This window comes from Ostrinia nubilalis, chromosome 1 (assembly GCF_963855985.1).
Source record: "Ostrinia nubilalis chromosome 1, ilOstNubi1.1, whole genome shotgun sequence".
Classification (NCBI taxonomy): Eukaryota; Metazoa; Arthropoda; class Insecta; order Lepidoptera; family Crambidae; genus Ostrinia; species Ostrinia nubilalis.
The window spans coordinates 1,169,036-1,412,828 of record NC_087088.1 but is presented as its reverse complement, the minus strand read 5'-3'; the positions used below and the strand labels follow the sequence as shown (position 1 = coordinate 1,412,828).

At 38.8% G+C, this 243,793-nt stretch overlaps 7 protein-coding genes and 2 long non-coding RNA genes across 9 annotated transcripts; 1 reads left to right on the top strand and 8 right to left on the bottom strand.

The window, feature by feature from the left end:
• Positions 1–4,346: 4,346 nt before the first annotated feature.
• Positions 4,347–19,842, bottom strand: LOC135074768 (peroxidase). Its single transcript, XM_063969154.1, has 14 exons — positions 19,582–19,842; positions 14,092–14,252; positions 13,178–13,353; positions 12,775–13,012; positions 10,614–10,828; positions 10,269–10,439; positions 9,588–9,746; positions 8,863–9,081; positions 8,322–8,519; positions 7,956–8,092; positions 7,374–7,541; positions 6,822–7,060; positions 5,957–6,123; positions 4,347–5,439 (listed from the first exon to the last, which is right to left on the bottom strand). Exons 2-14 carry the CDS (start codon positions 14,220–14,222, stop codon positions 5,249–5,251), a joined length of 2,409 nt encoding a protein of 802 aa, XP_063825224.1. The 5' UTR covers positions 14,223–14,252; positions 19,582–19,842; the 3' UTR covers positions 4,347–5,248.
• A 1,840-nt stretch (positions 19,843–21,682) lies between these two features.
• Positions 21,683–31,422, top strand: LOC135078186 (ubiquitin-like modifier-activating enzyme 5). The gene is made up of 8 exons (XM_063972807.1): positions 21,683–21,894; positions 22,192–22,327; positions 22,869–23,065; positions 23,455–23,641; positions 25,604–25,715; positions 26,624–26,721; positions 27,191–27,388; positions 30,266–31,422. The coding sequence occupies exons 1-8, from the start codon at positions 21,758–21,760 to the stop codon at positions 30,377–30,379; spliced, it is 1,179 nt and encodes a 392-aa protein (XP_063828877.1). The 5' UTR covers positions 21,683–21,757; the 3' UTR covers positions 30,380–31,422.
• On the bottom strand, positions 31,403–41,389 carry LOC135076949 (mutS protein homolog 5-like). Its single transcript, XM_063971475.1, has 14 exons — positions 40,839–41,389; positions 36,851–37,030; positions 35,946–36,084; positions 35,712–35,774; positions 35,515–35,619; positions 35,327–35,423; positions 34,903–35,093; positions 34,636–34,681; positions 34,412–34,550; positions 33,958–34,178; positions 33,481–33,626; positions 32,567–32,779; positions 31,944–32,099; positions 31,403–31,498 (listed from the first exon to the last, which is right to left on the bottom strand). Exons 1-14 carry the CDS (start codon positions 41,387–41,389, stop codon positions 31,403–31,405), a joined length of 2,343 nt encoding a protein of 780 aa, XP_063827545.1.
• Positions 41,390–44,323: 2,934 nt separating this feature from the next.
• LOC135074760 (uncharacterized) lies at positions 44,324–45,546 on the bottom strand. Its single transcript, XR_010257893.1, has 3 exons — positions 45,249–45,546; positions 44,891–45,119; positions 44,324–44,493 (listed from the first exon to the last, which is right to left on the bottom strand). It is a non-coding gene; the product is annotated as an uncharacterized LOC135074760 (long non-coding RNA).
• A 280-nt stretch (positions 45,547–45,826) lies between these two features.
• LOC135076940 (uncharacterized) lies at positions 45,827–47,292 on the bottom strand. The gene is made up of 4 exons (XM_063971463.1): positions 46,958–47,292; positions 46,797–46,869; positions 46,363–46,431; positions 45,827–46,039 (listed from the first exon to the last, which is right to left on the bottom strand). The coding sequence occupies exons 1-4, from the start codon at positions 47,086–47,088 to the stop codon at positions 45,827–45,829; spliced, it is 486 nt and encodes a 161-aa protein (XP_063827533.1). The 5' UTR covers positions 47,089–47,292.
• An 837-nt stretch (positions 47,293–48,129) lies between these two features.
• LOC135076928 (caveolin-1-like) lies at positions 48,130–58,349 on the bottom strand. Its single transcript, XM_063971451.1, has 4 exons — positions 58,295–58,349; positions 55,997–56,334; positions 50,539–50,718; positions 48,130–48,454 (listed from the first exon to the last, which is right to left on the bottom strand). The coding sequence occupies exons 1-4, from the start codon at positions 58,347–58,349 to the stop codon at positions 48,266–48,268; spliced, it is 762 nt and encodes a 253-aa protein (XP_063827521.1). The 3' UTR covers positions 48,130–48,265.
• On the bottom strand, positions 57,174–87,714 carry LOC135076922 (uncharacterized). The gene is made up of 9 exons (XM_063971439.1): positions 87,590–87,714; positions 72,227–72,372; positions 71,459–71,573; positions 66,789–66,911; positions 66,003–66,132; positions 65,805–65,865; positions 65,428–65,528; positions 61,541–61,706; positions 57,174–59,712 (listed from the first exon to the last, which is right to left on the bottom strand). Exons 2-9 carry the CDS (start codon positions 72,232–72,234, stop codon positions 59,592–59,594), a joined length of 825 nt encoding a protein of 274 aa, XP_063827509.1. The 5' UTR covers positions 72,235–72,372; positions 87,590–87,714; the 3' UTR covers positions 57,174–59,591.
• LOC135076910 (uncharacterized) lies at positions 72,278–113,080 on the bottom strand. The gene is made up of 18 exons (XM_063971430.1): positions 113,009–113,080; positions 112,355–112,492; positions 110,731–110,790; positions 109,881–110,004; positions 109,508–109,635; positions 108,330–109,426; positions 107,909–108,132; positions 107,315–107,491; positions 107,005–107,154; positions 106,695–106,844; positions 106,385–106,534; positions 106,075–106,224; positions 104,374–104,528; positions 103,346–103,513; positions 102,115–102,369; positions 100,434–100,561; positions 97,831–97,970; positions 72,278–72,372 (listed from the first exon to the last, which is right to left on the bottom strand). The coding sequence occupies exons 1-18, from the start codon at positions 113,078–113,080 to the stop codon at positions 72,278–72,280; spliced, it is 3,561 nt and encodes a 1,186-aa protein (XP_063827500.1).
• Positions 113,081–113,388: 308 nt separating this feature from the next.
• LOC135074758 (uncharacterized) lies at positions 113,389–233,631 on the bottom strand. Its single transcript, XR_010257892.1, has 4 exons — positions 233,492–233,631; positions 202,678–202,705; positions 176,333–176,392; positions 113,389–113,466 (listed from the first exon to the last, which is right to left on the bottom strand). It is a non-coding gene; the product is annotated as an uncharacterized LOC135074758 (long non-coding RNA).
• Positions 233,632–243,793: the final 10,162 nt, after the last annotated feature.

Below are 243,793 nucleotides of genomic sequence, written 5' to 3'. Positions count from 1 at the left end.
TAAGATGCACCTATCCACTTCAATTTAATAGGTAGGTAATTATGTAAAGAAAAGAAAGAACCGTCGAGAACTGCAATGCATAACTGCATAGCAATACATTAAAATGACGAGAAATTTTCAATAGCGAGGTGGATAAGAGGACCTAGATTTATTTTCACAAAACAGTTCCTGTAAGTGAGTCCCTTATAGCAATGGGATAGAGTCTAGTTTACGGGTGTTATGGTGATAAGTTGATAACGCGTAACGGGATGGGGTTTATGAACGCGGAATCGTCGAGAAGGAGCGTAGACTGCTGCCGAACGTTCCCGAGCGTTCGCGCGGCTTCGAGAGAGCGAGTGCGGCGAATGTCCGCGCCGCGCTCGACCAGTTGTTACCGCAGCGACTAGTTTGTGGGTGGGGTTCACACTCTACAGTTAAAATCACCCCAAATCACTCTGCGTACAGTTACTGCAGACGATTCTAGAAATTTAATGAGGTCAGTCGGTAATTCCATCAGCTTTTGAATGTACATATTGAGATTGAAATAATGATGCAGGATAAGATTTAAACTTTAAAGTTACATAGAGTGTTCATTGTTTAATGTTTCAAATGTAGGTAATCAATAGCACGAATCACGATTAAATGATTTTTTAAAATAAGGTCCGATGATACTTCCTTGCACGACTCCATATAAAACGATATTTGAAGGACACTATAAATCACTAAGTAAAGAAAGGACAATAAGAATTAATTGACGTTTAAAGCTTATTAATAATGCAAAATAAAATATGTAAATAACAAAAACAACGTTGTCAAATGCCTTGTAGAAAACTTTTACTCAAATTGAAATAAAGTTCAAACATTTTTGGCAAATAGGTACCTAAACTTAAAATCTTCATGCACCTAGAATTCTCCCCAAATTAGTCCAAATTTCAGATGCTGCTCGCACAAAGCGATTAAAATCGTACACGTGATTCCGCGCCATCACGTGGAACAAAAACGTGATTCTGTGACCACGCCACGCGAACGAAGAACTTTCTTGTCTGCTGGCAATCCTGCCGTGTTGAAACGTTCGACGCATCGACGTAACTGATGTGACGTAGCGATCTACGCAATTTTGCAGCTTGTATTATCATTGCACGGAACGAAGTTATCGGCACGGGTATGCCCTAGATACGACTTGGATTCGAATTATTCATTAAGAAAAGCAATTAGAGTGCAAACAAATTATATGGAAATATTTTTAGGTTAAGGAACGTAAAGTTTTGGAATCGATCGAGTGAGTTTTAGTAATAAATTCAATCAAGGTGAACTATTTTTGAAACTTACAATAATAACTCGACTTGTGTTTATTTGCGTACCAAAATAATAATAGGCGTCCACTTAAGGTACCTATTACAGGGTGATCATAAATGTTTTGTTGTGTACATAAGTGGTGTGTAGGTAAGATCATAATAGGTAAATCTATTAATATCATGAAACCTTATAAAGCTAAGTCAAGTCAACAAAATAAGTAATAGATAACTTTAGTGTGTCTACTATTATCGTTGGATACTTATCTTGGAAGATGATTCAAACAATAGCTCTAGTTTACTCAATCTTATCGTCCTAGTTTTTTGCTCTCGGGACATTTAGAGCACGCCTACCTACCCAGGATTTCCAATTTCTAGGAATATTAACTGGATCAATGAGCAGGAAGTACATAATATTGTTACTAATATACGCAAATCTACATCATGTGCATCATTGTCACTGGGTTCAATCAATGTGCATTTGGTAAGTTATCCCCGTTAGTAAAATATCCCCAATGGTGTGCTCAAGTTTTCAAAACTTATTGGTCTGATTAGGTGGATTCGTTAGAGTATTCCGTGAAACAATAACAAGTATGGGTTATTCCCTTTAGAAGAAACCAATTTGTCCATAACGTTACTAGGTAAGTACAGATGGTGGAGTTGTAGAAGTGTGAACATTTATTTTTATCGCATTATTTGTCGTATTTAGTATTTTGTCCTCTAAATCCATATCGGGTGTTCCATTTATTGCTTTGGCTTCCATAACTACCTATGTATTTAGAAGGCAAGTGAGAAAAAATATTAACACTAGTTTTTTCTCGCTAACATTTAGAGCGACCTTGTTTCGTTCAACATCTGTTGTATTTGCCAAATGCACGACTGCTGTAAAGTGTTTTGACGCCAAGGCGCTTGGCATCTATTTTGTTGCATTTTGAGTTACATCTATCTAGAAATAGAGTCGTGGATAGTTGTTGGGTCTTTGACTGCAGACGGATTGGGCATTGTAGCAGTTCATATCTCACGTGCAAGATAAAAACTGATCGAAGCTTCTGGAAAGCCATCCATTTGTTTGTTAACACCGCAGCGAAGATATGACGCGGTCGTATCGATGTCGGCACGTGGCATACACAGATACTTAAGCATCGAGTTTAGGTATGGTAATGCGAGATTTACTAGCTTGATCAATTAGAATCATATTGGACAGATCCAGGATCACGTTCGTCAAGCATTCCCTAGAAATGTATTTCTAGTCAGTACAATACAATACAAACAAACGATACGACATTGCATGCATAGCATAAGTAAGTAGCTATTAGTGCCATCTGCATTGCACCCATCTGTTGTTAGTTGACGGGCAGATAGTCCGGTCCATTCATTTGCCTCTGAGATAGGTACCCCTACATAATCAGAATTTTATTCTCAGATTAGTGACACTTATTCTGTGGTAATGCCTACTTGGTAGGTAGATGATGTATCTGACATTCGTCGAATAAGATGTAAGAAGCACAAATCAATCAATAATCCAGTAGTTTTTTGTATAACTGCCTGTTTATGCACATACATGCATGCATAATGATCATTTCATTCATATTGATGCGTGGGTGCAGTGTTGTCGCCTTCAGATTATAATTTAAATAAAACTTGGTCCTCTATCTAGAATCACAATGAAGAGTGGAATCGTTTCATTACAATAAGAGCTACCTACTGATTCCTGCTTAACTTTATCAACACATAGGTATTATTTATTTACTGCAGAGAACTAAGAATAGCATGATGATGCTAGATGATGGTTCATTGATTTCATTGAACATTCACGGCAAAACAAAAGAGACGCGTGCCGTTGATTTTGCTCTGAGATTTGGAAAGTAACCTACCTACCTAATATCTAATAGATAGCTGCATGAAGCATAAATTGGTAGAGTAGTGTTCTTAGGAAAGCATTTTCACCTCGGTGGTTAGGTATATGGCCTTAATCTCCTTGGAGTCCTTGGTTGCATCTTTGCGAGTGACCACCGAATTTTGCGGTGTCCAAAATGTTATTTGACTTGGAAAACTCATTTTTAATTTTGAGCGACGATTACCTACTTACTTACCTAGTTATCTACTTTCTGAATTTATTATCCCAATAAAAATACACACCTACCTACGGCTAAAGTTTTTGTGTTGTAATGTTTTTGGCAACACCTACAGCCTACCTACACCTACATAATCAGAGAATTTGACTATCAAACTGATAACCTCATTTCCAATCGCTCGAAGTTGCGCGCCTTCATCGCGTAAACAAAAATTCGATTGTTTGCCTACCTGTAATGACACTATCTAGGTTACTAGGTATGTGTGTACCTAAATACCTACTCGTTATAAACACGGAAGAGAGATCCTTTGCATAGGACGCCAACAACTGACATAAGCTATAGATCCTTATTATGCGTTTAACCAACTTATCTGATCAATGTTTTGGTTGTAACTCCTAGACCATAAGGTCGAAAATACGAGCTTTAACAGCATGTGAATAGAGATTTGTGGCTAAAATGTCGTACGAGCAAGGCCAGACGCCTACTATAGCCAAATTATGATGCTAGTAAGGCATGAGTCAGTCAGCTGGTTTAACTGGACTGTTGTGAGCTAGATAGGTAGGAGGCACATACATCATTGCCTTGCCAATATATTTATTCTTCCAGATTGTAAACTTATCCTAAGAAAATTCAAGTTCATGGTCATAGTTACACGGCTGGTTATTTAATCCTTGTTAAGCATTTGAACCTTGTTTAGGTTCACAAACATTTGCCACTTTTGCTATAATACAAAACAAAATCTAAGCTTTTTATGGACCTGCTTCCGGGTGGAGCTGGCTTCCACCTTCGGCCTGATCATCACTTTCTATCAGGTGAGATGCAGGCGAAGAGGTAAAACTTCATCGTTAGAGGATAACATAGTAAAAAAAATATGATTAGCTAATCATACACCGACTTTGACTGAAGTCCGTATCATATTATTTTGATAAAATAAATAAACTATGAATTCATAATTAACACTTTAATTAATTAATGGTATTAAAGTAAAAAATCTAGCCCATACACAATACTTTATAGAAACGAAACGACTACCATCAGGTAAGTAGGTAGATACTTACTACCTATTATAGGTAATGATCATTATTGTCCTGTCTGTATAAAATTAATGCTACCTATTTTACAAAGTGATAAATTATTCTAATTATGGCTACTTATGAGGATGTAGGCAGGATAGCTACGTTTAGATTTCCATATTATAATGTCTCTTAAATTAAACTTAATTAAAGAAATAGTTAGGTACCTACATTTGATAATAGAGAATAGAAGGGTAGATTATGGTACTTATTATAGAAGTTTAGATATTTAAATGCAATAAATTAATAACATAAAACAGACACGCATTATAATTAATTTGTCGTCATTCATACTATCATTGGATTGTTTTTATTTACAGTAAAATTCAGCAGCATGACATGCTGGACATTGTCCATTTTACTTACTATGAAGGAACTTGTTGGCAGAAGGGTTAGGGAAAGGGTAAGTGATCAGGTAACTTTGTATTGTCTCACATTTCGACATCGCTCGGTATCTGATAGAGGTACCTATCCATGTAATAGCAGTGACAAACTGCAGGTAGAGCCCATCTTTTCAACAGCGATAAAAGTGGATTTTCAGCTTAAATCTTGACAAGTTAGGTATTCCTCATTGATACCAAAGACTTATATGTAATAAACTATCTTACTAGACAAGCTGTGTCTGTTCAGAATACAAAAATGGCGTCAAAGCAGGATCGGTTACCTACTTCTGAATATGGCTTGTTTTATCAGATAATATAGACAAATTCAATGTTTGTCGATAAGAGCATACGCGGACCAGTGCTCCTAGTGATTGCTCATAATCGATTAAAACCTAGGACTTTCTTCAGTTAGTCACAATGTTTGTTCCGAGTAGCTTCTCTATCCTTTAAGTCTTCTTCTTCAAGGGCGCGTCTTCCTTCCACGGCGCGAAGGAAGGCTGCGGTAGTTCCCTGCAGTCCACTAGTGGGTTGGTGGCACTCACGGCCTCCATAACCCGTGGTTGAGCTTGATCAAGTAACTCCTCGTTGGCGCAGATCACGCCTGCTAGGGTCGTCATGCGGATCTCTGTCAGTTGCTCTGGAAGGAAAAGATCTCATTAGAATAATTTGACTTTGACAGACTGTGTTGGTGCCTTAGAATGAAGAGGACCTAATGAAATGGGAAAAGGCACAGAAGAAGAAGAATCATTTTATTTTAAAAATAGACCTAGTACCTACTTCATGTTTGTTCTTAAAATTAAGGTAGTTTTTAATTAGTGCATGCTTCATAGGAAATGACGCTCTCGCTTGCTGTGCAAAATAAATGAATGTGTTGTCGCGGAAACAGTTTTACACGAATTCAGCATTACGGTGAAGGCCTTTTACTGTTATTTTACTACTGTGATTAGACTGCAAAAGTATTTCAGTTGAAGTTGCAGCGCTACACTTAAGTAGAGCTAGTTTTACCACTAGCCATGAAGTTAGAAGTCATATTATACCTATCTGACCACTGATAGGCAAATCAGCAACTTTCATTTGTCAGATATCGTTACAAGACAGATCAGATCTTCAAGTGAACCGGTGAAACCCCCTGTTATAGCATCATACCAACTTACCAATCGTGAACCCGACGACTCTATCGCTGGTCTCGTACCAGAAGCGGTCGCCGACCTTGAGCCGCAGGAACTGGTCGGCCAGCAAGCAGCTGAGCGTGGGCCCCAGTAGTCGCCCGCGTGGGTCCTCGGCCAAAGCCCCTGTGTACAGGTCTATGTCGTCCACGTTGCTGGAGAAAGATGGAAAAGATATTGAAATTTCTATGAGATGTCCCCTACACCTCCCAGCGAACCTCCCGTCCATACCAGAACTACCAGAACGACGATGTGATCTCATGGCTGCCAGGAGCGCTTAACTTGACCACTATCCCACCAAACTCATTGACAGGGCGGTGTCACCATCGTTCAACAATTTCCGTGGATATCGAAATTCCGTGAACCTCTTATACTTTTTCCGTGGATATCGAAAAAGGCAACTCAAACCTCCCTAACACGCCATCGTGGGGAATTTAGGCCAAATCCATCCTTTGCTTCTGGTAAATTACTCCTGTTCTGCATTAGAAACATTTAATGACGATGAAGACGATAATATTCCGCTTTCGCAGAAAAAAACATCGTCGAATTTATATCATTATGTGACCAATGTAGCCCACGTCAATGCACTGCTAAATTAGACATTAACCTTGTGTACGTCACAATACAATACCAGTCTGAACCAAGTCACGTTTCATCGAGTTATAGTTCACACTAATAAAAAATCCAACTTTTAGCTGTTTGCTGTCACAGAAATCAAACATACCTTGTCGTTCACCTTATTTTTTAGTCAAGAAATTCTAATCTGGTCTGTTCAATTAGATTTAACCCCTGCATTATTAGTTTACCCTATCTGGTTTGTGTTTGATCTAGAAGAAATAAAGGAAACACTCACTTATAAATCTTACATATCCTGCTCAGCGAGAGGTCATCGAACATTTTTCCCAAGTCCTCAAAGTTCTTCGGTCTAGACAGCCCACAGTGCTCCCTCCACTCTGGGTACCCGGGCAGTCCGTGGTCCCGTCCCCTCTGGATGTTCAGGGAGACCAGGTCGAGACCGCAAGGTCCCGGCTTCTTAGGGACGGATGAGTTTGTGTTGAGGGTAGTTGGACGCTCAAAGAGATGGTTGCTAAGCTGTAAACGAAACGAGGGTTTTAAGGTAAGAATAGGTACTATTTGTCCATTCTGTGGTAGGTAAGGTCTTCTTTGGCTAATTTATTTATTACGTAGAGAAGTTATTGATTAAATTATGATTGTTTCGATTATTTCAAGTATTCCAATATTAGGACTTATTCTAAGCTACTATTTGAAGTATTGCTGACCCTCCTTTGCCTTCTACTAAATCTGATAACCTAGGATGCGAGCTGGTCCCTTTTGATTCGAGTGAGTTTTAATTTACTGACGTTTGGTAGTTTTGGTACTGGTCACCAGAATAAGGGATACATACCTCGGCAGTGACATGCGGGTCGACGGTATGCACAGGCGTGTTGAGGGCCGAGCGGACTGCCTTGTTGGGTCCCCGTAGAGAGTACAGCGCGTAAGGGTTGAACAGCATCTCGTGAAGTTGCACGTAGTTTATCGTGCCTGTGCTCGCGTCTACGTTATGGATCAGACCCTGGAAGATGAATTAGGAGACATTAGGATACGGGACTATTCCCACCTCTCTTTCGCACCACTTCAACTCCTGTGTAGCCAGGATCTACAGTTTGATCGCCAATAAAAAACCCAGTCAGTGAAGATAAAGTTTGTCCAGGAAAGTTAAGCTCATTAGTGGAAACTCTTTCGATAATGCTCAGCTCTTCAAATTGTTAAGCTTAATCTTGGTAAGTGGAATTAACCATTGCTCGAACGCTGAATTCGACTTTGAAGGATAGCAGAAGTGCTAATATTCAAAAACTACTTATTTAATGCATTTTACCGCTTTTGATTATGTAGAAAAACTTGAGATAAAAGCGCACGTGCACCTTTCTGGCTTCGCTGCTAGTGGCTCTACTTTTCTTGCTTAACTGACAAAAACCAGTAAACTTACAGGTAGAAGGGTATGTGCAAATCTGAAGGCAGCTGCGGAGAAGTGGTTAGCGACAGTGGGTTCCACTGAAGGGTCGTATGCTTCAGAGAATCCCTCTTCCAAGAGAGTCAGGTTCAATGCCCACATCACGTCTTTTCCTGTCAAAAAGAAGAAACTCTTAAAGTATTTAAAACGAATAAGGTTTTTGGAGAGTCTACAATCCTTCTATTTTTTGTGTTTGGTGGCGTGAACAAGGTTCCAGGCCTTTTAAAGGCGAGAGTGAATAGGCACAGGGCAGATATGTACTATCCCAGACTGTATCTCACTTTAAAACACCAAGTGCTATTGCGGTCATATACCTGCCTTGTTATGCTTAAATAAACTTACCTAAAATGGAAGGCAAGAACTCTGAATACGTGATATGCTGCATCTGTGCGCCGACTACCCTCCGTGCCTCCTGGTACAGTCTCTCGTCGTCCCAGTGCGGGTTGAGCTTCTTCAAGATGGCTGCCAGCCGGTTGTGCTGCCGCGCCCAGATCAGGTGCATCGTGGTGAGGTGGAGGTTCTCGTTGGCTCGGTCGTCACCTGATTAAAGACCAGTTATTTGTTTGAGAAAATTAGATGATTCATCAAAAGACTGTGTGTTAACTATTTAGTCTGAAATGTGAATTCATAATTAAGAAAGTAAGTAAACTTAGGGGAAATGTGGTGCTACATACAGAGGTAATGGATGGAGGAACGGATTCTTGTAAAGCCAAGATCACCAGAAGCTTAGAAAAGGTCAAGTTAATTTGAGAAGCTATTGATGATTGGCTATAGGGACATAATAGATTGGTATGATAAGGTGATCACTGCTACTTAATTTTCAAAGCATCCGCGCCTCGACAGACTAACATTTCACTAAATTGCAACAAACATTTGCACTAACCGGTCTCAAAGCAGTATCTGCCCTTCGCAGTCATCTGCTGGGTGTTGCAGGGATCCTTGGGGTCGGTGGCTTGCGGCAGCAGGTCGCGGTCTCCGTCACGTAGCATCCTCAGTCGTCCGGCCGTCAGGGCCCGCAGCTGTGTGGCTCTGGATGGCCCGTAGCCATACACAGTGGAGCCGTCAATAAAGGCTGTCGCTTGGTTCATCTGCTCACGGGGCCCTGGAAATAGTGACGTCAGATTTTATGGAAGCTATTACTTGGTAATAAAAATATGAATTATTTTTTTCCACAACGGGGAAGCTCTTAATGGCCTGCCTCTCATCTGATAGCAACTGGAAAGTCAAGATCAGGGTGAAGGGGGAGGTGAACTTTTACTGATATTATGCAATAGCACGTGTCTGGGTGTGAAATTGCATTAGATTAACTACAAGGCGTTTGCTTTTTAGTGCAGTATTTGCCTTTGAACTTTGACTCATTTACGGCCTAATACTAAAACGCCATTTAAATACATATTTGACGGCTTCTCAAATAGTTAAGCAGCTCCTAAACTTACATTTCGCATACTCAGTTATGCCTTTAGTTCATTAGCTTCCTTTTGAGTTAAAATCTTACGACATAAGGGGGATGACAGGGTCACAGATGGAGCCAGTGAGCGGTTTTTATAAAGTAACTGGACGCCCTTATCTTCACTCTGTTCTACGTCTATCTCCCTATCCAGTCCTCACCGAAGTGGCACGTGGGTGCAGGCGCGGACCGCACGAACTCCATGCAGGTCAGGTTGTACTCCTCGTAGAAGGGATCCTGGGCACCCAGCTGCACCGGGAAGCATTCAGGATGCGGCTCCTGGCTCTCATCACAGCATGACAGCGAGCTGCTGTTTGCTCCTGCAATGTAAGAAAGAAAGCAGTTTATCTCCATTGTGGCACAGAAGGTAAATGATACGATTTTGATACTTAACTTCTCCAGCTTTAATCTCAGAGTAAGTAGGAAACGAGACGAAAGATCCACTAGTGTCAATACACCAATGAAACAAACTCTCTTATCATTACATGGCCAATATCATGGCATGGCCCACGAACTAAGTAGATACCTGTATGTATACGTGTTGGAAATTACGCTGGCTATACCCTTGGTCAAATCAGTAGCAGTAAAATTGTGTTTTATAATACCCACGACGGTGAAGGAGATAATATGCCCGTGTCTGAGCTTTTCTTCAATGACGTTATCTCCTCACCTTTACTCAGAGCTATAGCAGTGATGTCGTGATCAACGAACTGCCCCCATATGGCCAGCATGACGGTGAAGGTGGTGTCGTGAGCGTAGCTGGGCCGGTGCACCGTCACATAGCAGTTAGGTAGTGATAAAAATATTATCCGGGCCTGTTGACAATGGCACTGTTACCTTACCTTTGCTCAGAGCAGTGGCAGTGATGTCATGGTCCACGAACTGACCCCATACCGCCAGCATCACAGTGAAGGTGGTATCGTGAGCGTAGCTGGGCCGGTGCACAGTCACGCTGACGTCACGCGCGCTGGGCAGGCTCGCGCCGTCGGTACCAGTGCGGGGAGAGCTGATTCCTGGAGAAAACAAAAGATGAAGATATTAAGTGAAAGAAATGGTAATGAACAGATTTGAAAACGTGCTATTTCCTTGGTGCTGGTGGCCTTTTCTGAAGTACGTATTCAAGACGTAATTGTAATCCTTTTGATTTGGGCGAGGGGGAGAACGAGCCGTTGGTCGTGGTAACTTACCATCTCCATAATCCGCCGGTAGCACTCTCCTGAAAGGCGTGTTGGACACCCCCCATCGGTAAGGGTGCTGCAGGTTATTGCAGCTGCCATCGAGGCTGCGGTAGCGGTCAGGCGGGCAGGGGGCAGCGTCCTGCAGGCAGTAGCGTGGCTCCGAGAATGAACCGTTGGTGGGAGGACCCAAGCCTGCTCCGCCTGCGCGACGGGAGCTGTCGGTTCTGGAACACATACCTAATTCTTAATTTTAAAAAGGTACCTTATTTAATTTATCGTAAGAACTGTGATAAGGGCGATCCTGAAGCAACTTTAGCTACTGTAGATAGACATGACATGTGATACAGCCAACGACTTACACCCTCAGAACCACGGAAAGATTTACGTAGAGTCATCCGACAAACTGATTGATTCAGCTCATTCAGCTTGCAAATCCCTAACCAAATATGAAAATATCATTTCCATAAAGTGATTTTCAAAGAAAGTTTTTCAAGAATGCTTACGAACTCAATTTTATGTTCACCAAATTCGTGAACATACCTAATAAATAGGTGAATCCTTCATCCAATCCTTTGCAAAATATTGTGAAATACAACCGCAAAATACCGCGAACTTTAATAATTGACAGCATCATTAAAATATTCCGGCGATTTATTGCTGTTGTAATCAATATCACCGACAACAGTACCTACCAATTAATGTTCCGGAAGATTGGTCCCATACATGTCGAGTTGCGTTTCATTTGTATCGATCGGGAAATCCGATAGCTTCCGTGGCGCGGCTTAGCCAACTGGACTGGACTAAGTAAAAGTGATGTTTCCCCCGTACGCCACATTTATTAGGTATCTGTTCTACCAAATTACTGATACTCTTCAAAAAATCTAAGGTGTCAACCCATCAGAATTTTGTTAGGATGTTCTCCCCCGGTTTTGGATTCATGTCAAGCAAAGTTTCTGTAACTTTTAGTTATAAGAGCGTTATGATTTTTGCTCATCTCATCATCATTATTATCATCATCATTACTCTATTCATTTAGATGATGATGCGGAAAGGGGAATCGATATCCTCACTTTGTCGTTAGTCCTATTCTTAATCAAATCATTGGATCATGCAAAATGTATACCTCAATCTGTATTATTATTTTCTACCGCGCCGCGGGAGCCACTGTAAAATAATAGCTCTTCAGCTATTTCGTATCGCCACATTTTGGTCAATTGGGTAACTTATCCCCGCTTGAGGCGAGCGAAGCCAGACGAGTGTCCGGTGTCGCGGTTTAGTCTAGGGTGTCATGTTCCAATAAATTGTGGATGAATTCTAAGACCAAGGCAATAAGATACAAATTAAGGTTAGATACTATTGAAACGGGGGTGTTGTAATTTGTGAATTTCCTTTCCTTCAAAAAGTTCCGCTAGATATTACTCGTAGTTTAGGAAGGCATACAAAGCTTGTAGACATAAAGGGAAAAAAGTCTATTAGGTACGTCTATTATAATTTAAATTGTAATTTATCATCATTTTCAATATGAATAGGGACTGTCATCTCGTTTGTCAGTCACTCAACTACTCGTATCTAGCTCAAGTAAGTAACTAGTATTAGAGCATTGTATAATTTATTATCTGCACCCCTAGACAAAACGCACTTTTTGATCGAATCGAAAATCGAATCCGTCAAATTCCATACAAAAAAGGGGCTTTTCGACCACTTTTCGACTGGTTTGCGATTATAATGGCACTTTGTCTAGACCCACTGCTATAGGCCTAAGATGCAGTCAATTGATCTAATCGCCGGAAAGTCGGCCAGTGTTCCTTAATGAACTAATAGGTTAACCGCAACCGTTAGATTGCATACGCTGCAATACATTATGATCTACGAGTAGGTACGAGTATTGTGTGGCTTGGAATAAAAAATTAGACGATGAGAGAAAGCTTCAGGACTTTCAAATTTTAACGTTGTAACATAAAAACTTTTGATTTAACTGATACTTACGGCCGATTGCTATAGGGATTGCGTGTAAGAAAGAAGAATTTAATTTAGAAAAAGATTCGTTAATAAACTTGTAAAGACAAATTGCTTCATTCATATTTTTATTCATCATCAGTAGCTGTGCCCTCGTTTGCCATTTTAGTGTCAGGTTAAGTAGTTAGTGGTCTTAACAATCTAACCAACTCACCCATTGAGGAGCGCTCGTGTAGCTTGCTCTGCAGCATATGCTGCATCAGCCAAAGGCTTCACAGCCGCAGAAGTGGCAGCTGCCCTCTGAGCTCTATTCGCTGGTGTGTCCTGGTCTAAGGGCCTCCTGTTGCTCTCCAAAGCCCTCCTTTCCCTGAGGGCCGTGTTCCCGTGCTCGACAGCTGTGCTGATGTCGTCAGCGGACGGGGGATCCCCTGCCCATTCGGGGGGATCACGACCTGAATTCATCGTACGGGGAAATTGAAGATTCTGGAGATCTTAAATTGTAATTAATTAATAGAGAATTCATTACAGAGTGATGATTGAAGCCTTCAATTTCAGACATTTAGTTACGAGAAAATTTTATCACAAAATGGGCATGACCATGAAGTTTTTACTGTTACCTTCCAAGGGCCATTTCATTTGCAGCAAGGGCGCCAGATACGGTGGCATCGCCGTAAGATTGCCTATGGGGATCACTGTTTCTGGAACTGTTGTGGTGGTGCTGTTGTCGTCATCTTCTTGGTCCTCGCTCAGGTTGTAGGAGACTGTTACCAGTAGGGCGATACCGAGGGTTGCTCTGTAGAAGATTTAAGAAAAAGTAAAAGATAGAAATCTAGAAAAAGAAGAAGCTTTTAGATAAACTTACGATCATTGAAATGTAGAGTCACAAAAGATCTGGTCAATACTATGGTTAAATTCTGTAAGGTTCCTCTTCCTCTGACTACGTGACATTCACAGAAGTATTATGCGTCATAATTAAGCTCTGACATGTTACTTACATTATGATGGCAACATAGATGGGGCTCATGGTGCTACTCGTACATGGTTATAAAAGTCTGCAAGGCCCCACATTCTCCGTTTACGTGGTATTCAGGGAAAAATACCGTCACAATTAAGCTCTGGTCAGTTACGGGATCCCTTTCATTCATCATCATCATCATTTCAGCCACAGGACGTCCTCTGCTGAACATAGGCCTCCCACAATGACTTCCACCACATCGCACGGTTGATAGCGGCCTGCATCCAGCGCCTTTTTTTTGTCGCGGAGGAAATGCTTTGCGCACCGTCCCCACTGCCGGAGGACACTGACAGGTTGGTGTGTGGGACCAGGGGGTATACCCAGTTCCGTTCCGTCATCGCCCGAGTGGGGGTGTCGCGATTATCCGGCCGTAGCCTTAGACTTCCGCGACGCCACCGGCGACAACCCGCCTACTGCATCCAGCGCCTTCCTGCTACCTTTATCAGGTCGTCGGTCCACCTTTCATTGGCATAATGTATTTACTACTAATATAGGCATAATTCTGGGCATACTTACATGATGGCAACGCAGATGGCGCATTGGAAGTGTCGCAGGCGCCGCTCGTAGCTGCGCGTGACGCTGGACTCAAACATATACGTGGGCTGCATGAGCGGCGTCCGCTCCGCGCTGCTGCCTGCCCGCTGCATGGTGACTTGCTGGCGAGAGCTTCTGGCAGACTGCAAAGGGGTTCGTTCGTTTCAGGCGAAATACGTCCACTGTTTGACAAAGGCCTCCCCCAAGGATTTTCACAAAGACCGGTCCTGCGCCGCCCGTATCTAGGCACTTCCCGCGAGTGCGCGACCAGATCGTGGGTCCACCTAGTGGCAGGAGTACCGATCTATGTGCCCCGCAAAGCAAAGCAAGAGCAAAGGGGTATCACTTTTGAATCATCATTACTTCTAACTCCTCTTGTTCTTCAGATTAATTTCGTTGCGGGTCTAATGACAGTTTAACTTTCCCCCGGGACAAACTTGACCTTCACTGGTTGGGTTTTTATTGGCGGTCAAACTGTAGATCCTGGCTAGGCTGGCTGGAGTTGCAGCGCAGCGGTAAGAATGAGAGGTGAGAATAAATCAAAGTGCCAAACTGCCAGGGACATCTATTGGTTAATCTCCGCTGTTATCGGGCTGTTTTATAAACCATAATAGGTCAGGACTTCTATTCAAAAGAATGATGTAAAGGAAACGAAAATAATAATGTACCCCCAGTGAAAAGGGATCTAAGTCGAAAATGGTGATTTTTGGGAAATCGCATTTGAAGTTAAAAAAAATCCTGCTTCGTCGCTATTAGAGATAACTGGATGAAATATTTTTTAGGTGAAAGGTAATATTAGATATGATTAGGCAGTGTGCCAGTTTGGGAAATATAGCATGTGGTTTTTTCGTAATTAAATAAAAACCTAGTTATATCACCATGCACGACAACTTTACATTCGTGTAAAGTGATATAATGGGACATAAATCATTTTACACCACACTGAATTGACCACCCGCTAACAAGTGTAAAGTGATACATTTTACGCCATTTCCGTTGATATTTTTTTGTTTCTTCAATTATAGAAAAAGTTGTAAAACAAACATAAGTAATTACACTATGAGGAATCATTATTTAAGGTCATTTAGGGTAAATAGTCCAAAAAAATTTACTTATATCAATATACACCAATTTTGTGGTGAGAAAAAAAATGTGTAAACTGATCTAACTTACATAATAGCGATCTAAGTATCCTAATAATTTTGTGTAAAGTGATATAAGTGGCGACTGTAAAGGAATAAGGCTAGAATTTGAGACTGAATTCTAATTATTTACTCCTTAAATGTTTATTCTGATCTGAAACTACTATTTTATTAATTATTACACCATATACCATGACTGATATCGGCCTAATCACATACATTATCTCCTATTTTAAAGTAAGTATAGCTGAAGCAATTGTGTAGTAAAGACCAGAAACAACAATGGTTTCACATCAACTAATTAGACAGGAGACAGAGAAAAGTTTGTTTTCTACAATTACCCTAATAAGAATCAAACCCTGGACCAGAGATGGTGATGTCAAGCTATATTGATTGCCTTTTGGCTACAGAAGGATAATATAAAAGTAAAGTCATAAAATGCATTTGTTTTCAACAAAGAGGCTTTTAAAAAGCCCTTTAACACGTCCTAGTATTACTTGAACCCTACAATTATTTTGGGACATAAATGGGCCAGTGCTGAGAAGAAGCAGCGCAAGAAATTTAACCACCCTTGTCAGCCTATTCTTAAATCATAAATAACTTGAAAATATCGAACTGCCTACGGCGGGAATCTTCTTAAATCAATAGAGACATGAATTAAAAAGACATGTTATACTTGCGAGTTAAGCAGATGAAGTCCAGCAACACATGTCATTTACATAATTATTTACTTTATACATAGTATCCATTCATAAAGACTTTCGTAGTTAGTTTTTCAGGGCAATCGAATATTGCACTTAGCCTCTTGATTAGACCATTGTGCGCTATTTGTAGTTTATCTTCCTATTCCAACCGCTCCAGATCCCCCCAGGTAGCAGCAGCCAATCTAGGTCCTTCTGCAGCGACCCTGGTGATTGGAGAATTTGAGCCTGTTGATTGCTACGCTTGTGCACTCCTCGTGCACGTGCTGCGGTTTTTCTTCTGCCTCCATGCATCTTCTGCACAGTAGGCTGTCTGTAACAGCTATATTGTGTAGGTGTTTGTTTAACATACCTGTTATTACACTTAGGACCTTGCGGATGTTGTCCATATTTAGTCTTATGAGGCTGCGGGAAAACTTTTTCGATATATCCACAACTGCATCTTTTGTTTGCCTGCATCTTTCACAATCTTTCCATTCTATGTGGTGTTATTTTTCTATTTTGGAGCGCAGCCAGGTCTTGATCTGTGCTTATGGTATCAGCATTATAATTGTTCCGGACCAAATACCGTCGTGTACGATCCCCTTCTGGCCGGTTCATCTGCTGCGTCGTTGCTCAAGGAGTTACTGTGCCCTTTGATCCACTTCAGGAGTGCAGGGTAACGCCATTTGCGTCTGCAATGACTTAGGAGCGCGTCATGGCATTCCAATATAAGTATTATAATGTAGTATATTAAGTTGCTTTGTATTGCTTGCACTATCTGAGATTATTTTTATATTCAGACCTCGGATGTCTATGGTTGCAATCGCCTGTGCTGCTCTGATTGCATTCTGCTTGGAAAATTGTATTGTGTGTATCTAGTGTTGTAGATATTCTTAGTATATTTAGGTAATTCGAGAAGACACCAGCTTCCGTACCTTTTTGGGTTTTGGAGCCGTCAGTGTATATCCTAACTTCATTGATTCCAGAGCAATCTTGCGTTTCCGTTGTAAGTTGGATATTATATCTCCAGTCGAAGATGTGAACACAGGGAATTCTGTCGATGGGTGCCTCGGTGAGAGGTATTTCTTTTATTAGGGTTTTGTGCAGGATCGTGGAATGTCCTGTCTCCTTGTTTTGCTTTTATATGCCGTTCTTACCTTTAAGTCTTAGGGCGGCTGCTTGCGCTTCCTCCTGAATGAAGAGGTCTAAAGATCTAAGATTCAGAAGGTACTCGAGTGATGTCGATGGAGTGGTTCTCATACAACTAGTGCCCGCTATGCTTACTAGGCGTAGCAGGCTTTGGAGTTTTGATCTTGCTGTGGATAGTTGTGTTCTGTGCCACCACACAAGTGATCCATAATAATATGTGTAAGAGGGCCATACAATGAGTCTCTCGCACTGATGGAATGCTATACAGGCCATTTTTATTTTGTTCTCGACATGACTCGCCCAGTTCAATTTGTTGTCAAAGGTGATGAGTTTTGTTTATAAAGATTTCTGGTAGGTAGTTGGAGCTCTTGTAAATTCGATAATGCACTTATTAAGTACTTCTATTGACAACGTTAGGCACTATGAATTCAATTATATGTTTTACTAGTAGATTTATTCAAACTATTAACTAAAGTTCTTTGATTTATAAACTACGACATTATTTTTTCCTTTAATCTGACGTTTGGGCTAAGTTGTATCATTTTACACCAAATAATTAACAAAATTATTAGTTGCGATTTTCAAATGTTTTTGATCTAAGTAACTTATAACATTTTACACGTCATCTTATATTGTTAATCACAAATTCAATCTGAACAACTTCAATCGTGTAAAAAGTAGTAACACGAGTCATACCTCTTTACACAATAAAAAAGTGAAAGAAGCCTCCGGTACACTTTGTTAAAAGTAGACATGTATCAATATACACGAAAGAAAAGTTCACAAAGCCTTACTTGTATCATTTGGCACAAAATTATTTTCTTTTCTATACGTCGTAGAAACATACCGATTAGATACAAAAATAGCTAATTTTTCAGAGATTCACATTATGTTATAAAGCCGATTTTGATCTAAGTCGAGTTAGATCCCTTTTCACTGGGGGTACAGTTATTGAGTTGAGAAAAATTACGATCTTCCACCTTGTACGATATTTACGGAACCTTTCACGTCTGTGTCGTCACTCAAGTATTAAGTGGGTTATTTTTTATACGTGAGGTTTTAGACTAGTTAGAGAGTTTTTTCCGAGTGCGTTTTTCATCGCGTTCAAATACGATTTAGGCGGTTGGTCTCATACCTATTACGCAATATTACGGAGGTTTTTATATTATTATTATAACTGAGAAACCGCCGCCAACAGAGGACATTAACCGGGCCTTAGTTACTAAGGTCTTATTTATGAACCGCATGGTTAGCCTAATGAAATTTTAACTCAAAGCTCTCTTAGCGGAACTTACGGTCTGGTAGAGCCTATTTAGTTTACAGAGCTTTAACTTAATAAGAACTGCATGGTTAGCCTAAGCCTCTACTTACGAGTATCAAAGTAGATATTTAACTTGTGAAATTTTCAGTCAAAGCTCTTTTTTGGTAGAGCCAAAAAGAAATGGCGATCTCGCTGTTACAGATGTCCTATGTAGTTTCAGCATCTATATGAAACTTTAAAGATATATGTGATCCCTAAATCAAGTTGCTTACCAACAGCCTTAAAGCATTTAGATTGTAGACGAAAATAAAACCGGCGCCGCGGTTTGTATTCTGAAAATCGATTTCGATGTAGGTATCTTGCGCTCTACATCTCTGTTACTCGTTCTGTATGTTTAAAGAGACGGATTTAAGTTAAGAAAACCAGTTTGGCGGAGTAGGGCCTATTTCATAATTTATTATGTCAGTCCGAATTGTTTTTTGTGTGAAAGATTAATCGCGTTCATTGATATACGAGTAGGTATTCCTATTATTTAACCTTCATTTGGTTGTTTGGCAAGTTTTTTCCATTATTAAAGACAACCATCTATAACAAACCGAATAAATCAGCATTTAAGTTGTATCTACGATGTAAAGTATCTCAACTTTTATTGATTAGATTAAATTCCGGATAAATTATGGGTCCCAAAATAGAGTCAAGTAGGTTTAATGTTAATTTTATGGCCTCTTTAGCACGTGGCGAAGCTTTTTATAATTCTTAAAAGACTATTAAATAAGTACTTAATTAACTAACCTTGCTAATTGATTCCTGATTAGGGCAGTTTGAGGTAGGTAGTCTTATTTTAAGTGTTTCCCCCTGGTTAAATTAGGTACGTAAAATAATAAAAACAAATTTTAAAAAGTGTTCTTTACTGTTTCTAGTCCGGTATCTACCGGGTAGCAACTAGCGAGGCAACGACCCACCAAATTAATGCAAAATACTGGCTAGAATGTAGATTTTTTCATATCGCACTAATGCACTATGAAAATTCACCAAAATGAAAATTCCTTAAATCAATATTCTCATCATTTAACCGCATTTATAAAAGTATCTTTAAAAATGATAATTAACTATTGTGTCAACTAATTAAATTGGTAAAATAACATAATTAATTGAAAGGAAAACTACCGCGTAAATTCCGAGAGTCACTTTCTTTCAAATATCTTTTCATCAAACTAAATAAATAACATAAAAATACCTTATATTTTCCCGAACCGGCACTTTCCACTTAACTTCAAAACAGAAACAGAACTTTATCTAAACTTTTGTCATTATAAAAACTATTAACTATTTACTACACAGACGAAAAGATCAAAATCTCGATACTTTGATCTATTGTAATGTTACTAGTGGTACCGGCGGCGTCTCCTAAGTGACTGAAGAGGTGGTGGACTCTAACATTCGTGTTGACACAGCACCACACCACGCTACACTATCCGCGTACCGCGTGACTGCTCAATACTGCTCATGTCGGAGGGTACGACCGGATCGGACTTCAGAGGCGGAGAGGGCAGGGAGGGCGAAGTGGAATAATTTTATAGAGCTAGCACCACTAGACACAGATATTGGTGCATCATTAATATGTGGTGATAGAGATAGTATACTCGTCTAGTTGGTAGTTTCCATGTCCGCCTTTTTACGTGGACGATAGTGTGTTAATCAAAAGTGGATATGTTACGAACTTTGTTAAGTGTTAACTATTGGCACATGGTGCGCAAAACGGATAAAATATTATAAACTTACTGAAAACAATTAGGGTATTTAATTCGATACAGGGCACAATAGAGTAACTAGCTACAACCACCAACTCAAAAAGACCTGCCCTAACAAACCATAATGCCGCGCTCGATTTTAGTATGATCATTGACGGTTAATTTTAATATTAATAGGCCTATCACCGATTTATAAATCACATTTTCCATGGTATTTCTTAAGATAAATGATAGCTTCCGGGACAATAAATTAAAAGTTTGTGCCCCATGTCCATCAGTGCCATTAAATAGTTAATGAGCGATTTAAAATTTTATGACAAAAGTTGATTCAATTAAGATGAAAAGGTACACAAAAGTGTTTCGGTTAAAAAAATGTTGAAGTGGTTTACTGTTTTTATAAATATCTAATGAGGTAATTTTGTCTAAATATAGAAATCAGACAGCAATAAACAACGAACGAAAGATTTACCTGATCGAGAATATTTAAGCGTCATTGCGAAGTCGAATCATAGGTTTGAGAAATAAATATTTAATTATGTTAAAATTATGGAGGTTCTAATTCACATTCCATCTAAGGAACTATAGTTAAATTAATGCGATGCGACAGTATCACTTTATTAAATAGTTTATGGATAGTAAAGCAAAAAAAAGTAGGAACAATAGAAAGAATATAATGCAAGCCATATCAATTAATAAAATTTTAATGAAATGCATAGCGATCAGACATTTGTGTAAAAGTATGATGTGCGTCCAATAGCCGGCTCTTAATCGATGTATTGACCTTTAAACTTTATAGGAAGTTTTCATCTGGCACGCGGCTCCGTTCGCGTGGATTTTGTTATATCATAGAAAGTCGACACACGATCAAAATAGACTTGTATGCTGATGAATTACCAAATTCATATTATTCAGTCTAAGATAAAGTTTCCATGTACCTACTTACATGTATGCCTATACTTAAGAAGTTTGATCGTGAAGTCGTGAAAAAGTAACAAACATACTTCGTGATTTTCGGTCATATTTCATTTTAACATCTCGTCGCATGTTTTTGTAGAGTCATAAAACTGTCTCAATACTCAAACAACAAGAAGTATACTGATAATGAAAAAGTCCGAGTTCATAAATAGACATTCGTAGGTAAAAAAGGCTTTTTTATTAATACAGTATTTATATTGTGCTACTACTCCTAATATTTACTTTAGTTTATTTTTCTTTACAAGGGAAGTTTTGGGAGATATCCTTTCCATCATTTCTTTATAATTTAATGCACACAGATATCAATATCAGCAGTCAAGCAAACTTTGCAATACGAGTACCTATAAACTTTCGCAACTTTAGAAAAGTTTTTCAAAATTACGCGCGTTTAGTTAACTTATCGAATATGTGTGATAATGTTTTTTTACGTATTTTCTTTGCGTAATAGGTATGTTTTAATATGAATTACAAACTGCTGATAAAATTATTGCTTGACTTGGTAGTCCGTAGTCAGTACAATGTTGTATTTTTTTTAAGAGACTACCATATCTTGAGAAATGGAACGTATTCACTTCGTGGCATGTACCGTCAACTTGACATTGACAGGTATTATGTTTCTTCTCGTTTCTTGTGCAGTGACTGGATTCGTAAATTCCTCTAACATATTTTGCTGAAAATTCTGTGAAAATGGCTACTGTCGAGGAGTTGAAGAAGAAGGTAAAAGAGCTGGAAGCGAAGCTAGCCGCTTGCCAGGGAAATGTGGGCCCAGCGAGGGAGAAAATCCAAGTTATGTCGTCTGAAGTAGTCGACTCCAACCCTTACAGGTATTTATGTTTTATTTCCTTCAGATGAATATCTTTCCAATGAAACTGCTGTAAAGTAACAAGATTGAATGTTTTGGCAATGCTCTGATTGTAAAATATAGAACAAAATTGTATAATTGGGGCCCAATATGGAGTTTACCAAAATGTGGACAAGTAATAATATCACAAAATAATCTTATTGAATATGAAAAATACGTATTTAGAGCTCAGACTGCCTATTATCATAATTTGAAGTTGTAAAGTATGTATCAGTAAATTTTATTCTACTTCATTCATTTCTTTTGGTATTTCTTACAGTCGTTTAATGGCTCTCAAGAGGATGGGCATAGTGGACAACTACGAGAAGATCCGTGAGCTCTCTGTGGCCGTGGTGGGAGTGGGTGGGGTGGGCAGTGTGACAGCTGAGATGCTGACTCGCTGCGGTATTGGAAAGGTAATTTGGTCTAAGAATTTTTGTTTGATTTGATACTTACATACCTTAAATGTGCAGATAATTTACCATCCTAGACTGCATCTCACTTAACACCAGGTATGATTACAGTCAAATACCTGCTTTGTATGTCTACACTAATATTATAAAGAGGAAAACTTTGTTTGTTTGGTTGTAATGAATATGCTCAAAAACTACTAGACCGTTTTTAAAAATTCTTTCACCATTCGAAAGCTACATTATCCACGAGTAACATAGGCAAAATTTTATTTTGAAAAAAAAAAATAGGGTTCAGGGGTCTACGCGCGCGAAGCCGCGGGCGGAAAGCTAGTCTTGTATAAAAAAAGAAGTAAGTGGTGAATGCAAAATAAATGTTCATCCTGTTATTTCTCTATTGATAATGATAAATTGTTTACATTCACCTTTAATTTTACTCAATGCCAATCTTTTATTCCATCCATTGTGAACTTAAAATTAGTACATTATGGGCACTGTAGGGCACAGCAATTTGGAATTTATTTTAGTCTGTATCATTTTCTTTCAGCTCATCTTATTTGACTACGACAAAGTGGAGCTAGCGAACATGAATCGTCTGTTCTTCCAACCGCACCAAGCAGGGCTCAGCAAGGTGGACGCTGCGGCAGCCACGCTGCAGTCCATCAACCCAGACGTGGCCATTGATGCGTACAATTACAATATTACTACTGTTGACAACTTCCAGAAGTTCTGTGACACTATCAGGTTTGTGTTCAGATATAATAGTGTTAATTCCTTTGATTTTGTTTCTTGAAGCTTAGATGTGTCTTTTCATCTCACTGTCTCTTATCTACTATCAGTTAACTTCATATTAAAAGAGGCTAAGTTATTCAAGACCAATTTATTAGTTGTGTAAGCTATGGCACTTGGCATGTGTATGTGTGCTTGATTCTGGTTGTACATTTAAATAAGTATGTAATTAGGTATAGAAGCAAGATAAAATGATAGGTATGTATTTTTTCAAGACTTGGCTACCAAGTAAATCGTACTAAACTATACTTCATACATGCCTGCTTTAATTATTTTGACTATGCCTACATCCAGGAAAATTCCCATTTAAAGGCGTTTTTTCTAAAGAAATATTACAATTTCAGAACAGGCAGCCTGACCGGTGGCCCAGTGGACCTGGTGCTGAGCTGTGTGGACAACTTCGAGGCACGCATGGCCATCAACACGGCTTGCAACGAACTCAACCAGAAGTGGTTCGAGTCAGGCGTCAGCGAGAACGCTGTGTCCGGACACATACAGTTCATAGTGCCCGGGGAGACTGCTTGCTTTGCTGTGAGTACCTATTTATTGTGAAAGGAAGCAGATCCAGATTATCTCCATTTCAATCTAAAGAAATTAGTCTAGCTAAAGCCCGGTCTGTGAGCACGTAGAATTTTGTCCAATGACCCTTAGCTACCCATCCTTATCGCTCGCGCGTAATTATATTGCTGTCGCGACTGTGCGACGGGCGCCCGCAGTGAGTGTGCGAGCGCAACAGCAACATAATTACGCGCGAGCGATAAGGATAGGTAGCTTGGGGTCATTGGACAAAATTCTACGTGCTCACGGACCAGACTATAGTCAAAGGCTTTTTCCTAAGATTTCCACTATGATTGCTCCAATGAGTGAGAGGCCTTTACCTGAAAATAAATATAATTTTCAAATGGTCTGAGATGCTGAATAAGTTCTTTACTGGTTCCAGTTTTCTGCTTGTTTATTCTAAATCTGGGGGCACGGCAGTGCCCCCACCAAGTCGAGCACGGCCGTACCATCCTTTTCTCGAAGCAATTCAGGCCATTTTCGACCGCCTGTAACTTCGTTCTGGATAAAACTAGAAGGCTGAATTTTCATTAGCTATGCAGGCATTGTAAAGACACGGTATATTTCAAATTTCATTCAATTTGAACCAGTAGTTTAAGAATTATAACGGGTCAAAGTTACTTAATTTTGTCACTCACTGACTCACTGACTGACTCACCGATCATCAAAACTCTAAGGCACTTCTAGCAGACCTAGAAGCTTCAAATTTGGAATATAAGTAGTGTTTGGTGTATGAATCAAGGAAAAACTAAAATATTTGGGGGCACGGTAGTGCAACCGCCAAGTCGAGTAAAATTTTTCATTTTCGGTCCAGTTTTCTAGATACATAACTGCTGTCTACAAAATACAAAAAGAAATGAGATTTGGGGGCACGGTAGTGCAACCGCCAAATCGAGTAAAATTTTTCAATTTCGGTCCAGTTTTCTAGATACATAACTGCTGTCTACAAAATACAAAAAGAAATGAGATCCCATCAAAAACAATACTTGTCAAAAAAACCAAGTCTCGCAACTCAGTTGTTCTACGGTAAAAAGTTGTGAGATCCATGTAATACCAAGTCCAGGCCAGGAAATCTTTAACGTTTTACATAAATATATTGACTTGGCCATCGCATGAAAACTATCGCATGAATGTAATACCAGGCCTGTTCATCTCCGCGAGTTTACATCGAAAACAAAACACGCACGATTGCCCCCTACAAGAGTACTATTCGACAAGGCCTCACATACGAGCGAACATTGACTCACGCACGCGTATTCTTGTGTATGAGGGAAAAAAATAAAGAAAATGGTGTACTAAATACTGTGCAGTATTTAACTGCCTAAATAATAATAAAAACACAGAATGTACTTTTTTAAGTTGCCTGAAGACACTGAGAGGTAAATAAGTAGTTAATATTATTCATGATAATTCATGCTAAATCATGTATTTCCTCCGCCATTTTCTGCAAATTGGCACCTCACGTCACATCATTTTACCGAAGTCAGCCCTATAGCTTCGGCGCAGTACCGATCACTGACGTTTGTCAACAAAACTTCTGACAAACTTGCTTGACTCTTGAGACAAGCTAAATTACACCATATTGTTAATGACATTGAGCATACATTTTTTTAAATACCTTCGCGAAGTAAAACTTCTGTACGTAGTACTTATTATTATTCTGTGGTAATACCAAGTCCAGGCCAGGAAATCTTTAACGTTTTACATAAATATATTGACTTGGCCATCGCATGAAAACACGTGTAAATTAAATTATTTAGTGCGATGGCCAAGTCAATAATTTATGTAAAACGTTAAAGATTTCCTGGCCTGGACTTGGTATTACATGGATCTCACAACTTTTTACCGTAGAACAACTGAGTTGCGAGACTTGGTTTTTTTGACAAGTATTGTTTTTGATGGGTAGTTATTACTAAACAACAATCATCCTTTCAGTGTGCTCCACCACTGGTTGTGGCATCGAAGATCGATGAGAAAACATTGAAAAGAGAAGGTGTGTGCGCCGCCAGTCTGCCAACTACCATGGGGATTGTAGCAGGTTTCTTAGGTAAGTTTGTTCATGTGTGTAATATACATATTTTAAACTTTACATTTTTAACAGGTTCAGAACCTGTATTTAAAAAAAAAATTACATACCTAATGAAGAATGTTCACTGATTTTGTTTTTTAGCTTTCTGTATTCTCTGTTAAAAATAAAAAATACACGTGAAAGAATTATTTCGATACGTCAATTAGTTTCCAAGATATTGAATTTTAAAAGTGCGGGCGGCGGCCGGCCCGCCATTTTATGCGCGTGACGTCATATTACAGTGACTGGCTCATATTTGTATGGGTGGAATCTTGCAAGCTGAATTAAGACCCACTTCCAGGCAACCGATTAAGCTGAAATTTCGCAAACACATGTGATTTGGATGACCATGCAATATTATGATGACATGGAGCTGATCTGATGATGGAGCTGGAAGGTGGCCATAGGAACTCTATAATAAAACGACTTAAATGCATCGAGTTTGGGCTCGTTCGTTTTGTATTGATGAGTACCTACTTTAATTCTATATAGTAATCAGGGTCTAATGATGGAGCTGGAAGTTAATTCGCAATAAAACGACACAATCGCATCAAGTTTGGGTTTGGTTCAATTTTAATTTCTGTGATGGGTCTGGGTGTTAATATGTTAATAAGTTTGTATTTACAAAAAAAAATGTATTGAAGTATGTTTATATCCGATTTCTAGTGAGCGGACACTGTGAATGTACGTCACGCGGGGTCACGTGACCGTCGGCGGGACTCAATATTTAAGCGAACTTTGAATGCCTATAAAATCATAACTACTGGGTATTTTTGAATGAAATAAAAACTAATGTATTTGTAAATGTGAAAGCCTAACTGTCACATAGGTTTCAAATGATTTTGCATACCTAGTAACATTCTCAATTGATAAATTATTTGTTTCAGTACAAAATACACTGAAGTATCTCTTAGAATTCGGCACAGTTAGTCACTATTTAGGATATAGCGCACTTACAGATTTCTTCCCATCAATGGCATTGAAGGTAAGTTTTTTCTAGTTATTTAATTAATTTAGCGGGAAATTTAGTACCCTTCAATATTTATTAGCTTGGTTAGTATACTAGAATTGGTCATATAAACGACATTATGGCATTGTTCGCCTTTTAGACTGTGAAATGTGCAATAATCGTCATAGTCAATATAGCCCTCCCTCCCCCTATGTTTTCCTGATTAGTCTTCCTGTACCTATTTGTATACCTAAATGTTCAAGCAATAAAGTTTCAAATAAATTAAGCCCGGTCGCCGAGCACGTAGAATTTTGACCCCATTATCGCTCGCGCGTAATTATGCTGCTGTCGCGCTCGCACACTCACTGCGGCCGCCCGTCGCATAGTCGCGACAGCAATAAATTACGCGTAAACGATAAGGATGGGTAGCTTGGGGTCATTGGACGAAATTCTACGTGCTCGGCGACCGGACTATAGCTACTTATGAGCGTTTCTTTCCGTCCAGCCCAACCCTCAATGCGACGATAGCTTCTGCCGCGCGCGCCAAGTGGAAGTGCGCGCGCGGCCCGTCGTAGAAGTCGCAACTGAAGTCAAGGAGGACGTCGCGCCCATCCACGCCGATAACGATTGGGGCATCTCGCTCGTGGACGAGAATAACCCTGAGGATGACGACAACAATCTGAACCTGGTTGATGGTGTGCAGGTAACTAACTAAAGCCCGGTCCGTGAGCACGTAGAATTTTGTCCAATGACCCCTAGCTACCCATCCTTATCGCTCGCGCGTAATTATATTGCTGTCGCGACTGTGCGACTGGCACCCGCAATGAGTGTGCGAGCGCGATAGCAACATAATTACGCGCGAGCAATAAGGATGGGTAGCTTGGGGTCATTGGTCAAAATTCTACGTGCTCACGGACCAGACTATACACAGAATCATTTGAGCCATACGACGCGACGTCCACTTGTAGCCACTGAGGTCAAAGAGGACGTCGCACCCCTCCACGCAGATAACGATTAGGGCATCTCGCTCGTGGATGAGAATAACCCTGAGGATGACGACAACAATCTGAACCTGGTTGATGGAGTGCAGGTAATTAACCTTTAATACCATCAGTAGTATTTCAGTCACTAACGTCCACTGCTGAAGCGATTTGACATATTGAGATCAAAGAGGACGCCGCGCCCTCTACGCCGATAACTCGTGGATGAGAAAACCCCTGAAGTCGATGATAATAACCTGAACTTGGTCGATTGTGTTCATGTAGCTACTCAGCATCATCATTTGAGCCATAAGACGTCCACTTCTAGTCATTGAGGTGAAAGAGGACGTGGCGCCCATCCACGCCGATAACGATTGGGGCATCTCGCTCGTGGACGAGAATAACCCTGAGGATGACGACAACAATCTGAACTTGGTCGATGGTGTTCATGTCGCTACTCAGCATCATCATTTGAGCCATAGAACGTTCAGTTCTACTCATTTAGGTCAAAGAGGACGTCGCGCCCATCCACGCAGATAACGATTGGGGCATCTCGCTCGTGGACGAGAATAATCCTGAGGATGACGACAACAATCTGAACCTGGTTGATGGAGTGCAGGTAACTAGCATTAGTAGTATTTCAGTCACTATACGTCCATTGCTGAATCGATTTGAGCCACTGAGGTCAAGGGGGACGTGGCGCCCCTCCACGCCGATAACGATTGGGGCATCTCGCTCGTGGACGAGAATAACCCTGAAGATGACGACAACAACTTGAACCTGGTTGATGGAGTGCAGGTAACTACCATTAGTAGTATTTCAGTCATTATACGTCTATTGCTGAATCGATTTGAGCCACTGAGGTCAAAGAGAACGTCGCGCCCTTTCACGCAGATAACGATTGGGGCATCTCGCTCGTGGACGAGAAAAACCCTGAGGATGACGACAACAATCTGAACCTGGTTGATGGAGTGCAGGTAATTAACCTTTATTACCATCAGTAGTATTTCAGTCACTATACGTCCACTGCTGAATCGATTTGAGCCACTGAGGTGAAAGAGATAACTCGTGGATGAGAAAACCCCTGAAGTCGATGATAATAACCTGAACTTGGTCGATGGTGTTCATGTAGCTACTCAGCATCATCATTTGAGCCATAAGACGTCCACTTCTAGTCATTTAGGTCAAGGAGGACGTGGCGCCCCTCCACGCCGATAACGATTGGGGCATCTCGCTCGTGGACGAGAATAACCCTGAGGATGACGACAACAACTTGAACCTGGTTGATGGAGTGCAGGTAACTAACTACACAGAATCATTTGAGCCATACGACGTCCACTTGTAGCAACTGAGGTCAAAGAAGACGTCGCGCCCCTCCACGCCGATAATGAATGGGGCATCTCGCTCGTGGACGAGAATAACCCTGAGGATGACGACAACAATCTGAACTTGGTCGATGGTGTGCAGGTAATTAACCTTTATTACCATCAGTAGTATTTCAGTCATTAGTCATTGTGCCACTTGTGGTCTAAACTGAATAAATATGTTTGATTTTGATTATACGTCCACTGCTGAAGCGATTTGACCCACTGAGGTGAAAGAGGTCGTCGCGGCCCTCCATGCAGATAACGATTGGGGCATCTCGCTCGTGGACGAGAATAACCCTGAGGATGACGACAACAACTTGAACCTGGTTGATGGTGTTCAGGTAACTAACTACACAGAATCATTTGAGCCATAAGACGTCCACTTCTAGTCGTTGAGGTCAAAGAGGACGTCGCGCCCCTTCCCGCGGATAATGAATGGGGCATCTCGCTCGTGGACGAGAATAACCCTGAGGATGACGACAACAATCTGAACCTGGTTGATGGTGTGCAGGTAACTAACTACACAGAATCATTTGAGCCATACGACGTCCACTTGTAGCCACTGAGGTCAAAGAGGATGTGGCGCCCCTCCACGCCGATAATGAATGGGGTATATCGATCGTGGATGAGAATAACCCTGAAGATGAGGTAAGATAGCCAGTTCCTCCGTGGTTGAGGATTCCGGGTGAAGCTCGCTTCCACCTTCGGCCTGATCGTCACTTACCATCAGGTGAGATACAGGCCAAGAGCTACCTCGTTGTGGATAAAAAAAAAACAAAAAAAAAACAATCTGAACTTGGTTGACGGCACCCAGGTAATGTAATCAAAATCAAAAATATTTATTCAGTTTAGACCACAAGTGGCACTTAATGTAATGGAAATGTAAGATGACGACTATTATCTGGATTTGGTTGATGGTGTTTAAGTAATCCTTTTAGACATAGGATGGACATTGCTGAACATAGGCCTCTTCGAAATATCGAAATGAGCCACTGAGGTCAAGAAGGGTATCCATCCACGTCAATGGCGGGTCAGACATTTCACTCGTTGATGACAACACATCACAACTAATTTACCAGAGGTAAAATGGAGGATATAGTCTACACTTCCCACACTCTGACCAGTCGAATTGAGGAAATCCGATCATATATCCCTTACTCAAGTAGTCATAACTACGCCCTCTCCTAAAAATGCTTCCTAGATTGGTAACCAATAAATACTTTTTCATCCCAGGTGGCATACAGTATCCCCGTTGATAACAGCACACCAGAATCAAGCACCGGAGGAGCGGTGGCCGCCTCAGAATTATCGCTCGAGGAGCTCATGCAGCAGATGAAGTCCATGTAAACATATCACGACCGAGGCAAAGGTACGTTGTAGGTTGTTGTATGAAGTGGCCAAAATGCTTGGTGCCGATACTAAGCAGAAAAAAAAATACAAATCACAATGGATTTTGATCTTTGACTCTAAGGGGTAAGGTTTGAAATCAATTGTGGAATGTTTTATTTTGTGGTAGGCTAGCCAATGTGACAATCCGAAGAGTTTTTTGTGTAAAATCATATTTGATTTGCTTTTGCCCATTTTTTTGTCTGGTTTGAATGTTCATTTACTGACGCCCAGAAAAATCCAAAAAAATTTTTTTTGAATAAATATTACGGGCTAAATAATACAAACGATTGTCACTGCGCACTGCATTGCTCTCTGAAACCTTTAAACGAACATACTAAACTGGACTTCAGTTATTTATGTTACATCAAATTGTCCGATTTTGTCAACAAACGTAAAAAAAAGTACCACGTAAGAGTCAGAGACGTTTTGTAACGAGCTATTTTAGCGTTATTCTGAATGCCATAAAAAGTGCAATAGTTTTCTACTTACGCGCTTACACTACTATGGCAATATCGTATTATATAAAAAATCTGTCATCTCATGGCAAAATATGTAATATATTTGAGACAAGGAATATTGTTAATTAATTTTAATTTGAACTAAACTTGTAAAAAGCACAAACTTCCATTATGCATTTTATTTTTTACGTTCACAAATGTTTCATTATTTCACTGTGTTAAAAACCGGCCTTAAACTAATTTAGAATTAAAAATATACACCTCTTATATCTCAAATTATTAGAAGATAAAAGTCACAAAACAGATTAAACAATGTCAAATTATTTAATAATTTATTAATAAACATAACACGAAACGAAAAGTTGATATGAAATCATTCCAGCAAATTAGTTATAAGCATATTTTATCTGAAGTAATGTATGTGATTGTTTTTGATATATTTTGAAATTTTATATAAATATTTATTGTTGTTAAGCTAAGCTACGTATCGTATACTTGTATTGGTGCGAATTTTGTCGAACGATTAAATGTCTTCTGCGAGAAGGTCGTTTTTGATTATTTCAGTGAAGCTCTTGAGTTTTGCGGTTATTTTCTTGTTTTCAGGCGGCAACTTGTTATTCTGAAACGATAAAAAGCACATAATAATTACTGTAGCACGCTTTCAAATCGCGCTATAATGAGGTATTAGATGTTCATAGACTCGTATCTGTCCACATGCGCGAGGGGCAAAACACTCTAGTAAGATCGGGTCATCTAAAGCCTGGTCCGGGAGCACGTAGAATTTTGTCCAATGACCCTAAGCTACCCATCCTTGTTAAGTTGTAACCCATAATTATGTTGCTGTCGCGCTCGCACACTCACTGCGGGCGCCCGTTGCACAGTCGCGACAGCAATATAATTACGCGCGAGCGATAAGGATGGGTAGCTTTGGGTCATTGGACAAAATTCTACGTGCTCACGGACCAGGGTGGACCAGGCTTTAGAGGCTTTACTATATTTCGATGTAGACGCGTGCTGGCGCCCGCACTAGTTTCAGCGAAGGTCCTAAGGTTAAATATCTTTACCGTAATGCAGTCCATAAGCTGTCTCGCGCGCTTGACGACGCCGGCGTCGATGCCGCTAGCCTGCGCTACGTCATGCGCGAAACTGCAGCTTGCACTGCCCTCTATCAGGCGGAATAGGAACACAGGCTCACCGTCTTGCAGCGTATGCTCGAAGCGCTGCCAGAAAATTTTATATGCTTACCGGAAATCCATGTTTTGTAAGAAATATAAAAATTAACGAAACTTAAGTTAAATCTCCAGTTGACCTTCAATCATAACAGGTAATTCCGTGAGTCAACATTTGAGACAATTTGTCTGTGTCACACGTAATAGCGACTATAATAAATAGGACAATCATGCTCGCACAAAAGGGTTCCGTGTAATACGGTAAACCGAAAACAAACAAAAACAAGTTTGTATAGGGATCTCCCCTTAATTACTAATTTAATTTTGATTAATCAAGAGGAAAATTGCGGGAAGAGCCTGGATGCGGGCAGCGCAGGACCGGTCATTATGGAAAACCTTGGGGGAGGCCTTTGTCCAGCAGTGGACGTCATTTGGCTGAAACGAACGAACGAATCAAGATAGAATCTGCTGATCAACAGACAAAAGTTATAACTCTAAAAGATTTACAAAATCGTTACCTGAAACCTCACAATCGGCGTGTTCACGATATACTTCTGTATGTCCAAGAAGTGTGTGGACAGGAGCAGATGAGGGCAGTTGTCCTCTCGGAATAGGAAGGTGTTGAGGCAAGCAGCTAACAGCGCCAGGCCATCCACTTCAGACGTCCCTTTGCCGAACTCGTCGATTATGATCAGGGAGTTGGAGGTGGACTCTTGGAGAGCTAGCGCCATCTTGAATGGGGGCATTTTATTTTAATAATGATTATTGTCTTCAGCTGTGGTTGAGCGATGGAATCAAACTAGGGACTTTTTGTTAAAGGTTATTAGTAATTTGTTAGTGCACAAATTACTAATACTCCCGATAGCCCCTCGCTAAATATGCTTTTGAGTGAGTGAGTGTGAGGCCTCAGCCTCGAATTTAGCGGGCAGCGGGGCGGCGGCGGTAGCGGCGCGGGAGCGGCAGGATCTTATGCGTAAAATCAAATAGACCGGTTCTCAAAAACAGCGGCGCGGGAGTGGGCAACGAGCGGGCAGCGCACTCCTTCTTTTGCCCACAGTAAATCGAGCGTTAGGAATAAATTTGAATCGAAATAAAATTGTCGCCGTTGTTCAGACATTTCGTTTGCGAATAAAAACAAATATCTCGACAACTCAACCCCGAACACAGCTAAATTCGAGGCTGAGGCCTGAGTGATAGTGTGATGAGCTCCAGAATTTCCCATTTAAGAAAAGCCGTGTGATTCTGGCAGAATAGATTAGGACTACCCTGACTCATCCCGTAGATGTCTTATGGTGACTAAATAAGGCCTCCTACGATTAATTGGAGAGGGCTGTATTTCTGCAGTGAAGAATATGACGATGACGACTGATAATGACCTGCTCAAGATGACGAAGATCAGAAAAAGATAAATAGTTGAAGAGAAACGTAGTACCTGTCTCAGGTCGATCAGGAAGGCAGACATGTGTGCGGCCACGCACTCCGTGGACTGGATGCGGCTGTAGATGTGCGCGACCACGCCGATAGTGGCACGCTCTGCCGGCACAAAGCTGCCGATGTGCGCCAGGTACACGATCAAACCTGGTGATAAGGTACACTCCGGCATAACAGGCTATAGTGTATGTTGCAAAGTAGCACCTATTTTATTGCTACAGAAAATGCCAGTGTTTAAGATTGACGTGCACCGTGCATAAATGTGTGTACGGAAGATAAAGAATGAAAGATGACGGATTACCCTGATTGAACTGACGAATATTGCAGTCATAAGAATAATACCACTATGAGAAACAATAACTGATTCGAATCGAAATTATGCGTAAATCTTCCTTGAGCAAAGTGTGAAACGAGTAAGCAGTTACCAGATGGATGAAATTTTGATAGTGGGTGGGGTCTTCGTCAATCATTTTCTTACCAATCTGCTTCATATAAACCGACTTCCCGCTAGAGTTGGGCCCTGTAAGGATCTTGACTAGGCCCGCCTCCCGGCTGCTCTCGGTGTCGTTGGGCACGAAGCAGTCGCTCGCGGCAGCGTGCAGCGGGTGCCTTCCTTGCGTGATGCTGAGCACTTTCTCTGTGGTCAGGGTAGGCCGGACGAAGCCGAACTCCTTGCACACTTTTGATATGGCTATGAGGCTGAGAGATAGAAAATGCAAGAATTTGGCAAAGAAGTTTCACCAACTCCTTGAATCAAGTTGTAATGGCTGTGTTAATAAACAAAAGAAGATATAAACACGGTGTTTGGAGAGTTTTCTAAAGGTGATCACAGTACAGCGAGAAGACACAAAACAGTATAAAAATCTGACTTGGAAGACAGAATGCTTTAACTTTTCTGGCTCACAGAAATCAAACACTAAAGAATTTATTACCAATCCAGCTCAGAGCACTTGTCGATGACAGCAGCCAGTGTGTGGAGATTCTCCAAAATGATGGTGGTCAACCGCATCATTATACGCGTCTCGTGGGCGACTATCTCTGGATACGTGTCCCCAATCATCATGTCCAGTTCTAGAACAATAATTATATACCGTATTCAGTCTTTTATGGCAGCTGTTACCTACTGGAAGATAGCAAAAAATGGAAATGAGCATACCTTCGCATCCTTTGCTTTTGTAATGGATGTAATCATTGTTCTGAAACTGAATATTTTTACAGTTAGAGAAAATTCACAAACACAAAACTTCTCATAAACTCCCCATGATCACTTCAGCTAATGACAGTTTACTGCTCAGCATGCAAGCCTCCCATGAAACGCCACGAAACATGATCCACAGCTTTTTTCGTATAGATCCTTACTAATTTTTTAACCAACGGTCTTTTGAGAGCCCACAAACGTCATCTGACTTATCCTTATTCTTACCATGAACCTCATATTGGGCAGTTCCTTCTGTTCCATGGTGAGGTCATCCGCCCAGGCCTTAACTCCCAGCAAGTAGCCGAGGTGCGGCATGTAGAGCATGGTGCACTCCTGCACAAAGCCCGGCAGCCGCTCCAGCTCCACCTTCGCCGTCTCCGACATCAGCCCGTGGAGGCTGGCCATCGTCTGCTTCTCTTTGGAAGTCATGGTCGAAAGGGTGATGTGAAGATTTTTTTAAATTAAGTGTTGAAAATTCAACTTGAACCAAACCAAACGGCAGAAATAATGCTACAATTACATATTTTAATTGATGGTCCTCCGAGCCCGATTTTTTTTTCAAACAGATGAATCATGATTCGTGTTATTCTAAATGATAAAGATTGATGTGTAAGAAATGAAAGTATAAAGCTTTGCGTTTATTACTTACTCATATCTAGGTCAGGGTCTACTCCAGCCTTGACTGTGAATTTTCCTTCAGATTTGGTGAGATCAAAGTCTATTATTCTGTTCATGTACAGAGCCATCTGTTTTATAACGAAATATAAGTAAATTATTTGATTTTTAAACCAAAAGTAGTATCCATCTAATTTAGTTTATGATAAGTTGTGTGCGTACTTCATAAAGTTTATTATTGTCGCAAGAAGCTAGTTCTTGCAGAAACTCGCTGGACCTCGCCGCACCCTCGCACATTTCACATATTAGCACTGCGTTGTATAATGTCTAAAATTAACAGAAGATTAATGTTATCACATAAAATCTATGTAGTTGTCTGTCTTTTAACAAAAGGCCCATTATCCAAGACTCAAACTCACATTATAAAGCGATTTCCATTGGTATGCCTTTGCAGAAAGAGCCTTGATTTTCGCTAATATTCCCTGAAAACATCACATCAACATTATAAAAGACGCAAAACCACAAAAACTTAAATTTTATTTAAAAGGACAAATCAAAAATGTTGCTACTCGTAACAACAACGAAATACCTACTATCTTTAAAATTCTACATAACTTTGTCATATAAATCTACACGATAAAAGAACAACTAACGTTGACATTCTTGATGAACCGGAGTGAGGAGCACATGTTCTTCATGATGACGTCACTCTGCGGCCTCAGGAAAAAGGCTATCACATCTTGCCGACGTCTCAGCGTCTCCAAGTCTGTGGTCGGGTGTTGCATCAACAACCTACATTATAGGATTATAGTTAAGGTTTTAGTTTAAATTGTCATGTGTTTTGCGAGATGAGAAATATCGTGAACCTGAACCGGCTATGTGAATGAGGAGTCACTTACTCAGAAACTACACATTCTATCAATTTAGTTTTTTTTTTTTTTTTTTTATTTATTTATTTGGAATAACAACAGCCGACACATATAATAGACTTAAATCAAATATTTTTCTTAAACTAATTAGGCCAAAAAGGTTATCCACAGCATTAACGAATTTTGCTTAAACTATCAAGTTAAAAACAGTAAAGAAATTGTAAAGTAAAGAAATTGGTGTTTTAATTGATCCAGTCCACACACACATTGATAAATACTGGTATGTAAAAATATATTCGTCGCAAAACAAACAAATTTAATTAAAACAAACAACAACAACAACAATTTTGTAAATAGTTTTTATCATTACTAACTTTTAAATTTAGTTTTTAAGTAATTTTAAGTTTATGTAAATATATTATAAAATTATTGTTTTATTGAATAAAAATTAGTCTTGATTAAAACAAACTACGATATAAGATAATATTTGTATAGTATAAATAAATAAAGTAAATAATAATAGCAATAATGCGTTATTTCACATAAATATCTTTCTGACATTGTCTAGGAAAAATTTTTTGCTACCCATGAAAAGATCTATTTCACTGAACTCCCTATTATAAGTATTAGCGAGTCTAGCTAGCACAGCATTGCTGCCGTAGTTAGTGGCATGTGACGGGACGGCAAACAAGGTCGTGTGGCGCGTGCGACGCGCCGGAGCCCGCAGCGCCAACTGCGCCACGAGCTCCGGGCAATCAAGGCGCCCGCGCACTACGTCATGCAGGAGCCCCATGTCCAGCATTTTGCGGCGTTGTTCTAGCGTCAGCATTCGGTATTCGCGGCAGTTGTCGGTGTATGATGTACGTGTTCTTGTTTTTAATTTAAAGTTTAGATGGTTAATAAATCTCTTTTGTATACTCTCAATTCTATTTTTATGAACGGCGTAAAATGGATACCAAATGGAACAAGCGTACTCTAAGATACTCCGTACGTATGCGAAATAAACAATTTTGAGGCTAATTAGATCGGTGAAAGGTTTACAGGTGCGCATCACAAAGCCCAAGTTACGAAACGAACGGCCAACTATGTTATCTACGTGATCCGAGAACGACATTTTAGAGTCTAGCCAGACTCCCAAATCACGAATTAGCTCGACCCTCTCTATTGCAATACTGTTAAAATTATAATTGAATATGATTGGTTGTTTCTTGCGAGTAAAGCTAATACATTGGCATTTTGGTATACTGATTGTTATGTTATTTTTTGAATAGAAATTTACTAGATTATTGAGATCCTGTTGAATCAGTAAACAATCATTAATAGAGCTGACTTTCATGAAAACCTTTTTGTCGTCCGCGTATAAAAGGTACTTAGCGCTACTGAAACATGTATTAATGTCATATAAGTATGCATTATAAAAAAGAGGCCCGAGATGAGAGCCCTGCGGAACGCCTGAGGGCACTGCCACAAAGTCCGATCTGTATCCACCCAGTACGACTGCCTGAGAACGGTTTCTTAGATACGAGGCAATCCATCGCAGCAAGTCACCGTGTATGCCCAGAGACTCCAACTTGTGAAGCAGAATGACGTGATCCACCCGATCGAATGCTTTTTCGAAATCTGTGTAGATCACGTCAACCTGGCCGCCACCTTCCATGTGCTCAAGGACATAGTTGGTGAAGACAGACAAATTGGAGACAGTAGAGCGACCTCTCAAGAATCCATGCTGTGAGGACGGTACACCTCGAGCAATGATTTGATAAAGGTTTTCATATGCAATTTTTTCGAAAACTTTTGCGATAGTGTTAAGTATAGAGATTGGTCGATAATTTGAAATAATAGATTTAGAGCCTTTTTTATGGATGGGAATAATATGGGCTTTTTTCCAAATTGCGGGGAAATCACATTTTTTCAGAGAAAAAGAGAATAAAATTGATATAGGTAAAGCCAGACTTTTAGCGCACATAGATAAAAATGTTGGGGGTATACCATCACATCCTGCTCCCTTGCTTTTGTCTAAACCTTTAAGGTGTTTTTCAACCATGGCTGCAGATACGTATATTTGTGATACTATTTGATTGTTTGGGGGAGGATTAGAAGAAGGGTCAGCAAGATTGGAAGATGATGAATTATTTGAAAAAACACTTTCGAAGAATGAATTAAAAGCATTACAAATACTTTGTCCATCTGAGAGCAAATTATTATTCAAAATAAATTGTTTTGGGTAACTTGAACCGCCTCTTTTAGATTTCACGTACGTCCAAAAATATTTAGGTGAGTGCCTAATAATACTTTCTGTTTTCCTTGTGAAATCGCTAAAACACCGTTCCTGCAATCTCTTAAACCGAGCCCTGAGCACACAAAACTCATCATAGTCCCTGGGATTCCCAAATCGTTTCCATTTTTGGTGTATTTTATTTTTCTGCTTAATGACTTTTATTAGTGTTTTATTGTACCAAATAGGATAGTGTGACCTACTAACTGTGTATTTGGAGAGAGGTATAAAACGAGTACAGCAATCTTGCAGTATATTATAAAAGTTGTCCACTGCTTCATCCACTGTATCGCATGATAGGACTTCCATCCAATTAATGTCGGCCAAGTATTTATTAGCAGAGTCATAATCACCCCTGTAAAAATTATAACGGGTATTTATATTTTCCTTAAAATGCTGACAGTTTAGATCAAATATGTTGATATTTAATGCTGGATGATAGTTATCTTCCTTTAAAAGCGGTTGAATTGAGCGCGTAACATCCAATGGCAGGTTGCTGAAGCAAAGATCGAGCAATCTACCTTTGGAGTTTAACACATTATTATATTGTCTGTAGCCATGGAAGTGAAGGTGATCTATAAAATTCGCGGCACAGTTCTGTAGGTCACTACTACCTTGTTTTAATATTGTATATTTATCTAGGTCCCATTTCACACACGGTAAATTAAAGTCTCCCACCAACAAATAATTAGCATTAGGGAATTTATCTAATTGCTGAGAAATGTTATTAATAACATTGTCTAAACGTAACGAGAACCCGGATTGATCGGGCGGTGTATATACCACTATCAAAAAAAGGTCTACCTGGGATGACAGTTCAGATGCGGGCACTCGTACGCACAGAGATTCAGCGGTATCACTAGTCCATTCATTCACAACAGTTACTCCCAGGTACCTACGAACGCCAATCATAACCCCGCCCCCGCCCGACTTGTTGCATAAGCTAAGGTCTCTGTCACAACGGAAGATGTCATAGCGGGTGTCACACAGCTCACTATCCAATATATCATTTTGCAACCACGTCTCAGTGAGTATGATTATATCATAGTTCATACACAACAAGCTATTATAAAGTTCTAAACACTTAGTCCGCAACCCTCGAACGTTTTGATAATAGATTGACAGTTTCTTACCTACTACAGCCATTTTCGGAGTGAATATGTTTCAATTTTATTACGCCATACTGCTTGTGAGTGTTGCGATTGTTTATAAGTGTTATCAACATGGTGTACTGGAGGTTTCTTAGTGGTTATGACGTTATGTGGTGTAAAACATATAATTAACATGTAATTATTTGTTAATTGGGTCATAAACAAACGAAGGGAGACTGAATCATCAAGAAGCGACGTTATATTAAAATAGTATAGTGGTAACGTGAATAGTAAATAGAAATGTACATAAAATATCCTATTTATACATAATATATTATAGAAGCGACGCTGCTTACTATCTTTACATACGTATATTATTATTATAATCTTAATAATTAAATAATAGAAAATGTGTGTGTAAATCATGAATTCATTTACATTTACCATATTATTATTGTAATAAACACTGTATCGCAACATTACTTTTAAATAAACGAGAGTAGAAATACATTCCAACTTGTACACCCTCAAGAAATAGAAAACAATAAGGTACAACTTGAATTGATTTTTAATTTTAACTTTAACTAAAGTAGTTTTGTATAAAACAATTAAGTCTATAACAAACTGAAACCTAAAAAACTGATCATTTAATGATGTTTTACTTCTTTTAAAAACAACAACATTAAAACAGTAATAATGTATATGTTACGGTTAATGTGATAAATTGAAAATTATTAATAATAACCGGTTATTATGAATAATTACCGACAGTCGCGGTAAAAGTGATAAATTAATCACATTTAACAGTGATTATTTAATAATTCAACCTTAGTACTAACAAATTTCATAAAAGAGAACAACATCTTGTGTACGTGCTTGTGTACAGCCAAACTTTTGAACGTTTTGATATCATATATTAATATAATTTGGCATAATGAGTTTGGTATGTTTCACTTGCATAAATTACTTATAACATAATGTTTTGATTTAAAGTGAAAAATAGGTTAAGGTGCGGCGGGGGTGGCCCTTGGGCCACCCCTAAGCCGCCTATTTAGTTTTATACACACATAAATGACCTCATATTAATCACATTTACCAAATCAGCCGGTAATTATTCATAATAACCGGCGATTATTCATAATTTTCACATTTATCACTTTGACCGTAACATATAGATAAAAGCTTGATTATTTTAATGTGTTTAAAAAATCAATAGATTTCACTAGTATAGCACCAGCTTCCTCACTCTTGCGCAGATAGATCTGACCGTACTTTACCCAACAGTAGGTATAACCTTTGTCTTTAGCCAACCGTCTGGCCGCAGCATATAATTGTTTACATTCCGGTGACAGGTGTTCAGAGACGTATATTTGGTGGCATACATCCTTTATACCAATATGGTTGGTGTTCAACTTTTTGTCGCTATGCTCCTTATTATAGCGGTGCACGGCCGAGATCAGACTATCACGAAGGCGTGGAGATGTCAAAGTGACCACAATATTTCGTGGCCGTTTTGATGTTGTATCCATTTTTGCAACTCGGCGGCACGCATGTATGTCGGAGTCCGAGATAGGTAGTTCAATGGTTTCACATAAGGATTTGACCATTGATACAACGTTTTCGTTTCGGTTCTCGGGAACAGCCTGGAGCTCGACGTTGCGGTCACGCGACAATTTCTCCATTACAGAGACACGGTTCCGGATTTTGTGTAATTCGTCCTTAAGCACCGTTTGCTCGCTCTGTAATGATTTAATTACGGTGTCCTTCTGAGCGATGGTGGATTTTAAACTTTTCACCTCCTCCATAATGAAGTCCGTTGTTTTGGTGAACTCTTCTTTCAGTTCGTTGACCATCTTGCCCATTTCTGCGGTAATTAAGCCTTTGACTTCTTTTATTAAAATACTACGTGAGTTCTTCATTGCGTCCGAGGTCGGTGCTAATTTTTGGTCTAAAAGTTCGCTAATGCTTTCGATTGTCAAGACGTTTCTTGCAGTCGGCGAGTGCTTACTAATGGAGGGCGAGAGGATACCAGGCGATTCATTCCCACGTCTCCTACGGGATACATTCGTGCAGGAAGGGCATCTCAATGCAGACAATTGTTCGGAACCAAGATCACTCACTTTTTTTCCCGCACCCAAATTCAAGCACTCCAGACAGTAGTAGGACTCACAGGCATTGCACTTCAATGAGTCTTTGCCCACATCCAGTTTTCCCTTGCACCCCGCGCAGAACATCGTAACACCTCTCAGAGACAGGACTGTTGATATAAATAGTGAGCGCCTTCTGCGCTTGTGCGATCTATGGCGATACGACGTGCGGGACACGCTGAGTCACAAGACGCGTACTGCGCAGGCGATTATGACCCGAACGCGCTGTACCCAACCGTGATAGTGTCTTGCGCTTGATGATACGTTGCGTGACGAGTTCCGATAGCAATGGCGGCGAAATACTGCTTGTGCACAAAGTTTTTTACTTTTATTTGAGTTTATCACTTTCTTAAAGATGAGTTCATAGTCACAATCCATGCACTGAATCACTATCACCACTGTAGTAAAGGTGTCAATGTGAAATACTTCCGTAAACCAATTATTTAAATAAATTATCTATCAGGCGAACGAAATGCGTTGTTTATGTTTAAGCGCCAAAGACTAAAATTTTTTAGTTAAGAGGTACTTCTACGTCTACATTCATTTTCTGCGGCTACAGTACACAGGACGTCCACTTGACTTGACTAGACCACGGGCTGGAAGACGTAGCGTGGGCAGGCCTCCTACTAGGTGGACCGACGATCTGGTAAAGGTCCGGAAAGAACCTGGATGCGGGCACCGCAGGATCATTCATTGTGGAAAACCTTGGGGCCTTTGTCCAGCAGTGGACGTCATTTTTTTTTATGCTACACAAGGCCGCAATCGCACCTGGTGTTAAGTGAGATGCAGTCTAGGATGGTACATATCTGCCCTGTAAGTGCCTATTTATTTGGCTGAAACGAACGAAGGATGAAGTAGAACACTACCGCATCCTGCTCTGTCCAGTCTTGGAGCTGCACTTGCTGAGCACGTAGAACAGGCTGAGGCCCTCCTTGTTGGAGCCGTGCACGCCGCGCTTGAAGCCGCTGGGGTGCGATACCGAGCTGAAGATCTGCAGCCCGCGGTACGTGTCCTCGTCCATGGTTACTATGTCAGCGCTATATGGGGAAGTGTGCTAAAGTCTTTCCTTGTTCAGGCTTTCGTCTAGCAGTGGATGTCCTTTGGTTGAGAGGTTCTGCTATAAAATACTCTTGGTTCTGCCATGAAGTGGAACACTCTTACCGCATCCTGCTCTGTCCAGTCTTGGAGCTGCACTTGCTGAGCACATAGAACAGGCTGAGCCCCTCCTTGTTGGAGCCGTGCACGCCGCGCTTGAAGCCGCTGGGGTGCGAGACCGAGCTGAAGATCTGCAGCCCGCGGTACGTGTCCTCGTCCATGGTTACTATGTCAGCGCTATATGGGGAAGTGTGCTAAAGTCTTTCCTTGTTCAGGCTTTCGTCTAGCAGTGGATGTCCTTTGGTTGAGAGGTTCTGCTATAAAATACTCTTGGTTCTGCCATGAAGTGGAACACTCTTACCGCATCCTGCTCTGTCCAGTCTTGGAGCTGCACTTGCTGAGCACATAGAACAGGCTGAGCCCCTCCTTGTTGGAGCCGTGCACGCCGCGCTTGAAGCCGCTGGGGTGCGAGACCGAGCTGAAGATCTGCAGCCCGCGGTACGTGTCCTCGTCCATGGTTACTATGTCAGCGCTATATGGGGAAGTGTGCTAAAGTCTTTCCTTGTTCAGGCTTTCGTCTAGCAGTGGATGTCCTTTGGTTGAGAGGTTCTGCTATAAAATACTCTTGGTTCTGCCATGAAATGGAACACTCTTACCGCATCCTGCTCTGTCCAGTCTTGGAGCTGCACTTGCTGAGCACGTAGAACAGGCTGAGGCCCTCCTTGTTGGAGCCGTGCACGCCGCGCTTGAAGCCGCTGGGGTGCGATATCGAGCTGAAGATCTGCAGCCCGCGGTACGTGTCCTCGTCCATGGGTACTTAGAAAGGTTCTGCTATGAAGTGGAATCAAGTGGCAGTGGGCGGGGTACATAGCTCGTAGAGACGATGGTCGTTGGGGCAGACAAGTTCTCGAGTGGCGACTACGGGCTGGAAGACGTAGCGTGGGCAGGCCTCCTACTAGGTGGGCCGACGATCTGGTAAAGGTCCGGAAAGAACCTGAATGCGGGCACCGCAGGATCATTCATTGTGGAAAACCTTGGGGGAGGCCTTTGTCCAGCAGTGGACGTCATTTGGCTGAAACGAACGAACGATGAAGTGGAACACTACCGCATCCTGCTCTGCCCAGTCTTGGAGCTGCACTTGCTGAGCACGTAGAACAGGCTGAGCCCCTCCTTGTTGGAGTCGTGCACGCCGCGCTTGAAGCCGCTGGGGTGCGACACCGAGCTGAAGATCTGCAGCCCGCGGTACGTGTCCTCGTCCATGGGTACTTAGAAAGGTTCTGCTATGAAGTGGAATCAAGTGGCAGTGGGCGGGGTACATAGCTCGTAGAGACGATGGTCGTTGGGGCAGACAAGTTCTCGAGTGGCGACTACGGGCTGGAAGACGTAGCGTGGGCAGGCCTCCTACTAGGTGGGCCGACGATCTGGTAAAGGTCCGGAAAGAACCTGAATGCGGGCAGCGCAGGACCGTTCATTGCGGAAGACCTTGGGGAGGTCTTTGTCCAGCTGTGGACGTCATTTGGCTGAAACGAACGAACGATGAAGTAGAACACTACCGCATCCTGCTCTGCCCAGTCTTGGAGCTGCACTTGCTGAGCACGTAGAACAGGCTGAGCCCCTCCTTGCTGGAGCCGTGCACGCCGCGCTTGAAGCCGCTGGGGTGCGACACCGAGCTGAAGATCTGCAGCCCGCGGTACGTGTCCTCGTCCATGGTTACTATGTCTGCGCTGTGACGGGAAGGATTTTTAGTCTTCCCTTTATTTAAAGTCGTACCTGACCTTACAGGTAAGTAGGTAGGTATTGTTAGTATACAGTGTGAGTCACGATAAAGTGTAGGTACATATGAATTATGGTAAAACTAGACCTGTTTTTATCGAAAAAAAAGAGGTCAAAAATTTTTTGAGATTATTTTTAAAATTTTTACAGATTTTTTTTCTTTCAATTACTTATTGTAAAGGATCTACGACTGATCGTCTCTACCACCATATCATCGAAAATCCGTTTGACCAAAAACTCATATTTATGCTGCTTGAGAAATCGGTTCCGATTGATATTACCAAGGACTTTCTTGAATGCCTTTCCATATTAGTCTTAGACCTCATAGACAAACTGAATTAAACCTACAGCGAAATCTTCTTCAGTCTCAAGAACTGCGGCTTGCTATGCAGGTCCATGCAGAGCGAGGACCAATTGAGGTCCAGATACCGCAGAAGGGCGCCTAAAGCGTGGACGCTTTGCGTCTGGTTGAAGTCCACCACTGTCCGGAGGAAGAGAGTGCGCTCATCTTCGGAACAGTTGGGAGGTTCGTGTGGGAGGGACAGTGTGAGGATGCGCCGCTTGCAGGCTTCGAAACCTGATGGATGTAGTTAAAAATCGTCAGGTCATTTAGTCCAGTACAGGTATATGACAAAGGGAATATTTAGGAGTTATTAGATCGTTAATTCTCTACTACAGGAATCTTTTTTACTTTTCTACAATTTACCAGAAGCAAATGGAGGATTCGGCTTACACTTCCACACTAGCCACCTAGCCAGACGGGTAGGGGACTTTTGATGTTCGTATGTTTCTTCCTTAGTCGCCTCTTACGACATCCATGGACAGAGTGGGGGTGGTGGATTGTTAGAGGAGTAGCCTAATCGAATCTAGATATACCGAAGGTCAGCAAACATAGTAACTACAACACTATCCCAATTTTACAACTGGGATCTAACGATAGTATTCTTAGTAAACCCGCAAACAATATTGTACAGGAAGAATCCTCATTACTACATAACAAGGTTAAATCACAGATTAAACACTATAATTTTACACTTGTAAATAAATACAAATTCATGCTAATGCTATAATAAATACTGATTAAACAATTTATCAACTTCATACCACGCCTACTCGATCAACAATTTTTTTAAATTTCAATAAGTTTAATGGTGCCGCATCATTACCAACTAATTCGGAAAGGAAAGCAAAACTTTGGAGGGGGTTATTGGGGGTTTTTCTCTAACAAATTATAATATACCTACCTTTTTATCACTTGGTTTTTTTGGTTTATGCAGTGACTGACTACTTACTGTACTCTCTCGCTGATATGAACATAAGCTTGCAAGAGCCCTCGCTGCTTCTGTCGCAGTCGAAGACGGTCTTCTTGACGGCCTGAACGAAGGCGCCCTGCGTCTTGCCGTCAAGGAGCACCCTGGACGGAGCCACTTGTCGGAACAGGTTTAGGAACATCAGGAACTCTGGGGGACGGTCTACGATCTCGTCTAGAATCTGAAGCTGGAGGAAGGTCAAGAATGGTAAGCAGAATTATTGACGCAATAAGTACGTATAATATGAGAACGGATTAAACTTTATGACACTGATTGATGACGACTGCCTAATGCTATGTATTAGGCCACACAAATCTACCTACTTTCTGGTGTGTCTAGTAGGTTGTATAATTTTGGTTTGAAGTCTTGCTGGATGGATTTTCAGGGCTTGATGGAGCCTTAGTTAGATTAGTTTTCATCTGACATGGGGATGACCTGGGTTCGAATCTCAGGTGGTTCATTTGTTTCAGAAGTTTCTATGCATTTTTTTCACATAATTATTATACCCACCTCTCCCGTTTGTAGCGTGTAGTAGGCGGCCCCTAACTTCCCGGCTCGGCAGTACACGACGAGTATTTTCTGTTAATTAACAATCCAAATTAATTACCGATTTAATTAACGTCGTAAACTTGAAACACCATTAATCTTCCCCCATGATTTTCATATTTGAAACGGGCGCTATCGTATCATGTGAAACATTAATATATGTTTACGTAACTACTGTTATCAATCACCTAATACCGGTTTTAGGTACCTGTACATAAAATGAGGTTAGTAACAAGTTGATGACTAGCCTTTAGTTAGTTATTTGCATAGTGGCATTTGTTTTTGTATTATGTTAGGTTAGGGTACCTACCTATTTAGGGTTTGATTTCACAACATCGATCTATGTAAGTTTAGATACCATACAAACCCTGTAAGTATATTTAATGTTTTCGATTTACCTCTTCTATGTCCGAATCCTCCGTAGATTCTTGATTGTTTGTAGCGTTCTGGTTTGATGGAACATCTGTATTTCTGTGACCAAGCATAAACCATTATGCATGTTAATTATAAGTATCTGACTTCTTCAGGATAATTAATTTTCGTTTATACAATCGATTACCTGCGACATTTAGCGATTACAAAATGATTATCCGTTTGGGACGAACCGGCAACCGTGGCACTACTACTGGTGTGAGGCTGCCGAACCACATTTGTTTGCACGCTACCAAAATTACTGCTATCAGTCATCATTACAGCAATTTTAAAGATTTGTGAATAAGTGTTTGTTCACAACACAACTTGTATAAATTGGCTATTCCACAAATTATTATTTTTCCACTATGGAAAAGCAACAGATTATATTTTTTTATTTCCCGCCAATTTTGGCTGGACGACGAAAAACCACGACGACTAGTGACGTGAATATTTGAAAAAGTTTTCAAATTACTCGATTTACATTGATTCGATTTTGATTTATAATTTCCTGAAATAAATATGCTTCCTACCTATTATTTCTTTATTATGTTATTTTTACGGGTTAAAATCTTTGTAAGTGCAAACTTTAGGTCTAATCTTAAAAAGTTAAAGGGTAATTTGTGTAAAGTGAAAAGTTATTGCTAAATTACCCACTTCATTATTTTAACATGCAATAAAGTTAATAATAACACACTATAATAACCTCAACCGTATGTTTTTGTTCGTAAGACATGGCTACCGTTTCGTGTTTTATCCTAATTACTAATATAATAATGGCGACACAGCTATGGCGTGTGCGGGGTCCATTTGCCGGGCAAGGGTTATTGGGGCACTCACCTTAATATTGCAATCAAAACAATCTGGCTGCTCGTTGACCTGAATGTGTGGCTTCTTGACAGGCTTGGCTTGGCTTAATAAAAAGTTGATGGCTATGATAAGATTCGGGCGCGGGAGGCTTTGGAATAATTACCAAATAACTTATGTTGTTATTAAATAATACCAGTAATACTTGTAAAACAGATAACTTTAATTAAATACTTTTGTAATATAAAATTGCTGTAATTTTCCTTATTTTAAAGACTTTTTTATCATTAGTATACGCACATTAATAGTATTAATATCATGTTTATTAATTTTTATACTGATTAAAACTTATATTAATAGAATCTAATAAATATTATTGATAATTATGTATTATTAGTCATTATTTTAGTACTTGGTGCATAAAACGTTTCAAAATGTGAAATATTTAATATTTTAATTATTTTACTATAGGTATTTATAAAGGCACTTATAAGCATTTAACATATTTTTAATAATGTCTGTTTTAAGTTCACACTTTAGTCTGTATTTAAATCCACATTTATTTCACTCATCGTTTATCATTTAAAAATCGACTGACTTTAAAATTGAACACAATCGAGTTCGTCCCATCACTAGAGGTGCGTTTACACTACACGACAAGGAGGTCGCGCTCCTCTGGCGCGTCCCGTCGCATGTTGACGCGGATGTGCCTGCAAACATGGCCGACTGCTTCTGCTGCCGGCACCACCGTGGCGGCCATGCAAGACATGACCATGGTACGGAGAGACGCGAAGTAGATCTTCACGCAGCGAAGGCAGGGCGCCGTGCACCAGATTTGCTGAAAAAGAAGATGAAAAGTGACTGTTGTGATTTGATAAAGGGTCGTTGGAAATTGAGTTAAGACCTACATTTTTGGAAACGTTCAATTTTACTGGGCAGGTGAGCAAAAACCAAAGTTTTGTTATCGTTACATGCAATATTGTTTCATTAATTAACTATTTTGTCGTGGGTTTATTAAGTTTCCAGTTCAACTACCTTCTTATGTAAAAAAAATTACGCATCGATTTGTCTTTTACTAAAAGAGATTTTTATTTAACTTGAGGGTAAGTTAAGTTTGAAAATAATACTACCTACCTTATTTTTTCCTTTCCGTTCAGTTCTTTATTGGATTTACCAAAAATGCCTATTTATAAGTGTAGCGTGCCGCCATATTTAACATTGTCAGTTTACACTTGGCCAAACAATTCGGGGCGACACAAAGCAGTGCCAATTATTGTAATGGCCGACGCTTCACGGCCGTCTCAGTGGCCGTAGCATGCGGCACGAACCGAAATGTGATCCTAAATAGTAATTACAAACGGATTACGGTTCAATGACCCGCGGGTGGGGGTTTTATTACTGCTATTTGTAAAAATGCTGCTGATTTGTGAAAATAATATTGTGGGTAATTAATAAATTGTAATACTTCTATTATTTTTTACAGGCTTATATCGTAGAGTATCTATCACAAGAGATAGTAATTGTGGGCTCGTTGAATGGTGGTAGAAAAGTAGGTAATGCAGAAAGATGGCAAATTGCATCAAAGCAGAACAAAGTTCTGTCGTGTTGGAAACAGAAACGCCACACGCAGCTGGCGTGCTGTCTGGCTTCTGACGGTGAGGAAGGTATAACACCAGTTCCTGGCGTGCTGGAAGTAGATACCCTACACGGCTGCTCCTTCTTGGCAGAATAGATACGTACCCTCAAATGCAAGACAGGCAAAATCGCAGTCGAGGCAAAGGGAGGACGGCGAAGAAGCACCAATTCCTTTCGTGCTGGACCAGAAGCACCAGCCCTGGGCTGGTGCCTAAAAATGGTGGTTAAAACAGAATAGACACGTAACTCGAAGGCAAGACAGGCGAAGCCGCAGCCAAGACACAGGGCGCAGGGAGGCGCGATGAGGACGGCGAGGAAGGTGTAGCATCAGTTCCTGGCGTGCTGGAAGCAAAGATCACACTTGTCCCCTTTTGATCGGAACAGACACGTCACGTACCTCAAATGCAAGGCAGGCGAACCCGCAGCCGAGGCACAGGGCGCAGGGAGGCGCGATGAGGACGGCGAGGAAGGTGTAGCACCAGTTCCTTTCGTGCTGGAAGCAGACGTGCCACTCGGCTGCTTCCTCTTTGTATAGTGTAGACACGTACCTCAAACGCAAGGCAGGCGAAGCCGCAGCCGAGGCACAGGGCGCATGGCGGCGCGATGAGGACGGCGAGGAAGATGTAGCACCGGTTCCTGGCGTGCTGGGAGCAGAGGTGCCACTCGGCTGCTTCCTCGATGTATAGTGTAGACACGTACCTCAAACGCAAGGCAAGCGAAGCCGTAGCCAAGACACAGGGCGCAGGGAGGCGCGATGAAGACGGCGAGGAAGGTGTAGCACCAGTTCCTGTCTTGCTGGAAGCAAAGACGCCTCACACCTGCTCCTTCTTGAAGAACAGTATAGCTACGTACCTCAAACGCAAGGCAAGCGAAGCCGCAGCCGAGGCACAGGGCGCAGGGAGGAGCGATGAGGACGGCGAGGAAGGTGTAGCACCAGTTCCGTGCGTGCTGGAAGCAAACGCCATACACCTGCTCCTTCTTGATACATAGTAGATTACCTCAAACGCAAGGCAGGCAAAGCCGCAGCCGAGGCAGAGAGCTTAGGGAGGACGAGGAAGGTGTAGCACCAGTTCCTTTCGTGCTGGAAGCAGACGTGCCACTCGGCTGCTTCCTCTTTGTATAGTGTAGACACGTACCTCAAACGCAAGGCAAGCGAAGCCGCAGCCAAGACACAGGGCGCAGGGAGGCGCGATGAGGACGGCGAAGAAGGTGTAGCACCAGTTCCGTGCATGCTAAAAGCAGAGGCACCATACACCTGCTCCTTTTCGAAGAAGAATAGCTACGTACCTCGAACGCAAGGCAGGCGAAGCCGCATCCAAGGCACAAGGCGCAGGGAGGCGCGATGAGGACGGCGAGGAAGGTGTAGCACCAGTTCCGTGCGTGCTGGAAGCAGAGCGCGCTGAGCCTCCACGCGCACTCCGGGCTGCGAGCGCCCTCTGGCTCGCCGATGATGTCGTCCCAAACTATCTGCGGATATGGTGAGTTTCTTGAGAATTATTTCATTTTTTATCTGCAAATCTTTAACCCTACCAGCTACCACTGCTTCGGGATATTAGGTATATGGGCTAGCTTACTATGTTTAAATATTTATTTCTACCTAAGTAAGTTTTAACATTTCAACTTATTTTCAACTAGCTTGTTGGTAGAGTGCCGCCCCTATTAAATAATTTCTATCGGACACCATGTCAGCACGTTATGTTAATACTAACAATGGGAAATCGATGCACTATTCAGGCCAATGACGTCCGTTATGTCATACTTACTTTGTGTCATAGCAGTCATAGTTGAAGCAAAGGGAATGCCGACTGCTGTGTCAGTGTGTCAATGCCGATAGAACATAAAATAGAATACAATAGAAATGGCTGTACTTGAACTTCAGACCAGAATTTTTGGTTAGAAAGGAACTCATCATAATGCCATAAATGCCGTTGCTTTTCATTAATATCAGTCGTCTTAACTACCCCATTATAGACAAAGTAATCCACGTCACAGATTAAGTTATGGTTTTTTGTACTAACTGGTTTCCCAAACTACCGCGTCATAATTATTATGTGGGCGTTAGAGTAGGCGCACACCGTTGATTTTTAGTTGGCCGATAGTTGTGCCCGATTTCAAATTGTATGAAGAATCGGCCAAATCGAATCGGCGTAGTGTGCGCACTCTCATACATGCCCATACTGATCAACTGCCCGACTAAACTATCGGCCGACGAAAAATCAACGGTGTGCGCCTACTCTTAGAGGTTAGAGAGGTGAACACAAGCACTTTCAGTCATATAATGGGTAGGAAGTGCAGTTAGGCTCGTTCTGCATTGGTAAATTTTTGTCTTCCTTCCCTTCACAATATTTGAACAAAAAAATTCTCTCGCATTTCCATCCTGTGCAAGATTTTAACAAAGAATGAAGTCTGAAAATCTTTTATAACCAGGGTTAACAAACCCCCCGAGTACTTAGAAAGAAAGCGTTTATGATCGCGTGACCGCTAGCCACCATGACATCATCTTGATTATAGTCGCTACTACAATGGACCTAGGTATCCGATTTTCTGTCTAGATCTAAAAATCAGTTTACCTGCTTAAACAATGTGCTTGGTCACGCATAGTGAGACAAACTTGTAGGTTCGTATGAAGAAAATGCGTTTACCTACAACATGTGGTGTATAGCCCTAACCCGAGTTCGGAATGGCAGCTAGTTTGAATCTCGCTGGGGACAAATACTCTCATAAAACTCATTTATTTCTGCAAATATGCTTTAAAAAAGCACTTTTATACGTCCCAGTATTAACCCTACCACTGCTTCAGGACAATAAATGGGCCAGTGTAGAGAAGAAGCAGCTACTTAAAAGCTCTGTTAGTCTATAACTTGATTAGATAGTTGGAATAATTGATTTGTATACTTTACACTTTCCACAAGTAACTTCAGGTGTTAGGTAGTTATAAAATTTGTAAAGATCAATGATAAACCCAGCTGTCGGCCACAGTGTAACCTATTGACCTCTAGATTGAAACAGATTGTGAACGTCTTGGAATTGGGCGCCTAACCTTCAGTGGTGGACATCAGACTTATAGTTTAGTTGCAATATAGAACTTATTATACTTAGTAAGGTGTAACTTTAGCTAGAAGCGCTGTAGTTCATACCTGGAATGCCTGAATGGCCTTTTAAAGAAAAGGCTTATAAGTATTTTTCATGAAAACTTGACTGGATAAGAAATGAATTGGACGGGAGTTACGATAGCTTTTGTAATTAGTATTCGAGCAAAGAAATCAAAACCGGCCAAGTGCGTGTCGGACTCACGCACAAAGGGTTCCGTACCATTGATTTATGTTTTTTTTTAATTTAAGTTATTTGTTACGCGGTAATAAGCGGTTACGATTTACGAGGTATTAAAAAAAAACTACTTACTAGATCTCGTTCAAAACAATTTTCGTTGGTAGTTTTTATAGTAATGTACATCATATTTATTTTTTAGATTTTTCATTTTCTTATTTTAGAACTAAATGCAACTTTTTTCCACTTTGGAAGCGTCGGTCACGCAAACTATTAAGTAGTTAAGCAGTTTAGTATTTTAGAAACCTCGATATCATTTTTGAAGACCTATCCATAGATACCCCAAACGTATGTGTTTGATGAAAAAAAAATGTTGAGTTTCAGTTCTAAGTATGGGGAGCCCCCAATATTTATTATTATTATTTTATTTTTGCATCAAAATCTTAATGCGGTTCACAGAATACATCGTCCTACCAAGTTTCAACAGTATAGCTCTTATAGTTTCGGAAAAAAATGGCTGTGACATACGGACGGACAGATGGACGTGCGGACTGACGGACAGGCGGACAGACGGACAGACAGACAGACATGACAAATCTATAAGGGTTCCGTTTTTTGCCATTTGGCTACGGAACCCTAAAAACGTTTATGAAGAAAAGCGGCTGACCTCACTTTCAGAAATGTGAATTACTTTCGTGTTATTTCATGCTTTATCGCAACTGGTATACTTTAAGTAATACAAGGGAACAAGTACAAGTTAATAAAGAGTTTCTTTTAGTATTTTTTGTCTGTTATTGAAAATTACACTTATATCTAAAAATACTAGCTTTCCGCCCGCGGCTTCGTCCGCGTGGATGTTTGTCTGTCACAGAAAAACTTCATCGCGCGCGTCCCTGTTTCAAAAACCGGGATAAAAACTATCCTATGTTCTTTCCCGGGACTCAAACTATCTCTATGCCAAATTTCATCAAAATCGGTTGCGAGGTTTAAGCGGGAAAGCGTAACAGACAGACAGACAGACAGACAGACAGACAGAGTTACTTTCGCATTTATAATATTAGTTGGGATTACTTACAGCCTAAATGTACTTATTTTAGTAGAACGTTGTATAAGAAACAAATAAATGTAGAGCCTTATAAGGTATAGATTTCACAAAACTTCAACTGGTTTTTCAACCGACTTCAAAAAAGGAGGAGGTTCTCAATTCGACCCGTATGTTTTTTTTTTTTTTTTTTTTTTTTTTCTATGTTTGTTACGCGATAACTCCGCCATTTATGAACCGATTTGAACAAATCTTTTTTCAGCGTATAGGTAATACCTCAAGGGTGGTCCCATTTAAATTTAATAATAAAAAAAACAACCCCCAAGGGTGGAAAATTGGGGATGAACTTTTTTATACGCAATATCTCCGCCGATTATAAACCAATTAGAACGATTACTTTTTTGTTGAATAGGTATTATCAAAAGGGTGGTTTCATGCGAATTTGAAGAAAATATTTCACCCCCAAGGGTGGAAAATTGGGGATGAACTTTTTTATAATATACATTAAGAATATGGTCTCAATGTACTGCCTACCTTCAGTGGTAACATCAAGGTAACAATTAGTTAACTAAAAAGCAAGAAATAAGTAAAATTTTATAAAAAAAAATAAAACCGACTCCAAAAAACCTACACTAAAAAGTAGAAAAATAATTACTAATTACCTACTTATTTATTAGGACGAATTATTAATATTTATGTAGGTATACCATGATTGATACTCTTGGAGTCGGTGCAGGCAAACTTTACATGTTTCATAATCTTGGCACCGACTCCAGAAGTATCAATCATGGTATACCTACATAAATATTAATAATTCGTCCTAATAAATAAGTAGGTAATTAGTAATTATTTTTCTACTTTTTAGTGTAGGTTTTTTGGAGTCGGTTTTATTTTTACTAGCAGTGTTTACCTACTATTTATTTTCTTGCCTGGCGTGCTAATTCGACTACATTGTTTCACATTGTTTGTACTTTGTAGTGTGGTGAAGTGCCGCGTGTAACTCCACTACGCACGCTAATGACTGCAAATACACAGCTCTCTGATTTCTTTTTAGGATTGCCGCGGAAAAAGGAACAGGCAAAGAATAAAGAACTTGCGGTTTTGCATAGCTTTATGTGATTTTGTTAAGCGTGAAAAGGGCCCCCTTTTTTCAGCAAAATTCATAAAATTGCATACCCACTAGCAACCAGGCAGCTAGTGGGTAGGTTGTGGTAGAAGTGGGTAGCTAGCTTCTTTGTAACCTGGGTATTTTGGCTTTATGTCTCACTACCTACAATTTCCTTTTTACTACATAAGGTAAAAAATATGCTAAGAATGTATTTGGTGTTTGTAGGCGTTCTGTAAACTACGAGTAATATCGATCTAAATTATGACGCACGAAAGTTTTTTGCTTTTTACAAATCCATGTAATTATAATTTGATTTGCATAAGAGGGCTGTTAACTTAACATTGAAGTGTTTTTAACCGAGCAACTTTGAAAGCAGTAATTAATAGCACGTAATCGTATGAAAATTACAGACCTGTTGAAATTATAGAACATTCCTTTCACTGTTTCACTTGAGTAAAATTAGATTTACATCTCATTAATTCAATTACCTTTTGTAGCACGTACGTAATGCTATTGCGAAGTTATTTTAGAAGCTATAGCGGCTTTTTTGTTATTTCACCGAATAAAAATAATTATTATTCATATTTAGCTGACTAAACTATAATTATATTTATTCGATTTCCAGATGCTAAAGTAAAAGAGAAACGACGTTGCAATGGTTAAATCCATAGGATTTTCCGAGATATGCTCATTTTATTTAATCATTAAAAGGGTTATCTATTGTCAACATTCCAGCAATGTTTCTTTAAAAAAGTTTATCATATGTCAGCATTCCAGCAATGTTTCCTGGATGGAGCACCAATGGAAGGTTACCCGTAAATGTATGTGGCAACACTTGACCTTTCCCCACTTCAGACGGTCGCGGTGGTTAAATGTAAATAGCTTTCCGGACTAACTTCTATTTCGGTGCGAATTAGCATTGTACACATAAAAATCATTTATCACAGTCGCCCACTCAGTTTATGATGACGAGGGTGGGGTTTTCAGGACCTTTTGTTTCATAATTATTTTTAAACAAAGGCGAAATTTCGATAGAGGTAAGAACTTACTGACGTTTTATCCTACCTTCAATATCCAAACTACATAATAATACCCACGATGTTTTGATTTTGTCTTACTGTAACTGAGCTGTGTCTAGTAGAATTTTGGCTTTTCCACATTGTACTTTTGGCAACAAATCTTTAATTTATTGCCAAAAGTCTGTACTACACGCATAAGTGTATGGACTATGGACTGTGGTCTCGAACCACTCTTTCAGGCAGGCTAAATTGGCAAAAACAACCTCCTCCTACCTTTAAAACAAGACTTAGGTAATTGTTATTACTTACTTGCACATGTTGATTGAGATTGTTCGGGTCTCTATCCTCCAGCGCTTCCCGCTCGCTCTCCGGCTTGGCCGCCATTTCTCTCGGCTTCGGCGGCGACAGTCGCTCCAACACCGGCTCCAACGGGACCACAGTTTCCGGCGGCGGCGTGGCCAACACCGGCGGGGTGGTCAACACCGGCGCGGTTGTCAATACCGGCGGCGCCGTCGGGGGTTTGTAGACCGGCGGCGCCGGTTCTGGGATCTCTGGTAACAGCTTGGCTTTGTACGCGCACGCTATGCACTGCCGAGACGAGGTCCTTGTGAGAGGGACGGCGGACCCGCCGGACCCTAAAGGCACGTCTTCAAATGCCACGGTCGGTGAGTGTGTTTGCTTCTTTAGAATAGTGTTTGTTGTAAAATAAGTTCAACTGTTTTCAATTTTGTTGTCCTTTATTTGTGTACAGTTTAGAGGTATTTTTTACGATAAATTAATAAATCACTTAATTGTAGAGTTCGTGTTTTTTGTTATTTCGGCCTACTTATAATACTTCTGATTAGTTTGAATCTAATAATTAAGCCTGTTTTGAAAGTCAATACTGCTTTTTGCAGTTAATTAATAACGTATGTAAACTTAATACCACTATACCACAACAATAAAATTAATTTATTCCAGCTAGAGCGTGTCCGTTATGAAAGCTCGTACTAAACTGAACTTTCCCTCCAAAAGCTCTCTATTATTTTTCACGCATGCGCTTTTTTATCGAAAGAGTTTCAATGTTTCGTGTACATTGATCAGTTTTAGTGAAGTTTATAGCATAAATAGTTTGTTGAAGGAGCAGTGTAATGTGTTATTATGTTGTGTTCGTAGGATTTTTTATTATTAACGCTTTTCAGGAGCTTTCAGTAAGAGCGTTGACCGAAGTGGAAAAGTTCAGGCCTAATGGGCTTTTGATTATCGATGGGTAAACACCAAGTTTACTTATGAGTTTTCTTGCGCTACATTTTTGACAAGGGGATGTACCTAATGTGTTTACATGAGACTAATGTGCCTGGACATTAAAATTTCACTCATCATTATTTATTCAACCGAAAATTATGCTTACTTTACCAAAGTTGCTGTCAAAATATAATTCGTAATCTAAGCGATTTTAGATGAAACTTAGTTAATTGATTATTTCAAGGTTGTAAAATTATACACATTATCAAAAATACAAATGTTTATTACATGTTGAATAAACAATATCTTATGCACTATTTATATACATGCACCAATTCGTTATATTTATGTACACTTAGGCGTATAGTTTATATAAAAACATTAATAACATGGGATATGCTTTGACGATTAATATTCGTGCTTTATACAGGTATAATTTATACATGATTGAGCGACTATACATTTAATATTTCGTAAAAAAATTCTTACAATGTATGCGTATATTGCACCTGTTATTATTGTAAAAACAAATTATCATAACTTACTTATTGTCTGCATCTGTAAATGAGTATGTGTTTCAATTATTAATAATAACATTGTTACATTATTATTTGGCTGTCGAGTAAGGATTGATTCAAACATGACATTATTTATTGTAATAAAACTATTGTTACAGGCAGACAATGAAACTAATTTCTAAATGCGTCTTTGATATTCATAGGTAAAACCATAGCAGTTATAACCTTGCTTTTGTATTACTTGAAATGTGCCATCAACCTAAATTATTTGACAAAAATATGTCTGGAACTCTACGAATGGAGAAAGTCGGTAATTATTCGTTTTGTTAGATAATCGTCGATAAAAAGAATAGAGTAATGCCCGTTTTCACCATCAATTCCTAATTTTAAGTGACCCCTATGGTAATACATACAGGATTTTGTTTACATAGAGATCACTTAAAAATTAGCGTTTGATGGTGAAAACGGGTATCTATAAGTGCCTTTTCCTGCGATGCGGATTACGGCACGCGTGCGGATCTGCTCCGCATGCGGGCTGTCCGTATTTCATTATTTCATACATGTTTTTAACGCGGGCTACACGCACGCAACCATCAGCGTGGTTGTACATATACGCACGCTACAAATTAGAGAGACCAGAATCCGCACGCGTTCTGAAATCCGCATCACAGAAAAAAGGCACTACTTAAATAGGCTTAAATCCAACATTTCGATCTCGCGATAGCTTTTCGAAACACTATCTTTGCTTGGAAAATGACCTTTCATTTGTTTTATTTGTTCTATGAGTGATTGGTATAACCTGCGTTGGGCCAAACAAAAGTATTCATTAGCGATTGCGTGGTCAGGCTTGGCGTCGTTAACCCACTTGCCGCGCCTGGTCTTCCACACCCCTTCAGGGGTGCCAGTTTTATGACGATCATATTTCATGTCACAACAAAATATTTATGTATTTTACTCGTATCTATTGCTACTTAGTTATTTCGTAGGAAGTTAATTTGGTTTATGAAAGAGTTTTCAATTACATTGATATAAAGCAGTAAACAATCAAAAGCAGGCCTGCTGCAAATTTTGAAATTGATTAATGTAATTTACGTTTGGATTCGATTTGAAACCTTTTTCCATTAACATTATGATTTCGATTTGATTCGATATACTAAGGATTGGCACCCCTAGCATATAATTTACTGTGTAGAGGTATAAAAGTTATGATTGATCGGCCTGAAAGGTTACTCGCAGCCAAAAGGGAACAATATTAATCCTCCTGAATGTCTTCATTGTGTCGCTGTGAAATATTATTCGAAAATACTTTTCCACCTTCATAGGCGTTTCTTTAGAATCTAATAACGTTCGGATACAATCAATACAGTTCGATAATACGTTATCTAAGTAATAGCACCTGATTTAATACGTATATTTCTAGTCTATATTAAAGCTTGAGTAATTATAATTATTACATTGGAAGACGAGAGCTATTGCATTGTTTATGACCGCTTAAGCTAAACTTGACTTATTACAAACGAATATACGTATTTTACATTTAAACTTTATTCTAACTATACAGAAAACGACAATTAAAGCACTTATCGGAGTCAAAATTAGCAACAAAAAATAAATTCACGAAAATTAATAATTAAATAGATCTAACTACGTCTAAGTTACATAAGATAATGTTAAATATAACTAACTCATTAAAAGTGGTGCCTACGAGTATATAAACAAACAAAACGAGCTACCGGAGCATTTACAGGTTGACTGACAGAACTGACCCAAATGTTGAGTGACGGGGTTCGGGGCTAAGCGTGACGACTGCAGGAAATCCTTTCGTTTTGCCCGACTTCCCTCATCAACTTTCGGTTCAAATATGACCTGTTTCTAACCAAGTCTGCTAGTTTAAAAACTTTTTACTAAGGGTTGTTTTCAATTCTTATTTAGACAAATATGAACCCTTTAGAATTGAGCAATATGAGTACATACCCCAAGTGACATAACTATTGTTCAGTTGATGCAGTAGACAAATTCTTAACTATCCAACTCGAGCCTAGACAATTTTTGTGATGGATTTACTCATTGATAAATCTGTTCGACACTGAGTAAATACAGTTCACGTTTTTCTTTCGTCGCCATCGCGAATAATTCGGACGTCCTCACGCGTCGACAGTCGGTCAACGAATGGCGACGGTCGTCCGCGCCGGCCCGGACGGCCGAAGAGTGGGGACGATGGCGGGCTCCTCCGGCTCCTCTTTAGTTGACTCTCTGCTGATCCCGTGGGCGTGTGGAGGGTTACTTTAAATACAATTTTATAATTAATCCAATATGTTTGCAAGAAAGATGCTTTTGATAGGCCTATTTTGATAAAGGTCTGAAAAGGATTAGAGAAGCAAAATTTGAGTCATGCTCTGGAATAGAAAGAGGCGAGAGGGTCTAATTTATTTATTACAAACTATAAGAAGGAATGAGGATATTTTTAAAGTACGATTATATCCAAGAATGTTTCAGGTTAAAAAGTTTCTAAAAGCTTTGGTTCTACTGGCGTTCTACATAAAAGCTTAAGGACTAAAGGGAATCAAGACCACTAGATATTTACATGGGCGGATTCAATAAATTTTATCATGTTATTGTAGATTTATACAAATTACAAAATTACCTTTTTGTTAATCATACCTTGGAATAAATTACTGGCTAAAATGGGCATTTTTCATTAGCATTGGGGAATTTTAATTATGCATCATTTTTGATGTCTGATACAAATTATTAGGTAAGGGTCCCATGCAAGGAGGAGGAACAGAATCCGCCCAAGGATCTTATCAAACCGGGGTCAAATAAGCACAAGCACTCACCGTATGCGTCGCAAGGCGTTAAGGGTTAAGCATAGCGCTACAAACCGCTATCTCACCACCTTGGGGGAAATACAGTCGTGTTAATTATCATAATTAATATCAAACTAATTACGTCATGACCCCACTATGCGTTGTTGTGACATTTTAAATGGAGAAAATCGCAATGAACTGGAAACTTGTCCTTAATGTGCACAAACGTATACAATGCATAGTGTGGTCGTGACCTTTACTTTGCAGTCACATTCGTTGCCAGAAATGCCACAATTATAATTTGACTGCGACTAGTAGATATTCATAAAAAAACCATCGTTAACCGTAGACACAAGCGATAAGTCGTAACCAACCGACAAATTATTTGAAACATTTTCATGCGTTTTGGGAGAGTCTTGTCACCAAATAAGGAAATCATGCAACAATATCAACTGATAATCAAAGTTTGCTGGCAACAGTATTCAGTTCGTCTTGTATGTAGGTAAGCCATATTACAGGTAGGTATTTATGCAAATCTCAACATAGCTTACCCATAACCACGGCAAGAGTGGAAGGGGCGTAAGAAACTCGGGCACAATATAAGTAAAAAATACGTACATTATGTTGAGTGTGAGTACTGTGCAGCTTTGCTTGATATAGCTCTCATATTTACTATTAATTAAACGTTTATGACGGTTACTTTATGAAAGTAATCATGGTCATTAGACAACACTTTTGGCTTCTGGCTTTTTGCCTTAAACTTACGAAATATACAATCTAGCGCTTAACTCAGTGTCTGAGGTATGGGAGGGTGTTTGTGAGACGTCAAACGTCAGCAAGACTTCAGAGGGCTTAGTGTGAGTTTATATCAAACGTCTTCATTAGTGAGCGCGTTAAAAAATAAATAAAAATTTTAGTTCTTGAAAGTTTCCGCTAAGGGCGCTGTACACACCGACACGGTCGATGTAAACTCACACTAAAGCTGAGCGTCCACTTCTCGGTATCATACGCAACGGACGCATCGTATAAAACACATCGTATCGGATGTGTGGTGCGTACGATGCGGACAGGTGGACGCACTTGCATGAGTTTCTATATGAATAATACTACGATCCGTTGCATGCGATACGTCCGATGCGTAAGATACCGACATGTGGACGCTTAGCTTTAGCCCTCAGATATGCTTCAGATTAGTATACGCCGCTTCCATACCTCAGGCACTGACTGAATTAAGCGTTAGACATGTAGAGTCAAATTAGCTGTAGGTATTAGTTTACATAACTAGGGTTACTATTGTGATGTACCTGATCTTAATAGGCTGGCGAAGGCTGAGCTCGGAGCCGGAGGTGGAGGGCGAGCGTGCGGCGAGCAGGCGCGGCGGGCGCGGCGTTCGCGGCGAGCGCCCGCGCGCGAACTCCAGCCGGTAGTTGTCCGAGCGCGGGCTGCCGCTGAACGCTTCTACTTCCACCGCTGAGGAAGAAACGGAGGTTGAAATCTTCTATATAAATAAAAATGAATTGTTGTTCGTTAGTCTGATTAAAACTCGAGAACGGCTGGGCCGATTGAGCTGATTTTGGTTTTAAAATGTTTGTCGTAGTCCAGGGTAGGTCTAAACGGTGAGCAATTAAGGAAAAATTGCGATGGCTTATTTATTGCCTTTAAGGCGGAACAGAGTTCGCGGGGTCAGCTAGTTTATAATAAAAATTATAGTATCAATTTATAGTTACATACTCAATAAGTTGCCCCTCAAAGTCAGCGCACACAGAGGCGGGAAGGGCGGGAAAGCGATCCAGTGTGGAGCGGTTTATGTTACACAGCGCTAATATCGCCCATAACCCGCTGCGGGGAGCGGTCGCTAGCTTTCCCGCTTCCGGATCGCTCTTTCATTTGTGTGAACGCTTGAACTTATAATAGAATAGAGCGCCCGCTGTCGTCTCACGCCCCGCGGCCCGCCGCGTCCTTAGTCATGGCAGCCTTCCCGCGGTAGACATCGGAGGCGAAAGCGGACCTTTCTATGTGACTGATTTTATACGAACTAGAACATATCGACCAGATTACGACCGCTTTTCCGCGCTTCCCCTCTCTGTGTGCTTTAAAAGCGTTAATTAACCTCGTAAGTCCTGTGTTTTTTCAATAGCAGTATTCATATCTGCCGGATGTACTATACCAAGTACAAACTAAGAAATGTGCTTCAGACCGAGATAAAATATTGACGGTTTTACATAGTTTTTTAAGTGTTACATTATGTTTTGTATTTTTTACTGTAAGTTTAGCATCTTTAGCACCTGTTTTAAAAGAAAAATATTGAAAATAGTTTGTACTCCTGTAAGTACGTTAGGCTTTTTATACAGTGTAAAAAATAATATAGTTAAGATAAAGTTTTTATTTAAGTATTAAAAATAAATCATAGTTTTCTTCTAAACGTCACTTAAGTAAGCAATAATTATGAAATTCAGTGTTTAAGATAAAATTATTTGGCCTTAGCGTTTTATATGGAGAATTTCACCAAAAATAATTTTTCCATACTAATATTTTTGTGATTTTTTAAAAAGCCATGAATTCAAATTTTATGAAATTTTGTAGGTAGATTGTAACAACATTAAGCTATAAAAAAAATTAAGATTTTTTTTTGAAAATTGGTATCTGTATAAAAATATATTTATTTTTGTTTAATGGAAACGGACAACAATTAGGACGAGCTGTCTTTGAAGATTAAATTCTAATTTAAAAAATAAAATTAAGCTTAACATTTTATACGTAAAAGTAAGCCCTTGAAGTATATTTTCAAATAAAAAAAGAATGATGGACATAGCTATACTATGAAAGAAATTACATAGTAATGAACTTCAAAGAAAAAAAAAAACGCTAATTTTATACCTAATACAACTTTCATACAATTATTTGTGTAACAAACGCCTAACGTACTATATCAAGTACAAATTATTTTGACCGATCATAAACCTCCTAAAATACAAAGTTTCTTTTTAAATTTTGTTTAATTTACAAAAACTGTAATTTATATTTACAGACACATTTAAAAAACAAGACAAAAAACAAAAGATTACTTTGATATAAACAGATAAACTACCCTCGTGCCGGCCGGCAATCCGACCGCGTGACCATTTTGAGAAAAATTGACACTGACAATGACAGTTGACGTTACCTGTCTAACATGGCGGAATTGACCATAGAGTATTGAATGAGTATGGTCGTATCATTTTTGCCATTGTAAAAAAACAACCCGGTAAATGGGGAAAGAAAAATTTGTACTTGGGTAAGTACATTAGGCAGTTACGCTTGCTATGAAATTTAAATGTCAGGTCTGAACTACTATGCTTAGTATGTACTTGTACAAGTACGCGGGGACTTACGAGGTTAAAAGGTCCAGAATTTTGTGGTCGTGAACGAAGGTCCAAGTTAGGACTATAAATCGCGGTTTCGTTTCATTACGGGACTATTCCTCACGTGCCCATCGCTGCACAACTCCATTTCATTAGGCTCCGGAGGACATAGTCGGGTTTTAGTAGGTAGGTCAGTTTTTCTGGCAGGATCCACAAAAAAGTAAAGCATTCCCGACGGGAAAAAGTTATCACTTTGTGGTAAGAAAGATGGTTGTCACCGGCTGGATTAAAAAGCAAGAGAACATGACGTTTTTGGCGTTCATCATCATCATCATCATTATTCAGCCACAGAAGGTCCACTGCAGAACATAGGCCTCCCCCAATGACTTCCATATCGCACGGTTTGTGGCGTTATTTGTCAGTAACTTAGGCAGAATTGTTGCAGTTAGGTTTTAGTGCCAGTCAATTTCTAAATCAAACATCCACGAGTATTTTAAGCTATCGGCCATGTCCTACATAATATAATACAACCTGAATGTATTCCGGTCGCAAGGTCGCCGCCGCGTTTATGGGAGCGACGTGCTAATGTACTTCCGCCGCAACTATTGTGGCCAGTAACATGGCGAATACAACACTATATCAAATGATTGATTGCGTTTAGCACTGCTTAATGTGATGGGTATGATAATTTGGTCGGAGTAGGAAATATTGTACCATGATAGCAAAGAATTAGGAGTTTTGTGGTATAAAATGGAGTGGAGTTGGATAATAAGGCCCAGCAGAAACTAGAGAGGCATCCCAGCAGTAAGCTAAGTTTTTTTGTATAAGCTACTAAGTATAGGCGTTGGACATGTCTCAATCGAATCGACGGCTTCTTAGGCTGCGTTTCCACCAGAGATGTACGAGGATACGTAGCGAGGGATGTGTTTGTAAAGAACCAATCAACCAATGCTTCACTTACCTCGTCTCGGTAAAGGAATGCTACGCATCCTCGCACATCTCTGGTGGAAATGCAGCCTTAATCTAGACTGAACCTGCCCAGTCCAGATTAAGACAGTCTACTCCAGCTCTAACAAATGATCTACGGTGACGTGAACTAACAAGGACTGAAGAATGATGGTAAAGTTTATGAAGTACCTAATCTATGGTATAGTGTCCTTCATGACGACTTTCTGTGCGAATATAGTGCTTCAGTTTCCCCTGGCTTTCTTCCATTGTTGTCGTCATATTCTCGCTTTCTTTTGCCATATCACATTTAGAGACGACATCTGTTGAACGACTTTGTTGCAGGGGAAGGTTGAGGGCACAAGAGAGCGCGGCAGGTCGCCCATGCGCTGGACCGATTAGGTCAAAACAGCAAACAATGGTTCACTCCACGAGTGTACAAGAAAGGCTGCTGCAGGAGGAATTGTAAATCTTACCACCAAACCAGGTGTGACGACCACGACCACTCTGCCAAGAGTGTAGCAACGAAGAAGAAGAAAGATATACTAGTGTCAGCTCACCGTTGTACGCAGCGTGCGTGGACATGGGCATGCGGGTGCGCGTGCGCGGAGTCCCAGTCGCGGTACACGCGCGCCTCGCTCCGTGCGCTGGTTACGGTTATGGTTAAGGCTAAGTTGTGGACTGACTGACGTGCGCTAAGGTTACGGTTAAGTTGTGGCCTGACGCGGAGCCCCAGTCGCGGTACACGCGCGCCTCGCCCCGTGCGCTGGTTACGGTTATGGTTACGGTTAAGGTGTGACTGACCGTTGTAGGCGGCGTGCGTGGACATGGGCATGCGCGCGCAGGCGGGCTCGCTACCTGTGCGCTAAGGTTACGGTTACGGTTACGGTTACGGTGTGACTGACCGTTGTAGGCGGCGTGCGTGGACATGGGCATCCGCGCGCAGGCGGGCGGGTGCGCGTGCGCGGAGCCCCAGTCGCGGTACACGCGCGCCTCGCTCCGTGCGCTGGTTACGGTTACGGTTACGGTTACGGTGTGACTGACCGTTGTAGGCGGCGTGCGTGGACATGGGCATCCGCGCGCAGGCGGGCGGGTGCGCGTGCGCGGAGCCCCAGTCGCGGTACACGCGCGCCTCGCTCCGTGCGCTGGTTACGGTTATGGTTACGGTTACGGTGTGACTGACCGTTGTAGGCGGCGTGCGTGGACATGGGCATCCGCGCGCAGGCGGGCTCGCTCCCTGTGCGCTGGTTACGGTTATGGTTACGGTTACGGTGTGACTGACCGTTGTAGGCGGCGTGCGTGGACATGGGCATCCGCGCGCAGGCGGGCTCGCTCCCTGTGCGCTGGTTACGGTTATGGTTACGGTTACGGTGTGACTGACCGTTGTAGGCGGCGTGCGTGGACATGGGCATCCGCGCGCAGGCGGGCTCGCTCCCTGTGCGCTGGTTACGGTTATGGTTACGGTTACGGTGTGACTGACCGTTGTAGGCGGCGTGCGTGGACATGGGCATCCGCGCGCAGGCGGGCGGGTGCGCGTGCGCGGAGCCCCAGTCGCGGTACACGCGCGCCTCGCTCTCCGTGCGCCACTCGCTCAGCTCCACGCAGCGGATCTGGGGACCAAAAGCTCTTATTAGAGATACTAGAACCGGCCATTGACTCGTCGCTTTGAGGTTTGCGACAATTCCCACCACAGCTTGACCGCCAATAAAAACCCAACCAGTGAAGGTCAAGTTCGTCCCGGGGGAAAGTTAAAGTGTCATTAGACCCCGCAACGAAATCAATCGCCTTTGCTATGGAGGAAAGCCGATCCTTAACTTTGAACTTCTCGTTCTTCTGATCTTTTGAGGTTCTCCGCTTTGGTAGAGACCGGACTTACGATGCTGCGCAAACGCAGACATTTTTTGTGTCCAGTTGCTTCCACTTAGAATCATTACAACGACTATTTGATGGTGTTCAGTTTCAGTAATAAAAAGTGTCAACGTTGCGCAGTTTATTATTACGTTATTCCGCCAAATCCTAGGTAGATAGGTAGATATTTTATCTGTGCAATAAAGTTTAAATAAATAAATACTTTTCTGTCGATTTCTGTCAAATGGATTTTGAATTACATGTTTTAGGCACGTTTCTAGTGCTCTAGTGGCTCTCCTAGAGCCTAAGTAAGGTATAAAAAATTATATTGTCAGGGTCCGCCTAGAAAATGACAATTCGACAAATAAATGATTACTGCTTGCATTGACGATGCTCAATATAAACTTCTTCAACTCACCGGCGTAGTGCTTTTGCTCCTGCCGCTGATCTCCGAGGACGCGTTGCTGTGTCCCTGCCTCCTCTCTCGCGGCCGCTCCAGCGCCGGAGAGTCCCGGCACGAGCCGTCGGGCTCATCCCTCGTCTGTAACCAAGGAAACAGTTCACTTTATGTTGGATTTTTAGTGCCTACAGACACCAGCATAATATGAGACTATCGTTCGTTCGTTTCAGCCGAATGGACAAAGGCCTCTTCCAAGGATTTCTACGACGACCGGTCCTGCGCCCAAAGGTCACCCAAAGGTCGATGGAGCGTACTATACTCGGAGTTTCCATGCGTGATCGAAGCAGAAATGAGGAGATCCGCAGGAGAACCAAAGTAACTGACATAGCCCGCAGAATCGCTAAAATCGTGGCAGTGGGCGGGCACAAAGCTTGCAGAGCTGATGGCCGTTGGGACAGAAAAATTCTCGAATGGCAACCACGAGCCGGAAGACGTAGTTTGGGTAGGCTCCCCACTAGGTGGACCAACGAACTGGTGAAGGTCGCGCGAGGTGCCTGGATGCGGGCGGCGCAAGACCGGTCGTTGTGTCTGTTGCAAAAGATGCTTTAAGTTTAGGTTTATATGCTGTAATCGGCACAAGGTTAAGGTACAAGACCGTCATTATACGAAAATGTGTTTTTTAGAGAACAAAACTGGAAAAAGTACAGTTTTGTTTAGTGACAATCTTCTAGTGAAAATGATCGGTAAAGTTGTGACGGGCATGGGTTCACAAATAAAAGTTCATAAATATTAAGCCTCAAACAATAACACTACCTATGCCTAATTAAATATCGATTCATAAGGTAAACGGCTACTAGTTCGTGATAGTACGTAAGTTCGTAAGTTTTTTTTCTAGCTCAAATAATAAGCAAATGGAATATTATTTATAAAAATTCTTCATCACTACAAAAACTCTATTCTTTAAGCTATCTAAAAAACCAAGTACCAACATTGTGGCGCCAAAAATGAGAGCAATACGAAGCTTCAAACTCTCAGAGAGCCAAAAACAGCCGTGCGGCGTGAAAAGGTTGCTCTCACCGTAAGGTTAGCACTCCAACTTCTTAAGCTTATAGAAAGGCGAAGGAACGTCCATTTGAATAAAACTTATAAAAGTGGTTTCATCTGTTCCTTGACAATTGATTTGGCTTAGAAAAAAGTTATAAGAAAACGTAGAATTCCTTTAAAATTGCCATTAATTGATTCACGAAATAGCGTACATATTATTTTTCGGGTGTCCCCTATTTCGTAACACTACCGAATCAAGGATATTATGGATAACATTTTGATGCTTGGTTTTTAAATAATTATTTATGATAATTTAAATGTAAGTTATGAAACAAATAATGCAATTATTTAAGTTTCTCATGACCTAAATTCGGTATATGTTTCGTTCACTAGAATTTATATGACACGAGTTTGAAGTTCACATAAATGGCAAATTTTAAGATAAATTAGCATAAGTACTACCAACGTAATTTTGGTTTTAATTCGATTTGTTTTATTTATATTTGTTATTTGTATTGTATATGAGATAGATAAAAGTTAATTGACACAATTTGACAATAATCCATGAATTTTACTTGGGGAATTTGGAATAATCAGTATCACGAAACAAGAAACCGTATTATTGTTACTTTTTTCCAAGTTCGTGATATAAAAATGTATAGTGTTAGGTACTTTTATGACACATACCATCAAAGAAATCGACATATTTTTTAGTTTTTTTTAATACTTACCTACCTACGAAATTAATTAATTAGGTACTTACTTTTTATTATGAGTCATTGGCGTATCTGGGGTTATTTTCAGGGGGGGGGGGGGGGCTACCCTCACTTGAAACAGCTCCAGGAGTGGGATTAGGGGGAGGGGGAGTTAGCCCCCCCCACATTTCTAATGGCTTGTATAAATATTTTCACATACTTATCGTCAGAAATAACAAATCAAAATTTTATGGGTACTAAGGGGGGGGGGGGGGGGTAAGTCCTCCCCACATTTCTAATGGTTATATAAATATTTTCACATATTGTTAGAATTAACAAATCAAAATTTTATATGTAGGTACGTACCTAGCTAGACTCACATTATTTCTCATAAATATTTCAGGTAAGTATTATCGTCAATTTCACACAATTCATTTATTCTAAATATACATTATCGTTTTTAAATATATTAAACCCTTATTCATTATTAAAATATCCTAACTCGATGTCTAAAACCGTATCCCGAAATAGGGGACATGAGTTCACGAACTTAGAAACAGAGCAAAATTTTATCACGAAACAGGATCCAAACAAGAGGTCCGCAGAACAATTAATATTAAAAATAGTTCAAACTGTATAACTATAATTTATGTATTAAGTTACTGTCAAAAGACCAAAGTTTAGCATACAAAAGGTTTCATACTGATATCATGCTTGGTTATTTTTAAATAAAATGTTAAAGTCGTAAGAGCCTTAATATACCGAAGTAGGGGGCACTTACCTTACTCATTGGATTATACCTACTTCAATTGACCTGTCAAGCAATTGGGTTTTAGTATCAATATATCGTGGATCGTACCTCTTTTAATTTATTAGAGGAATGCTATAAATTCTAACTCCGAATACCCTTCGTCACTACCGAAGTGCGTTAACGAACGCGTGGGCACGCGCCGTACTTTAGTATTTATGTCAACATTAACATAAACAAATAATACAATATTAACAGGCTACGTCATGGCCTTCCAATGACGCTTGAGGTGCATGTAGGTTATGTAATCACAAGCAAGGCTGAGGCGAATGATCTAAATCATCTAACGGCCGAATACTGAAACACTACTCAAATCTGTCACTCAGCTGACGGGCTCCTAAATTTAAGTATCCTTCAATTTTAAATGGTATTCTCAAACGCCACTTAACGGATTTGAAGCCGTGATCAGCTAAGCAGCTCTCAAATGTTTACCTACTGGCAACATTTACCAAAAAAAGTATGTTTTCATTTACACAAATGATAACTTTACGTTTTTTATCCATTACACGCAGCATCGTTTGGTTATGTATTGTCTTTTATGGAAATATACTCAATCAACTTAACAAAGAACAGTTTATTTTTAGTTTCTATTATGTATAAATCTCGTTTTATCATATAAAAAATAATGCTTGCATTTTTATTTAATTAAAAAAATAATTTTAAAGGTGATACTTTTTATTGTTGAAATCTATTAAGTGGCGATCGTGGACCGAAACGTATAGATGACCCACGCTGAACTGTCCCACCAAACGCTACCATCGTTCAACTATATGGTTTCCAACATGGCAAAAATCGGAACCAGCGATCCGGTATTGACGGTGGCGCCCCACTGTCAATGTCATCGATAGGACAGTCCAGTATTTTGGAACTATAACCACAATTGACATTTATCATTGTTGACAGAGTATCAAATTGACAAATCAACAACTTTTGGAAATGCTGCTATGCGATGTCCCCATAGTTATTCCTCAGAAATAGGCATGTTTATGTAAAGCGATTTCATAGCAGCTATTTTGGTTGTTACTTTGTGCACTAGTACGATGCACAGTTGGCTGTTCGATGTGGAAGATATCACCTAGTACACGTCCATAACTTCCCGTTGCGTAGAACAGTAGGGTTATAATAAGTATTTGGTCCACTGGTTGTATGGCATTTGGTGAGGGGTTTCAATGAGCTTCCAAATTATGAATCCAGAAACAACACCGTTTCTTTAGAGACGCGGAACCTCGCTCGGAATTGCATGTCATTATAATAATATTTTTCAATACCGTTCAGCCTTATTGCGTTCCTGCGATTAGATCTAGGTATTTCCTCGAGGCTCGAAAGAAATGATAACGATGACACACATTATTTACCACTATTTAGGTCGATTTAGGTATAAGAATAGGATTTAAGATACCGCGCAAGCACTCTCAAATTTAACAGCTGCTTAAGACGATTTGACAGTTGTTTGAGTAATGCTTAGCGTTGAATGGCGTTTCAGTATGCGAAAATTCATTTGAGTGGCGTTTGAGTGCAACTTAATTTGAGAGGTGCTTAAAAATTGAGAAATGCTCAGATATTGTTTTGAGTATGCGAAATGTAAGTTTAGGAGCTGCTTAACTATGTGAGAAGCCGTCAAATATTTAAATGGCGTTTCAGTATTCGGCCGTAAGTGATTATACGGCGATGTTAATTGAGTTGGCATTGGTGGAATGTTACACTGCAAGTGTAATGTTCTGGTATACTTATGTTACTTAATAATAATAAAGAAACGTATACATGGCGCCACTTCAAACAAAGTTAGTGGAACCATTTATTGAAGAATTTAGACGCCTAAAACCAAATTCCTGAAAACCTGAAAGTTAACATAAAACCAAATTTGTATGTTTCTTTGGAAGCACTTTGCTCAGCACATTTCAATTGAGTTGTCGTGTAGAATAAGAACCTTGAGGGTTCTTATTTTTATCTTAACAAACTCCTCTTTAGTCAAGTAGTTAGGGAATCTAATTTAGACAGTTCCTAAAAGTACATCAATTGATTGGTGATGGTGGTGTCTCTACCCAATTACAACTTCAACTTTTCTTGGTGCGCGGCACTGTGTGCGTGTGCTTGTAAATATTTACTGTTGTGTTAGTTATTATATTATACTCGTATCTTACTTTGGTGTGATGCGTGGTGGTGGGCATGCTGGCGGCGCCGCTGCTGACGAGTCGCAGCTGTTGCCGAATGTTGGCCTTCTCCCGCGCGCGCTTGCGTTGGAACTCCTCTTCCACTCTGAAATAATCACCGAGGATTCTGAGATTTCATTTTGGAAAAGTTGATAACTATGTAAGCTGCAAGGCTAAATTCTTCTTTAGCCTCTAGGAAATTAGGTAATTGACAGGAGGTGCTCTTGCAGTGGAGACTAAATGAGATTCTATTGATTATTTTTAATTTTTCAAGTAGAGACGACAGAACATGTCCTACATTTTTTAGCAAAATAGTTCGTATTATGCAGCAGCTCGACGTAACGTACATTAACAATGCGTTGTCAGCTTCTTCCGCACCGTAAAGCCTTGATCACACGTACCGAGCAAACGGGCGAGACAGTGCTCTCGGCCGAGTACTCGGTGTGTATGAACATTACGCCGAGTGCTCGGCCAAGCGCTCGGGTATGTGACTCGCTCACCCAACTGTCTCGACCGAGTAAACATTTTACTGTCTCGCCAGTTTACTCGGTACGTGTGATCAAGGCTTAAGCTGCTTGTCGCGCGGAGCGGTTGACGTGTGCATAGTCTATTCCTGGTATGCTCACCGTCTCATGGCATCCAGTTCAGTCCTGCGCTGTTGCTCCTTCAGGCCTCGTGGGGCACCTTCTCTGCTACAGCTGATCCGTGGGGCTTTTGACGAGCGTATTGTCTATTAAATAATATTCTTAGTTTGCTCACCGTCTCATGGCCTCCAGCTCGGTCCTGCGCTGCTGCTCCTTGAGGTCTGCCTCACGGGACAGCTTCTCCGCTAATTTTCTCCGCTCCAGCTGCCGCACCGTCGACTGGAACGTGAACCGCTTGCCGCGCGGAGCGTTTGACGTGCGCTGCGGAAGAAAGGTAACGGTCAAAATAATGTAAAGGCTACATTATCAATTCGATGGTTGATTGTGTGACAGTTGGGAATCGAAACCACCTTATAGCATACACCGAGCGTTTTACGTCAAAGGCTGAAGCAAGAAAATGAGGAAGACGTAGACAAACTTTTTAGGATAATTACCTACCCAACAGAAATCTTTAAAAATCTGTGTGGTTCCCACGTAACGCATTATAAACTTGCTTCGTCTATCAATCGCACACCTCTTCCCAACTTAACGACATTCTGGTGAGAAAAAAATCGGAAGTAAGCAACAATACGAATATTAACCTAAAAATACCCAGCAAGTGCAGCGCACATGAGTCATTGTACTTTAACGCGATTTCAATATGATGGCCGGACAAAGACGTGATATTCACACTTCACACAAAGGCCCCGCTGAGGTACAGCGGCGAAAGTAGACAATTGCATTAGGAATAAAGTTGGATACAGTAGTATCCCTCCAAAAGGAAAAAATATCGAAATATAGCTCTAGAGTCTAGAGCTATACTTATTTCGATATTTTTTCCTTAGAAGAAGAGAAAAAGAATTAAAGAAATTATGGTACATTGTCTAGAGTCTAGACAATGTACCATAATTTCTTCTTTCTGTCTTCACTTATGGGTCTAGAAGCGATCACTTCACTGCCGATGTCTACTTATTTGATTTGCAATGGTAAGGAGTGGGCACTGTTGCATCTCTTAACTTTTCTTTTCAGATGCTGTTAGTAGACCTACCGCACACCCAACTCCACTATCTTTTCAAGTCTTATTACTGCGGAAAATTGTGTTAAGTTATTTTAGATGCGAATAAGTTTGTGGTTAGGCAGGTAGGTTCTCCTTTGTGCTACAACGCGCTATTTTGCTGGAAACCGGTCAGCGGATTTGGAGCGTGCGAACCAGATCTGTGATAAAACTAATTCGATTCGTGGACTGAAATGCTTACTAGAAATAGTGCAATAGTGCTGTCGATTTGGGGCATGTTGCAAGGATTTGAGATGACAGGACCATGGGGATTTGCATGCTGTTAATGGCTGCACGATTTAACTTAGCGCGAAACGGCGCATTAATCATGGTTCTGAAATTGTATAGGTGACATAAATGGAGGAAATACCTATTTTAGAGTCGTATTGTTAGAATACTGTGCTAAAAATAAGCGCTTTAAGGTAAGGAGTAAATTACGCGCTATTATAACTGGTTTTTTGTGCGACTCTCTTCTGACTTCATCAAATTGATGTGTGTAGCGAAGCAAAGGTATCCAAATCTTGATCAGACAATAGCCTTGACTAGTGCCTGCTTAAAAATACTATAAACAACAACACGCCATAAACATATCAACAGTTTTATCAAAATAAAGCATATTATGGTTTATAACATTTTGTGAGGAAGCCAGTGCGATAACGCGAGGATGTTATGGCTTGTCCACGATTACGATCTGCATCCTCTGCATCCTCTTTTGCAAGCGACCTCTGACAGCGTTTCGGCTGAGTAACCTATTCGACGCACCGAGATATTAAAATGTTTGTTTACATCCTAAGATAAGAACGTAGCATAGTGGAAGCAGCACTTTGGCAGGAAGAAAATGATCAAAGTCATGAAATCCCCAAGCTCTCACATATTATGACTGCGTAACAAAACAATTGATTTGTCTAAATTTGTGTTTCGATTCGCGTGGTTTGAAGGGATAATAACGACATCTTAGGTCAGAAATAAGAAGTGGCACTAAGACCATTCTAACTTCTTATAAAAATTGGTTAAATCACAACCCTTTTACTGTAAAAGTTACCGACACGCACGTTGACTGTGAAATTGTATTTTCATACCTATAGTATTTTGAAGTTTATGGGAAATCCATATGAAAGTTAGACAAACAGGTTTTATAAAAGCGTGAACATTAAAAACAGTGTTGATCCGATTACAATCAGATATCACTTATCAGGACGATTACATGTATAATGGGCATTAATTGTTAATGAAACGGGCTCGAAGCAGATGGCCTCAAACGATATGTAAATAGTAAATCAATTAAAATGCATGCCGATCATGTTAGCTTTCAACACAAAACAAAGCCTGTGAGACGTGGCCCTAGTTTTGTATGGTTTTAGCCAACATTCTGCTGTTTGACAAACACTGTAATATTTGGTTTGGTTTGGAAATGCGATGCGTTTGCGCAGGTTGCGTATCAACATAGGAATTTGAGAGCTTGGCACCTACTTGAATCTTGGGAGTTTTTTTCCATTCCCGTCTTTCTTAATAACCCATCTTAGCACAGTATAAGAGTTCGTGCCCTGAGTAGTGGAGCGGTAGATACATGCAATTTTAAGTCCACCCTTACACATATTACGTGCATTTAAGTAAAATAAAATGAAGAGTAAGTAATATGCTTATGCATACTCTTTAAACACTAGGTATTATACCACCACATAAAATATGTGCTGTACTGAGTAAACTGGATATCTTTGTGTCGTATTCTGTAAACAGTTCATGAATTTTCAACGACTTATTTGTTTGAAAACAACACAAGCCAGCCAGCCTTGAATATGTTGGGAAATAAAGGTTCGTTGTAAATATTTGTCGTATTAAATCGACCTGTTTTGGATGTATTTTAGTTATTTTCTTTAGTCCTTTTAAGGGCATTAAGACGTTACCTGTTTATTAAGTAGGGCCTTTTTAAAATAAATAAATGTCAGATTTAATAATTGATTTATCTTTTGTTTATAATGTGTTGTGTGCCTTAGCGAAGCAATCTTCATAATAAGTGTCCACAAGAAAATGTTTATTGTCCGTCAGTATAAAACTAAGTAGGAAATATTCTTTTGAAGTCAAATTGGTGTCGTCTGATAAAGGCATAAAAACGTTGGAAATTCTCACAGAAATACCATCAACGCTGACAATGATGAGGAATGCCATACGATTTGGATCTTAAAAGCACGATAAGTACGTGTACCTGCTGTATTCAAAAGAAAAATATCGCGCAGAACTTAAAAAACACAGGGCGTAGTGCTGGTAAAATAGTAAACATTGATTTTAGCCGTATTATGAAAATTCCTCTCGGAAAATGTATGATTTCCCCTGAGTAAAAACGTTTCGTTTGTGTATGTAAATTAGAATAATTCAAAGTGTAAGAGTCAAGCACTTTAACATACTGAAACGGCAGTAACTGACTGATACAGTAACGGACTGTACATAAAGTAAACATCAGCAGTGTAGGTATTTTTCAGCAGTTGCTTGCCAGACAGTTGTCTGAAGAAATGAATAATAAAAAGCTTGATTTCAATGAAAAGTTTTCTCAACCTGTTACCATCCTGTGTGTCGTAAATTTATAAGGTTTTGAGTCAAGCTGGCAGCTCCGCACCAGGGACAAAGTACTCAGGTTCGAGTCTTGGCGTCACGTGCATCAAGATAGAGCACGCAAAATACATCTCGCTCGGCTTTATTAGCAAGCCGTGACGTTGCCGGGAATGCGATCTAATGACAAGGAACTGCGCATGTCCCATAATAAAGTTCTGATTTGCTGATAGTCACAGTAACTAAACAATAAAACAATTGAGTACCTACAACTGAAGTCATCAACGGAGTTTATTAGCTATCGTAAGGAAATGATCAAGGAAGAGTCAATTTTACGTTACAAGTATACAAATACGTAATCGTATACTCTATGGTTTATTAAAGTATAGAGTTAAAGAGTTTACGAGGAGGATCATTGATAGATTCACTCAATTAAATAAAATTTCGATTTAGAAGTCTTTTTCTACGAAAATGTGACGCAGTGATACTACTTTTTCCCGATTCTTTCTTACTATGTTAGGTTTAAAGAACATTTATTTCTCATTAAAAACATTACAGTCACTTACATGAGAAATTAACAAATTTTATGTAGGTTAGATAATCTACAAGTTGTCTAATAGCCAGAACAAGCAGATGTACTTCTGCGGGAACCCGTGTTCCCGTGCCATAAGGCAAAAATAATTGACGGAGATGGTGATCCGTGAAAATCTATCAAATCGATCTCAAATTGGTATTGCCATCACTACAAAATGGACAGTTACACGATTTATAAAGTGAACTGTCGCCTGTCGTCTACAGTTGCCGGCAAATCGCAGTGGACGTGCATTGTGAAAGTGGCACCGTAATATCATAACAATGCACTCGCCACCTGACTTCTATATGTAGACCCCACACAGTGTTACATATTGTTTGTTATTATGACATCAATTTATTTTGAAATAGTGCCTTTGTAGTTTTTCAACTAATTCACCCAGATAAGATACCTTCTGGGCATTTGTTATGGCATATGCAAAAAGAAGATAAACAAGTGCATTCATATGATCGCAAAACATTATAATTAGTTCTCAGTTAAATTGTAAACAAAAAATATGCGTCAGACCCATGACCGCCAAATGTTTTGAAGGGTCAAAAAATAGTAGGTTATTTTAAGGACTGGGTACGAAGAATACAAACAACTACGCAAGTTGATATTTTTAAAACCATAATTAAACCATATTTTGCACCGCCTACTAATATTATCTGTTTTGTCTAATTTTCTGGTTAGCTGGAAGAGTATGAAACATGGCATTAAGCTCGCCTGTTGTACCACTGTTTTTTATGTGTGCAATAAAGATTTTATATAAATAAATAAATAAATAAACATGAGACTGTGACCAAAGAACGTTACCGGCTTTTAGTGACAAACTGAACTAAACCTTAGTAGCAGATTTTATTGTATTCATTTTACTCTTGATCACGATCTCATAAAAAATATTATTTTTAAAACAATATCGTTTCAAAACGCATCATATCAAAATTAAATTTAATTCCAATGGCTCAAACAACACTGGTCGTGCCCCGCGCATCGCCCCGTGTCGCATGCGCTTGCGCAACCACATTAGCTTATAAACAAAGGCGATTTTTGTAATGCCACTTTGTGCCCCAATATTTTGCAAGCGGTCTTGATGTGACACACAATAGTAATCTAGGTTTATGAATTTGTTACATCTCCCAATAGCCATAATGCGTGAAATGATGATTATTACTTAGTCTGAGTATTTGTTATGAAAGATAGAATATATTTTTATTTTTGTGCTTTTTTCGCGCGATTATGTAAACAATACTGTAAAAGAACATTCGTGAAAATTTTAAGAAGAATCCCCATTAGGTTTTAACTTTAGAAACAACAACAAACTTTAGAAAACTACCTGTTTTTATTGCGTGATTGAATTACTAATGAATGGGTAGGTAAACAAGCTGACACACACTCAAATTAATGACACGGTAGGCTTAAAACGCAATTTAGTAAGAAAGGAAGGCTCATCTACAGATGATTGCTTACTTCCGAAGACTTGGGAAATCACTACAACTCATTGCATTTTCATGTCTTTACCAGAACTAGCAGATGAAGCAAACCATTGCGAAATCACCTTTTTTAATTTCCATAACTTTGGTATTGATTCACAGTTTACAAAGCAAACTGTTTTCCAATACTGCTGGCTCACCGTATCGAAAAGTATCTGTTCAAACAATTATTCCAAGTTGCGCATATGTGCGCCAGACACCTGTGCAAGCAGACTGTTTGCTTCTTTCCCAATGCTGTTCTGGGTCAAACGGGTAACGGACATTTTGACATTTTTGTACGAAATTATTGCCAGAAAAAGAATCAGTCACACAAAGAACAACTTGCTGTTATCCTGTCGACTTTTCTTAATGTATCATCGTCCTTGCATACTTGTCATAGAGCTAAAAGCTAAATTGGACAAACGTCTTCTTTGGAAAAAGCTCCAAACAGCTCAACACCACTTTAATGCTGTTTTATCATTCAAGTGCTGTTGGGCTGTTTGATAGACTCTAAATAATCGTACTTAGGCACAGCGTTTAGGTCAATCATATCAACAGCATGATCATAACACTTTTCGACTCTCGCTCGTCACTTCGACTGGCTACTTTGCGACTGACATAAAGACGTCAATTTTAATAATGATTTAGATAATCTTACAAATGAATAAGTGTTATAGGAAAATATTTGTGATAACTATAGTACTTAGGCAAATGTTTGGATATGGTGTCCTAGCTTCAATCGAATAGAGGGCACCCCGTGCCACTGGCACGTTTCTGTCATTGTGCTCCCATAAAGGAGCCCGTCCTTGTGCATTGTGCCATGATTGGATCGATGGCCAACTGTTATGGTGCCGATATAAACTGCTATACTAAGTACTACTAATTTCATGGATAGGATTGTTTTGTTTTCGATCAGTGACACATCGGTGGAGAATTGTTACGCATTAATTTTTATGGTGAAAATTGCAATACAATCGTCCATTATCATATAATAAGTGCTTAGAAAGAAAGAACAATTGTTACATTTTGAATTACTCAATTTGCATGAACTCTGGTATGCCAGACTCAGGCTACTCCAAAAGTAGGTACGTACCCACATTAAATCCTACTTAGGTATTTGATGTAGGTCCAGTCGATCAGACTTGATTGATTGATTTTATCATGGTGATTGAATCAGAAACGTATCGCTGTCTTTCTGCGAACTGACCCTTTTCAGTTGAATTTGATTTTATCTTGGTATAAATATCATTAAATGTATGGGATTTTTTTAAAGAGACACAAAAAGGTGTCTTTTTCCGGTAAATTTGTGATCTCGACTAGAGATTGCAACCCGGTATGTTGCTCAACTCGGCCGGGCCCGGTTGCATTCGTCGCCAACCCGGCTGGGCCCGGCGGACCCGGCCGGGTTGTGTGTTACCGATGAAAACATTAAAGTATTTTATAAAAATTTTCTATACGTGTTCCTTTTAATCTCCCGCAACTTTAAGGCTATCCTATGAATAAAAACAAGTTAAAATGTCTTAAAAACATGTGTTCCTAATCGCATATTTTCGAAGATATCATCAATCTTATTATTAATTTGTTCCAAAATTGACACCCAGTTCTTTCATGCAGTCTTTAATTACATAATTCATTGATAAGTTATTTATCTTTATTAAAGTTATGTAAATAATTTATTTGTTTAAGTAAAAATACATGGTTTTACATGGTTATTTAACTATTGTGAATTATTTTATGCGTTCAAGGTAGAATCAAAGACGGCGCATGATTGGGAAAGTCGATCCCGCGTAACGGAATATGGTGAGGCAGAAGAGAGCTTAGGGAATTATTTTTATAAGAAAAAATGTCGAATTGAACAACAATTTTAATGCCATTCGATTTTTTGAAGGGTCTTAATACCCTAGGGTTACAGGATATTGTCAGGAGCACGTTATATATGAATGGAAAAAGACAGTGACTCAATACTCAAGTCATGAAATTACACTTAATACAGAATTGATTACTTTTCATGAACGGAAAAGTAACATTAGTATTAGTAATTATTTCTTTTTTATAAGTTCATACAAATAACGCAGCTTAAAGTACTAAACGCGTCATAACAACTTTGGTAGATTTGGTATAAACAAGACAAATTGTTTCACCTACCGGGTCCGGCGACCGGGCCCGGTCCCGGCCGGGTTGCAATCTCTAATCTCGACGTGCTACGAAATATACTGTCTAAAATAATTACTAATAATGAGAAATAAAGTAGATTGTTTAATTCTATATTTTATTTTATTTCATGGACATGTATTAATTTAATGCCAATAATTATAACAGATACTTCGTTACTGTTTTCCTCTCAACAACAAGGTCATGTAGAGCATAGAACACGTCAGTTTTCGAGGTTGATTATTTTATTGGCTCTAAATAATAGGACAAAAGGACAAAGCTATTGTTTATTCGTTACAATAAAAATTCTTACGCACAGCTTTTAAATTTAGCCTTTATTAATGGACGTTGTCTTTCAAAAGTTTTGCTAGTTTTTAACTGATTGTTTACGAATTGTTGGGTCAAATTGTAGATTCTACAACAAAATTGCAGTGCTGGGAACGAAAAGTGCACGTAGTCCTGTGAACTATGTCACTACCTAATCGAGTTCCAACTAAAATAGTGGAGAACTTATCTCCTAAGAGAACCTCCTCATTTTTGAAGTCGGTTAAAGAGCGAACCACACGTTCAATATTAATTAAGTATAATAATCTGTAAGTATAGATTCCTTTGTTATACAATTATCTATGTTAGTCACGGGTACGGCAGGTGTAAAAATTCGCACTTGACCTAGTGTGTAGTTGTAGCAACTTTACACGAACAGAATTCTAATTTGTCCAAAAACGGGCCTTGTTGAAGTTATTTTACCAGTAGTATAGGCAAAGTATAGATATTTTTTAAACAAATAGAGTCGAACAACATTGATGACGAACTGTCCATGTACGAGTATCTGGTTATTTGATTTACAAGACAAATTATTGAATTGTCAGTTCAATAACTTTGTGTCGATTTCTTTTAATCACATATCGAAGTAGGTAAGGCACTGATATTGACGCGAGCTTCAAAAATGTAAACCAAAGCATTACATAGGATATGTATTTTTGTCTCATCGTGATTGTTTCGTCTCTACCACTAATGTAATTTCATCTTTGTAGATTCATCACTGAGTATCCTTTGAATAATGTTTTTAAGAGACAAGAGGCAGAACAGACGGATCACGTAATGGTAAGTGATTACCGCCGCCCATAGACACCCGCAGCCCCGGGGGAGTTACAGGTGCGTTGCAGTACGCCCTCTGCTTGAAAGTACACAAGTGCTGTAAGTTTTTTGCAATTAGCCAAACAAGTACAACGACATATTAACAAAACATGTGTCTGTTAACTGGGTCGTTTCCTATTCGTTTGCGTCACGTAAACGCATAACGCCGATCGCTAATCGCTAGCGCACCGTTACTGCGCACGCAACGGAACGCGTCGTTATACGTCGAAGCAACGATAACGACGGTTCGTTAATTATGCCAGTGGGCCCGTACAAAACTTGAAAAGATATCATAATAATGTAAACAAACTCATCAATGCACAAATTGTATGTGCAATGATGATACACTAGATATTACTAAAACCCCTTGGAGATTTTAATTCGATGAACCCTTTTAATTGTGTAATTTTCAACGAACGTTGTAATTTTCAGGTATAGAGAAACGATCTTATTGCAATATCTAATACAGATGTCGTTCTATTAGTAATGTCCCAAAATATTGATTCACACTAAGTAAGTCATGGATTCATACAAAAACATAGCAATGAATCAATGTACGAGTATACGAATAGCTACCTAATAGATATTTTTGTGTTTTCCACATTCTAGAGCTTGTAAACATTTTCCCAAACAATATTCTAAGCCCTTACCATAAAAAAGTTGTTAACCGATCCCTAATGACAGCAATTAACACATTTGTCGCGGCGCACTCCCGCGCAGGCCGACTGCAGGCAAATTAAAACGCGCGGACTCGACTATTATTGCTAACTGTACTTTTGGTTAACTAACCTACATTGTTAAGTTCAAGCTTACGTTTTCTTTTAATAAATAAATTAGGTACATAATAAAATAACCAGATAGGTATTTTTACAAAAAACGCAAACTTAACTAAACAAAAAAATGTTCAAACTTGTTTTTTGGGAAAAATTTTGAAACAAGATGCTGTCTGAAAAAAATCATGACCTTTAAAAAATAAAACCCGCGTTACTTGTGAAAAAGATAAAGTGACTATCGATAAAGAAGATAAAATTAGAAAGAAGTTTCTCGCCGGCCAGGCGAGCGGCCAAGGAGTTTGGTCATCATTACATTTGCGACCTTTACCATTTTTATCAGGCCATCAACAAACAGAGTACTGTGCGTCAGGAATACGCAGTGTTTAAAAAATATCTGAGATCTAATTTCTCTCAAAAGTAGTTCCAAAATGTCGAAAGGGCTGCGCTTGGGCATACAAACTGCCTAATTTTCCAGATCTCATCACCTAGTTTGACATGCATTAATGCAACCTAATTAACAATTTTACGACATAACTAACAAATTTAAACTCCAGAATGTCGCATAAATCAGACGTGAACCGTTACATGTTTAGAAATTTTAGAACATTTATCTTTTGTACAATTTTATGTTGTAAGTTTGTAGCACGATCATAACTTAAGACATCACTTTAAGGGCCATGTACTCCTAAATTATGTAAATTCGGACGTGTAAAGTTAACTAAACGTGTTTCGTAGAATTTTTTGATGTCGCATTATCATTCTTAATTTAAACGTTTAGTTAATACTGATGGCGGTTATTTATACTCAAGTTACTGTTAAACTGTTCATTTGTTTTGATTATGATGAACACGTTTTTGTAAACTTGAATTTAATTATCCTTAACCATATCTTTTTAGTTTAAGTAGCTAGACTTCATAAACGAAACTTTGTAAACAGTAAGTATTGTGGAAAGATAGAGATAATATGTAGGTAGATACCTTAATCAGTCACAAGTATAAATCTAACCATAGATCTAAGTATAGACCCTCGTATTGGTATTACGTAATTTAAGTTCAACAACAGCAAGGATGACGGAATCTCAGCACGTGCGTTTAAGCCGAGTGATATAGGATATTGACAAATAATTTCTGTCTACTTGGTAGTAAATATTTTGCTTTAGGTTATACCATTTTTAAACAAGGTAAATGTAACTTATAGAGTAGCCTAGCCTTAGTACCACTATTCAATTGCACATTACGAGTGATTAAAGTCACAAATTGACCCTTTATTGAATACCATAAATCTTGTTAGAAGTTATTGCTTCTTCTTAATATCATTTACTATTATAAGTATAAGCTGATCGTTTGTTTATGTAGTTGTTATGTAATTTACGCCATCATCGTGTCTTCCTAATTGATTTTAACAACGCAATAAGATTCCATGGAAAAATACAATTATGTACGAGTAGCTTGGTATTAAGCAAAATAAGAAATAATATAATATTTGTGTTTGTCTTTATACTTATGCCTAAAGCAAATAACTCTAGAATCTAATATTTTCACTAATACTTTTATTCTTTCGTTAGAAATGCTTTTCTAAATTCATTCTTCCCCTCTCCTAAAATGATGTGCCCAACAGGGTCCATAATTGTGTCGAAAATAATACTATACCACCTCAATAACATTATGGATGCAAAAAATAATTGAGTATTAATCACCCATGGTTAATTGTGAGAAATTACTATAAAGATTTTCCCATTTTTCAAAAGTAGAGCTTAATGAAATCAAAGGTTTAGTAAACTAAACTAATACTAGTATAAGTTACTAATTGTTTTTAATTTAAGCATCCACACGACAATGCGTCAGTGAGCGTAATCAGGCGGAACCACAGGTATTATTAATTACAATATTTATGTTAATGCACTCACTAGATGCGGGTCGTCTCCAAGGCCGCCCGCCTAATGAAGGCTCATTCTAATTACAATAAAATAAAGTAACCATCTGATGTCAATAGCCACGGAAAACCATTAAAAATAGGCATTAGAAACTGATTGCAATAAAGTGAAAAGTAACATTAAAGTTTTCTATGAAAATAATAGTCTCGGCGATTTATTAACAAACTGTTTTTCTCAGCATTGATATTTACTTTAAATAGGTAAAGGTTAATAATATAATTAATCCTGCTCGTCTACGTGTTGGATTTGGTGAATAACTAAATACAAAAGTTTACATAGTTTGCAGATGTTACAACAGATAAACAAGGAAAACTCTGTACATACAGGTTAGTTTAAAGTAAGTAGGTAATAAATACATACCTAAGTATTTTTTCAACAAGTAGGTAGTTATGACAATTTGATTGGTGGTGTCAAGTACCATAACGTTATTAGGATTTTTAAGCATAAATCAAACAAGTCTGCCACCAAGTCGCAGTTGAGAAAAATAGTTGATCTTACCACAACTTATTTCTAGCGTCAAATGACTTTCATAAATATCGCTTAAATATGAATAGGGGGAAAAACTAAACTTTTTATTCGGCAAAACCGGGTCATAGTGGAATAACACCAAACCTGCTATTACCGATATATCACATGCGATGAGCCTGGTGACATCATGCGCAGGCGCAAGGCCGCCGGGTGTCATCTTTATTAACAGATAGGTAATTATTAATTATTTTGCATTAAGTTAAATCAGTACTATTAATGGAGTAGGTACTTATACAGGCAACTGGTGCTTGCAAATAGTCCCAGAGTCGATTATAAGTGGTGTCAATTAAGAAATCTATATGCGGATGACATAGCCTTTGGGGTTTCACATATTTATTTGTCAATATTTACAGTAAACATACACGTACATTATCTATCACACACCCAGTTAGGAACCTATGAGGGAATTGCAAATACAATTTTATAACAAATTATCGATTTAAAAGTAACTGATTGAATACTTTAAGGTTTAATTAGTTGGTAATTTGATTTTTGAAATGCATTTTGCTATTCCATGCAAGACAGTGAAATATCAAACACAGGATCAGGACAAGTGTCTTTTTTCACTTCTACGAGAAATCTAGATTTGAAACCGATCTCTACAAGTAATGCACAAGTAAAAGTGCTCTCACTTTGCTTTCGTTATGTTAATCGCATAATTTGTATTCACAAACAAAAGCTTACGCTGCGCGCGCGCACCCGGGTGTAACCACTAGTTTTATTGCTCGCCTCGCTCATTAAGTGCAGCAATTAGCTTTACGAATTGTGCTGAGATTCATGTAAATTAAGAAATAGGTGATATGTAATACTGATGTGTTGGAAGGTAGGGTTATAAATAGAGTTTTATTTCAAAGTAGTTACTTCATCAGATCATTTGGGCTCCACTGCAAGAACACGACCATCTCCAATTTACCAGAGTCAAATGGAGGATTTGGCTTTTACTCCCTGGCTTGAGGAGGTCTTATGTTCGCATATTTCCCCCTTATAGAAACATTGTTTGTCAGGTAGGCACTGCAGTGGCGGATTTACAGTTTGCCGCCCGTAGGCTAGGGTGGGGTTGGATCTTTATTTAACTTTTCAACCGACTTCAAAAAAGGAGGAGGTTCTCAATTCGACCCGTATGTTTTTTTTTTTTTTCTATGTTTGTTACGCGATAACTCCGCCAATTATGAACCGATTTGAACAAATCTTTTTTCGGCGTATAGGTAATACCTCAAGGGTGGTCCCATTTAAATTTAATAATAGAAAAAACAACCCCCAAGTGTGGAAAATTGGGGATGAACTTTTTTATACGCAATATCTCCGCCGATTATAAATCAATTTGAACGATTATTTTTTTGTTGAATAGGTATTATCAAAAGGGTGGTTTCATGCGAATTTGAAGAAAATATTTCACCCCCAAGGGTGGAAAATTGGGGATGAACTTTTTTATACGCAATATTTTTAATTTTTAGTTTTTTTTTGTGTTCACGCATTTGAAGTCGGTTTTATTTTTTTAAAAAGTTAATTATATCTTCTGAAATCGTGTAAGCGTCATCTGAAATCTGCCACCCCAAGGCCGCGGCCTATACGGCCTATTGACAGATCCAGGACTGAGGCACTGCCTTGCCAAAATTCCTGTATCTACCTACTACACTGCACGCTCCTACATAGAAGGTAGAATCCACATAAACACAGTAAATAATATTCAATTGAGAGTTTTAGCGGAGATGTGAGGAAATTATAAATTGGTCGCTAACTGGACAACAGACATTCAAAAAAACTTCATAACAAGTTCTGTGATGTCGCTAGAGATTGTTTTAAATGTCTAGGAGTTACGAAACGCATTTTATACGGATGTAATAATTTTGAATAATGGGTAATTTTCAAATGATTCAATAAATGAGCATAAAATAAAGAGGATATAAAAATCAATAAATCTAAATAAATGTCTTGTTTTAAAATTACATAGCATGGTGATTAGATAAGAATAGTACCTATACATACTTAAATAAAATTGACACATGTATAAAAATACCGTTTAAACATTTTTCACAAATTCATAACTCAAGGCATAAATTGTTTGTGGTTGTCTCTCGCGGGATTCAAATCCGCAACTTTAGCTGACATAATCTGATCAGTAGGTTTTAAGACTGACTTGTACCAGTACTGTACCACCTTAATTATGACCGTAACTATGTATATGTTTGACAGGTTATTGAAGTCAAAGTAAGATGGTGTAATGTAACCCAACCTAAATCACACAAAAATCTTACATAAACTAGACGTCACATAACCAGGAAAAAATTGTGTTAGGATTTTTATTTCATTCAATTAATATCGCGACGTTTGTCTGAAATTTGGAAACAATGGATAATAACGCCGTCTGCGAAATTTTAAAAGCGAGTTAATTACACTTTGATTGCACCCACATACAGACGGATTAGTATTAGATAATAATGAGCACACATTTACATAATCAGCTAATTAATTCTCGTGGTTTAATCTCTGACGGAGTATCGTGGAAGTAAAGGTTTTTCGTAATAATTTAAATTTAAACTCAGCTCTACTATGTAAAAATCTGTTTGTTTTACCTACTGTACTTGTATCAGTAAAATATCTCCCATTGGAAGGCAACAATTTAATTTATTAAACACATTATTTTAATTAAGAATAGTTTCGTTTTAGTATTTTTTATAAAAAAAAAAGATGCTTTGTATAATTTTGTTTTCAATAACTTTTGAGGAAAATCCAAATGGAATGTCACTGTAAGTAGGTATAAGTATTGTTATAAGTAAGTAAGAAACGATAGTATAGGTGCCTTCAATTAACTTAAAAAAATTAGACACATTAATTATTATCTATAACGAAGCTAATAATAAACTGGATACATACTTGAAAACATCATCATGTATGCTTAATTTGTCACAAAAAAGCCATCCAAGTGGCTATTTTGAATCATCTAAATGATTTCGCACCAAAAAACAGTCATCTCAAATGATTAAGATGGACACTAGGAGTATAATCATCAACAAAAACTCAACAATCTTCGTAAATTTAAACAAGGCGATTTAATCATAAACACGAATATAATAGTAATTACGCAAATAACTTGTGTTTTGTATTCGTGAATTAGCGATTTAAGTGTTGTTTTTAAATTACTTTTCAATTACAAAATTACTGTAGTATACGAGTTTGCTTGCAATACGTTTAAACAAGTGACATAAATATTTAAATACTGAAAGATATTTAAAGTTAAGTAATTATTGTTACTGCAAAATATTTTTTCAATTATTTTAAAAAATTACAAAAAAAACGCAAACTGATAGTTTTAGATTTAAAATAAAATGGACTTACGATATCTGCTTCCGAAACACACCAAACAATTCAACAAATAAAAAGTAACTGAACGAAAATGGTCCGTAGCAATTCGTAGCGTGTAGCGAAAACTCCCGCGCGCTGCACACGTATAGCGACGTATAGTGCGCGGACGCAGCTACGCGACACGTGCGCCCCCCTCCACTCGCTTTAAAGATGGATGGAGTAGGCTTACTACGTACTAAAAGTACCTATATTCAACGAACACGAAATTTCTCTACAATTGAAAATTCATTGAAGTTTTTTTTTCAAGATGGACACCAAATGATGGTCTGTAGAAGCAAATGAAGGATTTGGCTTCTCCCTCATACTAGCCAAACGGTTTGGGAAGGCCTGATATACAATTTTTTTGTCCTTTAGTAGCCTCTTACGAATCTTACGATGTTCAAGGGAAGAGTGAGAGTTTGTTTCTATTAATGTTAATGCAATAAAATTAGGCGAATACGAGCTTTTGATCCATTATTTTTTAAAATCATTTCAGGCCTAAAATCTAAAATTACGTAACAAACGTAGGTAGTAACTTATTAGTAATCTGTGATTGAACTTTTGATATTATTTCACGAGATTAATACATCTGTCAATGTTTAAATTTTTCTGGGAAATAGTTCTACTGAATATTTGTCTTCTATAGGAAGGCGGAAAACGTAGTTCTTTACGAGGAAAACCATAGACAGTTTTTGTAGAATGTCTTTCCTTGGTCTCATTGCCGCTTGACGGTTGAATGGAAATGCTTGATGGACTGTGGTGAAATTGAAAATAATTAATTCAGTTATTTACTTATTTTAGCGCAGGTAAATTAAAAAAAAAATGTCAGTATCACAGATTGTCAACTTTTATCAAATTGAAGATCAAGAGAAATTTGTTACTGACGATGAAAATTCTGTTTTATAGGTTACCACCCGCGGCTTCGCCTGCGTGGAATTTAGTCTGTCACAGAAAAACTTTATCGCGCGGGTCCCTGTTTTAAAAATCAGGATAAAACTATCCTATGTCCTTTCCCGGGACTCAAACTATCTCTATGCCTAATTTCATCAAAATCGGTTCAGTGGTTTAAGCGTGAAAGCAAGACAGACAGAGTTACTTTCGCATTTATAATATAAGTATAGAAGTATAGATAGCACTTAACTGAGTCAGTGCTTGGGGTATAGGAGCGGCAGAGGTGTGACATTGACATATTATTATGACGTGACAGAACATACAAATCGGAAGAACATTTGAAGTCTCGTTGTCGTCTGACCCTTACAAAACACTCTCCCGTGCCTCCCTTTATCCCTCAGGCACTAAGTTAGGTGCTAGATCTAATAGTTCTTAGGTTTCTGGTCCAAAAAAAAAACACAATGACATCACTTTACTTTCCCAAACTCGTAATATTTTTGGGTTTGTGTATTTTTGTTGACGACACATAGTTGTGCGGCTCATGTTTATGTATGAGAACCAAAGGGCTCTAGAATGTTAATGTCCAAAACTTACTTTTAGGGTCATAAATTAAATATGTTGTAACTTTTGTAAAGTGCCTAATTGTGACGTTGCGACATGGGCTTATTAATACAACCTATCTGTGAGACTATGTAGGTACGTGACAAAGTTTTAAATGGGATTTACTAAAATTTGAAATAAGGGGAAAATTGCTATCAGATATTTGATGATAGGAGAGACGATAGAGCTTTTTTCCTCATAATATCTTCTGAAAACATTTAAAGTTTAATAAAATATCTTTAAAAGGACTTACGACTTACAAGTGCAGTTAGACAATTTTATAATTATTTTAAGCTTCATTAGGTAATGATGGTTACATTTAACAATATTGATGGCGGACATCGCACTTGGTGTTTTCTTTTACAATCTAAACTACAGGTGTTCTTTTTTGCAGAAGTCAATTCCGTCGATTGTGAATAAATCACTGTAATCGACAAAAAATCTAAAATGCCAGAAAATGCTAATTGTGATGACTTGACCCCTGACACTATTTTAATAGGTTAATTTTAAGTTACAAAAAGATTTTTGAAATTGTTTTATTTATTTTTTGTTTTATTACGTTTGCAGTGTGACGAATTTAGTTTGTTTTTAATTAGGTAGGTATCTGGGGTCTATCTTGTTTGTGTTTTATTGCTATATTGATTTTAGGCCACGATAGCCGAATGGTGAAGGCGTTGGACTGGCTAACTGGTGATCCGAGGAAGGCGGGTTCGAATCCCGCCGCCGCTTGACTATTGTGGTGCACGCACTCGTTACACAAGCATATTTAGCTTACTACGAGAGGTTAACGGGATTATTAGTAATTTTTATTTGCAAATTGCTAATATTCTTAAAAAAAATTAAATCAAACTGGTCGCTATCTTTTACACGTTCCGATAAAGCTTTTGAGGGATTGACTCTAGCAACTGGCGGATTTTGTGAACTCTTTGTTGTGACCATTATAAATCTTAATTTTAATATTTTTTTGCGGAGTTATTGACTTCAGAAACAGGATCAGGCAGACAAAGGGTGTTGGGCAAACAGAACTACTTATGCAAATGTGGTCGCCGCGCTGTTATGAGGTCGCTGCGCCGGCGCAGGTCCGCAAACAGATCATGTGAACTGGACATAACACGCTCAGGGTTGTCAAATTGCAATGAGTTTTCATTAAATTATATTTTCAATGAGTAATATCTTTGCTATTTTTTAAAGGACTACAGTATAGGAAGAGGTTCTTAATTCGTTGTCATAATACTTTTGTATGTTGGTTACTTCAAAGGAGACGATAGAAAAGTGTCGTCGACAAAATCAAATATCTATGTGTATTTTTGAAGAAGGGAAGATTTATCGCTTTTATTTGTTTTTAAATATCAACGTGTCCTTTGAAAAATGGTATCACTATCAGTCAAAAGTTATAGACTATATTTAGGTAGGTATATTTACGTACGGACTTTCACAAATATGTAGTTAAGTTTTAATATGTCTAAAGCAAAATCTAGTTTAGCCAACTGACAACCCTATTCCACCTAATGCTAGGATGACTAGTGGCATGTAAACGACATACAATCAAACCGTCGCGGAATACTAATACAGCATTCGAATGGATCGATGCTCGCGCGTAGATCGTGATCCATAGATCAATGTTTGGCCGTAAACGCCGTTAATCGATTGTAATGCCGAATAATTTCGAGGCTGTTTTTAAGGTATGTAGTATTTGGATTAGAACAATGCTAATATACTCAACATCAAATAAATCGCACCTTCCGCGACGCGAACTTTAAAGATTTTCTTCTGACACAATCATGGTGCCTCAACAATATTGGTGTTATTTGAAAGCCCAATAAATAAACTTAAAGAAAAACACATTTAATTTTTTTATAAACAATTAACAGGTACCATAAATGTGACTTGAAAAGAGCCCTCACTTGAGGCTCACCTCTGGGATCAATTAGACCAGTTTTTGGGGTTATAGAACCAAATAATGATCTTACGTGTCCTTTTTAACAGATGGATAGCGATTAATCCTAATTTAACAGTTTTATAGCCATAAAAGTTGGCTCAAGCGTAACTACCTATTTTTTGAAAAAGTGACTCTGGATCCTTCTAAAAACACATTTTTGGGATAAAAACCTTTCCTTTAATGAAATGAAGGTTAGAACTAGGCTTTCAAATGCAACCAATGTTGGTGGGAAGTGGGGATGCATACGTTTGAGAAGTGCTTGTTTCGGGAGGTGCGATTTATTTGATGCCGAGTGTATTATGATTGTAAAGTGGTTCAAAACGTTCGGTTCGGCCTCAATGTTAAATTAAGCATATACTCGTACGTCTATTTATATTTATACAACCGTTTGGCCTGTTGGTACATATCGTATCGGACTTCTTACAACGTCACTTGCTGTTGCGGGTTTGAATCTCGCTGGGAGCAATCTTGGTGTGATACGAGATTATAAATCGTTCATTAATAACAACGCAACAGTTACTTAAAGTAAGTATTAGAACTTCTAAAATTACAATGCACAAGCTCTACATTATACATGCCCATGTGCTGGGATGCTTGTAAAAAAAGAGATGGACTTTTCAGCATAATAACCATAATACAAACAAGTACCCAATTATTTTAATATAAATAACAGGTGCTAGGAGTCCAACTTATCTACAAGTTTATCAATGACTTGCGTAGTAGACGAGAAAAGGGTAAAAAATCTATTGTAATGAAATATTTTTGTTACAGTTATTAGATAACGTGTCATGCGGAAGGCAACCAAAACAAAATGAAATAAGAAGGACGTTCTGAAACGTTCTCTTTTGGCAAAGATATCAATCTAGCCGGCAGAGTACAGTCACACTTAAAAATCTGTTAAAAATAGTGTAAGGTCCATAAGGTACACTGGTCGTATAAATTACTACGCCTAAAACTAATTGAAAATTGAAGGATATTCTGACCATTGATAACTCAGGAGTTAGGTGTGTACTTAAATATAAGTACCCTTGCAACGGAGATTTTTCGGCCTGCTGTACACCTGATTGAAGTGTCGAATTATGGCGCAGGTGAAAACGAATTTTATCCGGAATCCTTACTCAGAACTGACTATTTTCACGTGATCAAACCGCAAGAATTATCGACGGGTCGACACTCGAACCTTTGGTGTCCATCTCCAGATCCGCAGGTTGGTGGTTTCCATTTTGTACAGCTATATTTTTAAGTTGTTTGGAGTCACCAGCCGTCCCTCGCATTTTTTCTCTTTTCCCGCTTTCCCTGGTGTGGCTATTTACATGCCTTGTTATTGTTGCCTTGTTCATTACCTCCAACTGCCAATGGTTGGGATTACTATTCTTCTACTTTTCCTTTTTGAAATCTCTCCCTTTGCGCTTCAACTCCTTATGCCCTCTTCGAAAATGTATTGAATGTGCCTGATATTTGTATATCCAAGTATACGCTAGTGCAAAAGACGCGGAAGCCTACCGTCAGGCATTGTGCGCAGGCGTGGGAACCGCGTGTGCAGCGCTAATGAGCGCCGCCATCCGTCAAGCAGTCTAGTATGCGACACTGCCAAACTGTGACCCATAATGGATGCCGTCTAGTATGCGACACTGCCAAACTGTAACCCACACTGGATGCCAGTCTAGTATACGACAATGCCAAATATAACCCGCTGGATGTTATAACATAGAGCGCATGTGTGATGTTGAGGACTTCGAAGTGGGACTCATTAATTCACATAGATCACAAAAACTAAAGGGAGATGTGAAAAGGGGGCGGGGCCAGTGTCGTAGCAATATGCCCAAAAACAGAACACATTGCTCGTCGTGACAGCAATGATGACAGCAGCGACGGTATATGTGTAAAAAGTTTACATTGCTTGCGTAGTACTAAAAATTGTTCGAGACAGTCTAGTAACTATGCGAGACTGCCGAACTATGACCCACACTGGGCCAGTCTAGTACGTGACACTGTCATCCCGTGTCATTCCATGGGATGCGCTAGCTAGCGCATAGATAACATAGATGTTGTTGACGAAGTTGTAGGTAGAGGGACCCACCAAACACCCAAAATATAGAAATAAGTTTGTTCGATTGTCGAAGTCATCAGTCAATTGACATAATTTAGCTCTTTGATGGCGTTAGATCCAATTATTTTTTTTGAAACTTGCACCGATACGATGAACTGATGATGCAACACACCATCAACCCATTAAGGCATTGTCTTCCACCAATTCCACCATATAATATTACGTGCAAAATATGTTATAACTAGACATGTGACTATAAATTATGCTGCAATTAAAATATCGATGTCTGCAATAAATTAAACGTGCCGCTAATTTTATTTAATTAATTTGACGCCTATTTCGACTCGATAAATTAAATGAACAACCTTGATTTATTAAAACTTAGTAGATCAGCTATTTTCTTCAAAATTTATGCTTCCTGATTTAATTTCAAAGATCGTGAATAGGAGTAGATAGTACTTATATTATTTTCACCGTCAACGAGGCACAGTTGAAGTACCTATCATACAAAATTTTTGACGACAGTTTTAGCGAGTAGGCGCAGTCAAGCAGTAGATACTTGTGATAAACACGATTAGAACGGGTGCATTGAAAGATGAAATGTTTCTTTAAATGCTCATATTCGTTTTTCAGATTGAACTAAGCTAGATTGTCTTAGATCATTGTCACCTGGGACGTTTAAAAGTGCCTTTTAAAAGCCAACTTGCATAAATAAATGAGTTTTATGAGTTTTACCTGCAGCTCTTGTCAGACTTATAAGTACAGCATAAAGAACCGCGAATACTTGGTACCGAATCTTCGCACTTTTTCTTTCTATTAGTCATTGGATCTAATAAATTGCTTTTTTGCAACTCGCCAAACGAGCGTTTTTGTTCTAAGACACGCTTACAATTTGTATAGATAGACGATGTCGCACGTCCGAAGCGCTAAAAAAGCGCTACACCAAGTCGCAATATGTTAAAGCTAGTTTCAAGATAAAAGGAGCCATAACGATACCATTAAACACACAGTATTACTAGAGGACGGCCTTGAAACGATTCAATTTGTAAAGACATTACGCTATAAGACATAATAAATCAGATTAACTAAACAAAAGACGTTAATCCTTTGCTGCGTTTGCGCAACATAGAAGAGAAGAGTGATGTTTGTAACTACGCCGCAGATTAGCATCTGCATTCAGCATATTACATAATATGTTAAGTTACTACTGATGGCCTGGTAGAGAAAAATTGACATCATTTAACAGATTTTAGATATAAACTGCCCGGCTTACTTAATGCATTTTCACAGGGCCACGTCATTAAATTTTCGGATTAATCAGAAGATTATAGAGAAGTACGAAGATATGGATCTATATCCTTTCCATGTCCATGTAAAGCGGTTGATAGATTATAAAAATAAAGGTTATATTTTTAAGAACAAAATAAGATACCATAGAAGTATAGGAAGTACTCCGAATTTTCAAGGACGATAGATATTATCATACAACAAACATATTTTACGTTAACACTATGATTGATTGGATCCAATCTATATTTTTGACCTATTGAAATATTAAAGTGCGGAACGATCTTGACATTTACAAGCAAATTATCCTTTGATTTACAGGTGACTGAAGGAAAAACGGTTATCTTTGAGTCTCTACAATATTTCATTTTATGCAAATTGATTTAACATTGTGTGTTCTGAGCCGCAATAGTTTATTTCCTGCAGTCTCGCCTGGTAGACCAAAAAAGCGGTTATGGGTTCGATCCCGCTAGATACAATTAGGTATATTAAATTTGTGATAAGCACAAGCATTCACACAGTATTATTTGAAGCTCATGGGGCTATTTTGGCAGTAGTTGGAAAAATGAAAATAAATTTTATTTAACTATATGACGCTATAGGTGACTGATACACTGCTCGTTACTCAGCTAGACTTTATATTGCAATACAAATGCTTAACTAAAGCATATCTTTAGCGCATCCAATTAACATAATAAATCCATTAGAATAAGGTAAGTGCCCCCTACTTCGGTATATTAAGGCTCTTACGACTTTAACAATTTATTTAAAAATAACCAAGGATGATATCAGTACGAAAGCTTTTGTATGCTAAAGTTTGGTCTTTTGACAGTAACTTGATACATAAATTATAGTTATATTGTTTAAACTTTTTTTAATATTAATTGTTCTGCGGACCTCTTGTTTGGATCCTGTTTCGTGATAAAATTTTGCTCTGTTTCTAAGTTCGTGAACTCATGTCCCCTATTTCGGGATAAAGTTTTACGCATCGAGTTAGGATATTTTAATAATGATTAAGGGTTTAATAAATTTAAAAACGATAGTATAAATTTAGAATAAAAGAATTCTGTGAAATTGACGATATTACCGGAAATATTCATGAGAAATAATGTGAGTCTGTCTAGCTAGGTAGGTAGGTACGTACCTTCGTATAAAGTTTTGATTTATATCTAACAACATGTGAAAATATTTATATAAAAATCAGAAATGTAGGGGGGCCTTACCCCCATCCCTCCCCTCCCCTTCGTACCCATAAAATTTAGATTTTTTATTTCTAACGATATGTTAAAATATTCATACAATTCTATATTATATATTCATAATTTAAAAAATGTGGGGGGGGGACTAGCCCCCCACCCCTGGAGCTGCCTTAAGTGAGGGTAGTCCCCCCCCCTGAAAATAACCCCATATACGCCAATGACTCATAATAAAAAATAATTAATTTATTACTTAGGTAGGTAAGTATTAAAAACTAAAAAATATGTCGATTTCTTTGATGTTATGTGTGTCATATAAGTACCTAGCACTATACATTTATATATCACGAACTTGGGAAAAAGTAACAATAATTACGGTTCCTTGTTTCGTGATACTGATTATTCCAAATTCCCCAAGTAAAATTCATGGATTATTGTCAAATTGTGTCAATTAACTATTATCTATCCCATATAAAATACAAATAAACCAAGATAAATAAAACGAATCGAATTAAAACCAAAATTACGCTGATAGTACTTATGCTAATTTATCTTAAAATTGGTCATTTATGTGAACTTCAAACTCGTGTCATATAAATTCTAGTGAACGAAACATATACCGAATTTAGATCATGAGAAACTTAAATAAATGTATTATTTGTTTCATAACTTACATTTCAATTATCATAAATAATTATTTAAAAACCAAGCATCAAAATATTATTCATAATATCCTTGATTCGGTAGTATCACGAAACAGGGGACTCCCGAAAAATAATATGTACGCTATTTCGTGAGTCAATTAATCGCAATTTTAAAGGAATTCTACGTTTTCATATAACTTTTTTCTAAGCCAAATCAATTGTCAAAGAACACATGAAACCACTATTACAAGTTTTATGCAAATGGACGTTTCTTCGCCTTTTTATAAGCTTAAGAAGTTGGAGCGCTAACCTTACGGTGAGAGCAACATTTTCACGCCGCACGGCTGTTTTTGGCTCTCTGAGAGTTTGAAGCTTCGTATTGCTCTCATTTTTGGCGCCACAATGTTGGTACTTGGTTTTTTAGATAGCTTAAATAATAGAGTTTTTGTCGTAATAAAGAATTTTTATAAATAATATTCCATTTGCTTATTATTTGAGCTAGAAAAAAAACTTACGAACTTACGTACTATCACGAACTAGTAGCCGTTTACCTTAGATAGTTCATCCATAATTTAAGCTTTATCGACTATTGAAATCTGCTGTAAAATTCAAGGAAGTGTACAAAACCTGATTTCTTATTGTATGTTAATAAAAGTATCATAAGGAATATAGTTATAACAAATTTATTTTTAATATCCGTGGCAGACATGATCTACGTTTGAAAAAGTTGAAATGTTGGTTTTATTTTTGTGTTTAAAGTAGACTCTGTTAGACTTTAGGTCTAGCTAACTTTTGCAATAAAATAGTGAAGTTGTAAGCAGAAATATAGATAAGTATAGCGTCAGCGGTATATAATGAGACATTTAATCGATTTTAAGCGATAAGCCCATACATTTGACGTCTAAAATCATCGATAAGATTTTATCACAGTGCGTATCCTAGTCTTCCAGTGACTTGGTCCACTTTTAACTTTGTCCCAGTCACTGAAAGAAAAACTATTTAAAAATTCAAACCAGCGACTTGACAAGCTAAAATTGGATCAAGTCACTGAAAGACTTCCTAGCCCGGGTCACGTCAAACTTAAAACTTTATTTTTTTTAAATAGTCCAGGAGCATTACCTATAACTGCTTAAGATTGTAATTGATACCATGCATGTAACCAATATAATATAACAACATATGCACTGCACTTACACTCAAACACGTGAATATTTTTTTTATCCCCAACGGGGAAGCTCTAGGCCACTATTTCACCTGATGGTAAGTGATGAATCAGGCCGAAGGTGGAAGCGAGCTACACCCGGAAATCTCAACTACAGAGGAACTGGCTATCTTACCTCTAACTGCCGGAACACACTGCTGTTAACATTGTTGTTAAAGCCTGGTCCGTGAGCACGTAGAATTTTGTCCAATGACCCCAAGCTACCCATCCTTATCGCTCGCGCGTAATTATATTGCTGTCGCGACTGTGCGACACGCGCCCGCAGTGAGTGTGCGAGCGCGACAGCAACATAATTACGTGCGAGCGACAAGGATGGGCAGCTTGGGATCATTGGACGGGATTCTACGTGCTCACGGACCAGGCTTTAATTGTATCATTCTGTGTGATAAACTAAAATATTCAGTACTCACGCTAACGGGCTCGACGCGTGCCGGCAGCGCTCGCGCCAGCTCGGGCGAGGCGGAGCGCTCGCGTTCGCGCATCTCGCTGGCGAGAGCAGCGCGCGCGGCGCGGGCCGCCGCCTCCAGGCAGCCGCTCGACTTGCTCCTGAGAGGGCAATGGGAAACTTGTGTAAAGTTTTCTGTGCAATGCGTTTGAGGATTTTTGTAAAGAAAAACAGAAACTTTGTGATGAAAGAAAAAACTACATCCCCTCAACTTTACTTGTGGAGTACTTTAGGTATACGGACGGTAAAGACTGAAGTATGTTTATTACAAACTCTTTAAAATTTCAACGTCTCCTCTAAAGAACAATACAAAGTACGTACAATATCTTGCTTTCTTCATCTAGCTCTGACAAAAAGAAAGATTTGTGGTAAATTGATCCGGAGAGGGTCCTTTACTTCGTTTGGTGAGGCCAACTGATCTTATCTGTGATCGTGAGCGGTTGGCAGATTTGCACACGGCACTGCATTGAAGTGTGAAAGCTCACCTGATATACACCGTGTTACTTTGCATTCTTGCCATATTCACAGAGATAAAAGTAGGTAACAATACCTATTATTTAAGATAAACAAGAGACTCCCATAAAGAAAGTACACTAAGATTTTAGTAAATTTGGTTTTTCAGTACAAATTGGAATAAACCAATTTTGTCTCGCACGTTCTACAGGTGCAAGTGGAATAAACCTAGTGGGCGTGGCCTAGTTCTGAATTTTATGGCTTTGGGTACCAGCCTTTTTATCCAGTCATAATAACTATTTCCGGTACGCGGCCTCCATTCCAGAACCTTGCTGCCCCATCGGCCGTCAGTTCTGCGCACTATGTGCCCTGCCCATTGCCACTTCAGCTTGCTAATCCGTCGGGCTATGTCAGCGACTTTAGTTCGTTTACGGATTTCCTCATTTCTGATTCGATCTCGCAAAGAAACACCAAGCATAGCCCTCTCCATAGCACGCTGTGCAACTTTGAGCTTCTGTTCTTCTTTGAGTTGAGGCCGCGTACCGGAAGGCGCAGCGTGGGACGTCCACCTACAAGGTGGACCGACGACATCGTAAAGGTAGCAGGGAAGCGCTGGATGCAGGCCGCTACCAATCGATCAACGTGGAAAGCATTAGGGGAGGCCTATGTTCAGCAGTGGACGTCCTATGGCTGACATGATGAATAACTATTTTAAAATACTCTTCAGTTGATTACAGATTTTCCTTTCTACTTTACGGAATTACGGGCTTAGGACCGTCAAAAATACGTAATAATTAAAATAGGGTTTCAATTAATTTACAACATTGTACCCTATTTTTACAAATTAATAAATTAAGTATGAAATGAAATCACCTTATTATTCACAATTAATTATTTATTTATAAGTTCCTACTTACAAAGTTTACGTACTGCGAAGCAAGTGTTCAAAGTGTCCTCCTTTCTGATGAAGGCACAGTCTCACTAAAACAATCCTTTCATGTAACGCGTTTACACTGTTTATCTCTTCTGCGCATACCAGTCGTTTCGAGTCACTCCAAAAATCCATTGGTGTCAGGTCCGAGGATCGTGGTGGCCAAGCTACTGGACCCCTCGTCCAATCCACTGTTCACCAAACGTATTATTCGCGCACTTGACGTCCTTATTGTGGGGGAGCACCATCCTGCTGGTAGTAGAGCATTTGGTGTAACGCTAAGGGTACGTCATCAAGCATTTCGTTTAAGACGTCTTGCAGACACTCCAAGCACCATTTTGATTAAATTATTCGTTGTTTGAATACACTTCAGTCATTTTTGTATTATTTATAACGTGATTTGTGTTTGATGGATTTCTCAGTTTTTTACAAGTGTCAAAAAGACATTTTAAAGACAATAGATTGCAATAGATATTTAAAAATACAATAAAAAGTAAAAAAGTCTCCATCGCCATCGCCAACAAGTGATGTGCATGCGTTACGATAATTAGTGGTGTGTTTAACAGATTGTCGATAAAATAAAATACTCAACATTAAAAAAAATTTTTTTCGGGCATTATTTTTTTACGGATTTGTGTTCAGTATCAGTAATATAGTAACCTCTGTAAATATGGCAAGAATGCAAAGTAACACCCTGTATAGAGCGTGGAGGGTGGAGGGTGGTGAAAGGATGGCGAAAAGTAAATGACTTGGCCGGTATATGACGTAGCCTCTCCGTAACATGAAGGATTGTGACGAGTGATGATGAGTTCAACTGACATGCCTGTAGAGCGTGGCGGGTGGTGGAAGGATGGCGACAAGTAAATGACTTGGCCGATATATGACGTAGCCTCTCCGTAACATTCAGGATTGTGTTAAGTGATGATGGAAGGATAGGACGTAGCCTCTCCGTAACATGCAGGATTATGATGGTGTGACGAGTGTTAGCTCACCCAGAGTAAATACAAACCCAGAGAGCACGCACACACTGACAAAATTCGGCGCAACACCCCGCTAATCCCCGCTAAATTTTGTCAGTGTGTGCGTGCGCGCCGCATACGTATTGGCGCGCTCGCATACAAACCGCGCTCGGTGCGTTTCTATGAAGATGACCTACTCATTTGTATCTACTCTGGCTCACCTGACAGGCCGGTCGATGGCGAGCATGGAGAGCGGCTGGTCGGGCGCGGCGGGCGCGGGCGGCAGGTACATCACGTGGCCGCCCCACGACAGGTACGAGTTGCTGGGCCGCCACGCCGCCATGTCGTCCTGGGTAATATAGCGATATTAGGAAAAAACATCCTAGACATCAGTTAACATCAGGTGCGATTGTGGTCAAATATCTGCCTTGGTCTCCATAAAAAAAACAAATAAAAACAATGTTAGAACAAAATCATCATCATCATCATTTCAAGAAGGACGTCCACTGCTGAACAATAGGCCTCCACCAATGATTTTCACATCACCCGGTTGGTAGCGGCCTGATGGCAACCAGCAGTCCACCATGTATGTGGTTGGACGTAGCACGCTGCGTTACGTCGAACAAAATAACTGTCTATAGTTAAAATAAAATCCGCAAAGATATCAACTAAGTACCTGTTGGACGAAATGGTATTGTCAGATTAGGTATTAAAAAATAGAGACATGGCCATTTTAAATGACATCATCATCCTCGGCTATAATACCTAACATTAGTGAGTGAGTATTGCAGTAATTAAAACATCAGCATGATGTTCAGGCACAATTTTTATTATTTTGTGGTCAACTTTTTGCGAATATTGACTTCTATTTTTAATGCTAATACTCGTATTTATTGATTAACTAGCGGCCGCCCGCGACTTCGTACGCGTGGATATCGTTTTACCCCCCCTTCATCTATCTTACGCGGTTAAGATTTTTTCATACAATTTTTTTTCCCGCTAACTCCCGTTCCCGTGGGAATTTTGCAATATCCTGTTGTAACTAAGCTTTAAGTTTACTAAGGTACCTGCATGCCAAATTTCAAGCGTCTATCTTACGCGGTTTAGATTTTTTCATACATATGTTTTTTCCCGCTAACTCCCGTTACCGTGGGAATTTTGCAATATCCTGTTGTAACTAAGCTTTAAGTTTACTAAGGTACCTGCATGCCAAATTTCAAGAGTCTATCTTACGCGGTTTAGATTTTTACATACAAATGTTTTTTCCCGCTAACTCCCGTTTCCGTAGGAATTTTGCAATATCCTGTTGTAACTAAGCTTTAAGTTTACTAAGGTACCTTCATGCCAAATTTCAAGGGTCTATCTTACGCGGATTAGATTATTTCATATAAATGTTTTTTCCCACTAACTCCCGTCCCCGTGGGAATTTTGCAATATCCTGTTGTAACTAAGCTTTAAGTTTACTAAGGTACCTGCATGCCAAATTTCAAGCGTCTAACTTAAGCGGTTTAGATTTTTCATACAAAAGGATTTTCCCGCTAATTCCCGTTCCCGTGGGAATTCCTAAGTATCCTATAACCTGCCCAGGAGTATGAAGAATAATTGTACCAAGTTTCGTTAAAATCCGTCGAGCAGTTTTTGTTTCTATAAGGAACATACAGACAGACAGACAGACAGACAGACAGACAGACAGACAAAAATTTTACTGATTGCATTTTTGGCATCAGTATCGATCACTAATCACCCCCTGATAGTTATTTTGAAAATATATTTCATGTACAGAATTGACCTCTCTACAGATTTATTATAAGTATAGATTATTTGCTTTTAACTAGTATAGTCAAAAAATACTTAAATGACACTTTATCATTTGAGTCTCTTGGAACTAAAATAAATGTTTACCTTCTCAGAAGGCGCGATTGATTCTTCTTTAATGTCTTCTTCGGTAGACCCTTTAGCCCTTGGCTGCTGGAACAGCAGTGGATTACTCAACGAGTTCGGCGCTGACTTCGTCAAGAACCAGTTCTGTTCCGGCTCCTGAAGCATCGGCTCGTGCTCCAGGTCGAACCTTCGGGAGCCCAAGGCCGCGCCCAGCGCTCCTGAGACCGACTTCCGCAGCTTCTGAAGGCTGTTGAAGCCTTGCTGCAAGGGCTTGCCCTGAAAGCATTCGTAGAAACACCACATCCCTTTAAACTATGGGGGGCTCGAGCTGTTCTAATCGGGAGCTGACGAGGAATAAAGGTCTGTTATGGTAAGGATAGAGAAAATCATGGATTGAATAAAGTAAAAATTTAGCAAGTAAATACAGGTCAATAAGTTTGAGAGTCACGTGATGAATTTAAATTGGAGAATGAGATGCAAGCCAAGATTTTTCCGCATTGTGGGTAAAAAATTGAAAATATTATTCTGATCAAAAAGTGAAGTCTTAACAGACATGAATAGTAAAGGAAAAGATAAGGATACACTGGTATAGGTGGAGGTGTTGAAACGAAATTACAAGGCATCATAATAAAGCAACATGCTTACAGAATATAAAGCCAAAAGATAAGCACCACCAAGCCAATAAGTAAGTAAGTATGCAATAAAAGTGCTAAAAGAACAGCAGGTTTGTTAGTTGAAATTAAACAAAATAGTGTAAATGTTAAAATGTTAGTAGAAATGACACCTTTACTCCTCCTCAGCTCGGTATGATCGGGAGGTTAGGTGAGTAGTTTGTTAGATATTAGTTACCACGATGAATTTGTTAACCGACACAATCCAACCAATAATATTACTATTTCGAAACCACTGATTTTGGGATAAATGCCTGTCAGGTGGAGATCAACAAACAGAAGTAAACCTTAATTTTTGCAACTTCCATTACATAGTCAATGACGTTAAAAATATATTCGCGAAAACTTTTCCACCAAAATGTAATGGCGCAAGTACACCATGCAGAAAATTGACTGAGACGAAGCGCTAGATCGCACACTGAAGTATGAACGACGCACGGGTAAAGGAAGGAGAAAATAACCAAGATGGTGTTCACACTAACGTCTCGGCCTATTTCTCGCTCTTGCGCCATAACAGGTGCAACCCCAAAAGCAGTTCAAACCAGTCCCCTAACGTCCCGACGTGTGCTGACTGTTCTCACCCTGTCCTGTCCGTCCCGGGGCAGGGAGAGGCTGAAGGGCTGCGCGCCGGGGCTGTAGGTGGCCACGCGGGGCCCGCCCACGTGCAGCGCGCCACCGCCCGCCCCGTCCGAGCTGCTGTCGCCCAGGTCTTGTTGGGGCGTCCATGCAGCGGGAGATGACTCCTGGGTCTGACGGGTTTGGATATTTTTTAATACAAAATATTAGCAATCACTAAAGCCCGGTCTGTGAGCACGTAGAATTTTGTCCAATGACCCCAAGCTACCCATCTTTATCGCTCGCTCGTAATTATATTGCTGTCGCGACTGTGCGACGGGCGCCCGCAGTGAGTGTGCGAGCGCGACAGCAACAAAATTACGCGCGAGCGATAAGGATGGGTAGCTTGGGGTCATCGGACAAAATTCTACGTGCTCACAGACCAGACTATAGTAATTTCATTTGATGTCAGCTGAGCCAAAGTGACTGACATTGCCCGCAGAATCGCTAAAATCAAACGGCAGTGGGCGGGGCAAAGTTCTCGACTGGCGACCACGAGCCGGAAGACGTAGTGTGGGCAGGCCTCCCACTAGGTGGACCGACAATCTGGTGAAGGTCGCAGCAGCTGCCTGGATAAGGGCGGCGTAGGACCGGTCTTTGTGGAAATCCTTCGGGGAGGCCTTTGTCTAGCAGTGGACATCTTTCGGCTGAAACGAACGAAGCTGAGCCTAAGAGTCGTCCAGCGGACGACGAGGTTCGAACTGACAATCCTTGCATCGGCTATAGTCCAACACTGATACTGTTGGCGACAATAGGTCGCCTCAACTTATTTGAACAAATTGATTATGTGAGTTGATACAAGAACAAGCGCTCCAAGTGACCTAAACATAATATTTACCCTCCTGCATTTTGTTTGCATAGTTTTATTGATCTACTCCACTTTGGTGTCCTTTGATCACCCATGGATATGAAGTCCACTTCACCAAGATGATCTTATCTACAGGTGATCTGTTCCAATTTGAACCTTGAAGATGATAGTGGCATCAGAACTCACGTGATGTCTTGGCGAGTCGACGCGGTGGTCGCTGTGCGCGTGGTCGCCCGATATTCCAGAGTCGCCCGACTTGTCGGCCGACTGTTCTGATCTCGGCGACGACTCCGCCGATATGTCCGCCGACATCTTGGTTTCCACTGCTAGTGGTTGTGTTTCTGGGTATAAAATATAAAAAATAAATATAAAATTCAATGAAAAATATTTTACTATACAAACCTATTTTTTTCTGAAGTGATGAACATAGGTTTTTGATTTTTAATATCTATATATATAAAAGAAAGTCGTGTTAGTTACTTCACTTATAACTCAAGAACGGCTGAACCGATTTAGCTGAAAATTGTCAGGGAGGTAGTTTAGAGCCAGGAGAAGGACATAGGATACTTTTTATCCCGTTCGAAATAAAAAAAAAGTCTGCTTATTTATTGCCATTAAGGCGGAACAAAGTTCGCCGGGTCAGCTAGTTTTTTATAAATACCTGTTTAAACTCACGTGCACGCCGAAATATACACGTGTGAAGCCAGGGCAGGCCACAAGTCTTCTAATAAATAAAAATTAATCCCTATTTTCCTTGGTCACGGCATCAACGCGTGAACGGCTGGACTGATTTCTCTAATTCTTTTTTTGTTGCGGCATGGAGGGCTGCTTGGGCAGACGTGTTAAATAAGGTCCTAACGAATATTATTAAAAATAAAATAGTGGACTGTATTAAAATAGGTGCTGTAATTCTCGCCAGCCTAATTACAAGAAATTACATCGACGGTGGTGTCCCAAAGCGAGTGTGTAAGCCGAGCACTGCCGATGAGACCCTGTGGGTCCCGAAGTGACGTTGGTCATCGTTCGCCGCCCGCGCGTTCTTGGCTTCGCAACAGGCAGCGTGGGCCGCAGTTGCCCAGCGAGCCTCGGAGCCCGAGCCCCGACCCACCACCACCCATGGTTCTTCCTGCCTCACGGCGTACGAACCGAATCTCGGGAGAGCGCGCGGGTACTTGCACAAGGCTCTTTTCCCCGGGCGCTTTGCTTGACTCCCTACAAATTTCTCTGATCCATGTCCCTTCTCATAGTCAATTCTCCCCCTTCTGGGGCTTGACACCACAAGTACGGTACTTCGCGTCGGCTGCTATCGTTGATAAATGTCATCACTTCTTCTCATAACTTCGCCTGATTGTGTGCCAGGAGTGCGCGAACTCGCGCAGCGCGATCCAGTTACTGCGACTACACGTGAGGTCCTGGTGATAAACAGGTCCTTGCTCGAGCCCCGACCCGTCCTGCACTCACCAGAAGCCAGGTGCGCGTCGAGCGAGGCGAGCTGCCTCCAGGCGGCCGCGGGCGAGAAGCTGACCGTGGGAGAGCCACGCTTCGGCATGAATGGGCCGGCTCGACCGGAGTGATACCACGGCCTCACAGAAAACCGGCGTGAAGCAGCGCTTGCGCTGTGTTTCGCCGAGTGAGTGAGGGTACCGGAGGCCCAATTGGGGGGAAAGGGATTTAAAAGGTTGGCAGCGCACTTGTGACTTTACTGACGTTGCGGATGTACATGGGCGACGGCAATTGCTTACCATCAGGTGATCCGTCTGCTCGTTTACCTCTTGTCACATAAAAAAAAAGCGCGGCATGGAGGGCTGCATCTTGGGCAGCGTGGGCCGCAGCCGCAGCGCGATGCCCAGCGAGCCCGGAGCCCGAGCTGGCCCGACCTGCACTCACCGGAAGCCAGGTGCGCGTCGAGCGAGGCGAGCTGCCTCCAGGCGGCCGCGGGCGAGAAGCGCGGCATGGACGGCTGCTTCTTGGGCAGCGTGGGCCGCAGCCGCAGCGCGATGCCCAGCGAGCCCGGAGCCCGAGCTAGCCCGACCTGCACTCACCGGAAGCCAGGTGCGCGTCGAGCGAGGCGAGCTGCCTCCAGGCGGCCGCGGGCGAGAAGCGCGGCATGGACGGCTGCTTCTTGGGCAGCGTGGGCCGCAGCCGCAGCGCGATGCCCAGCGAGCCCGGAGCCCGAGCTAGCCCGACCTGCACTCACCGGAAGCCAGGTGCGCGTCGAGCGAGGCGAGCTGCCTCCAGGCGGCCGCGGGCGAGAAGCGCGGCATGGACGGCTGCTTCTTGGGCAGCGTGGGCCGCAGCCGCAGCGCGATGCCCAGCGAGCCCGGAGCCCGAGCTAGCCCGACCTGCACTCACCGGAAGCCAGGTGCGCGTCGAGCGAGGCGAGCTGCCTCCAGGCGGCCGCGGGCGAGAAGCGCGGCATGGACGGCTGCTTCTTGGGCAGCGTGGGCCGCAGCCGCAGCGCGATGCCCAGCGAGCCCGGAGCCCGAGCTAGCCCGACCTGCACTCACCGGAAGCCAGGTGCGCGTCGAGCGAGGCGAGCTGCCTCCAGGCGGCCGCGGGCGAGAAGCGCGGCATGGACGGCTGCTTCTTGGGCAGCGTGGGCCGCAGCCGCAGCGCGATGCCCAGCGAGCCCGGAGCCCGAGCTAGCCCGACCTGCACTCACCGGAAGCCAGGTGCGCGTCGAGCGAGGCGAGCTGCCTCCAGGCGGCCGCGGGCGAGAAGCGCGGCATGGACGGCTGCTTCTTGGGCAGCGTGGGCCGCAGCCGCAGCGCGATGCCCAGCGAGCCCGGAGCCCGAGCTAGCCCGACCTGCACTCACCGGAAGCCAGGTGCGCGTCGAGCGAGGCGAGCTGCCTCCAGGCGGCCGCGGGCGAGAAGCGCGGCATGGACGGCTGCTTCTTGGGCAGCGTGGGCCGCAGCCGCAGCGCGATGCCCAGCGAGCCCGGAGCCCGAGCTAGCCCGACCTGCACTCACCGGAAGCCAGGTGCGCGTCGAGCGAGGCGAGCTGCCTCCAGGCGGCCGCGGGCGAGAAGCGCGGCATGGACGGCTGCTTCTTGGGCAGCGTGGGCCGCAGCCGCAGCGCGATGCCCAGCGAGCCCGGAGCCCGAGCTAGCCCGACCTGCACTCACCGGAAGCCAGGTGCGCGTCGAGCGAGGCGAGCTGCCTCCAGGCGGCCGCGGGCGAGAAGCGCGGCATGGACGGCTGCTTCTTGGGCAGCGTGGGCCGCAGCCGCAGCGCGATGCCCAGCGAGCCCTCGGAGCCCGAGCCCTCCGACCCGTCTGAGGATAGCGCCGATTCTGAGGATACTGCAAAAAAAAAGATTTTTTTAATAAGTACAGAAAGAGTTTTGATTCGAAACAGTTTAATGGCTTTTGAGGTGTTACTTTTATGTTACAAATTATTGGGTTATTTCCAGAGTTTTTGACGGTCTACTAATAAAGGAAGGCGTAGCAGTAGCAGTGGGCAGGCCTCCCACTAGGTAGACCGACGATCTAATGAATGTCACGCGAAGTACCTGGATGCAAGCAGTGCTGCAGGACTGGTCGTTATGAAAAACCTTTGGGGAGGCCTTTGTCCAGCAGTAGACGTCATTTGGCTGAAATAATAGTGCTGATATTTCTGCCATTACCTAGCTTCTCTTATGTTATTTACTTGAAACATGACCTGTGTTACATTTGCACCGTAACCTTGACTTTGAATCCGCTAACAAAATGACCACTCACAGTTCTTAGTCTTGCAGTCCTCCTTAAGCTTGGCGTTGAACTTGTCGAACTCGGCGTCCTCGTCGTGGTAGCCGAGCAGCTTCTTCTCGATGAGGTGGAAGTTGCTGATCTCCTCGATGATGGGGCTGCCGAGCCCGGGGAAGTCCTTCAGGTGGTCGCGCGGCGCCGTCTGCTTGCTCTCGATCATGCCGAAGTAGAATTGCTTTGATGGCGCTGATTTTTGTCTGCAAGAACATTTTTATATTTGTTAAATATAAACTAAGATGCATCAAGTAAATTTATGGCCCCATATGAACTTCTAAAAGTTCTGGAAGTCGAGACGCATTAAGGCTGTAACGTTATCACTTTTGGATAGGGGCAGAAGTACAGTACTGAAGAGTTAGTACAAAAATTTTGTAGCATTATTGCAAGATTTACTCACTTTTCTGGTGCAGTTTGGCTAGTCGCAATATCCTTTTTCCTAGTCGGCGAATGTTCAGGCGTAGATTCTTTGCCAGAAGCTTGTCCCCTGTCCGGTATCGTCCTGCCATTCTCTTTACCGGTAAACTTTGATTTACTAACTATTGGATTACTCTTCGCATTAGGAGTAGTTTTCTGTGGGATGGCTGTCTTAGGTTTGACTTCATTCGTTCGGGCCAGAGGCCGTCTGCTGATTGCTGATTTTGTTTCTGGTTTGATAACATTGCTCGGTTTAAGACTAGACTCTTTGACTTTGCTCTGGACTGCTAATTTCGTTGGGTTTGGTTTCTGCGCGCTCGGTTTATCGTTTTGACTAGTTTTGTTTTCACTAATATTAATTTTACCGCCTAATTCGTTTCTTATCCTACTTGTTGCCTTTTTAAGTTCAGCTTGGAATTCATCTTTTTCTTCATTATTCTTCATTAATAGTGAAGGAAGAGATTTTCTCAAAGGCTTGTTGTCCGCTAACGGGCTGAGATGACTTCCTTTCAGTTGCTCGCCTATGGCTTTGATTCTGTTTTCATGTATGGCTCTGGGAGACTCGCTCTCTTTCTCACTCACGTGTAAAGTGTTGTCGAATGTCTTTTCTCTTCTCAGCGACGGTTGCTCACTGTCTTCCTTCTTGAATCTTTCGGAATATCTGAAATTCCTGTTTAGAAGTGGTGTCTTCCACGCCTCACTCTGCTCATTTGTCTTGGATGTTTTCGCTCTACACCCGCTGACTCTATCTGTCCTTGTTTTTCTGTAGTCTTGTTTCGTTTGCAATATTCGTTCCTCTCTTTTCAGAGACGCGGAACTCTGCACCATATCCTTGTTGTCCGGGTACTTGTAATGCTGCTCTTTGTCTTTGCACGGCGACCTGTATCTTCTTTCAAAGGTTTGGTTCTCATTATAGTCTAGCGATCTGTACTCTGTACTACTAGTTCTGAAAGCTGGTTTACTATCTAAGTGACCGTTCAGTTTTTTGGTTTCGTTTCTAGTTTTGAAAAGCCTTAGTTTCCTTTGGGGTTCTGCTCTCGCGTTCCCTTCGCTGGAATCTGGCGATGAACCCTCACAGTTCTGGAAGAAACAACATGAGTGTTAAGTAATATTGTAGGTTTTGGATTATTGTTTAAATACAGTTGTTATTAGAATACTTACATCATGGGTAGGAGGAGGTGGTGCTCGATATTTTTTTCTGAAATGTTTATTACATTTGGGCTTTTGCTGTTCTTCTTCGATTCGCAGATCAGGTTCTGATCCAAACCTTTTATTTAAACTACTGCTACCTGAAAAAGAAAGGTGTCTCTTCTGATTACGACTGTATAACGATCTTTGTAAGTACAGGCACACAGGGAAGTCTTAGGGCCTTGCCACACTGGCGGTTTACAAGCGCTTTCAAAGCGTAGCGGCGACGCAGCGAACACGTCGCGTCTCGCGACTTCTTCGCCTCGGAAAATTGTCCATTGTGGCAGCTCACTTAGCATACTAAACAAGAGGAGTCTAAGAAGGTGGTGAGCAATAATGCACTTACTGTCGTTGTGCCTAAGGTCGAGGTTGGTGTGCGAGCGGTGCAGCGGGTTGCGCTCGCGGGCGCGCTGCTCGCTGGCCTCGCCCGGCGCGCCCGCCGACCGGGAGCGGTACATTATGTTGGAGTGCTGGAAAAAAAGAAGTATGACAAACTAAAACCTTGCTTTTATAGAATGAGGGCTTAGGCCCTATAACTGCTCTATTTTTCTATGCTAATAAAAACGTTTCTGTGATCCAGTGTTTAGAGAGGTGCACTCTCTAGATTGTGATGTTCTGAGTGAGATTCCCTGAGCCCTGGAGGCAACTTGCAGCGTGGAGGTGGGGCGGTATCTTTGCTACAGGAGTAGCAGTGGTTGGATTAATTACAGGTCACTTCTTCTTGTCGTGTAGACAACAAACCTATACAGTGTCAGCCCAAAACTCCGCTACATGAGTGGCGCTATGAGTAGCATCATTAAATCTTTCCGCGTGCAGTTGTTTGGGCACGCAGGACACGACATAATGTGCTTCATCGACTGGATAATAAAACCTTAGCTAATTATCGCTAACCTAAAGTAACAGGTTGTGTGTCTTGGGCAGTTGTACCTGATCCTAGCTACACAGGGGTATCAGTGGTGGTATTACACAGACGAAGTGTTACATGGTTTACTGACCACATTTCCATGGGGTAGCCTGGAGGCATCTTGTAGCGTGGAGGTGGAGCGGCGTCGTTACTACCACAGGAGTAACAGCAGTGGAATTACAAACAGGTCACTGGTTGGGTGTCTTTGGCAGCTGTATCTCTAAGTTCCCCAGCTACTGTGTAGAAAGGATTCTTAAAATTACATTTAAGATGTGTTATATGGTGTACTGACCACATGTCCATGGGGGACCCTGGAGGCGTCGTGCAACGTGGAGGCGGGGCGGCGGCCTTGCTACAAGACAAGCAGTGTTGGGTATACAAATAGGCATAGCTGGGCATTAACTCGTTAATCCGTTAATCGTTAATTAACGAAGTTAACATTTCTATTAACGGATTAACTTTTAAGTTAACTTTAAAAAATGTTAACGGACTCGTTAACTTCCGTTAAATTATCCTAAGTCCGTTAATCCGTTAATCCAGTACCTACTATTTACCAAAAGCACGCTGAAAAACGCGTTCTGACAAGTACGTTCGGGCTTCCAGAACTTCCAGAACCCAAAACAACAGTTTTTGTAACCAAATCACTAACGACACTTGTTAGTATGTGTGGGACAACTCTTGCAACTGAATTTAAGACCAGTTTTCATCAACCGATTGAGCTGAAATTTGGTATACTTATGTAAGTACGATGACAATGCAATGTCTTGGATTGTCGACAATGCAATGGTATCATTGAGCTGGTCTGATGATGGAGTCAGGAGGTGGCCATAGGAATTCCTAAATGAAACGGTGGAAACTTATCGAGTTTGGGTTTGCTGGATTTGTCTTTTCGAGCACTTTGGTGCTAAATTGTATTGTAATTGAACCAAGGCTCTGAGATTGAGATACTACTAAAAAGTGTAAAATAAAATTATAATAATTAAAAAACTTTTTTAAAAACAAGCTTTTAATCTGAAATGCAGTTGTACTAAAACGAAAAAATTAATTGTACTTTGCAAGGTTCAAATAATTTCGAAAGCTTGTAGCGCAAACAAAAAAACCGGCCAAGTGCGTGTCGGATTCACGCACAAAATCAAAATTATCTTTATTTGTTTAGACTAATTAAATTAGTACTTGCAAATCGTCAAATGCTCTTAAGGAGCCTATACATGTCTCATTCTTTTTTTGCCCTAGCAGCGCTTCGAGACAAACAAGGATTCCGTACCATTGATTTATGAAATTATTATTTTTTTAATTTAAGTTATTTGTATGAAAGATTACGCGGTAATAACGTATGTGTTTGATGAAAAATATTTTTTTGAGTTTCAGTTCTAAGTATGGGGTGCCCCCAATATTTATTATTATTTTTTTATTTTTGCATCAAAATCTTAATGCGGTTCACAGAATACATCTATCTACCAAGTTTCAACAGTATAGCTCTTATAGTTTCGGAAAAAAATGGCTGTGACATACGGACGGACAGACGGACAGACAGACATGACGAATCTATAAGGGTTCCGTTTTTTGCCCTTTGGCTACGGAACCCTAAAAAAGAGGAGGAGGAATAAATTCCATGCGCGATACAAGCATTCGAAATGTTTGAACCTTGCATACAATTATTTTTTTCGTTTTATTATCTTGTGTTAACGGATTAACGATTAACGTTAACTTGCGTTAAATCTTGTGAAATGTAACGTTTTAACGTTTAACGAAGTTAATTTTTTTATTAACGGTTTAACGATTAACGAAGTTAACTATTTGATTAACGGTGCCCAGCTATGCAAATAGGTCACTGGTTGGGATTCTTTTGAAGCGGTACCTAGTTCCTTACTACACAAGAGTAGCAGTGCAAGTCTAGTGTTACATGGTGTACTGACCACATGTCCATGGGGGACCCTGGAGGCGTCGTGCAGCGTGGAGGCGGGACGGCGGCCGCTGATGGTGCCGCCGGACTGCAGGATGGCGCCGTTGTCGGTGCTGCGCAGGCGCGGCGACTCCGGCAGCGACGGCAGGACCTGGAAGTGGATGAGCGTCGTTTAAGAAAAGTGGTAACATTTGGGATGCGCCGGTTCAGGAACTATTTTGCATTGCAAAGACTTTAAAGTTTGTTGAATTCAAAATGTATCAGTCATAAAAAGATAAAAAAAACTCATAAAACTCATTTATTTTTGCATATAGGCTTTTAAAAGCACTTTTACACGTCCCAATATTAACCCTACTACTGCTTCGGGACAATAAATGGGCTGGACAATACCTAGATAATGTTTAAATACGAATATTTCAATACTATAATATTTCATGCGTCACAAAATGATAATTTACAATCTTACGCCTTAACCTTTTAGGGCAGTAGCAACGAGCTCGTTGACATTGTTCACAGGTCGAAAAACAATTTAAAATTTATCTAGCTCACTATTAGAGCTAAGCGAATATAAAGATGCTCGATTTAGAAAAAAAAAAACAATTTAACCCCTTCAATAGAAGCCACGTCAATTTGAACTTCACGCTCCAAGTAATAAAGTCGTGGTTACCTTGGGCGCGTGTCGCGGCGGCTTGTGGGGCAGCGTGTGCGCCGGCGCAGGCTGGCTGCCCACCTGGCCCATGCCGCTCACCAGGACACAGCATCTTGAACTTTATGCTGAAAGTAATAAGGTCGTGGTTACCTTGGGCGCGTGTCGTGGCGGCTTGTGGGCAGATGCTGCTTACCAGGACACAAGCGTCTCCAACTTTATGCTGCAGGTAATAAAGTCGTGGTTACCTGGCAGCGTGTGCGCCGGCGTAGGCTGGCTGCCCGCCTGACCCATGCCGCTCACCAGGACAGGACACAAGCATCTGGAACTTTATGCGGTAAGTAATAAAGTCGTGGTTACCTTGGGCGCGTGTCGCGGCGGCTCGTGGGGCAGCGTGTGCGCCCGGCGCGCGCGCTGTGGCGGCGCCGGCGCAGGCTGGCTGCCCGCCTGGCCCATGCCGCTCACCAGGACACAAGCATCTGGAAATCACAGTATGGAATTAATACCTTAATAACGTTACCTTCTACAAATGGTGGGAATATCACAAGAAGACCCAGACAATTAGGAGGATCCATGAGTGACAAAATATTTTAATTGAAAATAATAAGCACAGATTCCTGATTTTCTGGCACATAAAACGTTATGGTTTGGCACCCCTCAAGTATTGTGTTCATCTCTGAAAATCGAATACTTCACATTTACCACCACTTGAGCAATTTTTGATTTCAAGCTGGTACTACTGCTGGTAGGTACGCAATCTTTTCTTTAATGGAATAAGTAGGTAGTCAATAGATAATCACATGTTTTTCACACGGGCTTTGAAATTATAGTTATTTAGCTTCTTTTAACAACACCCGTCACTTTGTTGAAGAGAAAATATAGACACTGATTAACATGTAAGATACTAATAATTGTCAATTTACACGACATTTTTTTTGGGGTTACGCTGACGGTCTACTTATTACACCGACCGCGGTCGCAAATCGACTGGAGCAGCGAGTATTTGGCGCCCCGTAATGTGAGGTAGAATTAGATAAATCTACCCTCATATTTTTTACTCGCAAAGTAAAAAACACCCGGCTATCAATCCAATGTCAAAACATTCGTGTTTGAAATTATGATTACGTAAAAATCTCGTTTTGAATGTAACGAGAGAAGAACGGAGACGGAGAGAAAACTAATTTATAGCATCTTCAAAGATGTTAAGATAAGTAACAAGGTATACAAAATATTTAGAAATCACTAAATGAGTGGTTATTAATATTAATGTTTCCTTAGGATCAACTATCTCCGGTAAAAGTCGTGTCCCGTCGTTAAAATCAATTTTAACGTGCGCCTGCGCACGTAACTCAATATTAATGGCCAAAGGACGAATTGTGGCGGGGCACATCAATTAATTTGTTTTTATAGCTGGTTATAAATATTATGTGACCATATCTAAGATAATAATTATGATGCTCTTTACACCACTTGAGTAATATTAACCGACATCGTAGAATTAAGTATTACGGAATATGAAAATAAAACCTCTCTCGAGTCTTTCAGTCAGTTTTTGTCGCGTTTTCACGGAGCACCGATTACGAAAGAGTATAAGGACGTAATATAATGAATTGAACACTGACAGGTTAACCAATTTTGTGTGATAATTATGTTACTGAAACGTAGGCGTGTTTCCGCGTAAATTATCTTAATAATTGAGACGAAAATAATGTGTATTATTAATACTTTACAAGTCTGTATTTTTACTCGTATTATTTTCGTAAAAACCGACACATTTTTATCGAACATAGAACTTAATTAGCAGCCTGAAATAGTTGATTACATCATAACAATACAAATTACCTAAATAAATGTCTAATAATAACAGATATGTTTAACGAGCGTCTAATTTATTTAATTGAAGCTCATATAAACGTCACGAAATCGGAGCAACATAACTCTTTAACGAGCCATTTCGTAATAATGTATCATTAACTGTCAAAAGTACAATTTATGCCCCGAGCCATCCTTGTTACACTGCCACTGCTCGCGACTATTAACCGTTGTGGTACGTCTACAAGGAACCATTTTCTTGTAGAGCAAGTTATCGTTAACTTATCACTTTTTAGACTTTCAAAGCAACAACCGCGTACTGGAAAACGCAGCGTGGGACGTCCACCTACAAGGTGGACCGACGACATCGTAAAGGTAGCAGGGAAGCGCTGGACGCAGGCCGCTACCAATCGATCAACATGCAAAAGCATTTGGGGGAGGCCTATGTTCAGCAGTGGACGTCCTATGGCTGAAATGATGATGATGATGATGAAAGCAACAACTTTCATAAAAAAAGTCATAAAACTCATTTTATTTTTACAAGTAGGCTTTAAAAAGCACTTTTACACGTCGCAGTATTAACCCTACCACTGCTTCGGGACAATAAATTAATGGACTAGTGCGGAGAAGAAGACAACAGTCTGAGATTAGAATACCATAAATTGAGACTTATAGCTCGTATTCACAAACGTGATTTAACACATTAGTAACATTAAGCAACATTCCGTAACAATATTACTGAAGGTTTTAAGTTAAAAAAAAAATTTCTGACCCACTAAAAATATTTGGATGTCTTCAGTGTGGTTGCATCTTTACCAAACCCTTTTCTCTAATACTTATAACGATAAACACAAAAAACATCGTGTGAGGTTCATTCATTCGGCAATTTATACTTCCTAATAGTATTTTAGATTTATGGGAAAGAAAGCTGCGCGCGCGCCTAATGAGAGATTACAAATAACTACCAATATTTTGTCAGTTTGGGACAACGACCTCCCAAGGGCACGGGGTCAAGGTGAATGTCAGGTGCGGTAACAAATTAGGCAGTTAGACAGGTGAGATGGTAGGTCATTTATTTTTGTTACAGAGTAGGTACCTATTTGTTATGAATGTTAGGTCATCAATAGTGCTACGGGTCTACTACGAAATATACTACATTGTAGCATGCAGTGCGATATCTAAACAAAAAGGTTACATATCGTCGTTTAAGTTCTATCACCTATTCTATTAAATTATCTTCTATTCTATCAAATGACTTACGTGGACAAAAGTTGCTAAAATTAGCAACTTTTCAGGAGATTGGATGAAACGACGCGTCTTTCGATTCTCTAGCAAAAATGACTTACGTGGAGTTCAATCTTTTTTTTACACATAACAAGGCAGGTATTTGACCGCAATCGCACTTGGTGTTAAGTGAGATGCAGTCTAGGATGGTACATTATATCTGCCCTGTAAGTGCTTAGTCACTTACATACTCTTCTTACAGTATTCTTAAAACTCCATTGAATAAGACCACAACTTAACATTTTTATGATTGTGTATAAACTATGTTTCTTTTTATTAATTTATACGTAGATACTGAGTATGTGTGGCTACGACAAGTTTATTTTACTTTACTACTTAGGTACTACTTCTACATTTACATTTAATAGCTAGATTGGCTTGTATGTGGTAGGACTAGCTAACACACGAGCTTGCCGACACTGCCAGCTTGTTTTACTCATGTTAGAGTACCTAAGTACCTATGTTATAAACACAATAAAGCGTCATGTATTCAGGGTTATATGTACAATATGACATAAATAACGTCCAATCTGTATAACAATATGTAGAACATAAATTACACTAGATAGCAGATAAGTCACGATCTCGCCACACATTCAATTGTTATTGTTACATTATGTGCGTTAGTCGCATGGTTGTGATAAAACTGTAATGTTCATGTAATGTCTGACAACGAGTCGTAAACTCTTGCGCAGGCGGCCTTGACACCGGCAGCGACCTCTAGAGGCTTAAGGCTTACAGAGTACCGCCTCCGTTATCTAGTGGTTAGTGAAGGTTTTTTCGATCCGGAAGTAATAGCAGTAATAGGTTCTATTCCCATGTGGTAACACTTAACCCTTCAAGTACCAGCGAATTGAGACACATTAGAAATCAATCGTTACCGCGGTCTATGCAACCACATAGGATTTGACTTATTTATTTATTCCAAAAACAAAAAAATGTTGAGTGTTGAGTGTTGAACCATGAGTTGCAAAAAATATTTTCCATTAAATAAAATTATTTTCCATTGACTACACTTTTTTCCACTGCATGTCTATGGCATTGTAAGTTATAGAGACGTTTACATTAAAACGTATTTATAAATCACGTAACATATAATGTAGAGAAGAACATCCGGAGTGTGGACATACGGGCGCTTGTTACATAGAATTGAAGCATTGGGAGCAACAAGGGCGTTCGGTACCGAAAGTCCGTTTTGATGTTATTATATCAAAACATGCACTGTACCATCTAGTTTAACATCCCAAAAACTGGTTTCGATCAGACGCTCCCTGATGGCATGAGAATAATTTATGTCACAAGTGGCGCTACGCCCTTGTTGCACACAGTAACAAAAGTGCATTTAAATTCGACCTGTATGCAGTTTTTAAAAACATATTATTGTAAAAAATGACTGAAGACTAATTTTGAGTCTTCCAGTGACTTGGCCCCCTTTTAGATTGGTCCACGGATCAAGTCGCCAGACTGAATTTTCAATTATTTATTCCTCCGGCAAATGGACTCACTCTAAGATTCTAGAGTAGATTTGTGTTGATTTGGTGTTTAATTTATTAACAAAAATATTGAAGGTTCACCTTTTTAGCTCTGGAAACTGCGGCAACCAGTTTAAAAAAGAAGAAAATATTTAAAAATTCAATCCGGCGACTTGGTCCGTGGACCTAGCTAAAAGTGAGCCAAATGATTGGTTGAAACTGGTCCTGACCTTCCAGGCAGGCCTGGAGGATCAGGCTGGACCTTCCAGGCCAGTTGCAGCTGATTCGGAAGATTCCTTTCAGTCTAGTGAATATTTTGATAAATCTGATTAAAACACGAAAGTCGAAAAAAATATTAAGAAAGTTTAATATTTTAACGGTGATTGAAATAAATACACATGTTTGACTTACATTTTAATTACAATTAATAAAATAGGTATTCAAATTGTTATTTATTTTCCATAAAAAATAAAAATTTAACTAACGCCCTATCTGTTTACCAGTTTGGTGCAACAAGGGCGGATAACACGAGTAAAAAAAATCGCATTTAAAGATGTTTCCGATTGCTTTAAAATAGTTATAATACCTTAATCTTATTGCTAAATCATGGGACTAACAAATAATAAAGTAAGTGTAAGTCAAATTATAAACATTAAAAAATATAAGACATTGAAACTTTCATCGTCAAATTTCTCGAAACTCAATTTTACGAGATACGCCCTTGTTGCACCCAATGCTTCAATTATAGTAGTTAGCATTTAACGAATTATCCATTTTGTATTTCAGGGTTTTTTTAGCTTTAAGTGTAAGGAATTTTTAATTTGTAGTCGCAAACACACGAAAACTATTTATAAGTGGTAATACATTCGCCCATTTAATAAGTGTTAATAACATTTTAAACAAAATATGTGCGTATAAAATATTTTCTATTTTAAACGTAAGTCATCCAAGCAAGCAACATGTAAGTAACAATAATTGTCGATTAATGAAAAATACGGTTCAGGAATCGCACAAATCATAACCATTCTAGCACGTGAGCTGTTTTCTTTCTTTTTGAGTTAGGCATTATAAAGTACGTTTTGTTACAGTATTGTAAGGAATATTTTTCTATTGTGTTACGATTGGTAATGCCTGCGTTCCCGCCCAGTGGGCATTGTTCGGGGTTCCGCCTCGGAACTTTATGTAAATCATTGCCCATTCATTAAACGTATGAATAATAATCAGGTACATTATTGATCTCAATCGATTTGATTACGCTATCATGTGAACGGGATGAAATAGCTGTGTTAAATTCCTAGAGCAAGACTAGCCTATTGATTCAAACGCATAATTAATTCTTTAGAGGTTTGTTTCCTAGTAATTTTATCACGACTCTTAGTTAATAAGCACGATTAAAGAGGAAAATATTTTTATCGAGTTTTATGTACCTATACGAGTCTCGTCCATTTAAAATGATTTCTGATAATCATCAAGAAAGTATTTTATAATAAAGTTAGCTCCGCATTAGTATTTTCTTGTACCATTTTTGATGTTTTTTTTTGGTTAATTACTATCAATTAATGTCCAAGATACAAATGTGTTTTCAAGGTTTATTAATATTAAGCATCTATCACAAGTTGTTAGTTTAAAAGAAAGTCAAGTCTTTCGTATTTTGTCTTATTATGGAAGCATTATATTAAACAAGTCTTGGCTCATCAGCACTATAATCTTATGGCCATATTCTCCGGACGGACGCAGTGAAACTATGATGGCGGTAAAAGCTCAAATAATGTCACATCGTTATTAACGCAATGAAAAGCATCCGGAGAAAATGCACACAAATGCATTCTGTAGTTGTTCGGATGACATAGCATGCAAAGCGTAGGGCTACCTACGTTTATGACAAGGTTTTTTCACATGATTTTAGTACTAAATTTTCCCGATAGCCCGTCGTGCTAAATTAAATAAATAACGTACCTATCTCGGATCTATTGTAGCTTTTTGATTTGAAGATATTTGGAACCTACGAAACCTTAAAAATTAAACAAGTCTACCAAAAATTTTGATACTATAAAAGGATTACTTAACATTGGAATGCAAATTGCAAAATTGGAGTGTACGTACCTACAATTAATATGCTAAGGTAAGTATGCTACTCATTTTTACGTTGTACCTAATAAAAATTGTACTAATAATAATTTTCCTCTATAACAAGATACATCCTTGACGAGAAAAATGCTAAAGAAGCGTTAATCTTAAAAAAAACCAGTGGTTAATCATACCGTCAATGAGCGCACATCAGATACAGATCATCGATCTTAACAGCGGTCCAGCGCGCACCCCTGCTCTTGCGTACTTTCTTTATGGAAATGCGCGCGCGCACCTGATCGCGACCATCGCTTGAAAGTAAGTTGACGGCTGTCATGCCCAGGCTCTTACAGTCACACAGTATCAACGAAATCTTATGCAAATGGACATGCTGTCCTAACAGGATGGTTATCTAAGGTATTTTGCGGTGAGCAATGATGTATGACCAACATGTCAAGCTAAATACTGTGGCATTTTCTATAGGTACTTTTAAGGGTGCTGTCTTGCAACAATTTTTACAGTCTGATGTGCTATAAGCTGTTTGCATTTTGTTGTGTCAAAAGATAAACTCTACGCATCTGAGAAGGGCGTCTGTCCTCTTTAGAATGTAAAAAATGGCTCTCATTATGCCTATACATACTTCGGAGCAAGTCATGTGTCAATATGAACGTATTTTTTATGTTTAGGTACCTACTGTATATTAGATCGCTTCTTGTATTAATACAACATGCCATTGCATGTCCAATGGCCCTTTGCAACCTTGTAATTTCAAGCTGACTAAAACTGTTTCAAATTCGTCATGCATTTTACATTTAACGGATGTAAAAGATACATATAAACCTATTTAGAGTTCTCTAGACATCTCTATACCGTTATTACATCATCTTATCCGACCATCGGCATTCTTCCCCTGCGGCTATACTTCGTATATTAATAATTGTCTTTAATTTTCTCATCCAGCTGCCTCATTCTGGACTGGCTAAATATCATATCGATCAGTTCCTAATAAGTACGCAGTTACGGTTAGAAAATTATTTAACTACTCATAACTAGAGGTAATTTTCGAGTTCATTACCAAAGGGAAGGGGCGTACAGATAGTGCGCTTTGAACGCATAATTCAACACTATTTTCACACCCTAAATCGTTTCAGCAAACGAGCATGTTCACGCTAACCGATTTTACTTGCGTGTTTTGGGTTTTGCATGCTCTGGGAGTCGTTCGGCGTTGTAGATTTGATAGGATGATCTCTATCGCGCGTAAAAACCGCCCTGTCTGTAGAGTCTAAGGAGCCACCGAGGACAATTATCGTGTATGATTTACCGAGCCGTCCGGGGCTGCCATAAATAAGGATTAATAGGAACTATCGGGCTTTATGTAATTTATAGGAGCCCGCTGAGTCACCGCAGATAATCGCGGGCCGCCGCCTGACGCGGTGACAAAAACGACCGCACCGTGGCGCTAGTGTAGATAAAACCTATCTAAGTAATGAACTTGCAAAGTATGGAATGCAGATTTTATCTAAGAGATTGGAAAATCTCCTCAGATTTACAAAATCGAAAATTAATGCTGGAAGGCGATTAGATAAGACTGGCTCTTAGATGAAACAGATAAGTATCTACATACAAGATCGATGCGGCGTTAATCTTCTAGGGCTTAGATTTTGTTTAGTAAAAAATTGCAGAGATAAAAAATAGTAAAAAAATGACAGTCTGATGATAAACAGTGCTATTGCCTCGTTGCGTAGTGTATTAATTATTATAAACTGTGTTAATGTAGAGTTACAGAGCGTTATGCGCAATAATTAGAAACGAACACGATTGCATTGACCATTGAGTTTATCTTCATTTACTTTACAAAACTAATTCCCATGTATTCGAGTGTCTCTCGCAGAGAACATCACATCATCTAGCAAGGCATACGATAGCATCAACTGAAACCAGGGCGTGCTCCCGCAACGGTTGCCACATTAGGCCCTTCTCACGCGCTATCGCGCCATCTGTTAAGCAGTGCCGAATGAGCATCGTTAATAGATTAGGGTTACCAGATTAAAGTTTCCCAAGCTGCGACAAATTAAACAGTTCTCAAGACACTTTCGTTGAGAGTTAAATTGCTGGTTATTATTTTTGGCAAGAAAGAGACTTTGTAATTAATTGATGTGAGTTTATCAACCGACTTCAAAAAAGGAGAAGGTTCTCAATTCGACCCGTATGTTTTTTTTTTCTATGTTTGTTACGCGATAACTCCGCCAATTATGAACCGATTTGAACAAATCTTTTTTTGGCGTATAGGTAATATCTCAAGGGTGGTCCCATTTAAATTTAATAATAGAAAAAACAACCCCCAAGGGTGGAAAATTGGGGATGAACTTTTTTATACGCAATATCTCCGCCGATTATAAATCAATTTGAACGATTATTTTTTTGTTGAATAGGTATTATCAAAAGGATGGTTTCATGCGAATTTGAAGAAAATATTTCACCCCCAAGGGTGGAAAATTGGGGATGAACTTTTTTATATGCAATATTTTTAATTTTTAGTTTTTTTTTGTGTTCACGCATTTGAAGTCGGTTTTATTTTTTTTAAAAGTTAATTTTGAATATGGCAAGCAACTGTGCACAAAATCATGGCATAAAGATAAATTTATGGAATATCTATACTTATAATAAATCTGTAGAGAGGTCAATTCTGTACATGAAATATATTTTCAAAATAACTATCAGGGGGTGATTAGTGATCGATACTGATGCCAAAAATGCAATCAGTAAAATTTTTGTCTGTCTGTCTGTCTGTCTGTCTGTCCGTCTGTATGTTCCTTATAGAAACAAAAACTACTCGACAGATTTTAACGAAACTTGGTACAATTATTCTTCATACTCCTGGGCAGGTTATAGTATACTTAGGAATTCCCACGGGAACGAGAATTAGCGGGAAAATCCTTTTGTATGAAAAATCTAAACCGCTTAAGTTAGACGCTTGAAATTTGGCATGCAGGTACCTTAGTAAACTTAAAGCTTAGTTACAACAGGATATTGCAAAATTCCCACGGGAACGGGAGTTAGCGGGAAAAAACATTTGTATGAAAAAATCTAAACCGCGTAAGATAGAAAGAAAATAGAAGGGGGTAAAACGGGATCCACGCGTACGAAGTCGCGGGCGGCCGCTAGTAAAAAATAAATTCCTAAACACTCAACAGCTTATTCAGGCGTAGTTTAATAATGTTGCCGGGCTCTAGGCATTTATCTAATATGTAATTTTTTAACAACTAGGTAAAAATCTCCAACATCTAAATAAGCGTCGAAAATGTTTCAATTTATTTGTTCACTAGCTTTCCGCCCGCGGCTTCGCCCGCGTGGAATTTTGTCTGTCACAGAAAAACTTTATCGCGCGCGTCCCTGTTTCAAAAACCGGGATAAAAACTATCCTATGTTCTTTCCCGGGACTCAAACTATCTCTATGCCAAATTTCATCAAAATCGGTTGCGAGGTTTAAGCGGGAAAGCGTAACAGACAGACAGACAGACAGACAGACAGAGTTACTTTCGCATTTATAATATTAGTTGGGATAACATATTCCAGCTGACAAACGCAATCCACAAAGGAAGAGAACATCACCTGGCAACACTGGAACAGATTCTCATAGACCGGCATGATCTCAAGATGCGTCGCCGGCGGCCATCATTAAGCAACAGTTAGCTGCGCGCGCGCACGGACGCGGAAAATTATTCCGCGCTTCCGCGATGCGCACAAAGGCTGGGAATCTGCGCAGTGTGTCTAACACGAAAAAGTTTAGGCTTCGAATCGTTTGCGTATTTGATGTATTCCTCGAAGCGCACCCCTTTTTGATTACCCAGGCAGGTGAACAAAGTGGACTCCATCCAAGCGACACTTTGGTGTCCTTTGATCACCCATGGATAGAAGTCCAGTTTGATTATCCTGGGTGATGGTGATGGAATAGACCTTTTGACACAAACAATTCTCGATGCGTATCTATGTTTACTAATGTAAAAAAAATAACATTAGGTTTACTTAAGATGAATAAAAAGTACCAGGGCAACATAACATAGGTGCGCTTCTAGGAATAGTTTATGTGCGCTTCATTATGTGTGCCTCAAAACGGGTGCATTTGCCTATTCCCTTCTCATTTCAAAATGGATGCAGTGAAACAAAATTCGAAACCCAGCCTTCTTCGAATTCAACGATAACATGGCGATCTCAATTGTCAAAATCACTTTACGTCATGTTCACTGTTAGATCTTGATACGAAAATAAAAGTCACAAGGGTTCATTCATTGTAGGTATTGTTTGTATTGTTTTTTAGTTATCGTTACGGTTGTGGGGGTGCTGTTTAGTTTCCATACTAAATATTTCAATGGCGATTCGAATGCGCAAACGATTCGAAGAAGTTTTTCGTGCTAGAGGTACTGATCCTTTGATTAACGCGCTGAGTGCCGATAAGGGGCATTATTGATCAATCTTGCAGCTACTTGTTAAGTAATGAATCTTTCGCTGATGTAGCAAGGTGGTTTTTCGATTACCCCCTTGGGAAAAACAATTTTAACTACAAAATTGATGTACGGGAAGGTCATCTACAGATTAAACGGTAGTGTTCACTGAGTCGGAATAGCAAATGAGAAATTACATAAAACAAATAGAAGAAGCCATAGGACATCCACTGCTGAACATAGGCCTCCCCCAATGATTTCCACAATGGTCGGTTGGTGGCGGCCTGCATCCAGCGCCTTCTCGCTAATCGCTACCTTTATGAAGTCGTCGGTCCTCCTTGTGGGTGGACGTCCTACGCTGCGGTTTCCGGTACGTGGACCAACCGGCCATTGTGGAAATCATTGAGGGAGGCCTATGTTCAGCAGTGAATGTCCTATGGCTGAAATAATGATGATGATGAATAGAAGAAGGTCTTTTCTTTTGTCATAGATTTAAGAAAAAAAAAAACGTCTTATCGTGAAAAACGCTCTCACTGACGGAAATATTACTTACAAGGGCTTTGGAGATAGGTATCAAGATTGTTCTGAGTAAAAATAGATAAAAGTGATTTTGTAATAAATAGACAATTCTTTAGTGTTATCAAATCATCGTGAGATTGTGATGGTAAAGATGCACATAAACAAAGAATGAATTTATGATAATCTTTGATTTCCTAATTAAAAAAATAAATAAGAATTAAGATTTATTAGGACCGCAAGTTAAGCAACTACTTTAATTACTATTAGGCGTTAGAATATAAATGCTTGAAATATTTACTTTCTATATTTACCCAACAACAACTAAATCAATTAATGACTAATTAAAACAAAGGAAAATGTTATTCTTGAATTATATTTACATTTCCACGACTTTGAATGTTCCTCGCGCAATGAATTTTGTTCCCTTACTAAAAATAGTTGTTGTATTTGAGCAGCTGAGTATCAAGCTATCACCAGATGAGAGCCAAAGCACACGATGCATTGCGGCGCCGCATCGCAAAGATTTCCTGTATCGCGTGACGCGGCGCCCGCGCTCTTGTATCCGTCACAGCTTTTATGTAAGACTAGCGGCCGCCCGCGACTTCGTACGCGTGGATCCCGTTTTACCCCCTTCATCTATCTTACACGGTTTAGATTTTATCATACAAATGTTTTTTCCCGCTAACTCCCGATCCCGTGGGAATTTTGCAATATCCTGTTGTAACTAAGCTTTAAGTTTAGTAAGGTACCTGTATGCCAAATTTCAAGCGTCTAACTTAAGCGGTTTAGATTTTTCATACAAAAGGATTTTCCCGCTAATTCCCGTTCCCGTGGGAATTCCTAAGTATACTATAAGCTGCCCAGGAGTATGAAGAATAATTGTACCAAGTTTCGTTAAAATCCGTCGAGTAGTTTTTGATTCTATAAGGAACATACAGACAGACAGACAGACGGACAAAAATTTTACTGATTGCATTTTTGGCATCAGTATCGATCACTAATCACCCCCTGATAGTTATTTTGAAAATATATTTCATGTACAGAATTGACCTCTCTACAGATTTATTATAAGTATAGATATAGATGACGCAGCGACATCGCTCCGGTGCCGCACCGCGGCCGCAACGCATCGTGTCGTGTGCTTTGGCTATGACTCAGGTCTCATCGTCAGGCTGCGTCGGCGCAGCGAACGGTAAATTGGTCGGCGACACGCGACCATATCGTGTGCTTCGTCACGAACGAATTCCACAGTAGCTAATATTATGAGAAGGAATATAATGAGGTAAGATCTAGTAGCATTAATCAGGTCCAGTCAAAATCTGAACAGCGCCTTTACATCAGTACGGGTTGACAGAAAGTCGTTAAACTGCGGGTAGGCTATCCACAGAGACCAGAATTTTGAAGTTTTGAGATTTTAGGCTTGAGCGACGAGTGTGCTCATCTTATTAAGAATTAACTTTTCATATTCAATTCAGAAACCAGAATTTTAATTTCTGAAAGTATGTTAACTAACGTTTTAAATTTACTAACTTTGAAATACCTGCTCTCATTTAGTCGCAGAAAAACACTGCTCATTTTCTTTAAGAGCCCAGAGTGTGTCTACTGAAAGTAACTCGACTGTAGTAAGATCGTCTGTAGAAAATCGTTTTATCGATTCATTGAAATCGATCATTTAAAGTCCAATGATATTTGCAGCAATTTACTGTCATTCGTTTAATTTTTTGCATGCCTAAGTTTATTACGATTTGTATTGATTGATTGTTATAGTTTCTGTGGTATTAAAAAACTCACTCTCAATGAAATTAATTAAAACGTATCGAAAGAAGCTATACCTAAGTGGCTGGCTATCCTTTTGCCTAGGGTTAGATAACCACAGGCTTTGGGATAACTCACCTTATAAACACCATCAGCAGAAATAATAGAAACTATTGTTTTACAATCGATTCAAGTCAGCAACCTCTATACCACCGAAGACTTAAAATGAATACGTACAAATCAAAAGTAACACTGCTCTACATTACGGCCTCTGTGAGTAGATTTTAGAAAAATCTATCAATTAAAAAATATATTTTATAGATACAAAAAAAGCGCTATGCCTCTTAGCTAATGACTAGGACCACCAGTGAAGCATGAAAGAAGTCGCAAGAGTCAGCAACAAAGCCTTCAAGACCAAAGGCCGGCAATCCGGCATGAATGGCCGGTCAGAGGCGATGACCGTCGTCTGTCCCGCTCGGCTGCGCGCGCGCCGCGCTGTCTGCGCGGACGGAAGTCAGCGGTTCGCTGCTGTCAGCCTCAGCACGTGGCAGCGATTACGTGAAATTTGGCTAGTCTAAAAGGCTATCTTGTGTTCTTATTTATTTAATTTACTGTGGACTAAGCCTAGGCGCAGACCACCAACTTTTAGTTCGGCCTTATTCTAATTTGTATGAAACATCGGCCGATAACAAATCGGTGTAATGTGCGCACTTTTAAACATCTCCATACTGATTAACAGCTCGACCCAACTATCGGCCAACTTAAAGTTGGTGGTCTGCGCCTAGGCTAACAGTTTCACCCAAAACGTCCATCAGCAAGAGATGTAAACAATACACAATTTACTTAAATAGGCTATGTCGACGAGATGGCCAGACGCGGTGAGGAAGACGGTGGGCGGTTGCATCGTACGGTCCACACAGCTTATGACCGCAGTCTGTGGAGGAACACTATGTGTGGTAGCAATCCTCATCAGTGAGTGACCGAGGCAGAAGAAGAATAGGCTAGCTTTTGGATAATTTTCATTTTTGGAAAATTACCTGTAAACTCATTAGTAATAACAACTCGTGACAGCCCAGAGACTGCTAAAGCAAGAAATAAAGTATAGCGTGTTAATTGTTCGAATCCCACCGAGGGAAAAACTTTTGTTTGAGCAATGCACTATTTGTAATTAATTAACTAGAAGCCATTGTGCAAACTTTATAAATTGACGCAAGAAATTGGAGTGCTGATTGATGGAACAACAAACAGTGTATTTATTGAGTTTGTTTTGCCAATAAATTATCATTTTACAAATAAAAACGAGTAGGTTATCACGAAAGTGAAATAAACAACAATGTTCACGTTATTTTTTCAAATAAGTAAGGCCGAGTTGCTCCACCTAACTTTAACCGTACCTATGACGATAGCCGGTGCTTTATATGTATGGAGTTTGACAGATTTTTGACGTTTGTTAAAATTTAAGTAAGATGGTGCCACCCCGACTAAGACTACCTACATTTTCAAAACTATCTTCACTTATTATAAAAAATGTGTTAAATTTAATGCTTCACCATCATCTTAACACTCTGCTATCACTGCTGAATGTAAAGCTGAATGGCATCAATAGGTACAACTTGACTTTCAGAGTAAGTAAGCGATTGCAGGAAGTCTGCTTCTTTAAAATGAGTTCTTACCATCCATAGCAGGATTATTTAAGCGTAATTTTTAATTTAACTGCTCAATCAACAACTAAATCCACCATGAATTTTGCGCATGGATAGATGCCACAATTAGCACCTTTTTATTTCCTACTAGCGGCCGCCCGCGACTTCGTACGCGTGGATCCCGTTTTACCCCCTTCATCTATCTTAAGCGGTTTAGATTTTTTCATACAAAAGTTTTTTCCCGCTAACTCCCGTTCCCGTGGGAATTTCGGGAATTCCTTTCTTAGTGCACCTATACGGTACCTAAGCTACGTCCCTTCCAAATTTCAAGTGCCTACGTTTAGCCGTTTAGGCTGTGCGTTGATCTGTCAGTCAGTCAGTCAGTTTCTCCTTTTATATGAAAATGAAAATGAAAATGATATTTATTTAGTCCAAAAATATTACAGTACATGATCTGGTTACTGTTACATTCAGAATAAAAACGGATTACAATTTATACAGTAGGTATGTACTAACAGCATCACTGGACTCCACACTAGGATTCCCTGTGTCGTGGAGACCAGTCTTCCCATTGAAGTTTCGAGATAAAGTGCGTGCATGACTTTGTATATATTTTGAAAATTGTAACTAACTTGAAAAAAATCGAACTTCCTAAGGCAGGAATTGAACCCACGAATATTTATAATTATTTATAATTTTCAAATAAGTTTGAGATGCGACTCTTATCGTTAGAAATTAAATAACTTTGTATGTGTGATGTGTGTGTGTGTGTGTGTGTGTGTGTGTGTGTGTGTGTGTGTGTGTGTGTGTGTGTGTGTGTGTGTGTGTGTGTGTGTGTGTGTGTGTGTGTGTGTGTGTGTGGGTGAGTGAGTGAGTGAGTGAGTGCGTGTGTGTGTGTGAGTGTGTGAGCGCTAGTGGCAGGATATATACATATTTACCGCATTTAGATGAGATTTTGGAGTAAGGTTTCCGTATCATTATAACTTTGGCATTGTAGCCATTTAAATACCATCGTTTTGCAACCTGTTCTGGTCATATTTATAATACTTTTATCTATCTTGTATACCTGAGTGTAAAGATATGGACTGTGTACTCCCCTCCGCAGACCGTGACTACGGTCGATAAAAATCGGGCAGCCGGACTCTTCGACCACTGGAAGTCCGCATGACGTCTTCTTCGGCTGGTTGAGCCGTCCTCTGAACTTCTTTGGACTCATACGCTGCCTTGAGCCGGTCAATGGAGACATTGACATTCTTGGCGTTAACATCCAGGGTGAAGTATTTAGGTTGTCGGCTGACAACCTTGTAGGGGCCAGCGTATGGTGGCTCCAGGGCGCCTCTCACGCGATCTTGGCGAACGAAGACGTGGGAAGAGGTGTGGAGATCGCGTGGAACGTAGAAGGCCGAAGTGGAGTGCCAGGTGGTAGGACGAGGAGCAAGCTTCGCCATGCACGGGCGAAGACGAGTCGCGTACTGAGTGACGTCAGCTGTGAGGTAGTCGTCCTTGGGGCACAGGAACTGACCGGGTAGGCGAAGTGCTTCGCCGTACACCAGTTCGGCAGGGGAAGACTGGAGGTCTTCCTTCCAGGCACTACGCATGCCTAGAAGAACCAGTGGCAGTGCTTCAGTCCACTGTGAAGCTGGAGCGTGGCACATGATCGCTGCCTTGAGCTGGCGGTGGAGTCGCTCAACGATACCGTTGGCCGCTGGGTGGTAGGCTGTGGTGCGGAGATGGCGCGCACCAACCAAAGAAGTGAGGGCCTGGAACAGGTGGCTCTCAAACTGGCGACCACGGTCTGTGGTTACCCGCTCAGGACAACCGAATCTGGCAATCCAGCCAGACACGAGGGCAGCAGCACAGGTCTCCGCGGTGATGTCCTTCAGCGGATACGCTTCAGGCCACCGAGTAAACCTGTCTATGACAGTGAGGAGGTACCTGTAATCACATGACAAAGGTAATGGCCCTACGATGTCGAGGTGAATATGAGAGAACCTCGAGGAAGGTGGAAGAAAAGAAGATAGAGGAGAGGTAGTGTGTCGAGAAACTTTGCTTTTCTGGCATTTTAGGCATTGCCTAGACCACTCTCTACAGTCCCTGCGAATCCCTGGCCAAACAAATCTTTGTGTCACCAGTCGCACAGTAGCTGAACTTCCTGGGTGGTGTAAGTCGTGTAGCACATCAAAGACTTGCTTGCGGAACTCGGGCGTAATGTACGGACGAAGAGATGGCAGAGACGTGTCGCAGTAGACAGGCGTGTTGCTCGCCTCAGTGGCAACTTTTTGCAGTTTCAAGGCTGTTCCATGCTTGAGAAGCTCTTGCAGCTCTGGATCACTCTCCTGAGAACGTGCAAGAGACTCGTAGTCCACGGCGCAAGCTACTTCTTCGATCCGTGATAAGGCGTCGGCGACGATGTTGTCGCGTCCAGGAATGAACCTTATGTCGGTGGTGAACTGTGAGATGAAGTCAAGGTATCTGAACTGTCTAGGCGAACACTTGTCTCTGTTAAGCGAGAATGCGAATGTGAGTGGCTTGTGATCCGTAAACACAGTGAAGGTTCTGGCCTCTACCATATGTCTAAAGTACTTGATGGCTTCGTACACTGCAAGTAACTCCCGATCGTACGGGCTGTACTTCTTCTGGGAGGCACTCAGTTTGTGAGAGAAGAAAGCCAAGGGTTGCCAGACTTGATCCTTGAGTTGCTGTAGCACGGCTCCGATAGCTACGTCAGAAGCGTCCGTGACTATGGCAAGTTCAGCAGAAGGGTCTGGATGAATGAGTTGAGAGCACAGCGATCGCGGAAGAAGTGTCACGACGACATATTTCAAATCTCTTCAACGGCGATGAGTGAGCAGAGATCGGTGACCGGCGTTGAAGCGAGACGGCAGCATACGTCTTCACGGGTGTGCGAGTGACGCAGACGTATTGTGACGGCCGCAGCACGCATGCGCCAACCATTCGGTCACGTTCAGTCAGGTAGGAGGGGTTGGCCCAATCTCATAGGCGGAAGCGGATCGCTCCGAAATCTAAGGCGGTGGTCCAAGTTAGGAATGTGGCGGATGGCCGCCACAGACCCATAAAGCTAAAAGATCTGCGAGCAAAAGCAGTTTTTATACTGGGTAGTTCCCACTTAAGTGATCTGTACGAGGTGCGTGCCGCATTGCCAGCTTGCCTGTGAAAGAATACAATCGTAGCAGATATGTACAGTTGACGAACGCTGAGAAGCTGGCATTCAGCATAGAGATTAATTGTTGAGTAGCGCCTAGGTCGACGGTAGGCTATTTTCAAGATTGACCGTTGAATGCGTTCGAGTTTGAGTAAATGTGTTTTACAGGCTACGCCCCATACTATTATACAGTAGTTTATTGTCGGCTGCCACAAACTGAGATAAATCATCCTTATCAAGTCCAAGTCCGCGACAGAGCTAAGTTTTTTAAAAATATGCATAAGTTTCTTTAGTCTCTTTGAAACTGCTTCTACTTGTGCTAGCCAGGTGAATTTATGGTCAATTAATACCTAAGTATTTGATTGCTTCTACTTGTTCAAGATTTTCACAGTTGCACCCAGAGTGGTCTATATTTTGGCAAGAGTGGAGTTTGAGTGCTAGAGACTCTATAGGGGCAGTTTTATTGGTTATCCTGAAAGAAACATACTTAGTCTTACTAGCATTGGCAGTAAGTAGATTATTTTTAAGCCACAAGCTAACAGTGTTTATTCCTGTTTGAGCCACATGACCGACTTGACTCCAAGAGTTTGCATGGAAGATGATAGCTGTGTCATCAGCAAAAGTAAATATTCTGGCGTTCGGTATTTTCATAGAGCACAGGTCATTTATGTATATTAAAAATAACGATGGACCCAGCACACTTCCCTGGGGCACACCAAACCTAATATCTGTGTAATCACTATGATGGTCCCCGACCGATACTCTTTGTTTACGATCAGAGAGGTAGGATCGAAACCAGTCCAGAGCAATACCTCTAACTCCAAGGACCTCAAGCTTTTTTAGGAGTATCGGCCGGGACACCGTATCAAAAGCTTTGGCAAAATCCAAGAAAACACCGATACATTTCTGCTTTTCTCCGATTTTACCAATGGTAAAGTTGACGAGATCATTAACGGCGTCCTCAGTGGATTTACCCGAACGAAACCCGTATTGATTTTCTGCCAGGAGTCCCCTCTGCTCAAGGTACTTTAATAGCCTGATGTTAACCACTTTCTCAATTATTTTTGAGAGGGTGCTCAGTAGTGAGATTGGTCTGTAATTGGCTGGTTCATGCACCTGGCCCGCTTTGAAAATCGGAACTACATTTGCCACCTTTAGCTCGAGAGACAGATGCCAGCATGTACCAGAGGACATGCTTAAATTGCAAATATGAGCGATTGGTTCAGCTATGGCAAATTTGGTATTTTTCAGAATATTGTTGCTAAGGAAGTCGTGACCCAAGGCGTTACTGGATTTAAGGGAGCTAATTAACTTGACTATTTCTATACTATCTGTTGGACTAAGAAAGAGAGAAGAGCATGGTGTCATTGAACTTTGAGAATGAAATTTATCTGCTAGCGCTGCTTCTGTTTGGTTAGATTCCTTTAACATAGCATTAGCAAGTTTTTCACCTACAGAACTAAAGTAGTCATTTACTGCATTTAGAGATTCCTTAGGATGTGATTTTACTTTTAATAGTTCCTCGTTAGAGGTTTTAGAACAATTAAATATATTTAGATTAATCCGTGACAGTTATCGTTTAGAAACATTGTAAAAACTGTTTTCTTGCCTTTCGACAGTTAGCTACAGCTCAATTAGGGTGACCTTTAGGGCTGGCCAGAGGTCGAGGATTTAAATAGTGTTGTAAAATGGTAATGTCGAGGTTATCGATGTAGTGTTAATTTTCGATGTAAATAAACCATGTTGGAACAGTAATTCCAAGATTAGTATGAGTAGCATAAGCGTAATATGATTTTAACACTTTCTATGTATTACCATTATACTTCTTGTCCAACCATTTAATGAGTAAGGTAAAGCAAATAATGATACTGGATCTGTTAGAGAAAATGAAGTAGGTATATTACCTAAAGTCATATATTTTTGTTAGCTTTAGAGACCCTGAGAACTGTCTGAAAACCAAAAAGATTTTCAATATTTTCGTTATCAAGCATTTTCCGTGTCTGCATTTCACAACACTAGTGCTGGCAACAAAGTAGCGGAAAAACTACTCGATGATTTATTACCTCCTAGATGTTGATACCCAGTTTTGAAGCTGTGACCTTTGGCTGCAGCACGAAAGTACCGACAAATTGGAGATAAGCTTTTAGAGAAGGTACATTGTTGAGGTGCAAGTAATGCAATTTATTTCTAAATAATTTAATGAAAAGAAGCAATATAATTCACAGACACTAGAAGTTTTTCTCTACCAATGAAAACATAACGAATGTGTTATTTGCAACAGTCTTCGAACATGCTTAATAATTAGAGGAAGACGAACGTAGGACAATAAACATTATTTTTAAAAGTTTGAAGTAATGCTTTCTGTACTTCTTCAATCGAACGAAAAAAGTTGGTGAGTAAATATTATTTCAAAATGGATTTAATTACAGTATCTAATTTAGAAAGGTGTGAAGATGCGAGAGTACAGTCCATAAAAGAAGAAGTCACGTAAATTGCATTTCATAAGTTATTGTTATATTTTACAAATATGTACTAATGACTGAATTTGAAAGTGGCAATAAAATCAAAACAATTTCAGATTGTAAACGCTGTTGATTGGTAATTTTTGAAAGTCTCTAATGACCGGTTTTTGTAATGCTTTTATAGCAGATGACAGTTGTTATCTAGTGAACAAAGTTTTGTTTTTTTGTCATAATTTATGTAGACAGTCAAGTAACAATTCTTATTGTATTTTTTAATTTTATTTTGACGTAATGTGGTGTCTCTTATTTGAGATCAAAGAGTTTATTATTTGGTGTTCCTCATACAGAAATGATAAATTTCAGTATCACTCAAATAAAAAGCGTCTCATCCAATAATATTCCATGTGCATTGCGTATGTATCTGTACTCTCGTTTCGCTCGCATTATCATACCCGCGCGATATCTGGGCGCGCGGAATCAGAGCGTGCGCGAGCGCCGTTCACAAAATTGTATGGCGAGACATTAATTACGATAGTGATGCGCTGGACAATTAGCATCGAGTGATTATGTACTGAAATAGTACGTGAAGAAGTTTTGATGATAATCGACGGTAAGAAAAAATGGACACAGGATTTTAAATCTAATTTAAATTCCTGTAGCTATAAGCTAAAATGAAAATATTTAATTATGTCCCTTACGAGGATATTTCAGGAGTGTACCATTGTATTTGTGTCAATACTTTTTTGTTTGTAGTTAAAACATTAAACGCTATAAATGTTTTTATACTACACGACTCTCATAAAATAATTTTTCTCACCCTTACTGAAACTACGAGAAATCATTTTCAGGAGTACCTTGGTAAAATTACGCGTAGTTTAGATTGATCTTACATTTCATCGAGTCGATATTGTGATTGGACAGTCTGATTCACATCACTAAATTGCGTTAGGTCCGATGTGTAAATAAAACAATGCGTTAATCTCGTTACTGGCACACGAGGTTAATTATTAGGGTTTCGGGTTAACATTTAAACTAGTTATCTGTGTCGTTTACATTGTATCGTTTACTCGGACGCGTAAACAAAATGGCAATAATTAAAGGGAATGGTGCCGGTTATTTGGTGGAAGTAGAGTGAATCGGCGTAACACATACTCTGCTTATAAAGTGAATAGACGGCGAGATATCAAGTTAAACGCTGTGGTGTCTTCACTGGTGGTAATAGGAGCTATTTTAAAAAAGTGTAGCCTGCATACTGATATACTCTGTGCTGTCATGTGTACAAATGGGCAAAGAAGTAGGTACTATGACTTGAACATCAAGGTGTAGAGTCAAGGCGACGATAAACTTAAGAATTCACGCATCAGACTTGGTTAACATCTCAAAAGTTTCAGTCTGTCATTGAATGTGGCGTCGATTATGATTTTGTTACAAGATGGTAGCCTTTTCCATAGTCCTATTAGTCACAATAACTGTGGGCTCACCACAATAGTCGAGCGGCGGCGGGATTCGAGCCCGCGTTCCTTGGATTACGAGTCAGCTAGTTCAGTAGCTCTACCATGAGTTTACCTATCGACCATTTCGCTATCGAGTGCGTAAAAAAATGTATGGCATATTGTACACCACCCTTAGCGGTTAGTAGCAGAATTAAAAATATTAGTATGAGTTAATCTCAAATCGTTAGGTAAAAAACCTATCGAAATGTATACGATAGCGACTCCGATCATTTCAAGGGTTCGGCTATCGTGATTCGTGGCTTACATTATTTATTTACCTTCTTCATATTAAAATCCATAGCATTTCCACTTATCCCTTGCTAACCGTTAGTTTAAGCAGTAGTTAGAGGCACCTACCGAAGGTTGACTTAAGAGTGTTAAACAGATGCTCGTGAGCGCCGACCGTTAAGGTGTAATTATGACATATCGGTGCCATAAGGCAGGTTAGGCTAATACAACCGGTCCACCTAAATGTTTACTGTTTGGCACGCCCTTTAGTTATTTTCAATAACAGAATTCACAATTCACGACGGGTTTTTGAATGGGGACTTGGCAAGCGCAGTGTAGGGCACCCTTTAAAATATAGAACACTGTGCTACGCTGAGTTGGTGAATCTGTTTAAAGAACTGCTGAGAAATCGGAATCTATTTTATTTCGGAGAAGCCCGCATCTAGCAGTAGGCCATAAATTACTATAAGAAAACAAGTGTCTCGCCCCTGCTTCGCACAGGTACAATATAGGTATTGTACTTAAAAACCTTCCTCTTGAATCACTCTTATCTGTTAAAAAACCGCATCAAAATCCGTTGCGATTTGAGCATACATAGGGACAGACAGACAGGAAAGCGACTTTGTTTTGTAATGGGTGATAGTGAAAAGGAAATATTAATAAAGTTGTTGTACAAGCGACAATAAGTGGATGTGGAGTGGACAAACATGCAACTATAGATATGACACTATAATTTACCCTTATTGGAATTCAAACCCAAAACCACATCGGGTGTTGTTTGGTATTCGACCTTAATATGACCCTTTTGATGTTTATATTGGCTTAAAAATACCAATATTCAATGAAGACCGTGGCATTTGAACGATGTTTGTCATCAAACATTGGACTTCAGACAAATAGAGACTGGTTTCGGCAGTGTGTCAGAAGGTCACGAGGCACGTGCGGCCGTGTGTAGTCATGGGATACAATGTTTGTTTAGATAAAAGCCCTTTACTCGTATAATTCTGTATGTGAAATTCACAGGTATTTCAGACAAATTTTAAGCCTTTATGACGTGACCCAGACACAGGTAATACCAACTAAGAATTAACTGGTTGTTGTATATCATCCTAAAATGTGGACAGAAGAAGTGCAATGAATTTGCCCCAAACGCGTAGAAGAAAACTTGTTACTACAGAATACAGATACAGATATGTATAATGTATTATGCACTTTATCTATACATATATCTATATATATAAAAGAAAGTCGTGTTAGTTACTCCACTTATAACTCAAGAACGGCTGAACCGATTTAGCTGAAAATTGTCAGGGAGTTAGTTTAGAGCCAGGAGAAGGACATAGGATACTTTTTATCCCGTTCGAAATAAAAAAAAAGTCTGCTTATTTATTGCCATTAAGGCGGAACAAAGTTCGCCGGGTCAGCTAGTATTATAATATTAATAAGCAGATATTTAATTAAAACACCGTTATATCTAAAACAATGCTTACAATGTTTGACATAGTTACTCCGGTAAATTCACAAAGAAAGATGTTGCATTGTACGAGTAATCTGGAAACAGAGTAACTGTCACAGATTGCTCGGAATCGCAGTTACCAATTGTTTCTTTGTCGTAGTGTTGTAACAAACTTCAATCTCAAATACTAGATAGAGTATTGTTAAAATCTGAATTGTAAAAAGTCAATAATAACCGCAATTTATATTTTGGGCCTAGACTAGATCAATGAGAATTACAAAAGCTATTTTTTGGTAAAACGTGATAGCCAACTAAGAATTTCTCATACAACCTGCCTTGCAGGCAGGTGCAATTATTATCAATGTTTTATCATTGGTCATGGTTTAAATTTTGTCTTTCCGTCAATTTAATACGTTTCTAGACGTATTTAAAAATATAGGAAGAAAGTATTTTCCAATATCTTAAAAATTTCATAATGGTTATAAGCACCAGAGCAATCGTAATCATATTTTGACAGTTCATAACGTACGATTATTCTGTCAAACGCTTTGTTTAACTGACTTTATCGTACGTTATGAACTGTCAAACGATTACTTTATAGCCTGACCAGGAACATAAAAACCCTCGCCATGTTGCGGAAAACTAATGGTACTAATTTCTTTTAATGGCAACAGTAACTGAAAACTTCATTGACATGTCACCTTGCATGTCAGTCTATTGCTGTCAAAGTGTAAACAAATTTTATTTTTATGTGCGCAATTAATTTTGTGAATTAAATTGCTAAAATCTTTTTATAGTCGTGAAAGAAAAGTGGTTTACAATGTGTTAAAGTATTTGTCGAAGAGAAATACTAAGGGTTCGGACAATATTTTCATTGAATAATGTTTCCGACAAAGGTTGTCAAATTGACTGACATGTTTATCGTATAGTACAGTCCACTATGAAAATTAGATGTGGTTTGTTTCAACTACCTATTTTAATTTTTTTGTCACTTTCTAAGTGTTGAATTTTATGGAATTGGGAAAGAAGTACCGAGTCTGAAGCGTTCATGAGCAGACATTGCAGTTGAATATTCAAGTTCTGAATTTGATTATTGATGAATAATAAAATAAATCCTACTAGCTCGATTGATGGTTTCATTTAATTTATTTAAACCAGGTTACCTATAATAATATTTTTTCGTTAATTTATGAAAATATCAAATTAGCCCGTAATCCTAAATCCTGATACATAAAGTTAGCCTATTAATTTAACACAGGTACGACTGTACTCAGTGTTGCACTATCAAATGCAATTGACGCGCCTCTATGCCAGGGTTTTTATGTTCCTGGTCAGGCTATACACAATTCCACCTCAGGTGCCCATTTCAGGACCTGTATTACCTGCCATGTTTTTAATTAATTTATAATCCTATTTGAAAAGGAAAACTACTTGAGTTTTAATTATGACTATCAAGACACAACTACACAAGTTACATCACTATCCGTAAGTATAAAGGAAATCTGCGATCGTAAACCAAATATGGCTGGATGGGAAAACAAATCTAGTTTCACATCCTACACTTTTCTTTTCACATAATTGGTTATAATTGAGTAACAGCTAATTAATTGGTGTAATTAGAAAAATCGGTTTCCGAAACATCTGTGTAAGTAGTACGTTTCCTTCGAAAAGGAAAATCTAGTAAAAACCAACTGAACTAGAACCTGGTTTCGAAAACTGGACCTAGACCATGTTGGGAAATAGTTGAAAGCGTAAGTGGTTGAAAATCTTGTTATTAATTAGGTTTTCTTTATTTACTTGTCTAATACATTACTCGGTTACACACATCATATAGTAGGTACCACTGTGAAATAAGTATTACAGCATTATTATGAGCTAAGCACAAAACGTAACCAGCAATGGCCTAAAATAGTGTAACTTAAAGCATTCGAGCAATGAGCTAACTCATCATAAGTACGTTAGTACCTCCTATTTGATAAGTTATGATTTACGCCCGTATTCATAAACGATGCTTGCTTAAGTGAAATCAGAAAATCGAACGCAGTGTTGAATAGAGCTCTGTGTTTGGTGCATGTGTCACTCTGTGCGTCCACGCGCACTGTGAGACCTCATAGTAATGTTTGTGAATACGGGCGTGTTTCGTTCCTTTTTCATATGATGCTAAATTTTGACTACAATCTCATCTTAGTGACTTTAAATATAAAAACCGGCTCAACTATCACATCAGTCATGCCTGCCCGTTTTTCACAGTATCATTTCAACATGTAATAGATATTTCTCAACCATTACGAGTACACGTGCGTGCGACGCCGGGGCGTGGTGCTAGTCAATTTATTGTCGGAGGCACCCGCCGGCGACTTGAGGAATTCGGCGCCATAAGTGGGGGGTTGGGCAATTGGAGATCGGGCTGCAATCGACCCATTAGATTGGCCTTGCCGGGTCCCGTGTGAAAAGAAGGAGGGGCAGATATAGTATGGTAATAGATATCTTGGACTGGGTGTAACTCGAAGATGCCTGTTAATTGACGATTATAATAAAGCGACGATAGCCGAATGGTGAAGGTATCGGACTTTAACTTTATTCGGAGGGTTCGATCCCTGCCGCCGCTCGACTTTTAAAGTGGACCCACTCGTAACACGCATATTTAGCTTACTTCGTTCGTTCGTTCGTTCGTTTCAGCCGAAAGACGCCCACTGCTGGACACAGGCCTCCCCCAAGGATTTCCACAAAGACCGGTCCTGCGCCGCTCGCATCCAGGCATCTCCCGCGACCCTCACCAGATCGTCGGTCCACCTAGTGGGAAGCCTGTCCAGGTCCACGCTTTAATTGACACAATTGAATTGACAATGAAGATATCCTATCATACTGATATAATCACAACTTAATCACAGCTAGGTTAGCAATAAAGAAACAAGTGCTGACTGAGATCTGAGCCATTTGCTACATTTTTTCAGGATGAATCACCATGATGTTACCATCGTTCTTGGAGATTAATGCAAGGGAGGATAGTCTTTATACATTACATATTGATTAGATGTTAATATAAAGTTTATCAGTTAACTGAAATTCCTTTGGTATTTACTGAACAAGATAATCAATAACATCAATCACCGTAGCAATTACTATTGAGAATAATGATAAACTTGTTTGTAGATCAACTTGCTTTTATTTCAGCACATTTTATATTAATACAAAATTAACACCGGTGGGACGCTCGGCGCGACCAGAGAGAAGAAAAAAAATTGACACTAGTGAAGTGCAAATCAATTGACGATCATAGTGTTGTGCTTTATGTATTTCAACACTCCTCCTCAAATTTAACAATAACGTCTTAAATTTGCTACTTGTAAAGCACCACACTATGTCCCCAAATACAAATACAATAGTTAGACTATAACAATTACAGCTTTTACATATTTAAAATTATTAGTTTACTATTTATCTATGTATTTAGTATTCTTTAGTTATCTATCCATACATTTATTACAAGTTAACTTAGGTATTTATGTAAGTATTTATCCTATTTATCTTATTAACCATTTACTTTAACTTATTTAATTATACAATACTAATTTGTTTTACTTTTCAGGTAAGTATATAATCTTAAATCTCACAACAGTCAGCATTATTACACCTTTTTATATTTACTCATATCATTAATTACTTTCCTTAAGTTAAATTAAACAAAATACAACTCCTCCTGAATGTATATAACTTTTATAAAGTTTTAATAAAGTATTTTTAGTTACTAACTCATAAAGTGATTAACACAGTTTACAAACTTTTCTTTACATAAGCTTTTAGTCATTAAATCTGCTAAGTTATCATTTGAATTTACATATTCAATGTTGATGATGTTCTTTTCAATAAGATCTTTCAAGAAATGAGCCCTTATATCAATGTGCTTAGTTCTTTTAGAATTTTCGTAACTTTTCGACATAGATATGGCACTTATATTATCAACAAGTAAAATAGCATCACTATTGATGCTCAGGTGTTTGCTGAGGCCCTTGATGTTTACCAGCTCCTGTGCAGCAGCAGCAGCAGCGACGTACTCCGATTCAGCGGTGGATAGCGCCACACACGATTGCTTTTTCGAAAACCAAGCTATAGGGTTCACTCCATGTAGTATTATGCTGCCGCTTACGCTTTTCCTGTCGCTTCTGTCTCCAGCCCAGTCTGCATCAGAGAATCCATACAGGTTTGTATCTTTAGTCTTTCGAAATATTATACCTTTATCTTTGGTTTCTTTTAGGTAGCGTAGCACTCTCTTACTAGCTTTCCACAGTTGTTCATTTGGTTTATCTAGGTATCTACTCAGATAGGATACCACAAATGTCAAGTCCGGTCTCGAAGTCACAGTTAAGTATAGCAGGCTTCCAATCAATTCACGGTAGGGTACATTCAGTATTTCTTCATTATCATTTATTTTTATATTGTAGTCTATTTCCATAGGTGTCTTCATTCCTTTGCAGTCAGTCATATTATATTTCTTTAGTATTCTCTCTATCATATTAGTTTGTTTTATTTTTATAGAATCTTCATTTCTCTCAACTTGCATGCCTAAAAATGTTTTCATTTTTCCTAGGTTCTTCGCATTGAATTGTCTAATTAATTCCTTTATAGTAGTTTCTCCATTTCCAATAATTAGAATATCATCGACGTATATCAACATCCAGCAGTCTTTTTTGTAGTACATACAGTAGTCGTATTCTGATCGTAGAAATCCATTTCTCTTCGCGAATTCATCTATAGTTTCATTCCAACATTTAGGAGATTCTGTCAGTCCATACAATGCTCGCTTCAGTTTCAACACTGTATTTTTATTTTTAGTTTCATATCCTTTTGGTACTTTTATGTATACATCCGACTTTAGCATTCCATTCAAAAATGCGGTTGGTATGTCTAGTTGTACAATTTCAAGATCTTCTTGTACTGCTTTTGAAATAAACATTCTTACTGTAGCATGTCTCGCAACTGGTGCATAATTATTTTCAAAAATATCTTCTTTCTTCTGTTGAAATCCTCTCACGACTAACCTTGCTTTCTTAGTTCCTTCTTCTTTTTCTTTAAAAATCCACTTTGTATCTATTGATTTCATTCCCTTCGGTAATTTTGTTTCTTCCCATGTTTCCAATTTCTCAAGTGCTTGTAATTCATGATTTATTGCTTCTTTCCACTCAGTATTCTTTATTGCTTCTTCATACGAGTTTGGTACACTGGCGCTTAGACAAATGACGATATTACTTTCGTATTGTTGTAGATATGCTGGTCGTTTCACTATTCTTCCTGCTTTAGTACAGTATTTTTCTTCATCTAATTCTTCAGTTTCTTCACTTGAACTTTCATTTCTTTCATTTCCATTGTCTGTATCTATTTCTTCTTCCTGTTGTAAATACTTTCCTTGTTTAATTTCTTCCTTCTGACTGTATTGAAAATCAGTTTCATCGAATTGCACATCTCTTGACACAATAATTGAGTTATTTTCCGGATTCCACAGCCTATATCCCACAGTACCATAACCAACCATCCTTGTTTCTTGCGCTCTTTTATTCAATTTTCCTTGTCTTGGTATGATAGTAGCCCACACTCTTGAACCAAATACTCGCAGTCGTGATAAGTCAGTTTTCCCATATCTCATGAAGCATGGTGTCTTGAAATTGATCGCCCTTGAAGGAGATCTGTTCAGTTGGTAAGCTGCGCATTGTATCGCTTCACACCACAATGACTTGGGCAATTTTGTCTCTGCAAACAAAGTTCTCACTTTATCACACAAGGTTCTATTTAAGCGCTCCGCCACTCCATTTTGTTGCGGGGAATAAGGTAAGGTATATTCCAATCGTATTCCTTTATTTCTACAAAAGTTTTTTACTTTAAGTGCTGTAAACTCTGCGCCATTGTCACATCGAATCCTTTGAACTTTATTACTTATGTCATTTTCCAACCTTCTTATGTAATTTATTAATATATCGGTTGCTTCAGATTTATTTACCATTGGAAACACTACGCAAAAATGAGAGTAATCATCCAAAATAGTCAAAAAATATCTCTCACCGTTAAGTCCACATTCTCTGACAGGTCCTGCTATATCGGTGTGTAACATTTCACCCACTCTCCTCGATCTTGGTTTTGATGTCTCCTTGAACGGTCGCCTTGTAGCTTTCCCCTCCATACATGGGCTGCAAACTTTATTACTTGTTGGTAACTGCATTATACCTAAACATTTTCTATTTAAATGTCCTAATCTTTGATGCCAGATATTATTGGAAAGATCATCATCACACTGATTACTAGCTTTACTCAAGTTACATTTTACAAAATTTATATTTGCATTCAATTTATACAACCTGTTTTCGCAATAGCCAACCAAATTAATATGTGTGCCCTTTATTATGACATTATTTTTGTTAAAATTTACCAAAAATCCAGCTTCAGTTATTTTCTTTACAGATAATAAGTTATAAGTGACATTTTCAACAATTAACGCTTCTATTTTTATGTTATTATTTTTATGTTTAAATCTCAAGGTTCCAATTTTATTGGTTGTTATGTATTGACCATTTGCAACAAATATTTTTATATGTTTATCCAAGCTTTTAACATTTGACATGTACTTTTCATAATTATTACTTACAATGTGTTGTGTACAACCGGAGTCCACAATAAAATTAATTTCAAAATCATTGCCAGCAGCAGTTAACATCTCTTGTTCACTCGCAATGAAACTCAGGTCACTTTGATGTAGTAAAGATGACGGTTGATATCCTCTTGATCCTCGTCCTTGCCTTCCTCGGCCTCTGCCACGGCTCCTTGCATTATTCCTCCTCTGCTCCGGTACTTTTCCCTTATTTTTGCATTCGTATGATTTGTGGCCGGGTTTTCCGCATGTATAACAGGTGATGAAAGCCTTTTCTTCGTGGTCTTCATTACTCACATTTAATTTAGTTTGTGCGTCGAGTAGTCTCGCTTTTACAAAGTCAAAGCTCAAACTCTTCTCCGTTGCCATTGTTCTGTGTCTGTAATGGTTCTGTGCATTTCATGGACAAAAGTTTTCTCTTTAGGTAAAATCTATTATATACGCTTCTTCGTTCGAAGTTATTTTCCAATAACGTTAGCATTTCTTTTGCATTACACGCATTTCTTATAATTTCCACATATTTGTCGGAAATACACTGAGCTATGAGTGATTTGGCTCGGGCATCATCCTTCATGTATTGTTTGTCATGTTCCTTTGTTTTGTCCTCCTCCAAAACATATGAAACACCTTTTTCCTCCAATATCAATTTCAGACGAAATTTCCATGTACTGAAATTTGTGTTCTCGTTTAGAAGTGGCAAAGTGGTAGCCGCCGCAGCAACGCCCGCAGACGCCATTTTTGTCGAAGTCACACTCACAATGTGCTACCACAATTTTCAGGATCGCAACCCCTTTTATTGTTCCGTTATCCACTGTTGTAGCTAACTACGCTCTGCTACCATATTGAGAATAATGATAAACTTGTTTGTAGATCAACTTGCTTTTATTTCAGCACATTTTATATTAATACAAAATTAACACCGGTGGGACGCTCGGCGCGACCAGAGAGAAGAAAAAAAATTGACACTAGTGAAGTGCAAATCAATTGACGATCATAGTGTTGTGCTTTATGTATTTCAACAATTACACGCTTGAGATATTACAAGTTGTTGATATTACCACAATGCGGGCAAATAGAGTGGGTTTTGTCTATCCAAGGTATCATATTTGGTGGAAACTAGGCATTATGGAGCAGGTAGAGCACGGGACTATTCCCACCTCTAGTTCCCACCGCTGCAACTCCTGTGTAGCCAGGATCTAACTTGACCGCCAAAGGAGCAGTAAAAGTGTATTTAGATACTACTGAAGAGAAAAAGACTCTTCCAGATTTTCTTGAACAAACAACAGGTTCAATGATTAAGGTAGTGTACCTAATTAATATTCGAAGCACGTGCGAAGCCTACTGCTCTTTTGTACTACTGTTGATTATGTATTCATTAGCTTATCGCTTATTAAGATGCGTTGTTACTTACGACTGATTGCTGATATTGAACCCACCCACCTGAAACAGAAGAATTGATTGTAAATGATCTGGAACCTTGACCGCAGTTTGGCAATCATTGTTGATGACTGGATGGTCATCAAGGAAAAAGTGCTTGACGCTATCGGGCATAACAATTAATTATTGTGTAAGAGCCACTTCTGGCGATGATCACAATGTAATTATTATGATAATTAATGAAATGCTTGATGCTGTAAGAAGTTATGGGTAGCAATGTTGTTTGTTGTTTTTTAAACTTTCACAGAATCAGTTGTAGGTACTTAAAAAGATGGTAATATCATGTCAGCACATTTTTTAATTTATTTCTGAATTTTGACGTACTATCGGCAACAGTGATTATTACCCATTGCCGGTCATGTCATGCCGCAAAGAATCGCCATTTGATGAGAGCGAGAGCAAAAACGGATAGTTAACACTGTGGCCGTGTGTACGTATTACGACTTAAAAGGTTTAGTATGTGCAAACCTGTATGTTTCATAATCGAATAACTTAAATATTTGAATATCCTAATTGCTAAACAATTTCTCGATCACTTTGATAAAGAAAACTCATATTATTTACCATTTACAATTACCATTAACAGACAGGATAATTATAGCTTCATTCCGCTAAAAGCTCAAGGCACAGCCGGTACAAAGTAGCCAATAAAGTGTCGCTATGTTGCAAGCTTTTAAAGTTTGTCGCCGAAAGCTCGCGGCCGGAAATGGGGGCGAAGCTGGCCGACACATTAAGCCGCGCCCTGCCTCTCCCAGCGCGGGCTCACTACTTAGTTTTGACACAAAGTTATGTACATAAAATAAGTTGAGGCATGTTTGGCACATTTCATTTTCTTAGCGGACTTCAGATTGTAATATCACTGAATACAATACACTAGTATTGTATATTTGCTATATTTTAGGGTACGGGCGTGGCTGGTTTACGCTAGTAATAATCTATACTAATATTATAAAGCTGAAGAGTTTGTTTGTTTGTTTACTTGAACGCGCTAATCTCAGGAACTACTGGTCCGATTTGAAAAATTATTTCAGTGTTAGAAAGCTCATTTATCGAGGAAGGCTATAGGCTATATACCATCACGATACGAGTAATAGGAGCAGAGCAACAATGAAAAATGATGCAAAAAGGAGTTTTTACGCGAACGAAGTCGCGGGCACAGCTAGTAACTTATATATCAGAAGTTTATAGCATCTAATAAAATATGAAATTGAATCATTTAATATAGATTCTAAAACAATTACGAGAGAATAACTACAAGTAAAAGTATTTTAGCCTTCACAATCTGGACTAGTCTTGTAACAGATTTTAACACTGGCTACATAAACAATAGAAATTAGAGATGGATTTCTTCTTAAGAAGAATTACCTTAATGGACTTAGATTTACTGGTCAAAATTAATAAAATATACTGAAAAAAAATTCTACGAATAGTTTTATTTTAACGTTAATATTATTTATTTAAAGTATGCTTGATTGATTTTCATTGATTTATTATTAAATATCATTTTATATTATTGACATAAATAATATTAATTTGTTTTTATTGAACGATTGCATGTCTGTCTGCACATGCACGATATACGTACTTTATTTAGTGACATACACCCGTATTCACAAACATTACCTATTATGAGGTCCCACAGTGCGCGTGATTTATTTAAATCGGGGGCTTCAACCACGGGTGCGTCGAATACTGGGGGACTCGGCCACGGACCCGAACGCACTGGGTGACACAGGAACCAATCAAGAGCTCTATTCAACGCTGTGCGTTCAATTTTCTGCTTCATCGTTTGTGAATACGGGCAAAAATTTGCTATATTAGTACCAACGTAAACCTGCACAATAAATACCAAAGGCACAGTAAAGTGATCTACAACGCTCCTAACTACCACATTTACCATTTGACACTTGACAGCAGAATGAAGAGAAGGTGCCGTAGCAAGGTCCGCCGCGCCCATTCCTAAAATTGATTAGAGTCCGTTGGCCAACGCTGTGGGAACCAACAACTGAACGCGCGTGCGCCGGGCGGCCTTGCGTTCGCCGCGTAGGCGCAGGTTGGATTCTACCCGAGTTAGGCGCCTTAGAGTCAGTGACTCAGTACCTTATTTGACCAGGAGGATCAGATGCTTTGGTAAAACAAAAGGGGTTGTGTTATGAACCGCGTACCACTGTGGAGCTTTATCTGCATTTTCCGGTCATCTCTATGAGCAATCATCATGTACCTCTTCAGCGCAACCACGACCACTCTGACAAGAGTGCCCGTATAAGAAGAAGAAGAAGAAGATGAACAATCATCATCATCATTATTTCAGACACTTGACGTCCACTGCTGAATATAGGCAGCCTCCGATGATTTCAGATGTGATGGTTTCCGAGCGGCCTGCACCCAGCGCCTTCTTTTATGAGGTCAACTGTGCAATAGCGACGGACTAAGCCGAATATGAGGCATTTCGTTGCAAAATTAGTTAGAAAAGGATTCGATTTTATAATTTTGGAACGTTGCAACAACTTTGTGAGCTCAGAACCACACAGAATTGTACGAATTTGTGTTCAAATAGTCGTTTCACGAAAACTTTCAGAACTCTAAAGAAATAGCTAGACTAGGCCCTATAAAGAAGTATTTATTTAAAAAATCCATTCCAATTACACGGTTACGCTTCAAATTACACTGAGTCAACACCTGTCGGAGTCAAAGGTCGCTAAATCTGCGATCCAAATCCTGCGCTCTGCGGACCACGCCCACCGTGTCGTGAGAGAGTGCTGATTCATACTTCAAAACAGCTCCAATTATAGGTACGGATATCTGCTATTTATTAATCACGATTTAATCCACGTGTTGGTTGGTTTGATGCACGATTTTGGAGTACCTGTAGCACAACAGGGAAATACGTATAGGTACTCGTACGTAAGATGTTAATTACATACGATTTTAAAAGTGAGACATCTAAAGAATGTCTGAAAAAAAAAACTTTATTTGTCCTAATAAGGAGGACTAGGATAATAATATTGTGTAAAAATATTCTTTCGATTATTATCAAAACAAACATTCTGTTCAATTCGCTACAAAAGTGCTTTTGACGTAGGCTTATAATTCGATGGAGAAAAACGACATTTTAAAAGCCAATGTCTTTCGCTGACTACATTAGGAACCTGAATTAACTTCATTAGCGCTGGACAAGAAAAATAACGAGTAATCGCCTTCAATATTAATGGCAGCTGTAAGGATATGTTATAATCTCAATAAAACTGCCGTTAGCGGCTACATGCGCCGCTCTCATTAACACGACACCAATTACAATTCATTACATTATTACTAATCAGTTTAAACATGAACCTATTATACTAAACACAGCGTCGCAGTTGCCCGACTTTTCAATTTTTTTGTCGATCGTTTCTAATTTCATGTTTCAGTGCGGAAGATAGGCTTTGCCTTGTATGGGTTGTTATTTAGCATGAATAAGTGGTGAGTAGTGCGCATTATTGCGTGCGCGGGCGCCGCGGCCGATCAAAGCCACGTCACGCGCGCCCCGCCCTCTCCTGACGGCGACTGTCTTTTGTTTCACTATAAGGAAAATGCGACTCATTACAGCTCATTTGTTTTTTGTGGGGGCAGTTGTGTGGTCACTTTTACATAAGACCCGCGAAGGGTTAAGTTATGATGAAAAGTTGAGGAAAGTCAATTTAATAATTAATTTTAAGCAAAGCACCTAGAAGTCTACACCCACTTCTCCACCACTATATGGCCGGGACCACCTTACTGGCATAGTAAGCCCAGTAGAAATAGGCAAAAGGTCACTAACTTACTCACTCACTCACAGAAATCTCAAAAACTATTCCACATAAGTACAAACTTGAAATTCGGTAGGTAGATTTCTTATACGATAAACACGGATTTTACTCCTCCACTATGAGGGTAAATTGGCGTCCGTGTACGAAGTCGCGGGCGGCCGCTAGTCTAGGTATAAATGGTTTTTGGAAACTCTATTAGAAAGCTATCTACAAAACTATATCTATCTCTATAAATAAAAATGAATTGCTGTTCGTTAGTCTGATTAAAACTCGAGAACGGCTGGGCCGATTGAGCTGATTTTGGTTTTAAAATGTTTGTCGTAGTCCAGGGTAGGTCTAAACGGTGAGCAAATACGCGCGCAATATTGTTTTTCTGTGACAGACAAAATTCCACGCGGGCGAAGCCGCGGGCGGAAAGCTAGTTTTCAATAAAGTCTGCTCTACATTTATTTTGTCCATCCATAATTAACTTTAAAAAAAAATAAAACCGACTTCAAATGCGTGAACACAAAAAAAAACTAAAAATTAAAAATATTGCGTATAAAAAAGTTCATCCCCAATTTTCCACCCTTGGGGGTGAAATATTTTCTTCAAATTCGCATGAAACCACCCTTTTGATAATACCTATTCAACAAAAAAATAATCGTTCAAATTGATTTATAATCGGCGGAGATATTGCGTATAAAAAAGTTCATCCCCAATTTTCCACCCTTGGGGGTTGTTTTTCCTATTATTAAATTTAAATGGGACCACCCTTGAGGTATTACCTATACGCCGAAAAAAGATTTGTTCAAATCGGTTCATAATTGGCGGAGTTATCGCGTAACAAACATAGAAAAAAAACATACGGGTCGAATTGAGAACCTCCTCCTTTTCAACCGACTTCAAAAAAGGAGGAGGTTCTCAATTCGACCCGTATGTTTTTTTTTTTTTTTTTTTTCTATGTTTGTTACGCGATAACTCCGCCAATTATGAACCGATTTGAACAAATCTTTTTTCGGCGTATAGGTAATACCTCAAGGGTGGTCCCATTTAAATTTAATAATAGAAAAAACAACCCCCAAGGGTGGAAAATTGGGGATGAACTTTTTTATACGCAATATCTCCGCCGATTATAAATCAATTTGAACGATTATTTTTTTGTTGAATAGGTATTATCAAAAGGGTGGTATCATGCGAATTTGAAGAAAATATTTCACCCCCAAGGGTGGAAAATTGTGGATGAACTTTTTTATACGCAATATTTTTAATTTTTAGTTTTTTTTTTGTGTTCTCGCATTTGAAGTCGGTTTTATTTTTTTTAAAAGTTAATTATTTGAAGTCGGTTGAAAACAATACGAAATGATACATAGAAAAATTAACCCAAGAATTTAGACGATAGGTATATTATCTAGCTAGCCTTTTCTTTTGTCCAGTTTCAGAGCAGGAATGCTTCGCCATAAAGCCTTCCGTCGACGCGGGCGCAGGGCGCGCTAATTCACGCGCATCGGTCCATCCACTCCTCTATTTGTGCCTTTGTAATTGGGTTTTTAATTAAAGTCTTATTTTCTTTTGATGCTCCACTTAAGTGGTGGTTACTTTTGTGAGTTTATTTAGGTAGTGTTATGCGGACATGTAGTTATTAGGTCTTGAATAATCAAGCATAATTTTATGTTATTGATGTAACTGTTATAACATTATTAACAAAAGTTCATTCATTACTCATACAATAATATGTACCTACCTAGGTACGTACATGGTGAAATCTATTGGATGGGCTGTGATGGCGATCGTATTAATCATCACTACAAACGAACTTAGGTACTTTCGCTTTTGATTTTTTTTTAAAGAATACTGAACTGTTTTTGAATTTGCTGTATTCGAATCCTAAAACCAATTTTGAATAGCAAAAATCTTTTTCAACTAATAAAATCCCATCAAATAACATACCTGAATATCTACTAATAAATTATGCTATTAGTTAGTTAACGACCTACCCACTAGCACAGCTGACACAGCTGATCATTTAATGGGTAACAGCCTTTTTATTTGCTTTTACTTCATCCTCTCAGTAATTTCGGAACATTATCGGCAGGTATAGAAGCCGCCGCGTGCCGGCGAGGACAAAAACATCCAGGGGACATGTCGCGAGGTGTTTACGACGCCATTTGCGGACGCCGGACAAAGCCTGGAAATAGAGCGGCTAATGATAGTTAAATGAGGGCGAATTTACTCTCTCATTGTTTGAAGACGGGCTGTAGGGTTGCCAGGGTAAAATATCGGAAATAACCAATACATTAGTATTGTTATTATGTCCACACAAGGTGGACCGACCGCAGAGAAGCGCTGGACGCAAGCCGCTACCAACCGGGCAACATGGAAAGCATTGGGGGAGGCCTATGTTCAGCAGTGGGCGTCCTATGGTGATGATGATGTTATTATGTCAGTGTGACGAAGAACACAAGAACACATTTACGAGCTTATTTACAACAAGTATACCAACTTGGCTTTTAATAGAACATTTTTATTGTATGCTTCGGAAATGTCCATTTATTCCATGAGGGATGCCAGCTTCAAGTTTAGAGTTGAGAAATATATCAGACTTTTATAAAATATCATTGAAGCTTTTTTTTAGGACAGTTTTAGTCAGTTGCAGTTGTTGCTTTATAGATCAAGCTAAATAATTTATGCATGACAGAAGAATATGAAGAAGAAAAATTAAATACATAGATATTGTTATTTAAACTCCTGACAGCCCAAGACAACGACGAAGGAAAAAAATAATTGCGCTCCATTTTGCGACGTAATGCTGATGTCGCGATGATTCGGACCTATGAGTAAATGAAATAAACGTCTGTGGCATTCGCCGTCGCATGTGTTCACAAAAACCGCAGTCGACGGAACAGTTAAATAGACCAATAAATAATAGATTTGATATTTTTGTATACCTACTCGTAGGTAACAAAAAGAACAAGAATGTATATGTTACGGTCAAAGTGATAAATGTGAAAATTATGAATAATCGCCGGTTATTATGAATAATTACCGCATGATTTGGTAAATGTGATTAATATGAGGTCATTTATGTGTGTATAAAACTAAATAGGCGGCTTAGGGGTGGCCCAAGGGCCACCCCCGCCGCACCTTAACCTATTTTTCACTTTAAATCAAAATATTATGTTATAGGCATCATGGAAAAGTAATATTATGCAAAAAACATTCCCAACTCATTATTTATTTATTTTTTATTTATTTATTTAAGGACAGCTAACAAGACATACACAATTAACAGGAAAAAAAAAACATTGAAAACAATACATGTTTATAGTGTAGCCTTAATTAAAAGCTGCCACGACATGTGCATAGATTGCGTGGAAGCGTAGTATCGACTAAATTAAAAAACACAAAAATTTAATTGAACTACATTCAATTAAATTTTCGTGTTAATATATAAGGTGTTATTTTTTATACTGATCATACTTTACCAACGCATCTAATAAAATCATACAAATACAACCCAAGTGTTTTTAAAAAAAAATTCAGGCTAGTTTTTGTTTTTACTTTTCCTAACAAAAAAAAGATATTATTTTTACAACCATCCTGTCTTCACTCACTGCCTCTCTCTCTTTCTTTACTCATTTCATTCATACGAGTACGAACAATGGGCGCGCGCGTTCATTCAACGTTCACACACATAAAGGTTAGATTACACTAAACCTACGTTACCAAAAATTATCACTCGTGAGTATGTACGATGTTACGTCATGTTAATAGGTACTACGCGCTGGGAGAAATAAAATCTAGCCACATAGGTAGGTAAATAAGTGTAGGTATTTTCATTAGTGTAATAGCGGGGGACTTTTCCAACGAACCGAGGCGAATCATCCGCGTTAAACTAGAAATTTAGAAAAGGATAGAAATTGGAATTCAATATCTACGGTTTCGTAATGCCTACGCAATTTATTTAGAGACGTAATAAAAAATTGATAGGTAGGTACATACCTATCACTACTTCGCTTCGCGTCAGTGGAAATGCACCCTAATATTGAATATGATTATGTGTTGTAAATAAAACTCACTGATCAATTTTGCTGGTTTTAATTCCTAAATTATGATTTGCCATCACACTTTAGATTCATTGATTTTACTTATTCACACATTTACCTATTTTGAATGTTGTTATTTAAAGTTCCTAGGTTATTATTACACTAATCACAATACATTTTGAATGTCAAGCCTTTGTTGAATGTTCACGTAAACACTGTCTTGCACTGTCTAATCTAGCCACGATCGAATTGAAATAATGCTTCCGGGCTGCACACTTGCTTGCTGTTCACTAGACACCACGTCGGACTCGTATTCACAATTCGCGCACTAACTTTTTTACGGAAAAAGTCCCTTTCGCGTAAACAAGCACTCATCTGTCCAAATCACACTGTAGGTACAACCTAGGTAGACTTCGCAATAACCATCGATAGAACTCGGTCCCGGTCGTGGCCCTCTGGCAACAACTCCTTGATAAGGCATTCCGTATTTTTACGCAAAAGCCGCCGTCTGCGGCGCTCGCATCTGGGTACCGCCAGCACTGTGCCGGTGATTGAAATTGAAATCCAGAACTTCGTCCTCGAAGCGCACGGGATCTCGTCAAGTCAGGATACGGCTGCGCTCCCTGAAGCGCTGCGCGGCTCCAAACAAGCAAGGTGTGAAGGTTTTCGACTCGTTAATGTTTCTCGTCGGCCAGTTAGTGTGCCCGAAACATAATTTCACCTGCGTTTTGTTATTTATCAAGCGCGGCATTGTAATAACTCGCACACACACACTGCAATACGTTTGGGCACAACATTGGACTGACTGGGACGATTGTTTATGTTGTGGCGCTCCCGCATGCCGATCGGCGACTCGGCGCGGGCTGTGGGCGCGGAGCGACTGGCTGGCATATCAATATGGCCGACTCACGCGGCGCGGCACGTGGCAGCGGTCGTTGCCCTCGGCCGGCTACTACGATAGTGCGTAAACGAATACTCTGCGCGCTCAAAGGATGATTTATTTTTTATTTTTTTCAAAACATTCTTTGTCGTTTTACTCGAAAACTAGCCTGAATTTTTTTTTAAAAACACTTGGGTTGTATTTGTATGATTTTATTAGATGCGTTGGTAAAGTATAATCAGTATAAAAAATAACACCTTATATAAGAATTTAATTCAAGCCAGGAATCCAGCATATCAACTGCATGTCTTAGATAATAGTGACTGAAGGTAGAATATAGAATATAATATTTAAATGCAGTTTGATATCAGACCGCTGACTGAAATGTAAAAACCAGAAAGTAAACCAGTAAACCCAGAAAAGAAAGCATAAACACCAGCAAAGATGACAATATGCACAGCTATGAATGTAGATAGCGAAATATTACGAACATTTTACGAAAATGAGGAACCACAACTATGATTATTTAGAACATCATTAACACAAGTTTTAAAAGTACTAAACTTTGTGTATATATTCAAATCACTACACTTAGCTAATACTCCGAATTGATCCTGAAGTCTGTCCATAGGTGAATAGTGTCCTAGATTACTCCTGTAAGGCTTAGGAGAAAGAGGTTTAATAAATCGCGTGCTTCTAATATGCTTACGCGTAATTGTAAAATTAATTTGTTCCAAGAGAAAGGAACAGTCAAAGGAGGCATGAATAATTTTGTGTAAGAAGTACAGATCCAGCAACTGTCTTCTTTTCTGAAGATTTTGAATTTTGAAGTGTGACAGACGATCCGTATAAGAAGGCAGTTTTTTAGCCAAGTTATGTTGAAAGGATAGGTGCCAGAGAAATCTTTTTTGAATAGATTCAATGCGCTTGATATGTACCTCGTACCGAGGGGACCATATAACACTACAGTATTCCAGAGAAGATCTTATTAAAGCGTTAAAAATAAGAATTTTACTAAATGAATTATTAAAAGTTTTGGTATTTCTAATAACAAATCCAAGCATTTTAAAACATTTATTTACTAGTTTGTCTATGTGAATGTTAAAACTTAATTTTTTATCGAAATAAACACCAAGATCGCGAATTTCTGTAACTTCATTTATGGGTTCGTTATGAATTTTATATATGTAGTTAGAAGGAACTTTCTTTTTAGAGAAACGAATAAAATTGCATTTTTTAATATTTAAAACCATAAGATTACTATTGCACCAGACATCAAACCGATCAATATCCTCCTGTAAACGCATACAATCCGAAACATCATCTACACGCCTAACAATTTTTAAATCATCCGCATATAAATAAAATGTGCTATATCTGAAACATTGTGATACGTCATTAACAAATAAATTAAAGAAGAGAGGTCCCAAATGAGATCCTTGCGGTACACCCGAAGAAACGTCAAAGGCATCAGAAGATTCCCCATTGATAACAACTCTAGATTTACGATCTGTCAGATATGACTGACACCATTGGAGGAATTTGCCATGGAAGCCAAATTGTGATGATAGCTTTGAAATGAGGATGCTGTGGTCAACCTTATCAAATGCCTTGCTGAAATCGGTGTAGATCACATCAGCACAGGCGCGAGAGTCGACAGCGGCAACTAGATCACTTACATAGCAAGAATAAGAAGGCAGTTTTTTAGCCAAGTTATGTTGAAAGGATAGGTGCCAGAGAAATCTTTTTTGAATAGATTCAATGCGCTTGATATGTACCTCGTACCGAGGGGACCATATAACACTACAGTATTCCAGAGAAGATCTTATTAAAGCGTTAAAAATAAGAATTTTACTAAATGAATTATTAAAAGTTTTGGTATTTCTAATAACAAATCCAAGCATTTTAAAACATTTATTTACTAGTTTGTCTATGTGAATGTTAAAACTTAATTTTTTATCGAAATAAACACCAAGATCGCGAATTTCTGTAACTTCATTTATGGGTTCGTTATGAATTTTATATATGTAGTTAGAAGGAACTTTCTTTTTAGAGAAACGAATAAAATTGCATTTTTTAATATTTAAAACCATAAGATTACTATTGCACCAGACATCAAACCGATCAATATCCTCCTGTAAACGCATACAATCCGAAACATCATCTACACGCCTAACAATTTTTAAATCATCCGCATATAAATAAAATGTGCTATATCTGAAACATTGTGATACGTCATTAACAAATAAATTAAAGAAGAGAGGTCCCAAATGAGATCCTTGCGGTACACCCGAAGAAACGTCAAAGGCATCAGAAGATTCCCCATTGATAACAACTCTAGATTTACGATCTGTCAGATATGACTGACACCATTGGAGGAATTTGCCATGGAAGCCAAATTGTGATGATAGCTTTGAAATGAGGATGCTGTGGTCAACCTTATCAAATGCCTTGCTGAAATCGGTGTAGATCACATCAGCACAGGCGCGAGAGTCGACAGCGGCAACTAGATCACTTACATAGCAAGCAAGGTTGGTAGCAGTGGAGCGGGAACCGACGAATCCGTGTTGTTGGGGTATAATATGCGATTTGACATGCCAATATATAACAGGGTATACAAGCGTCTCAAGGACCTTCCCAAAAATAGGAAGGATTGAGATCGGCCTATAATTGCTTATATCAGATCTATTGCCCTCCTTAAACAGTGGTAAGACGAGAGCCTCTTTCCAAGCTGAGGGGAATAAACCCGTTGATAAGCTCTTGTTGTAAATTAAGGTAAGAGGTAATGCCAAAACGTCAGCACATTTTAACACAAAAATAGCTGGGATTCCGTCCGAACCAGGGCCCTTTCTCCAGTCCAGAACCTTTAAAGCTCTTTCAACATCGTTTTCAGTTAAGAAAATATCATGTAAAGTAGCTGCAATATTGTGACTAATACATAAGCTAGACTTAGCATCCGATTTATTGCTGTTGAAAGTTGAAGAAAAGCAAGACGCGAAGAGATTACATATTACATCGTTGCTAGTGCCAGTAGAATTATTATAAAACATCTTAGAAGGATAAGAACTAATAAATTTTCTTTTTTGCTTTATGAATGACCAAAATATTTTAGGGTTGGATTTAATAGAGGTTTCAATAAGTGAAATATATGAGTGGTAGCAGGATTTTATTACATGTACAGCTCTCTGTTTAAATATATTATAGGAAATTTTGTCTAGAGGATTTTTGTATTTATTATAAAGAATTCTATATTTATTTTTTTGCTTGAGCAGTCGTTTTAAATCTCGATTGAACCAAACGGGATACCTTTGACTACGATAACAGGACATAGGCACATGAGATTTAATGATATCTTGTAGGGTACTGTAAAATATGTCTACCATGTCATTTATGTTGTCAATGTTATGGAATCTCTCGTGCCAATTTGTACCTCTAAGACAGTTAACAATACTATTATAGTCGGCTTTAAAGAAATTATATCTGTTGATTGTTTCACAACAAGAAGAATTAGAAGACCCAATATCACCATTAAATATAAATTGTAATGGAGGATGATGCAAATCAATGCCTGTAAGCGGAGTGTTACATTGTTTCAATTCGCTCAGTGCAACACTAGAAAGCACTAAGTCCAACATTTTATCATTCTGGTTGCTAACACAATTGAACTGTTTGAAGTTGGTGAATGATATAAAGTCTAGGAAAATGTTATTCAATTTACTATTAGCATTAGAAGTGCCAATCAAAGAAGATACGCAGGATGGTGATTCAGTTGCCTTCCATGATATGTTGCCAAGGTTAAAATCACCTAATACAATTGTGGGTCCTTCATTTTCCAAAACAGCACAAGTATTATTAATAAAGGTGGTAAGTATACTCTCTTGAATAGGTGGCGGTAAGTATACACAGCAGAACTTAAGAGTAACGATCTTTCCATTAATGCATACATCCACACCCACCCAAACATCCTCGCACATACTCTCAAACTTAGACAATCTATATGAATTATACTTTTTTGACACAGCAATCAAAACACCACCTCCAGACTTATTACAATGAAAACCGCTGGACTCCCTATCCCTTCTGTGTACAAAAAAATCATTGTTAAAAAGTTCGGAGTCCAATATATCACTACGTAGCCATGTTTCGCTTAAAACTATGATATCAAAATCAGATAGAGATGAATGAATGTAAATATCTAACGTTTTAGTACGAATACCGCGAACATTTTGGTAATAAACTTTGAGCGACGCCATTCATACGGTTGTAAGGACAAGTACATTCATAAACAAAACAAAACCAATAAAAAAAGTTAAGTCAAGTTAATTTCTTCAACATATCAGTGTCACGAATGTAAATAGATTCCGAGCTTTCAGACTTCCGCATAAAAATGCGCCCCCCGCGAACCCAAATGAATTTATAATTTAATTCCTTGGCTCGCAGTCTGGCCGCAGCATGGATGTTCTTGTTCTCGGGACTCAGGTTTTCAGCCACGAAAATGGGTGTCCTCTTGTCATCTATACCAAATTATATTAATTTATGATATCAAAACGTTCAAAAGTTTGGCTGTACACGAGCACGTACACAAGATGTTGTTCTCTTTTATGAAATTTGTTAGTACTATGGTTGAATTATCAAATAATCACTGTTAAATATGATTAATTTATCACTTTTACCGCGACTGTCGGTAATTATTCATAATAACCGGTTATTATTAATAATTTTCAATTTATCACATTAACCGTAACATATACGAATCACAGGCAACCCTATTATTTACCAGAGTGTAAAACTGAAACTAACTTAACGGCTATGCCCACCAAATGCAGGAATGATAAAAGATAAGAAGGCACACCCTTGGATGATTTCCCGTAATTTAAAATTCCACACACCCCGTGCTATTACCCATTAAATATCAAACCATATTATAGAAAACATTATGGTATCATTTCACGCGACAGATGTCACTGCATGGATATGACTGGCAGTGAAATTATCACTGCACGGGTCATTAGCGTGCGACATTCACGTCTCTATTAATTTCTTTAACTCTTAACCGTGGCGAATGGCAGTGCGCATCTTCAAGTGAATACTCTTCATATGGATTTTTTCGGTTTCGATTAAGTTACTTTTGTGGGGGACAGGAGACTGAACATTTTAACCCTGAAGTCTAACTACTCGTAGTTGGTAATTAATTGAAAATTAACTTATCAAACAGCAATCTTATGCTCCTAAACCTATACAACCATACAAGTCCTATGAGGAATCACGTTTTGATAGAGTCATATTAAAAGTGTGTCAATTGATTTGGTCGCCCACTCAATCGATATGTTGCTCTAAGATAATTATGTTGTCATAAACATGTATATTATTTGTAAAGGTCGTTGTGATTTGTCGGCAAACTCACTGAAGAATGAAGAGGCCGCACCCAACTGTCAACACTACAGACAGAACCATTAAGACGTAACAGAAAATTTTCCACATCGCAAGCAAAAAGCGAAGCTCCCATCTTGGTTACGTAAAGCAAATAATGGATGTAAATAATGTGGTAAATGTTTATATTCTGGGTGTGGGCATGGGAAGCATGGTTATATGGTTAACTTTCGCTGAGGTGCGCCGGTGACACACAGGCAGAAAGCTTGGACTCGGAGATGTTCGGCAGAAATTTATGACGTGTTCTTAGATCTGTGGGATTTCCGTATTCCGTATTACATACTTCCGAATTCCATATTTTTCTTTGGCGGTGAAAGTTTTTTTAAATTTACAGACAACATAACATTTTTGTAGTTAGATAAGTTTAGCAACTTTATTCTTCAACAATTTTTAAAATATGACTAATTTATGATTTCTGAAAGACAGGTAAAGAACCACTAACAACTGCAATATCACGATAGAGTAATAGAGTTGCCGTTAACCGTTAATTACATTCATTTTAGCACTCTATTAAAATACACCAATTCATTGGACAGTGAATGATTAATGGGGACCCATAACTTTAAAATTTTGCTCACTAATACAATATTAGAAAGCGACTGATTAGAACATAAATTATGATTTACTACAGACACATGATATTTTTATATAAATAAGAGTTTTGATGAACGGATACCGTATTTACATTCCTTTGAATGCTTTCAACTGACACAAAAAGTATTTCATCACAATGGCGCGCAGGACAAGTAAATTTAATTTTTGTAGTTATCATTTTTCTTCGTCCATCAGCGTTGAAATCGTGTAATTGCTCTAAAAGCTTCATTAATCATCGTAAAGGTTGACTGCTGAGGTTGTTAACAGGACCTTTAAAGTAGGCATTCGTTCTATGCAAATAGTACAAAATTGTGCCCAGTCTTTATCGAGTCCTTGAATGTCAAGGAATTTATCGGGAGGTCTTTTAGATAATATGTAGGGCACTAGATAGTTGTTGAATGTAGGTTGTGAAGTGATACTGTAATCTAACTGGTGATTAAAATCTAAAATACCATCAGGATCAGAATTAAAATGGTAAAAAGGCTTTGAAAGCTTGCCGCTAATTCAGCCGTTGGTGGAAATTAAATTACTTACAAATTGTCAAATATTAAAATAAAATAAAAATAAAAGATTAATAAAAAAAAAACTTTAGATTTGCTCTTCACAATATTTATGTCTATTGGTAAAATGGTCCTAAATGTATGACACCAGTGTTGCAATGTCAGTTGTTTCCTACATGATAGAAGAATACTTTGTTGAAGTTAATAATTATTTTACAATTCCAGAAATAAACATGTCACTCTCAAGTGAAACTAAGCGCGATGCGGCGAGCTTTATCCTTGAAGCTTTAATAACCATTTGAACTTGACCTTGTAGATTTCAAGAGAGCAAGTGGGTCATAAAACTTGAACCAAGGCTCGTCAAAAACATTACGATGTTATCATTATTATTGCACCTGTAGTTGCAACACTGGCTTGAAACAAATGGACCGGTTATTAGGAGGACTACGCAACCACTATTGTAGTGCCGACTAGATCCGACAGTCGGCATCGGTGAAGAAGAAATATGAATGATGTTGATAACGCTGTGTTATATTCAAATGTAAGCCTGTTTAACCTTCATGAATCTATACTAATATCTATACTCATTCCATACTTTCTATACTAATATTATAAATGCGAAAGTAACTCTGTCTGTCTGTCTTGCTTTCACGCCTAAACCACTGAACCGATTTTGATAGGCATAGAGATAGTTTGAGTCCCAGGAAAGGACATAGGATAGTTCTTATCCCGGTTTTTAAAACAGGGACGCGCGCGATATTGTTTTTCTGTGACAGACAAATTTCCACGCGGGCGAAGCCGCGGGCGGAAAGCTAGTCTTGAATAAATCGATGTCATGTCAAATAAATATCGTGATATCTCAATTCACAAAATCACAGTTTATGTGGCATTAGCATTAGCTGACCAAGACCATGACAATTCATGGCCCTTCAGTTTTTCAGACAAACAGAAACACTTGCTCTATTTATAACCTTACAAGTGTTAGTGGAAAAAGCCTCTATGTACTCGTATTATATGCTCAATCAATTATGTAATTTAATCTAAACTGAATATCGAATATTTACGTTATAAATTACGTTCTAGCTATGCAGAATCACCTTGGCATTTGAGGTGTAATGTGGTCAGTTAACAGATTTAGTTTGTTCTCTAAAGGCAACCATTTATTAGCTAAGTATAGATATTCGTACTAGGAAATCAATCATTTGCATTCCGTAGATTCAAATGAACATGCAGGTAGTAGAATACACTTTAGGTATTCTGGGGTTACATTATCAGCCAAATAAAATTAAACTCAATTCCATGTTAAACTATCTACTCAAACAGCTTAATTGTACCTACTATAACTTCAATTAATTATTGTTATATAAATAGATTTCTGCAAAAGTTTGTAATATGAATCAGCTCAGTAATAGTAACTATAGCAACAACTATTCAATTCCAGTAGGTAAGTAAAATTTGTAGTTAAAGATCTACAATTTGACCATTGACATTTAATGCCCGATATAATCTAATAGCCGCTAAAGTATTAATTGTAATCCATTGATGTATTTATGCGACCGGCGCGGGCGCAATCTGGCCAAGGCGAGCCGTTGCCACGCCATCTGCTCGAGATATCCAAGGATTTTAAAATACAAACATGTCGTTATGCCGCAATACTTCAACAATTAACATACACTCGACGTCAAATAAATCGCACCTCCCGCGACAAGCATTTTCAAACGTATGCATCCCCACTTCCCACCAATATTGGTACCATTTAAAAGCCTAGTTCTAACCATCATTTCATTAAAGGAAAGGTTTTTACCCCAAAAATGTGTCTTTAGAAGGATCCAGAGTCACTTCTTCAAAAAATAGGTAGTTACGCTAGAGCCAACTTTTATGGCTATAAAACTGTTAAGTTGGGTTTAATTGCTATCCATCTGTTAAAGAGGACACGTGAAATCATTATTTGGTTTTATAACCATAAAAATTGGTCTAATTGATCCCATAGGTGGGCCCAAAGTGAGGTATTTTTTCAAGTCACATTTATGGTATACGTTATTCATTTATTAAGAAATGAAATGTGTTTTTCTTTAAGGATATTTATTGGGCTTTCAAATAACACCAATATTGTTGGGGCACCATGATTGTGTCAGAAGAAAATCGTTAAAGTTTGCGTCGCGGAAGGTGCGGTTTATTTGATGTTGAGTATATTTGCGAGAAAAAAAATCAACAGCATGAGTGTTTACGTCAACAAATTGGTGCTATTAATGTAATAAAACATCGGTACGATCTTGATCTCTATAATGTTTCTGGTACACTTGAGCGAAGACTCAAACTCGAATATCCATTGACATTTGCGCGAAAGAAAATACATTAGGGCGAATGGACGTTTGTGCGAAAAGACACTTGGGCGAAAGATATTTGTTTTCTTGGTTTGTGTCTTCGCGCAAATGTCTTTCACGCAAGTGTTACATGAAGTTGCAGAAGAGACTAGATTTCAGTTGACATGGTCTTACCGCATTCAGTAAAAAGTAATATTGATTAGATTACACGTTATATGCTGTTTTGTAACATCTCGTAACCGATACGCCTTCCTTATTGGCTTTCGGGAAAGTAAGAAAGAGCGCATGTACCAGTGGAACCGTTAAACTCGGGAAGCTGTAAAATGCACAGTGGACATCATAAAATAGCGATTGGCACAAGTAATAGTTGCCGTACGTTTTAGTATTTGTCAAACTCTTCCGTGGTCTAGCGTTAAACCGGCCGTTTGACCCAAAAGACCCGGGTTTGATTCACATAAAACGGTGATGAAACCTTTGTGGGTGATCCTAAATCGGTACCGGCATTGAGGCAATATAAATTAAATGTTAGCCGCGGTCTCATACGACCACTTTAGGTGTATGTGTTATAATGTTTTTTTTTAATCTTTTAAGCCGGTGATAGTCTTAATTGCGCCTACTAGATGTCATATCAGATGTACTTTGAGCCGTGGGCGAATGTTCAGGTTAGGACAGTAACTTGCGGCTCAGATTCTTTGGGCTTCAGAGGACACTATCGAGTTTTAGTAGGTTGGTCGAATAAAGAGATTGTTGTACCTTGGAACAGAGGTAATTTGAAAATTGTCATTATTCATCTCTGTGTAATACCCATCTATAGTCATAAAGTTGCAGTAACTTTTACCTAAGTTAGCAGCACTTTCCATCATTACGCGTGTAATGAATCGCCGCGACGCGTCCAATAGTTACGGCTGTGGCAAATGCGGCAATAACATTTGCAGTCTGAGTTGGGTACAAAATAAAATGCATGTAAAGCCGTTACGTTGTATGTTAGAGACATACAAATAATTCTGCTCTTGTACACCACTGCTTACAAAAAAATAATCAATTTTACAAAAAAATTGTAACAGTCAAAAAGAAATTACATAAAGCATCTCTATTTTTAATCAAAGGTATTTCCTGTGATAAAATAATGACGAAACTTCGTAATCAACTTGCACGAAGCAGTGTTTTCTATTTTTATGACCCAATTATTCTGCTTGTTAATTACTTCGTATTGTAAATGACGTTTCGCATTATGTGATAAATCTTGTCCGACTTCTAATAAAAGCATAACGCGTGTTTTAATATTCTAAAAAATGTGCACGCGCATTCAATTCACTACAGGGTGACTGTGAAAGACTCTACATGATACGTAGTGCATTCCCCAAATATGAGACAAATCCAATGAGATACTATGTATTTGTATTAGTGTGCCCTTAAAACTATAATAGCACATTTTGTTGCAAAATAACACTTAATACATCGAAATTAAATGCCACAGTACAGCGTGAGACGTCCACCCACAAGGTGGACCGACGACATCATAAAGGTAGCAGGGAAGCGCTGGACGCAGGCCGCTACTAATCGATCAACGTGGAAAGCATTGGGGGAGGCCTATGTTCAGCAGTGGACGTCCTATGGCTGAAATGATGATGATGATGATGATGATGAAATGCCACAGTGTTGAGCTTGATGTGTTGTCGTCTGTACAAGATTTTAAATGTTGAAATTTTAACTCGTTGGATTTGTCTTATATTTGGGGAATATACTATGTATCAGGAGTAGAGTGTGTATTATGTTACCCAACTGTGCCTTTTCGAGGCGATACAAAAACGCGGCGTTGCGTCAGCGAATAATGCACATATCGGAACGTGTCGCAATGATACCGGCGCAGGCGCACCCGTGGGAACTCGCTGGGCACGCGATGTTAAGGGTCTTGCTCTAACAGAAATTGGTAAGTTTTGGTTCAAAAGTGTGGGTAGGCTTTGAACAAAAGTCGCTTAGCTTATCATTAAAGCAGAGGTAGGGTTAATAGTGGAACTTTTAAAAGTGCTCTTTAAAAGCCTACTTGCAAAAATGAAATAAGCGTTTTATGAGTTCTAAGGGACCTACAATTTCCTCAATACAACTTTGTCCACAAAAGCTTGCCAGTTTATCGAGATACATTTTGAAGCAGCTAAGCAATCATTTCACATTTCCAAAGGTTCATTTTCAAAATTCAAAAAAGGCTTCAAAATGTATGTTTCACATTTTCTTCAAAACCCATTTTTTCTCGTAGCTGGTAACCTTCCCCTTAACACTTAGCTTTCGGCATCAAGCCCGCATTCAATCACATTATAATTACTGCAATTATTTCATCCAGCCATTGCAGCCATGTCCAATACTCCGGGTTTATAGCATTGCATCATACGTTTGCTTCCGTGGTTATTCTCTTTCGAGTAATAAAATAAAACAAAGAGTACCAGAGAAAGTCCAGCGCTCAACAATGGCAAATATTTTGATAGGCCAGTGAGGTAACTCTGTAGGCTTTGTAAATATTTAAATCAAAAAATTACTCATCATGATTTTGTGTCATTGTATAGTACCTACTTTCCCTTTGAATCATCATACCTACCCTACTTCCATATTTAAGGAAGGTAAGGTACTACCACTAAACTTTCAGGTAAAGTTATAATTTACTTTTGAAGGTAATTTAAAAATTTCGTAACCGTAGGATACAAAACCGCCTACTTGCCCATTTTTAGACTGAGCAAATTATTTTCCAATTAGGGAGTCCACACATTTTTGACACATTCTAAATCGCGCAAATCTTACATGTCCCGATTAGTGCAGGTTCATCAGTTGGAATCCTAATCCTTCACCAAATCACCAGGTTTCCTGCTGGACACACCTTGCTCTAACTTAAGTTATTCAAGAATCTCAAAAGCTTTTTACATTAACTTGAACTAAGTTATCTTAATATTCTAACTAACGTATTGGGTTTCCTCTCACGATTTTGTTCAAGATTTCATTTAATATTTGCGCTGATCTCTATGTTTTTAGTAAATTAAAGTAGCCTAAGTTCTTCCTTATACTTACTTATTTCTTTATGAGTCTAGTTGGAACAAACAACCGTACCTACATAAAATGCATTTAGTAAAAAGCTCTTAGTTATGTCAGCTCAAACAGACACTTCCAATGAGATATTTTGTTAAATTACGTAAGTTATTTATTGTCACCAATACCAATTATAGCTGTCAATTCTCAAGATGTAACTTTCACAAATCAATTCTCACAGTAACAACAAAACATCGCACTTGCGCGCGACACCGGGTGCGTAGGCGCAGCCCGCTTAATGTCCTTGCTGTGGCCATAAACTACGCGCGTTTTGTACGCGGCTCCTAAAGGTGCTCCCTCACTGAGATCATTCGCGTGTAATGTAATACAGATTCGAGCATTACATAAGTGAGAGAGGAAAAACCGACCATTACAGCGCGCACCTTGTAATACAAAACGAGTATTGTATCTGTGAAAGAAGAGAACCGAGCATTATAATGCGCACCTTGTAATCGACTAACACGTGAATGTTCGCAAAGTCAAATTTTTATTGTTACATTACACGCGAATGCTCGTTTGTCAGGGAGGTAGTAGGTATTGTAAGGTACTAATGTAATGCTAAAAGTCACATCTACATATTTACAATATTGTTTAGTAGTTTTGTAATGTAATGCTCAAAGTCGAATCTATAATGTTTATACATTACACGTGAATGCTCCTGGTGAGGTAGCACCTTATGGCTTATTTTTAACGATCGGACAGAGTATCTGTGTGGGAAATATTGCTTTGTTATGCGAAAATGATATTTGATACTGCGTTAGAGGTGCTAGGTGTGCTTGTCGTGCGCTTTTTGCGCAGTTCGCGTCTCGCGTGCTAGGTTTGGCATACTAATGTTACTTGCTTAAAAGTACAGTCCTTATCTAAAGAATGCATTTGAATAATATTTGGTAGATGTTGACTGAAACCAACTATTTTACTGAAAAAGTTATACACAATAAATAACAATAATTGTTTTATAATTTAATACTATAACTAACATGCAAGCACTGTAACCCACCCTACGTACAACTTAAACAAAATAAATGCAACAATGTACGGGTAATACTCACAAAATATGTAAATTATTAAAGAATCCCAATCCCAACTATCCCAACTAATATTATAATCCTAACTAATATTATAAATGCGAAAGTAACTCTGTCTGTCTGTCTGTCTGTTACGCTTTCCCGCTTAAACCTCGCAACCGATTTCGATGAAATTTGGCAGGGACATAGTTTGAGTCCCGGGAATGGACATAGGATAGTTTTTATCCCGGTTTTTGAAACAGGGACGCGCGCGATAAAGTTTTTCTGTGACAGACAAAATTCCACGCGGGCGAAGCCGCGGGCAGAAAGCTAGTCTGAAATAAAACAAAGCTGGAAAGAAAAATATCGTTTTAAAATCTCATGTAGGAAATACTAATTACCTACAGCATTCTTAAACGCCACTCATCGTTTAATCCTGACATTTAACTTCTTATTAAACGCGTTAAAACCCGAAGATAATTTTAAGCAAAGGTTTTATTTTTAAAACCCACAGAATTAAGCGGTGTCTTCTTTACGATGTACAATGTGTGTTGCGAGCAATCAGCGAAAGCAGGTATTATGCGATTTGGCTGGTTTGACTTGGAGTTGCGTCATGGAGTTCTTGGGTTCGATTTCAGGTGGCATCCTATGGGAGGTCTCATATCTTTGGTTATGAAAATGAAAAGATTTTAAATTTTTATTTCATGCAAATAATTGTTATAGATAGTGTAGGACTGTAGGCTATAGCCACCTGGTACCTTTTTTCGTCGATGAATGCTTTGCATACCCACTGACCAATTGTGGGAATCTCTCCGCGAGAAGGCCTACTAAAACCGTTGGTGTCCTTCGGGGCCCAATGAAACGAAGCCGCGAATAGTTAAATTGTTAATCTTGGACATTGATCCGCAGCTCCGTATCCTTACCTGGTGCCTAATAGGGCGACTGCTCGTGCCTCTCCACTCAAAGGTTGCACTGGACATAGGCTGTGATACAACTAATTTGATTCTTGTACTTAGTAGGTTACATTACGATATTAATTAACATTTGTTAAATCATGATTTATAACAAATAAGTATAGGTAAGATAGATGATTATTTAAAAAGTGCAATGTATTACATACCTTATTTTTCTCAACTTGTTTTTATTCGGTTACAAATCACAAACATTTTAATTGGACAAAATCCGGAATCGCTCATTACAAAAACGAACCGTAACATCAGTACACATTACATTCGTTTTGTCATCATAACGACGTGTTATTAAACACGCATTTTTCCACGTCACAATTAGCAGTTTGAGGCAACAATGAGAGCTTCTCAAAAGGCGCAATTATTTCGAAATGTCACATTATTTGCAGACCGCTCCGAATAAAAGCTTTATATAACTAGCGCTTCTTTGTCTCATGAGAAAAGTGACTTAAACATAGTATTTGATGGCTCATGCCACAACGTGCTGTAGGCAACGGATAATTTTTTTAAACTTTTTTAGAAGCGTCTCGATCTTTGCGATAAAAAAAAACTAATTGTTTGGCATTTCATAAACCTTGGTCCTTTCTTTTCTTTCCTTTTTTATTTATTTAAAAGATGTAACCTTCATGATACATTTCTTTTGTTTCATATAAGTCCAGCAGCAGTGCCCTAAAGATAATTCGAATCATCCCGACCCTCCAGCGGCCGAACAGCATAATTACAGGGCAATAATTAAAATGATCTGTAATATTCTCACACAATGCATCTCACTGATTATACATACCCACAATCGATATATTCAATTATTCATAATCCCATCATTATACCAAGTTAACACCTCACTAAATTAAACCCTATCATACTTTTCTTAGTGTAGTCAATAGAGTGTTTGATTGTTCGTGATATGCAAGAATCTGTGATTAAAAATCAGTCGTGAAGGGTTGATTAAAGATCGACCAGAGCATTTAGACCCCTGAGTTTGCTACAGCCTTTGGAATAAGTTATTCAGTTGAAGGTGTGAGGAGGTCATGTGTTCTGGTCGTAATCTTGAAGAGAGACAATAGGCAGGTAGTAGGAAAGTGTGAGAATGTAAAACGTGTAGGTAATAGGTTTAATATTGCGATGTTAATGTACGGAAGGCATTTGCTTACGTCAGATTATTTTTTCGTCATAAAGTGACAGAAAATTTCACAAGTTACCTAACGTGATTTAAAAAAGTAAGTTTAAAGTTAAAGTTCTTCTATTGATGTCTTCTCTAATGAAGTTTCGAGACAGTGAAAGTTACATCCAATCATTATGTTCACATATCACAATTTTATTGATTGATTAAAATTATGTATTTCCTTAACCATTATCGCAAAACGATTTATCAGTTTCTTCGTTTACAAACTAGACACCATATTCAAGATATCTGGTTATTTTTTGTGAATTTCCAAAAGAAAAAAATGTGTGTGTTCTTGTGTAGTATTTTTAACTTTTCAGAAGTAGTATATTTAGTATTTACCGATATTTACAACTCAATTACAATAATTTATCCTTGTTTAAACAACCGCTTCTCGCCTGTCACATTGATTTATACTTTAAGGTCCAAAGACAGGATTTAATTTCAAATGTTAAGTTATTTTACAATAGCAATCCAGTAGTTAAGTTACCGGAGTCTAATCGTCAATAAATAATGTGGATTGACATAAACAAAAGCCTTATGTTAGTTCTTATGATAATAAATCTACGAGTGTTTGTTTTTGTGAGGGCATTTGTTCTGACAACGCTAAGTAGGCTTTCCATAAATAATGACATTTCATTTATTTTTTAAATAAACAGGTGTGTCAAGAAGCCCCCGATTGTAGAGAAGAACACCCATAGATTTTGATTGCTATGGTTAATAAGGAGTTGAATATTATATGAATTGAAGTCATAATAATACGGAGTTGAATAAAAAATGAGAGCCTTTTTATTCGTATACTCGTATTAGCAAAACTACATAATAATTAATTATATTACCAAATGACTCTACTACTTAGTAAGTTTCTTGCTTGTAAGATTCTGGGGACTTTTTCTTATTAATAATATTTTTGCCAAAAGACTCTGTAAGCAATATTATCATCTTCTTGTGAGCCTTTAAAGGAACTTATCTGATTCAAAAAGGAACCAACAATATTCATATCGCTAAAACACTGTTCCAAGTTCTGTGTCAGTAGATTTAATCAATGTATTTGCGTGCACCACATATAAATATGTAAACATTATATCAATTTCAAGGCTCGTTTGTTGGAAGGAGGTGGTGTCCTAAAAATAGGTCTCCCCCTGTGGTCCGGGAACAATGGGCGCAATCTAACATCGCGCGTATTGTCTACCGCGCGTCAAATGCGCGCGCGCCGCGATCGCAATGGGGACGTATCGGCGGGGAACTGTGTTATTCTGCCAAAAAATAAAGCTTTCTTGAGATTTTCTCATGGAGGATTGATAAAAAGCATTTATAAAAGAGAACAAGTTGATAATCGCGCGCATTGTCTACCGCGCGTCAAAGGCGCGCGCGCCGCGATCGCAATGGGGACGTATCGGCGGGGAACTATGTTATTCTGCCAAAAACTACAATTTTCTTGAAAGGTTTTTGTTATAGGTGATGGACAAAAAGCATTTACAAAAAAGAAAAAAAGGGAGGAAAATATTGCATTAAAAGTATACTCTCTCATCATCCACAAAATCATCATTTCACGTCTTTCCACGCCTACTTCTTACACTCAAGTATAAATTACACGCAAGAAGAGATTCAGCATCTGATAAGCCAAATAAAACCGACTTCAAATGCGTGAACACAAAAAAAAACTAAAAATTAAAAATATTGCGTATAAAAAAAGTAAAAAAGTAAAGTTCATCCCCAATTTTCCACCCTTGGGGGTGAAATATTTTCTTCAAATTCGCATGAAACCACCCTTTTGATAATACCTATTCAACAAAAAAATAATCGTTCAAATTGATTTATAATCGGCGGAGATATTGCGTATAAAAAAGTTCATCCCCAATTTTCCACCCTTGGGGGTTGTTTTTTCTATTATTAAATTTAAATGGGACCACCCTTGAGGTATTACCTATACGCCGAAAAAAGATTTGTTCAAATCGGTTCATAATTGGCGGAGTTATCGCGTAACAAACATAGAAAAAAAAAAAAAAAAAAAAACATACGGGTCGAATTGAGAACCTCCTCCTTTTTTGAAGTCGGTTGAAAATAAACAATCCCAGATTTTCGAGTTTGCTATTTTCAACCGACTTCAAAAAAGGAGGAGGTTCTCAATTCGACCCGTATGTTTTTTTTTTTTTTTTTTTTTTTTTTTTTTTTTTTTTTTTCTATGTTTGTTACGCGATAACTCCGCCAATTATGAACCGATTTGAACAAATCTTTTTTCGGCGTATAGGTAATACCTCAAGGGTGGTCCCATTTAAATTTAATAATAAAAAAAAACAACCCCCAAGGGTGGAAAATTGGGGATGAACTTTTTTATACGCAATATCTCCGCCGATTATAAACCAAGTTGAACGATTATTTTTTTGTTGAATAGGTATTATCAAAAGGGTGGTTTCATGCGAATTTGAAGAAAATATTTCACCCCCAAGGGTGGAAAATTGGGGATGAACTTTTTTTATACGCAATATCTCCGCCGATTATGAACCAATTTTTTTTGGTCTCAGTGTACTGCCTACCTTCAGTGGTAACATCAAGGTAATAATTAGTTAACTAAAAAGCAAGAAATAAGTAAAATTTTATAAAAAAAAATAAAACCGACTCCAAAAAACCTACACTAAAACGTAGAAAAATAATTACTAATTACCTACTTATTTATTAGGACGAATTATTAATATTTATGTAGGTATACCATGATTGATACTTTTGGAGTCGGTGCAGGCAAACTTTACATGTTTCATAATCTTGGCACCGACTCCAGAAGTATCAATCATGGTATACCTACATAAATATTAATAATTCGTCCTAATAAATAAGTAGGTAATTAGTAATTATTTTTCTACGTTTTAGTGTAGGTTTTTTGGAGTCGGTTTTATTTTTTTTTATAAAATTTTACTTATCGTTTAATTATTAGTATTCACTTTCGCAATAGGTTTGCAAGCGTTTGCGTCTTTTGCTCTAAAAATGAGACGTCATGCTTTTGCATCCCTGCCGACATTTTCACTGACCACCAGATACTTGTATCTCATAAAATAGTCGCTCTTATCACTACAAAACTGCTGTCAAAACCCCAACCCGCTTGAGGCCATCTCTGCCAATTTCAATAATAGGCAACAGTGACCGCGTGTATCGCGATCGCTGACCATCGCCGACATTGTACCGGCCCGCGGCGCACGCGCCATTGTCTCGCGCGGCGCTGCTATTGTTCGTTTTCGCCACTTCACCACCAAGGGCGAGGCAGGTTAGGTCCCCACACATTAGAGGCAAAGCACACGGTGCGTTGCTGCGGCGGTGCGACGAATGAGCGGTGTCGCTGCGTCGTCTTACATAGATATCTGTGGCGGGCACACGAGCGGTGCCGCGCGATATGGCAAAATCTTTGCGATGTGGCGTATCGTGTGCTTTGGCTCTTAGAGATGCAGGCTTGTGCAAGAGTTTGTATCGATCTAATCGGCCAAAGTAGGTAGTACAACAGTGTTTTATGTGTTAAGGAAATCTACAGCTGAATTTCACACTCTATTTTCAAGCTTTTCGTCTGACCATGCATTTAGGTTGTGCGTTACGATGTGCAGGAGTATTCTCCTAATTTATTCTGACCATCAACAAAATAGCTTTTATCTCCAAGGTTTTTCTGTATTTGTCTTGGAAAACATGTCTTCGGGTAATTTAAGGGCAAAATTCAAAATGAATCGCCAGAACTTTATTGTTTTTGTAATGGTGGAAGGGCCACCAATTTAAAAGTAATTATTGGGAACAAGATCACTAGCTATGGTATTTACCGACTGCAATCTTGCTCCAACACACATAGATTTATTGCTCTACTATATCTAATTCTAAAGGCATTAATACCATTTCGAAATCCCATAATGACCGATACGATTGGAAACACGAGCCAACGCGAGCAATGTCCAAAACGCAACAATACGCTGCATTACGCTAAGCTTCTGGCCGGCTGCGCTGGCGCAACTCGCATACCGCCGGTGACAATGCGCATGTTATTGTATCAGGTCAAATGATTACTAAATGAGTTGCACACTCAGTTTCCAATTATGTAAATCTTATTAGACTAATCAAAGTAAGTATAAAAGTAGAAACACTTTGTGCACACCACATAAAAACTGACAACAGTATTAGACAATAACTTCGGCATTATGCAGTCTCATCCTTAAGATAGACTATACTGCAAATTAACTATTCAATATTCATGCGGTCTCATCGCCAGGAAGAAACTCATGTAGGTACCTATTTTAGTTATTTACACTTGCACGAATGTGCGTTGAGCAAATGATGGACTTGATGCCAAGAGGCAATATTCTTTACCTAACCTTTGGTCAGCCAAGGAAAGTGAGGCAGTGCATAACTTACAGACAACCCAAAGTTATACGACATAAAAATTTATCATATCGACTATATAAGTGTTTAATTAATGAAATTGCGTAAGCTTCGTATAAATATTTGTACACAAAATCAATCTCGAGTACGGGACTATTCCCACCTCTCGTTCCCACCACTGCAACTCCTGTGTAGCCAGGATCTACAGCTTGACCGCCACAAAAACCAATCAATCTCGAGTAGCTATTAAATCACAAACATGAGAATTCAATTACGCGTTCAGGCTCGTTTGGTTTTATTTCAGATCGGTATACATGATCGAGCGCAGACCGCACGTCTATCTGCGATCTCGCTTACCCTGACGACTCCATTCCGATGAATCTTTGAGCGACAAAAAATAAGCTAAGTAGTCAATGGAGGTAGGCTAAGAGACTGAGTACACTTGGGGCTTTTACATTCTATTAATTCATCTAGACTCTTTCGAAATACTAAGGGGGCTTTTACATTCTATTAATTCATTCATTCATTCATTTAGACTCTTTCGAAATACGTGAAAAGTTATATGTTGAAGCTACTAATGAAATTATAATCATTCGACTTGTTTGGGATCTTCAAACAGACATATCGCTCGATAATTCGTTTTCTACTGTAGAGGATTGAAAATGAGACCATATTATCTGGCGAAAGACACAAAAAAGCATATTTTCTTCACAAATTGCTAGCAATTGAAATTGAAATCATTCGACCCGGACATATCGCTCGTTAATTCGTTTTCCACTGTAGAGGATTGAAAATGGAACCATATACGGTGTGATAATATTATCTCGCGGAAGGGACAACCTGTATCTTAGATGCAATCTTGTTTGGATCGGCGCTAACACACGCGTTTACAAGTCCACCCATGTAACGCATACAATGTACCTAGTGTAGGGATGTAGAGTGCTTGTGTTATACTGCACGAATACAGCATGTAAAGCCGAAGATTCTGTAACGCTTCCGTAGTATAGTGGGTGTATTTTGGAAACCTTTAGGGAAAACCTTTGTCTACGGACGTCATTTGGTTGAACGTAACGACGATGACAGCGATACGATGTCTAGTAAGACGATATGACTTATATCAAACACGTAAGACCTATGAAGCTTATAGATACAATAAGAATGGAATCCGACTAAACTCTTTTTCCCATACAGGTTTCCGACCACACCTGGCGTCGCTTCCGAAGCTCTAGCACTAGCCTAGCAGGAGATAGTGTTGCAGAGAAATGCGCGTCCGCAGCCGTCGCGGCGGCAGCTGTAAGAAGCTACAGAATACAACAAGAATGGAATCCGACTAAACTCTTTTCCCATACAGGTTTCCGACCACACCTGGCGTCGCTTCTGTAGCAGTCCAGCACTAGCCTAGCAAGAGATAGTGTTGCAGAGAAAAGCGCGTCCGCAGCCGTCGCGGCGGCAGGTATAAGAAGCTACAGAATACAACAAGAATGGAATTCGACTACTCTTTTATTTCCCATAACCTGTATGGACCACACCTGGCGTCGCTTCTGTAGCAGTCCAGCACTAGCCTAGCAAGCGATAGTGTTGCAGAGAAATGCGCGTCCGCAGCCGTCGCGGCGGCAGGTGCGAGCGATCTGTTAGCGGCCCGATGGCGAGATTAGCAGCGCGTGCGAACGCTGAACTGCGTACGCTGTGCAGGAGGCGGCGGGTGGGAAGGTAATATTAATATTTTGAAATAGCATAAGTAATTAATTAATGGTTTTTCTATATCTACGTGATTTTTAAAACGTACTTCCATTCCACTTGTTACTCGTCATTTATTTAAGTTCCTATTTGTGAAGTTTGCCAATCCTCAATGGAAAATGCACAAGTGGATCTTTCAAAAAAGACTATTATGAGTATAAGGTGACACGTTTAATATGTAGTATGGGATTGAAGCTGCCTAGTTGTAAAGTTTTGGAAAAGAAGCTGACAATAGTGACTGAGTTCCTTGCCCTGCTTCTTCTCAGCACTAGCACATTTTTATTAAAAACAGTGTTAGATTTAAAACAAAGTGGCCTTAACACAAAATAAATAAATGACCAGAGACGACTTATACTCGTAACTTGTACCCTGCGCAACATTAAAGATATTCACGACTGCTCCAATCATTTGATGCTTGAGTGGTATAGATCGCCCGCCGATAAGTCCGCTGGAGTCGCCGTAAATACAAACATCAGCCTCCAGATTCCCCGGCTCGAATCTCGCTATCTGTTCCTAAGAAACTCGCGCTAATGAGTTGGTTATTGATTTTAAAATATTTGCCTGTTAAATGTTTAGCTAGGAAGATTAATGGCTGGGAATGCGAAAGTGTATTTTTAGTTCTGCTGCAATAAACTGCATCCGATACAGCTTGCATCGATATAAAATTTCTTAGCGAATAGAGTCGCTTTTATTTAAAAATTGCATCGATATGACTTATGCAATGCAAAATTATTATCTATGTGTTTATTTAAGTAAGTAGTAAGTTTAAGCAGGCATTTCTTTGAAGCTATGTAGATAATTAATTTGATGTGGTAATTATTATAAGGGTAACCAACAAAACAGCCCTTGGTCAATCATACAAACATACAAGTCAAGTTTGTGTAATTTTTCAGAATTCATCAAAATGTAATGGGCCTATTGAGCTTATAGCTTTTTGTAAATTGAAAGCTTTAGTTGAACGCTTGTACGAGAATGATTAACGAGCAAAAACGTGGTTAAGATTTTCCTCAAAATTTAAGGTCGTTCACTTTTTTACAACTCAAAATAATTACTGATTTTCAACATAAATTTATCATCGCCTAGATTATCGATCGTTCGCCTAGAGATCCCTGTAGACCATTCTTTAACTATTTTCAATTAATTACAATTACTATATCAATTCAATACTTGTTTCGAAATCGGCCACTTTAGTGTGTGAGCTCATAATTGAGTGAGGTATTTATGAATGGATCAAGATACAGCCTCAAAGTGTTTCCCAACAATCTGTCTAGCGCGCCAGGCCGATCAGATCTAGGCTGGGTATCTAGCCCGTGAGAAGCTGCCAGAAACGTGAAAACGCATTGTTTTCAGTTCTCATACGTCTCATGTTGCGCTGAGCTGTCGGGTTTTTAGGTAATATTTAATGGATATTAAATTAAAACATCTAACGTAATGACAATGTTTTCTTGTGTTGGTTAAAACAATATCTAATTTGTATCCCTTTAAGTCCTATTTTCATGTCCTTTAATGTAATGTATTGCAGTGCCATTTCACAACAAAAGTTTCGTATTTCGCCCTACCACAGCTCCGGGATAATAAATGGGCTACTTGTAAACCACATGAAATAATAAAAGCATTGTGTAATCATTCCAAATTGCTTACCTTTAACAAAATATGCACATGGGCGCACGTGGCTGAAGGACGAGCGTTACTGGAAAACAACTGAAACAATAGAAAATACAAATTAATTATTGTGCTATTGAAAGTCTGAAGCTTTTAAAAACTATTAGTAGTTTGCGTACCTACTTATTGATGCCAATAAATGGGATATTAATGAAGCAAGCTTCAGTGCAGAACGGCTGTGAGTTTGAGACGTGATTGAGGAAAAATTTTCAGCACTCGAAAATGTTAAAGTTGATCAATTGACTCCTGAGTCAAATGGGTCTTTGTGCCCAAGGCAAGCATCAACCATGTCATCAATCACAAGGGACCGCTACAAAATAATTTTTAACTGTAAATCATAAACTTATATTTTATGATCAAAAATTATTATTACCTACTTAGTTTTAAAGTGTGGGCATTCTGAATTAATTTTCCCCCTAAACTGCAACATCAATCACGGCGACAAACCGGCGGGAGAAACCGGACGAAAATGACCTTTCGTCCAGGACCGTGATATAACTGTCCGACCGGTACCGCGCCGAATGTTTGCGAAACCAATTCGCTTTCGATGGAAACTTTAGGGTTGGGGAAAATTCAGAGACGAAAACTAATCGATTGTCAAAATATCCTCGCACTCGGTTTTCGGAGGTATTAGAAATGACAGCCTATCTTCCCATATGGCCTCTACATATATCTCTAGACCTCTATAAACAAAATCTTTAATATCCCAAAAATAGGCTTTACGTTAATTGTTTTGTGAGAAATTATGTAAGGTAACAATATTATGTAGACAACGCCAAGGTTTAAAGTTTATAGGTATATTCCACATTTTTGTCACATATGCATGAAGTATTGTGAGAAGCATAGTAGCTTAGCCAACATTACTTGAGTGACAACCCTGCAAATCATGCACTTGTCCGTCATAACTTTTTACGTGAAAGAAATCGCGATTGGTTCCCCGCGGTGAAATATTGCTGTATAATTTTTGGCAAACTTTTTTTCTAAGAGCATTGACCACACTACTTTAATACAAGCCCAAACCAAAAAGAGTGAATATAAAGGAACTTTAGTAAATAAATAATCAAAAGGATAAATACATATCTTCTACGCATATAAGTATTTCCAAGTGCTTATTAAATGAACTTTTTGGTTCCCATCAAGATTTGAACCTGCACCGCTACGCGTCCTCGTCATCCATCGTCCTCGTCGCTCATCCGCAGAAGGCGGCATATTTCCCGAAAATGCCTCTACAATTTTGTTTAGAAACACAATTAAAATCTTTAAATTAAAAATTAGAAAACCATTCATATTTATTCATAGCTTCGAGAGATAAAACAAAAATAAATTTCAAAAACACACATTCCAAAACACATCTAATTATAACACACTTTGCATAACACTATCGATGATAGCTTTCTAAAGTGCGTACACGAAATTAATTCGCGTCATAGCTGCGCCGGCGCATCGAAAGTGAAACCACGTAACAGATAACGCGGCCGTTGACCCCGCTCATTACCTAGTCGACTGGAGGTCACTGTTAATGCGACCATTTCTATTAAGATTGCAGATACAGAAACACTTTAGTTACGAAGGCTTGTGCTAATTTTAGAACATAATAGCTAAGTGTAAATTAGACCAGATTTTGATTAAGTTTTGTTTACATTCGTTAAAAAAAATATTTTCTAGTGATCTAAAAAACTTCGAATGCATTGCTCAAAATGAAGTCTTCGTGATTACTGCACATTTGTGTAAGTAATGTAAGCAGACAGTTTGTCATCTTTCGTGACAATAAACTAATTTTGTGGCTCAATTAAAACGGTTACAGACATTACGTATTAAAACTGAATAATGCGTTCAATTTCATAATCGACAATAACACTCAATTCTTGGCAGTCCTTTAAAGCAACAGATTAATTTAAGTTCACATAATTGTACTACAATCAGTACAACAAACAAAGAATAATGAGTTCAACAAAAACCCTCGCATTCCCGCGCGGCGCTCGTCGATCACTTGCAACGCAAGCGCAGGCGCCACAACTTTGTATTAGTATTGTATAATTGTACTATTATGGTTGCGATTTGTCAACAATGTATTGCACTAGTGCATTGTCCATTTCATTGCGTTTTAAAATGACTGTTGTAGCTTTGTGTTCCGTATACTTAAATTAATTTTAATTTTTAACGTGCTTACTTTTTTGCATTCTCATTCGACTCTACATCAGCTGCACTATATTTTTGGTCATAATATAATAGTACTTAAACTATTGGGTAATTATTTTGAGTAATACCCGGTTGAGATTTAGCCTTATTATGTACGAAAGAGCGCTTAATGAAAACATTTTTCCCACATTTTTTATGTTTTCTTGACATGTTCTTTGTAAAACACGAAAACATGATTTCTCTTATTATTTCCTATTGCACGAGACTTAATAACCCTGTTATGATGAGAAAATGGGCTGAAAGACACAATACTCGCACATTTAACAATATGTAGGTATTTAGGTATCATTTATTGTCATGTGGATATTATTGTAGAACTAGAAGAATTTACTTATGCGACTAGATACTTACATACTATTTTCATATATCGTTTCCATCACTGAAACTGTACTATATCTTTCGTCCCATAAGACTCAATCAAGATTAAGTTAGTCCTGAAAAGTTCAACTGTCATTGGACCCGCAACGACATTAATCAAGAGGAGGGGTTTGAAGCTACCGATCAGATTATGCAGAGCGAATGACAAATAAATTACAAATAAACCTTAAAACACAGCAAGAAAAGGTGTTGAAGGATGGCAGTAAAGGACAGCCGGTATAATTAGCGTTCCGTGGCGACTCAATCAACTCTGCCAAGAGGAAACAGAAACCCCCAGACTACTTCTAGTTCCCATAGAACCCCAATCCTTTGTACTCCCACATAATTGCATGTAAACAGTGACAATTTGCTCGTGACTGGAGCCATTGCCGATCGCACGCTCCAACGAGCGCGCGCGCAGAGCGCAGCAAAACGATGTCAGCGCCCTCTGTTAACGAAAGCGATATCTACTAATTGTGGGATAATAAGTCCGTTAGTTTTAACTGTCACGGCATTATTGTATAATATACGCTGGAATGATGGCAAAAAAGGCAATGAATATACGTTGATTTGTTGGTATAGGCTCTGCGATTTGTTTTTGTGCGACATGGGTAATGATACCAGAAAAGTTTGATTCCAGTATCGTATTACTGAATTTCTAAAAAATGCAGAAAGAACGTGAATGGATGAAAGTTGAATAAACCTAAATAAAATTTCAACTGTAGAAAATGTGTCTTCAGTAGTAAGTTATAACATCAAACAAGTTTAAATCAAGCAAGTAGGTAAATACTGAGTTTGGTGGTTTCGCAATTGATGACCGGTACGTTGTGTACATTTGAAAGAATCGTTCCCACTATAAAATACATGTAAGTGGCGACAAACCACAGTCTTCCTTAGACTGTAAAACTGCTACGAAACCACAAGATGTTCACAATGGTCGATAAATTATGTGTGGACATTCCATCACCCACCATGTTGTTGTCGTTGATGGTTGAAACGAAAGTGATATGAGCTTTCGTTGACTTTTCACATATCTAGTATGTACATAGGTTACAGGTTACATAGGTTCGTAGAGTTCAATGGCTAAAGCAGGCCCTTTTTATGCAAGAACTCTGAAATTATGAACCAATTCTGGGATAATCAATACTTTCTTAAGATTGATTTGATTGAAAAGCGCTGACTTGGGTTTTCACGTGACTCCTGTTTGTACGTACATAACCAAATATTTTGTAAACTTTTACATTACAACTTTCTTTAAATTAGACAGTCGGAGGGCTGGGAGGAAAAATACTTTAAAGGGAAATGAATGGTGTAAATGTATTTTGCAAGCACTTTTTGCGCCATTAGCACCCACCGGGTCGCACGTAGAGACAGACACAATGGTCACGTAAACGTATCAAATACAAACGACATTGTTGCTAGAGAGAGTCAGTATTTGAAGGCGTTTGATGAGATTGAAAGTTAAATATCAATGACTATTGAATTTTAGTAAAGCGTGAAAATTCTCTACGAAAAGGTTTCAGTAAGGCGACAAATCATATACTGGGCTCATTTTATCGAGCATACCGAAAATCAGGTAGAGTTTCTTTATTTCTAGCAAATTTTAGAAAGCTGAAGGACTATAATTGTAAAGAAATGTTTGAGTAACTTTTAAAGCTTATTAGGTAGGTACCTTTTTCTTTTAAGTTCATACCAAGTTCTTTTAAGTTCATACAAGTACTCTTGTTATGACATTATAATTACATACATAAACATCTTCAAACATTGAAGGCGTCTAAACTGTGTAATTATCACAATAGCCGTACAGTTTCAAACACCATTAGGCGCGTAATTACCGAAATGATTTATTTACAAAGGTCGCGGACCTAGAACAAGGCTGCCAATCAAAAACAATAAAACACAATTTGGCTGTAATGACACGTATTATGGAGCCGAGCTGCCATTACGCAAGCCCACTTAACATGTTACACATTGGTGGTACAAGTCACACGAGCATCGATACACGTACAAGTTAAACGAGCAGCGGAATACCTACATTGATATTTCAGTTCATTTTCATTACTGAATGGTTTGGCTATTGCTCACAGTCTCACTTGAAGATGAGCTTTCCATTAGGTGAGATGCAGGTCAAGAGTTTCCTCGTTGTGGATAAAAAAACAGTATGTACAGACAGTGGCGGCGTAGCATGGGTTGGCACCCGGGGCGATCACCCCCCCATCCCCCCGTCATTAGTCCTAAGGCACCCCCTGGTACCCCCCAGGGTTTTGGGGTTACCTACCGATTCACCCCCCTTACGCCGCTAGTATGTACAGATGCTCTATGGTGGAGAAAATTTCTACGAGTATTTATTGAACTGTAAAATAATTAGTATTCTATGTAATCACAGCATTTAAAATCGTATTTTGAAACGACCTCAAAACAAGTGCCTACATACGAGTATGTAGATTGATTGATCGCGTTCGAATTCTGAGTTGTACAGTAGCATAGTGATCTATCAACGCACTGTCCAAACCACTGGACGGATCGGGCTGAAATTTGCCATGCAGGTAGATGTTATGACGTAGGCATCCGCTAAGAAAGGATTTTACGAAACTCCACCTCTAAGGGGGTAAAACGGGATCCACGCGTACGAAGTCGCGGGCGGCCGCTAGTTTCATTATAAAGGCTTCAGTTTATAACTTGGAGCAGTCCGAGTACATACGCAAAGTAGCCGGTTATTATCGCAGTGAAAGGGAGCCCAAATATCAAATGTTTGCGACCGCGGAATGTGCTCAACCGAAGACTCAGTGCTTACTACCAATGGCCGGTGCAATTCGCCCGAGAATTCAATTCAACTCGTACTTGCTATGATTGACTCATTTCGTTCTTGACTACACTGGTAGAGGGATTTCTTACAGGGTTCTTTGCAACAAGTGTTTAGACAATAAGAAAGAATAGAATAGAATAGAATACGAGTAGAATACCTTTATTCAGAAAGAAAAAATCTCAATAAAAAGATTTGAATAAATGAGGACGTGACCATAAAAGTGCTCTTGATGGGATTTTCAGAAGTTTACCCCGAAACTTGAGAGAAGGAATGAATCTTTTAATGAATGAATGGATGCGAGAGAGCTTTGTCTACAAGGTGAGTCTTCTAAAATTATTTATTTTTAAAATTAGTTTTTTTTAAACATAGATTGAATGAAACTTGAACAGCCTCAATAAGCAACATTCAGAAGAGGTGGTAAAATGTATATAACATCCATTACACACGAGTTCTAAAGATTGACGACAAAACGTCAAGCAACTGTTCACGCTTAATTATGCTTAATTACGTATTTACGTACTCATCTGTAAATACCATGGGATGTAGGTTACGACCACGCATGTTTAGGAAGTGCCCGGTCCACCGGACCGTCTGTAACGTTACATAAAGTCCGTGTAACATAACGTGTTACATTCGGTCTCGTAACTAATCCGCTGAAACCGATGCGTTTCCGGAACAAATACATGCGCGTGAACTTTATTGGCTGCTAATTTGGCGGTAAATTGATGCATCATTTTTGATTTATTGATGCATAATTTTTATGAAAACTATGTAGAAGATGAGAATCATGTTCGTTCGTTCGTTCGTTTCAGCCAAATGACGTCCACTGCTGAAGAAAGGCCTCCCCCAAGGTTTTCCACAATTAACGGTTCTGCGCTGCCCGCATCCAGGTTCTTCCCGCGACTTTTACCAGATGGTCGGTCCACCTAGTAGGAGGCCTGCCCACGCTACGTGTTCCAGCCCGTGGTCGCCGCTCGAGAACTTTTCTGCCCCAACGGCCATCGTCTCTACGAGCTATGTGCCCCGCCCTCTGCCACTTGATTTTAGCAATTCTGCGAGCTACGTCGGTCACTTTGGTTCTCCTGCGGATCTCCTCATCATCGAGAATCATGTGTCTAGAGAAATATGAAACTTAAAAGGTATTAACTTCAGTGCCTACCGCAGATACCTCAACGTTGCGTACGCGCAGATACGAGCACAATAGGAAATCAATTGTCTTCTGCCGCTGGCAGTTCGATTATTTCACCAGAGGAAACATTTTGTTACAAGCACGGTGCGATTACACAGAAAACATAATTTATTATTATTTTTTAGTAATCTTTTACCTACTTACTTAAAAGGTAGTTGATAAGTTAGCGTTCATTACGAAACAACCCTTTTCTTTACATAATATGGTGTCGACCGGCGTTAAGCTTTACAATTACACGTAAGAATTTTACAAAGCCGATAGTTAAAATTGACAGTTGTCAGATGTAAGATAATCCGTCACAAGACGCTTCTATCATCAAATCGGCTTCTAAAAGTTCCAGTCGTTTCTCAGTTTATCCTTAACAAGTCTTCCTACAAGCACCTTAATTGAATAAATTAACTTTGAAACCCAATCAACTGCGCGAGACCACCCAACTACATCTGTGCCTTATTAAGAACCACAAATTATGTATTGAACTTCTGTTACTTACAATGTTCCAATGATTTACAATTGTAAAATTAACTTTTAAATTCGTTCCAAAGGAAAACTTACTCTACGTCAACGGGATAGAGTACAGTAATCTGGCAAATAGTAGAAGCTCCCGAAGCTCACAAAGCTATCCTTATTCCATTTAAGAAAGTCCTAAGGCAATGCTTTTTAATGAACTTTGAGTATAATTGATATATTTGTGACTTCTTCGCGGAGTTATTACCGGCTTCGGGGCCTTTTGTGTCTTCAAAAATGAGATTGAAAAATGTTTCGAGGTTCTTGTAAATTGATTTGACAAGAAAAAAGACAGCAATGTAGGTAACTACAAATTGCTGAGAAATTGATGTAGGTATATTTTATGAGACTACATTGTTTTAGTTGTAGTGGATAACTTTTTGAATAAACCGCTTTTTCATTTGTCCCAAGGAAGAAATGAAGTGGCAGGCAAGTTTTATTTCGAAGTAGGCACAGATTACCCTTGCTACCATTGCGATTTCAAATGGTAATTCGTGCGTACTGATTACTACCGATACAAATAAAATTGACTGTAGAGAATTGACGTAACTTCTAATCATTGATCATTGTTTGCTTCATCATTTCCTAATACCAAATTACCAAACCTACTTAGCTTATTTAAACAATACTCAAGGTCAACGCATAACTAAGTAAACCATAGTTTCAGCCATAAAATCGATTCGATCGATGACTTAACCTCGAAATCGATTGAAGATCCTTGTTCGTAGGTCGTACAGCAAAGATAAAGTTTGTGTTTGCGAATAGCCTATTGTTTGGCTAACCATCAGATTAAACGGAAGGTCGTTCACAAAAACATTTGTAAAAACTTGCGAGGTTGACGAACAAATAGGGTTCACAGCCTGTGACAAAGCGAATTTATCGACATATCGTCAGAAGTGATTGGAAATAAAATGATATGACGTGTCATTTTCGTGATTTTTTCATCTTTTAGTTGAACTTGTCTGCAGGTTTCATGAGCCTGTGTTCGACTCATTCTGTCTTAAAATTTTCCTTGATATAAATTCGGTAAGTAACTATGATATTGGCGCTTTAGAAGCTCATGATAAGTGAACATTTTGGGTGAGTAGTACTGACTTAAGCAATGAATGATTTGGTCTTGGAATGAAATTTGTGAAAAAAAACTATATCTCAAGGTTACCTACCTTTCATTTCCAAAAAAATACTTACCTAATTTATATTGCTTGCATAAACATGATGCAATAAAGAACTTATTACTTAATTTCTTTCTACGGAACCCAAAGTGAGTTACCGCCAAAATTTCTAACAAGAAGCATAAACAATAACCGCCATTACAGAATCGTCGGACTGTTAAGCGTTTTTGCGATTCAAAGTACGCTCGGTCCCGTTAGCAGTCGGTTTTGGCAAATTGCTAACTACATGATGTTTTATAAGTTTCTCGCATGGGCAGTTAGACTGAACGTCATTAGTAGTGGTGTACGTCACGAGCACGACTGCCTGTCTATCGATACGCCTCTGAGAGTAAACTACATTGAAAAACAATATTTTTTCATTAGCAAATAACAACAAATTAGTGAACATGTCCGTGGTGCAAAATGTTTGTTAATCACTGCATTGTTGACATTTATTTAAAAAACATAGAGTATTTTTATTTTTTTCTTATCCGTCTTGTATTTTTGTCTAGAACTACACTTAATTTAATGTAGAGTCGTCTATCTCTCCCCACAATCAACGCCGTTTCCATAAATTTAAACGAATTTACTTTATTTTCATTAATTTAGTCTGTCTCTCTGTTCCTAAATTTAACTATGCTAATAACTTCATATGATCCACCAAAGACTCAACCATTGATATATTCACCTTCCTAGAAACCAATTAAGAGTCGATACTGCACGCTGCAAGCACAACACTAGTATCCAGAGAAAGGTTAAATTAATGAGCCGTTAACCGAGTGGTTAAACATTTAACTGCGATCGTTATCTCTATAATATCTTTATTGTGATTAGTTTGCGGAACAAATTGTATTTGTATTCGGATTTTATCACCTATTTGCCCTTCACCTGTAAAGTGAGGGAATCTTTGATTTTAACCTTTTCTACACTAATATTATAAAGAGGAAAACTTTGTTTGTTTGTTTGGTTGTAATGAATAGGCTCAAAAACTACTGGACCGTTTCTAAAAATTCTTTCACCATTCGAAACCTACATTATCCACGAGTAACATAGGCTAAATTTTATTTTGGAAAAAAATAGTGTTCCGTAAAATATGTAGATAATGTAGTCAACGCGCGCGAAGCCGCGGGCGGAAAGCTAGTATTTTATAAGAAGTAGGTAAGTATATCGTAGTCTTATAAACGTAATAGCATAGGAGTAGCCCATCTTAGATACGCTTATTAACATTGCTAAAGGAAGATAAAATTATTCTTATTCTACCTACTAGATCTTTATCGTGAGTGAAAAGACGAAATCAATTTATTTTTTAGACTTCAAGATTAACAAAATTAGTATTAGTAACTACACACAAATCTACAACCTACGGTGCTTTACTGTTGGTGTGTCCAACCCAGGAACTGAACCTCCGTATCTATTGAGAGAGTACCTACATCTCCCTGGACCACAGACTGAGACGCGCAAAACTAACACCGCGTCTAGTCTACAAGGTATTCGCACCTTTGGTTCCCACCGCTGCAAGTCCTGTGTAGCCAGGATCTACAGCTTGACCGCCATAAAAACCCAACCAATGAAGGTCAAGTTTGTCCCGGGGAAAGTTAAACTGTCTGGATCCGCAACGAAATTAATCAGAAGAACATATAGGCCAGTAGGATTAAACACAAAAATTGATTAAATCGGAAATAATTCCTACAAAAGATTTTTTTGCTTTAATGGCTTCATTGGTTGCCCATTAAGACTCTCCTAAGTTTTCGACTTCGACGGAGTTGTGCTTAAGTGGTGGGGGCCCCCGAAAGGGGCGTTTTTTTGGTTTTCCGGTTATACCGCGTAAAGGACTTACCCTATCGAAAAGTGGTGTTCATGACGGTTAAAGGGCACTTAATCTTGCATTGAATAAGACCAAATTCATATGTTTTGGACAAACCGTTCTCGCGCTAAAGTTCGGCAAAGTAGAAAATATACGTATAATTAATGACCCTCCACGTCCAATGGCTTGTTACCCACATGCTTCCAAGCCTTGTAAAGGGTCGCCTTAACTAGTGTAACCCTAACAAGGCTCACGAGTTTGATTCGCTTATCCTTGTTCGTCCCAGCCGTTCCTTAACTGCGGTTGCTGCACCTCTTCCTGGCACTCTCCTGAACGACTCTGTGTTACCTAATGTGTCTGCCCCTCTTCCTTGTACCCTCCTGTACGATTTCATTGCTTAGCCATATGTCTGGTCCAAGGTTCGACGCCACAAAATCAACTTCATACGAGTGAAAATAGTTTAAATACTATTTCCCGTGCTTGCAACATTTTTCTTTACTGCTTCGCCTCTATTAGTCGTAGAGTGATTGTATATATCCTATAGCCTTCCTCAATGTATGAGCTATTCAACACAAGAATAATGATTTCAATCAAACTAGTAATTCTTAAGATTAGCGCGTTCAAACAAACAAACAAAAAACTCTTCAGCGTTTAAATATGAACTTGTTGTTGTTGATTTTTGGCGTCGAACCTTAGACCAGGCATACGGCTAGGCAACGTAGTCATGCAGGAGGATACAAGGAAGAGGGGCAGCCACAGTAGGTAACACAGAGTCGTTCAGGTGAGTGCCAGGAAGAGGTGCAGCAACCGCAGTTAAGGAACGGCTGGGACGAACAAGGATAGGCGCATTAAGCTCGTAAGCCTTGATAGGGTTACACTGGTTGAGGTGGCCCTTTTCAAGACTTGGAAGCCTGTGGGTAACAAACCATTGGACGTGGAGAGGGTCATTAATTATACGTATATTTTCTACTTTGCCGAACTTTAGCGCGAGAACGGTTTGTCCAAAACATATGAATTTGGTCTTATTCAATGCAGGATTAAGTGCCCTTCAACCGTCATATAGACCACTTTTTGATAGGGTAAGTCCTTTACGCGGTATAACCGGAAAACCGAAAAAATGCCTCTTTCGGGGGCCCCCACCACTTAAGCACAACTCCGTCGAAGTCGAAAACTTAGGAGAGTCTTAATGGGCAACCAATGAAGCCATTAAAACAATAAAATCTTTTGTAGGAATTATTTCCGATTTAAAAGCTAATTCTACTGGACTAATAGAAGGAGTTCGAAATTAAGGTTCGACTTCCCTCCATTGCAAAGCGGTCTAGTCTACTTGTAACAAGCGCTAATAACTTTCATAATCATTTTCAATGTCAACAAGTCCCAAGTGATATTACGCTGAATTTACATAACCGTCGGTCCGATATAAATTAATAATAACTAGTTGGAAATCGCTTTCGCGGAGCGAGATGGGCGGGCCGACTTTCTCGCGGCAAATATTGGCACAAACTCTGGACGCGAAATGTTGGGGAAATCTTCGTGTTGGGAGTGTTGGCCAATTAAACCGAGAAATAGATGAACGGTCAATGATCTTCGCGGAATTAGGTGAAACAGCTCGGCTAGAAGAAAGAGCGCGAGCGAGCGTTCTTCCTGATAATTGTTTCGTTTATCGCTGTGGGATTCAATGCGCTTTTATATAGGTCTTCATATAGCTAAGTAGCCTTATTATTTAACTAAGAATGTTTTATAGAATGTCAACTAAATGTTAATCATGGGACTCTCTACAATTATTGAAAAAACTGAATTCTTGTAACTCAAATTACTTGTCTGAATTTACCCTGAAATTACTAAAAGAATACAAATTGTTCAAATTATACATTTTTACCTGCACTGAAATTAAGTTAGATGAAAACTGTATAACTAAAACATTTCAAAGGTTAATTCACTAGCTTTTTGTAGAAGTAAGTACTCGTAATAATTATGATGTAATGAAATGTACGAAGCGGTCTGAGTGAGTGTTAATTTGCACTTGGCCGGACTTTCGTAACAAAAAACGCTAAACAAATAGTTGGGGCTCTTGACCACTTCGAAGAAAACTTTTCGTCAATATTCAAAAGTCAACAATCACTCTATCAGATTATTGATTCAATATTGATTTGTTTGATTAGGATAAAGATGACACTAAAGAACTACAAAAATTTTATTTGGTTAAGACGAGTTTGTGTTTTTATCCTAATATCATTTGGACCATCAAGATATTATGTGCCCTTTATTTAATCCCTCTTATATCTCAGTTTTAACAATTTTTCGTATGGACTACTCCCGAATCATCTATCTATGCTCAAGGGTGCGCTCCTTCACAAATTGTCCCACGGTGAGTAACAAATAATGGATAGTTTACTAGAAGTTTTGAAACAGATACCTTCCGTGAAGTCTTGATAGTTTAGTAAAACGTCTTGCCATATAGTCACTTCGATTAAGACAATACAGCGTCTTATTTGTCACAAACCGATATTAAAAGATGCGTTTATTTCTACATTTGTGCAGAACAAAGGTACACACTGACCTTTCTAATCCGAAAATGTATGTTTTGGAGTAAAGTAACCTTGCTCGCTCCCTTATCGGCTGGCCACAACGGTCGTGATATGTCCCCCGAGCCTTCACATTTAGACCCCACGCCACAATACAGAGAGGTAGGTATCTATTTATATATTTATGTACCTACTTGTTTTGTGCCCCACGCCTCTAAGGCGCAGGCGCAGGGCTGGGATATCGATAAGGTATAGTTGTGATTGTGGGTTTGGGCCAACGAGAGATACAAATCATCATAAAATGAGTAGGACATTGGTCTATACAATAGTCCATAGTCAATATCTTTATTGCATTCCATGTTATTCATACTCGTAATCTTTTAGTAACGATTTTTAAAATCTGTTTCCTAATGGATTATTGTTAATCGTACTTCAGTGTAGTAATTATTGTATTTATATAATTTGGCCTCGATGTACGTGTTTAGAGGGAAAACTTGAAAATACATTTAATTACAAAGCGGTTGATACAATAAATAATAATTAACTTCAATAAATTTTTTTAATCATTACTTTTGGTAATGTTTAACATGTGATTGCACAGGAGAAACAAGCAGTAATAATATCAACTAATGTTTTTAACCAACTACGACAAACTTACTTCATTATGTACTGCAGTCAATTACTAACTCCTACAGCAAAATATCCGGGCAAATTACATTTTATATACAAAAAATTAATTGACAAACTGAAATTATAGCTTTCTAGAGTACGCTATCGCCAACCTTGCCGCCGGACACTATAATTTTGACATTTCAATTTTAAATGGTCGTGGGTTCCACTCCCACACATGGAGATAAAAAATGTCTCAATACATCGTTATTTTATGGACTCCATTATTGGCAATGATTTCGAAATGGCGTGACTAATATTCAGTTTGCTACAGATAGATAGAGATAGTAGTAAATTATATCCCACGAAGAAGAACTGTACGATTTGCATTGTAAAAAGTTATGCCTCGTGTAGAGCCAAGCTTCTAACTCGACACCTCAGTAAAATTATCTGGCATGGCCGTTTTTCTGTCGTCACATAGGCGTAAGGTGAACATTTTAATTGTGTGTAGTGAAAATTGTAGTAACATGACATGCCATTAACTGACCACTCAAGGTTATGTTGTTATGGACTGAGGGCATTATTTAATGTTCGATTTCATGTTGTTTCTTAGTTTGAGCACCTGCAATCCCAACAATGCTTATTTGCTCACAAAATTACCCGCCATTGGGACCTTCGGACAATCAGTGCCTCTGTTGTCATCACTGCCCAGATCGTGACGTTGTAATCAACTACAGCACAAACGAATGTAGCCCTTGTGGCTGTCATCATTAGGAGGGTAGTCCGATCCATCAGAATCAGGGAAAGCTAATAACAGTCAGTGACAGAAATATTCGACAAAAAGGTCTGAAGAAGCTCTTGGCCTGTATCTCACCTGTGCGAGCTTTACCTGGAATCCTCAGTTATTATGTTCTTCTATTCTTTTTAATCATGAAGATATTAGCAACTGAACTAATAACATTGGTGTCAAACATCAAGAGGGACATAGCTCAATCGGACCTAAAATGATTAATGAAATACAAAAACACAAACGTTCTGAACAAGGATGTTGCTATTTCATAATTAGATGTCAGTCGCATAATTTAATCACGTTAAGTGACTCAACGCATCTTGAACGTGTAGCGGAGGTATTTTTATGTGTAAAATATTCATAAAAATTATGCACGATCAGTATAACATAAATGTTGAATAACTGGGGATTGGAGACAGTTGCGCCGCCGACTGTACATTGAAATATTGTTTCGCCGAGGACGGCGCATTAGCATAAAGTTTCACTTTCTACCCGCAGATTTGGAGCTGGTCTGAAGACCTGTTTCGACACGTGGATTCACACGCGGCGCAAGCGTCGCCGGTTGTGTGTGAGCATTAAATGTGAATGAAATGTTTATTACAACAACCGTTTAAAACACTTTTAAGTAAATGTGTAACTATTTTTAGCAATGGCAAATGTATGTACTACTTAATAAATGACTTAAGAGAAAGTTTAAAATTTGGGGCTTACTAAAAAATAATAAACGGGATAAATATGTACTTATTAAAATTATCATGGAGCTGCTGGGGGTTTTTAGGCGTTTCCCACTATGAATGATTTGAACCGCGGTGTTTTAAAGTGGGGCCTTTCACACTCTGAAGGTGTGTTATATGCCAAAAGTTTCATTCGAATTGACTGATTACAAAATATGACCCTTGAATCATTCAAGTCAAGTCTATAGTGAAAAGACTCATTCAATACCAGTTCTTGGATAGGTCAGATCAGCACCACAGTCCAAATACTCCTTGTGTGAAATGGTGGCGTGAGACAATCAAAACTTTCAGGCTGCGCACGCGCCGGTTACACTGCCACTTGCAGGACATTATGCCGCGCCGTAACCTTAACCTCGGTTGCGTAACCGCGCGACAATGAACTCGCGCGTTTGAATTCTGATGATGCGCTGATTACTATGCTGTGTCTTGTGCGGATCGCGACGGAATACCGAATAGGTAGAGAAATATTTTAGAGAAAGAAATAACCGATTTTTAAGTAAATTATATTCAATAGTTGGGATACATCCAACTAAGACTGAGTTGCACCATCTTACTTTAACTTTAACAAACGTCAAACATCTGTCAAATTCCTACAAAAAACATCGGTTATCGTAGGTATATGGTTAAAGTTAGCCTCAGCCTTAGTTTCAAATCAATAAAGTCAGAGATGAGCAATGTAAGAAATTCAGTAAGCTCAGGTTTAAATAAGATTTAAATTACTGAGAGAAATTGCTATAAGTATTCTGAACTTCTTAATGAGCTATGAAGTAATACCTATTAAATTAACACCTGTTCATTAACTCCTGTCCATTTAATTGAGATCACTATTTTGTGATAACACACGATAATCTGCATCGTGGTTCTGATTGAAATAACTAAACGCACTCAATTACCAACCGTAATTAAATTGTCCGTTAATATTACAGCTATATAATCACAACTTAATACCAAACATCTTACTCTACTAGCTGAACCACGAAAACAAATCTTTCGCTGCTACAATTAATCTCTTTGCTAATTAACATCTGACAGCGTAATTATCGTGTTATATTGGCCTGAGTTACCGACTATTACCGATACATTGAACAATAGTTTATCTAAGAACTCGTCTGGGCTTGTTCACTATCAACATTGGTCCCATGAGATAAAAGCTACTCTACAAAACATCTGTGATTCTACATGCTATAACATTAAGGTTTAAAATAGCTTGAAGTTGACAAAAGTGGCAGCAAAAGTATACACACACGTCCATTCGATACACATCCAACCACTTTCAAACCTTTCTAATAAGTACCTAAAAGTAACTTTCTAAGTTAATAAAAAGAAACTGGTAGCTATATGTAATCAATTTTACGAGATCAAGTTCTTATGTACATTTTGCATAACCAAGCTGGTAAATAATGACCAAAGGGCCAGGATGTCAATGTAAATGAAAACAACGTAGTAAATATGCATAAAGAGGTTTCTAGATACTTAACGTGTTAGATTAACTGCGTAGTAATTAAGTAATAAGGTAGAATTTACTCTTAAATCAAGTATTTAAAACTTAACAGGATGCACACCTGTTGATACTTAGTACATTTAAAAACAGCTCTATGTAATGAAACACTAGATAAATATTTCAAAATAGTTTGTTAAACGCATAGTGTAATAGGTATTAAAGTCACTACAAGTATAACAAGATTAGATCCATTATTACACAGTGCAGCAGAGTTTTGCACTGACTGTATAGGTTTGTTGTCGACACTACAAGAAGAAGATTATTACACAAAAACGCTTAAAACTTTGTTCAATTCCAGTTTAGATTATGTACCTACTGTGATTGTTCTTATTATATTTAATTTCAAGCAATCAAAAGTCTCAATCTATGCTTTTCTAATTTAGTCGAGCTTTAAGCTTCTACATGTAATATACACCTTAGCCATTGATCTAGCGTAAAATCGTGACGTGTAGATTTAACCAATCAACACTGTCATGGTAATGTATACTCAAAAACTGTTGAATGGACAAATTAATTCTAAATCACGTATTATCTGCTATAAGCACTGTAATTACCAACAAGGCTAGTTGTCAAATACTAGAGCAGTACTTAAAAGGAGTCGCCCATTGACCTCGGTGTTCGCGCCTTAACCCACAATGCCAGCTCTGGCCAGATTGGGCTATGCTAAACCTGTAATTGGACAAATAATTTGCAAGTGTAACTAATTAAGCTTGCATTCATTAGTGCTACGGCTCTACGGGCGATTGGATGTATGAGATCTCAATCTAGTGCTCTTGCAGCCGATATACAAGTAGTACAAACGCTTTCGTACTTTCAGGGACTATATTTCTTCTTCTACGAGTAAAACAGACTTCACTAAAGTTTCACCCACCAGTAACATTTTAATTTTGTGTCACAGGAATAATTTACACATTATCAGATCAGCGCAGGACTGTTCGTTATAGAAATTTTTGGAGGAGCCTTTATCCAGCAGTGGACGTCATTTGGCTGAAACAACGCGATGGAACAAACGAACATCGAATCCTACCGAACTGACCAGAAGACACTAGGGTCGGCAGAGTTTCCACTCGATTGACCGACGATCTTGTGAAGGTCGTGGGAAGTACCTGGATGCTTACATGAGCCAAATCAAGCACGTGCTAGCGACTTTACGACACAATAAGAAGACTCCAGAACTTGAAAATGTGCTCAAGTATTCGGAACATACATAATGGCGGATATACTCACGGTGTCGGTTGAAAGTTAAATGCCATTTAACTGTACTAATTACTTGAAATGTGATCATAATTGATCGGGGCCCAGATGTCGGAATGAGATCCAATTTCTCCAGGAACTTGATTCGGATCGAAATGTTTTTTCCCTTTTGTAATAGCGAATATAATATGAAACGCTACGATAATATATTTAAACCAAAAAATATTTACAGATATTAATAAAATAGGTAATTATTAATTTTATTATGTGTGGATTTAATAAAACATGTAAATGTCATACTATAAATTAGGATGTTTATTATATTAATAAAGATAATTGCATTATTGTTTTTGCGTTTCATTGCGTGGTAATAATGTTTGTTTTTCAATGTTAATGTGAATAGTTATAATATTCATGAAAACGTGTAAAAGTGCTTTTTCTACTTGCAAAAATAATTGAGTTGTATTAAGTTTTTTTTAACGTTTAAAACTATCCATAAACCTCATATGTATAGACCTGTGTAACAGTAATTATTCATACATAAGTATTATTTGCACTATCTCGTAATGAATAAATAAGCCACAATATTCACCATTTCGCCACAGAGCCCTGATTTAAATTAAATTCGCACTTTTACGATCTGCGGTGTACTAATGAGGAAAGCGTATAATGACGGTGAGTGTTGCCATAAACTCGCCGTCCATTACTATGAAAGTATTCATTTCTCTAGGCCAGTAGAGATTGGCGAGTCTCTAAACAAAGCTCTCGTGGAATAGGAAAAGCGATTTTCTAACTATACGACCTAATGATGGAGCTCAACAACTGACAGGTTTCTATCAAGTTAATGCTGTGATTGTATTGCGGTATTTCACTTTCTTGCACTATCTACTATTTGACCCAAATGTTGACTGGGAGGTATGGCATATAAGATTAAATTGGTTGGATTTCCTTTTTATCTGCAGTAAAGTTTAAATAAAACGATTTAAATCAGAACGTGACTGCTGTCATAGAAGTAGTGAATACCAGTAGCGTTTTTTCAAATACAAGCATGTGTAGATGTGGTTTGAAAAGGGCCATAATAATAAAGAATTTGAATTCGAATAAGTACTACATAGTATAGACAGTTTGTCGTTTTGCACAGTATCGTGCTAAGCTTGCATTAACTATGTATTAATAACCTGCGATGTTACAGCAATGTTTCACGTGGTTGCTGACAAATGTTTAGTAATAAATTATGAAATTACTGAATCCTAGATTTCCCATCTGACTTGGAAACTTCAATATTTAACTTTGAGCCACAAGTCTTACAGAATGTGATCTTATTCCAGCATCACTTTTCCCCATCATTTATCATCACTTTCTTAGGCCAACGACTTGCGTCCAATTTTCCTCTCACATAAACGTGGAAAGAGCTTCTGAAAGTGAAATTTGAGCTCATACTAAGACTTGGAATTCATAGATTTCGAGTAGTTAGCATACTGGTAGGTATATAAAATGTAAACAAGGACGCGAGTGGGTAAACGTTCGGGCAAATAACTTAAAGTACTATGAATATTAAATAATGATAATATTCGAATGTTTGTCGCTAAACTACGCAGAAATTGCGTATTGTTAAATCATTGTTAATGGAAACATGCTGAAGTCACTAGCGTATAGAAAAAACTCGTAATTTTATCTCCATTGTCTATTTTACAAAAAAATGAATAGTGTAGAAGTTACTTCAATAGTCAAATACTTTGATTTGAGTTTATTCAAAATTCTATAAAATATTATTATTGCTATAGCAATTTTGAATAAACTCAGATTATTTTTATTTGCACCTAGATAAAGGAAGTTTAGTCAGAGTTAAGTATTTTCCATACCGAAGAAAATTGTTGTTTACTAAGTGAAGATAGAAATGGTAATAAGGCTTCACGCCGACAGGTGCTACATCAGACAATCTGTATTTAAATTATTCTGAAGTATTTACAACTGTCTTATACAAATAGTTTTGTTAGACGAGTAATAAATATAGTTTGATACGGACGAGGGAAGATAAACACTGAAGCATCTTATACATCTGTAATAGAGGCTATTTCTGAACAAAAAGCCTGAAGTGCTAGTTAGTGTACCTTTCTGAAACGTTATCTCTGTATCTCTTGCAACTAGGTACGGCTAGCACGAAAAACTTTCGGTTCGAATCGTTTGCGTATTCGAATTGCCATCAAAAGATTTAGTACGCAAACTGCAACGGCGCCCTGTGAACGTGTCGTAAAGTGAACTTAGTATGAGAAATGGTTGCACAAAACTTATTTTGAGAATCAAAATTGTCACGTTATCGTTTAATTCGAAGGTTGAGTATCGAATTTTGTCGAATACGCAAACGATTCGAAGACGAAAGTTGTTCATGCTAGAGGTACAGGCGTGTGACGTAGCTCCCAGGTGGCGCGCGCGCAGCGGAAGCGATAAATTTGACACTCGCGCGCAGGCGGCAGGTGGAATGCAGCAGTGATACAATTATCTCAATCTCCACCGATATTGACGGTTTCCTTATTTATTTGACGATGATATCTAACGGGTTCCGTTCATGTTACATTCCACGGAGTTTCTGTTTTCTATTTATTATTGCCCTGATAAATCTACGAAGGAATTAAATGAAATAACGCTTTTAATAAACAACGCTCAAACATATTTCATTAGGGATAACTACATCCGGCTTGCTAAACAAACAAATAACGATTATGTTTGTGTTTCATCACGTATTATATCATTTTCACTAATGAAAACTTATTTTTAAAGCATTTAAAGGATATATCAGCTTATCGAGCAATTAACGCTATTAATGATGATTGAATTAACTACTTAGGTAATTGACTAATTCAATTAGGTTGCTGAAAGCCGTGGCGCAACGAGTGTTAGCAGTTTTCCACGCAGTTATTCCTAAACACACAATCATCTAAAATCAAACATGGCGCGCGGTGTAGCGGAACGCACCGAATCCGTTCGATTGTTTCAGTTTACGCACTTGGGGTGACCACGAACCCATCTTTAGTGGGATAATTAGAAAGTAAACAAGGTTAATTGGAATGGGTACCAAACTACCATGTAGACATCACCATCACCTATCAATAAGCCAGTTAGGTGAGAGTTAGACAATTGAAAACGAATTGGGTTTTGGAAGATCAGCTGATGTGCCTTAAAATACAAGTTAATTCAAGCCAACACGTCCACCAGACTGGATTGTGGCTGTATGTGACAAATGACTCTCTAAAGAGTGTAAACGTGTATTTGAAATATTATTGAACTACTAGCCTACGCATGGGTCCAATGACAGTTTAACTTTTCCCCGCGACTAACTTCACCTTCGCTGGTTTGGTTCTGCATTGGCGGTCAAGTTGTACACCTGGCTACACAGGGGTTACTGTGGTGGGAACGAGAGGTGGGAATAGTCCCGTTAGCCTACGCACTATTCTTTCTTGGTTAATCCTGAGCATCCTACATTCCTGGGCACCCCACTCGCAGGTATTGTTCGCTGCGCGTGCGTCGGAAATGGAGCGCGACGCAGCATCAGCAGTCGCGCGCCGGTAGCCGCCCCGCCCCCTGCGCGAAAGGCGGTCACGTGACCTCGAGGAAACCTATCCAGCCTGACTCATATGAATATTGGTATCTTGGTCTTCCAAACAATAGACCGTAAGAATCGTGGCCTAGGATGCGCGCCGCGATAAGCGGTTATCTTTCACCGGGACACCATGGCGGCGTAACCAGTCGCCGGCTACCAACAAAATGTATACAGCTCTATAGAGAGTTACTCACCTGGTGTCCGTTTGGTTGCGCAAAGCTGCATACATTTTGTTGGTAGCGGCGACTGCTTGCGCCACCATGGTGTCCCGGTGAAATATAGCCCTAAGAATCCTGGCCTAGGATGCGCGCCGCGATAAGTTATCACACCATTTTATCAATTTTTCTCATACATTTTGACGTCGAGTATATCACAGCGCGCATCCTAGCCCAGCTAGTGAGCTCTTAAAACAATATCTAGTATATCTGGTCAAACTCAAGCCATCATCATTATGTATGTACCATCTTAGACTGCATCTCATTTAACATCAGATGTGATTGCAATCAAATATGTACCTGCCATGTTCTGCTTAAAAACTCAAGCATAGAGAAAGAAGAATTAAATGAAGAAGATATCATGGAAGCTGGGACTTTTTGAAATTCGTTGTCCAAAGCTTCTTTCGTCGTGCTTTTAAATGCTGGTAAGATTATTTGTCCAATACTGACATAATGTCTCGGATGTAGGAATAATATAATAGGAAACTTTTTTAAACTTAGACATGCTCAATGCTCAATCTTTGAGAGCGGCTAGGTATAGTAATAAATAACCCTCCTTCTGGCGCAGTCGGGTAATAAGAAATATTTTTCAGGGTACCATTTAGTATTTCTTATATAAAATAATTATTAAAAAAATGTGATAAATGGCGGCGGATGCTCTTCCTGAAATTACTCGTTATGGTAGCTAGGTTCATAATACCTGCGAGTTTTTATTTATAGTCTTAATTTAGTTCATAATTAGTGTTAATTATTAGACCTTTAGGTATTTCATAACAGAGAATTTAATTTATACCTACGAGTAAGTCAGGTGAGTGTTAAGGAAACTTCAAGATATCTCTGAACATATAAACTTTTCCTTACTTATTATAGCAAAAAGGGGGTCAGCGGGCTATAAGTAAAGTTACTTTTATAATTTCAAGTCTGATAATGAGCCTATGAAGTGAAAATATATGCGCGATGCACATTTAATCGAAGAGTGCCGGGTGAAATTAATTGAAAGCTAATTATAATGGACCCTGTATGTCAAGTACGTAATAAAAGTGTATTATTATTATTTGAGTTGAGCGGCTATTCTAGTTCAATAAAGTCCTAGTATCACTGCGACCGGTACCGATCTATTGTGATCGCCGCTATTTTCCTTACAGTTCGCCTCCGAGTCCTGCATCCATTAGGAATTGCAGTATATTTTTTGGGGGGCGATGCTAAAAGTGTAACAGAAAGGTAAGATAAAATTTAAAGAAATCTTAAATGTTAATGTATTAAGTGAGATCTGTGATTGGTTGACTCCAGTCCAGTCAACTAAAATAGAAAAGATACGGGTATTAACGCGACATATATGAATGAGTTACATTATGAACTCACGGCTTGACGTTTCGGCTGCTATGCTGCAGCCGTGGTCACAAGCAGACTTGCAGCTCCGAAAAGCATCCAAAATGTCAAGCCATGAGTACATAATGTGACTCATTCATAAATGACGCGTGCCTTTTCTATTTTAGTTGAAATAGAACGCAAAACTTTAAAACCCTATCCAGTCACCAGAGTAAGGTATTTCAATAAGGTTCTCTCATACCCCAGTTGATCTACGCCTGTGTAATCTCGTAGAGATGCACTAACCACATATTGGTGACAATAATGGAGGGATTCCAGCCGTGGGAGCGCCCGCGCCGGCTGCGTACGTGACGACATCTAGCGCACATCCCGCCACCTAGTGCGCCACCGCAGCCTACAGACTAGTTTAGTAAAGTACTATTGAGTACAGTTTGGTCCACAAATGTACCCATTTGGTACCCTATACATTGATGAAAGAACCGTGGCTCGACAGACTATTTAGTTTAGTACAGTAAGTACTATTGAGTACAGTCTAGTCTATAAATGTACCCACTAGGTACCCTATAAATTGATGAAAGAACCGTGGCTCGACAGACTAGTTAGTTTAGTACAGTACTATTTAGTACAGTCTGGTCTTCAAATGTACTCATTTGGTACCCTATACATTGATGAAAGAACCGTGGCTCAACAGACTAGTTTAGTACAGTACTATTGAGTACAGTCTTGTCTACAAATGTACCCATTTAGTACCCTACATTGATGAAATTACCCTGGCTCAAATGAAGAATAACTTTTTTACACGTTGACAAAAGTCTTCGGCTCAGAAGGAGTCGCGTGGCAAATCGAAATGACGTAGATACTAGTTTGATCTAAAGCAGTTATTGATTTCAAGTTAAAATAAGAACCTACAATGTTTTTAATGTATACTTACTAATGATTGTATGTATTAGATGATAATATTATTATGTATTAGAATGAAACATGATCGTTCAGTGTAAGTTTTAATTCAAACCCTACCTGTAATCAAAGTGAGAATTCTGAGACATTTTCGATTATATAAGAAGAAATGCTATTACAACATTAAAGTCTTGTATTAAAGAACATGCATATTTTCATTCTTAACATATTCTCAATAAGGAAACATAGTACCTTACCGTAGAAACAGTTTATGGTTAACTTAAAGCCTATATCTTGGTAGCTTAAGCCAGTTTCTGACAAGTACGTTAAGTCCAGCATTCTATGACTACAGAAGCCTTACACGTACAAGTTTATCCGCGGACCGTTAGCGTCCATTTCGACATATCCTTGGTAGCCTTCGTGCGCGAGCGCAACACTCCGACGACGCAGTATAAATATCTAAATCAGTAAGATAAGTCTTATGTAGCTTAGGTAATTCCTAACCTTATCAGGGAAGTCATACGTTGACTTAATAAACCACTTTAAATGAAGAACTTCAAATGAAGTAACAATCTGGGTTCACAAAAGTAGTTAGTTTTAAAAACCACACTGTTTATATTTTAAAAAAGTTTTTTAGCTAGAAAAAATATGTCATATTATGTCTCTATCATCTTTATTTAAACACATGGTGTTATTTAAAAGCCTTATGTTATCAGGTGTTGTTATTCCATTAATATCTTAAAGTTCCTTTTACTTATGCATGTAACGAACCTACTCGGCCGTCGTCCGTTTGGTGTAGTGGTTCAGAGAACGGATTACTATACCGTGAGGTCCCAGGTTCGGTTCCCGGCCGGGCAGAAATTGAAATGATGAATTGTATTTAATTATTTTTATATCCGTTGTGTAGTACCCATAGTACAAGCTTTGCTTAGTTTGGGACTAGAGGCGCAGTGTAAAATGTCCAAAGATATTTATTTATTTACTCGTACATGAATCAAATCTAGAGTCAAAGCAGCTTACTAGCGAAACCATATTTGCTCTTAATATAAAACGGCATACTTTGTGTCTACTTTTACTGTGGCTTCGGCGCAAACGCAACTTCTAAACTGCAGAAAGGAAACCACAAATCACTCCATTGATCTGATCTTTAGCCAACGCTGTACTTTATACTATTGATTCTCAGCAATTTCTTAGGAAAGCAAAAAACAGTAATCTAGAACAAAATAATGATAATAACTCTTGTCTATGGCGCTTTTGTAGCCGCACTCAAAGACTTCTAACGACGAGTCATTAGCGATAAATATTTAAATTGTCTTTACTGACTGTAGTAAATGCCTACCTCGTTACCACAATGAACGGTCCTGCGCTGCCCGCATCCAGGCTCTTCCCGCGACCTTTACCAGATCGTCGGTCCACCTAGTAGGAGGCCTGCCCACGCTACGTCTTCCAGCCCGCGGCCGCCACTCGAGAACTTTCCTGCCCCAACGGCCATCGTCTCTACGAGCTATGTGCCCCGCCCACTGCCACTTGATTTTAGCAATTCTGCGAGCTATGTCGGTTACTTTGGTTCTCCTTGCCTACCTACGCCTACCTACGGTAATGCAATGTATTTAAAAGATACGGCATTTAAAATGAAAAAATATGAAACTATATCAAGGATCACACTTATCTGATCGTTTCAACTATAAACGAAGCGAACCAATTTCATATAAGTAGGTAAAAGTGCGTTGATGTCTTTTATACGTCAGCTCCTAATTAGTTTTAAAAAACGCTATTTTTACCTACCTAATATTCAAATTCCAAAGTTCTCTGTATGTTTGTTTCTTATATTTGACCCATAATGGTGCTTTTTAAAAGCCTGCTTGCAAAAATACCTTAATTTTTTCGGTTTATTTGCTAAAATTACTACAATTTATTTCATAGATTATTAAAATTGAGGTGTCTACGGTTAAAACCAGTTAAATCGTTAAGTTTAGCGTGCAAATATCGACGGCTGGGCCCACGCACGCTAATAGGCGCCTTCCCGTCTGCCCGCCGTCTGGAGTTTTTCAGGCGCTTACTGGAAGCGAGGCCTCCTAGCTACAATGTAAGCAACCAGCCGGCGAATACTACAAATTGTTAGACCGTAATATAGTTATCTTAAAGATACTCTGTGTGTAATAATTGGCTTGAAAGACATAATTATCGACTAATAACCGAGATAAGAACCTTCTGTCACTAATTCTTCGAATTGGCTACTATGTTGAAGATATCAGATAGATAGATTTCTACTCTTTGAAGGAATTGTATGATCTCAAGAATTAATTAGATTTGTACTTACATTTATTGAAACAATTTAGATTTAATTCATTTTTGTGTTTAATTCTACTGGCCTATTAATTAATATTATGTATGTTGCAATGCCCTCACAGGGCTCATGTTCTGGGACTGTTTTATTTTTAAAACCTTGTTTGTACCACATGAAGCAATAAAGATATTATGATTATGATCACACATAGCGTTTTACGTGAAACAAGGCGTAGCTATTTAGTCATATTAGTATGCAATCGGAAAGTACCGTAACTCGATATAAAACTAACTCCCTCCACTCATTGTAAAGCCTATAATGAGCATAGTCGGTGCGATACTTCGATGGCATTATACAAACTATATGCAATCGTTAATGCCGCGATGTGTGCCAGTGTGTCGCGCGCAAAAACGATCCATACGCGAGCTGGTAGCAATCATACGCGGCCGGACCATTTAGTTATTGACATAGATTATGTGCTTTTTCGAAATCGCTTGAGAAAAAACGCGAAGCATGCGCGATGTATTTTACATAAAGCAATACAGTTATGGCATGCAAATCAAGTGATTTTATCATCTACAAATATCTTACATGATTAAGATTTATGACTAGTTTAAACTACATAGAACACTTACAAGATCTTTCAGCAATTGGTACACCAACCTGTAAAAAGAAGAAGAGTTAAATAAACATTTTTATCTCTAGTTTTACAACAACAATCATAAAACTGTTGTTTAAAAGCTTTAACCTTTTCACAGTTTCACTTTCGATTGATATTCAAAGGCCGTTTAAAATATAATAACTATAAAAATAACAAGAAGATGGTAGTTTTAAAGTTCGTTTTATATTTCTACATGTCTATTACTAGTAACACTTTTCTACAACAAGAACTTCAAACAATAATATTGTCAAAGATATTGTTGAAAGAGTCTTCGCGTTCGTTTAAAATTCCAGTAAAAAGTATAAAAATAATATCGTCTAGTGACATTAAGAGAAGGACAATTAGATTTCATTCAGGATAACCCTCAGCGATTGCGCGTAATGCGTGTTAAACGAGCGTTTTTACGCTGCGCCCGCGCCGGTATAGACCCGCATTCCGGGGCAATAATATGTTTATCATCCCGCTCGCATTTGCAGGGTTGGTTGCTGGTGTGGGCAGTTGGGACCCTAATTATATTCATCGTCATTTAAAACTCCTTTTGATGTTCTATGCTATGAATTCACATTGATCTCTAGCAAAAAGAAACGGCTAGTTCAATAGTAGCGACCAATAAATTTTAGTTCTTTTACCGGGATATCGAGTATTGATTTATATACGAATAAGTTAATAGTTATGTATTAAAGCTTCATTCTTTTTCTGACTGTTGAACTTTTACGGTTTCAAATGAAACCTTCGTACATTATGTCAAACTTACAGGAGATTAATGCTTTAAGTTAACGGTCTTGTGAAAAATTTGCTGCCCCTACATTTGGACCATAACTTTTACCTCAAGCTTTCCTATTTGATGTCGAGACAAGTTGTAACCCTTACAGAACCCTCGTTGCCTTGACCACTCACGCTCGCACCGCCTTTATTATAGTTCTGGATGCAGATGCTGCGACGACGCGCGCAAAGAATGTTGATTTATATTACGAGCGATCTGATGGCCAGATAACAACACTTTGACACTGCCCCTATTTGTAGAGATTATTGTTATGAACCTAGCTTGTGAAGAGAAGAGAAGTAATCTTTAATTATTAACGGACTGTCCAATTTGCTTGAAACCGGTGTGATTCAAAATACACTTAATAAATAGACAGGTACCTACAGTCAATTTATAAGTCGAATTCTTAAAGTTTTTTAAATTCTTAATGTCTGAATCACCTACGAGGTGGACCGACGACATCGTAAAGGTAGCAGGGAAGCGCTGGACGCAGGCCGCTACCAATCGATCAACGTGGAAAGCATTGGGGGAGGCCTGTTCAGCAGTGGACGTCCTATGGCTGAGATGATGATGATGACGATGAATGTCTGAACAGCTCTTCATTTCATTGATTTATATCATTCAGTAAGTACATAAAAAAATTTATCTCTAATTGCATTTTTTTTTTTTTTTTTTTTTTTTTAAATTAAAATCCCAACTAATATTATAAATGCGAAAGTAACTCTGTCTGTCTGTCTGTCTGTCTGTCTGTCTGTCTGTCTGTCTGTCTGTCTGTCTGTTACGCTTTCCCGCTTAAACCTCGCAACCGATTTTGATGAAATTTGGCATAGAGATAGTTTGAGTCCCGGGAAAGAACATAGGATAGTTTTTATCCCGGTTTTTGAAACAGGGACGCGCGCGATAAAGTTTTTCTGTGACAGACAAAATTCCACGCGGGCGAAGCCGCGGGCGGAAAGCTAGTTATGTATATACAAGCTTTATAAATAAAAAAATTTCATCTAAATCGCTACCTTGGGGGAAGGTGCCCAAAAGGCTGGCCACATTGCCACGCTGGATGGCAAGGCTGATGCGTTGGCCAAGGTAAAGGCCAGCCTTTGTATCGTAAGATGTCTCAACTAAGCGCTGAGATATCTTACGAAACAGTTTGTGGGCGCTTGGTCCCCACGGGCCCAGAGTTTCAACTCCAAACGGCTCAAATATGTAAGTCTCATTGAGATTTACATATTTGCGCCGCTTGAGGTCCTCTGCAGAAGCAGCAGCCGAACCCACCTTGACGCCGGTAGTAGGAAGATGGGAGGGCGCTAAAGTGTCAACGCAAGTGGCGTCCCACACTAAAGGCCTCCCCATCTCCCAGGGAACAAGCGTCATTCCATCCGGACGCTTCCCATCGCTTCGAGACAGGCCGCTCGGTTCAAGGATGGCCGGAATACGAGCGCTGACAAGCGCCCGGCGAATGACGTCGTTCAAACCAGCGTGACGAGGGATTCGGCCAGCACTTCTGTTACAGGAAAGACCGTGGTGAGCAAGTTGATCAACATCCTTCCCACAAGAGCAGCGATGAGGAACAGAGCAAGGAGCCCCCAAGCGGAGACTAATGGCCACTCTGAACGAAATGTTGTCTATCAGAGTGCCAAGGGCAGGAGAGGGTAGGGATTTCAGCCAAAGGCCTGATTCCCATTCAGCCACGGCTAGGAGACGAGCGCGGTCTGCAGAGTTGGTAGACGTTTGAAGTAAATTATCCCGCACTACTCTGCAGACAGGCTCGTCCCACAACCGTTGGGCTGAAGGGTTTTGGGGAGGATCAGATGATGATAATGTCCTCCAAGTACTAATGGCCTCTATCAAAAATGGAAGATGTACAGCATTATGCATATGTGATTTACTGAGAATTTTGCTGATTAGGTCAAAAGTTTTATGGCACGATGATAAATAAGCTGGAAGCGCTACATTAGAAATTTGTCTTATTCCCAGGCCCCCATGCCGAATAGGCAAGGAAGCCTGAGTCCAGGCTCTGTCTTCCAGCTTAATATTTAAAATTTGAGAAAGGGTGTGGCGGATTATAGCGTCTAATTTTGATGTCAAAACAGGATGATTCCAGAACGGTGATGAGCGCAAATAATATGTAAATTTTGGTACGAAGAGACAGAACCGGATGATGGTGTATGCAATATGGCTGTTAATTTGGAATAATTTATTAGAAACAGTGTTAAATTTTGAAATTTGTTCATCAATAAAATCCGAAAAAGATTCAATGGTTACAGGGGAGCCGAGAAGGCGGAGTGAAGATTGGTTAACAATTTTGATATTGGGTGCCAAAAGATTAAAATTTTGAATAATTTCATCACGCTTATCACAATTTTGGGGAATAAAAAGTTCACATTTTGCAAAATTTAGATCCAAACCACACATTTTAAAATTTTCAATTAAATCAGATAGGTCTTTTAAAACTGTATTGGGGTCACCACCAAGGGTTCCATCGTCTAGGTACCAAACGTTAAGTGAAGACTGTAATTTATTTATGATGGGCTGAATGGCCAGGCTGAAAATGGCGGGGCCGAGGGGGTCACCTTGTTGACACCCAACAGAGGACGAAAGTAGGTTTTCTCCGTACATGAGTTTTGTCGGAGCACTATAGCACTGCCACAAAAAACTGTACAGAGAAGGCAAGGTCCTTTTGGATTTGGGTCAACAAAACGCCCCTATCGACCGAATTGAAGGCGTTTTTTACGTCAACTTTTAATATGATATCTGTTGGCCGAAAATTTAAAAAGGAGCGGACGGCATGTATTGCTGCTTCGCAACCCCCAGCAACTCCAAAGCCGAGTTGTGTAGGCTGGAAGAGATTGCTGAGGGTACCCGAAACTGCTTTGCAGCAGATTTTGGCAGTGAGCCGACGATAGGTCGTGCCCACTGCAATTGGCCTTATGCCACCGTCTTTTTTTTTTAGGGCGCAAAGATTTGCTCCATACATAATTTCAGTAATAGTGTGTGGAACCTGACCAGCCAGCATGACGTTAACTAGAGAAGTTAAAGCTCCAAGAAGCGCAACACTAGCCTCACCAGGGGCATTTAACAAGTCCTTGATGTGTTGAGCCGAGAGGCCATCCAGCCCAGCAGCTGTACCACTCCGGAAGCCATTAATAGCTTGGAGGACATCAGTAGAAGTTGCCTGCAAGTTCATGTTTGAATTATGCACTGGTGGATCTGGAAAACTAAGGTTAGCCGCGGGGCGAGAATGCTTTTCAAGGAGAGCGTCAAGTGTTTCTTGATTGTCTGGCGCCAGGGCATCGCTGGAAAACAGAAGACGGGCAGCACCTTTAATATCCCCATCGCTAACCTTTGTTTCTATATGATGGAATTGGGACCTGACTTTATAATTGACACTATGATAATTTGGCCTAAGATTAAATTGGTCCGAATTACAGTTGTTTTTAATAAGTGATGTAAGTGAAATGGAACGGGAGCTATTGGTTGATGAATCTACGTGAAGAATTCTAAAAGGAAAAATAAGTAAACGTTCCCACGCTTGTGTAGAGTTCAAATTAATTGCGGATTTTATCTCTGATGTTAATTTTTGAGCAACACAAATACGAGCACCTCTGGGAATTCTTTTTAAGATAGGGGTATTGCGTTTTAATTTTGTTAATTGTAACCAGAATGGGTCGGAGGCAGGCGGTGAAAGGGGCTGACTTTGGACGGGACATGGCTGGGAAACTGAGGATTGAACTGCAACGCTTTGATGGCATCTACTTGTATGGATTCTAACGCCTCTCTGCCCTTTAAAGAACCGCGGTTGGGGGCATAACTCGCACCTGATATAATTATCACAAGAATTATTCATATAAATTATACTTATAAATAAAATAACATATTATGACATAAAAGTACCTAATCAAAAAAGGTGTCAGCAAATGTCCAGCACGTCATGCGCGTACTCGCAAAAATAGCACCGTTGCTAGGCAACCGATCATCCCATTGGACGAACAATGGTAGGCGCCTAGCAACGGCCGAAGATTGAAGTTGTCGTCCACCAGCTGGTATGGCGTCCTTAGCAGCAATCAAAATATATCTCAGCTGTTCTTGACATATTTACAAATTACACCACAGACACACGGGCACGCCTTGTCTTTATTTGTGAACAATGCACTGAACTTCGGACAGGCGAAAATAGCAACTTTATGGAGCAAAACGGCTAAATAACTTTTATTGTTAAATATTTATCTGGGACAAAGCATTGACACGTCTTGTCATGGTATATATATATTTTATTGAATCCAAAACACAAATTGGGTATACTTTACTACCTATTTCCGGCGCAGACCAAAACAAAGCGGGCGCATCAACATGTTTCTGATACGAAGATTGAGTAACAGCCGGCAACATGTCGCAACGTTGTTAAGAGGCTCGGCCACAAAGGAATGCCGAATGCGCCGGCGCAGTCGGCGGACTTGCAAATTACTTTCACTGGAGCCTGATGTTTGAATTGGATGGACCCGCACAAAAGGTATTGGATAAAGGGTTTATTGTTTGTAGAAAGAAAGCTCTTTTGAAGCTTAAGGTTTAAAAGATAGAGCTAAGAAATATGAGAATAGTATAAGAATATCATAATTGGATGGACCTGCACAAAAGGTATTGGATAAAGGGTTTATTGTTTATAGAAAGAAAGTTCTTTTGAAGCTTAAGGTTAAAAAGATAGAGCTAAGAAATATGAGAATAGTATAAGAATATCATAATTCGTTATATTATTTTAAATATCTGGTAACATTATTGAGAAACCTTTTGATATAGGTGGGAACTTAGACGAGCCAATAATAAGTCCTAAACTGTGTGAAATATGGAATGAAAATCATTTTTCAGTCTCCGCGAAGCAGATTCTGGCTGCATTTCCTCGTTGGAAAGCAATGCTTGACCTCTTTGCAAGTAAAGAGCCAGCATTATTAATTTCCGAAACTAAGGAAACTGATAACTATAAAGATTAAATACTCATATTAAAGCTAGTAACTTATTTCTTTGCGAACATCTTGTTACTATGATTTCCAGTTTCTGAAGTTAACGACGAAAGTTAAAAGCTTGACAAAGCACCGCTCACTGGAAAGCGCGGCGTAAACAAGACCACCTGCCCGATGGACGGACGCTCGCGGGGACCATTAGATGCACATTGATAGCCGCCCAACAATTACAGCAGTTAGAACCTTCGTAATATAGAGAAACCACCATAGGAATTAGATGAAACATTTATATGATCAAACAGTAAGTAATATGACAAAATAAATACTGGTATCAAGTTAAAGATAACTTCGTGGGAAACACAGATACAACTTTCAGTATTGAAAAGGTATTGTATAAATAATAAAATAAAATATAATATAATTTCAATAATAAAATATAATTTCTTTCTAATAATTTTCGATAAAATCTCACAAACCGATTATCACCATGATGCGCCATCCATATTACACAATACCAAAGAAAGTTTAACAAAGTACAAATCCTTGCTTTATCATCTCTAATCGTGGGTTCAAAGGTCGAATAGCTTAGAGATTTGACACCAGATGTCGCTGTGAGTTGCGCAAGAGTGCCCGTGCGAGTGCCAATCACGCATCGATGTGATTGGGTGAAAGTTATTAGGATAGGGAAATAAAAGTGGACGGACAAGTGCGCAACAATCTGCCCTACCCGAGTGTTGTAATGGACATGGACAGCTGGACAAAGGTATTGCTTCAATTAAAACGTAAGAACTGTAAATGAAGCTCATTCATTATGAAATTTTTGAATTGTGTAAATGAAATGGTAAACAATTGACAAAACCTTCAGGCAACAATGCACGCTGCTGGGTACTTATGGCTTTCACGGGTCACAGGGAAAAAAGGGGTCATAGATCGAACTCATAAAATCATTAAAAAAATCTACGACTTAATCCAACAATTCAAAAGACATCAAGTATGTGACCGACGACCTGATAAAGGTAGCAGGAAGGCGCTGGATGCATGCCGCTACCAACCGTGCGATGCCGCGATGTGGAAGTCATTGGGGGAGACCTATGTTCAGCAGTGGACGTCCTATGGATGAAATGATGAAGTAGGTAAGATGTTTGGGCTTTTACATCACGTTAGAACACATTCATAGATACCTACAATTCAACCCTTAGAAACATTGAACAAGCGTACAATCTAGCATCTTTGGTATAATTAATTACCTTTATCAATAGATTTATCTGATCATACAAATAATTAAAGGCCTTACAGTGAGATGAGAGGTCAGTGTCCTGGAGCCGACAATGCCCTAATCAGCAGCTGAATGCCCTAATTGATCGCGCCCGATACGCTTCGCGGGCTGCGTAGGCGCAGACTGTGACCGTCTTCCGCGAGCCCGAGCACGCAAGTTTAGGAACGTCTTAGAATTTCAAATTTATGGATATCCATAGATATTTTCATCAAACATCTACGTATTTTCATCAAATATCTCTTGTGCTAAATATAGCTTGCCCTACCACCAATTCGGGACAACATAAATGATCTTCATTTACAAAACATAGATAAATCCGCTATCAATTATGAATTGAAGAAAGCTCATTTACGAGTAGATACCATGTTGACTCGGCAGAACCGAATCATTCGATGGATTGTTCGATGATTGGTCTGCCGATTAAAAGTATTTACTTAAGAAAGAACTTAGTAAGATCATAACAATGACTCAAGAGAGGAAGTTTATGAATTAACTACGCTTCATACATATCAGTGGTACCTACACATCGTGAGATACAATACTTGTATAAGAGAGATTTTTAAATTTCTACGACATATTTACGTTTCTATGCAACAACAGTAATCCAAGAACTTTTAAACCGACGGAACTGATGCTGCCAAGTCAGAGTAATAAAATAACCAACGGCCATAGTAAAAAAATATTAGATCCATTGACCAAGCGAATCTAAAACTATTGTGATTAACAATAATTTTAGAAGATGTATTTAATTTCCTTCAAAGGAACTGCTGCGAACAGTCCGATGAGTCAGAGTGCGCGGGCGCAGTCGGTGACGAAACCGCGGTAATTGCCGAGATTGTCCTGCGCGCCGCCAGTTAAAGCTAACTGTAATCCGTAATTGATTTTAACCGGCGAAATTTTAGCTAGCTTTTTGGTAACTAAAAGCTGTGGACTTCGCCCTCAATGCTAATAATAGTCTTCTTCCATTATAACATCGGTTGCGAAATGATTGTCGCTTTATAGAGACGAAAATTAAGTGAGAACTACATATTTAAATATTAGAAACAAAAGAATTATGATATTTTGGTTATTTCCTGAAATTAGATAGGTAATTTATAAAGTAAGCTAAATTATTCTAAGTAGGTAAGTAATTGATAATGATACGAGCCTCAAAAACATATTATGGAAAATGATTCCAAGGTTTTACAACTACAAGTACCTACGTTTAATTTGTAACACGAAACCGAATCAATCTCAAACTGCTATTAAATGAAACAATAGGCTCAATTTGCATTGGGCGTCATCCTTGGCAGGTGGGGAGCGGTTTGGACAGCGGTCAGCTGGCTGGTCACCTTCCCGGGAACCGTGGGAGAGTTTAGGCTGGGCTGCGGCCCGAGGTATGAGCTTTGGCTGTTTTGGAACTGTGGGTTTCTTTTGAGAAGACTGCTGTATCTATAACATCAATGACTTTTTTCATGACCATTTTGCATGCTAAAAATGTAAGCAGAATAGTAAGCACTGTGTAAATTATATTAAAAGACCTCATATGTATAATACCTATTCTATGTAAATAAATGTTTGAATTTGAAAAAATTGAATTTTGAAGCTTTTATAGTGATACGCATCGCATCGAGTGGTGACAACGTAAGTTCTTAGGAACTTAGACTAACTTCCATTTGGTCCTTCTAATAACACGTTCACATAAAATGTTGCCAAGACGAGACCATAAGACTCGCACTATCCAAGTTTCTAATTCTACACGGCCTAACTCTGTAAGCTCTAACTTCATACATTTTACTTTAATTAAAATACGTCAATTGTTGACATTTGGAGCAATGTAGAGCGTTCAGTTTCACTCCAATCTACAATGTCAAGATCAAGAATCAGAACCTATTGATTGAAACTCTTAAATTCGTAGTCTTTTTTTCATAATTACTGTCCTGAAATTAGGAAAATCTGTAAATCCTGTAATTGGTGATTCCACGTGCCCGCCAGTCGCTTGTGCTTGGGCCGTGCGCACCTTGCGTAAGGCGCGCACGCGATATCATTACGGCGGCGGTGCAGGCGCCCGCGCCATTGAGCCAGGGTATGGCCCAAACTAAACAGCCATAACTGTTGTATATCGGTTCCAGCCTTATCGTAAAATTAACCAGCTAATTGAATGTCAAGGCGTTCATTGAAGAACTAGCCAAGTCGATTGGTTAAACCAATTAACAGGCTAATTATACCAGATCACTGCAACATATCTATGAACTACAGTACAGAACTACAGTTGCAGTGTAACCAATGAAAAATTCCTAATGGCGAACTAACTGTAGTTACTCAGGCTGAAATTTTGTTTTATTTATCTAACAATATTAAACCAGCACTAATTGTAGAGCACAGCACACAAACAGTAAAAACCCCATATACAGCTTTTAGCTCATATGACGAGTATCTATGTACTGACTGTTCTCGTTAAGCTGTGTACATACGAATAACGACCGATCCATTGTAGCGGTTTGAGGTCCTTACGGCAATTAAAAAAAGATTAATTAGCAATTTCGTGAATGAAACACGCTGTCTTTCCCACAGTTGCTAGATAGTATTGTTTTTTGGCATGTTTGCATTCGAATTGTTTACAAAACCATTATTAATGGGGTGACGGCAAGTTCCAAAAGCATTGTTATGTAAAACTCTGTAACTATTATGCCCTACTTTTTTTTTTTAAACGAAGTCCATTAAATTGGTTAAGTTACCAATGTAGTTTACTCAAGAGGCCATGCAAACATTTGTGGTACCTAATTATGTTTCAAAAATGTAATGATTACACATTATTTTTTAACCATGGCGTAGATAATGATTTGCAATCTGTTGCTGTACCTTAATAAATAAATAAATAAATAAATAAAGACGTAGCGTGGGCAGGCCTCCCACAAGGTGGACCGACGATCTGGTGAAGGTCGCGGGAAGAGCCTGGATACGAGCAGCGCAAGACCAGCCGTTGTGGAAATCCTTGGGGGAGGCTTTTATCCAGCTGTGGACATCATTTGGCTAAAACGAACGAACGAGTCGTATTTATACGAAACTCTCAATCACCGTTCCAGTAGATAAATAAATTATCTGCAAAGTAGCGCTTCATGCGTTCGTAAGTAGGAAACTTAAACAGTAGCGCTAATGTGTTTTCATTTCACAGCATGTTATTTCAGAGACAATCATCTGCCAACACTTCTTGTTCACTAAGTACCTATTGTTTTAAAATAATTCATTCCTGAACTTGTACAGCGACATGCAAATTATCAATTTAGAGCCTCCGTAGTACACGTCATTGAGGCACCCTTACTCACACGGCGTTTTCGACTCATTAGTGTTTTCTATTAGCTTTCTACATTGACGTAATGATAAACGCTTTAATTAGCCTCACAATGACCGGTCCGGGATGTTCACAGGGTCTTTCTCTTTTGTCATGGCAACTCTAACCTCTAGATTACCACAGTTTAGGTGGTTGCAGAAGGCACACTCTGTTTTCCTTCGAAAGCAAGAAAATTGGTGCCTTCGTAGAAATTAAGTATAAAAAATTCAGTTTAAATTAAATATCGAGTAGTTACTCTTGGATAATGTGGTGGTAAGACTCTAGGTATGGTAATTGCATTGAAATTGTATAAAACATATTAGGTACTGTTAAAAAGCTCTTGTGTGGTAAAAGGTTAAGCACAATCGTGATTTTTTTATGGAATGTTACAAAAAACTGTGAATCAGGGTGGCGTTTTCCTGTGATCTGTGGTGTTTTCAGCTTTCGACGAGACTTAAGATTTTCCTCCTTACTGCTTAACGCAATTCTTAAAACTGATATGATTGCAGAATTTTACGCCGTCATTAGAAGCAAGCTGATTGCGGTTTTAAGTAACAACGTACGTATTATGTACAAAAGAGTTATTGATACAAAAACACCGGCTGCTAATGCACTTTGAGCTACTCGTTGGAGCTACTGTATCTAACTTATGCTGTGGCTACACTATCATCTGCAAACTGTAAACATTGCGCAACAAAGCGTATGATAACTATGAGAATGAATAAGGCAATAAACTTATAGAAAATGTTTTGTTATGTCACAGTTTATGGTAAAGAATTTTGACGCGTGTGACGATGATGAGTATATTCGCACTTTGTGTTGCTATTTAATATGGAATCATGACATAAACTAAGGCTCAGTTGCACCATCTAACATTAATTTATTTTATTTTATTTTTTATTTTTCTTTATTCAGAAAACCACAGCTCTATTATATTTAACGGTAACTATAATGATAACCGGTGTTTTTATATGGAGTTTGACATATTTTTGACGTTTGTTAAAGTTAAAGTTATAGTAACATGGTGCAACCCAGCCTAAGGCTTTGTTTTGGCACATGGTTAATTACTTCGTTGCTTCGCAGTCATAGTTAGTTTTAGTAGAAGTCAGTAATTTTATTTTAAGTTATCATTTCATAGTTACATATTCGTTTATATCTACACTAGCTTTTATCTACAAACTTAAACCCACTACACTCTACAGGGTGTTAGGTAAATGGGTATATGAGCTGACACTAGCCCATGTTAACATGGGCATATAAATGGTATGGTGAAGTCAGAAATTTGATATCATCATTTTATTTTTTTTAATTTTCATACAAAATAAATTTTATAAAATCCGATTTGTATGAAAATTAAAATTATATTTATATGCCCATGTTAACATGGGCTAGTGTCGGCTCATATACCCATTTACCTAACACCCTGTATAAGGAACATCCCTATAAGTTTGTCTGATTTCGTGTGAAGTGTTTTAGTTTCTGAGATTTCGTAATCAGGGAGTGGTATATTAGATTCTAGAATACAGCTATATTGTTATTATATCCGCATTACTCCTGGTACATTTTGGTGTTGATACCCAGTGAAAGTGTAATTAAGCGTTGATTTAGATATTATTATAATACGTATTAAACACGTAATATTTGCGGTAATACTACGACACGTCAATAACACGTACACAGTCAATCAAAGTTAACTGACCGATAGTTTTTTAATAATCCGCAATCAAAGCTTGTTTAAAATTACTAGTAGGTAAGCATATTGATACCGTATCGTTGTTTTAATTAAATATTCTTTTTTTACTGTTTCAGTGTATCAACATTCTTGAGGCAAAATTGTTTGCTTACATATCCAATCAAGGCAATAATTACCCAAAGTATTCGCAAAATACTTTCGCAATTTTTATCCAAAGTTTTAATAATTTGTGCAAGCCGCACCAAAAGTACGTGCGTTAATTCCGCAACTCATTTTGCATAACCTATTGATTGGCGAAAAACGTTTTTGGGTGCCATTATTTATGTATGTTGTTATACAGGGTGACTGGAACTGAACCCGCCATAGCTAATACGCGTATAGAGGAGGTCATTTCCTAATTATTGAACCTTACTTTCTATGGCTAAAGTTTTATAGTTTAGGAGATATGTCAATTTTTATACTTATTTCAGATTTTTCCGAAATTAGACCTAAAAACTGCTTCAATTTTTTTTCTCGCGTGATTTCAACAGTTTTTTTTATTTGATATTAATATCGAATATGTCTTTATTCAAATAAAATAAATTTCTGATCCAGATAATGATTGAATAGCTAGTTACGAGCCGTTAAAGTCTAACAAAAGTACAAACCACGATAAAAAATTCTACTTCGATTTCGATTGAAACAAAAATTAATAGTGATAATGGATTGCCAATAATCTTAAAAATTTCTCTAGCTTCTCTTCTTTCCAATGATATATCACACGTTGTAAATAGATATTGAAATTTGTCAAAAAATGAAAGTTTATGGAAGAAAATGGAGTAATAAATAATACAAAAATTATCCATACAAAGTTGATTTTGAATTTTTTTAAACTCTTTTCTTCATAATGTGATTATTATTTCAAATTCATTTTTCAAAAAACACACAAAAATAGTTATGAAAAGGAGTATAGCAGAAAATATGAGATGTTTGAAGAAACTTTGTATGGATAATTATCGTATTATTACTCCATTTTCTTCCATAAACTTTGAATTTTTAATAAATTTCAATATCTAATTACTACGTGTGATATATCATTGGAAAGAAGAGAAGCTAGAGATATTTTTAAGATCATTGGCAATCCATTATCACCATTAGTTTTTTTTTAAATCGAATTCGAACTTGAATTTTTTATCGTGGTTTGTTCTTTTGTTGAACTTTGGCGGCTCGTAACTAGTTATTGAATCATTATCTAGATCTGAAATTTATTTTATTTGACTAAAGGTTTATTATTACAATTAAAAAAATCGGTTAAAATCATGCGAGAAAAAAAAATTAAGCAGTCTTTAGGTCAAATTTCGGAAAAATCTAAAAAAGTATAAAAATTGACATATCTTCTAAACTATAAAACTTTAGTCATAGAAAGTAAGGTTCAATAATTAGCAAATGACCTCCTCTATACGCGTATTAGCTATGGCGGGTTCAGTTCCAGTCACCCTGTATTTATGCGAAATCGATGATACGAGAGTGACAACAGAAAACGTGACATTACTGTACCGTCGTGTCTTACTTAACTGTTTTCTGCAAATTGTTGCACTCGTATTCTGTTCAAGTTTAAACGACTTTATAAAAGATACGAAAATGAAAGATCTTGAATATTTCCACGCGATATTAAATAGTTTACTTAATATTTCTGTGCTATGTAATCAACGATGAGATCAAATAATCTTGCCGTCTATTACGTTTATTTACCTATCACAGTTTTAATTGCATGTTATAATTTTATTTGTGTAATTGGCATGCTTAAAAAACATTCGTTTATTTTCAAACACAATTAAAAAAATTAACTCTTATTGAATTAGGTAAATCTTAGAAAGTAATTTATTAGTGATCCAGCTTGGAAAAACTCTTACAATAACGCTATTTTTCCATGTACCGTGGGCGTCTTACCAAAACAAGCGGTACAGCGGTCTCAAGCTAGTTGCGCAATAAAACGTTAATTATATCGACTTACTTCAAAATAAAAGCAAAAAATAATAAGATACTTTGGTTGACCCACATTCTAGAGTTACGCGTTAAAAGCATAACATAAATACCAATAATTATGCAATCAAAAACGTGTATGACACAGCAAAACACTCCGATTCCAATCACAAATGGCGGTTTGTACAAGAAAATGCTAAGTAACCACTTATTCTTACTGTTCGGCACCATAAGCGAAGTCATTACCGCGAGTCTCGCATAATCGCGGCCTTAATAGCATCCAGAGCCTCAATTCTGGAGCATCTCGCCGCTATCTCGTTCGCACTAGGCCACTTTTTTCACGAGAGCAAGCAGGACAGAATGTGCAAGTGCGGCCCCAGATTGTGATTCAAACAATAACGGAATCAAGTCAATCGTTCATTTCGAACTGTGTAATTTTTGACGAGTCGACGACCGCCTCTCTATGAAGCTTGCGGTCCATGGTTGGCCGAGATATATCTAGCGACATTTAACTGTATAGATACAAAAACCCATTCTATTATACCTAAATAATACAAACAGATATTAAAGTCTTCATTGTGACTTAAAATGAAGGCAAAATACATAACCCAATTAAGCTTTTCTATTGAATAGAAAACCAAATGAATTTTCATTTTACTCACACCTAAACGAAACTTAAATAATAAATAAAATAAAAAAATAAAATAAAATTCATTTATTTCAGGCCAGGGCCCATAAAATTTCAATAATAATAATAATTGCATTAAATAATTAAAATCAAATTAAAATCAAATTAAATCAATAAAAATAATAATAATGGAGACAAATAAATTAAATTAAAAATTAAATTAAATTAAAAAATTAAATTGAAAATTAAATTAAACATTAAAATAATAAATAAAATTACAATCTAAATTTAATTCAAATACCTGCCTCCCTGTGGGACACCCGGCACCTGCACTTGAGTTTGCACCCAGTGTCGCACAAGGGGGCAGTCTGGCTTATTGCTTAGAACTTTCAGGATGCTATTGGTGCTCCCACGCGTGCGGAGCATCAGCGATGCAATACGTCGCCGCAACACCGTGTAAAAACCGTCTGTGTGCGCATGTGCAAACATCGCCGACGCACTACAGTAGCGCGGGAGCCCCACCAGCACCCTGAAAGCATTATTATATTGCACGCGGAGCGCGTTGATAGCCCGCTGCGTGTAGCTGACCCACAGATTGCACGTGTACAAGGTTTGGCAAAAGGCTTTAAGGCGATTAGAGTCCTCAATGACCTTGAGCGTTTGACCTTCACGCTTCGCACAACACCCGCGCACCCCGCACGAAAACTCCGATCTGACACCGATCAAAAATACACGGGCATAGGTAGGTACAGAATAGAAGCTCTTTCTTCATACATTACTGCCTATTATTTTAAACTTGAATTGATGAACCTTGATGTCGATGTCATTCAACCCAGGCGCAAGTGATCGCCCGAAATGTTCTAAACTAGCGCACCGTATAGTAAGGTATTTATATTTAACAAAAATTACAAATCCATGAACATTTTGTATAGGATAATATTTTTTACTTTATTTTATTTAGCTTACAATGTATGTTGTGTGTAAACTATGTTTGTTCGGGTGGAATTTTGCAAGCTGAATTAGTTACGGCCGAATACTGAAACACTACTCAAATCTTTCACTCAGCTGACGAGCTCCTAAATTTAAGTATCCTTCAATTTTAAATGGTAATCTCAAACGCTACTCAACGGATTTGAAGCCGTGATCAGCTAAGCAGCTCTTTTTTTTTTTTTTTATTTTTATTTACACAAATGATGACTTTACGTTTTTTATACATTACACGCAGCATCATTTGGTTATGTATTGTCTTTTATGGAAATATACTCAATCAACTTAACATAGAACAGTTTATTTTTAGTTTGTATTATATATAAATCTCGTTTATAAAAAATTAATGCTTGCATTTTTTTATTTAATTAAAAAAAAATTTAAGGGTGATACTTTTTATTGTTGAAATCTATTAAGTGGCGATCGTGGACCGAAACGTAACCACAATTGACATTTATCATTGTTGACAGAGCATCAAATTGACAAATCAACAACTCTTCGAAATGCTGCTATAGATGACCCACGCTGAACTGTCCCACCAAACTCAATGACAGGGGGGCGCTACCATCGTTAAACTAAATGGTTTCCAACATGGCAAAAATCGGAACCAGCGATCCGGTATTGACGGTGGCGCCTCAGTGTCAATGTCATTGATAGGACAGTTCAGTATTTTGGAACTATATTGCTTAAACCCATTTGCGATGTCCCCATATTCCTCAGAAATAGGCCTGTTTATGTAAAGCGATTTCATAGCAGCTTTGTTACTTTGTGCACTATACGATGCACAGTTGGCTGTTCGATGTGGAAGAATCACCTAGTACACGTTCATAACTTCCCGTTGCGTAGAACCGTAGGGTAATAATAAGTATTTGGTCCACTGGTTGTATGGCGTTTGGTGAGGTGTTTCTAAGAGCTTCCAAATTATGAATCCAGAAACAGACGCGGAACCTGGCTCGGAAATACATGTCATTATAATAATATTTTTCAATAGCGTTCAGCCTTATTGCGTTCCGTTATGTCGACTTTCAGTAGCAACAACAGGGTCAACAACAACAAAAGCATGAAATAAATTAATTTTCACTAAAAATTAAAACCAACTCCAAAACAAATTACCAAACCGTAGGCTGCCAGTGCTGCCACCGACTCCGAAAATATCAATCATGGTATAAATTTGACCTAGTAAATAAATAACGGAATATATTTTCTACTTTTACTTATCTAGTGCAGTTTGTTTTGGAGTCGATTTTTTTACACTAATAGATTCTATTTAGGTAGATAATAGCGTCCAAGCATGGCTTAATTCAATCGTATCGTCTGACTGAACGTACTCTATGAACAACTCTGACATAAAATATATTGTCATACAACGGCTGGGTTGCACCATCTTATTTTAAATTTGACAAAAGTCAAATATCTGTCAAACTCCATACAAAAAAACACCGGTTATCGCCAAAGCTACGGTCAAAGTTAGGTCACGTCAGGTGTTGCAACTCAGCCAAAGAAAAAATTCATTTTGATCGCTAATGTCAGTTTGCAGCGAGTGACACAACCTCCCCGTCTGAAGGCCAGCGGCCGACTGCCGCCCGCACCCCGCGAAGGCCCCCTCAACAGCAAAACGTTCGGAATTTATCAAAAGTAAAATTTATGAATGAAAGTAATGTTCGATTGAAAAACGCAACGTGTCATTTAAAGATTAAAGAATTCTTAATCTATTCGTGTAAAAATCTTTAAAATTAACATAGCCGTTTGGGAGGAGTAGGGAATTGAAGTAAAAAATCGATGTCCCGTATTTATTTTTTTAATCCACAACAAATAGACATAGGAAAAATTCAAACGTGTCAAATGTAGTCCTTGAACTGTTGTATAACATATATTTTTTTCAACTATTTCTGTCCAGCAGTAAAAGAGGAGTAGGCTTTACAAAATGACCATTTCACGCGGATTGAGGACACTAATCGCCTTAAAGAGAGTTATCTTTACTCCTGTGCTACATCGCGCGAATCTGCGTGCCAACATATTACAGCGGACTGCCATCGCCCTCCTCTCCCTTTCGATGTCACCATCGTCTTTTAAATTCTCGGTAACCACATGGCCGAGATATTTAAACTCTTTCACCCTCGTCAGAGCGACGCCATTAAGTAGCACACTTGGCACATCTTCCAGATTGCGACCCTTGGCCTGAAAAATCAAGAGCTCACTCTTTTTAACGTTGTACAGGAGGCCATGGGTCATCGCATACTGCTCACAAACACCAATTAGCCTTCTGAGAGCGGCGATTGATGGGCTGAGCAACACCATGTCATCTGCATAGCTAATGCTATTGATGCAATGACCATCAATCGAGCAGCCGACTCCTGTGTTGCTCAGTTCAACAATCAACCGATTCACATACAAGTTAAAAAGTGAAGGAGACGTTAACCCCCCCTGTCTCACTCCACATTCCAACCTATACTCATCAGAAAGCTCACCAAGCCACCTGACCTGGTTTGTTTGGTGGTCATACCAATATTTGAGGACATTGACTAAACCACTCGGCATACCAGTATCATTTACATAACTTACACTTTATGAATAAAACTTTTATATTTTGTAAGCCTCACTATTTATTATTACATAACAAACGCGCACATTTCCCAGACAACTTCATTGGGTATCGTGACAATAACCTCTTAATTAAAAATTGTGGTTTGTAACAGTATTTCCGACACAACAATAGCGCACAATTAGCACACGCTTCGCTTCGTCCCAGTGGATCGCGTGCCTTAATGAGAACTGTTACGTTCTCTGCGACAATTTTATTGCAAACACTGCATTCCTGATTAGTTCAATGGAGCCCGCCACCGAGCGAGCGCGTTTCGACACTGGTTATGTTGCAATGAACGCAGCAAAAACATATTCAGTATAAATATCTTTATATCTTTCTCTCTGGGGCAGTGATTTCAGTTTAACCAGCCCGCTGCTGAATTTTTCTTCGATAAATGTAGGTACAGTTATATCATACTGTCATAATGACATACCACGAGAGTTAGCCACGATATATTCGCGCTGACGAAGCTTAATCGCGTACTAATCGAAGCATAAAGATCACTCAATATCTCTCAAAACTCTACCTAAGTTTGATCTTCATCGAGTTTGATATTCTTCTCTAGAACAGCGATAAACTGGTTTATATATTTCTTTTTAACTCCCGTTAAGAACTCCCATAATCGGTTTATTTAAGCAAGAAGTTTATGTAAGAAGTAACTTACACAACTTACTATGTATTTCAAAAGTTAGGAGTAAGTCATTTTAGAATACAACATACCTACTCTACTTTATTTATTCTAACATACACCGAACTTGAGTATCTCTACGTAGATCTCTATATAAACATGGTATTTGCTATAGATACATTCACGTACCTAACTTCTGATGACAGGAAATTCGTATGTTATCTATTTTTTGCGCCATAAACGAGACGTCTTGCAATATTTATAATAACAGCATCCATCTCTGAAACGTTAAATAAGTTCTAGATCCAAGTGCCAGCGTGAGATCCAACAGATCGGCGCTTGCGCAAGCAGTTTCTTCATCTATTCACACGCGTTGACACAACGTCGTTAGAGTTAACTAAATCGCAATTACTCGAGATCAACATGTTGCTCGTCTTCGGGTGGAGTCATCGCATTGTACAAGTCCATTAGTTTAACGACGATGAGCAAATAATTTGTGATAAATGAACCTATAATAATAAATTAAGTGTCATCACCGTGTCAGATATAGACTGATGATTTTATGTCACGTTGACTCTACATTTACCACAAGTTCTTAGCCTTTTCAATGTTTCCAATAACTATTACGATATTAACAAATTATAAGTTGATGACTACAATTATTGCATTTTAATTGTTAAACTTAATGTGTCAGCTATTCATCATTTCAATAACTCCAGCGCCTGATGACAGGAGAAATTGAGTTCAATGTATTTTGGAACATTCAAACTTCCTATTTCACATTGTAGGCTTAAATCAAGGCTGAAAATGATAGCCCGAAAAAAAAAAAATTCCTCAATTGTGAGGTTGGTGAGGCAGGACACATCAAGCCTTAGTGTATATGAGATGGCTCATATAGCCTCAGATGGTATCAGGCTGTGACCCAAGTCATTGCAAGCTTATCAAGTAGTATACCTCTTACTAAATCCTACGAACTTAGTACTTTTTACAAGCTTTTATTGAAAATCCTTTTTCAATTATAAAGCTGATTGTGCAGTGATAATAAACAAATCGAACAAAACATCGCTAGAGTGGAAAACATAATTATTTCCGAATGTGCACCTGTGGACGCCAGGTGGCGCTCGGCCCGCGGCGCTGCGTACGCGCAAGTACCGCACCGTTAGAATCACAGATCACTATATATGTAGCAAGCTATTGCACTGTCAATTCGAGGAGAATGGCTCTCAAGAAACTCAACTCAACCAAGTTTGGGAGGAGAAACTAGTTAACCGGCACTCTTCAAATTGAAACAACACAACGAATGGATGGAAGTTTGAAAAACTTTCAGTCAGTCAAACTGTCAAAAGTGACAATATGGCGGCTGCAATGGCGGCAGACTAACCACAGACTATAAATATCTATCCGCGATGCTAGCGCCACAACTACTCTAATGGAACTAAAGCTGTCAGACCCCTGGTTAGAATCCAGACCGAACGCGTAGATTCCATCCCAGACTGTTTTATGGAAATGATTGGCTACCTGATGGACATACGGCTTTCGTCTAGCCAATTCATAATGCAGACAACACTCGCTTAGAAATACTGGTAGGTATAATATAAAATGTATTGTATGCTACTGGCAGATAGGATTTTAATTAATAAATAAATATTAAATGCAAATATAAGTATTTCTGTAAAGAACGGTTCAACTCAAGAACGGTGAAATTGAAGAAAACATTAAAAAAAGCTTGCCCTACATACGTTTTTGGCATTTTATGATAATATTATACGCAAAAATTATACGAAAGTAAATAAAAGGGCAGTTAGCACGGTTTAATTTTACAAATATAATTTGGTAATCATTAATTAGGCCAGTGCTGTTACAGATCTTAATTATTTTCAAAATCTAAACTACCCACTTTGAAATATAAACTGTAAGATTAGCTTTCAAGTATTCATGATATCTAATACCTATGTAAATAATGTAATCATCGCCGCTACGTCAATATGTGCTGATGAAACAGATATTCAGCTTGCGTGTCAAACGGCGCAGTTTCGGCCTAGTTATCATTTCATAATAAAATGTTTGTAATTTATTTTTTGCAAGTAACCTTGCACGCATCATCAGTTTACCATCGAGAGAGGTTGAGGTGAAGAGTAAAATTATCTTAAAACTAGCGACCGCCCGCGAATTCGTACGTGAAAATCCCGTTTTACCCCCTTAGGGGTGGAGTTTCGTAAAATCCTTTCTTAGCGGATGCCTACGTCATAACATCTACCTGCATGCCAAATTTCAGCCCGATCCGTCCAGTGGTTTGGGCTGTGCGTTGATAGATCACTATGTCAGTCAGTCACCTATGAGTTATATTTTTTTTAGTATTACGATTTATGTACTTATATACATTATTTTTGATGAAGAAATGTGCCTCAGTCGTCTAAGAACTAAAAATCACAGACAGGAATTAAAGACACCTCCCCATGGACAGACGATGCCGCGATGTGACTAAAGACTTCAATAATCATATAAAACGCTCTCCCTAAAAAGTAAAAATGTATAAAATTAACTAAGGATCTTTATAAAAGATAGTATTATTTTTTGAGCATTTCATATTTAAAATTGACCGTACTGCAAAAAAAATTAAAGTAAGTATCTAGAAGTATCAAGATACAGCGATCTATGTAGGTACTAGTGCTCGCGACTATTGCTCAACAGTGTTTTTGCGCGGTCCTGCGTAACCGCGCCGGCGCAGCGCCTGTGAACTGTGCTGTACTGTTATTGTTTAATTTTACACCCAATACGCACGCAATCGCCACGTAACTCTTGTTTTAATACGCTATTTTAGTTCAAAGACAATCTTAACTCATCATTTAATGTTGTATAACGAACTAAGTTGTGCTCGCGATTTCGTGTAGGTACGTGGAAAACTGGAAATCTCTTTTTTACAGAAAAAAGATACACTACAGCTTTCCTATTTAGTTTACAATGCATTGCTTAGCTATTTTGTAAAGCAAAGCAAACTTTAAACTTTCGGTGTCAGATTTCATTTCATTCATTTCTGACATTGTTCGATCGAATCGACGTGCTAACGCCCTTAGCGCCCTTCATAGTATGAAATATTGATTCTTAACATAATTTACAATACTATCTAGGTCTATATAGGTTCACATGCCTAACCAAATAGAAAACAATCAACTAAAAAGTTGCTTAACTTTGTATCCCTTTGCGGTGGTTACTGTCGATTCGCCACAAAGTGGATTCTAAATAAATAAATAAATAAATATCTTTAGACAATTTCACACAGCGCCATCTAGCCCCAAAGTAAGTCACTCTTTACAAGATTTCTTATATTGAAAGTTATAAAAATGAATTTGTACACATGCTTTTTTCGTCTGCCAACTTGTAACCCCTCTGTGAGTCGACCCCCTGGACCTTCATTTCAAGGGAGTCCATCTTCTAGAACAGATGATGCTGCTTGAGGATATAACGATCACCTCATAACATCATTATGTAGGAATTCGCATTTACATAAGATGCTTACTCAAGTATGCATTGTGTGCATTGATGCAAACACTGGCCGGTGCAGCCACCATGAAAGTGTCGGAAAAGCTACCGTTACTCCACTAAGACTATGTTCAATGAACTCCATGGAAAACAACATTATTGTTGATTCCAAATGCTTTAATCGGTTGTTAATGTTTTATTTCAGGAAGTGTTAATGACCATAAATGCGATTATGGTAAAATACCTGCCTTGTTATGCATAAAAATAATAAAAAAATGACCCTTCATCTATGGTTAATAATACCATAGTAGTACCTACTCGTACTTACTTCATGCGCATCATAATAGATGGTTTGCATTATTTTTGATTTGGTCACACATTGGTCCGTCAACGTCAAGCTTTATGCCCACGGCGTCTGCCGCGTGGATTTCGATATGTGACAGAAAAGATTGTGTCACTTGCGCGTCCTTCTGACAATGTTACTTTCGCATTTTCGTATAAATTACATACAGATGTAGACTGTTTAAGCTTCTTTATGATATAGTATGTTACTTCATAGCTGTTTTCAAAAAGTAAAAAAATGAAATCTTTCTCGTCTGCATGAGACCTTGAAGCCGTCAGACCCACCGCGTCGCTCTCGATCCACTTGGAGCCCTATCCGACTTGCCTCATCGGCCTCCAACGAACGCAGATATGCGCGAAACAAAGCGCTGCACAATGCGCGATTGACCTCAGAACAATACCACGCACGCTGCGCACGCGCCGCTATAACCACATCCACCAAAAAACGATTATGACTACTAATTGTGCCTTTCTATTCACGGCCGCTGTTACTTTGTAACGTGTTTATTTATGAAAATATCTTTGCAACTCGTGATTGGAATTAAAAACATAATGACACTTCTCGATTGCTCTTATTGCAAAAAGGGCAAGTGCTCAGCAACAATGTATGATATACACGCCAGGGTTGTCTGGAAGAGATTTCTTAACGCGATATACTCGCATGTACATACTTCAAGAGATATTGTTTCTCCAATTTGTGAGCAGCGACTACAATAATCACCCACTTGCGGTAGCCGAGCCAACTTGCAGTCGAACTGATAGGGCTGTCAAAAGGTAATTATGTATTTTGTAAGCTTGTGTAATACATAATTAGCTTGTAACTCAGCGGCAGCGTTTCGGTAATGATTAATGAAGTGAAACAACACACGTCGCGGTCGGGAAGGAACGTATACTAGAGTTTAAAAAATCTTAAAGTATAATTTAAACTTGATCTTAACAAGTATCCAAAGGATAAGTAGAGTAGCAAATCAAACTATACATAATAAACATAGATAATAAGCGAAATGACGAAAAATTACATCAACTTCGAACTCCAATGGAAAAGCAGTGCTAAATTTCTTTGTCCATTATCTAGTCTTACATCTTTTATTTATTGGTTTCGCCCGCGTGGAATTTTGTCTGTCATAGAAAAACAATATCGCGCGCGTATTTGCTCACCGTTTAGACCTACCCTGGACTACGACAAACATTTTAACACCAAAATCAGCTCAATCGGCCCAGCCGTTCTCGAGTTTTAATCAGACTAACGAACATCAATTCATTTTTATTTATATAGATAGATAGATAGATATAGATAGATAATAGAAAGAAGAGCAAAGTTAAAGTTCCATCCCTAGACCAAGTTACTGAGGCGAGACTTAACGCTATCCGAGATTTGTAATTACGGCGCGGTAACAAATCAGCGCGCACTGCGCGAAATTATCGCGCACCTAAACACTGCGCCCGCGCACGCCCGCGATTATGGCGCGCCGGAAAAATTGGAACAAAACCATCTAAATATCTATTTAACTCAACAAAGGTGACTGACTGACTAACTGACATAGTGATCTATCAACGCACAGCCCAAACCACTGGACGGATCGGGCTGAAATTTGACATGCAGGTGGATGTTATGACGTAGGCATCCGCTAAGATTTTACGAAATTCCACCCCTAAGGGGGTAAAACGGGATCCACGCGTACAAACTCGCGGGCACCGCTAGTCTGAAAATATAGCTGGTGACTATCAAACAAAAACTAAATGAGCAAAATACGAAATATTTCAAGTGAGGTTATATAAAAACAATATAATTATTAATCATTTAAAATAATTGAATATTTCTTGCAAATCAATCAGTTTATTCGGTTCACTTGAGAGTGCTAAAGCGTGACGGTAGCGCTACTTTTATTTTTTTAAATTAATGAACTATCAAAATATCCAATTTACCTATCCTTGTTCTCACACATACAAATAAATACTTGTACACCTACGAAAACACTTTTTATACAAAACCATAACAAGCCACCTACGTATATGCAAAATCAATTTAAAAGCACTCCTTGCCTAAAAGTTAACTTACTTTGTAGTTAAATAATAATTTGGGTTAACGTAAACAAAAATGTCGAGTCAAAATGCAATAAAGCTTAATAGTCGTTGCAACAAAAACAACCGACCATAACAACGTTTTAACGCACATTTTAAACGCGTAAACTTTAACTTGCGGGTCATAAACCATTGGCCATAGACTATGGACTGACAGAATCTCTTCTCCAAACGTTTTAAAAACTTGTCTTTGTATTTGACGCGTTGATGTCTTTTTCATCAACTCCTTGAGATGCGCAATGTCATGATTTATTAAACTGAACAATAAAACAACAATACCATATTTAAATGAAGGTACCTAAGAATACTACTTTTAGAGTCTTTTACCTACTTATAGTATCTTCTACACTAATATTATAAAGAGGAAAACTTTGTTTGTTTGGTTGTAATGAATAGGCTCAAATACTACTGGACCGTTTTTAAAAATTCTTTCACCATTTGAAAACTACATTATCCCACCAAAAACATTCTGTAAAAAACTAGCCAAGTCTCGTTAGAGCTGCTTGTTTATCTCTAAAAAGTAATGAAATCTAGACAAAGTCGTGCCAAGTCTATGATGGTTCCTTACTGCGATTTCTTTATTATTATAGTTAATGTTGTGTGACTTGGCCGTTGAAGGGTACAAAATCAGGTGCTCCATGACATCATTGCACCAATCTGTCGCCAGAACCGCTACCCATTGACGATGGAAAATTGCCACTTGGAAAACGTTGATTCAATAACCAGTCAATTGAAGGCTTAATAAAGCTGCGTATTTCAATAATACTTATGTATGATTTTCATAATAAAGATTGTTCAACGGCCAAGTCACACAACATTAACTATAATAATAAAGAAATCGCAGTAAGGAACCATCATAGACTTGGCACGACTTTGTCTAGATTTCATTACTTTTTAGAGATAAACAAGCAGCTCTAACGAGACTTGGCTAGTTTTTTACAGAATGTTTTTGGTGGGATTTCACTTCTTTTTGTAGAAAATGGCATAATTCTAATTTAACGTCGTCGTCTTTTAACATTATCGACATTTTTTTTACGATATTAAACATAAATTAACTCAACGAGCTTTAAAATGGAGAAAATCAGAATGATTGGTTTAATAACTTAACCATAGCGAACCTCACGATATAATAAACGAAATCAACGAAATTAAAACTACACAACGTTCAATTTTTTTTTTTTTTTCGGACGGACTATGTTGATAGCCGTGAGCGGCTTTTTCAGCTTCACCGGACAATAGGTGAGCGCAGATGGCTCTCAACCTCAAAATTTAAGCAACGTACACAACGTTCAACTTAATCGACGGGGGGGGTCTAGAAAGGAAAAAAAAACTGGACACCGCGGTGCAGAAAATCGACGCTCAAAGTGCTAGCGCCATCTAGCGGTGAGCAGTACAGGCGAACACCACGGTGCCGGTGTGGCGCTAGTAGTATTGATTATGAATGTGGTGTTACTCCAGACCTTCGATTTTCCTAGTTTTTATAGTTTTCCCTTTAAGTGGCCATTAAACCCTAACTCTGTACCAAATTTCAGCTCTCTGAGTTTATGGGAAGTACTAGTTCTATTTTGATGATCATCAGTGAGTGAGTGAGTGAGTGTCATAAATGCGAAACTTTGCTTTCGCTTAACTTCGGAACTAAATGACCTACAGACTTGAAATTTTGGATTTTAACTATGTGATTATACCTTACTAGATGACGAAAATTTCTGCGTTCTGGTCTTATCCAGAGGTTCTCAAATAGGGGCCTGAAAATGCGGCGAAATGGTTCCAGTAAAGGATGGTACGGCAGTGTTTGCTTCGCGCTCGACTTGGCGGGGGCACTGCCGTGCCCCCAGATCCACGAGGCTTGATACATAGGCTAAATTTTATTTTGGAAAAAAATAGGGTTCCGTAAAAGCGCGGGCGGAAAGCTAGTAGTTGATAAGTTCAGATTTCCAAGTGAAGAAAACATGCAAAATACCTAGGTACTCGTATTTTCATTTTCTGAACGTAATGTTATTGGGCCGTTCATTTGAACAGATAAAACATTAAAATTGATTGGTGAAAATAGTGGTGGTATAATTTTATCTAGAAGTAGGCAGTAAATCACAGACTGGATTGTCTAAATTCCAGAATATAAAGCTTGGCTCTGTTGTTATTACACTAAAATTGTCATCTTACTGAAAAGCCTCGTCAGCGGGGCAGTTGCATTTTTGTGCCTATTCTCAAAGCATCGACAGTTAGCCGGCGGAAGTAGGCTCGTGACGGGAACGCTAAACTGTGTACCGTAACTACTTAGTTGCTGCCCTTTATTTGCTACAGTATTTACTAAACAAACTCGAGCTAGGAAACGGTTAGGTTAGAGAAAATGTTCATTTAAATACGTAATTTGTAGGCGACTGACCGGTAAAAAGTCATCAGTTTTGTGTGGTGGGTGTACAATAAGCAATATCAAATTATACCTACAATACACTACAAAAAATTTAAACAAAGCCTGATCGATGGCTTTCGCGCAGTAAACAGTTACAGCTCTATTCATAAGGCTTGTTTATGGCCTTATAATATGACATTAAATATGAATCTACACTTAACAATAGAGCCTGTGATTAGTCTAAATATGAAAATTATACCAATCACAGTATTGAATCTATTCACGAGCTTTAATGGAACTTTGAACTTTGTTAAGAGTCTTAAGAGAATACGATCTTACGATTTGACAATGTTTAAAAAAGTTTTGTACAATATGTTATCTATTGAAAGAAAGAAAGAAAAAAAATATTTTGGCAACAAAAGACATGAAACAAAGTTGCCAAAAAAGGTACTCAGTAATATCTTGACAGTGTAACTGACAAGACACTGATTTTCAGTGGGTGGGTGGGTCTATTGCATAGGGTTCTAGATACTCCTCGTATATTATATCGATGATGTATTGCGCACTGGTGGGTAGACCATCTCCCTAAAATCGGTTTTCTGGTACCTACCCGGACTAAGCCCATATGTATATTATTTAATTATGTATCACGATACAAACTATAATTCAAGCATATTATAGGCTAAGTAGTTACGTACTAAAATATGTTTGTTTTGTTTACTTTATAAACACGAAGCGTGTATTTCTATAAATTCTTTACACCTTGAACGTGCCTATTGTCAGCGTTCAAAATATGTGCTTATTCAGTCAGTAATTCATTATCAAAGTGACGTAATTATTCCACAAACCGTTACAATATATTGTTGTTTATTTATATAAGTACAGCAGTCGGCATATTACGAGTAAACTACATAACATTTATTGTAAAATTGCAATGATTACATAAAAAACTTCACAGAATGAACTAAGTAGCCGACATCTTTGTACAAATGCATGTGGGTGGAATAAATAGGTATGAACGTAATCTTTAAATAGTATTATTGATATAATAAATTGACTATGATAACGCAATAACATTAATATGTTAATTTAACGTCTGAGTCAGGTAGTATACTCAGCGTCAAATAAGTTCGTTGGGTGTCAGGAACTATTTGAAGCTGACTGTACCATACTTTTGCTCGTTCCGTTTTGCGAACATCGCAGTTAAGTTAGCAGTTATACAAATTAAGTTATCTCTGGAAAAAATCTGCACTAAAATTATCTTGTCTTTGAAAGTTGTTTAAACATTTTTTTCTGTGCAAAATGCAAATGCGCTAACATTTCACGTATTTGTAATGCTGTAACCGATATAATAGGTTTTATTTATTTATTTTACTGTTCATCTTAATCTTATCGTATCTTGATCGTATCCCTATTTCTTTGATGTTGGTTCGTCTAACCTGAGTTGTTGATACGAGAATTATTGATCGATACTTATGTAAGTTAAGGTCTTTTTGTACGCTATATAGCATCCTTGAAGTCTACTTTATGAGCCACCAGAGGTGATAAGAATAATGTACGAACCATGTGGTGTATTTTAAGCAGCACTGCAATCACACCTGATGATAAATGAGATGCAGTCTAGGATGGTAGAATACCTACCCTGTAAGTCCCTATTCAGTCTCGCCTTCAAGATAATTCAAATAAATCATTACACGTTCAGTTACCATTATGACTAGTTTTACACGTAATATTTTTGAAATCTACAGATAGTAACTATTATTAACTAGTCTACAGCATTATCAGATCGAGCATACTAACGGGACGGAGCGCTTACGCCGGTCATAAAACCATTAGTTCACAAAAAGTGTCTTGAAATTAGTTTTTAATCGCATCCGCCATGCTTTTGCGCGCCGCGGATCGATTACCTTAAACAACTGTTGTGCAACTAATTAATATAAAGAATACTTTCAAACTTTCTTTCTATAAACGTGTAGTAGCTAAGCAAAGTTTGAAACATGCGGGTAGTTGTGAAAACATTTTGATTGGCAAAAAAGCGGGAGTGGTTAGTATTTTTATTTTCTTTCTAAATCAATTTATCCCCTAAGAAACAGACAGAAAGCTGGAATTGTGTCTCATATGTTAATTGATTAACTGAAAATGATTAGGTACTTATTATCTATGTCTGTTTCCTGAAAAATCTTTAAAAATATTTCACAAAATTTTCCGACGGTATTTTCCGACGGTAATAACTTTACCAATGTTATTAGTAAATGCCGTTAATTAAGCCTTTGTGTTGAACCGATGTGTTGAAAAATATCTTTAACTAAATTTTTTTCAACACATCATCGGATTAACTTCAATAGGCAATGTAGGTTATTGCCTTTTTATCAGAAGTAAGCGGCAAACATCAATAATCTTGAAAGTAATTTCAACTCGGATTTTTATTTTTATTTAAGACAAAGTATTGATTTAATTAATACTGTCGTTACGATACTGGTTATGTCACGGAGTGCTGAAGTTGGGAGTGTTATGAAAATTTTTACTTTACGTAAGAAAACCGGGTTTTTAAATGTCACGGAGAAAACAATACGTGCGTATGCACCTTTCATGCACCTGAAGTTCTGCAAAACTGTGTTTACTTTCTCGTAACTTAAGCTGAGTTGCACCCTCTTACTTTAACTTTGAACGTCAAAAATCTGTCAAACACCATAAAAAAGCACGGGATTGTTAAGATTAAAATAAGGTGGTGCTACCCAGCCTTAATATTTTAGCATGCTTTTGACTGTTATGTTAGCTTTTGTATCAAGCTTCATTTTCAGGTTTTCACCAAGGTTAAATGAGGTGAATATTTACTACGTTTCAATTATGAATTAACAAGCCTAATTAATCGTTTTCTAAAAAGTGCCAAAACGTACGACGTTATGTGTACTCAGCTGTTGGTCCAAGGTTCAGAAGCGTTGGGGCCAACATTGTCTACACTCTATAACATCGGTGTTTGAACACTGTCTCATTATTGGATTGCTAATGTATTTGCTCAAACATTTGATTAAACTTTACGAAACCTGATACCTGTAATTGTACATGTGTGTAAAGTACTTAAAGTACGCACCTATATTTAAATTAATTGCTACCTACCAGCTGCGGTGCGCAATTGTATAATAAGTTAGATCCAATGTTTGAAGAGTTTGTGAAAATTTACATTCCAATGAATAAGGAATATGATCTTGACAGTGGCAAAAAAACTCCGTTATTTTGCGAAGAGTTCGCCGGTCTATTGTTTTGCTGCTGAGTACACAGCATTTTGCTACAAAGTTATTGAAATGACATTGTAGAAATCAATTTACCGAGCGATGAGCGAAGTGTGATTTCTCACTTTCCAGTTTTTTGCGTATTTCTAGGAGGCTTTCCGATTTTAGGGAAAGCATTACACAATCGTCCATAAACACTTGTTTTTAATTGGTTTTAAAACAGCTACTTAGAGGCACTATAAAACTCTGATCCTTGGGTACTACAGCTGGGGATTTGTGGTTGTTTATTTTAAAAATAATAAAGAGTAATATGACAACATAGTAGCGAGATAAAAGTTTAAAAAGTACGTAAACTTGGCCGACATCCGTGTGCATCAATTAATTAGCCACTGAGCACATTCCGCTGTTTTCTAAAGCGTAATTTATGTAAAGTAGTCCATATCAACACACTAGAAACTTTCCAACCGACAATTTAAACTTAAATTAAATCTGGATGCATAAACAGATGGTACTCAAAAACTTACTTGTATTTAAGATGTAAATTCCAGTTGTAAAACCAAAGGAGAATAAATTCACTGAGGTGTAAGTTTTGTAAACACAGCACAGTCACAGAACTCGTTACTCGTCACGGCACTCGCGCGCGCGGTTCGTGCGCTTGCGTCGGTCGGCTCGCCCGTTATGTCGCGCGGCGCCCGCGCAGGCAGCGGTGGAAAGCGGCCGCGACAAAGATGAAGGAATGGTGGCGGTAGGCAGAAAATTAAAATTAATTTTTCTTAATTTTCCTCATGCATGATTACAAATACGTTTTACATAAAACATGTTAGTGATTTAGAGTACGTTTGCGTTTACATTTTTATTACTTTTCTAGTGAAAAATGTACAGAAAAAATATTTTTTAGATCTACAATCATTGCGTGCAAAGGTTTCATTGATACTTTGGCTTATATTTTGTTGTATTTTAGGGGCCATCCATAAAGTACGTCACACGAATTTCATGATTTTTTGACCCCCCCTCCGTCCTTGTCACAGGTGGTCACATTTCTGAGACCCCCCCCCTCCCTAGTGTGACGTCACATGTTTTGCAATTTCACATCGAAAAATTATTAAATTAACAGCAGTTCCGAAATTAGTTTTATTTCCATTAAAATTAAGTACTTTTTTTATGAAATCAACATTATATCAAATATTTGAAACAATTGATATGTGACGTCACGAAACTTAGGACCCCTCCCACCCCTTGTCACACCATGTCACACTTTGTCAACCCCCTCCCCCCCTCTTTACGTGTGACGTACTTTATGGATGACCCCTTATTACGGAAACTATAACATTTCCTAGTGTAGTTTTAAATTAGGTAGTGCAAAATTTTAAGGACAAGAATACCGCAGCAGCAATTAATAAATTTTTCATTAATTAATTAAATATAACGTAAGTACAGTCATGCGCAATGTTGTTTTAAACTGGTGCTATTCTTATGTCCATTTGCTAAGGTTGGAATTTGGCTTTTTCACGTTAACCTATTGCTTTTGATGACTGTATTAAAATTAGGTCAGAATCCGCTTTAACTATTGGATCGAACATTTTCCGTAAACTTCAAAAACATCAAACTATAAATTTTATAATAACCCAAGTAAAATAAATATAATTTAACAATAAATATGTAACTGCAATTTCTGGTTTTTCATTAGCTTTTTACACAAATCAGCCACCACACCTGCTTCGTAGGTAGAATATACTATACTACGCACCTGTCATCTCTGCGCCTTAATCTATGCCCGCGCATGTTATCAATGAAGATGGGAGATGCTATCTGCTATCGAGGGAAAGTGCAAGAGGCACGACCTCGCGAGGTAGGTTATGGTCCGAGGACGCCTGTCTGGTGCCAGCCCGACTGGGAAAAGTCTTCACTGACCATACATAGCAGTGGACAAATCTCTGAATGGTGCTATCCGATAAGACATCTTAGTCATTTTAGATACTAAGCCAACAAACTAGAAACGCAGGAAAATGTAAAGTGATTCCAACAATATGAATATCTGAAGGTAGTAGGTAAAATGTCAATATGATCTCTAACGTTGAAGCGTAGTTCCATTTTATTAGTTGTGTGTGAATTTATTGCGACCGACCTCGTTAGCTTTATTTCGAATCCCAGTGGATTTTAAAGCTATTAAAAAATATACCCTATGTAATTGTCTTTTAGCTGTTAAGTAAATAAATTTTTAAAAAAATGTTTTATATGTATAGGAAGGGTCCAGTGCAACATCACCCTTCCCTCATCCCCTAGAAACTCGATTAAAATTTACTCATATTTGTCCGCTTTTCAGGAATGAATGTTACTTTGCGATGTTTTTTTACATAGATAAGTATTTATTTCTCCAAGTACAATGTGGCAGCTGAAAACCCCAAAAGCTTTAACAATGGGTCGTAAAACACATAATAATAACACAGTTAACAATATTATTTAGTAGTGTTAGTGTGTCACAAAGTATCCGTGATTTCCGCAAAGAGTAGTAACTTGCGCACGCGCCGGATAGTGTAAAAATAGCCACATCAGCGCAAACTAATCGGATAGTAACGATAAGTCATGATTTCACATGCGCAGCCGCACGCAGGCTAACCTTGGTGCGCTGGCTGAATGACAACGCGGGGAAATGCGCCGGGCATCCTGTCCGGATAGGGCGACCACACTGGAGAACAGGACAGGACACCTCAGCTCCCGTATGAAGCTGAAAATGTACCTAGCTAGGCCCGGTATCCACCAAAGTGAAGAGAAGTGTTTGAATTGAATTTTGAATCAGATTTCGTCATTTCTACGTCACCGCTCTGCTCAGCTTTGATTCAGAAATCTAACTGGTTTGTAACTACTTTGGAAGTGGAAGTGGTATTTCAGCATCCATCGTCCAGTCTTAAGGCCTGGTATTTTCTAAACGCGTGTTTGTTGATAAAACAATGTTCTTGTTATGTAGAAAATTTCCGATTATTGAAAAAGTGTCGCCGGATACTGCCTGTGCTAATGTGACAACAACAAATAATGTCATTTTGTAATGAGATTTACACAACTAGAAACAATGTAAGGTATATAATTATTACAATAGTTATAGAATTTGTACCCTTGATTTCAAAACCAGAATCAAACATCGTCCTATTTAAAATGAAGGTCTGGTACGTAATCATTAAAAAACAATTTTTCAGAATGACCATATATTTGTTACTACACATGGTCAGTATGGTCACCCTATTTCTGATTCTCAAATGTATGCCCAACCCAAGGTCAGCATGGACGGAGAAAATAATGCTAATCGTAGAAAGGAGAGATTGAGCATTGACTCATGGGGCGAGCATTCGAGATGTTATGGCTCCCGCTTATGTGATAATTATGGGTTTTATACGAAAGTTAATCAGTTACAATATAAACACATTGTTTGTTAATTTATTGGGCGGATTTGGAGAAAGTATAGAATAAACATACTGCCTACGCGTTTGGGGGACACGTTAGAAACCTCATCTTGCGTATAAGTAGGTAATTTGACCTTAGGCATAAAAATGGTTACATAATCTCGACTTACTGAACTGAACTTTGATTAGGTATGGGAGTTCCAGATATTTCCTTTCAAATATAATTGCAAAGTTACCTACAGAGATGACATTTAGGCAAACTAATGACACTCAAAGTAGCCAAAAAGTTCGCAGCAAGTACTTGATTATTTGTTAAATAAGGTTGTGTTGTCAACTTTTTGACCACTTTGGGTGTGACGAACTATTTGAGGCTGACTATACGTAGTTTTTAAGCTTTTTTCCTTGTTCCCGTAATTTGAATAACGCAAAACCAGGTCACAACACTAAAGTCTAGATGCACTCGTGTCAGTCCTGCTCACTTCCCGCAAACCACTGAAGGTGGTTGCTGTAAGTTGTTATTGTTGTTCCTGGAAAATAACTGTAGCAGCTGATTGCCTACTTACGAGCAACAAAACACGATTTCAGAATCACCCTGTATAGTTTTAGAGTACTTTAGGACCGTTACAAAGGAAGATTACCTTGTTATTACGATGAACAGGGTATATCCCTGTAAATGCTAATACTTACCCACTCGTATAAAGTAAAACTACATTTGTAACAAAAGTCTATGTTTTTCAGTAAGTACGTTTATTCCGGATTTTCGGCTAATCTATGAAACGTCTGAACCGATGTTTTATGAAATATCGTAGGCTACTTTAAGTCTGAATTGCACCACTTTATTTTAACCGTAACAATAACAATAACCGGTGCTTGTTGTATGGAGTTTGACAATTATTTGTCAAACAAAATGGTGCAACTCAGCTTTAGTGTAGAAAAAAAAACTTCATCCAACTTAAATTATAGGCAACATTTTACTTATACATGAAGCAATAAAGATATTATGCTTATGATTATTGACTTAGCAAGTTATATTCTGCATAATAATTAATACCTATGCTTGACCAAAATGACCAACACCTCGGTGGGCGACAACGCTCATTCACAGTTTACGGTCGATAGAACGTCTTCATTCGCCCCCACCGAAGCAGGAACCCACTATTATTATACATTATCTATTTAATCTAAGATATTGAATGTGATACTGCATAAGGAAAGCCCGGAAAATATGCTTACAACGAGGAAATTGGTTACAAACTTACATTAAATAAAAACATTGTAACATACGACGTAACTACACACTGTGTGCTACATACTTAAAAGTGCAACATTTAATGTTGTTTTTTGGAAAACTTAAAAAAATGGCATTAATTATAACTATACAATACACCTATAAATTACAATTCATTAAATAAAGTTACTTTTGGTAAACGAGTGTAAAAACTAAAGAAGTAGCTTAAAATAGTTTCATTGAATGCGAGTTGCTTAAACTACAATAAACCGTGCAGTTTATTGCGTCTGCTCATGTTTTGCGTGGTGTTATCTTGTGTAACTTCAAAACTTTCCTTACATGCATACAACCTTGCTTATTCGCCATTTGCAATCTCTATTATTAGAAATGTTAAACAACACATTTGGTATATTTCCGATATCAACATTTGCAGGCTCGTAATGTTACGCCCACATAGGTGAATGGACCTCCTCACAAGGATTGTTGAAACTTGAAGTCAAAAACAAGTAAAATTTAACAATTACGTAATACAAATACTACTTCTTGGTGTTTACACTTCCGGTTTTGGTTTGATATTGTATAACGAATATGCAATCGCCATCGATTGCTATTAATTATTTTATGTTAATAAAGTATTTTATGTTAATTTATGAAGTCAAATAAATTATTACGCTTATTTTGTCCCAAAAATTTTAATGATTTCCTTACTGTGCCAATTTTTAATTCCCTTGCGCGTAATGAAAATTAATTATCTGATTCGGATTCCTATCTTATTATATTTTTTTTATATTACGGTACAGAAATCTTTTGTTTTTACATAACCAATAAAGCGATAAAAACTTTACGCATCCACATACAGCTAACCTGCCCTTCATGATACACGATAAAAATTCTCATTTAAATCTGCTTTTTCTGAAGAATATTGTCTTAATCAAAGGACGAGCGATATTTTGTTTACCGACTGAAATTCAAATGGGCGAACCCCAAAATGAATTATTTTAGGTACCTACTATTCCTTCCTTTTTGAATTGAGTTTGTTCCGGCGTTTCTTCTCAGTACTTGCCATAATTATGTTTGTCTCGAAGCGCTGGTAGGGCCCAAAAGATAAGGAGACATGTAAAGTGCCCAATAAGAGCTACCTTTTCTTTTTTTATATTTACTATATTTTGCCCTTCATAAGTGCCACTTGTGGTCTAAACTGAATAAATATTTTTGTTTTTTTTATTTTTCCTTTGACGAGCCGAAAAACACGCAAGTAAAACCGCAAGCCAAGGCTATATGCCTCACGTGCGCGTATTACCATCGACCACATACCGCCGGCTTTCGTTTGCTTTCCGATATCGCAATTAAATTGCATTATTTGTTGCATATCTTGCCGACAACTTCCGCAACAATCCGCGGTTATTACAGCACTTATGTAATTTAAGTGAATAATTAACCCATGCAGCAAACTAACTGGTTTTTGTTTGGGACTAGGTTCAAGTTAGCGGATTTGTGTAATGAAAGGATAGCGGCTATCATCGCTTGTCGAATTTTGACTCTGCTGCTGTTTTGGCGGATTTTTTCTGTATTTGATTGGTAATTAGACAAAGAATGAGCAAAGGAACCATTAGGTACACCGGGAAAACGGGAAGAAGTCGAAACATCGAAGACCTAGAGAAGTAAATGAAACTGAAGTTAAGTGAGCTGGATACTTGACAAGGATGATGATTTGTGTGTCTGCTAAGTACAGGAGAGGAAAATAGTTCCCAGGTGACCAAATATGATTATAAGGGTAACGGGAAAGATTTGTGATGTTAACACGAAATGACACTCATTAAGTTGAAATAGAATCTCTCTGCAGTAGGATGATCGTACTGCGTACCTACCTACATACCTTCGCCTTACACGAGTGTGTAAGGTTAGGCTATTAGAGTTAATACATGATCAAAATATGATGATATAAATCAAAAATCCTTCACCCTTTTTTGTGCATCTAAGTGATATCATCAATGAATTTTCAACTTGTTACGTAGCGTAGTAGTATCAGTAATATAATATCACCACTGTTAATAAGAGCATTCAACTCAACATCGTTATTAAAATCCATCATCAGAGCCTGTTCAGAAGCGTAAATGTTTGTTTGTATAGTTCTGGTATAGCGATCGTTCATTAGGCCCAATTCTAATTACCGCACGTCAATATCTAGTTTTCACCAGTTCACTGCACGGTGGTTGTGTTCTCATTAATTACCATTGAGCAGATCTAACATTCCTGCAATAACTCTTCTATCGACATTAATATCAGAATATCAGATGGTCTTCCTCGTACTTTGTACTTTATATTGGTCTACAAGCACGGCGCTTCACGACTTGTAAACATGAAACGACGTCGATGTTTCAGCATAGACTGAAGCCTTATTTTGGTCTAATAATGGAAATTCAATCAAAACCGTGCTTGGTTTGATTCTAATCGGAATTGGAATCATTTTACAAACATCCAGTGCAGCAGTATAGGTACTGGGTAACAGATGTCCTGTTACTCTCCTATGTAACATGAAAATAAATACAGCAAGTACATAAGCGTTGTAAATCGACCAATTAAAGAAAAATATTATATTTACAAAGCCATCAAGCTGCATTTCCCCCGAGTCATCTCAGGAAGGAGTTCCCATCAGTGTTGCCAGCGTTGTCAGTGTTGCCACACCGCAATTATGACGCAACGAGCCGGCGCTAACCCGAACGCGCGGCGAGGGAATTGAAATTAGATATCAATGTAGCCAGCTGAATTGAGCTGTGCACTGTAAATATTAATCTAATCCTCGTTTGGCTTAGCAGTAGGTGGTAGAGTTGAAAGATAGGTTAATAGGCTGCTACTGGAGTTTGTGCTGCCCTGCAGTTAACTGACACAACAAAATAAAAGACATTTTTCTTGTGCTTCGAGATAGGTATTGCTTTTTGACTGTGACGGATAACTGGGTTTTTTCATTATTGATGATTTTGCAACTTCGTTCGTTCGTTTCAGCCAAATGACGTCCACTGCTGGACAAAGGCCTCCCCTTGCAACTTAAAGGAGTTGCAAAAAGACAGTCAGGTGGACCACACAGTGATGCATAATTTCTTTTTCTTTAGGTACTGTAGTTACCTACCTACCACTTTTGATAAGTTTGTAAGGCTAAACAAAATTAACCAGTGATTATGTACATAGCTTTAATTAAAGCTTTCCAGACAAAGCACATACTTTTCTATCCACGCGACTTATCCGTTTATTGTCAAGCAAACTTAAATCCAAACTTAGCTAAACTATTCCCCAGATTTTAAGATTACGCTAAATGCCTTCGCGGCCATGCTGCATACCAGCAGCCCCTTGGCTAAGCCAAGACGCCCCATCATAGTCATAACTCTGCGTGCCACCGCCGCGTATTTATGACGGCCCCGAACAAAGGCTTATCCTGTAAACGAGCGAATTAAATGGTTAAAAGAGCCAGGAATCCGCGGGTCCCGAAGGAATGCCTGGACGGGACGCACTCGCGGTAATGTCAGGTGATTTGATACCAATTACTGATTACTTGGCTTAATTGCAGGGGTTTATGTATCTTATTCTTGCTTATGTGTAAGATTTGATAGGGAATAAGGGTACACTCTAAGAAATTGAATTTCGGCCAAATCACTCGGGAACGTCCATTTCAAACACACCGTACGTAGTCCAATGCAAGAAACTTAGTATAAGATACACCATCATCATCACTAGGAATCTGAGAATTGAACTAACTAATATAAGAAGAAAGAAAATAAAAAAAAATGTCTTAAACTAAAAAGTATGATAACTTGCATAGCCCAAAAAGTCTCGAATCAATAGTACATCCTTTTTCCGTCCATACATCTCTCTGTTGATACAGTTATTTTTTTTTTTTTCAGTTATTCCAAGCAAATGCGCTGTCATTACCGGCAGTGCTGGCAACTGCGCGCGCGCACCGCGCTAACTCGCGCGGCGATTATCGGCGATCTGCGCATCACGCGCATCTCAGCGCGCATGCTAATTGGGAACATCGGCGGTAGGGTGCCCACGTCTTTCTTACGTTTCATCCACTGTGGTTTCATCCCTTTCATGAAAGAAATGAAGTGAAAAATTTACAGACCATTAAAAAGTGGTTTTTGGTTGTTTTCTTCCCTTCTATGATCTGAGTTTCACGCTATGATTCTCAGATCATAGAACTATGATCTGAGCTATGATTAATTTGTCATGTTTTTATGAAATAATATCGGGACATTTTGCAAGATACTAAGTATACCTACTCGTAGAAGTAGAACAAGAGGTCTGAAAACACAGTAAGTAGTATTACTTAGTGTCAACGATACATGATAATCTTTGAGCAGATCTTACAGCTAAATGAACCAGCAGAAGACTGAACTCCAGACAATAATGAAAAATATAAGAAGTGGATGGAAAATCACTGAAAACTCGCCTTTTAGTAACGAAAGACAGACTTAATACGTTTTTATTTAATAGCTAGCTGGTATCTAACGAATCTCAAATGCATCAAAATAAAACCTATCCTCAAATATCAAAACCACCTGCTCACCCTACAATGCACATTGTCGAAATACCTCCCACGAAATATTTCCCCTTTATCCTGCTTTATGCCCGGGGCTGCGATGGCCCCGCTAATGACTGAGGCTCCTGGACGTGATAATCAGAGGCACACAGCCGATGTGATAATCAGGATGGGGGCCCGAGAAATACCTTTATACTCTCTTTCAGCTGACGTCAAGAAGAGGATTGTTGCCAGTTCTATGGACTTGAAAGGTACCTACTACGGCAAAAAGTATAATTGAATGTTTTTAAATATCCTTTTTAAAACAACAGTGTGTCGTAGAGATCGTTATTATGAAGATAGTATAATATTGATAGCGATTTCAAAAGCGGACATGCATGGACAGGTCAATGATATTGTACCACATGAAGCAATAATGATTAAGGAAACTCTAATTCTGAGGACACCGAACCAACTTAGATGAGCAGTCTCATCTAACCTTATTGCATTTACGACAATAGAAATGTACCGAGTCAAGGATGTACTTTGATTAAATGCTGGCCGGCTTTTCTGAAATTTTAATTTGTAGGTACACATTTCCTTACATTGATAAAAAAGTATGTACCTACGGGTAGGTACTGAGTTCCTTTAGGATCTTAGAAATTCCAGCATGTAAGAATTCCAATTGTTTAAAATTCTTTGTATAGGTACTTAGGTAGTTACTTGCTGATAAAATAAAATAAAAAAATCTTTGGATACTTAGATAGATACCTTACTTACGAAAATACAAAATGTTTACAGGTACTAGTTCAATTCCTTTTTGATGTAAATTGCGTAGGAACACAGAATAAGTAATAGTACATAGTAGGAAATAGAAGTTTATCAAAAGATTTTTTAAGTTCAGTTTTAAAAATTTTCAATCAGCACTAAGCACCATCAACGTTTGAGATCGCGGAAGCGTCCGCGCCGTGATCGATAGGCGACTATCGCCTGCGCGCGCGGCTATGGCCACAATTAATTTCGAACGTCGTCTGTTCGCAGATACAAGCTTTGTAATGTTCGATATTTAAGGCGAGAACACACAAAGTAAGGGTTTAAAAGTTTACGAAATTAATTTAAAAGTAGGGTGCATCGTTGAACAGTGAACCGGCCTTTTTTCTTTTGATGAAAATTTTGAAACGAAGCAATTAATGATTTTTCATAGGAGAAGAGGCAAACGAGTAATGAGGATTTGAAAATGACCCTCATGAGAACTAAAATCATTAGACATTGTGCTTATACCTACTCTTTCTTCTTCTCCCAGTAAAGATGTACCAAGCCTTACCAAAAGTATGTTTGCGTTTGTTATGGCGCCCTTCCGTGTGATCGGCTAATTAAATTGGCCGCTGCTCGCTGCTAATACAAAATCGCGCTTCATAAATCTTTTGTGTGGTTTTGTTGCTCTGCGCGGGAGTCGAAGTCCTAGTGATGCGCAACTCTTCCGCATTCGGAAATTGACAATTCTATATAATTTAGAAGCATTTAATTTACAATACTAATGGTAATGGATGCGAGCGGCGCAGGACCGGTCTTTGTGGAAATCCTTGGGGGAGGCCTTTGTCCAGCAGTGGACGTCTTTCGGCTGAAACGAACGAACGAACGAACGAAGTAATGGTAAATAAAGCCTTACTAAAGACTAATGTGATAGTTT

What these genes read in the sequence shown, in the direction of transcription:
- LOC135078186 (XM_063972807.1), top strand. Translation starts at nt 21,758, where the DNA reads ATGGCTACTGTCGAGGAGTTGAAGAAGAAGGTAAAAGAGCTGGAAGCG. An exon ending in AAGTTCTGTGACACTATCAG is followed by an intron (nt 23,066 to 23,454) that starts GTTTGTGTTCAG and finishes TTACAATTTCAG; the next exon opens with AACAGGCAGCCTGACCGGTG. An exon ending in GATTGTAGCAGGTTTCTTAG is followed by an intron (nt 25,716 to 26,623) that starts GTAAGTTTGTTC and finishes TATTTGTTTCAG; the next exon opens with TACAAAATACACTGAAGTAT.
- LOC135076949 (XM_063971475.1), bottom strand. Translation starts at nt 41,389, where the DNA reads ATGGGCAAGATGGTCAACGAACTGAAAGAAGAGTTCACCAAAACAACG. An exon ending in TGCCCAATATGAGGTTCATG is followed by an intron (nt 34,682 to 34,902) that starts GTAAGAATAAGG and finishes AAAAATATTCAG; the next exon opens with TTTCAGAACAATGATTACAT. An exon ending in CGCCGATTGTGAGGTTTCAG is followed by an intron (nt 32,100 to 32,566) that starts GTAACGATTTTG and finishes ATTTTCTGGCAG; the next exon opens with CGCTTCGAGCATACGCTGCA.
- LOC135074768 (XM_063969154.1), bottom strand. Translation starts at nt 14,222, where the DNA reads ATGCAGCGGGCAGGCAGCAGCGCGGAGCGGACGCCGCTCATGCAGCCC. An exon ending in GCCATCTGCGTTGCCATCAT is followed by an intron (nt 13,354 to 14,091) that starts GTAAGTATGCCC and finishes AATCTTCTACAG; the next exon opens with AGCAACCCTCGGTATCGCCC. An exon ending in CAGATACTGCTTTGAGACCG is followed by an intron (nt 8,520 to 8,862) that starts GTTAGTGCAAAT and finishes GTCTTTAATCAG; the next exon opens with GTGACGACCGAGCCAACGAG.
- LOC135076910 (XM_063971430.1), bottom strand. Translation starts at nt 113,080, where the DNA reads ATGGGCCAGGTGGGCAGCCAGCCTGCGCCGGCGCACACGCTGCCCCAC. An exon ending in AGCCAAACTGCACCAGAAAA is followed by an intron (nt 108,133 to 108,329) that starts GTGAGTAAATCT and finishes ATGTTCTTGCAG; the next exon opens with ACAAAAATCAGCGCCATCAA. An exon ending in TCGACTCGCCAAGACATCAC is followed by an intron (nt 103,514 to 104,373) that starts GTGAGTTCTGAT and finishes CAAACCCGTCAG; the next exon opens with ACCCAGGAGTCATCTCCCGC.
- LOC135076940 (XM_063971463.1), bottom strand. Translation starts at nt 47,088, where the DNA reads ATGATGACTGATAGCAGTAATTTTGGTAGCGTGCAAACAAATGTGGTT. An exon ending in GTAATCGCTAAATGTCGCAG is followed by an intron (nt 46,870 to 46,957) that starts GTAATCGATTGT and finishes GCTTGGTCACAG; the next exon opens with AAATACAGATGTTCCATCAA. An exon ending in ACACGCTACAAACGGGAGAG is followed by an intron (nt 46,040 to 46,362) that starts GTGGGTATAATA and finishes ACCTTCCTCCAG; the next exon opens with CTTCAGATTCTAGACGAGAT.
- LOC135076928 (XM_063971451.1), bottom strand. Translation starts at nt 58,349, where the DNA reads ATGATCGTCATAAAACTGGCACCCCTGAAGGGGTGTGGAAGACCAGGC. An exon ending in TGGAAGACCAGGCGCGGCAA is followed by an intron (nt 56,335 to 58,294) that starts GTGGGTTAACGA and finishes TGGCATTTGAAG; the next exon opens with ACGTGCCTTTAGGGTCCGGC. An exon ending in ATCTCAATCAACATGTGCAA is followed by an intron (nt 50,719 to 55,996) that starts GTAAGTAATAAC and finishes CCATATCCGCAG; the next exon opens with ATAGTTTGGGACGACATCAT.
- LOC135076922 (XM_063971439.1), bottom strand. An exon ending in CACGCACGCCGCCTACAACG is followed by an intron (nt 65,529 to 65,804) that starts GTCAGTCACACC and finishes AACCGTAACCAG; the next exon opens with CGCACGGAGCGAGGCGCGCG. An exon ending in CGCCAGCCTATTAAGATCAG is followed by an intron (nt 59,713 to 61,540) that starts GTACATCACAAT and finishes TTGTATTTAAAG; the next exon opens with TAACCCTCCACACGCCCACG.